Source organism: Aythya fuligula, chromosome 17 (genome assembly GCF_009819795.1).
Source record: "Aythya fuligula isolate bAytFul2 chromosome 17, bAytFul2.pri, whole genome shotgun sequence".
NCBI lineage: Eukaryota > Metazoa > Chordata > Aves > Anseriformes > Anatidae > Aythya > Aythya fuligula.
Window position 1 is genome coordinate 3,725,757 of NC_045575.1, and position 282,785 is coordinate 4,008,541.

A 282,785-nucleotide genomic window follows, 5' to 3' on the forward strand; every position below is an offset into this window, starting at 1 on the left:
ATTTTGCCGGGGGTTTCCCCAGCTGCACCCCACCACCACGGGGTCCCCAACCCGCCCCGCTCCCACCCATACTGCGGCATCAACTGGCTCCTCCTGGGCTTACGCACGGAAAGAAGCAGGAGAGCTGTATTTTGCTGGCAAAGAAGCTTTTTTTTTTTTTTTTGGTTTGTTTGTTTGCCTTTTTATTATTTAAACAGTCAGGCAGTGTTCGGCCACTGCTGCCCACACCGCTTGCTGGTGGGCGCGCTGAGCAAAATAACAGTGAACAAACCCTTCACCTTCAGTAGAAGAAAACCACCCCTTCAGAGCAAGCTGCGTAAATATTTACACCTTGTGGTTTCTATGTACAGCCCCGTCTATCATACAACTCACTTCAAAACAGCTATGCACAATTTGCTTGTACAAAAGATAGATATTTCCCCCCTTGGTACAGCTGAAACAATAAATTGCCCAATAATTTGCTTGCCAGTTTGTACAAACTACAAAGTCGGTTAACGTTACCTTTACACTGGGGTTGTTTTGTTTTTCTAACAGCTTAACGTGCCTTTCTCCTCCTTGGCTGCAGGATGGGGATGCATCACGGCCGGCAGCACGACGACTTGGGTGATTTGGGGCAAAAGCACGTGAAAACAGAGCCTTTGGCTGGCAGGAGGACATGAGGGCAGGACGGGGAGGTGTCGCTTGCAGTGTTTGTGGCTTGGAGGAGCAGCAGCTCCCCGCTTCCAGGTTTCCCCAAAGGCAGGACCCCGCTGAAGCCAACCCCACACGCGTACCCCACACAGGGCCAAACCTCCAGCACGGAACCGCTGCCACCAAGGCCCTTCCAGCCCTGTGGCACCACCAACCCCTCCTCAAAACACCGCCTTGCACAGGCCACACGCCCACACAGCCATCAGCCCCACGACGACAAAAAAGTACCTCACAAACCTCTCACCACTCTTGAAAATGCAGCGAGTCCCTCACAGTGCAGCCCTGGGCCAGGCCTCGGCTTCGCTTCAGTGCTCCCAGGCCTCTGGGCGAGCCCCACCAGCTCCAACCCCTCCTTCAGGCACATGAAGCCATGGTGAAAAGGGCAAAGAAAAGAGAATGGGGCCGTGTAACCTCCTCCTGCTGCATGGCGGCGTGAGGTGGTGCCTCAGCAGCTCCTCGCTGCCCTTCCCCACCTCAGGCAGCAGGCCCCGAGCCCAGCCCAGCCCTCAGGATCACCTCTGGCTGGTGTGGGATGTCCCGAGGGGCCATGCCTTGGGGCAGAAGGGGACAAAACTGCCCCGGTTGGGTGGTGACAGGGCTTGTGAGGGCGACACCAAGGGTGGGGAACCCAAATGTCACCCACTGCCTCCCTTTGTGAGCCACAAGGTGAGGGAGCGCCGGCAGCCCCGCGCCTCGTCCCGCCGCCCGAGCTCAGCACCGTCTCCACAGCCAGGGCTGGTGCTGGGACAGCCTGTGAAGCCGGGGCTGTCCCCTCGGTGGAGAAAGCGAGCCCCAGCCATGGAGAAAATGAGCCAGGCTGTCCTCACGCCAGCTCCACCACCTCCACATCGCTCCTCCACGCTTCTGGGCACCGTGGCCCTGCCAACCGCATCCGCTCTTCAGCAGCAACCTGCCCCTGGCTCGGCCTCTCCTCAAGACACCAAAGCAGCACACAGTATTGCTACTGTGCCAAGTGGTAACTTTATTCTTTGTTGTGTTTTTTTTTTTTTTTTTTTTTTTTTTTTCTCTGTCTGAAAAGGTTAAGGAGGCGGCTTTGAAGATGGGTCGAATTTTGGATCCCAGCAAAATCTGCGACACTTTAATAGCGTTATGCCCAGACATCAGCTCTGTTAGCTTTACATCTCAGAGCCATGAAGACACCAGCAGCAATAACCTGGGAACTGAAAGACTTCCACATCGCTTGTGCATTGTCTCGTTTTTTTTTTTTTTTTCTTAAAAAAAAAAAAAAAGCACAACAGAAAAGACACAAACATTGATGAACATTAAAAACCTGTACATTGTAAAAAACGGAAAACAAAACAAAACGGAAAAAAAAAAAACAAAAAAAAAAACAAGCCCCAAACAAACAACAAACACCATCATTCTCTTGCTTTGAAATCAGAATCACCCTGGGAACATTGCAGGGGGAAAAGAAATAACCATCGAGAACGTGACAAGGCGATCCTCGCTGTCTGATACGCGGCGGATCAAAGAGCTGCTGGAAGGCGGCGCGGGCTGGCTCCCCCCGCAGCGGGAGAGGCGGAAAGTCTGTGCCGTGGTCTTGTTTCCTCTAGCGTATAGAATGCAAAGCATTTAATACATTTTTTTTTTTTTTTTTTTTTTTTTTTTTTTTTTTTTGCCATTTTTCTCCCCCAGAGCGAGAAAGCAGAAGTGAATGAAAAAAAGTCTAATATTTTGTTCTTTAACCATGTAACTGCAGATATGATCCAACATCATGGAATGAAAAAAAAATAATGTAAAGTAGAGCATTCGTGTGTATCACAAAAATACAATAAAAACTTTTTTTTCTTTTTTTCTTTTTTTTTTTTTTAAAGTTTCCTGTGAACTCCCTGCCATGCCGGCCTCCTGCCCACGCTGCCCCTGCACCCGGCCAGCTCTGGAGGGCTCTGGAGAATCAACGACTGCAACCAGCAAATGGATTCTGCTGAATTAGCAGAGGTGTGTGTAACGGGGGGCCCTGCAACCATGGCAAGATTTTCTTTTTTAAATCTAAGTTCATACATTCTCCTGACTTACAGACAACTTTGATGGATCACTCTTACCTTTTTTTTTTTTCTTTTTTAAACATTTCCATACAATGGACAAACACATCAAAGCCTGTGTGTAAGAACAGAACCTCTTTTACAGCATGTAATACTGTGTTTTGTTTAAGTCCTTCCTTGCGTAAAATATTGACATAATTCACTGAAGGTATCAAAAATATACCCTGTAGACCAATACAATTTACAATTGCCTTTTCTCACCATTCAGAAAACAATGCACTTAAAGCAACCAAGCCCGTCCCCAGGCAGCGCGCGAGCCCCCCCCAGGGAAATCTCTTCCCACTCCAATTGCAGCCCGGGATATCCATCACCGAAGGGACCAGCTTTTTTTTTCAGAAACGGATCTTCCCTCCCTCCCCTGCTCCTCCCAGCCGCGTTCAAAGCGCGTTGAGGCCAACGCGTCCCATCCCGTGCGGCCAGGACGATGGGCTCCCCACCCTCAGATCAGCCGGGGGAAACCAAACTGGGTTTGATCCTATTCAACATTTTTAAATCTTTTTTTTTTTTTTTTTTTTTTTAAACCGTCTCAAGGTTTTGTGTTTCCGTGGCACAGCCCCATGGAGCCCCTCACTCGGCGCCGTGGGAGCAGAGCGTCCGTGTGCGCGCGGCCCCGGGACGTGCGTGGCCGCTCAGTCCCTCTCTCGAGCGCAGGGTCACCGCTCAGCCATGCTGGCAAGGACGAAGGTGGGATCCTTGGGTTTTGTATCGTTAAGGCTTTTTTTTCTTTTTTTTTAGACTGAAGAGGATGCAGAAAATTCCAGATGTTGAGAACAAAACAAAACAAAAAAAAAGGAAAAATAAACCAACAACAAAAAAAAGTTGTCGCCCCCCCCAAATTGGCTGGTTGGGAGAAGAAGGTTAAAAAAAAAAATAAAAATTAAAACCCAAAAAAAAGCTCTGCTCCTGCGTCTTTGCTCGTGAGAGCCAGCGGGGCCGGGGCGCTCGGTGCTCGCCCCGGGCAGCTCGCTCGCTCCCCGCGCTGTCGGTTTGGTCGCCGTCTCCCTGCCCCTGGCTCGCTTCATTCACTGTCCGAAAGGGTTTCGTACTGGGAGCAGAGCAGGGGCTTGGGCTCCTCGTCCCACGCGTGGTGCTGGCTGCCGGGCGTCCCCTGCGGCAGGGGGGCAGCGGGGGCCGCCGTCACCACCCCGCTGGGGAGCCGCATGGTGAGCGGGTTGTAGGGGAACGGCGTCGAGCCTGCGTGGGGAGGAGAGAGCGGGGGGTCAGCGCCGTGGGGCTCACCCAGGGGGCTGCTGTGGGGACACGTGGCCCCCCCGGGACCTACCTGCGGACGACGGCCGGTCCTCCCAGACACGGTTGGTGAGGGGCGTCCTCCGGTTGCAGTCCCCCTCCGAGTGCACCGAGGACACGGACGGCGGCCGCTCGCCGGAGGACAGACCCGGCGCCGGGGACTTGGCCTTGCGGCTGTTGGGCCTGGCAGCGATCTTTGGCTTTCCCCCTCCTCCTGCAAAGAGAAGCGCCCGCTCGTCACCAAGGCCCGCGGGGAGGCGGTCGCGGGATCCGGGCCGCGATGGATTTTTGGGGTCGGGGAGGGGGGGAGGAGTGCATGCACCCAGCGCTTCCCCAGCACCACGCGCGGTTTGAAAGCCTGCAGCTGCGGGTGGTGGCGCGGGAGGGACAGGGATCCACGTGCCACACGCTGTGGCCAGATACAGGGACCCCGTGGCCACGAGGGTGCCGCCGCCCCGAGTGTGTTCCCCGTCCCTGTGGTCCTTAATCAGTTCTTATAGCAAAATCAGCCAGATTTTGAAAGGCTTAAGGGCCAAAAGAGCCTGTGCTGGGTATGTTAGCCCAGCTAAGCAGGAGGAAGCTCCCGAAGGGGGACGGATGGACAGATGGGTGGGCTCTGTGTCCCACCCCACCGGCCCTGGGCAGCCTCTGCCGGGCGCAGGGAAGCGCGGGTGGAAGAAGCTGCTGGGATCATGCAGTGGCCAGAGAAGCTTTTCTGCAGCAAGCCGGGGAGCGCCTGCTCTGAGCTGGCCTGGATGGTAACACGTGTCCCCGCGGCTTTGCCCCAGCATCACGCAGGGTTGAGGCTGCCCCCGGCACCACTGTGCCCTTAGTGGGTGTGCAAGGGACAAAAGCTCTCCCCGACCTGTCTCTGGTTCCCTTCCTTAGCTGGGGGTGTGCAGAATGACCCTCCTGGCTCTGCTCCAGCCCCCCAAAGCTGAGCGACCCCTCTGCAGTGCCCGGCTGGGGCCCTCAGGTGCTAAGGCTCCGAGCACCCAGGGGCTCGCCTCCAGCCCTGGTCTCTGAAGACATCCCTGACCTGTCCCTTCGGGCTCCCTTCAGCTCTTCCTCTCACTCCAGGCCCTGTCTGTCTCAGCCAGACCCTGTCCTGACACCCCTGAGCCTAGGGTGGGGAGGGAAGCGTGACCCTGCCCAGTGTCCCCTCGGCTGTCCTTTGGGAAGCCCAGCTCCGGGCACGCGCTGCCTGCTTGGACCCGGCATCCCCTCCTGCTGCCCGGGGCCGAGGCACAGCAAAAGGCGCTTTGCTGGGTGTGCTGGGCACGGGAGGGGGTTTTACAGGCGGTTTGGGGTGGCTCTTTTAGGTTATGGCTTTGGTCTTTTGGGTGTGGGGTTCCCCCACCCTCCTTTACGTGATTTTAAAAAAGGGAGATATTAAAAAAAAAACTGTAACAGACGGGGAAAGAGCACAGTCAGTGGTTTAGAGAAAGCAACAGCACCTTCCGAGACTATTAAATTAACATCAAACAAGACCAGGATTAATCAGCGGATTCACAAAGCTCAAAGCTGGGGCAGGGAGAAAAGAAAACCAAAATGAACAAAAACGGCAGGGCAGAGGGGGAATAAATCCACCCGCAAAAGGGGAAAAAAAAAAACAAAGGCTGAGAATTAATAACACAGAGAGAGCGAAGGTGGAGAGGGCTGCAGACCTGGCAAGGAGCGCACGTCCTCGTTTCGTCCATCAGCAGGAGTTATGGGCATAGCAGCGGGCAGGCTTGCACTGGCATTCAGAGAGTTAAAAGCATTGGCACTGAGAGGTGAGCGCTCTTCCCACTGCTCGTCATATTTACCCATTAGGGCTTTCCTAATTATTGCCTCCAACCCCATGTTGGTACTGGAATTCTCTTGGACCGACTGGCTCCTACAACTGATTAGCCCTGGGAGATACGGGAGGGGGAGGAAAGAGGGGGGCGGGAGATGGGGGGGCCAAATGAGAAGAAAGATGGGGGGACGGGGAAAGGGGAGAAAGGAGACAAGGGAGGAGGGAAGAAACAAACAGTCAGCACATTCTCGCAAAGCAACAAACTTTGTCATCTTGTTCTGTAAAGCTCTGCAAAGCACTCGGCGCGGGTTGGCCCCCCTCCTCCTCCTCCTCCTCCTCCTCCTCCTCCTCCTCCTCCCTTTTCCATCCCACCCCAGGGCTTGGCAGGGGCTGGCGGTGGGAAGGGAGCGCTGTGTATGTCTGCCTGGGGCCAGGGGCTTGGGGAGGGCTTGGAAGAAGTGGGGAAAGGGAGAGGGGTCTCTGCTGCACCCCAGGGGGGTGGCAGCACCAAGGGGGCTGCGCTCCCCACCCGGCTGGGAGCAGTGCATGGGGAGGAGGAGACCCCCCCTGGGGTCTGTAAATGTAGGTGTGCGGAGAACTTTGAGGCTGGGGCAGTTTTCCATGGAGGAAGAGACAGGGTAGGAAGAGGGGGCGTTTGGAAAAACCCCATGGAACTGGATGGGAAAGAGGTGCCCTGGCTTAAGAGGTGGGAAGCAGCCCCCGGAGAGGGGCACAGACCAGGCTATGCTGGGGGAGAGGGCAGAGTCCTTCCAGCCCTCCTCGCGCAAGCCCCTCACCCATCCCACTCCCTTCCTCCCCATGGGGCTGGGGGCCCGCGGCGGACCAGGGCCCCCTCCCAGGCTCGGCCGTGGCTACGGGACAGGCTGCAGAGGCGAGGTGGTGGTGTCCGAGTGGTTGTGAGTGTCAGAAGCCATGCAGTTATGGTGCAGCGCCGCACAGGGACCAGAGGGCACTAGGCTCAGCCACGCGACCGTCATTCCCAACGCGGCGGTTACAGGGAACAAGCAAGGGCAAAATACAGACACAAAAACAGCGGGCTGGCGAGGGAAGCCCCCCGACAGCCCCCCAGCTCGCCCCGTCCTGGGGGGGTTCGCGCTGGGATCGCTGCCTCTCCGCTCACAAAGGGACGGCTCCCCTTGTCCTGCAAAGGGGCAAGGTCTCCCTGGGTCCCCCTCCAGCCAGACCCTGCTCCTCGGCTCCCTACGCTCTGCTCCTCCCTCCGGCACAGCAGGAGCAGCTTTAACCAGGGGAGGCTTTGGGGAGGTCAGGCTTCACCCCTAAACTCCGTCTGCCACGGACCATCGGGTCCCGGCTGCTGGCAGGAGCCACTTCTTCCCAAGGAGGACACCACTGACGGCTTGCCTTGCCCTCCTACTCCACAAGTCCTTGCCCCCCTTCACCACAAGTCCTTGCCCTCCTACCCCACAAGTCCTTGGCCCCTACCCTACAAGTTCTTGCCCCCAGGCCGGGGCTCAGATCTCACCCCAGGGCGTATCAGCATGCTACGGATGCAGACCAGCACGGGAAGCGCGTGCGGCACCGGTGTGTGGCACCCCCCTGCTGCTGTGCAGCCCCCGGCTCCTTCCCTTGGTCATTCCTCCTCTTAATTATTAATATAACAACCTGGAGGCGTCCCCGCTGTAGGAGGGTGTTAATACTTGATTAAGTATTAATTAATACTCGTCAGTGGGGATTCGTTGGAGAAAGCTGCGCTGCTGGCAGGGCTGGATCCCCGGGGGTGATGGGGGCAGGCAGGATGTATAGGATGTGCCTCTTGCCCTCTGGGACAGCAGCCTGGTCCCAGAGCCCCAGCCACGCCACGGGACCTTCACACAGATGAGATGGCAAGGGCTGGGTGCTGCTGTGAAACCCCGCAGAAGGCTCTCCTGGTGCCATTTGTGTGCCCACACCGACATTTCTGCAGCTGTGCAGGACGCAGATGGCAGCAGCTCAACAGCCTCCGTGCCACCCTCCTGCCTCGGGCTGGCCCGTCCCATGTCTGGGAAGCCCACGCTGCCTGCCCGACCCTATGGGGCTGCTTTCGGCCCCTTTTTGCCAAAACCCCTTCCTTGAGCCTCTCTCTCTCCTCTTCTCCCAGCGGGGCAGAAAGCCACGGGTGCAGCAGGCCTGGGGAGGGTGCGGTGCCTCTCGGGAAGCCCCTAACCCCCCATTTCAGCTCCTGCTTTGCCCTTCAGCTCAGCTTTTAACCTCTCCTCAAACCCTGCAAGGCTTTCAGAGGAATCGCACTGGGAGCTACAGAGAGTACCAGGGCTCCACTCTCTCACCAGCCACAGCGCTCGGTATTACAGCACAACGAAACAAGGAAATGCCAAAATCTACCGAGCCTCCTGCTCGTCCCAGCGGTGAGCTCTGCATGGAGTGAGGTACGGTACAGAGACAGCGCGAGAGTTACCTGCTCCGGTAATCGCTGGCATATTGAAAATCTCTGTCCCAGGCTGCCCAACATCTGGAGAAAAACAAAGAAGCTCTTCAGTACGGAGAGCAGTGCATGCAGGCTGGCCCAGCCCTGATGAGACCTCGCTGAGCCCATCACAGCACCGAGGCATTGGCAGCAGCAGGAGCAGGTCTGCGGGTGCTGGCTGGGACCATAAATACCGCCTGGGCCACAGCAGGCACATCTCACCAGCTGGGCAAGGGCAGAAAAGCAGAGCCCAGAGACCCAGGGTGATGTCCACGCTCAGAGCTCAGCTCCCTCCCTCCCTCCCTCTGGCCCTGCAGATTACGAGCTCTGTGAAGTTAAAGCCTCTCCTGCCTATGGGATTTCCAAAGGCTCACATCCCCACATCCAGGGAGCAGGTCTGGGCAGTGGGGAGGGCGAGGAGGAGGAGAAGAAATGTTAAATCAATATTTTCCCTTTTAGCTGAGCTGTCTGGCTTGGATATCGCTTTCCTTAGAATAACAGAAATCCTCATCAAATGAGAGGTGTTTCCTATTTCTGTATATTTTCCCTTGATAAGGAAATGTGTGGAGGGTCACAGGGTTCAGCCACATGTCCCCAAAGGGGCATAACAATGCTGTTGGCTCATGGTAACATCATCCAGGAGACGAGACAGCTTGGTCGCTCTTATCCAATGCAGCTGTTGTAAGATGGATTCAAATTGAATTAGTATTGACTGTATAATGCTGGGCTAAATTAAATTATGATCCTATCTACTCTATTAGTGGTTAATGAATGAACGGGCTGAATTTCTAATATAAGCCAGCCTGGTTAGTTTTACAGAGCTATACCAATATTGATGTAAGGATTAAAGTAACGGTTGGGGGAGATGCATCTCAAGGAGGGAGGATTCAGCTTGGCTGGCCATTCATTAAAATATCAATTGTTCTTAAGTCTCCTCCATGCTCAGCTCATTATTTCCTTCCTCTTGAGGTTATCTGACACTGCCACACGGGTGAGACTGACAGCCCCACAGCAGGGAGATGCGCGGCTGGGAAACCTCCCAGATGCACACCGCCACTGCTGGCACCAGCAGGGCTGGGGAGGCTCAACCTAAAAAGCATTTGGCACTTGCACTGCCCAAAAAAGCATGGGATGGTTTTGGGAGCTCCCAGCCTGTAACGCAGCAGCACCCGTTCCCAAATCTCCCTTGTTTAATGTGTCCTCAAAGCTTTCCCCCTAGTGCCCCCATATACGCTCCCCACATGTCCTTACTGTACTCCGTCTCATTTTTGTTGGTCGTGCTGAGCTTCTTGATGATCTCCTGTTTCTTGGACTTCACCATGGCAGAGTTGCTCTCCGTCAGCTTGCTGAAGAACGCTGGAGGCTGCGTGTTGTTTCCTGGGGACTTGGACCCCATCCTGCAAAGCAAAAAGCCATCAGCAACCTCTGCAAGGCCAGAGTCACAAAGTCCCACCTCGTGAGGCCTCTTCCTTTAGGGCAACTCTTCCTAATCAGCCTGGGGCTCCTGAGATATTTGGGATTTCCAACCTTTCTCCCCGTCCCTCCCATGAATGTACTGCACAGAGCTGCAGCACCCTTACAGCTGTGTAAGGATCTGGGATGTGACTCTGCTTTTGGATGCAAGAGAAAATCTTCTGCCTGAGTACTTCCCACCTGGCAATGAGCGAGCCCAACTAAGTGCCCTTCTCAGACCTAAAGCTCAGCTCCCTACCAGCAGATTTGCTCAGCCCAACACTCAGGGAGACAATTTCTACAGTGAGATGTTTCAGCTGGGACTGGCGAAGGCGTTCAGGGGAGGGGATTTGGGGGGACGCAGGGGGGCTGCTGGGATAAAGCGACAAAGGGGGACGGGACGTGGCTGGGCTGTAGTGCAGAGCATTGGGCCAAAATTGTGGTTGTATGTCTAGGAGGAGGATGAGCATGGAGGCCAGCTCCTCAGAAAGGTTTCGGTAGCCAGATGGCCCCTGCTGCTGGATTATGGGAGCTGTGAGGAGGGGAGAGCCCCAAGCGAAGAGGTACGGGGCTGTGTCTTAAGGCAAGGCAAAGGCTGGCTGTCCTCCTGGTCCAGGCGAGCAGGGAGCTGGGCACATCCCCAGGCTGTCACCACCATCCCCATGCCCTGTGGTACCTCTGGTCCATCTGCTCGCCCTCGCGGTACAGGATCGGGTACGTGGCGCTCTTGGCGTGCTCTGGTTCTCCCACGCCGTCTGGTGGAGAGACGGGCTCGATACAGTTGTCCGACCCGCCGCTGGCTGAAGCTTTGCTCTGCTCCGGGGACCTGGGGAGATGCAATCGGTTTATTGCAACATCCTCTGTCTCCGCACGGGGCTGGGGGGAAGGACTAAAATAGCCTGCTGTACTGCGGGGAGAAGAGCCAAGCCTTCCCCACCCTTGCGGGCTCACGCCGCCTTTTGACACGAGCCCCTTGGAGCAGCGCAGCCCCGGGCATGTTTTGAACCACAGGCGTGCGGAGCAGGGCTGAGCTGTGGCCCACATTTCCAGGCAGCAGGCCAGCCAGCAGCTGCCCCAAATATCCCAGGAGATGCGAGGGGGCAGCCCTGGCACCTTCTGGCTCAGCCCCAGCGTCCCCCTGGTGCACGGCGCATCCCGATCCCTTCGGAGGCAGCCCGGAGGGGATGGATGCAGCCCTCCAAGTGCAGCCGGTGCCTGGGAGGCAGCCAGGGTCGAGTCCGTGAGGAATTCCTCACGGCCAGTTCTGGGAATTTACGTCTTTGCTCTTTCTGTGGTTTCTTTCTCTTTTTTTTTTTTTTTTTTTCATCTCTGGGTGGCCAGGGCTGGGCTTTCTCCCCTAATGTTACGAATCCAATTCTAAGACCATGCAGAGCTGGGGAAATAATCACACAATGACAAGGAACCACAGGTCTGGAGACCTCCCTGTTCCCTGGACACATCTGGGTCTCACTGAACCGCTGGACTGAGGGTGGGAGCACAGACCCCCTTCTCGGATTCCCAGGCAAAGATTCCCATTTTTTCCAACTCAGCACAACAGCAACCAGACTTTCCTCGCGCTGCTGTCTGCGTGATTTAGAAGTGACTTTAAAAGAAATAAAGGTGTTGCTTTAAATGGGCAATTAGAGTTGAGACATGGCATGTGTGCAATGAGCCTCTGATTCACTAAGACTGATGAAGAGAAAATTAACTCTGAACCAATGGTAAACATGCTTCTCTCTTGTTTTTTTTTGCACCATCTGTGGTCTGAAAGCTCAGTGCCAGAGACTGAGGACAGTGACAGGGCAAGAGGCCACAGGCACAAACCAAAACACATCAAATTCTACCTCAATGCAAGGTAACAATTCATTTATTTTTTTTTTTTTACTGTAGGGTGCTTGAGCACTGGTACAGGTTGTGAGGGAGGTTGTGAGGTCTCCATCAGTGGAGATGCTGAAAACCCAACTGGCCCCTGCACAACTGGCTCCATCTGCCCCTGCCTGAGCATGTGGTTGGACTGGAGGATCTCAAGAGGTCCCTTCCCACCTGAACAACTGTGAAGGGATCACAAACAGACTCTAATGGGGTCTAGAAAGCACCTCTAGAACTACAGGTATGGCAAGAGAGGCACCACAGGGCAAAAAAAAAACCCTGCCACTTGAGGCAGGGTTTGCACCGTGGCTTGGCAGATCCACTGTGGCTTCATTCCCTAAGCTCACCTCTTGCCTCCTTCGTTCTGCGGGGAGATCCTGGAGGCTGCTGCGTGCTCCTGCTGCTGCAGGTAAGCCTCGCTGGGGGTGCGACGCAGGTCCAGCACGGGGCACGCAGCCCCAGGGAAGGAGTACACCGGGGTCTGGATGTGGGAGTTGAGCTGCTGAGGGTGATGGCGCGTGTAGTCCTGGGTGATGACCTCCTAGAAGAAACCACTGAGTCAGAAGCAGAATTGGTCTCTACTTCTTGTTTTGCAGGGCATAACTATGGGCAACCAGGAAGGAATGAGGCAGGTTTTGTTCTTGCAGGGTTGTAATTTCTGCCTCCTGCCAGCAGTAGCTCTTGTGAGGGGCTTTATTTTTGATGCAAGGACGTGGAACGACCGTGCCCAATGCACCCCGCTCTCTCCAGCCCTAGGCCAGCAGTGCTGAGGTCTCCAGCATCACCCCCAGCCCTCCCCACCAGATGTATTTCACATCGGCTCTGGATGTGGCCCTTCCCTCCTCCCTGTGCACCCCAGAGGAAGGAGAAAACCAGGTGAATTACACTGATGTGCTGGGCCAGCGTGACCACCCGCTGGTTCATGCCCTTGACGCTCTGGCTGGACTGCAGGGGCTGGCACTGGGGGCCGTCGGGCTGCCGGAGGTGCTGCAGGTGGGCTGCTTCGGGGGCCGAGGCCTTCAGCGAGGCTGGAGGAGGCACAAAGAGCAGAGCTGGAGCCAGGTGCCACCCATTTCCCCCTCCTCGATGGCCGAACACCATCCTGGTACAGCACCGGGGCACCAAGCCCACCGTGCCAGCCTCAGGCTCACGCCGAGCACCGCCGGTCCCTGCCCTCACCTTGCTGCTTCTGCCTCGGGTCGTGTTCCCCGTGCCCCTTGTCCGCATCCTGCAGCAGCTTGGCCCCTTTCTCGTGGGACAGGCTGGGCGAGCTGACGGGACTCACCGCTTCGATCCGCTCAGGGCTGTAGCCACCGTGGAAGCCTGGGGAAAGGGAGAAGGGCGTTAAATCCTGGTGCTGCGGCCGTGGTCGCTGGTGGGCAGTCGTACAGGCAGCAAAGGGGGCAGAAAAGAAACCAGGAGAGGCCTGGCAGGTCTGGCTGAATGTATGGTCCCCTGGGGCTGCACAGATCTCAAAAAAAGCCCCGATGATGCCAACAGCAGGGACTTGAAAATGGAGCGTGGTGTGAGGATCCTCCTGCAAACACAGCAGGCTTCCCTGCTGCAGGGGCAAGAAGGCTCTTTGACCTTTTTTTGCCTTTTAAACCCAATGCATGGACACAAACTCCATCAAAACATGCAGAGCTGGAATGAAAGACGAACATTATCCTCCAAGAGAGGGAGGAAACTGAGGCACAGCCGGGTCATGCTTCCAGCCACCAGGGGCAAAGGCCCCAGGGGACCAGGAGGAGGCACCCGCTGCCTCCTGCCAGCTCAGCGGGTTTGGTAACACGACTTCTGCCTCCACAGACCTTCAACCTCCTTCTGCTCAATTCCTAGAAGCTGCCCCATGGCAGGCTGAGCTGGCAGGGGACCCGCGGTGCTGCCGGGAGGCCCCGGTGCCCGGGGTGTGCTCTGCCCCACTGCCCCACTGCCCCTGCCTGCCCCAGAGGGAGCAGCTTGGACTGTGCTGCTCTGGCATGGGCACGTGCTGGGGGGAGCCACCCTCGCCCCCACGACCCTCCCGAAGCCTTCTGGTGGCCAACAGGCCCTGGTGGATGCTGCAATGTGAAGAAGAGGCCACCCCCTGCCCCCGTGTGCTGCCTGCTGCTGGGAGCCCAGATGGGTGCTCTGGGGGAAGTTTTGCCCCATCACAAATCGACTCCTCCTTGAGTCCAGCCCATTGCCATCCAGAGAAACTCCTCCTGTTGCTTTTGTGTCCTACGTGGGATCGCAGCCAGTGGTTCCTGCAATCTGCTGGGGGAACGACCCACGAAATGGCAGCTCTCTGCACCTTTCCCTCTCGTGCCACCCCTGCTGCAGCCCCTGAGCCCACGAGGATCCTGCAGGGGATGGCACAGCCACGAGTGGGGCCGTACGTGTCGGGTGGCCAGCAGCCCTGTCACGCTCACACACCCAGTTCTCATCTTAGCCCCTTGGATTTATTACCCGCAACTGTTTCGTACAGACTGCCTGGGAATTGCTAATTATGGGGAAATCGGAATTAGCAAATTGCTATTGTCTGTAAAAAGCAGTACCAGGAACTGAACAACATTTGCAAAACAGGGCTTGGCAATGGAAAAAAAAACTAAGAGAGTGTGGGAGAAGGGAAGATCCCTGAGACACACACAAATAAAAGACTGGAATAACGTAACAACTGGGAGGGAGCGGGACAAGCACACTCGGGGAGCTGACAAAGCCAATAGCCAAAACGTGCAACTCAAAATACGAAATAACGAAATCAAATCAGTCTCAGGCCACAGCTGTCTCGCCCCTCCCCTCCAATTTCTTACCATCGCTAGTGGAGTCGTTACTTAGCGAGCCTCTTTCTCGCTGCCCCTTATCGCAAGAAATTTGGCGCATGATAATCACATCTATGAAGTTGGCCGCTGTCGTGGTGGTCTTACCGAGTGCTCGGAGCTCCTGTTCCTGCATTGAGAAGGGTTTACTTTGACTCTTTTCTCTACTGTGCTGCTCGGGGCCTGAGGCTGCGTGCTGCTGGTCCAGAGGGTGATGGTGCTGCTGGCTTTTCCCCTGTCCTCTGCTATAGTGATGAGAAGAACCGGGCCCGGAGGCGGGTAAAGGCCTCGACTCCATGGCTTTAATAGGCGAAGGCGACTGTTCGAGGGCGGCCCCGCTGGGCAGCTTTGAGGTGAACACGTTGTTGTCAGGCTGGGATCGCTCGGCCTTGCCTTCCCGCGCCCTCGAGGCCTCTTTCTGCAGGACGGCCGGGTCCATCATGGCTGCGTAGCCGTCCACCGCGCCGATGGAGGAGCGCAGGGCGGAGGCCGAGGGGAAGCCCGCGGAGCGGATCGGCGACGTGGTAGTGGTGGATGAGGAGCTGGAAGGCGACAAGAGGATGAAGAAAAGATGAGCGTGTGGTGAAAGGGGAGTGCTGTTAAGCAGCTGGCAGAGCCCAAGCATTTAGCCCAGGTGTTAGCCCTGCCTGGCTGAGGTACTTGAAGCTGCTCTGAGCACAGAGTTGGCCCATGCTGGAGCAGGCTCGGATGAAACCTCTGCCACCCAGCTGCCTGCCAAAATAATGGTCCACGGGGTATTTGCTGTGGTCTGGATGGTTGACCAGAGGGAAAAAAAAAAACCATGGGACAAGCCCATACACCTTCATAAAGCCACAACCAGGAAGCTTTCAGCAAGAGCAGTGATACCTGTGCTTGGACACATCCTGCTTTCTTTCCTGGTAGCAGTAAAAGCCACCAGGTGAAGCAAAGACACAGCGTACCAAAACCCATCCCTCCCCATCACAACTTCCCTGTTAGCCCCAGTCCTGCTCCTGCTGAGACTGAATCACAGAATCATTGAGGTTGGAAGAGACCTCCAAGATCACCTAGTCCAACCTATGACCTAACACTAACACGTCCTCCACTAAACCACAAGGTCCAAACAACCCTTGCTGCATCTCCGAGGTGCCCGCGTGGTGCTCATTAATTAGCCACTACATCTCCCCTTGGAAGGAGTCCGGGCAAGGGGCAGGGAGCGTGGCGTGGGGACGTACCGCAGGACGGAAGGGGTGGGGGTCTCCGAGGAGATGATCTTCATGTTGGTGTTGTGGAGCACGCTGGGGCGCTGCTGGATGGTCTCATGGGTGCGGGGCGAGACGGGAGAGTGCTGGTGGCTGTGAGAGTGCGAGGAGGAACGGCTGCTGGACTGCTCTGTACCTGGGGGCAAACACAAGCAAGGGTTTCAGCCCCTTGTTTTAGAGTCCCAACCCTACCTGCACCCAGCAAGGGCCCTGGGATGTAGAGCCAGGCTCCTCCCCAGCCTACCGGGTCTCCAGATGGGTGCATGCTCCACTGTGGTGGATACCAGGATGGATTTTTCACGCTCCCTCTCACGTTCACGCTCCCGATCCCGTTCCCGCTCAGACACCGACGATCCTGACTGTTTGGTCAAGTGCGTGGGGCCTCCTGAAACCCAACAGAAAGGCAGTGAAAGGGCTGCAGACAGCGCGATTCCCCACGGGGGAACACAGCCTGCCCTTCACATCGCTGTGTCTGCAGAGCAGATAACGAACGGCTCCATCCAAGGTCACCTGGAGCAGGACAGCCCGGGGTGACCAGCACGACAAAGCCCGGGCAGATCACGCAATAGCTGTCCTGGCGCCGTCTCCAGGATGTGACCTTCCACAAAGCTGTTTGCTAGCTGCCACTTTGAGGGAAAAGGAGGAAAAGCAACGGAGCTCACAACAAGCAGAATCAGAGGAGCTGGTGTGAGGGAGATGGAGCGCTTGTCCCCGAGCGGGAATGGATTTGGGCTCTGCCCCAGCACACTGAGCTCACGGCCCCGAATTGTTTAAGGGAGTCCTACCCAATGGGAAAAGCAAGCTGCAGCATTACCTGGGGAGAGCGGGGAGCTGCTGTGTCGGCTGCTGAAGGTCTGGGGGGGGCCGGGGATGTAGGTGATGCGGTCCATGGAGGTGGCGGAGGTGCCGGGGGTGGGGGGCACGAGGACAGGCAGGTGCGGCACTTGGGACAGGTCGATGATTCCTGGGAAGAGAGCAGTGAGAGGGCCGTCAGGGTGACACCGAGTCACTGCTGCTTGACCCCAGCCACAGCTCCCAAAAGGTGGGACCCCCCCCCCCCCCGAAACCCCCAGGATGGATTCACAAGGACCTGCTGCATAGTTGAGGGCGAGCGAGGGCTCCCGGGGCGACAAGCCGCGCAGCATGTCCGCCCGCTGCGCCATGGCCGTGGCCGCGGCGTTGTGGTGCATCTGCTGGGACGTGATGTAGTCGTTGATGATGGTCTGGCGGTTCTCCATGGCGGCCGTGTCCGGGTACCCCCGGATGAGGTACGGGGGGTAGAGGTGGGGGTACGTGGGGCTGGGGGCCAGGTGCCTCGGCAGGTAGTAAGCAGCAGCTGGGAGAGAAGAGGAGGGAGAAATGAAGCGGTTTTCCCCACTCATGGGTTTTTGGGAGGCAGCAGGCCGTGCTTTGGCCTGGTGCAACCTCAGGTTTTGGAGCACGATGAGGAAAAAACGATCCCAAAGCAACCGTGCCCCCCGCTGAAGGTACCTGCTTCCAGTTGGATTCCCCTTGGGATGGCGGCGGGATCGAAAGCCAGCGGGATGTGTCCTCGGTACAGGTCGACCCCGCTCACGCCACGGAGCAAGTGCTCATACGGGGAGATGGGGTGGTGGTGGTCGGGCACGGGGGCGTGTGGCGACTTGGAATTGGTGAGCTCTCTTGACGTGGGGGTGATCTTTCGGTCCTGGGACACCGGCTTCCCAGCAGTGATGCTCCCTGCAGCGAGCAGAAGGAAATGAGTCAGAGACTGAGCACCACGGCCAAGCCACGTCCCCGCGGGGTACCCCCTGCCAAGCGTTTCCTCAAGGGACGCCCACGGCTCCTGAACTCAAGGGACCCTTCCCTCCTCGCTGCATTGCCAGGATGCATTACACCGAGCCACAGCCAGGAGGAGAAGCCCGTCCTAAACCCTCCCGTGTGTGCCCCATGAGAAATGGAAAGGGGCTCCCACCTTCCACTGCCTGTGCCCAACCGAGCCCATCCGGACCTCTCCCTTTGACACCCTGCTCTCACCTTCCACGAGCAGAGGAGTGGGACAGGGCACGGGTACAAGGTGCAACACGCTGGGCTAACCCATCTTTGCTACAACAGCACCAAGAATGGGGTCATGCAAGACCCGGGGCAGCCCTGTGCTATTGGCAGGGCTGTGTATGTCCCCTGGGCATGGCTGTCCGTGCAGCATTTGCACAAGGAGGACGCCAGCACTTTCCTATTCATCCATCCCACTACACGCACACCGTGCAGCCTGCAGGCTCATCCTGCCCTGCACCAGCACCCTGTGATGGAGCCTGGCTGCCGTGCTCCTTGGCACACCAGCAAGGAAGAGGTTAGGGCTGCCGGGCAGAGCTGGGGACCCCAGAAACTCCTGGCCATGATGATGAAACGTGGTTCAGAGGGTTCAAGCACCAGCTGCCCTCTGGAGCTGTCAGCTCTTTCCCAACACCCGGAGGGAGGTTGGATCAATGTCAGGGCCTTCCCTCGGCTCTTCCAACCTGCACTGGGCATTGGTGGCACTTCTCGCCCCACCTGGGACAAAGGGCACCATTTCATGGTGTTCCTAACAGGCTGGGGACAGCAGCTGACAGAGCCACCCCAAAGCAGCGTGAACACGCTCCTCTTGCACCAAATTGCACAGAAACGAGCCCAGAGCCATTCAGAAAGAGACGGAGCCAGCCTGCCCCTCCCCATCAGCCAAACACATGCACAAAAGCCCTGTCCCTGCAGAGGGGCAGGGACCTGGACTGTGATGTCTGTCCGAGCCCTGGCTTGGAGAGCACTGAGCCATCCCTGCCCGACTCCGTGTGCTGGATCCAGCCCCGCTGGTGGGGACTTGGAAATAACCACAGCTACAGCACAGGCTGGGCGCACCGCCACGCCTGCCCCTCTCACAAACCTCAGTGTCTTGGTGTGGCCACGAATAAATCAAACCTCCTGCAAGGGCAGGAGGAAAATCTAGCTGGCGTGGGAAGTTGCACTCCAGCTCCGATCTACGACTTCTCCTTGTAGGGCCCCACTCCTGCAGATCTCCTGCGTTCCCAAACCCCGTGATCTCCAGACGGGCAGAAACCTACTTTGCTGCTGGCGCTTTACAGGAACGCTGATTTTCCCCTTGGGATCCCTCCCCACAGCCTGGGTGCTGCCTCCCCCGCGCCATCCTCACCATATGTGCAAATCTCAGAGCGCCGCAAAGCAGCTGAAGGCTTCCCCAGCAGCACTGACCTAGCTAGAAAAACAGCTAGAAAAGGCTGCAGCAATGGGATTTGCTGACCATGGAGACTTCCCAGTGTGCCCAGCTGGCCATGAGCGATGCCGGTGGGTTTTTGGAGAGCTCTGCCCTCTGCAGCCCCATCTCACGGTCCTCCTGGGGGAGCCGTGTCCTGGCCCTGTTTTTTGGCAGCCTGCAGTGCCTTGTGCCGCACGCCCCCAAATCATGAGACTCTTGGTGTAGGACAAGGGTTTGCAGGTGGGAGATGCGAACCTCCCGAGAACGCTGCTGCAGAGCTGGAGGAGAGCGGTGCCCCGGGCTGCTGCAGCTCCCTGTAGCTAACAGGAGAGATGACAAGGTGTCCTAGGGACTGGGTTCTGCACTGCCCACGGGGGTGCCATAACGCCAGAGGACTTTTTGGGCTCTAGATCTGAGTGGATCTCACCAGATCTGAGCATGTGTTTGGCCCCTGGGAGCCCCGGCAATGACTGGAACCAAGGGGAGCAGGCAGACCCCCCCCCGAACAGGCTGGGGAGGCAGCAGACCCCAGCAGCCAGCCAAACTGCCCGGATCTACCAGCTCAGGAGGATTATGTGTACCTGGCGGTGAGGTGCTTGGGTGCCAAGGTGATGGATAAACACACAAGGCAGGCAAACAAACACCAGATCGGTGAAAGGATGAAAATCCCCCTGCCTAGCGCACCGAGTTCTGTTATTTCCTTTAAAAATAACAAAGTGATTTCCTTCAGAAACAGGGGTGCTCAGGGACAACTCCAGGACAGGGAAGACACTTTCTAAACAGCATCAGCTTCACCAAAGTCTCCTTTCAGCTACCCCAGCGCAGGCATGCCCCAGCTCCCGTGAGTCAGCCCCAGCTGGGGAGAACAGGAGAGCAGGTTGGACAGGCACCTGCAGGGAACAGGTGGGGTCAGCAGCCACTTCCCGTGCACCTTGCTGCAAACCTCAGCATCCAGTAAAAGGCTGACAAGTACCTTCATGCTGCCGTGGCGTGGATTCCCTCGTGGAGACCGGAGACCCTCTGTGCAAGTGGCTGCTGAACGCCGTGCTGTGCCCTGCCTGGTGGTCCTCGTAGGCGAGGGCACTTTGGTGGGGTTTTCCCGGCTCAGGCACAATCACGGGGGCCCCTCTGGCGATCGATCCGCCCGAGTTTGTCACTGGGCTCGGCCTGTTTTTCAGGCTCTCTTCGTAAGCTCTCTCCAGGTTCCTCGCGTCTTGTATGACGTCCAGAGAGTGGACAGAGTGAAAAGTCCTCCCGGGACTGCCGATGATGGACCGCACGTCGTGCTTTTTGGTACTCGACGAAGAAGAGCCGCTGTCGTACTTCAGCGGGGTACCCTGCAGACAGACACAAGGCAGGCGAGAGGTCAAAGGGGCACAGAGCAGGAGGGGATGCAGCGACTCCACCCCACCCAGCTTCAACGGGGCTTGTGCTTCCCAGTTCAGTGGGTCGGTACACCAGTGACACCAGTTTATGTGGTGAAATGGCAGCAGCCATCAGCACAGCGGAGGGAACAGCACCGAAACGGGCAGGGTGGGGTGCCCGCTCTGCGTGTCGTGTTGTGCTACAACAAGACAAAGATGAGTCACTGCCGAGGGCTGGCTGTGCCCATCACGCCTCGCTCCTACACACGCTGCGAAATGAGGTAGGCCTGCGAGGTGCCATGGGAACCCTCCAAATATTTGCAGCCCGACAGGAGACAGCATGCAATGCTTCATCCGAAATACTGGCCTCGCTGGGTTGACTCTTGCCCATAAAGCGAGGAGACCGAGGCTATGCACACCCAGTCACAGCTGCCGAGGGCACCGAGTCGCCTCTGGCCTTGAACGTGAGCCAAATGAGGCTACTCCAGTGTGCGTGGACAGAGCACTGCCTTCCTCACATGTCAGGGAGCACGGAGGTTTTGTATTTATCTGCTTGAGGATGGAAAAGGGGAACCCATACCCAAACAGAGCCTAAATACTGAGCAGTTTGCAACCCCAAAGAGTTTGCAACCCCAAAGAGTTTGCAACTCTCTTCTCTCCTGTTGGGAGCAGAGCCTGCAAGGGCAACAGGCTGGGTAGGAGCGAGCCCATACCTGCGTGATGGAGCCTTCCTTCAGAGGCCTCGTCAGGGAGATGTCTGGGGTCCGCCTCAGCTCCTCCCGGGGAATCTCATGGATTGACCTTCCCGCTTCTTTCACCGTGGCCACCAGCCCTTCGTGGGCTGGCTTCATTTTCAGGGGAGTAAGGCCCTCGTGAGACCTGACCTTGTAGCTGTCAGATAAGTCCCGTGGCGGAGTGTTTTCCCTCTTGAGCTGTTTGGCTTCTCTTCTGAGGTAGTCCTCATGGGCCTCCACGTAGGACCGAGGTATTCCTGCAGCCCCCGGGCAGACAAAGCAGAGGGTGAGTCCCCAGCCACGCACTGGGCTCCCAGTCCCCGTGGGGATGCTCAGCACCAGGGGCCTCCAGTTAATGCATGTAACTCAAGGGCTGAGCACGCGTGCAACTACATCGTTAACCCAACAGGACCCCCTCCCATTACCATCAGTTTCTGGACCTGTTTTGCACTACTTTCAGCCTGCCCTCACGCGAGTCACTGGGATTTTTACCCCTGACTCGGTGAGAGCTTAGGGTGGTGGAAGCTGAGCAAGACTAACAGCTTGTCTGAGCACAGAGCAGATCTGCAGCTGGACCCCAACGTGTCCATCTTGTGTTCCTCCTGCTCTAACCTGACGCTAAGGACAAGGTGCCATGCGTGTGAGACCCTTCCCCGTGTTACTTCTGGCCACGGCCTTGTCCTGCCTGCAGGCATTACCTTGTGTAATTGAGCCGCGGATGTGGTGCTGCTCCTTTAGGTTATGGGGACTGTGTCGGTCTGGAGGGATCGCTCGACCCATGAGACCTAGGAGAGATCCAAGGGGGAAAGCTGGGTTGTGACACAGAAGTTCATTTAAAAAAGAACGCACAGTGACGGTGTTACCAGGGCTCCGGGGAGAAAAAAAATACCAACAGTTTCTAAATGACTTGATTTCTCTTTTTTAAACGTGCTTCCTTTTTTGTAGTCCTGGAACTGGTTTACCAGGGCAGAAGCCAAAAGCAGAGGCCAGCCTGTGTCCCTACTCCTACCATGCCTGTCAGATGCTGTCCTGCTGGGACGTGCCATGGGATCCCAACTAACCACTGCCAAAACACAGGTGTGGGAAGGCGCATCGTGTAGACAGGACACCAGATGGGGTCTCTGCAGGTCACTGCTGACATAACATGGGTAAAAGGTTTCCCCCAGACCCACCTTCAATGCTGGCAGACAGCGGATCGCGGGCTGACAAGCCCCGGCTGATCCTCCCCTCCATCATGTCGTAGGTCCGCTTGGTTCCCGTGGTCTCATGCGAAGCTCCTGAGCTCCTGCTGTCTTCTTTGGGACACTGAGAGGCAGCCACCCCACCTGGGGAGAGGAACACCAAGAAGCAACATGAGGAGCACAGAAAGCTGGCATTAATGCAGGAGGGTGTTTACTACTGTCTGTCTGTGCTACCAAAAGGTCAGATCTCATCTGAGCACCGGCCACCGCTCGGCACCGCAAGAAACGTCGCATGAGGTTGGCTTCCAAGAAATTCAGCTGGTGTCTTCTCCCCTCCCTGCCTGCTCAGATTCCAGATCTGTGCCTCCTGCCTGGGTAGGAGCAGCCGCCCTGTCGTGTCCCGCTCCCTCCCGCCCTGCGTGGGCCAGACGTAGGCAGCGGGACAGCTCGGAGCCGGCACAGCCCTGGTGTCAGCAGCTGCAGTTCCACTGAACTCAGCCCTGCAGTGCTGGGGAGGGTTTTTTTTTTTTGTTGTTGTTGTTTTGATTTTTATTAGACACCTACTGTTTGGGATCTTGTCCAGTCTTAATATTTGCTGAGACACTCCCTGGGTGAGAAAAACAGGCAAGAGGGGAGAGGCAAAGCAGAGAAATCCTTTGAAGCAGCAATGAGCGCACACGAGAGACGGCGAGAAGTCCCACGGGTCCGCGCCGGAGCGATGGAGCAAGCACTGGTGTGACTGCAGGCCACAGACCACGTCCTCATCCAAACTCGGACCAGATTTTTCTGCAAAGTGGAGCTTGAGCCCTCGTCTCCCTGCGGTGGGCAGCATCACGCCATCCCCGAGCGCTGGGTTTGCCAGCACAGCCCGCCGGTGACCTGGAAAGCCGCTGCCTTGCCTCCGCGCCCGCCCCACCGAACCCATCCGCTGAGCCCAATTTCCTCCATCGGGTGCAGCGAGCTGTGAATCTCACAGGCCGGTTGTGATCCAGCTGAATGCCTCGTGTTTATGTAACGAGCACTGAGCGAGAGGATGTTGGCTCGGGGAGAGGAACGCCTCTGCCCATTATCTCTGGCCTGGCCGCGCCTGCCAAGGATTGCCGGTGCCCCGATCCTCCTCTTCATGGGCAGAGAATGTGGTTATACAATTAGGAAAACGGAGGAGAAGTTAAAAACGTTAATTCCATCGCGGACAATTGGGAATAAAAGTTGCCCTTTGAAAAGCCAGTCATTAATAAAATGGGATTATCACAACTTCACACCCACTGGTGCTTTCCGCCATCAGCATCCACTCGATCCAGAAAGGGTTTGGGGCTGCGTGCAGGGAAGCGAGAGGTGGATTGGGCTCTGAGCCTTCACTTCGATGTCATTCAAGGGGAAAAATCCGGGGGTGACGCTCAGAAAGGAGCCAAGCACCTTGCGGCAGACGAGGGGCGACGCTCCCACACCCTGTCATCAAGGCACATCTGTTGCAGAAGTCCCTGTGCGGAAGGGAACACGGCCCCGGGCACCCTTTGTGCTGCGGGGGAGCAGGGGGAGGGCACAAGGGAGGAGAGAGACTAAACAGAAAGCAAATCACTCCAAAAACACGTCCCTTGCCTTGCAGAAGCCCTCAGCAATCATATGCGGAATGAGAATAACCAATCTAGCACAATTCAGCTCGCACATGCTACAGGATCTCGTCTCATTACAGCTCTTTTATTTTAAGCACCCTCATGACACTAAAGAATTTGCAATTTTTTTTTCTGCTTGCCAAAATTCATAATCACCAACAATTTCATTTTCCTTTTTTTTTTTTTTTTTTTTCTTTTCCCCTTTTAACTCTTTGGCTTCAGGCTCTGAAGCCTTGCCAGGCTGCAGGGGGGAAGGAGAGGCAGCGGGGCTGGCTGGGCTGCAGGAGCAGACGAGATTACTCAGGATGTGATAAATGCTATCGAGCATGGAAAAGGCTGCTGTGAAGGGGAAGGAATTAATTCCTCCTCCGTGTCCCCCACAAGGGGTAGGATGAGAGGCGATGGCTGGGCGTCAGGGAGCTCAGCTCCCCTTTTGCAGCAGCCAAGTCCAAAGCAGAAACTGGGAGGGCGCGATGTCCTCGACCCAGCCTCAAAGGTCTCGTTGATGCTCCCAGCACCTAAAGGATCACCTGCTTGTGGCTCTGCAGACCCACACCTGTCCCCAAGAGGGCTGCGACCTCCTATTCTGGCCACGCTGGCTATGGGAGGCACAGGGCAGTGCATGCAATGGGACCAACTTTGGGTCCCAGCTCTGCCCTGTGTGGGATCCCCTCTTGGTGCATGGCTCGGGACCCAGGGGCCGGGGCGGCCCTCGCCACCAGGCAGCCTCCCCCATCCCCGCCCTGGTGGCACCACGTTTGTGCCCAGCCTCGTTCGACTCCAAACCCGGGCAGAGGAGATTAAAATAGCTCGTTGCACAAACAAGTCCCGAAACACTTCCTGCGTCCTCGCTGGGACCAGTCCTGCCAAGTGTCCCAAAGGGCGCGCAGACACAAGTCTCCTGCGGTGACACTTCTTATCTGGGCGAGAGTTGACAGCAAACACGGGCGGGTGCGGGACGAGGCGGCAGCCACGAGGGGAGCAGGAGGCAGAGCCCTGTCCCCACAGGTCCCCGCAGGGAGGTGGCACCTCGCGAGCCTTCCCCATGGCATGACCCAAATTTGTGTCACCAAATGCTGTTTCACCAGTGGTGCAACCAGCTCCTGGCCCCGCAGGGCTGCTCCCGGACCCCCTCTGCCCCCGGGGGTGGGATGCAGCCCGCAGGCGTGCGAGCACAGCAGCCGATGGCAGCGATACCTGCTGAAGGAGGCGAGTGCCACCAGCATCAGGCTCTGCGCTTTGCTCGTCTCCGTAAGTTTGACTCAGAGGAGAGGTGACGCATCCCTGCTGGATGGCTGTCGGCGTGCCAGGACTCCAGCATCTGGCTGTTTTTACACCGAGCCCTCAGGGATGAGAGGCCCCGGAGGACGAGGGGCTGCGGGGTTGCGGTGCCCGTAGCTCGGCTCTTCCCGATGCCAGCCCCGGGCGAGGAGGAGCCAGGCACCGCGCCAGGGGCAGCTGCAGCCCTGCCGTGCCTGGCCCGGCGCAGAGCGAGAGGCGAGCACGGAGGAGTCGTTTCCAGCTTCACTGGAGATGAACATCTGCTTATCTCTAATGGAAGCCACCGGGGCTTGCAGTCAGGCTTTTATGGCCAGCGCTGCTATCTGCTGAGCAGGCGCAGAGGCGGGAGGAACAGCTGGTGGCTGCGTGCTGATGCCGCTAACGCAGCGAGGCAGCTTTGGCATGTACCGAGGCAGCGTTCCCGTACAGCAGGGGTGCAGGCTGCAGCACAGCTTTTGGGTCTTCCCAGAGCCTCCTGAGAGCAGCCCGGTCCTCAGGCTCCTTGCAGCCACCTGCCCACGTTTGCTTTGGCAGTCCTGCTGCTGCACTGCTCTCCGGCTGGCTGGGGGTAACGTTGGTTAACAAGTGTCTCCGGGCCGGTCCTTCACGGCTCTGCACCTCTGGGCAGCTGGGAACAGGCGAATGCATCACCCAGACAGGCTCCTTGCTGGGTGAGGGACTGGCCTTGCCCCATCCAATGGCTATGGGTGCTTTAGAGAACTCACAGGATAACGTAACGTGGTCCTGGTGACAAATAAGGCACCCAGACTCTGTCCCGTGCTGGAGCTGGAGGAGCCAGGGGCTGACTCATTCCCGATTTTTAATGCAGTTCAATCCGTGCCACACTGCACCAGCGCCGTCCTTCCTGAGACACGGGACAAGATGCCAGCAGCCGGAGGCACAGGAGCCCCAGCCACAACCCTGCACGCAGACGGCTCTGTGAGCGAGGTCACTTCCATCGCAGCCAGCTGAACGTGCTCACACCCACACTGCTGCTTCTTCCTTAGCCCCATGCAGGTCGGGGCTGCGTGCCACCCAGGCCACACAGGAAGGACACACCAAGTGCCCCACACCAGGCTCATGATGATCAGGGAGCCACAAGCTCCCCTGTGCCATGGGGAAACTGAGGCACAGTGCTACAGCCCCCAAGAGGTTGCAGTTTCCATGCCTGGAAAGCTGCATGATGCCCATGAATAGAAAGCCCGATATCATGATAAATATTTATGGCAAACTATCTGATTTGCCTCCATCTTGTAGGTTCTTTGGGCTCCACCTTGGCCCAAGACCCTGGGGACCCTCTCCTGGTGTGGCATGTCCCACGGGCATCCCGCCCTGCGTCCCTGTGTGCCAGCAGCACCGCCTCCGAGGTGAGATGATGGCACGGGACAAAGGGAAACCCAGCTGCAAGGGGGGAGAGAACCCACGCTGGAAGTGAACCTGCGAGGTCATCCCACCGCACGTGGCCAGCCTTGCCCCAAATACCTCCCGACACCCGAGCACCGCGGCACCTGCCCGAGAGGCAGCGGGTTCCGACTTACCGTCGTAGGACAGCACGTGGCCCTTCTTCCCCTCGTATATGACATGTCCTTTGGGCAGGGCATCCTCCCTCACTTTCTCCGCTCTGCTGGGGCTGTCTTCTCCGATTATCCTGGTAATGGTTCCTTTGTACAGCACTTCTGCCGGGGTGCCCTTGGAAAGCCACCAAGATCCATATTTAACAGTGTCACAAGCAATTAAGCAAGCAGGCGCGCTCGCACACAGGAACACTCTGTTCCGCCGGGGGAGCCGAGCGGAGGAGAGCGCGCCCGGCCTCCGCTTCCTGACACAGCCAGCAGCGAGAAACCTGCAGCTTAATTATTGATGAGGACAATAACGGCGAGCGGTAAGAAGGTACGTGAGCCGGGGAAGGCTGCTGGGAAGAGGTGGGGGTGAGGGCAGCACGGGGACGGCAGGCACCAGGCTGAAAGGGGCGAGGTGCTGGGGCCAGCCCGGCTCTGGCTGGGTGCTGGTGTCGGTGCCGTGGTCCTCACCTTAGGGCAGCCACGACCCTGGGCCTCTAAAGCAGCAGCTGTGTTCTTTGCTGTGTGTTTTGGAGCAAGCTACCCGGCTTGTTGCCATCCCACAGGTGTGGGGCAGGGCTGGCAAGCACTGGGTTTTGCTCTCCAGGCCCAGCACTGCGAGCTGCGAGGCATCCCACCGAGGCAGGGCAGGTGGGGGAGCGATGCCTGCCATTGGGCTCTCCAACAAAAATAGGCTCCTCACACAAACTCGCATGAGCAGAAACCTCTGTTTCCCCAGGGGCACACAGGAACGTGGTTCACAAGCACCTGCCCTCCCCGACTCCCCTTCGAAATACTCGGAGCTGGATGTCCTTGAGGATGTCGCTGCTGATTAACGTTGCTCTGCCATCACTGCCTGCTCGGTGCTGAGTGGGAACAGACACCGGGGGATGATGTCCCCCCCTGCCCATTGGAGGGGATGCAGGGCGGTGCTGTCAGAGCCCTGCTCCTGGCTGACACCCCCCTGCTCAGCCCAACCCCACCGACTCCCAGGGCTGATGCCCACAAGGAGCCCTGGGGAGCAAAACCCACCCGTGCTGGCGTTTGAGATTCGGCACGCTCTTTTCCCACCCCACCCTGGAGATGCCTCTGCTCTGTACCAAGCTGTCTGAGGGCCACCAGCCCCTAAAATCCCCCCTACAGCTGCCGGGATGTGCCCATGGGTGGGATCAGGGCCCTGACTGCTGGCGCTCCTGGTGCGCCCGGTGCCGGCTCTCCCAGCCCCAGGTAAAGTCGCCTTCCTTCCGCGGACGTGCTCAGAGGGGATTTGAAAGCAAGTGATGACAGATGGCTTCAGAGCACAGAGCATATATTCAAGATCTGCCTCCTGCACACTGGCTGACTAATCCGAGATCAAATATCAGCCCCGGCACCGGGAGCTGCTGCGGGAGCAGAGGGACGCAGGCTGCCAGGCCAGCCGGTGCCAGGCAGCAGGAGGGATGGGAACGCCAGGAGCAAGGGGCAGCCTGCTCTGGCCTTGGGACCTTAATTCCCCAGCCAAGGGAATCCAGACGGATTAAATAGCTGATGTACAGCATCGTACAAACTGCTCTTATTTCCGAATTCTGGCACGTGGGGCTCAGGACCCTTCGTGCCCACCCGTGGCTTCCCACAGCTGCTGCAGGGGCACACGAGGGGATGCGTTTGCTCCACGGGGTTATTTGCAGTCGTCAAGCATCCACTCCTGGCAGCTGCTGGATGCAGGGCACCTGGCAGGAGAAGCTTTTGCTCTGAGCCAGGATTTAGGTTCAGGTCCCCAGGGCCAAAGGGAACACGGTCACCCTCTTTGAATGAAGCAGGCAAAAATCTCAGCACGAGTGGCTTTGAATACCTGAATGACGGCCAGATAAAATCCCCAAGGGAAACAGGTGATTTTTTTTCTTTATGCTCTCTGCTCCGTTACCAGATGAGCAATAACTCACACGGCAAAAAACTATCGCCCGCTTGCCAGCTGCTCTTCTGAAGATGGATGGTGGAGATTAAGGCCAAAGCAGCTTCCTGCTCCACAGAGCCTTTGGGCAGGACCCCCAGCACAGCGTGCTCAGCACTGGCAGACCTCATTACCTGACGTGCCCCTCGCAGCCTCCTCCTCTCCTCTGCCCAGACAGGGCCTTCCACCCCTCTCCTCCTCCTCGCTGCATGCTTGCCCTGCCAGGATTATTTTCCCAGAGCCATTTAAAGCTGCTTTCGCCCGTGCTCCTGACAGCTACTGAAAGCAAAGGGGGAGCTCAGACACGCTGCGATGCTTTGCATCGCTGCTCGTCGGGCTCTGCTCTCCTGCAGATGGGACGGGGCTCGTGCCAAGCTGAATTGAGGCTGTTTGTGAGGGCTCTGTGCTGCTGCAGGTGGCTCAGCCCCGTGCCACGTGCTCAGCGCACCCACAAACACCAGCACCCCAAGCTGCAGTGACCAGCACCTGGGAAAAGCAAAGCCCGACGGAGACAAGGGACTTACGTGCGTGATGGAGCCTCGGTATGTGATGGGCGACTCTGGAGGGGGCCTGGATGTGGGTGTCCCCTTGGTGATGCTCCCTCCCGAGGCAGAGCCGAGGGAAGTACCTGCAGGACACAAAGGCAGCGGGTTGGAGGCTGCATTTGCTGCTCAGCACAACGTCTGCAGGGCCAAGAATGCCGATGGCTAAGCCAGCAGGATTCGACCCAACCTCTGGCGAGCTGAGGGACCCGAGAGGAAGCCCACCAGGAGATGTCAGCCTTAAATCCAGAGCCTTGCACAATTCTTCCCACCCCGGCCCCCAAGGGACCCAGCCCTGGGGCTGGGAAGTGCAAACAATTCTTCTGAAGCTATCACCTCCCTGCTGCCTTTGTGGAGGGGCCAGGCAGATTTATGGGCCTGAGAGAAAGCACAGCCTGCCGCAGCCTCTGCTGATGTGGTCGGAGCACATCTCCAGAGAGATGGAGCTCAGGGTGGTGTGAGCTCTGCTCTGTGTTATCTGGCTGGAGCCGATCCGCTGCACACCCTGCCTCTGCGTGCAGTAAGCTTGGGGATTTCACAAAGCAGAATTACCTAAATCACTTAAAAACAACTCATCGATACTCATTCTCTAAGGAAAAATGGGAAGACTAGATTTAAATGAAATGTGGTCCCTGCCCAGCTGCAGCCCCAACACTGAAAACCAGTTGATGGCATTTAACTGGTCTTGCTTTGCTGTCCTGAGCAACAGATTGTGGGGTGCCCTGTGCACACAAAACCCCTGCCAGGATCAAAGCCCAAGCCCTGATGCAGGGCTGTGGCTAGAAATGTCTTGGTGTACGTTGGAGATGCTGCACAGACCTACCTGCCACTGCTCTGGCAATCTGAGCAGCTGGAGAAAAGGGGCAAAGAGACCCGTCTGGCTGGGAAGAAACCCCAAAATCCACCCAGACCTTCCCAGGGCAGCACACATCCCCCCTGCCCTCCCACGCTGGGGCACGGCCGCACGCTCACCCCGCAGGATGGAGCCCTCCTGGGACGGCTGCATCACCAGACTTTCCGGCTGGCTGGCCTGGCTTCTAGGAGAAAGTTGTTCCTGCTTTACTCCAGGAAAAGGCACTGGAAAACACGAAGCACAGATCAGCGTGGCCTCCGACAGCCTCCAGCTGGCACCTCCCATGTCCTGGGCCACCAGGATCACGTCTCAGCCCCGCCTGGCACCAGCTCTTGTGCCTGGCAGAGGCAGGAGTGGGGACTGGCTGGACCAACAGCCAGGTCTTTGGTGGGGAGCCCAGCAGGAGGACTTGGAAGCCTCCCTGCAAAACCCACGGCTGGCAAAGGGCCTCCTCCAGCACCGCTGCAAGCAGCAGGGGCTGGCAGGTGCTGCCCAGGAGCACGCACTGATCCCATCCCTCCTTGTGGGGTCACAGTGCAGGGCTGGCAGCCACATTCCCCATCCAGACCCAGTCCTTTGCCCAGCTCCTTACGATATTAAGATTTTTTTTTTCAAATCTGCAGGCTAAACACTTTCCTTGTTCACTTCAGGCCATTTACTCTTTATCCCACCAGCCTGGGGAGTGGCAATATGTTTCCTTCCTTCCATCACATTATTAGCCAGAGGGTATTTATAGGCTGGGAAGCGTCCCTGCCTGAGTTGTCCTTTTCCTACACTGCATATATTTAGCTCCCTGTCTCTGCTTTCCCCAAAGGCAACTGCTGTCATCCTCGGATCACACCTGCACCCTCTGCACTTCCTTGCCGTGCCCTGCGAGACATCCCTCGCCTCCCGATTTCTTACCCAGTTTCTTGGGATCCATCGTCAGGGGCAGGCCCATGGTGATGGAGCCGACGGGGACCTTCGCATGCTCGGAGCTGTAGGGTGTGTGGAGCTGGATGGGCATGCCCTGCGGTGCGAGAGGAGGGGTCAGGGAGCAGCTGCGGGCCCCCGCCGGCCGTCCCTGCCGCTCGCCCCCCGACGTACCTGGGAGATGGAGCCCACGGGTCTCTCCAGCACAGGCGGGTGCTTGGTGGAGGAGATGAGGGGAGGAGGGTTGGAGATGCTCGCTAGCCGCTGCAGCCCTGAGCGAGAGCTCTCATGCAGGTTTAGCGGGATGGGGTGTCCTGCACGGAAAACACAAGCATTAGGGAACTGAGGGACAGCAACGTGGCTCTAGGATCCAGGCAGACAATCGCTTTGGAGAGGACTGGACTAGTTTGAGTTATCGCCTCTTCCCTTTAGGTTCTGCATCCAAATCGTGTGTCCTCCAGCCAGAGAGGGACAGCAGAGCGAGGGCTAAAACCCTCCTGACTGCACCAAGGGTGGTGCAGGGAACACTCGTGGTGGTCTGTGACAAACCACGTCCCTCATCCTGCCCCGGTCAGGGCTGGGACACCCGCCTGGCTGTTCTCAGCTGGCCCCACCAGCTGTGAGGGAGGCTGCTCTGTGCTGGAGCAAAGCAAGGGGCTGGCGGCTTTCTGCTGAGCCCTCTTTCCCACCCAAAAAGAAAATAACTGCACTGATTTAAGGGAACAACCCGTGATGCTGGCTGGAACCGCAGCCTCTGTCCTCGGCCGCAGGTCAGGGCAGAGGGGACGTGCCGTGCAGATGGTGGATTGCACTTGCCTGGGGAGTTATACTGGAACAAGTGGGGCTCCGCCTGGGGAGAGGTTTTTATCACATCCCGGGAGTAGGACAGGACAGGGGGCCAGCACGAGGCGGCCGTCGGCTCCGCGCTCAGCTTCTGGGCCTCTGCGATAGATGAGAAGTGCACCGACTTTTCTGCAAGGCAAAAGGAAGACAAACAGCTTGCTCAGCGGCACCCCACGGACAGGCAGACACGAGAAGGGAAGGCTCAGCGAGCAGCCCAAGCCACACGGAGGTGAAACAACCTTCCTCCAGGCTCAGGCTCCTCGGCTGGGGGGCAGGATGCTGCCAGCACCCCGCGTCCCCCGGCACGCAGGGACATCCAGCGGGTGCTGCCTCGCTTGTGACAACCCCTTTGGTCCGCTGATGGGCCAGAAATAAAGGCATCAGCTTGTCGGATGGCAAGGGGACGATGCTCAGAGCCTGAAGTGACCAGCTGTTCTCCCAGCACCTGGGACAAGCGTGCTTTGTGAGACCGTCAAAGGCAAATGAAGTTCAAGACGGGCTCGGCGTGACGACTGGATGCGTCCTCTGCGAGGCAGCTGGGCTGCAGGCAGGGGAGCTTTCGGAAATGAACTGGCTCAGGTTTTGCTGGATGCCAGGCTGGGTTCGCCCTGGCTATAAAAAGGCTGATTCGAGGCCAAGAAGTGCCTGCTGGCTGAAGAGCCGTGCTGGGGGGGTTTAAAGAGCAGCTCTCTTCTTGACCTGAGTGCCCTGCGGGGTGCTGGGGAGAGGAGCTTTATCGGCTCCATCCCGAGCGCATCCTCACGCAGGAACGCTTCGCTAAGCAGGCAGATGAGACAGCCGTTTTTGAATGGATTAGAGGCAGGTTTGGTAGGATTTGCTTTTAATCGATAAACACTTAATTTTGCACTGCCCTTCTTTGCCAGACCCACCTGCATAACGCCTGCGTTGACCAGAAATTAGAAACTGGGCAGTAAACAATAGCAGTCACAAATGAACCCAGCCTTTAACCATCAATTTTTGATAAAAATAGATGCCTGAATCCTGCTAAGCCTAATAATAGGGCAAGTAGATTATCAGAGGCCCAATTTAATGAGGCTTTACTGCATTATCATTATTAATGCTCAGTGTACTCAGAAGCTGGGAGATTATTCTTGTCCTCTTCGGTGAGACAAGAAATCCATTATCAGCACGCAGAGGTGTCTGGGCACACACACAGCTGCAGCCTGGCGGGGCCAGACCTCGCCTGCAGCATCTTCCCTCCCCATGAAGATCCCATGCCAGATCCCAGGGAGCATCCTCCTGGCACAAGGGATCCAGGAGCATCCTCCCCACCGACAGAGGGGCTGTGGCATCCCTTCATTTTCTCCCTTTAAGCTCAGCCCCGTTCAGCTCCCGGGGGGCTGATCCAGCCCACGGCGTGCAGGGCTGAAAGGCGCTGGGATGGCCCAGCTGGAGCTGCTCTCCGGAGCCAAGGCACCACCAGCCAAGGCTCCGCGCCCCCTGGATGGCTCCCGGAGAGCCACGTCCTCCTCCCCGCCCCGCGGGTGCCTCTCCCTCCCCTCCGTGCCTCTGGAGCCTGTGAAATGTGGCCAGTTCTTAATTGCCCCCGCATTAGAGGGCGGCTATAACTCAGCCAGCTTTTGATAAAATAGCACTTACGCGGGGAAGAGAGAGTTCCTATTACCGTTTATCAAGCCCCTGGAATCGGAGCGAAGGAGTCAGAGTTTATACGATCCGTCATCCAAATTAATGCTCTTGGCTCCCCGTCTCCTCCGAAGGCCAACTGAAACACGACTAAATCAACACACAACAAACCGCCGTGCGATAACCCGAGATATGCCCGACGGCGGCTGGGCACCGGGGGAAGGGATCAGGGATCCGTCTGCCTGCCCCTACCCGGCCCCGCGCGCTCCGCGGCTCGTCCCCGCGCTCTGGCCGCCCTCCAAGGCGATACGGACCCGGCCAGGAGCCGCGAGGCAGCCAACGCCTTGGCCAGGATGTGTGCAAGACTGCTTTGAAGCGGATCCAGAACGGTGCGAAGGACGTCGATCCCCCAAGCGGCTGCAGGAGTTCGAGCTCTCTTATCGAGCTGGGCCTCAGCGAGCCGCGGAGGAGGCGGCGGAGCTGCTGCGGGGAAGCTGGACCCTGCCTACGAGGAGGCTCCAGGCTGCTCTGTTTGAGGTTTGCCGGCTGGGCTGGGCTCTCCCCATTTAACGAGGGCCGTGTAGATGCAGTGTGGCAGCACAACGTGTGGGGTGTGGGCACTTGCTGCCCCATGGGGAGGCCTTGGAGAGCAGGGGAGGGAAGGGGAACCCCCCCGGTACATAGATTTCCCTGCCTGTCTCTGGGTATCTGGCCACAGACACAGCGCTGAGCCACCACCCGAGTTCATCGCTGCATTCAAACGGGGCTTTGGGGACTTGGTTTCTCCCCTCGGGGTGCCTCTCAGCACAAGCCTGCTCGTTTTCACACGACAGATGCATTCACACCATGGAATGAAGACTCCCGAGGGCTCAAGTACAACCCAGGCCCCCAGCGGTACCGGCGCGCGGGCACGGTTAGCGGGGCTTGGAGATCCCCCAAGATGTTTGCTCTGCTCCTAATCCTCATCACAGCTTGGGCAGCCCGCTCCATGCCTCTGTGTGACACAGGCCAGGCGCTGTGCACCTCGCAGGGTAATTAGCTTCATTAACAGAGATCTGGAGCACTGCGGAGGTGGCCCAGAGAAGAAAGTGCTCCGAGCCGACTACTGGCGTGCGGTGGTGCTGAGCTCCAGGCTCCAGCACTGGCCGTGCCACGCGGCTCACCACGAAGCTGAGCCGTGCAAGACGGATCTGCACAGGGTTACGGTGCAGGAGGAGATCAAACCCCGTTACCCCATTACCCACCACTGGTGGGGAAGGGCTGGAAGGGAGCTGATCTACCCGGGCAGCAAGCACCAGCGCGGGATCAGCTGAGATGGGACCTCACGGGTGGCAGCACCGTGACTCAGGGGAAAATCCCTTCCTCAAGGTGAGCAGTCACCTTCCCGGCCTGCATGCAAAACATTCTGGAGGGCTGAGCCACACACGGTGCTCTTTATTGTTTAAGGAAAAAGAAGATTTGGCAACCAGCTCCTTCTGCAAGCACATCCTCCTGTCCAAAAAGGGCCGTGGCTGCTCTGGGGGCTGAACGAGGGCACCGATTTTCCAGCAATGACCACAACCAGCACCAATCTGCCTCATCCACGTGGCCTCATCCCCCCCATCCCAGTGCAGGACCCACTGCTGGGGGGCATCGCCCCCACAAAGCCCAGCCTCCTGGCTCCTCTGATGGCACCGCTGGTGGCAGTGTCTCATCAACACCCAGCGGGCTACGAGGGGCAGGGACGGCGACGCTGAACTGGAACAGGCTGTCACCGAGATTAAAAACACATTTAGAGGATAGTCTCATCAGGACTTCCCGACTCTCCTTAACCTTGATCCCCAGGTGCTCCAGCTAATAACACTTCAGCTGCTCTATGGTGGGAAACTCGGGATTGCTCATTAGGCAGCCAAACCACATCAGAGCTATTCCGGGGAGAAAGCACTGGGAATCTTTACAGGAACCTTTGGACTCCAAGTCACAGTATTAGCATTGATTTTAAATGAAATAATGGTCCCTGCTGAGCATTAAAAGCATTCTTTATAAAAAGCCAGCAAGGTAGAAAAGAGCCATTGTACCCAAAGCCCTGGCACGCCTCCAGGCCCCTTTGCTCTCAAGTGAATGGCAGAGACGCTAATAAAGGCAATCTTCACCTCCTCGGCACTCGACACTAGCTCGGTGTTTGCTGGAGGCTCAATGAGACATGATGTACTGTCTAATGAACATGGGAAATTAGCCATGCCTCTCCGGCCCCGCTTCGAGACGCTATTAAAGAGCTTTCAAGGGCTGAAGCAAACGTCCACCTAAGAGGAGGCAAGCTGCTGGCTGCGTGCAGCTGCACACGGGGCACGTTGCGGCACAGCTCGACGCACACCACCACGCTCACCGCCCTACCTTCCTTGTCCCCAACTGCGGGGCTCCGGCTCTTTCCCCTCGGGCTGCTGCTCGGCTGCTGCTGCTCCTTGTCAGCCTGCTGCTGCTGCTGGGCCTGCGACAGCTTGCTCGGGGGCACGTCCTCGCGGGCGGATTCGTGGGCTTTAGTGATCTGCTGCTGGTAGAGGGCCAGGGCGTGGGGAGGCACCTGAGGCTTCACGCTTCCACTCTGCAATATCCCCTCTGAGAAACCTTCGGAAATCTGCAACAGAACGGTAAGAGGTGGTGAAACTCGCCCTGTGCTCTTAACATCCCTCACAGCCGCGGAGGCAGCAAGGTGTTACAGAGCCCCGTGTCCCAAAGAGAGCTCCAAGGCTCACCAGCCACGGGAGGTTAAAAATCCCACAGCAAAGAGCTCCAGCTCTGTTCTGGTGACACCAGCGGAGAGCCTCAGCCCTCCCTTGTTTAGAGCCTCTACTCTGCAGTTAGTTGCCTGTAGCTTTTGCAAGCAGCTACATGACTGCAGCCACATCTTTTGCTGTAACAAGGGAAACTAAAAGAGCACCAGGAACGGGTCTTTCCCGAGTATTGAAACCCAGCACACACAAGCAGGGATTTTCTCTCCCCAACCCACAAATGCTCCTCCTCTGGCGCTGACCCTGGAGATAAGAGGGTGCTTTTTGTCACGGCCCCAGCCAGGAACGATCAGCTTTTTGTGGCTCTCCAGTAGCCTTGTGCTGAAAAGGGGAGACCAAGGAGAGCTTCTGGCTGAGGAAGAGCATAAACAGGTTTTACGTGGTGACTTTAAGCACGAGACCAGGAGAAGCACAGGGCTGGGAGGGTGCACAGTTGCTTTTTAAAGCAAAGGGAGGCAGCAGTCATGTGGCAGCGAGGAGCTTTTTCTGTCCAGACCTCCCACTACTCTCCGATAGAAGAGCTCGAGGGACATCCAAACATCGCTGGCAGGCTCTCCGGCAGCGGGGAGCACGCTGCGCACAGGAGGCACCTTGCCGGCACGGGGCTCAGCCACCTGCATGCCAGGCAGGGGGACACGTCCCAGTGCAAGTGTACGTGCGAGGCACGTGCTGCATCCCCAGCCCCAACCCTCTTTTTCGGGCACTTACGATGGGAGGGATGGCAGCAGCGCGCTGCTTCAGCTGCTTCAGGTCCAGCGGCTTCTGCGGCGAGGAGTTCAGCCTGGCCTCGCCGGCGGTGTTGAGCAGGCTGGGCCGGGGGGACAGCAACCTGAGCACAAAACAGGGGTTAAGGGGCAATGCCACGCACGAGCTCCATGTCTGATCGCTCCCCCACGTCCCACACCGCCCCGCTTCGTGCTGCTGAGCTGGGGAGACCCCAGGCTCCTGAGCACACTGTGCTCTTGTGCTCCTAGCTCTGCAATCCGCTGCCTGGTCCCAGACCTGTTCAGGTGGCTATGAACATGCCCCAGATTGCAGGGTTCGCCCTGAGGCTTGGATAGGGGCTGCTCAGCAGGGAACCCCGCTGCACTGCCCGGAGCACGGGGTGCCTGCAGCCCCAGGGAGGTGCCTGCCACCCCCACCTCGGTGGGCTGCCGGTGCCTCAGCTCCTTTTAGTCTTCCAGGGGACCCACTCTCCCCAAGTACAGGACGCAGACCAGCAGCATCAAGCAAGCTGCAGAGCGCTGGCAGCTTTGCCGTGGGATAACCAGGCCCGGGATCCACGTCCTGCTTTCCAGAGACAACAAGTCCCGTGGGACTCCGTGCTCTGAGACGATTCTGTCTGCCTCGAGAGGCTCTCAGTTCCTCTTTGCTTTAGCTGCTATGCTAATTATTTCTAGCAAACCTGCTGCTGTTGTCCAGAATAAGCCCAAGGGAGAAGAGGAGCCCGGAGTCACGGAGCAGGGCGACCCGTTCAGATTGTGTTTGGGCGCCACGCCACCCTCCCCAGCTCACTCAAGCATCACCCAGCACTCGAGATCAGCCTCACGTTCCTTTTCAAGGACTGACTGTCTTCTATCAAGGCTCTAAAGCCTGGGAAAACAACCACGCACATGCAGCTGGGCTGCCTGGATCACCTGAAAGGCAAGAGGCTGGATTCGGATGGGATTTGGTGCTCAGCCTCGTGGCTGCACAACCCTGCACCCTTTCTGCTTGCTCTTCCCCGTGGCTGAGCTGCGGGGTGGACGCTCAGAGGGTGGCTGTGCCGAGCCCCCGTGCCTCAAAACCTCTGCCTCTCCTCCTGGGACAGGGTTCTCACTGCCACCGAGCACCACATCCCTCCTGCAAGGGCTGTAGGGTCCAGCTGATGCCTCGTTTCCCTGGGGCATTACCAGCACCACGGTGCCTTCCCCCCAAAACGGGATGGGAAAGGAGAGAGGCAAAGCCCTCGGGTCGAGATGTGCCCGTGCTGAGACCCCAGGGCCACGTCGCTCCAGGACATCTTCACTTTCTCTCCCTCCCAGCTCCCATTTGTTGAAGCCAGTTCATCGTTTCTAAGTTTTTACAGCGTGATTTGTTTATTTTAGCTGTTATTTCACTGCTCTCTTCAGCCTATAAATTTCAAGGTCATTCCATGCTCACCCTTGGATGAATAAACAAGCGTGGCCGGGCCATGTGCGGGGAATAAATACAGCGCTGCGCTGGGGCTGCCCCAGCCCTCGCGGCTGCATCGGTGCAGGAACGGGACCCACCTCGGGATCTGCCCCAGGGGTGGGAACTGGGACGCTCTGGGGGAACTGGGATGCTCTGGGGGAACTGGGATGTCCTGGGGGAACTGGGATGCTCTGGGGGAGCCAGGTGAGGGGCAGCTCACCCGAGCTGCTCTCTGGACCATCGCGGTGATGTCCACCCATGGGATAGCACAGGTGGGGTGAAGCCACACCAGAGGAATGGGGACAGCACCCAAAAGGCTGCTGAGAAGTGTTTGGGGACGAGGACACCCAGCACTTGCTCTCAGGACCGCCGTGCCATGCTGAGCTGCAGCACCTCTGTACTGGGGCTCCCAAACCACTGGGGAAAGCCCATGGGGGCAGCACGCCCTGCAGCCCTGGGCCCCATTCCCTGGCAGTTTGGGCTCTGATTTTACCCAAAAGAGGCCAATTTCAGCCTGGTTTTCTGCAGCCCGGCGAGATCCATCAGCAGCAGGAGCTCTCCCTGCTGCAGGCACAGCTCTGTCGGGTGGATGCTCTGCCCTGAGGGGCACTGGTCCTGTCTGCACACAGCAGGACAGGGGCCAAACGTCCCTCAGCAGCTCTCACTTGGGGGCCCCAAACCCAACAACCAGTCCCTACGTGTGGGTGAGGGCACTGGGAGGAGCAGCGAGCCCTCTGCAGGGTGCCAGCATGCTCGGGGTGAGCCCGGGGTGGTGCGGAAGGCTTTGGGATGAGCAGGGCACCGCATCCACCCAAATCCTTCAGCTTTCACCACGGGGACCGGTCTGAGACCAAGGGACTGCTCGAACTGCCGGACAACCCAACACACCATGACCCCACTAAGATGGCCCAAACTCCATTTCTTGCCCACGCAATCGTTCCATAAAGGGGACAGAGACCGGGGGCAGTCCCCAGGTTCCCCCAGGGGATAAGCGTGCGGGGCCTCGCACATTTCCCTCTGCCCTGACCTCCCCCTGAACCGCGGTACTGGCCATGCTCGCAGCAGCCCTCCCAGCACACGCTGTGTGTAACCACGGACACTCAGCTGCCTCCTTCGGCTCTGACGAGCTCAGGCTGCGGCTCCTTCTCCCAGCCTAGCCTTTGCCAGCTCTAACACCAGGAGGACCCACGGTGGCCAGCGACAGCTCCTTCCCCGTGCTCACAGGGACACTCGAGCCACCCCCGTCCCCTTCTTTTGGGAGATGCTGCGGCCACCCCGCTGCTTTCACCAGCTCGGCAGCGCAGGGTGGGCGGGCGAGCATCGCCCACGTGCCCGGTGCTGTCCCAGCCGGGGCGGCTCACGCGGCATCTCGGCAGCCCCGTCCTCTCCGTCGCCTCTGCCCGCGTGCTCGCAGTCACGCGGCGCTGGGGCTGCGGGAGCCGCCCGCGGGCACGCAGCCTCGGCGGGCTGGAGGAGCGAGGAAGCAGGGCAGCGGGATGCCCACGGGTTGTTAGAGGGCTGCAGGCACGCACCGGGAGGCACGCCTCTGGCTCCCGTGAGGTTGCGTTGAAAAGGAGCGAACGAGGAGGCGCGCAGCATCCCCGTGGGCATCACGGTGGGTACCAGCCCCTGCTAACTGGGTGCAGGACACGGTGCGGGCTGGCAGGGCTGGCTGCTTCGCCTGGACAAAGCCATGGGGATGCTCAGACTGCAGCTTTCCCTGCTCTCAGGCTCTGCCATCACCTGCGCCTTCCCACCCGGGCAGCAGAGGGATGCCTGATTCCTGTCTGATATTCCTGGGAGCTGTCTGATGGCTGAGATACCTGCACTGACCCACTGAGGAGCCCGGGTGCAAAACTTCCCGAGAACAGCCGTTCCTTTGCAGCAGGGAGGCTGCTAAAAGCTGCTGCCGTCCCCTTTTCGGCTGGGTTCATGTCAAAGAGGAGCAGCAGAGCCCTGCTGGCCTCGCTCCCCCTCGCAGGGAGGTTTCTCCCAGCTGGGAAGGGGAGGGCGGGGAGGGGTGGTGCTGGACTCCTTCCACGCCAGAGAGGAGCTCCCCACAGCCAAGAGGCCCCGGCCCCACCACGGGGCCAGAGCCAGCTGCATCCCCAGTGCCCCTGTCAGCATCTGCACTGCTTCCAGCGAGGGCTGCTCCCGAGGGATGCTCCTGCTCCCTCCTGTGCCAGCAGCACTCACCCACCAGCTCCCAAATCCACCGCAGTGCCCTTCTGGGATCACAGCTGCCTGCCACCTCGTCCTGCTGCTTTCCTCGTCTGTTTTTTTTCTTTTCTTTCTTTTTTTATTTATTTTATGCAGCCTGCCTGGCCTTGAAGCACCCGTCTTGCTGCCAACCGCCCCCTGCAAGCCCTCGGGAGGGCTGCAGGATGCTGGATGCAGGACACCAGCCAAGGCAGAGGCAGGAGCCTGGAAAGGTTTCCGTGCCCCTGTGCCACGGCCGGGTGGATGCAGGAGGTCCCTCCCGGCCCAGGAGCCAGCGTGGATGGAAGTGGGAGCCACTAGAGAAAATAGCACTACAAAGAGGCACGTATTTATATATAATTCTTTAAAAAACAGGAAACCCTGTCCCGTTTGTGAGGCTCTTGGGTGGGGAGGGCTCTGCTGCTGTGGTGGGAAGAGACGGGAGGGGAACAGGACGTTTCTCCTCCGAAGAGGCCGATGTTTCCCCTCCCGGTGCCAGGAGCCACCCTTGGAGGGTCACAGCCCCCCTCGGCCACCGGCCAGGGTGGCTGCAGGACTGGGGGCCACGGCAGCTCAGGTGAAGGCCCGGTGGTGTTTCTGCAGGAAAGCTCGCACATCCCTCACCGTCCTGCCCCCTTTATGGCCGGGGCGGATATTTCACCCTCGCGGATCCCAGCAGCATCTCCGCCGAGGCAGCAGCTCGCCCCCTCTCCGCGCTGGGAACGCGTCCCCGAAGTGACTGCTCCCCTGCCAGCGCCGACTCAGACAGAAAAACCCTTCCCAGCCCCGGATGCAGGCAGCCCAGTCTACGCCTCTGCATAACTCAGCTGTCCCCAAGGGCACGTCCGGCTCCATTGCATCACCCCGCAGGGCTGCGAGCAGCAGACTCAGCGCTTCTGCGCCCAACACCTGTCTGGGGCCATTGCCCAGCAGCACCCCTGCGTTGGGACACGGCGCTGCCCGCGGGGTCACGGACCCTTCGCAAGCGATGGCCAAAGGGCCACGGCCACGCGGGGACACAGCCGGGCACGTCCCTTCGCCTGGGGAGCACCTCAGCGGTGACGTTCCTAAAAGAAGAGCTCAGGAGGAGGGAGCACGTGGGCACGGCCGCACGCAGCAGACGCCTCGCCCGGCCCCGTGGCCACGCCGTGACCCGCGCCTCTCCCCAGCCCTACCTGCTCTTGTCCACGGCGTCCTGTTCATCCATCTCATCGGCGCTGCAGGTCGCGCTGGAGTCGCTGTCGGGGTTCACCCCGGGGCCTTTGCTGCCTTTGTGGCTCTCCTTCTTCTCGGCCTTGGGCGTCCCCTCCGCCCCTCCGCCGCCGGCGCCGCTTTCCGCCTTCTTGTCATTCCCCTTGTCCTTCTCCTGGCCGTCCTCGCTCTCCTCCTTCTTCACCTCGCTCTTGCAGGGCTCCTCGCTCGCCTTCTCCTCCGGCTCCTCCGTTTTCACCACGTCCACCACCAGCTCCTCTTGGGCCTTCTCCTCGCCGCCGGGCACCTCGGGAGCCGCCTCCGCAGGAGGGCTGGCGGCAGGAGCGGGGTTGGTGGCGGGGGCCGCGGGCCCGGCGGTGGCAGCAGCAGCGTCGGGGGGCGTGGGGGCCTCTTCCAACTTGACTGCCGGTTCTGCGCCGGAGTCACCTCCCGGCCCGGGTGGTGCCTTGGCCCCGCTTTCGCCTCCCTCTTTGGCTTCGGGCCTCGGCGAGGGAATGCTCTCAGTGTCGGAGCTGTTATTTACTGCAGCTGAGAAAAGGGAAGAAATAAAAATAAGGATCAGGCTGAGATTCTCACTTCCCATACCGCTGCCTCCGCCCCCTCCCATGGGAGGAGAACGCCCTCGTTGCTCCGAGGGGGAGACGATCCCGGGGCTGGCAGCGTGGGGCTGGGATGCCCCGGAGACACACCGGGGGTCTCCCGGCTTGCCCAGCTCAGCATCTGCTGAGCGAGCCCCCACCCAAACCCCAAACCACACTCCCAGCAACTGGGTTTTCCACCAAAACCCTGCTGCTCGCTCCCGGCCGCCCTCACCCATAGCTCTGGAGCTCGGCTTTGCTCCGCCAGGCCCGGGAGCTCTGCGGCTCCCTGCCCGTCCTTGCTGGCACGGCGAGGCCGCCGGCTTACGTCCCGCGTGTCCCTGGCACTGCCACCCCTCAGGGCAGCTGGGGACCATCCCAAAACACTGCGCCTGTTTGTTGTCGTCGAAGCCGCCAGAGGCGAAAGAAAGGAGGTCAGGGTCGGTGAGAGCAAAGCTCTGCCAGTGCTGCAGGACAGGTTAATTATTAAATGTCAAGGATCGTTCCTCGGATCTGCTCGCGGCTTGAAAAGGGGCTGGGAAGGCCAGGGATGGAGGTGCTGCGGGGAGCGGGGGCCTGCAGCTGGAAGGGGATCACTGCCTCCAGATCTCCTTTATACAGAGGAAGGCAGCAAGGGCCAGGCGACCACACATTGCCCCCCACATGCCTTGGCACGGCCCCTTGGGGCACAGCTCTCATGCTTGGGTCCCAAATGGGTAACGGGGCTCCCTCCCAGCTCTCCCTTTACCTGCCTCTCTCCACAGCACCACATTTGGCTTCAAACACCAGCAAAACAGGGGACATGAAGATGTGGCTGTCCCAAGAGCCAGGCGTTTGAGCACACCCAAAGTCTTCCAGTTCCTGGGCACAGATGTGCAGCTGCTCAGTTCCCCCCATACCCGGTGCTACCCGATGTGAAAGGGGCTGCCGAGGCACAAAAAGGCTCAGCCGGGCGCTGGGCTCTGCTGCACTCGCTCTGGACCCCAAATCCGTGGCTGGGGAGGCGAGGAAGGGAGCTGGGTGGAGATGGGAGCACCTGGCTGGCTGCAAAGCCCCGGGCACCGGGCGAACAAGCGCACGTGCCTCGCATTCGCAAGCAGACCGCTTGGACACGGGCGATTAACCACACGCTACAACCCGTGCCAAGTCCTCCTGCCCACCCCAGGGCCTGCCGCGTGGCCCCCAGCCCCAAGGTGCTCCCCACGTGTCTCCAAATGTCACCCCGGAGCCCGCGACCTTCCCGAGCAGAGCTCTGACATTTCCGTGCCCGTGACATTTCATCAACCTCGGCTTCCGCGCTCGCTCCGCTCAACAGCCCCCTTCGGAACCAGGCCCCCTCCGCCCAACGGGAGGAATTGGAAATGAGGACTGGGGCTCTAGGAAGGCAAAGCTTCAGCGAGTGTCAAGAGATCTGTCTTTAATCTCAAAACCGCATTGTTTCCTCTCAGCCGCTCTCACAAAGAGCAATAACTACCTTTTACCCCGCGCCTCTGAGTCACATATCACCTCGCACAAAGATTTACCTGGAATCTGCCTTGTAATGAGTCACTTCCAACAATGATTTGAAAAGATTTCCAATTTCAAGTCCCATTAGCCTGGGTGCTAAGGCCAGGAAGCAGCAGGGTGCCAGCAGTGCTGGTTAAGTTATTAAATTACTTTGACAAAAGTCAAATGGGGCTATTGTTGGAAAATTATGCACATTTTCTCCCAACTCTGCTGCCGCGCTTTCTAAGCGATAAATAGCTGAAAATTGTCACTTTCAAGTTGTTTCCTTCCTTTCGTAGGGCTGGGAGAGAGGAAAACGCTCCCTTAAAAAGGGAATGGGGAGGAAAAGACCCGCTGGGGTCCATCAGCCCTGCTGGATAGGGGCTGGGGCAGCCCTGGGGGGAGCTCAGATGCCTGGGAGGGGGTGCAGTGGTGGCCACGATGCCCTGACGGGATGGGGATGGGTTGTGGGAGCCCAGCGGGTTGCATCCATCCTCCTGCATCACCCAGGGGCTCTCTGCTTTGTTTCCCCCAGCAGCCTCCCCGTGGGTCTCTCCCCGAGCCCCCGCAGTGCCTGCAGTCTGCCCCGGCTCGGCCCTGCGCCCTGCCGAGCTGTGCAGGGCCTGGTTTTTGGAGGAAAACAAGAAGAAAGCTGATTTATAACAGCCAACGCTCTGGGGAGCGTGTGCTGATGGTAACTGGAAATAAACTGGTGCAAGAAGGGTACTTCTTGCTTCTCTGGGGCGAGAAGGAGCCGCTGGGCATCACCCAGGTGCCACCCTGTGGGGACAAGGTGTGCACGGGGTGGAGAGGGGCCTGGGGAGCACAGAGCTTCGTCACACCACAGCTGAACTGGGGAGGACTGGGAACGGCAGCGACTTCAGGTGACAGTGACTCGGCACCCCCCAGTCCTCAAGAGCTCAAGGCAGCAGCAAGAGCTGCTCTCCCTGCACACCCTGACTCCTGAGACCCCCGGGGGTCCCCAAAAGAGGCCGGCTGGTGACCGAGCCCTTGCATTGCCCAACCTTCCCAAAATAAACATCCCTCCCGACGGACAGGGGAGGAGGGCAGCGATCCAGCGCAGCCCTCGCAAGCGTGAAATCCCGAGGCATCCGAAAGGTCACGAGCGCCTCGTGCTGCGGGACGGCGTCACCTCGGTGCGGCTTCAGGGTGGCACACGCGGCCCCCTGCGAGCGCTGACATTTGCAGCCCCAGAAAGGCCACAGATGGCCCCTGAACCGCTCTGCCGTGGCTGTATGGCACTGCCGGGATGGCCGAGCACGTCCCCTGCCTCCACCCGCCTCACCTTCTGCCTCCTCGGCCATCTCCTCCTCGTTGCCGCTTGTCCCCGACACCTCCATCTCCTCGTCCTCGGCGGCGGGAGGGAAGGCAGCCTCCTCGCTCTGCACGGCGGTGCCTTTTTTCTTCTTCCTCTTCGCGTTCCTTTCCTTCTCCTGGGGGAAGAGGCAGAGGAAGGTGAGAAGGAAAAGCCCAGCGGGACGGGGAGCCGCACAGGAGCGGCCAGCACCCCTCCTGCCCAAAGGGATGAGGAGGGCACTAACACCACCGTGACCCCAGATCGGAGTCCTAATGCAAAACCCTGCATTAAAACCCTACAAAAAGTGGCCGCCGGGACCAGACTCGCCTGCCCAAAGCCCCAGGACGTGGTCTCGTCCAGCCAAAACCCTCGGGGCACAGCAGCACATGGTGCACGCCAGGCACTCACTGCACATGGGGCTGCCCCTCTGGAGGGAGCACAACTCCCTGGGGATGCTGCACCCCACACAAGGAGCAGACCCGGGGTTGCACGGTGGGTGTGGGATCCACCTAGCGCTGCTGTGGTCGGGGTGCAGCATCCCCCTGCTCCCCCTCCTGCAGAGCTCGAGCCCCAGAAACCCCCCGGGGCAGGGTGAGCACTGACACGTGGGCAAAGGATGCGCCTGCAGGAGCCACTAGCACAGGGCCGCTCGCTCCTGTTTACACCACAGATTTCCAGGGACCACCTCCAGCTCCACCAACACCCATGGCCGCATCCTGACGCCCCCCCTGCAGGGAGCAGAGCTGATGACCCCCGTGCAGCACAGCCACCACCACGGCACTCTGCCTTTCGTGCGTCCTGCTGCAGGCGCTGCCAAAGGACTTTGCCTCCTGCTGCTGGTGGGGACACTGGGTGCGTCACGGCATCCCGAAGGGGCCCCAACACGCCGTGCCCCGGCCCTGCCCTAGGACAGCACCGTCCCTGCTCTCCAGGGCACGTGCCGCGGCCACGGGGCGCGCACACACTGCTCCCTCCCTCCCGCCCGCCGGCCTCAAGGAAAAGTCTCGCTCCTGCTATTGTTTCCTGCTCTTGTTGCTTGAATAAATATTACCAGTAGGAACAGGCCCATCATCTCCGGCTCTCCCTGCAAGCCCCACACGGATGACGTGTGTAGGACGTTTATTTACATGGATGAGAAGATAAAGCCGTGGCGGAAACGTTAACTTTGCTGCTGGATCCCTGCGCTGGGAAGAGCCGGTCCCTCCCCTCCGACCCAACTTTTCAATCCTTTAAAAAACTTCCAGATAAAACAAACAAATCCAACGGCTTTTTGCTTGGAAACGCTGCTTGCTCAAAGTCTATTTTTATCAGGCTGGGCAGGAGAGAGGAAAAAAAAAAAAAAAACAAACCAACAACACAACACTTGAGAAACTGCTCTCCGAAGGGCTGGTGGCACCGAGGGAGGCGGGCAGGGCCCCCCCGTGCCCCGTCCCACCGCGGTGCCACCCGTGGTGGCGGCGGTCACGGTGCCCCAGCGCTCACACCTCTGTCGGGGCAGCGATTCGGTAAGTGCACGTTTTTGTCTGAAGCAGCAGTTCCCCGTCATGCTAATGCGGTGACAAAGCTCCGACGTTACTATGGCAAAGACTTCTCTGCCTCTTACTCACGGGTCCGTGACTCAGTCGAGGCCGGGAGTGGGCTCTTCGCTGGGGAAGCAGCCGGGAAGCAGCCCCTGCCTCCACACCGCGCTCGGCTGGAGCCCGCGGAGCTGCCCCGGGGCACCTTGGGTCCCTCCTGCTGTGAAACCCAGCAGCAGGTCCCAGCCACATCCAGGGACACGTTGGAGGCCACCGCCTTGCCTCCTGCCCTGCCGGCAGCTCCGTGCAGCTCACCCAGCCTTGCTCGCGGGCACGGTCCCCCCAGCGCTGGGGACACGGGGCCCCCGTCCTGCCAACAACCACGGGCACACCAGGCAGGAGCCCCTGCAGCCTGCATGAAGCCCACCAAGCATCCAGGCATCTCCCCCCACCACCGTGTGCTCTGCTTAATCCCAAAATGTTTGGCCTCTCCTTGCCCACCACCAAGCAAAGCAGCTGGAGCAGCCAAAGCAGCTTTCAAACCCTGCGACTGATAGGGTAAACCCATCGGTGGGTTCACCTCCCAGCCTCAGCCTCTCATCAGGGTGCCCACGCTCCCACATGGTGCCAGTGACACGCATTTGACACTGCTGGGACCCATCTAACCACAGGGTGACAAAGCACCTCCAGGCCCGGCCATGGGGTCAGCCCTTCAGCCCCTGGAGTTTCGCAGGCTCTGGGTAGCAACATGGGAGATTCCCCCACTGCTTTGCTCCCCAAAAGCCCCAATTAGGGCCAGCAGAGACGAGCGAGAGACGCAGCAGCAGAGCGGTGATAACTCCACAAGCCAGAACAAGCCCGAGCAGCCACCAGGGCAAAGCAGAAACCTCCCGGCAAAGAGCTGCTGGTGAGGACGGCTCCTTATCTCCACCCGCCGGCAAACAGAGCGGCTCCGGGAGGACACCCCGTATCCTCACGCCCCGCTCGCCTTCAGCGCCGAGATTAGAGAGCACAGCACGCAGAAGGTCAGGGCTCAGCGATGCCGATGCCCGCGACGCGCCCGAGGCGCTGGGCAGCGAGAGCGAGCCAAAACACACCACAGCGCAGACAAAGCCAGGCTTCGAGGTGGCCTGACACTGCCCCAGCACCACCAGGATGCCCGTCCCTTGGCCACCCCGATCCTCCCGGGACCAGGACCAGTTGCACACATCCCGATGGACCCCGCAGAAAGGGAGCGCCGCAGTGCCGGGCACTGTTGCTGCACCCCAAGCCTTTTTCTCCCTGATGCTGGATGCTCAGAGCGGGGGGTCCCCTGCTGGTTCTGTGCTGAACCCTGATGTGTTTTGGGGCACGAGGGATGTCCCCATGCTCTGCGTCCCATCCCGAGCTGGGGACTGCCACCTGCTCACCCCCAGCTCCTCCACATCACCCGCACGCTGCTGAACCAGAGGGAAACCTGGGCTCGGGAGGGAGCCCTTCAGCCCTGTCACCCCTACCCGGAGGAGGAGGAGGCTGTGATATTAACGAGCCCCGTTTGGGGAACTAATGAGATCTGCTAATTGAGTTTACCCTCATTAAGCAAGAGGAAGAAAAGCAGCGCCAGTTTGTTTCCTCGCACACGATCGGCACTGGCTGGCGGCGGGCAGGTCAGGGAGTAATTTGGGGATCTCATGGCAAACCTCCACCATGACACACCGGCTCGCCACATGCCTGCTCGGCAGAGGTCAAGGCTGACTGCTGGGTATAGGAGATTAGGAGGCTTGGGTTGCTCGTGAATATATTTAGGAGTCAGGAAGGAAGGTCTATGGCAATTTAATCTCAGTTGTTCTTTCGTTTTATTCAGCTCTCTGGCATCTGCTGTTGCCACAAAACAATAGAGCACAATAAATAACAGCTGAACGTTCATTGTTCTTCTACAAAACCGAATCCCATAGCCTCGAATGCTCAAAAAATAAAATGATGATGCTGATATAAACTGCAAGTGAGAGTGAGCAATTAGACTGGAGCAGTCTAGCGGCTGCCTTGGAGGGACGGATGCAGGGAAAAATGTGGTTCTGCAGAAAAACACTTCTGTGATATAATTTCTGAAACGTTAGGAAGCAGAGTAAATTAATACACACCGATCCCATCGCCAGCTAGGCTGTGTGATCTGATTTCAGATCCTCCTCGGTAATGAACAACGGTATCTTTATAACATAACATTTTATATTCGGAGGGCTTTATGCACGTTTAATTCCAGTCTTTATACAGTTTTTTTTTTGGTCTTTTGTATAGTTTGTTTGCTTTGTCTCTAAAAACAACTCGGTGAAACATAGGAGCACAGGAGTGTCTCTGTGCATAGAGAATTAATAAAAAAGAATCGCCAATGTCTTCTCTTTCTCTCATTCCTATAGACTGACTAGGATATTAAATTCCTGGGTGAGTCATTGAATGTTTTCCTGTCTTTCTTTTTACTCTTGCTGTAATAGCTTGCTTGGAGAGATTCCTGCATTGAACATTGTCCTTTGCATTTTCAAAGCACCCCTTGGGGGTTTAAGCCATGTGAATTCTATTAGCCAGAAACTGGGAACCCCAGGATACTCTACAAATGAAATAATTATAATCCTTAGCTGCTCTTAGCAGTCTGCCCTATCTCCTGAAGGCTGAATGAGCCCCATTTCATTCATGCCCTGCACTTCAGGCCAGAAAAGCAGCGTCAGCCCCTTCTGACGGGGAAACCGAGGCAGGGAGCGATGCGTGTGTTTGCTCGCGGCCACAAAGACGACCAACATCCACGTCAGGATCAGCCTTCTCTGCACAATACCTGTCCCACCACCGCAGTTCTGGGCTAAACCCCTCTTTTCCTTGCATTGTCCTAAAACCCTGCATTTATTTGGGGTAAGCTGCCCTCAGTCTACTCCTCCCCCCCAGTTTATCACCGTGCTCTGGGAGCCGGGGCACGCTCCCACACGGCACCTCCCCTCCTACAGCTCCACGGGCGCCGAGCGGGCAGATGACCCCGTCCCACATCACTCGCACCCCCAATCCCCAGTGTTTTCACCCCAGAACGTTCTCCAAACCGAGACGGTTTCCCCGTTGCTGCAGGACCGGGCAGGCCCTCGCCGGGAAGTGCCCGAGGCACCTGGCGCGGGCAGCGGGGGAATCCTCACCATTTTCAGTTTGTGCTGCTGTAGGATCTCGTCCAGGTTCTGCCTCTTCTTGTAGTTGAAGTAGAAGTTTTTGCACTGCGACACGGTCTTGGAGCCCACCATCCTGGCAATGGCCGACCAGTTCCGCCCATGCTCAAGGAGACCTGCGGTGGAAGGAGGGAAGGGAGAAGCGTTTAAGGCCAGATAAAGTCGCACAAGGGCAGCATTATCCGCACAGGATGGGAAACACCCACTGCGCAAGCCAAACTCCACAGGAACAATATGGTCACTAGCACCCGTCTGCAAGGCTTCCTAGGCCAGGGGATGACCTACAACCGCCTGTTTTTCTTTCCAAGGGGGAAAAAAAAAAAAAAAAAAAAAAGGCACTGGGCTGTCTAGCTCAGGAACAAAACATCCCGCAGCCACATCAGCACTGCGGGTGGCCAGGAGGGGCTGCCTGCCCTTGGGGACGGGAGCAGGCGGCGCTGCCGTGCCCAGGAGAACCCAGGAGGGCCCTACAAAGAAGCAGCGGTGCTCTCCATCCTCCTGTGACTCCCTGGTGGCTTAAACCGGGGTGACAAGGTGGCTCGGTGGGTTGGAGTCCTGGTACAGGTGGGGAGGAAGAGCCTGGGCAGGGAAGTGGCAGGAAGAGCAGCTGAGGTCCCTGCTGGGACCTCAAAAGTCCACGGGTTCGTGCCCTGCTCCTGGGGATGTCACAGGTCAGGTGGGACAGACGCCTGCAGCGACCACCCCAGAGGGACGGGTGGGTGCTCGGGCTGCATGGCTCAGACCTGGCGAGACCCTGGGCTGGGAGGAACGCCACGGTGCAGGAGGCTGGGGGGACACGGCCCCATCACCAAGCCCAGCGAGGTGCCTGCTGGACACGTCGGAGGTGGGGGCCGCAGCCCCGAGCCGTGCACACCGGCACCTGCTCCGCCTGCCCCAGGCTCCTGGAGGTGACCTGGAGGCTGGGGCCACCCGGGCTTTGTGGACAATTAAAGCCTCGCAGCTTGCCATCCTTCCCATGACCTGATTTCCCCATCTGGGGCCATCCCTGGCCTGGCAGCTCGCGAGCTCTCGCGGAGGACAGCACGTCGGGGGCCAAGCAGCCTCTGAATGGGGTGTCCCTGACCCCAAACCCCCCCCCGTGCTGTGGCAGGGCAGCACGTGGCACAGCTCCCCGGGTCCTTCCCAGCACCTTGTGTAAAGGACGGGCAGACCCTGAGCCCAGGGGCACGGCGCTGCCACCAACGGGGACTTCAAGAGCTGAAAACCCACAGGGAACAACCTGCCCAAGGCACCTTCCTCTTCTCTACGGGGTTTTTCTGCCCAGAGGTCACAACAACCCACAGAGCCTGGGAACGGGGACTGCCTGGGTGTCCCCGACCTCTGTCCCCACACCCCTCCCTTGTTGTCCCCAGCCCTGACACCACGGGGCTCAGGACCCCGGTGTCCCACCCTAGGGCTCCTGTGAGCAGCCCTGCTTGTTCCTGAGAGCCACGCAGCCGTGCCCAGCAGGGGACGGGGTGATCTCAGCACCAGGGCCCGAGGGATGCGCCTCTGAGCAGGAAACGTGCAAGGGGAGGGCATGCCTGGGGGGGACACGGGTGAGTCTGCGCTGAGTAGGTGGCACTACGTACCTCAGGACAGGTTAAAAAAATAAAACAAATAATAAAAAAACAACCCCTCCTGGAGGAAAGCAGCTGTGCTCAGCACGGCAAGAGTTAACGGCCCGGCCGTGCCTGTATCCTGCCCTGTCCCAGCACCAGGGCTTATCAAATTGCACGCAACACGCAGGCATCACACAGAGCGCTGAGCACCACAAAAGGCCGGGGCCAGCCAAGAAACAAGTTTGAGCTTTAACTCTGCAGCTCCCAGCGCCGCTCCTGCGAAACCCACGACCTCCGCCGCCGTGCTGGAGGGCCGGGGCTTCTTAAATAGAAAAAAAAAATAAAAAAGGGGACGTCCGGCCACCAACCACGAGAGGTAACGAGCCGGGGGCAGCAGTCCTCCCCCCAGCGTGTCACAACCCAGCGCCGTGGCCAAAGCAAACAAGGCTCCCAGCCCCCTTGTCTCATCGCTGCGCCGTGCACCGAGCACAGCACCCGGGGCTGGAGCCTTTTGCTGCGCCCCGGGCAAAGGCTCCCAACGCCGGCGCTGCCCCCGCTCCTGGCACTGCCCTGCGAGCAGCCACGGGACCCAGCCTGGTAAACGGGGGGTCCCTGTGCTGCCTGTGGTCCCCCACACGATGTGACCTTCACTGGCTGTGTGGTGCCAGCTCCCGCTGCCCTCTCCCCTGCCGTGCTGGCTGTGCCACCCTGCCCAGTGCCGTGGGGACGCTGCCACGGCCCCGCTGGGAGCTCGCAGCTGGCCGGGCAGGTGGCTGCATCCGTGCCCGGCTCACGAGGATAAGGCAGCCTGTGGGACCCAGCGGGGTGCCCAGCCGCTCTCCTCCTGACACAGAACAGCAAAACAGCAGCACCTGCTGCCCCGCCGGGAGGGATCGCCCAAAATACACCCCCCGGGTACCCTCGCCACGCGCCCCCCGGCTCGGCAGCCCCCAGCCCAGTGCTCCCTGGCACACCAGCCCGGCTCGGCACGGCCGTTCGTTTCCCAGCACAACTGAAACTATGACTAACTGAGTTATCAGATCGTACCGAGAGCTGCGCTCCTTGGCGTGCCGTGGGGGCTCGGCACGGCGTGGCCCTGCAACCGCGGGGGCTGCCCCTGGACACGCAGCTACAGCTCCACGCCAGGCACCAGCCCCAGTGTTAATTAACCCCATTATCCTCAGCACCCCCCCTCGCCGTACTTACATGCCGCGGGTCTGGCTGCGCCGGGCGGGGAGCGTGCCCGGAGCATGCAGCGGGCGGGCTGGGACGGACGCGGGCGTTGGGGCGCGCTTCAAAGCCCCCCCAGGCATGCCAGCTCGCGGCGAAGCGCTGCGAGTGCTCCGCTCACGCCCGCCCCGCTCATTTTGCTTTCGCTCCCTCGCAGCAGCCGGAGAAAGAGAAGAAAGCAAAGCCGGTTCCTTAAATCCTGGGGGCGAGAGGATTTCAGAGCCATGGGCGGCGGAGAGCGGCGAGCGGGCGCCGAGGCTGGAAACCGGGTCACAGGCGGGAGAGTCCTGACCCCGGTGCCAGAAGTTGGAGGGGACACATGCTCTGGCCCCAGCTCTCCTCCAGCGGGGCGCGGGCGCTCGGTCCTCCCGCTCCTCCTGCTCGCGGTGGAGCTTTTCCAGCCGGCTGCAGCCGCGGTTGTTAAGGTGGATGGAAGCGCCTCCGGTATTTTCTCCCCTACCTCCTCGCTCAGCAGCCTGGGGCTACGGGGAGGGGAGGCTGTGCAGTTTCAGGAGATGCCCGATGTTGCCAAGAAAGAATAATAAATAAATAAACCCAGAGAAAAAAAGAAAAAAAAAAAAAAAAAAGCAGCAGAAAGGCGCAGGGGAGGGAGCAGCCGACGGCGCGCTGCAGCTCCACTCCTGCCAGCCCAGGGACGGGGAGCCGGTGCCGTCGGTATGTGGCGGAGCAGCGAGCGAGCTCTAATCTGTTCCTCTGGCTGACCCAGGGCTCATTGCATCTGAATGTGACCTCTAGACAGAGCATTAATAACGAACGTGGCACTGACCCAAGCTGACAAGGGGTGCGGCCGCTTGGCACCGGCTCCCTCCCTCCCTCCCTCTCTCACTTTCTGTCTCCCTCGCTCTCATCTGAATGTCAGCGGCAGGGGGAGGGATCCAGGAAAACAAAGCTTGGCTAATAGTTTCCTCCGCTCTGAAGTGAATCAAAGGCGCTTTTCTTTGGGGAGGTGCACAGCCGGCGAGCCCAGCGGGGACAACGTGCCCCCAGCGTGGCTTGGCCCCGCAGCCCGCGCTGCTGGAGAGGTTTGGGAGAGGACGCGGGACGGCGCAGCCGAGCCGAGCCAACGCAGGGGCTGTGTGGGCAGCGGTGCCACCACGGCCTCTGCCTTGGCACGAGCAAACGGGGGCTGGAGCGTTGAAGAGAAGGAAGGAAGAGGAGCCCGGAGAGTTGGGAGCACCTCAACGTGTGCTCGGAGGGGCAGATGAGGGGGCACCGGGGTGGGTGGGAGCCGGCCGCTCGCGGCCCCTCGGCTCTCCGCAGCTGCGGGTTTTTATGTGATCCTTTCCAAGGCTCCCCGGCACGGCCGCCCTGCTCCACCCAGCTCTGGGAGAGGGTGGAGGGAGCCCGTAAAAGGGTCCCTTAATGGGAGCTCGTGCGGATGAACAGGACGGGGTTACAAGGGAAAAAATAAGTGATCTCATTCCCCTACGCCTGACGGTGCCTAGGAGCAATCCTCCAGCACCCCTCGCACCCAACTCCCCCGCTCGGGGAGCAGGGGATGGGGACCCTCCTGGCACAGCCAAAACTGTAACCCAGCCCTGGAGAAAGACCAGCACCACGCAAACCATGGCATCCTGAAAGCGTGGTCGGCGTCGCTGGCAACCAGCGCTCTGCTGCCAGCCAAATTAGCGCGTTGCAGCGATGCTTTCCCCCGCTGATCTCAGAGCGCTTCGCAGCGTGCGGGCGCGCGTGGGAGAACCGAGACACAAAGAAGGTGAGTAACCGCTCCGGGGCCGCGCAGGCGGTGGGTGGCAGAGCCGGGCGAGCACCGGGCTCCTGACGCCGCGCCAAGCCAAGCAGCGGGGACGGCGTGCAGGCGGCCGGCCCACGTCCCCGCGGGAGGGGACACGGGGCAGGCAGGGCGACGCTCGCCCGTCCTCGGGCGCGCAGCACCAGCGTCAGCCTCCTGCCACGCTCCACTCCTCCGTGCTTGAAGCTCGAATCTCCCCGACTCGTATTCCTACCGTCAGGCACCTCGCCTCTCCTCTCTCCGTGCTGCGTCCCCTTCCTTGCAGCCCGCTGGCAGGGACGGGCGCTCGCCCTGCTCCCCGCGGGGATGCCGGAGGCTCCGACCCGCGGCCGAGCGCACGCGGAGCCGCTGCTCCCCTCGGGCCCAAGTGCTCTTCCTTCACCTGGCTCGGATATTATTCCTGCTCCCTTATTGTTGAAAAAATAATGCTCAAAATTAAAATGTAGGCTGTAAATTATAGTAATTACCCAGCAGTTCCCCCTGACAGGCCTTTTGTGTTTCATTCGCTGACACTCACTAAGCAAATCCTCGCAGCTTTCTCCTACATGCCTGAGAAATGTTCAGCCAACTGTGGCAGAAAGCGCAGCGCCGGGGGGGCACCGCGGCAGGGACGTTACGGGCGTTATCCCGGGGGGCCACGTTCAACACATGCTGCCCAACACCTTGGCCAAAGGGCAGCGTGGCAAATTCACGCCCTGGATATGGTTTTGCCCTCGTGGCATCCCATCTGCACCATCCGAATCGCCCTGATGATTTCTGCCCGCTGCCTCCCCGCAGCATCACACGCACTTTGAGGCACGCACGCGGTTCCTCGGCAGCACTTATGGGGTTTCCCTGGATGGTGGGACCCCACGGCTCGTCCCACCCCACTGCCTGGTCCCAGCACGAGGGACAATACGCAGCGATGGGCACAGGCTGCAAACCCGGTTCTCCAGCCTATGTTTATTATCATCACCTATTTAAAAAAAATATATTAAAATAGTATTTAATATTTCATACTGGAGAGGGAAAAGCACCAGTATGAGTGCAAGGAAGATGAAGAATGTGAGGGGCAGGGCTCAGTCCCAGCTTCCCAAGAAGACAGCATCGCCTGCTCCGCACCGCGCTGCAGCCAACTCCTTTTAAGAGCAAAGGCTGCCCTGCCAGGAAGAAGCGATGGAGGAAGAATGTGCAGACCTACACAGACCTACCTCCCCCCGCTCAGCCAGCTGTTCGTTCAAATAACAGTGCAAAACCAAATTAGGGTTGGAAGAGCGCATGCTTGTGTGTGTGTTTACACACCCGTGCAGGCTCCAAAATAATCTTGTGCAGCGCGATAGCGTGCTGGAACACAGCTGGGCTCGAAAGGCGATGGGAGACGGCTGCTTGCTGCCACGGGCACGCGTGTTGCTGGGTTTGGCCGTGTGGTAATTTGAAGAAACCAACATTTAAAAAAATCCTGCAGGTTTTTTTTAATTATTATTTTCATTTTTTTATTTTATAGTTTCACGGACAAGATGGAACTGGGGAATAAAAGAACGGCTCAGGTTGGTCCAAAATTCATCTCGCTTTCTAAGTTGGTTTTTGGCAGAAGTGAAAATCAGCCCTCAAAAGAAAACCTGTATCCAAGGAAATATTTTGCATCCACCCAAAATGAACTATTTAGGAGTTTTCATGGGTTATTTAGCTCTTTGACACGGGCTTTTTACGCTCTGAAATGAACATCAAAATGCTCACACGAGCAGCACGCACACGGCTGGCCCGCCGGCCCCGCTGTCCTCTCGGTGCCAGCACCGCTCATCAGTGCCTCCGACACAACTTAGGAGAGTCTCGGCCCCTACCCAAAGCCTTTTTCTCTGCTGTTACACATTTATTATGAAAGAAATCAAACACGTGCCATCTCCTCTGCCAGCCCTGCTTGCCCAGGAGGGCCCCCATGTCCCATGGGGACCCTCCGTGGGGCTCGGCAGGACCGTGCTGCCCGTGCCCGTCCCTGTGACGCCTCCATCCCAGCGCCTCCATCCCAGCTCTCCCCAGCCAGGCCACACGGAGGAAAGGCATGAGGAACACGATTTTGGCTCTGCCTCGACGGCGAGGAGCACAGAGCCTCAGCACGGTGTAGGAGGAACTCAGGTGAGCAAGACACTGCCATTTTTATGTGGCCTCTTTTCGGAGTACAAAACCACTTGTTAGACTCCAGGGGGCGGGGGGGGGGGGGGAAGCCCAGAGCCAGGGCGAGAACAGATATGAGACTAAAGAGTAACGAAGGTCGTGCTGAAACCTCCTGGTTCATCGGGTTCAGCTCTGCTGCTATCACGGGCTGCTGAGCGATGCGGCCCCGCTCGGGCACGTACCGCTGCTCATGCCCGGCACACAGACTGGGGGCAACAACCCCAACTGGCTGCTGGTGCTTGCCGGGCTCCCTTCTCAGCCCTGCAGGTCCACCCCAAAAGCTGAAGCTGCCTAAACACTGCCCTGTGAGGAGCAGCACCCGGCCGGCCCCGCAGAGCTCCGGGTGAGGAAAACCTCCTGCCTCCAACTTGGCATCGCGGCCCCTGCGCGACGAGGAGGCAGCATCAGGAAAACACGCTCGCTACCCCGTAATTACACCAATCTCAGCACATTTTGACAGCCCAGTGAATCAAAGTTTATTGCATAATAAAAGTGTCATTAAGCAAGAACTTTCCTCTCGCTAGGTTTTCGTTCCCCTAGTTAACTTTAATAACACGGTACTCCCCTTTATTGTCTCTCCCCGCAGACCCGGTCCTGCCTTCTCCTACTTGGAAGCCCTCCGTGTGGCTCTGCCCTTCCAGAGCTCTCCAGCTCCTGTTCCCAGAGCCCTGCTTGGTGCGGCCGCTCGGCTCTGGCGTCTCACTGTCCCAGGGCTGGTTCCCCTCACAATGTGCCTGCCCGACCCTTCCCTACAGCAGAGGAGGGGGGTTTCATGCCACGCACAAAGAAGCTGATGGCGAGACTGATCTACCCGCTTGCCAGTGCCAAGAGCAGAGGTCCCCGTCCCTCTCCTTCCAGGCGCACCGAGGCACTAACCCGCAGCGGCTCTGCAGCCTCCTGCAGCCCCTGAGTTACCTCCGGAGTTTGGTCGCGCTGCGAGTTGGAAACCCCCAGCCTGCCAGTCCCTGGAAATGCCAAACACAGCCACTTCGAAGCAGCAGCGCGGCTACTTCCTGGCAAAGGGGAATTTGGCTTCTCTGCAGAAGTCTGGCGTTGAAATCTCGGTTTCCCAGGTTGTAGCAGGCAGGGGAACGTCAGCCCAGCAACCAGGCTTTGCAACAGCAAATCCCCCTGCCCCAGCCTGGCCCCCGGGCTGGAATAACGGGGTCAGGCTCAGCTTACGCAGGAGCAGGAACCACTACGTGCTCCCACACTTCATCTTCCACGCAGGCTTTGGCGGCTGGTTTTAGGACTCCTTAAGCGCACGTCCAGCATCCAGCACAAAACAGCGAGAGGCTTTTTTTTTTTTTTTTTTTTTTTTCCCAACCAGATGCGATCTCCAAAACAAAGCAGCGCTCAGAAAAGATCCCTCCAACAGCACTCCCCTGCTCGGCACCTGCTCACCCCGCTGCCTGGCTCCGGGCCAGGCTGCTTGATTAAAGTCTATCCATTAAGTTTTGCATCTATAGAGAGCTACGCTCAGCAACGCGCGAGATTGGCACCGGGCTGCAAAGAGGGTTGGAACAGCTCAAAGGCGAGCGAGCCAAACGTTTTGGGATATTCACAGGCAAAGTAATCCGAGGCCACAGCTCCCACCGGCACCTGGGAAGCCGGAGCTCCAGGACGTGCAATCACCATCCTTGCAGCAGGTGCATTTTCCAAACCGAGCCGAAGCCACTAACGCGCCTGCCTGCGCTTGCCATCCCCGAACGGCGCTCATTTCCATTTTAATTTCGCATTTACAATCCTCACCGGGCCAGGAGAATCAGCAGCCACGCAAGCAGGATGCACGGGCTGGGGATGTGAACCCGGCAGCGGATCGACAGGACGTGACTTTGGAAGAAATTAAAGCAGCGAGAGGGCTGGCACGGGAGCTGCGCGGAGGGAGGGGGAAGTGGCAAGCAGGGCTGTGCCACACTCAGCACTTTTTCAAAACGGTCTCAGCAGAGCCTCTGAATCAGCTCAGGATGTCGAGAGCCCCGCTCCTGCCCGCAGCTCTCGCGAGCTCCCCGCTGCACGCCGGGCAGGGCTGGGAAGCCGCAGCTGCCTCCGTGCCGCGGAGCGCCGGGGTTTGCCACCCACAAATTGCTGAACACCAGAGTTACCAACGCAGGCGGACGCCCTCGGCACGTCTGAAACCGATCGCACAGATAGGACGAGGCGTCAGAGGGCGACGCGGAGCGAAACCTCGTGCTACACGCAGCACAAGCTGCAGGAAGCAGCAGATGAAAAGTCTTCCCCATTTCCTACGGCCGGCTCCGCTCTCGCGGGGACGCACGTGGGCTGTGGCCGCAGCACTGCCAGCACAGATGTCCCGGGGCTGCAGAAACTGGGCAAGCACCATGCACCAACACCTGACACCCTTCTTGTTTCCCCCCGTACCACCCACTGAGGGTACTGTGATAAACCAGCAGCGAGACAGGCAGGATCTGCCCCATCGCCCTGCGGTCAGGCACCCTCCATCTCATCGCCAGCTGCTGGGTTGGCTCCAGCAGCACCAACACAAGAAAGAAAACAAGTGGCTTACCTTTTTTAGCCGTCTCCATTTCCTCTTCAGTCCAGCGAGAGCTTTCGTTCATCTCCAGTGAAGCTGGGGGGTAGGAAGGAAAGGAGAGAGGTCAGTGGGGACTGGGGCCGAGCGAGCCCGGCGAGCTCTGAGGGGCGCAGCGGAGGGAAGCAGTGGGTAAGTGCAGAGGTGACTTAGTGAGGCTAAAGCTATGTCCACATCTTAGGAGAAGGTTCAGCATTGAGGAAACTTCCAGGGTGAGATGTGGCAAGGAATCTGTTCCATGCCAGTCCCCTTGGCAGCATAACTCACAGCCTCAGGTGCGGAGTGGAGCCCCTGCAGACAGGCTCTGTGCTGGCAGGGATGGGGAACCCGATGGCACTATGGATCTGACAGGCTGCATGGGCAGCCTGAGTCTAACTGAAAACCAGATTGCGTCCTCTGTGTGAACTTCACTCATTATAACCTCGTTACAATGCCCAAACACACCTCCATCCCAAACACCGCCTGCCTCTGAGGTGCGACCACCCCTCACTGAGCACGTGCTCTGAATTTCTCCTTCAAACCAAAAGCAAGAAGAAGTTATAGCAATCACAACAGACACATATGATTCAAGCTCCACCTAAAGGTGGGGAAACAGCATAAAAATGACTCAAGAGAGGACAATGTCAGGCAAGACACCATCGCAGACAAGTTGGAAGGACATTGCTCACTTGTGGGGTCAGCCAAGGGACTGAACCTCTCTGCCCCCATAGAGAGGCCTCGTGGGTGAGATTCGATCTCTCAGTTATACCGAGAAACCTAACGCTCCCTACTGAGTTGTTTCACGAGTTACCAACTACCACGTAGTCGGTTGCTGGTCGTGTTCCTGGTATCTGCACACGCTTTGCAGCCAGTGTGTTTATCACCAGCGATGCAAAGAACCTGCGCTCCTGGGGCTTCAATAAACTCCACCAGTCATTGCTAGGCTGGAAGTGCACTGTGCTGTTTGTGCACCTGGCTGGTGCTAATTCAATACACCGAATGCAACTTACCCTGCCAACTTGGGCATCGCTCAAATCCCACCAAGCCGCCCCCAGCCCCTCCGATATCTCAGGACAGGCTGGAACACACGGGGTCCTGCCAAACGTCCCTACCTTTTAACCCAACAGAAGCCCAGCTGCCACCCTGTGGGCACCCTGCCCTGCACCCTGGTCACCAGAGGCACAGCAACGATAACCCCCGTGGCAGCACCCTCCCGGGCTGCTTCTGGGTGACGCAAAGCCTCCACTTTGGTTTCTTAGGGACTGGAAGCGAAGCCAGATGGCTTGAGGGAGGCAGCATATTTCCTGCTGAATCGCTGCCACGCTCTCTGGCCCGCCAACAACAGGTACCTAAGACGGAGCCGACATCGGCTGCGTGCTTTGGAGGTGGCAGACACGGGGTGGGACCGTCACCCGCAGCGGAGAAACCGCGTCACCTCGGTCACTTTGGCCTGCCACCTGCATCGGTCGAGGGAGCCAGCCCTGCGAACAGCGGGTTCTCTCGGAGAGCTGGCGCCGTCACCGCGCTCTCCAACACCTCGCAGCCACGTCCAGAAGGGACAGGGGCTCAGCCGATTTGGGGCCAGGAGCAGTTTGGGGTCAAATGGGTGTGCTGCTCCCAGCAGAGAGGAAGAGGAGGGTGCCAGCACCTGCTGCCCCTGTCCCCACACCCCGCTCGGTGCAGGGACACCGAGGTCCTGTGCGAAGCGCTCGCTGTGCGCCAATCCTGCTGGCGGCCTGGCACCGGCGAGCAAACCCTACAATAACAAACCAGGGTGTGAGTCAGAGGCAAAAAACAACTCGGTAAGGAAACAGATTTCCGGTTCAGGCTGCCAGCGGGTTATTACTCTAAACAACAGGCACAGCGTTATTTCAACAGCGATGAGAGATGTTTTGACAGTGGCCTTTCAGAATGGAGAGCAGGCTGATAGGTTAGGCTAGAGGATACGGGCGAGGGGAGAGGGAGGCATTTTCTAAGGGGTTTTATGAAAGCTGGGACCCTGCAGGAGGACGAGATGGGCTTCAATGCCCAGGGCACACCAGAGCCAGGCCGAGGAATCTCCTTCCCAGCCGGATGAGCACAGCCACAGGTGTCCCCTTGCTGCTTCCCCCTGCCTTGGGCAGATTTGGGGCTGTGGCTCTCCTTTATTTCAAATCGAGTGTCCCAAACACACTTCACAAGGCCCCTAACTCAGCTTCGAGACGACTGTTATTGTATGGTGAAGAACCGTCAAAGAAATGGCCCGTTTGGTTTGATTAATGATATTTACTGAGGTTGTGCAGTTATGTAACAGATGCCTACTGGGAGCTCCAGCACGCTGCAGTTAAACCACAATATGGTTTTGTGTTGTTTTTCAATGTTCAATTGGTATTTAAAATGCAATAACTTTCTTAGCCAACCTAAATTAAAGCACTAGTGGAGAGACATAAAGTGTAACCAATCGCTCAGATATGCCACTGGAATCAATCCGCTTCCTTTTCCCAATTTAACACGGTCTGAAGTCGTTTCTGCCTGCCTGCCGTGAAGTTTATCAAGGGCTCTGAGATGCTGGGATAAAAAAATCCCATCCGAGTCCCTGGCATTATCTGCTCCTTCTTTGCAGCATTGCTTAACAAGTTGGAGACAGAGATCAGGGCTCCGTTGTGCCGGGAACTATTTATATCGCCTGGATGAAAACAGCGCTCGCAATCAAGGCTTCAGCCAGTTGTCAGCAGAGGAACGGGGAGGCGAAACACCTCCGAGTGATTTATAGCACATGGAACAGAACAAGCAAGAAACTGCAAAGAAAGGAAACTGAGAGGAGTCACCCTGCTTTTATTTTTGCTTCGCCTTAGGTAGCGCAGCAATAATTTTGTACTTGATAGAGTACAAAACATCGGAAAATCAGCCAAATTCCTTGATGTATTTGCTTCTCCAAGTCAATACACGAGCAGTTTCCAAGGGTAACCACTACCGGAGCTGCAAATGCCAGAGGCAGATGCACACGAGGTGTGTCTGGGGATGATGTTGTGAATTCCTGTCTGCCCCCAGACAGCTCTCCCCGACTGCTGCTCTTGGCCAAGCGCTGGCCGCGGTCCCTGCGAGCCGGCGGCGGTGCCACGTTACGGGCAGCGTGCTCTGCCTCATCCATCTCGCCCTGTGGCTGCTCGTGCCCCTTGCTGCTGTGCTCAGCACCCCTGAAACCCTGCGCACAGCCCGGCCATGCCCCATGGGCAGGAATGTCCCAAACTCCTCATCTGGCTCATGGATGGGGCAGATGAGCGGGGTAACTGGGGATGAGCACGGGCAATGAGTGCCAAACAAGTGGCACCCAGGGTGCGTGGCAGGAACGCAGGCACTGGGGAGGCTTCTGAGCAATGAACCTTTGCCACCTCACCACATCCTTCACAGCAGCCGGGGTAGTGGCACGAATGAGGAAGGAAGAGCCCGATTCCCAAGGCCATGGGGTTACAGACCCTGCAGGCTGCAGCAGCGCTGGGTCCAGGTAAATTGGACAACTGAGAGGGGCAGGAGGGCTGTGGGGAGCCAGGAAAAGCCCCAGCACCCAGCAGGGCAGGACAGGCTCGGTGCTGAGCAGCCCCAGCAGCTGAGGGCACTGAAAGCCCGAGCCTCTGGCAGAAGGAAGCACACCTCCAGCGTAGGAGGAGCATGAGCACTGCACGAGCCCAGCAAATGCACTGCTAAAAACAACGCCTTCCCTTTTCCTCTTTTGCAATACTTTCCCTCCCTCCGGGGTCCTAACACACACACAAATCCTCAGCCGGGACAGCCCTTGTGAACGCCTCCGGTTCACCTGGGCGAGCAGGATACCAAATGGACAAGAGAAACCTTCCTGCTGCCCCTGGAAAGGGCGTGCATGAGGAAAACCCTCCCTTGGGAGCTGGGGACGGGGAGCAGAGCAGGACAGGCACCCCGAGAGCCGCGCCGCGGTGCCCCCTCCCCGCTCCCGGTGCCGGCGGCTACGCACCCAGCTCTGCGCTCTGCTGCGGGGCGGCCGCCTCCTCGTTGTTGGCCTCGTTGGCCATGGAGCGGGTGATGCGCCCCTTGCGCCTGCCCTGGCTGTTGGCGGTTTTGCGGCCCTTGGAGGTGACGGTTTCCTTCTCGTCGTTGTCTTCCCCGGACGTGTCGTCGTTCTTGTCCCTGCAGAACAAAACAAGGATTTTTTTTTCCCATCACCATTGGATCGGGAGGATTTGAGGGTCAAGCATTTCCCTGCATGGGTTTGGAATTTTTGCTGTGGTCTTTTGGAAGGGAAAGTCTGCTTTATTTTTTAATTTTTTTTTTTTTTTTGCATGCACAGCCCCCCTCCCTGGCTAATTTGGCATCGGGGTTATTTGCGGCGGGGTTTGCACTCTGCAGATGGCTGCAGCTCCACCACCAAGTGCACGCAGAGACCTGACAGAGACAGGTTTAATACCAGGCCATTCAAATTCATCACTGCCTCCTCCTCATTTATCTTCCTGAAAAGGACCTGCTGGTAAATGTCTTAGCAGCCTAGATATAATGAAGCCAGATGTTCTTTTAAAGCAAGTATTAATCCCATTACAGATAGCTAGCAGCCCGCGTGCCAACCTTTCCCCGCCGCGGCTCTGATGCTCCCCTGTTAGTTATGATTGTGTCAGGCAGGGAGGCAGGCGCGGTTATAAAACTGGTCGAATCCCTTGATCTGGAAGCTCTCATGTTGACATCAATAACACTAAAGGTGAAGCGCCACGCTCGGCTGGGCTCCGAGAGCTCCTCCGACTCCGGGAGGTTCTCGCCAGAGCAAAACAAGCCCGAGGATCAGAGCAGCTTTGCGGGTTGATTGGGTTTAAAAATAAAAAGCACATCAGAGAGCTGTTTTCCAAGTTTGGGAGCAGCAGGGGGGGAGGAACAAAGAGGAAAGCAGGCTCTCCCCCTTCCCTCCAGGCAGGAGGAGATGGGCACACGCAGCCCAGCCCCGTGCCGCGTCCCACCCCGCGTCCCAGCGCGCTGCAGCACCCCGGGGTGCTGCACGGCCCTCGCTGCAGGCGGAGGGGAGCCAGGAGGGGAGGGCTGCGCTTACTTTGTCAGTTCTTCTTTGTCATTTTCTGTTTCCTGTTTGTCTTCCTCTTTCTCTCCCTCCTTCTCCTTTTCTTTCTCTTTTTCATCTTTCTCTTCTTGGCTGCTCCGGGGCATTTGCTGCTGCTGCTGCAAAACAAGGGACGTAAAAGAAAACAAACCTCAGCGGCGGGGCAGATAAAGCTCAGCACCTGGGCCAACCTAAACAAACACGGCCAAACAATGCCGGGGGGCCAGCAGCCAAGAGGAAAAAGCGCTGCACCACCGCGGGGTGCCCGTCTGCGGGACAGGGTGCAGCCAGGGGCTGAGAGCATTACGGGGAGATCAAGGGGGTTTGGGATCTACCACGGTAGCCGCGCTCTGGGTCCCACTAAGGGCAGCGGGACAGCCCTGCTGCGCTCACTGCTAGCTGTGTGGGTCATCACCCGCACCGGAGACGCCCCAAGGCTCAGCGACACGGATGCTGAGCCCTTTTTTGCAGTTTTCTGTGTGCACCAGCAGCCAGACGCCGCCACCGGCACTGGTACCGACCACGGCGTGTTACCGGGGGGAGGGAGGGACGTGCCTATTAGAATATTTCTGGGTTTTGTTTCAACAGCTGCAGGAAGGAGGATGCTGGGGAGGCCTGGTTCCCCTGACCTCCCTTCCCTCTGGCGACCAGCAAACGAGAGGAATTCCATAGAGGAGTAAAAATTAGAGACGGAAATGATTTATTAAAACCCTCCTGCTCCTGGCTAATGCAGGGCTGCTTGCTGCAGTAAATCCACCCGGCTCACCCAGCCCCTTCCCCAGCAGCAGCAGCGCTCCCCCCAGCCCCCAGAAAGGGCTCGGCGACGTCAGAGGGGGGAAACTGGCTTTTAAAGGGGATTTATCAGCACAAGCCTGATCCCAGGTAGCCACGCAGGCATTTGGGAAGTGCCGTGCTGACGAGGTGTGCCCCGTCCCGTGAGCCTGTCCCCAGCTCCCCGATGCTCGAGCTCGTGGCTGCCTCCAGCAGCGGCTTCCCCCGCAGCAGCCGCGCTCAGCGTGAGCTCAACCCTCAGCCCCAAAGGGCTGCTGCTAAAATTAGAAGCACGGAGCCGTCAAAAAGGGCTTCAGAGCATTTCAACAAGCAGGATTCTTATTCTTCCAGGCCCCAGCTCAACGCAAGCCCTTAAAGCAGGCACGCCGCGCTGCCATCAGCTGAGACCCCGGGGGCTTTCAGCTCCTCCCGGCCCCTGCAGCACCTCCCTGCCAGCAGTGCCCGAGCTGCACCCACCCGCACCCCTCTGTGCCCCGGGGGCGACTCCACGGGGTGCAAGGCACCGGGAGGGCTGGGATGAGCACTTGGGTGCTGAGGATCTTCCAGCGCCCATAAATCTCTGATGCTTTGGGACCGGGCTGGCTGCTGAGGCGTGCGGAGCAGCTAAACCCCGCTCAGTGCTTTGTAGGATCAGCGTCAGCATCGGCCGGCGTGCTGGGGGGGCTGCGAGGGCAGCACCTGCGAGCACGGAGCTCAGGGATGCAACCGGGAGCCTGGGGACACCGAACTCCCCGAGCAGGGCAGGGATTTCCCCAAGGCAGGAGGTTTTCCAAGTGCGTGGCTTAAAGGATTGAACCCAGCAAACTGGCCGAGACCGGCACCAGATCTGACGTGCCGGGTGCTGCCCCAAAAACCTGCAGAGAAGCTCGGGGGCAGTCGGCAGAAGCCTCGCTGTGACTCGGAGGCTGGCGAGCCCACACGGGCTGCAGGGGAGCAAGGGGCGCCCGTCACATGCGCTGCCCTGAACTCCCTGACTCCTCTGAGTCACGCCGCGGGTCGGTGGTGAACCCTGCACGGGTTCAGCCCAGACACAGGGCCACGAGGGGACGGTGGGGACTTGCCCCGGTGGCCCAGGGCTGGGTGGGCTGTGTGGGGAGAGCACGGGGCTTTGGGGCAGGCTGTGCTGTCACCACCCATGCTCCTTCTCTTCACCGAGTGCCCCGATCGGTTCTACTGCTGCTGGTGCTTCCACTGCTCCTCCACGAGTGTTTTCTTCTGGGGGAGGAGGGGAACTGTGCAGCCCTGAGACACCAGCTCCATGGGGTGAGGAATAGCCCTCAGCACCAAGCTGCCCCTACACACTCGTGGGGCAGTTTGCCTGTCCTAAGCCCCCCCAAAACACCTAGCCCGAAAAAAATCCCCAGGGACACAAACCAAGGACAAGACAGCGAGGAAACAGGGCACTGCTGGAGAGGTTTCCCCACCCAGAAGCAGGAACAAGAGCATCACGCTCAGAGGGGTGGGTGCCCGTCCACAACCCTGCGCCCTACAAACACCATCCACCAGCAGCCGGCCCTATTCCTCCGGCCTTAAACCAGCCCCTGCCCCGGCAGCAGGCTCACGGGGGCTCCTCGGGGGAGCTCCGTTATCGTTTCATCTCGTCTCGGCACTCGCTGGAGGCAGCGGGCTGTAACCCCGAGCAGCGATCGCAGCTCTTCCCCATAGTAACGGGCTGGGATCGCGGCGATGCTAATGAGCTCCCCGCGCCAACCTGCAGGCACAGGGCTGCGAGAGGCAGGGAGAGGCACGAGCAGCCCTGGAGGCTCATGCCCCGACGCACACACCTCTCAGGATGGCACCAGCCGAGCTCCATCCTGCCCAGGAGCTGCAGAGCCCCCCCTGGCCCGGCTGCAGGGGATGGATGTGCGGTGTGTGGGGCTGCCAGTCCCGCCGTGTTTCCCCATTTCCTGGCTTAATCCCATGGAGGTTTCAAATCAAAGGTGGTGGGACACCAAACCAGCGCTCCTAGCACCGCAGAGGAGCATTTTAATCCACGGATGCCCTCTAGTGATTGCCCTGGGCCGGCCGGGGCATGGTGCCCGATGCCAGGAGTGACATCTCACAGGGCAGAAATGCTGCGTGGGCGCAATGCCCCGCGTGCCCCAAAGGCACAGAGCAGGCGGCGCTGTCACCCCCAGGCCCTGCTGGGGAAAACTGCTCCACCAGGAGCTGCATTTTCTCCTTCCTTGCTGAGGTTTGCGGGGCCGATGGCAGCCCAGGCCCACCCACACTATGTCTTCTACCTCCAACCTCCCACCGCATGGTGCTGGAGCCCGGCACAGCACCGGGAGCTGCTGGGCATGGGGGAAACCACAGCCAGGAGCCAGCCCCCGCCGGCCGGTCCCCAACCCTGCCCGGCACCGGGCTGCCCCCGCGGCGCACGGGGAGGCTATTCTTAGCTCTGGACACGGACCAGCTCTGCATGATTCAAGGGACGGGACGCCATCCCGAAGCGTGACGGGCCAGGAAATGCTTCCCCAATTACCAGATGATGTTTCCTTCTGATTCACACTGCCCCAGTTAGAGGTGGACCGGCAGGTGGGCCGGCTCTTATCGGGAAAAAAAAGAGGGCCAGGACTGAAACTGCTCCACTCTGGCAAGCTTGAGCTTCCCTCCAGCAATAGCCCTGTCCCCCCAAGTGCAGGAGGAAGAGCAGGTCCCCACTCCCTGCCTCCTGCAGAAGGCTGAGGGATGTGCCCGAGGCCTGGGAAGAAGCCTGTGGCAGAGCAGGGCCGTCCCCTCCCGTCCCTCCCTTCCAGGTCAAGTGTTCTCTGTGCTGCCGGACCGCCCTTCCTCCCCAGCATCGCTGCTGTTTGTTTTTGCTGCCAACACATCCTGTTTATTTAAAAAGGCCCCGGGACAAATCGCATGCGGGACGCGTGAGCGAGAGGCCGATCCTGCTCCGAGCCCCGGGGTGTGAGCCCGCGGAGCCGTGCTGCCTCCCTCCCGGAGCGAACGCCGTGCTCCGGCACGAGCTGCTCCCTAATTACAAACATCTGCTCACCTCTACCCCAATTCCCCAGCGGCCCCGGAGCAGCTGGAGAGGAGCAGAGCGCTGCCAGCCCCGCCGGGAGCAGCGTGTGCGCCTCCAGCCGCCCCCTGGCCGGGGCCGCGGGCGGGCAGGCAACGCTCGCACCCACCCACCCAAGGCCACGGAGCGATGCGTGGCTGGCTCGCGGAAATCCGCTCGCCCTAGCCAGCCACCCCCGTCGGACTGGCACGTCGTGCCCAAGCACGTTTTCTGGGAACACCGGCTCGCAGGTAGGTCCCGGCCACCGAAGCGTTGGCCCCACCGAGAAGCGCCCAACTCGCCGCGCGCCCCCCGGCAGCGCTCGTCACCCCCCCCTCTGACCCCCCTTCCCCAGCCACAAGGCCCTGGGTCTGGCAGGAAAAAAGCCACGGCGAGGAAGAGGTGCAGCTCCTCCCACTCTGTTTACTTCCTCCGCTCAGGCACTGCCTGCTTCTGGCAGGACAGGAGGGCAGCAGGAGGTGGGAAGCAGCTCCCCACCTTCACCCTCCCCAGCTCCGTCGGTGACGCCCTGGGACAGAGACGGGGGAATCCAGCCAGAAACCGGCCAGAAACGCCTTCCCGACCCACAACACGCCCCCCCCGGCTCCCCGAGCTCCCCACCACACGCTCAGCACCCCCCCCAAGCCCCTCGTTTCCCCCGGCGCTCACCTCTTTGGCCCCGGGCTCCCGCGAGCGGCCGGTCCCCGACAGCCCCATCGCCGGCTCCCGGCCCCTGCTCACCGCCCAGCCATCCGGGCTCGCTGCGCCTTACGTTCTCCAGCTCTGAAGGCTTCCTGACGATTTGCATAGTTAAGCCGTAAACTAACCACAACATTCCTCTTATGATTTTGCAATCTGCTGGAATAACGTGGTCGCTCTAAGTCGAGTCGATGAATCATCATCTATAAACCACAGCTCTCGTCACCGGGGCTCTCAGTGCTGGCTGCAGCCAGCGTGATTAATCTGCGAGGATGCCAAGCCGAACCTACGGCGCGGGGCTATTTATTTTCCAAACTTCTAAGCCTCTGGAGAGCCACTGCTCCTGCCTTCCCCGTCCCCTCCATGAGAGACACACGGGGCTGTGGCAGGGGGACAGGGACAGTGCCAGAGCCAGGCGCAGGCACCTCGCTGCCCCTGGAGCATCCCGGAGTTTGCTCCTGGCCCCGCACACCTTGCACCTGAGGCACCCGCTCTCCTCCAAAGCCCCGGGGATGCTTGGGGTGCTTCTCACCCCGTGCTTCGTAGCTCCAGCAGAGCAAACCAAGGCTCAGCTGCATCCCCAGCACTCATGCTCACAGGGAGGGGGACAGGGATGGCCATCCAGGGATGGATGAGCTCACTCCTGGCCAGCTCCTCCTGTCTGGCCACGCCGTGTGCTGGTGGATGTGCAGGTGGGGGACTGGCTGGCTGACAGCACCGTGAGTCCTGAGAGCTGGCTGGAGGTGCTGCCTCCTCTCTCTCCCCCCAGGTTTTGAGGGATGCCATTTGGGAGGTGGGTCACGTCACCTCCAGCCCCGTGCCCAAAGCCACCACCTCCTGCCTGCTCCTCACAGCAGCAGGAAGCAAATCGCCATCCCTAATGCCAGCTGCACAGAGCCATGTGTGCCAGGACTGCCCCGTGGGCCAGCTTGGTTCCTTACCTCTCCAACTCATCCCAGGCATCGCAGCGATGAGCTCTGAGACTTTTACTCAAAGGTGACTTTCCTGCCATTGCCACCAGCTCGCTCTGAGCCTCCTGCAGCAGCCTGGAGACGTGCGCCAACACTCTCCCCCCCCACACTGCAGCCAAACCGGCCTTGACGGGGAGTTTGGGAAGAGCCGTGCCCTGCCAGCCACGTGGGGCCAAGCCCCCTTCCCTCCTGCAGACCTCAGACCCCTCGGCCGTGCCTCCTCCCACGTACGGGTGCTGGTGCCTCCCTTCTCCCGTGGGTGACCTCAGACTCACGGCATTTACGGCGCTTTCCTGGTGCGCTTGGCTGCGCAGCACGCTCAGGCCGAGGTCACCGCACGCAATCAGGGAGTCGCAAATTAAAACCAGCTCGAGATAAGCCAAGGCAAAAGGCCCGTGTTTGGCTGGCCCAGGAATGCTCGGGGTTTGCTTTACTGCTCTCCCCCTCCCTGTGCATCCTTCCACTTGCTTTCACGCTCTCCCCATACCCTGAGCACCCCCTGAGTGCCCTGCCGAAGCGCGGCCACCACCCTGAGCACCCGCAGCACCAGCCACCACCAGGCAGCTGCCCAGGCTCCTGAGCCCCCCCCGAGCATCCTTCCACCTCTGCCAGCCCCACAGCAGAGGCTCGAGCCCGTCTGCCACCAAGGTTTGATCCCACCCAGCCGCTACAAACAGCACCTCCCGTCGCCCTCCCTGCAGGGAGCTCGCAGACAGGCTGGATGGAGCGCGCAGGCGGGAGGGCTTATAAATATATAAATATATATATATATATATCTATGCATCACGTAAGCGACTCCCAAGGCCCAAAGCCTCTGATCTGACAGTCTGGAATGCCTCAGTCCTCGCTGCCACCCACAGCCACGGAGCCTGGCTTCTCACGACCGCGCGCAGCACCCTCCGCTCATGGGAGAAACCACAAATCAAAACAAGCCGCTGCCAAAACACGGAGGGGAGGAAGGAGGGCTGCTGGCTACTCCGCTTTGATCGCTCCCAGCCCGGGCTCGGGCTTGATGCTGTTGGCTGCAGAAGCGAGTCAGAGAACAGAGGGCCAAGCTGGGATTTGATAAGGAAGATGATAGCGAGCGCGGGGCTCGCTCGGTTTGGAAGGCTCCCAGTAGGGAGTGTGGGGCAGCCCCGGTGCCGTGCTGCTTCTCTGCTCCATGCAACCACTGCTCGGCACCAGACAGCACTGGGCACAGCACAGATGAAGCACTGGGACCAGTAGGGTTGGGGCCGTGCACCTGGGTGTGGGCTCTCCACGCTGGGAGCCTCTCGGGCACGTGCCTCCCAACCTTCCTACCGCACCGGGATCCTGCTCCAGCGTGGAAGCGATTTTACAGGACCCTGCTCGAGCGATCCCTCCTTAAATCACCGAGGGCTTTTCCATAAGAGGAAATGTTTCTTTTCTGGGTCACTGCTGAGTTTTTTGAAAAGTGATTTGACTGCTTACGAAGGGAAAATGACCCGAGGGGGAAGAGAGCACAACATTTGGAAGTGGTGAAGACGAGCCCTGCTCCGTCCCAGGCAGGGAACACGTGTTTTCTCTTCCCTGCGGTTTGCTTTGCCACACTCTGCCCTGCTGCCAGGCTCCAGCTCTCCGCCGGCTGCTTTCCGGCTCCGCAGGGACCCCCCCCAGCACGGTGCAAACAGGGGCAGGGGCTGGGGAAGAAGCTGCTGGGCCCCACACACACGTACCGGGGCGAAGAAAGCCCTCCGGGATTTTCAGCTGTGCCCATTTCAGAAAGCACCGCAGCCACGCCGTGACCTGCCTCCCTGTTTTGGCTCCAAGCCACACATGGTTCCCAGTCAAAACTGGATCCCGACTGTAAATAAAACAACTTATCCCCAGATCCATTCCCTGTCCGAGACCCACGAGGAGGACGCTGTGTTCCCCAGGCAGCTCCCGGCCCCCTGCAGCCCCCAGCACTACTCACGTGAGCGCAGGCGCCGTGGGGCACTCGCCCAGGGGCTGCATGGACCTGCAGCCGCAGAAACACCAGTCCGAGCGCGGGGTGAGCCGGCGTGGGGCTTCACGTGGCTCCTACGCAGCTGTTTTATTACCGCCGAGATGTAATTAAGCTGCACGGAAGAGCCCAGACATCGTGGCTGCGTGGTCCATCAGCAGCTGCTGCTTGGGCAGCCCGTGCCGGTGCCACCAGGATGGAGTGGCCGCATCCCCGTGTCCCGGCACAGCCTGCGAGGCTGCCGCGGGGTCCGGGACCCAAGCAGGGATCCTCCCGCAGCACCACGTCCTTGGGTTCTTTTCCCAAATATGGCCACGGAGTTCTGGTGTGATCACCCCCAAAATGCAGCTGGGATTCCAGGAATGCGAGTTCCCATTGTGTTTGCCCGCCTGCGCTGTCTGGAGGGGCGGCAGGGCTGCGGGAAGGCTGCGACTGCCTCGTACCGGGGACACGACACCTTATGGGGAGTGACCAGGGCTGGGATTCTGGAGCATCAGGAGCCCAGATGGGAAGAAATCTTCACCACTGCCCTGCTGCCATGGCCAGAACAGCATCAGCCTGAACACGGCCACACCTCACACCGTGCCTACCTCCTCTGCACGTCCCCTGCTCAGACGAAGCACGCGATGGGCATCAGACCCCAGAAAAAGCCCCGAGCCCTTGCTTGCACTCCAACGCGCCGAGCTGTAGGAAGAGCACAAGGGACAGGCTGTTCTCCCAGAAAAAGACACTTTCCTTAACCAAAACCGGCTTCTTCCAGGGCTCCACCACTTCCAAGTGTCCCCCAGCATGACCCTTGCCTTCACTACAGGACTGATTTTTGGAGCACGAGGTTTTGGAGCGCATCTGAGGTTTCTGGAGGTTAGGTGGTCTTGTTTGGGTTTATTTTGGCTACGAGGAGATGTGGTTTTAAAGTGTGAGCACCTGCACCTGGCAGCACACACGAGCTCCCAAGGGATAAACGCTCTGCAAAATGTTTCTCTCCACAAGACCACAGCTCGGCCAGGACCATGGCATCCATCCAGGTTCAACGACTTCTCATGGGTCCTTCACCCCCAGCCAAGCCTGGGGAATTTTTCCAGCCCTCCTTGGCCACCAGCAGTGCTGTCAGACTGCAAACCTGTCCGGATACCGAGCCAAATTCAATCCCCTCCAAAAATCCCAAATCAACAAGATCTAGTGGGTTGTTGCTTTAACACAGATGTGTTCCCAAAGAGCTGGCAGAGCCCAAAGTCCACGTGGCTGCCAAAATCCCGGTGCCCTGCTCAGGCTCAGAAGCAGCTGGGGGGTCCCAGGAGTGCAGTAACAGGGCACCCACAGGCTCTGCTCTGCACCTCCTGCAGCCGGTGCCTGAGAAATCAGCCCCATAAGGAAAAGAAATTTGGGTTGTGCCTGAGCAGCTTGAATCAGTGTGCATGGTGCGGGATGGGGCGGAGAATGGGGCTGTGCAACCTCGCCACAGCATCCCAGCAGCGTGGTGTGAAACCATACCCCAGCACCAAAATCCCAGCCCTACAAACTGCTCCTGTACAGGGCACGTTGCAGCCACAAACCTGCAGCCCTGCCCCTGCTCTGATCATCCCGGTGCTGCTTAAAGACAGTGCAGGAGCCCGGCACACACAATAAATGCCCACGGGATAATTTATCGGTATTTGTGGCAGCGAAGGCTACTGGTCACATCCAGGAACGTTTCTGCGTGCTGTGCTGCATTATTAAAGCAGCATTTTATGACAAATATCTCTGCTGGTCTGAAAGAGAACTTGTCAAACCCTTGGCGTTAACAAGGAGCTGCTCCCCGGATTGATGAAAATCGAATGCTTCCCAGAAATAAACACCCAGCACTCGACTCGTTAGCCGGTGCGGTTAATGGAGCGAGGGTCCGTGCAGGATTTACAGCTTGGGATGCAGCTCGCTGAGCTCCAGGCCTGCTCCTGGCACAGGGAGAAGAGGAGACAGCGGGATGAGCCCCGTCTGCAGCGCAGCGCCCCGGGGCCGGATCCTTCGGAGCCCGCCTGGCAGGCTGAGCCTCTGCCAGCAGGGCAAGCCGTGCCGCCACGCACCGTGTTTACGCTAAAAAACTGAAGGGCTTGTTTATAAAAACCCGGGCTCGGGCTGTTTATCCTCACCAGCGTGTGGGGATGGGAACGGTTTGCGTTCGGGGGAGGGCGGGCCAGCCGTCGGTACAGATAATTCGATTTGGTTTTTGGCAGGGGGCACGGAAGAAGGAGGGGGGGGTGCCTGGGAAAGCTGTCAGCCCCGGCAGGGGAGCGCGTCGCTGCCCGGCCGCTCACGCTGCGGGGCACGGGAGCTGCCGAGCCGCTGGTGGAGCCGGGGGGCTGCGTGGGGGTCCGGCCCCTCGGGTGGGATCCTGCTCCAGAAGCAGCACCGGGCGAATCCTCGAAAGCGTCAGTGTTACCGGCCGGGTGATGTCCCGCTCGCCGTGGAAGATGTGAGCGCTGTGTGATGGCATGTCCCACGGGGCTGACAGGGTCTGTGTCCTCCTGCCACCACGCCTGACTTCACCCGGCCCTGAGTCACCCCCGGCATCGCGTGGGGACGGTGGCTTCAACCCCAGGAACCCCCCGGTACCATGGGGGGAACGCCACCGCCGCGTCCTGCTCCATCGCGCGGGCGCGCTGCTCCGAAACGCAGCACGGATTTATTCCGGAATCGAAGCCCCGCACGGGATAACTGCGGTGAAACAGGCACGTTTCCTCCAGCATGGTTTTGGCACAATGCTGGCACTGCTACAGCCGGGCTGAACAGCTTGCCCGACCAGCGTGGCACATGGCGATAAGTGCAGCTTTGGTATCAGTGCCCCGCTCCCGGCACAGGATTAGGGGCGTTAACCAAGAGACGCTCCCTGAAATACCCCAAAGAGCGACTGCCACAGCCCCCCCAGGAACCACATCCACACAAGGGGTAGCGCTGCGCAGCTTTCATTACACGATGATGCTAATTTATGCTTCTTACTGCACACTGAGTATTGGATCAGATCATTTTTTACCATGACTCAAACTTTTTTCCCTTCAATGAGAAACGCCACGCTTGGAAGCGATTACTTTTAGCACCGATTCCCTCCTCTCGGGGTTAAATGACATTTTTCCTCCCCGAATGCGGAGGATTATTTTAGAAAGGCTCCTCAGCTCAGCTCGGGAGCCGGAGCGTTGTGCATAATGATGCCTCGGATGCGTGCGCCTTTCATTCATTCGCTCAAGGGGAGGCAGCGCCGGGAGCATGCGCTGCGCCTTGGACCGGGAGCCTGCTTGTTTTTATGACAAACTGGAAGCAGAATCATGTGAAGTCCCCGCTCTTGGCAGGAGAATTTGAGCAATAAGTAGCAGCTTTATGAGGAATATCCTTTGCCAGGGGACCATCAGCCAGGGAGCAATGGGATCCTTGTTTTTTAATGTACTTTTAATAAGGAGGCCACAATGATAATCCTGACACCAGAGCAGCTTCGTTTCTACTTGCCATTATCCCTGCTTTTCTCTCAAGCTCCCCGCAGCCTCCAGGAGCAAAGAAGACCACCAAGCTCTCCGTGAGAAAAGCAGCAGGACAACGACACAGGGCCACTCGTGAAGCGCTCTGTGTCGGACCCCAGCCTCTCCTCTCACCCCACAGCGCGCACGGCTCCCCCCCTGCACTAAATCCACGAATCCCACCTCTGGCATTTAACCACAGCTGGGATTAGGTCCTCGCCGTCCAGCTCAGCAGACAGCCCCACCACTGGCTGAAGTGGCACGGTGAGGAGGGACCTGGCAGGGGACACGAGGCCGAGGTGCAGGGTGATTTTTCCTTCACGAGCAGCGATGTTCTGCTCGAGCTCTGCTCCACCAGCACTGCAGTCAGCTCACCTTGGGGCCCAGCAGTTGCCGCCTCTTAACGACCGACAAATTTTGCCGTCCCTTAATTGCTAAAGCAGGCCTGCCTTTCGTTACGCTCGATGCAGGATGCACCAAGTCCCTGCTTCCTAAACGAGGCTCCCGGTGGCAGCCCACGACCTCTCCACCCCCGTTGGACTGGACTCACAAGCAAGGGGAAGCATCCCAGGAAATTCTGCGGCCGGAGCTAATTTGGGTACTTGGAAAAGGCAAAATGCAAGCAGTACCTGCTGAGAGCAGGACCGGCGGGTCCGTGGCCACGGGGCTGGTGCAGAGCGGGGCGGCAGATTGCCTCTCTCCCTCCACACTTGTTCCTTGCTCAACTTAACGTCGGAGCCAGAATGAGCTGTGCTAAATGTCTCCACTGCTAACAAGAAACAAATGTGGCCTCATGTTCTAGTTGCTGTGATCTAACAAAACAGACCATGGTAAACACTATAAAAATGTACTGGAGGGAACCACCCTGTGTTTGCTGGGAGAGGGACTGGATAATCTAATAGGGTTTTATCCATCTCTAATGTCTCTGAAAAAAAGAAGGGAAAATTGGGCCCCGTCCATGACATTCGTCATGTGCGAACTATTCTGATGGCTTAATGCTGCAGAAATCAAATTGGAGCACGGCTACCTATCTGCCTCCCAATCAGCATCTCGACCCAAGTGCTGCTTTTTATGGCCATGCAGCACGAGGAGCTGCTGATGTCAGCGGTGGTATGGGACAGGCCAGTTTTTCCGTGCCTATCCCCACATTTTCCAGAGATCCCCCATGCCATCACCTCGCTCTCCTCACTCCGTGGATCATCGTTCACTTCACCAACCTGGGGGCTCACCAGGGGATCTCCCTCTGTCTGCGAGCATCTGCTGGGACAGGGCTCCTGCCCTCAGCGCTCATCTTGGCACCTCGGTCTCAGCAGCAACACTGCCAAGGTCACGTCTTATTTCACATCTAGGCCACGTAACTGCACGGGTTGATCCATCTCCTACCCCCAGGCACCTCGTGTTATCTGAGGGACCTGCCCGGCCCTCAGCCGGCACGCCAAACGGGTTTCGGGTCTCCTCTAGCTTCAGCACCAAACCTGCCAGCCCCCGAGAGACCTCAGACACCCTCGGGCATTTCAGATGGCTTTGCAGACCCTTGCTCAGCAGCCAGAAGTCACCCAGGCCATTCGTCTCCCGTCCTGATACCAGTAGAAGAACCTCGGGCAGTCCCTGGCAGGCAGGAGCACCCCTGCCCAGCACACAGCCCAGCACCGTCCCGCTGGCACGCCGACAGCAGAGGGGAGAGGGGAACTGCTCTGTTCTCAGACAGGACCAACATCTCCTCCGGGCAGGCTGCACAGGCCACCCCGGGTGACTCCTGACGCGTGGCCAGGTTTTCTGCATTCGCTCCAACCCCTTTTTTCAAGGGTTTGCTTTTTAAAGCTACCGTGACCTTGGCATGGGGACGGACAGACATCAACCGACAGAAAACAGCGTGTTCCGAAAAGCTCACACAGAGCAAAATCACGGCCCCGCCGCAGCCTGTAACCGCTCACGGGGCGGGGTGGGGATGCTCGGCCATAAAGTGCCACCGAGAAGCTGCAGCAGAGACAACGTTTCCATGCATTTTTTTGCTCCGGCTCTTACCTGGCTCTTCCCCCGCCGCCGGTAATTCCTTCTCACGAGGTTCTTGTAGTTCTCATTCTTCTTGGTCAGGTAGTAATACAGGACGCAGTCTGCCACCGTCTGCAAGGACACGGGGAGTCAGGGTGTGGAAGGACCTGGCCCCTCGGTGGCAGCGTTCAGACCCTGCAGCTCTCAGCCCCCCTGCCACCCCCGAGGCTCTGCAGCCACAGCAGGATTCCCTCCGCGTCCCTACAGCAGCCCTTTTGGGGTGCTGGGGTGGGCTGTGCCCGCTGGAAGAAGGGGACGAAGCACATTGCCCTGGTATAACATAAAATAAAAAAAAAAAAAAGGGGGGAGCTTCCAAGTGACAAAGTGGGGCCCTTCCCACAAGCGTGCCGGCTCGGAGGTGGGGATGCAGAACAATGAGCACCCTGTGTGCGAAGCAGAGCGCGGGGCCACCCCGGGGCAGGGGGCAGGGCTGACCCCAGATGACTGTGGCAACTAAAAGCAGAACAAGGAATGCTGCCTGTCACCCTCTGTTGTGGTTATGCCCCGCACAAGCTGCCACGCGGCTGTCAGCCAGCATTACTTCCAGCCACCGAGCTCGCTGGCTGGAGAGCACCCGGCTTCCTCGCCGAACACCCTGCACGCTCCCCAGCCCCAGATCCCACAGCCAGCTCGGGTCCTGGGTTGGGAAACCAGCAGCTACGGCTGGGACACGGCTCTGCTCCTGGGCAGCAGCACGGAGCTGGACATAAAGGACAAAATCCCTGTGCCAATCCCTTCCCTTACCGACGTGGGCACCTGAATTGTGCCTTGGCACGGGGGTCAGCGGGTGTGCAAACAGAAATAACCCCACAGACCCCACAGCTGCATGCACCCAGGCACGGGGTGATGCCAAGTGCTCCCAGCCTGCCCCTGTAGGAGAGGTCCAGGCTGCACGGGGCTGCACTTTCCCCATCCCTATACAAAGAGTGGAACCATGTGCAACAACAGATTGTAACTTTTAAAGCGTTAATTGGATCTCTTTCTAATCTAGCCCTGATTACACACACACACACACACACACAAACAAAAACTTACAGTCATCTGTTCCAAGGGCTAAGATCACTATTTTTTTTTTTAATGCAATTTAAAAATCTATTAATTCATTACATTGAGCCATACTTTGCATCTCTCTCCAACGGGATAATGGATGTGTTCTGTATCATAATTACAGCCTGATTTACAAACGAGTACAAATAAAATTAGAAGACATTTTACAGCTTGGAACACAGACTGGATTGTGAGCATCATCCAAGTCCCACCACTTTCGGCTTTAACAAGTGAGAGAGGCTGAAAAGAGCCTGGTGTCTTACAGCATGAATGGCAACAGAAGGTTGCTGCTGCCGCACGGCTTGCTTGCTGCTTTGGACAGGGAAGTTGAGCTCCTACAAATGATCTCCCCAGCCTGATTCGTGCAGGATCAGAGAGCAATTGAAGCTGGAAAGGACCTCGCAGGCCACTGGGCCCAGCCCCCTGAAAGCAGAGGGCTCCCCCCAACCCAGCAGATGCTGGGAGGATGAAACAAGGTGTGAGATGGGCAAAGGATGCGGGTGACCACAAGACCCGGGGCAGACAAGGGCTGCTTGCTCAGGAGAGCACCCGGCCCATCTGTGCTTCCAGGCTGGGTCTGTCCAGGCTTTGCCCGTATGGGCTGTCCCACAGCAGGTACCTGGCCTCGCTCAGAGCAGGGGCAGAGCCGTGCTCTTCCTTCAGATCTCTTTTCCAAACCTTTCTGCCCAATGAACAGCATGAAGGAGGTGTCACCCCACCCTCAGGATCCCTCCCCTGGGGCGAGGAGGGGACCCCCAGGGCCCTGAGCCACCGCCACCGAGGGGCCAAGGATCTCTGCTGGCTGCTCCAGCACCGAAGGAGGTGTGAGTGAGAAAAGGCAGTGTGAAAAAAAGTTAAAGCCACGCAGATAGACTTACCTTCCTGTCCAGAAAGGAGGCGATAAGGCCGAAGTTCTTCGGGTGCTGCATGAACCTGCGGGAGCAGAGGGGCAGGGTTAGTGTGAGCCCTGCCTGCTGTGTGGCCTTGCCCTGTGCGCCCGGAGCAGCGAGGCCAGCTCCTCGGGGGACCTGAGCGTTTAAGAAAATATTTGCCTGCTGCTCAGCTTCCCAGAAAGACAGAGATTTTAAATCTAGCCCAACAGAGCTGTGGCTCCAACAGGCAGATGGTCAGTGCAGGTTGGGGGTGCCAGTGCCCGACAGCTGCCTGTCACCCTGCTCGGTCCCACGGCCACCCAGACCCGTCCCGAGGGCAGGGTGGGCGCAGAGCAGGATGGCAGAGGATGTGCTGCAGCTGGGATGAGAGGTGGGAAGATGTGGAGAGCAGCTCGGCTCCTCCAGCCCTGCAGGCAATCCCCCAGGCTGAGGTCTCTCCTCCTCCCTTTGCTGCTCAGCCCCAATGCCACAGCCACTGCCAGGGCTCCGGGCTGGGTCCGAGGGCTTGGCCTGGCTGATTCCAGCCCAGCACGACACGGGAGGCATCACCCGTGCTCCAGCACCCTTCCTGATGCAGGACCTCGTCCCTGCAGCAGCCAGCACAAGGCTTTTGTGGGTGACGATGAGGAGTGGGGGGGACGTGGGAGCGCGGAGGGCAGCCATGGGAGCGGGATTTGTCGCAGGGACTCCAGACTCCGTCCCACGTCCAGCTGCAGCCTTTCTTTCATCAAGTGTTTTGAAGGGCAGAACTTATCCAAATATAACACAGACACCCATGGGAGATCCCCCAAGCCATGTGACTAAGTAAGTATGTGGATGAAAAAGAAAAAAACAGAAATGCTAGGAAAAAAAAAAAAGAAAAAAGGACCCGGGCTGCTCAGACAGACTGGGATCACCCCACAGATCCTACGTGTCGTGCTGTGTTTGGCACAAACCAGGGGCTGAGCAAGGGATGGGGTTCTCATGGCCATGTTCACCATGACAATAACACAGATCAGAGGGCAACCCTGTGTTTTCTTGCCAGGTCAGGATGCTGCAACTCTCACAATGCCCAATACCATAGGGACACGGTGCTGGCTTGGGTTAAGGGGTCCCACAGCCACTGCTGCTGCTCTCCTGGAAAACCATGGTCTGCCTGGGATCAGGCCAGTGACGTGCTTACACAAAGACCTGAAATGCTGCCCGGCAGGAAATAAATCAGAACCTTCCCTATGGTTGTGGTTTTGATGGTTAAACTGGGTTCAGGGCTGGAGCTTGCAGGCCGTGCAATGCCTAGCTGCTTTCTCTGTGACCAGGGCTGCACAAAAGCCCACGCCAGGTTTTCACGGGCTGAGGATGCTGCCTCTGAGCCACCACCACAGAGAGCACAAGCCACGCTCACCTCAAAAAGCCTCAGCTCTCAAAAACTCACCTCAAAAAGCTCAGCTCTCCGCGCACTGGGCTCAGGGAGGGTGCTGGGGCAGCCCTCCTTGGGCCTTGCTTATGGCTCCCAAGTGCCCATCTCCACAAATGAGTTTTGTGAGAGCCCCAAAACCCTTCTGCATTCATGCCTTGGGCTCCGCATCACCCACAGTGATGACACAGAAACCACCGTGCACAGCAGGACGCAAGAGCTGGGTGTGGATCCTTCCAGCCCCATTAGCCAGGCATGGCCCCTCCATTAAAGAGCGAGTAATTAGCCTTTGCGTCATTTGCGTGCAAGCCTCGCTGTTTGGAGTGTCACATTTTAAGGGTAATTAGCAATGAGGGCTCTCCTCTACAATAGGCTTGGAGCTGTTTTGCTTGTTTTGTTCAGTTTTGGTCCGTCCTGACAATGACTTATTCTGGCTGCAAGCAGGGGCTGTCGCGGGCAGGGGGAAGGAAGGGAAGGGAAGGGAAGGAGACTTTCTGGCACGGAGTGGCTTTCGGTGTCAGCGCTCCCCCCTCGGTCACCTGGGTGGCTTCCTGGGCTCTTGCTGGGTGCCGTGGATCATCCAAATTACACACCGGATGGCCACCAGCACCTCGTGATCAGAGCTGTGCCCAAACACGCAGCCCGCCCGCCACACCTAACGCACTGCAACCTCCCGGGGAAGCGCCTGCTCCGTGTGTCCAGCAGAGCTCATCCTGCTGCAGGCTCAACTCCAGCTCGGTTTTTAAGGACACCTATAGCACACTGGGGGCACCCAGTACACCCCAGTGCATTGTGCAACTGGTGTGAGGTGAGGGGGAGGCTGGATGTGGGGCTGAGCTGGGACCCGCGCTTGGCTGGCAGCGCCGCGATACCCTGGGATCAGAAATCCCCAAAGCAATCCCAGTCGTTAGAGCCAAGCTGTTCTCAAGCACTGCTTGCAAACAGGAGCAAACAATGCAGAGAGAGTTTGCTGCACTCTCTGGTGTGGGAATGCAGCCATGGAAACAGCAGCTGGTGGCAAATCCTACAGGCAGCGGGACGGTGCTGAGGGAAAGCACCGGATGGAGGCTGAAACCTGAGTGGGCTGCGTGGCTTTGTTTGATGTTGGCAGCCCTGAGAATCCCCCTGGACGTGCAGGTAATCCAAAAATACCACGCTGCACGCAGCTCTGAGTTTCTCTGGCTCTGAACTTGAACTGGCTGATACAACAGGGGGAGTGTAAACACAAAAACTTTGAGCCTTCTCCCTGCTGGGAGCAGCAGCTTCCCGGATCTCTACAGGGAGCAGGCAGAGCGAAATCACAGGGGCACGAACACACCAAACGGATGCAAAGGCCTGGTGGGCAGGTTTGTGTCCACCTGCATCACCCTACCCCGGGTCCAAAGCGAACAGAGCGACAGAGGCTGCACAACAGCACGAGCTTCTGTCTTCACACCGGGTCCCCGGGTGCGGGATGAATCCTCTGGGAACTCACCCAGGGCACTGGGGCTGCTCTCTGCAACCACCACGCGCTGCCTCAGCAAGCTGGGGCTGCGGCCAAAGGCAGGGCACGGGTCACATCCTGCAGCTCCCGAGGGCTACACGGAGATGTCTGCGGGCTGCACTCACTTTTCGCGGAAGGTCTCCTTCTCCTGCTCGCTCCACATGTTCATCACCTGCCGGTCCTTGTAGACCTTCATGGGGTCGTCCATCAGGCCGTTCATGTTGATGAATTTCATGCGCTGCTGGTCAGCGTCGTAGAGCATGGGCGGGATGACGGCGAGCTGGCGCATCTGCTTCTCCAGGTTCTGGGGGGGAAAAGCAGAGAGAACAGCTGGTCAGCACCACGGGCCCGCGGGGACCGCAGGGGACAGATGTTTGAGAGGGAAGGACGGGAGGAGGAACGGGAGAACTGAAAAGCAAGCGCTAGGCAGCTTTAGTGCTGGAGTAATTGTAAATTAAACGCTGAAAGAGGCTATTGCCATCAGCCAGGAAGCAATTAATCTTTCTTTTTTGGAATAAAAGGCTTTAAAGACGCGGGGTGGAAATGCCTGACTTAAGGAAAACAGCTCCTATCCGCAACGAGAGACGAGTCAAAGCAGCAGAGGCGCAGGGAGCAGACATCACACCCACGGCCACGTGGAGGTTCAGTCCCCTCTGAGCTGCCCGGTCAGCGGGTCAGCCCTGCAAAGCCTTCTGAAGGGTGCGCAGAGGGAGGAGACCTTTTTCTGACCCACAGGAAACCCCCAGGATGCCTCCCCGCACAGTCTCTGCCTTTCCTCCCTCCGTTCAACCTGAAGTGTCTCTGAGCTACCCCAGACCCCCAAAGCTCCGTTTCCACGTGCTCCGGGTTGCCCCCGGGGGTCAGGTTCCCATCGCTGACAGCATCGATCCCCCGTGAGCTCCCACCCCTCTCCTGCCAGCTGTGCAGCTGCTCTCCCACCACCCGGCCACCTCCTCCTGCCACGTGAGCCGATCGGATGTCGCCGTGACGGGGCTGCGATTCCTTTCTTTCCTGCTAGCAGCACACCCCGGCACACAACCTGACACCCGTGGCTCCATCCAGCTCCAGCACTAAGCCCGGAGCCCAGGCTGCACACCAGCACGGACTGGGCACACTGGTTTCCTCAGCTATGTCCAACACGGTGGCTAAATGACGTCTCACTTGTGCTGTCCCCTACCTGAACGCTGGCTCTGCCCCTCCAGCTGTGCTGCCTGTGGTCTTTTGGCACAAATCCCTGATGTGGGGACGAAGGGAAACCCTCATCACCCTCTTCTGTTTGTGCTCAGCACCGTAACCCTGAGTCCCCCCTGCCACCCGGAATGGCACTGGGGACATAAATCCCAGCCGTTGACCCGGGAAGGCCAGGCCCTAAATGTATTACTTTAATTCACAGCGAGATGTTGGTTCCCTGCAGAACACTGCCCAACCCTCCCTGCAAGCTGCCAAACTCAGCCCTCTGCTTGCCTGCTGGGACCAAGCACACAACTGCAGGACACGGGGGTGCGGGACAGACCCCACTCAACCACCTCCTCCTGAAACGCTGCCCTGAGCGTGGACACAGACACTTCTGCTCGTTTTGTCACGCTCCTCATCCTCACTGGGACTCCTTCCCTTTAGCCACGGGCAGCTCGGGATGCGCTGGGGCACAGAGCTGGCCCCTGCCCCCTGCATCCTTCAGTCCCGTGATGGAAACTCTTCAAACCTCCTCTGAGCAAAGCAAAGCGAAGCCTCCAGGCTTAGCAGAAGGCCAGAGAGGAATTTAGCAGCACGTGCTGTGCATGAGGCCAAAGGCAGCCACGCAACGCTCCCCTTGGCCACCTCCACTGCAGCGTGACACCTCCCCCTGCTCCTCAGCCCCACGCCTTCCCTGGGGTTGCCTGAACTTGCTACCAGCAAGCTGCCTGCAGCCCGGCGCCGTGCACAGGCAGCAAACATCTCAGCTAGTGCCGGGCAATGGCTGCTCTCCCCTCCCGAGCACAAAGCCATTCACTGCAGCTGGCCTCCGTGCCAAGTGAGTGGAACCCTTGTGAAACCAGATCCAAAACGAAGCCAAGGTCACGGGGATGTTTCAAGATGAATGGAGCACTCCCAGAAGATGTGGGCCAACTGGCTCACGTACAAACCATTCATTCCATAGGATTCCCCTGTGTCAGGCTGCACAGCCCATTCAGAACACAAGGAAACAGAAAATCCCCTCTGCCCGTCAGCCAGGGCACCGGCTCCCTTCCCTTCCTACCTCTACCTGCAGTTGGAAGCAAGAGCAGTGAGGTGTTTGTGGGGTGCTCAGGGTCTGGTGTCCCTAAGGGGCAGTCACACACCACTAACTCCTACCTACTGGCCACCAGCTAGTAGGGAAGCCTGCCCACCCTGGAGTTGGTGAGATTTGGCATCTGATTTCACCGTGGGGCCTGGTGCTACTCCTCCTGGCCTTCCTGGACAAGAGCAGAGCGGGAGGTAAAGAGGAGGAGAAGGGAAGAGCCTCACCTCTTGTTCCGAGAGCCCATCAATGATTTCTGACACCTCGTGTTCGCTGCGCGCAGCCGACATGGAGAGCCCTCCGCTGCCCCTCTGTCCTACCCTGCTGGGAGAGGGCAAGGAACATTCAGAAACTGGTGCTCTGCTCGGTGCCGTGCTCCACACCAAACACCCCCCGTGCCCCTCGTTCCTCACCTGTGCCATCAGCCACCTCCTGCATGGCTACCACGGGACATTTCACACCCAACCAGGCCCTCCCACCGTATTTTCTCGTGCCCACTTCATCGCCCCACAGCTTTGCACAAAGGTGCCAGTGCCAGGACTGAGCAACCAGCACTGTGCTGCTGTGTCTGGTTTGCAAATGCTGCAGGAAATCAAGGTCAGCCAGCAGCATCTACTTCCCATCCTGGATCGCCCGATGTAACAGCCACGTGTCCCAAGCAATTCAAACTTTTCTCATTAAGCAGGTACAAATTTAAAACAATTGTCAGTACCATTTGTCCCCTTCTCTTTGAGATAAAATAAAGCCACGAATTAGGAACTCTTCACGCATCCAGCTGCTTGCAGGGCACAAGGCAGTGATGGACACGAGCAGCTGGATTCTGCACAGCAGGTGTCCCTGGGCTGGAGTGGGAAGGACGGGGAGTTTTCAGCAAGAAGGGTGGGGATCACAAAACTGCAGCTCCTGGCAGGAAACAACGTGACCTCAGCTGTGCTTTCAGTGAGGAGGAGAAAATGGAGAGGGGGGACAGCAGAGACAGGGACACCCCTTTCAGGGAGACGCTGCTCCTTTCATAGCATCTGCAGTCGTTCCTATAACCTCTGCAGATGTTTCTTCCTCCTGCCCACGCTCCCATCAAAGCACGAGCGTGTTTCAAATCCCTGACATGACCAAATCCATCTGCAAACCTCGTACATCGTCATTTGGGCTTAGCAATGAGGAACTAATTAGTGCCATCCCAGTCAGGTGGCCAGAAAAGGGAGCTGCCTCCGTGCTCTGCTGCAGCCAGCCGGGAAATCAGCAGCCAGGGGAGCGGGCAGCCACATTCCTGACATTTTTCCTCCTGCTGGAGCTGCGTGGAGCCGCCCTGGGGAAAAAGCAGTGAGTGACTTGTCTGCTGGCTCCTGCACTTGGTGCATCCTGGAGTTATGGGACCAGAAGGGGAGAAATGGGACTGACAGCCATCCCAGCCCGTCCTCCCGCCGACAAACAAAAGAGAAAGGCTGTCCGATACCGGCCCAGCCCCTTCCTACCGCTTCTCCTCTAACCTCTGCATGCGCTCTTGCAGTTCCCGCTGCTTCCGGATCTCTGGGAATTGCTTCTCATAGTATTCCCGCACTTTGCTCTCCTTGGCACGGCGCCGCGGGTTATTTTCGATGCGCTCCACTTTCTTTTCCCAGGCCTCCATCAGCTGGTCATAGCGCTGGCAAAACTTCTGTTCCTGGAAGGGCAGAGCGAGAGGGAGGTCAGGAGATGTGCCTGGAGAGGGCAGCTCCTCAAAGCCCTTCCCTCGATGGCTGAGCGTGAGTCACAGTGCCGGGAGAACCGCGGGTTAGCAGGACACGGACACGCTCCGGGGGCAGATGGGCAGTACAGCCCATCGGGTGCCCTCAGGCTTTTCCCTCCCAAGCCCAAGATTTTTGGTAAAAACAAAAGCGTGACTTCGCTCACCCACTACCCCTTCTGCTGAGCATCCTCCGACACCCTGAGCGCTTGATTCAGCAGCCAGAGCCCCAGGGAAACTCCTCTGCAGCTCCACTACGGGCTGCTCCCGAGTCCACGGAGCTGAGCTCCACACATCTCAGCAGATGGACGGGGAGCTCGAGCACAGCACAGCTTGCTGTTCCCAACGCACTGGGCGCAGGCACACTGAGGGCTGTGCTCCCAGAGGCGCTGTGCTCAGACTCATCCTCACCGGCTGGAGGTTTGGAAAGAAAAAGCTTTTAAATGTGCACAGAACCCTCCTGCTGCAGTCAGTGAGACAAGGCGATTTCACGGCACTAAGGATTAGCTCTCAGATGCTAATGTGTGGTTTAATATTATTACTAGCAACGTCGTTGGGATGCGGCACGTGCCCGGCATGGCCCCGTCCTTATTACTATCATCAGAGCTCACACGATGCCTTCTGCATCATCACCGCTTCCAAACGCTTAAAGCAAAACGCTCTGGGTGGGTTGGAGACCTCTGATGCCAGATAAAAACCTCCAAGGTACTGTGGTGTGGGGGCAAGGCGGTGGTGAGAAACAGACCCCAAAGATCTGGGCTTCCTGGCAAGGATGTGTGTCCAGGCTGCAAGCAGGGTGTGCGCACACCGCACGCCTGCAGCACCACGGCTCCGAAGGCACCCGCCTCGACTTCCCCGACGTCAGGCAGCGACAGAGCTGTCATTTAGGAGATGCCACCTCCTCCCCTGGCCACAGCTCGCCGTGCCGGGGAGAGGTTTTGCTGTGGCAGCACGGACGGGCAACCCCTGCCACCCATGCACAGCGGCGCTGGCACTCAGCGGCACGGCGCGGTGGCAGCCAGCCCTCGGCCGCGGTGCCCTCGGTTCCTGCACCCCACACACCAACCACGCTCCTCCCCAGGGGTTTTTGGGGGGCAGCCAGGTACCCAGAGCTTTAAAATCCTGTTTGCAGCACGAACTGAGCCTTCCTGCACCGCCAGCCGAGGTGGCCTCGAGCTGCTCTGCCTTGCTCTGTCCGGCCCGAGTGCCCGAGGTGCCCGCAGTGCCGTGCCCCCGCCCCGTGCCACGAGGGACGCTCACGTGAAAGCAGCTGGGCAACCAGAGGGGATTTTAAGGTTTCGTTCTGAGCGAAGCAAGTGCCTTGCAGGCCCCAAATCAGGAAGCGAAAGCAGATGGCGCTTTGCAAAATAATCAATGGCAAACCCCAGGTCGCCTCCCTCCCCCTGCACTACTGAGCTGAGTCCGCGGGCTGGTTTCAGGAGCCGCCGGCGCGTTAGTCACCGCGGCAGCACCGGGGCGAATCGAGATTTCAAAGAAATAAAACTCATCTCTCGCCGCCACCATCCTACGGCTGGAGGGAAGTCCGGTGCCACAGGACTTCCCAGATGCACCCTGCTCTCGTCTCACTCTCTTAGCAACCAGAAAAAAAAAAAAGAAAAAAAAAAAAGAACAAGAAAAAAAAAAAGCAGGGTGAGGTAAAACCCACCAAAAGGATGGAAACGCCCAGTTTCAGCCCAGGAGGCAGCTGGGTGACCCCGAGCCAAGTGGATTTGTTGTGCCACGGCCCCAGGCACCAGCAGCAACAACTGGTGCTGCTCCCATCCTGGCTCATGGGCTCAGCCCAGGCATCCTGGGCCTGGCTGTGGCCCAAGCAGACCCATCCTGCGATCCTACAGCCTCCTGGGGGCAGTTCTCAGGGCACTCAGGACATTCAAAGCACCTCCAAACCCTGGGGCGATGCACACTAACCCTCTCCCCCCAGATCAATTAATTCCTGCAGCACAGGGGAATCACAGCTGCTGCGTTTTCACCCCTCCCGAAGCGATGCCGTCTCGGCCCGATGACAAACGAGAGCTCCCATCCTGCCAGCACTGCTGCAGCCTCTCACTTTCGGAGCATCACGTTTGGGAAGAGGATAAAAATACCCCGCAGGGTTTACCGAGCTGGGGCGCCGGGAGGCAGCTGGTGGCCAGGAGCCAGCCTTGCTCCGGCCCCACAGAACCTGGGGACGCCGAGTTCACCCAGGACAAGGGCTCGGGGAGGGTTTATTTTAGCTTCCTTGATGCAATTTGTTATTCAGAGGCTCCTTACAGCACTCTGTCTCCAGATTTTCGCAGCTCTAGCACCAGGAGAGGCTCCTGGGTCAGGCACTTCAGGAGCAGGAGCACCTAACCCTTCTCCAAGCATCCTCCGAGCCAGCGTGTCCACTCCCCAAAAAAAAACGCCTGCGCCGGCTCCTGGCCTTGGTGCTCCCTCTCCTCTCCTTCCCGGCTCATCCTCCCACCAGCCTCTCCATCCCACGAGCGGTGGCGAGCCAAATGGGACCTGCCACGCTGAGCTAAAAGCGGGTGAGTAGTAACGCTGCCGTAGCAGCTGAAGGCAGGCTGCAGGCTGCGCCAAGCCCTCCCGCAGCCCACGCGCCCGCAGCTCCTCGGTGGGGAGGAGAAGAGCGAGGGTGGCAGGAGGAGCTGCTCCAATCCTGCACCAGCCCCACTGTTCGACTTCCCCGCTTGACGGAGATAAACCTTCTGTGGCCAGAAGGGCTCCCTTTGCCCTGCTCTCACTGCAGCATCACCTCTTTGGTAGGAAATAAAAAGCTTTTGCTGCGCCGACCCTGGTGGAGCAGGAGGAATCCCTGCGGGCTCCTCTGAGGGGGCTCTCGTGGCCGAACCCAAAGGTGTGCTCAGCCCCTGCTCCAGCTGGCCCCGGGCAGTGGCAAGGCAGCAGCAAGGGCAAGAGCCAGCGAGGAAGGCTGGCACGTCGATGGGCTTTGCTAAAAATAGGGCCCGCTACAAAATAGGCAGAAAAATAGCTAAGCACACCCGTTCTGCAAACAGCATCAGCAAATGTGTGCGCTCTGCAAATTCAGCAACCTTCTGTTGCCTGTTTTGTAGAATAGGCAAAACGCTTCCCTAAACTGAAAAATCCCCTTTCAAGGACACTGAATAAACTGGCTGGCAGAAATTCACCTATTTTGCATGACAGGCGACTTGACTGCAGGCTGTATTTCAGGAACCGTGCTCCTGCAGCCTAACTAAACCTTTCCCCCCAGCTCCTTGATATTCACAACAGCCTCAGTCCAGCTTCAGCACAGCTCCCGTTTGGTTCCCTTCTGGTTGCAGTAAAGGACAGCCAGCTCTGCCCCGAGGAAGGGGACACCGACCCTCTGCCCACCGCTGCAGAAGCCGTCAGCTGTGGCAGGAGAGGTCCCGGAGCGGTGCTGGAGAAACCAGCACCAAAGGAAATCCTCCAACCCGCAGCATTTGCACCTCCAGACCCTGATGCTGATACCTGAGTCTGACCCAGCACAGACACACATCGGGAAGCGGTGCTGGCACCTGGCAGGTGAACCCAAAGCTCTGCGTGGCGAGCTGAATCACTCTCCGTGCTTGGAAACAGCGAGACACCGCAAAATCCACCTCGCACTTCCCAGTTAGGGTCGTTGGTTGCTTCTGGCATTTCCCCTCCTTCGTGCAGCACAACCAGCCAGCTGCTTTCGGCTTCCAGCTCCCGCTGGCAGCAGGCAACCGGCAGCACCGAAAGCAGCAATTCTGTAAATCCCACTTGAACTTTCTCCTCTAATTGCTAGGGCCCTGGAACAGCGCTCTGAAGTCTCCTACCAACACCCACCTTCCCCCTGACACAACCAAAAACCCCCTCCTGGAAGGATGCTGGAAGCGATCTTGCAGGCAAGGCTGTCCAGAAATGACCTGCCCAGGGCCTGGTTTTGTTCTGAACCACAAATTCCTAGAACATCGCTCGGTGACCAGAGGCAGCTCAGCCTCCAGAGCGTTTATCAGAAGCGGAGCCAGCTTCTTTCACCAATCTCTCAGGGTTCAGTTACTCACAAAACAGACATTTACCCTAGGAAAAGTCACTCTGAGATCGCTGTGCTCCCCCGTGATGGAGCCAACCCCGTGTGCGTGCTCCGCGCGGGGTGCTCGTGGAGGGAGGTGCTGCACACAGCAGGGCCGGGGACCTCTCCTGTACATCCGAGTTGCTGTTAGCATCAGAGATGCCATGGCAAGGAAACAGACAAAGCAGCAGACAAAGTGCTCAGCGGGTCTCTGCTGGAAAAATCCCTTTCCTTTCTGACATACTGAATTACGCTGCTTTATACTCATAAAGCAGGGTACGCAGGAATCACTTACCCACTGCTTGCGAGCATGATTTCTCCTCTTAAAGTACAAAATTAACTTTTTCCGCATTGCCTGGTTTCTGCAAGAGAAAAAAAAATGAGATCTGGTTAATGAGTGGGCTAAAATTCGACGCCTGGCACTCCCAGCTCACCCAGGAGGTCACAAAGCCGCTTCCACCTTAGCTTGGAGCCAAACCAACGTCAGAGCAGCGAGCGCGGTTATCTGGGGACCTTGCGCCAGCTTTATGGAAAGATCAACAAACTCTCGAACACGAGGAGCACCGACCACATCTGCTGGCGAAACCAGGACCAAGGTTGAGAGCTAAGCTCATAAAATCCCAATTCTGCTACCAGTTACCGTGCGCTCAGCACGGATCAGAGTCCCAACAGCACCTGGTGGCCGTCGCACGCCACCCAGGGCAGGGGCACGAAGGCTGGGACATGAGGGCGATGCCTTCTCCCTGCCTCGACCTCAGGAAAACAACTTTTCCCTCCTGCTTCCTCCTGTGCATGAGCTTACAAAGGCTAACGGGGCATCGGCGAAGCAACACAGACACACACACACACCCCAGGGTTATTCACCCCGGGCACCACCGTGCTGATAGGGAGGCCGGGTTGCAGCAGTGCTGGCAGCTCGTATCTCCTGACCTCTTGCTTTCTTGGAGCCGTGCCTAACAAAGCTGCAAACAAACCAGCCAGGAAAGTCCGGCCACTTGCAGAAGTGTGACCTCAAGAGAGAAACCAGCCGCTACGACCACAACCGAGCCGGCGTCTGCCCAGACACCTCCTCGGTTTCTTCTTCTTTCTGCTTTTTCAAGTTAGCACGAAACGCTCTTGCAGAAGAGAAACACCCACCGAAGCAGCGAGGTGCTGGAGAAGCTGCAGGAGCTCCGAGAGGCTGCACGAAACCGAGAGCTGAGCTGGTGCAGTTGTTCCTGTTACAGTCACAGCAATAAAATCTCTAGGTTAAAGGTAGGGAGCGGGGACAAAGGAGTTTCCTGAAGTCTTTCCTCCGGATTAGAGGCAGAGCTGCAGCGTGTAATTACTGGCCAGGAGCTTAGCAGCATCACGCAGGCACGTTGTGCAGGATTTAGCACAACGAAAACACACCCTCACCGACCCCTCAGTTCCCTCCCTGGCTGGGAACAAAAAGCACCCTCCTCTCCCCCTACATCCCTAAACACAGCCTCCACGATCTGTTGAGCAAGGGCTTGGATAGCAAACCTCGTCCTCCCATTCCATTTCAGAAATCAAAGGGGCATTGATCATCGGGGGGGGGGAAAGCTAATAAACCCTCAGACGGGCACGTTCTGCCTCTGCTCTTTTTCGCCGGTACGCTTACAAAGGACCCACTGTTGCTCCAGGCTGCACTGCAAAGATCAGAGGCCACCTCATTAGGCATATTAACAAATATCACTGCCAAGGGCTGCTTCTCCCTGCTGGATCGCACAATGCCACTGTCTTTTGTCTCTGTCTGGGCGGCACCATCCTCCGAGGAGCCGCAGAGCGGCTTGGCAGGCGAGGGGCTGAGCGAAACCTCACTGCTGAGCTCTGGGAGAACGGCAATCACTTGCCCTAAACACTTAGGGAAACTGAGGCACCCGCAGGCTCTCCTCCCCTGGCTCCTTGCATGCTCCCGTGTCCTGTTGTGCCCGGCGAGATTTCTCCTCTGGCTCCAGCGCTGCGCGGTGCCGCAGCGGGCAGCTGGCCCTTCTGCTGGGACCCGGCTGATGGATTTGGTTCCAAGGCTTTAGTTCTGCGTGAGAAAGCTCCAACAGGAGACCGTGCCCAAAAGACACATTCCCATTGTTTGCTTGTTTATTCCAACTCTGATGGAAACTCTGCTGGAGCGATGCTCCTGGCGGTAACTTGGGCACAGCCCTGGGCTGACTCCTGAGATGTGCCTCCCTCCTGGGCTCCTGTCAACTCTGGGTACTAAAACAGCCTGAAGCATGAAAAAATTGACAACCAAAAGGCAAACTAAAAGGTGCCTGGCTTGTAACGCTCTTTTACCTGTTTTTGTGACTATTACAGCAACCCCACCACTTTTAAAGCCCTTGGTGCTCAGCACAGAGCCCAGCGCTGCTCCCCATGGTGCGCAGCCCCATGCTGCACGTCATGCCCACACACAACAGAACAAACCCACCCAGCAAACTGCTCGCCCCTTTCCTCCTCACCCCACCAGCACAAGCGAAGCACAGCAATGGGTTGTAGGGGAAGGATTTGGCCCTGGAAGGGCCAGCACAGCCAAATCAATTCCTGCCCTTCACGTGCCAGCCCAGGCGACGCCCAGGAGCGGTGTGGGACTTTGACACCGCTGCTGGATCCGCCGCAGGAGCCTGCAGCAGGCAGGAGAGTAAGGGAAGAAAATCAGGAGCTCGTACACAGCTGATGCATTGCCTTGAGTTTTGCATCATGGCTGACCTTGGGAGTGCTAATAGAGGCAAAGATTTAATGGCTCTGCAGCTGTAAAAATGGGGAATGCCTTGAACGCCCGTGGATGTTTACCCCTGCCAAGGCTGAAACAATCAAGGAGTGATTAAAAACAACAACCACCCTCTGCTAAGTACCCGAAATGTTTTTGCCACTTTATCTTTTTTTTTTTTTCTTGCATAAGGTCAACCTCTTAAAGGTTAATAAAATCTCGGTAAATATAAATAGGCTTCACAGTTTATCTTGCTACATGTGCTGCTGTTACTTAGAAACCATTTGCAGGGAGGTTAATTCAGGCCACACGGCTCCGAAGCACACGCTGTGCTCCCCGGGCGAATCAAACGGGGAAAGAAAATTCCTGCGGCACAGCCAGGGAAGGTAAAGGCTGTCTGCTGATAGCCCTGCACAGACACAACCAGCATGGAGCAGCCTGTCGGAAAGGTCGTTCTTGCAGCGTGCCAACCTTCCTTCATCATCCTCAGCGGATGCCTGAATCCTTCCAAATCCCCGCCTGAGGCTTGCCAGTGTGGAAGAAAAGCATCGCATCTGGAGACCTGGCTGGCTTGGAGAAACCACGCAGTCCGCAGGCAGAGGGAAGGGAGGCTCCTTAGATAAAGCAACAGTGACTCTTGTGGGCAGTTTCAAGTACTGCTGTGCTGCACAAGACACCCACGTCACACACACCAGGGCAGGCTGAAGCACTCGGTCCCTGTCCCGTGTGCAGCTGCTGCGGCAGAAGGAACCAGGCTAGGACGGACACAGCCCGCTGGCAAGCTGGGTTTTGGGGCTGCCAGGTGGCACATCCACGTCTTTGTACGTGACAGCCCTCGATGCAGCTCCCTTCTGTGAACTTGTCTCACAAACATCAGTGTTTCTGCTCTCCCCGCTAGCCCGGAGCTGCTGCTGCTGCTCTCAGAGTGCTCTCCCAGCTCCCCAAGGATCTTGGTCCCCGCTGCTGGTGAGCTCAAGCAGCGATAAATCCCCTTCCATCCCTGCCGGGAACAGAAAGCCCAGCCTGCCATGGAGGCTGTGGGTGATTTGGGATATTTCACACCGGGGCCCGTTTGTTTCCATGCCCAGGGTGGCAGCAGCTCTGGAGGCAAACCGCCCAATTCGGAGGCTGAGTGCAAGCTGGATGAGCCCAGCAAGAACCCTGGTCCCACCAGTCCCCAGCACCTCCCCACGAGCAGCAGGGCCAGAAGGAACCAGAGGCTCAACCAGTTAAACCAAACTGGGAGCGTGCTGCTCGAGCGTCACCCGCCACCGGTGCAGGAAGCGAGATTCGGGTATCTGTAATTTGGGGTGTGCCTCAAGGACTGCACGTCCTTACGTAACTCTTCCTCGTCCCACGGCCCCGCTGACCTCGCTGGTGGGTCCCACACCTCAGCAGGGTTCTCAGAGCCGACCTCCAGCCCACCAAGTGCCCAACAAAAAGCCCATCTCCTCTCCCCCCCTAAGCAAAGCCGGGAGCCCTGTGGAAGCCGCCGCTTCCACCTTAACGGCCTTGGCGCGAGGTTGCTTTTGTTTTTTTGGCTTTCACAATGGGGCCAGTCAAGGAGAGAAACTGTAACTCTGACTTCTGAGTCACTTGGCTCGGGTCCTCATGAATTACTTGGCTGCGAGCCTTCTGGGGGTTGCAGCCTCGTAAGGATGTGCGCAGCCACATGCGCGTCGGTGCCGGCGGAGGTGCGCGCGGGCGCTGCCGAGGCGCCGGGGTGAGACTGCCGAGGACACAAAGGGCCCACGAACTGCAGCACACCTGCCCAGGAGACCTTGGGCCAGGGCGAGAGGAGATGAAAGGAAGTCTGCTATTTGATCATAACTAATCACGGGTATTTAATTACCCAGGGACGTCTTTCATCAGCCAGCCAGTGCAAACAGAGTCGGGATCAAGCCTGCAAAGAGCGACGGGAAGGAGGCCGCCAGCAGCTGGCAAACCCATTGTACGGTGAGATTTATCGTGCGGGGCCGGAAACGGAGAAGCCTCCTGGCAACTCGACCCAAACAAAGCATTGCCAGTGAGACTGCAGATCTTAAATCACGGGACCCGCAGAGCACAGCAAGAACGCTCCAAGGTTAACCCAGACAAGGGAGCAGCGCGGGCACACGTAGAGATGTCGAGATGTCTGTGTCCCTGGGGGCAACGCTGGGAGCGGGGTGACAAGCCCTAATGGTGGCAGCAGGGTGCTGAGCCCTGCCGAGAGGGCAGGGAGCAGGATGTCCCTTCCACGGGTGGCTGCGCTCAGTCATTCCCTCGCTCTGAAATGGCCAGGGCGCAGCGATGCAGTGTCACCTGTTAGCCCACAGGCAGGTCACGTTCCTGGAAAACGAACTGTTCAGAGCTTTCTTGCAACATTCAGGAGCTCTTTCTGGGGAAGAAAAGCGAAGCAGATCTTCAGTTAATTCGCCTTGGAGCATTTCGATGGGCTAAACCAAGAGCACCCTGATGCCGCTGAGGAGGCAGCCGGTCATGCAGCCAGCAAGCTGCAGCTGTGCCTAGAAACTAGTCAGAGAAAGAAGCCATCCAGAGGTCTGCCAGCTTCCTAAATCACGTCCTGCAGGCCCACGATGCGTTCGGCTTTGAAGGCCCGAAGTCATCACCGTAATTCATCCACGTGTGAAAAAGTTGGTGCTGGTGATTCACCTGGCAGCTCCGAGGGCAGTGAGACCGCTGTGCTCTGAGGAGGGGGCGCCTTGGTGACACAGCCTGGCGGGTCCCTGCGGTGCCACCCCCTCGTGAAGATGCTCCCAGCGAGATGCCCAAATGCCTCCCTTGGGCAGCGGGTACAGCCACGGCCATGGCATTGAACATCAGGTTGGAAATTCATGCCCTGCCTCTTTAGTGCCTAGGAGCTTAGGACCAACAGGAGACAAACCCAAGCGAGTGCAGAAGCACTTCTGGACATGGGTTGGACACATTTGATGCCTTTGCCTCCCCTTGAAGCCCAAGCATTTCAGGATAGTCCATGCAAGAGAACCATGGACTGGCAAGAGCAACAAGCAGAAGGCTGCAGGGTGGCTGCGTCCTTTAGAAATTCATCACAAGGAAATGCTTCTGCCCTGGTACGTGCAAATAGAGAATAAAAGAGATGAGAAACCTTGAATGGGATGAGCGGGGAGCTGCTAGGTGAATTTCTAATGAGGAAAATGTCTACAAGCTCTAATAAAAAGAGCTGAAAGAGAATGCATTAGTAATTGCAGGGTTTGGAAGAGCATTTGTGTTACATGTCAGGCTTTTACTATGAATTTAGAGGCAATCCATTGCTACTAAACCCCCTAAACAGGCAGTAATGAAAAGATGACTTATATTTGCCAGAGTGACAAGTGATTTGGAAAGCTGTAGTTAGCAGCAGATTTTCAGAAGAAAGCTGTTCTGCTTTGGGGAAAAAGGGGGAGAGGCAGCTCAAAAAGAAAAAGGTATTCAGAAGCCCCTAAACCTCTCCGAACATCCAGATGAAAGATTTCCGTTCCGCACATTTCCCCCCAAGAAAAGCCATCAGCTGCAGACAGCAACACAAACGGGCTAACAGTACACACAGCTGGGCTGCCGCTGCATCTCGACATGCAAGAAAATCAGAAGCACACAAAGCTCTTGATCAGTTTTGTGCTAAATGTAAACTCAGACACCTCTGCGGGCATCTCGTGGGAACGCTGCCTGCTTTCAGCCCAGGATTTCTGAACTGCAGCACAGCAGCAAGGAGAAGCCCTTGCAAAGAGGGCTTAAAGCAAGCTCTGTAAGCAGCACCTTGCACGTGCTTACCCTGGGCTTTTCAGTTTTCCTCTGGGGTGCTTTTTCCGGGCTCAGAAGCTCACGTTTTGCTTTCCAACACAAACCCCACAGCCTGCGATTTCACCATGACTGCCTCGAGAAGGGGGAGGAGAGTCCTACCGGGCTGCTCTTCACGGCTGACCGAGTCGGAATCCACTGCAGCGGAGGCGAAGGCCCCCTCGGAGAATCTCTCTCCAGGAGGACAGCAGGTAATTGATCCTGCTCGTGTGCACGCCACGCCTTTGCTCAGACACTTGGCAGAACGAAGGTTAAAGCCTTCGGGGCCAGGAGCCTGGAGAACACGCAGCGACCCTACCAAAGCTGGGTAGGAAGAGCAGCTCTCACCCTGCACATCCACCAGCTGGCAAAACACCAACAGGACGAGGCACAGAACAGATGCGGTGGTGCTGAACTGGAGCACAATTAGGCGTCCTGTATTTCAGCAAGGTTTAAAAAAAAACAAAAAAAAACAAAAAACAAACCACGAGAAGTCTCCGCATCCCCTGACCTGCTGCAGAATCCATCAAGCAGCCTCCAGTTGGCACACCGCAAAGCTGGGAAATTCATAATGTGCATGAGCGTGGGCCAAGCTAGCTCTGGGAACAAGCTCACGCCATCCCCGTCGGTGTAAGAGCACTTCAATGCTCTCTGTGCTTGACGAGAGAGAGGCTGAGCGTTTCCCTCCAAGGAAGCAGGTACTGCGGGCACCAAGGCCCGTGTCCTGCCCCAGGTAGGTCAGCTCCTCGGCACAAAGCCCTCGGCTGTGCCTTGGGTCCCGCAGCAGCTGTAGCATGCAAAATTAAGCACGCTTGCCGGAAGCCTGCGCTCGCAGGTGAACCGGAGGGACCCGAGCAGGCGGGTAGCAGAGCACAGCGAGGCAGTCAAACAGGACTTAAAAGCTTCTGAAACTGCAGACACTGGGATGAACTGGGGCATGAAATTAATTTTAACTGCACTGAATAGGAGACAGGCCATAAAACTCCGCGGAAAAGAAGAGACCGGGAACGTTTGAGGAAGAGCAGGAAATCTTCCCGTAACTCCCCAGTCAGCTCTGCGAGCAGAAGTGACTCATCCCCGCTGAAAAGCAAAGCAAACAAGCAGGAGGAATTAAAGCAGTGTTGCAACGCGCAGAGTATCGCTGCAGAGAAATCGAGGAATTCTGGCTTTGTGATATTCAAATGCCTTCCCACTGACGCTTGCAAACATTCAACTGAGAAAAAAAAAAAATCACCCTAGGAAAAGCTGGGGGGGGAAAAAAAAAGGCATCTGTGAGTAGAAGCAGCCTGATCGTCCTTGCGTGGCCAGGTAGGAGGCTCCGAACCCACCTCCCATGGGATCCGTTTATTTTTAGGGCAACAGAGTCAGCAAACGGTGAGGTCTCGGGGACAGAATCACCCAGCAAGGTGCCAAAAGGCTTTTTCATCACGGCTAAACCTGCTTACGGTGAGGTTGTTCAGAAGAACCTGCACCAGCAGAACCATTCCAGCCCAGCAAAGCGCAGCCTGCGGTGCCCTGGCGGCTCCCCCCTGGTGCTGCAAGGCACCGGGCTGCTACCTCCATGCCCCTCGTGGGCTCCTGGGGAGAAGCCACACCAAGCCAGGGAGCAGAAATGCCCACAAGGAGGCTGTGGGTGGGATTTGGTCAGGATGCACAAGTTTAACACCTCCTCACCTTGGGCACACAACCGTGAAGCGTCTGCTCACTGCAACTGCTGAGACCTCGATTTTGTGCCTGGCCCTCAGGCACCCAAACATCCTCTACCGTGCAGCAAGGACACAAGAGGTGGGAGGACAGGACTCACCGATCTCCCCGCACTTCTCTGCAGGCAGCACAATAAAATCCAAACCCCATGACCTCTGAGACAGGCCCACGGTCAAAAGCAGCAAGCATCTGGAGCCTGGATAGCTTGAGGGCCTTTCCCTGACCTAGATATGTAAATGCGCCCGGCTGGCATCAATAACCAGCTGAAGACAGCTAATTGCAAGGTTTCTGGAAGGAGGAGATGGTGGCTTTTCATTAAAACGTGTGGTTTCCTTCCCATGCTTTTGCAGCATTAATCACCCAGAACATTAACCCCAGGGCTCCCTGCTTCAACCTCACCTTGGTTTTCAACCTCGCCTTGGTTTATCACCGCTACGGCCATGAGGGAGGGGAGCCCACGGCAGGGCTGGGACGACCTTCCCTTCCTACACACCAAGAGGAGAGGACAGCCTGCTGGGGAGGTGCTGGAAGCTGCTCCCACAACACTTCGCGTCCCATCACCAGCTTCACTCCTGCCCTGCGCAGTCACCGTCCCCTCCTGCTTGTGCCCATCTTCCACGCGGTAACAAAGGACAGGAAATCATTTAAATCGCAGGAAAACATCATCCCGAAACTACAAATACTGGCAAGGGAACGGAGAGTGGGTGAAGTAGCTGGATCTGCTATTAATTTGTTCTTCTGTGGACAAAGCTAGCCGGCAGCTTGAAATCGCCACCTCCAGCGCCCGGCTGGTGATGGAGAGCTTCAAGAGGAGGGGAGATCGGGGGACCCTGGCAGATGGTGGCATCCACATGCCTCAAGTGCCTGGGGTGGGTCACAGCCTGCAGTGTGAAGGGCACGTCCCCGGGCCAGCACCAACGCTGCACAGAATGGTTCATCAGCCGTAAACCCCCCGAACCAAGAGCCAAACCCAGGTGTGAGAGCAGGGGGCTGCAGGCTCGCGGTGAGCACAGACCCCGCGCCAGGCATCGTCTCTTCTCCCAAGGGTATAATCAGCACTGCTTTGTAATTCACGGCTTGAATCAGTAAAAGCTTGAGGGGGTGGCTCTGATTCCCTTTGCTGTTTCACATCTCCACAGCTAGCAGAGCACACCTGAGCGCGGCGCCCTGTGGGAGGCAGCCGGTGCGCAGGGCACACATCTGCCCACCGCATGCACCAAAATCCTGGGCAGCCCTTGCCCAAGGCTCCTGGCAACATCTGCCGAGCTCCAACTGGGGTAAACGCAGTGCCAAAGGCACGTTTGCTGCCTCCTCCTTCCCCCGGTGCTTGGGGACAGCAGCATTTAAACACCGCCAGCGCCTGACGCGCTCCCCTGAGCCCCGGCAGCAGAGCACAACAGCAGGAGCCCATTAACTCTTTCCCTGTAATTCCCCTGGCACCAATTAACATACTGCTGAAAAGCAGAAGATTATTAACTTTTGTTAATAGATTATTAAAGATGATTATCAGCAGCTGACCGAGCCCGTACCGAAATAGACTTGCTGCAGGCAGCGCCGAGCAGCCCGCTCACAGCAATCATCGCTTCATTCAAGCCAGATAAAAGTTTCAGATCTGGTTTGCCTATTCAAATTTCCAACAATAATCACAATTATCACTATTCTCATTATCTGTTATATTTCTTCTGTGTTCAGGAAGTCGTTGTGGTTATTAAATGCAAGTTGATGATTAAATCATGTATTGAGGTGATAAGTCATAAATTACATGATTGCTAAGTCTCAGTGAGTATCTCTGAAATAACCAGTTGTTATTAGACATTCAAGAGGTGCTTCAGGAAAATCTAATTGTAATTGCAACTTCTCATTTCACTTCAGCTTCCCCGCATGCAAACACACACACGCGCACGCTGGCAGCTGATTTCGTACTTCGGCATGCGTGAAACGAGACAAAAAAATAAAATAAAATAATAAAGCACCACACAGCTCGTCTCCTTCCCAAATGCCCTTGGACACCACTGTCACCCACACGGCAGAGCCACCCCCGAGCGTGGCACCGGGGAGGGCAGAGCTGCAGCACCACGGGGATGTGGCCCCCAGCCCCCTGCAGCCAGGGTGAGAGCCCTGCAGGAAAGCCCTGAGAGAGGAGCCAGGATTTGCTGCCACCACCCCCAGGAAAATCAACCGGCACCTTCAGCATCCGTCTCAGCTCCCAGAGATGGGTCGTGCTTCGGGCACCCCGAGCGGCGAGGCAGCAGCACTGGGAAGGTACGGACGGGGTCTGGGAGCGAGCGAGCATCCCCCGCCGCAGCCTAGCGCACAACCTGACATTTAGAAGAGCCTTTATTGCCCCGTACTTACATTTTAATGTTTTCATGGTATTGCCTGGTGTCTGAAGGCTGGTTGTATAACGGCTGAAATAAAGAAGAAAAATGAAGGCATAAATGGTACAGCCTGACATTTAGAAACTTAATCCTGGCTGCAACTGCCTCCCGTCCCCCCCCGCAGCCTCACCAGCCTGGGCGCAAAGGGACAGCAGCACCCGCAGCACCGCCCGGCCCCGTCCTCGTCCCCGTGCCCCCCGTGTCCCCTGCCGGAGGGAGCTGGCTGCCGGCAGCGCCGCCGAGTCCCCGCGCATCCCGGCGCAGCCCGTGGGAGGGCAGGCAGCGCCCGAGCTGGAAGCGTTTTGCTACGTAATGCCTGTAAAACACGGCCCGGCGCGCTGCCTGGCTGCTGGGCGCCTCCGAACAGACGACACGGGGGAGGCGAAGGGGAAAGGGGGGCCCGGGGAGCGGGCAGAGCCAGCCCGTGCGCTGCGCCTTGTTATGTCTACGCGGCGGCAGCAGCACGCCTGAGCTCCCCGCAGAGCCACCAGCAGGGACAGGAGGCAGGATGAGGCTGAGCCCCTGGGGTTTCCAGCAGTGCAAGGGGTGGGAGGGCAGCTGGGCACGTCCCCGCAGCCCCCCGGCACCCGTGTGGACAGTGGTGCTGCGCGTGATTTGCACAGAGGAGTGAGAGGTGTAGGGAGAGCCACCCCCTGCAGCCCATCGCTGCTGCGTCTTGGCACCAGCAGGTCGCCAGCTTCTTTTTTTTGGCTCCCCTTGGACGCGTCCCTCTTTGCTGGGGAGGCACAAGTGATCCCTCAGGTGCAGGGAGAGGTGGGGAGAGGAACCAGCATGGCCCTGAAGGCACAGTGGGGCATTTGGCACTCTGCACGGCTGCCAGAACAACACACCCGGACACCGTGCACCAGGAGAGGGGACAAGCCCCAGGAGGAGGTGTGTGCCCAGTGGGGTCTCCTCCCCGGGGGTATTTATCAGGAATGCTCTCAGGGCTGGGCACTTCTCACTTGGAAAGCTCAGAGGGACACAGACGCAGCTCACGAGAGGCAGGTCTGCACCTGCTTCTTAGTCAGAAATGGAGCCATGGCTCTGGAGCATCCCGTCCATGGCTCAACTCGAGGAGCCACGGGGCAGCCCTGACCAGCCACTGCTTCTCAGGAGGGCTGCAGGAACTGGAAGTGCTGGTAAATGAAGCACCTTTCTTGCCTCAGTGCTGACAAACAAAGCAAACAGGCTGGCACGTGACAAGGTGTGAATCTCCTCTGAGAGAAGGGGAGGCAGCCGTGTTTTGGTTTCTGTCTGGGTTAGAAGACTCCCGTGCACATGGGATGTCACCGATGCCCTGATGCTGCTCAGCTCACCGGAGGCTGCTGAATTATTTCCACTGCTCCTTATCTGGGACACGAGCAGGGAACCCGGGTGTTAACGGGCAGCCCCTGCACGCAGCACTTGCGCCATTCAGCAATAGGAGACTGGGATCCAAAGCCAAGTTCCACACAACAAGACCACCTCGAGGAGATTTCTGACTGCCCAGCACCGGGACTCAGCCCAGCGAGCCAGGAGACGAGTTTTACCTACCCCGTAACTAAATGCTAAAAAAACTAAATGCTAAAAAGAGGAGCGAGAGGCACCATCCTTCCTTCCTCTGAGCTGTCCGCAACCTGCCCAGAATGACAACTTCCTAAACGAGTAAGCAAAAGCAAACCTGAGGGGTTGGATGGCACGGGGACACGCTCACAACGTGCACGGCACTGCTGCACGGGAAGCAATGCGTACCACGTTCCTCTGGGGATGACATTTAGGAAAAACAAAATCGCCAGGCAAGCCGTGACTGGGAAATCCGTGGATTTACTGAAAGCTCTTTAAAAATAAAACAGAATGGAAGCCCTCGATTGCTTTCTGGTCACTGCAGCATTCAGAGCGCAAGTCTCAATGAAATTTCTCCCTAGGGGAAACACGGGGTCATTTTAAAATGGTCTCAGCTACACGGCAGGGATAACACGGGGATGCTCACGTTCACCAGCTACTACAAAACCTCAGCCTCAGGGCCCTGGCTGCTCCACCACTGCAGCACACACATCCCCGGGGGGCTCCGTGCTGCCAGGTGCCCCCGGTCCCAGTGCAGGGGGTGATTTCACAGCCAGGGAGCTCAGCCCTGGTGTAGGTCACGACCACTGGGCTCCCCAGTGCATCCTGCATCAGCTGGGGCTGATGCTGGGGCCCTGGGAGGAGGTGTAAGGGCACCCAGAAGCCCATCAGACAGGTTGGAAAAGCACCGCTAATGGGCAAAGGGCTTGGGGTGCAAATCTGCATGTCTAAAACATGCAGAGCACAGAAATGAGGATCCTCCAAAGAGAATCAAACACGAATCAGACCTCTTAAGGCAAAAAATGCAGGGCTGGTGCTTGTAGGTTCAAAGCAACAAGCAGCTGGGAAGGAAACCAACAGGAGCTGCTTCCTTACGATGCTCAGCTCCCAAGGACACAAATTTCAGCGCAGATCTCGTAGCCCAAAAGCTGTTTAAAAGACTCAAGTCAGGAGCTAAGAGTTTCCTACCAGAGCTGGGCCAGCACCCAGCAGCTTCCAACCGAGGGGAAATCCATGACACAGCCCCAAACCCCTGGGTAAGTCCCTACTTGTCCTATCCTGGATCGCTCTCAAAATCCCTTCTTCCACCTGATGCTGTTGGCAGGACCTGGGTGCTGGGAAGGGTCCCTCGCTGGGCAGGCAGATGGAGACACCCTGTGCGATGCACACAGAGCACAACGAGGGGCTGGCAGGGTTTGCTCAGCAGAGGTTTCCCCTCCCCATCGAGGAACAGGATGGAGAGACAGAGGAAAGTTTGCTCTGGGCTCTGGCCCAGCTCCCAAACTCCCCCGAAGACACAGGCTGGCTCTGGAGCATCAGCGCCCGAGGGAAAAGCATCAGCAAATCCAAAAAAAAAAAAAGAGGGGAAGAAAAAAAAAAAGGTGCGTGGGGGAAGGAAAGGAAGTGCACCATCTTTTGGATGAGGAAGCACCAGTCCCAGGCACCGCCAACCTTCAGCAGAAGGCCAAAGGGTTTGACCCCGGTGACTCAGAGGAAAAATAACGCGCCCTGCCTCCCCAGCGAGGAAGCGGGCTGCGACACGCAGCAGCGACCACTAATTCCCTTGTGACCTCTCCCTTCCGCACTTGGGGAAGACAGTGATTAGTCCCACCTCCGCACAGCAAGTCCAAATTACAGCCGATGAGCACAGCCAGGGCTGCTGCATCCACCCTGGCAGGACAGGCTCCCTCTGCTGCACCCCGCAGCTGGTGCAGCCTAAGGGATGCTGCCAGACCCGGGTCCGGCCCGCTCTGACCCTTCCAGCTGCTTCTCTCTGCACCATCCCTGCAGATGCATCATTTTTTCCAGCACCTTTCTCATCTTCAGCCCCTCAGGGGCTGTTTCCAGCCACCCCTCCAGCAATCAGCTGCTTGACTTCCAGCAAAATCGTGCTGGATGCTGGAGCAGCCCCGAAATGACAAGTTATTAAAGGTGTTTTTCTCGGTTTCTGTGTGCATGAGACAGAAATAGGACGTACGCAGGTCCCGATACCTGCAGGCAGCTGTGGCTGTGACTGGCGTGTGCTTTCAGAGCCCTTTCCCCAGCGCCCTCCTTCCCCTTTCCAGGGTGCCAGCGTCCTGTCGCGGGGCTGTGCGGTGCCAGAGCCCCCTCTGTGTCACCCTGCCCTGCCGCGGCGTGCGACAGAGGAGCCGAAGGGTTAACGCTCTCCGAAGAGGGCTGTGTGTGTGTGTGTGTGTGTGTTTCAATACTCATCTCAGCCACTTCGTTTCCTGCCTTGGTGCCGCGCCAGCGAGACGTCCTGGCCAGCAGCACACTTCCTTCTGACGGCTCAGACGCACACCGCCGGGGCGCTCGCCTCCCGGGGAGCTCTCCGAGGCTGGCCCCGCTCCAAACCCCCCGCGGGCAGAGGTGGCACTCACCAGCTCCACTTGGGGACCCAGTCCTTCCAGGATCCGGTGGGCAGCCTCTGCCTTCTTCTGCAGGGAGGGAAAGCAAAGAGGGGAGGAGGGAGAGAGAGAAGGGAGGGGGGAGAAAAGTTATTTCTGCTGCTGCTTTACAGCCCTCTGCTCCAGCGCCCCACCTGTGCCAAAACCCCTTCCCCAACAAATCCCTGCAGGCAACGGGCAGCGGCAGCTCGAGTTACCCCAACACACCACTGGGAGCTTCCCAGCACCCCAAGAAACCCCCCAAACCCCCCCAAAACCCGTCCTTGCCCCGCAGCCCCGGGCTCCTCCAGCTTTGGAGCTGCTGAACCGTGCACGTTACCTCGGCGCGGCCGCAGTGCGAGGAGGAGGGCGGGCGAGCCCACATGCACACAGAGATGCCCTTTCTAGGATTCATCGCTCCGCGAGCATGTGATCGTTCTACTCGAGCTGCCCTTGGCTCCTCGTTTTGCTCTCTCTTCCCTCCCCTCCCCGCAGCCGGGGAGCCCTCGGCTGCCCCCTCCCTCCCCAGCCAAACCTCCCTGCGCCTCTTAGAGAGAAACCCCGAACACGTGGCGGGGCTGCGGGGTGGTTACTAATTAAACAGGCCTGAAAAGAGCCATGGGCTCGCTGCGGCAGGAGCCTAAATAAAAGATGACATTTTCAGTAAACAGCACTTCCTCGCAAAGCCAGGCTTTTCCATTTCTGTTACTAACAGCCCAATAAATCAGGAGCGCTCCACGCCGCCGCCAAGGCACGGGGCTGATCCGACAGAGCCCGGTACCTGGCAGCGAGGGGGACAAGGAGATGGATTTTCAGAGGTGTTCAGTGAAACGGGTTATTTTACATGTGGGATAGGGGGAGAGGAAGCCCACGGCTGCCTAAAAGAGGGCTGCAGCAGCACGGACAGAGCTGAGCTTCCCAGGATTTAACCATGGGGCTGACTCACGCTGCTGTCTGGCACACGAGCACCAAGCCTCCATCTCCTTTCACTCCCTGCAGGATGCGCCCTCCAGGCTCGCAGGACACCCCACGTCTCACCAACCCCACACCTCTGTGGGTGCCCTGAGAGCCACGAGCTTCACCCCGACACCGAGCAAGGCCTCCCCACAGCACGGATGCAGGCAGTCGGTGTGCAAGCTCCTGGCTGGGGCTTTGCACACCCACACCCAGGCTGAGCTGCAGCCCCGGCCCCGAGCCGTGAGTCACCGTGCCCGCAGCCACGCTGCTGCTCCCCAGCAATGCACAACCCAGGCCGGGTGGGTGACGAGGAGGAGCCCCCAGCCCCTCCACTGACCGCTCTCGGGAGGCTGCGAAGCTTTGTGACACTCAGAAGTGCCCCCAAGGATGCTACCAGAGCCGTACCCACGAGCTGGGGTGGCAGAGCCCCTGCAAAATTAAGCCTGAACCCTGCGCTCCCCAATCCTCGCAGTGCCCTCACCCCTCCCACGGGCTCCTGGGGCAGAGCACAGCCACCTACAGCAGATTTTGGGCTCCAGACCAGGACAGGAGAGCAGGACACCTGCCTGGGATGCAATTTGCAGCTGGGCACCGCAGAGGCACAGCTCGAGCCCGGGCTGCAGCCCCCCAGCGGCCTCAGCCTGCATAACCCGCACGGCTCCGCACGCCCCGTGCCCGTCTGTGGCTGCAGCTCTGCCCCTTGCCTCTCCTCCTGCCCTCCGAGGGCATTTCAGCCACAAAATCAGGCAGAGCAGCGTACGAGCCTGCAGGCTAACCCATGCCTGAGCCACTCGTATCAGGGAGCTGTCGCATTTGGCCTCCCACAAGGAAATAAAGGGAAATCAAAAATATCAGCGCGGTCAAACCCAGCCCCTGCAGGGCTCCCCAGAAGAAGCTGGTGAGCACCGAGTGTTTCCACTGCTGTGCACCAGGATTCATTAACGGGAAGGAGCTACGCCTGCCCTGGGACCTGCCTGCTTGAAATATTCATGGTGCTACGGAGAACTCATAGCCAGAGCTTAATACTTCAGTCTCTGAGAGCAATAAAACCTGCTGATCTCACAGACCATCTGCATGGTGACATTAGGGCATCTTAAACAATTAAAATCGGGTAAGACTTTGGGCAGGGAAGGAAGGGGGGCACTAAAACTGGTATAGAACCCCCCGATCTGCTTCCAAGAGGGGACGTGGCCGAGCTCCCTCCTCCACACCAGCAATTCCCTGTGAGTGGGACACGTCCTCTGAGCAGAGTTTTTTCCAGGACGCCCCCAGGACAAAAAAAACAGCGCCTGATTAATTGCAGGCCGGTTAAATAACTGCGGGTTGGAGACTGCAGGCGCAGCCTCTCCCAGCAGCACCGGTGAAGGATGCCCGAGGATGCCCCAGCCACGAGTGGGTGCTGCCGGAGGGCTGCGGGTACAGCGCCAACAACGCGGAGAAAAGGCTGAACGTCCTCAGCCGCTGCGTTTGCCATGTTTAGACAACTTAATGAGACAGCCCAGAGGCAAATCACCATCGGCAGAACATGTGGCGAATCAGGAAGAATGACATGATTTGTCTTGCATTAACTGCCTGCAATGCACACGTCTCCAGAACGAAAGATCAGGAGGGAAAGCGATTCCGAGCACGTCATATCTCCGTACGCGCACAAAGCAATGCCTCTATCATGAAAGCCGCCCAATTAACACTTGACACGCACCGTAATTGCTGCTGCTCCTTGCTGCATTTATCAGATGGGAACGGAGCTGTCTGGAAGGCCAGGCAGAGCCACGCGGGAGCTGGTGGCAGAGCCAGGAACGACGGGTGGCTCCTACAGATGGGTCCCACCGCGCCGCGCTTCGTGCCAGCGCACAGACAGCTGCTGGAAAACCTGCTCCTGCATGGCCCAGCTACCTGAAACCCACTCGGGGATTTTAGGCAAACCTCAAATCTGCCAGCCCCAGGTCCTTCTGCACCCACAGGATCCTTGCAGGAGACCAGGGCCAGCCCTGCTGAATCCTTTCCTTTCCACAGGCACGGTACCGAGGACTTGACTCTGATTCCACGAGGAAGACGTTTCCTGGCTGACCCTCCAGGAGGAAACCGGAGAGTTCATCCCCACCTGCTGAACAACCCCCACCAGCAATCCCCGTTATTTAACAGAGGGGGACGATCAGGAAGCAAATCTAACCACTACTTCCAGCGAGACGCCCGAAGGTCCCCGCTGCTTTACAGCCCCTCCGCTGCTCCGCAGCTAATGACCCCTTTTCCGGAGCTGGTGCGGATCCTGAAATGTTGCAGAGCGCTCAGCAAGGAGGCCTTCGCAGCAGAACCGAAGCCCTGAGGCTGAATTTTGCTCCTGTTTACATCGGTTGCTTTGCTCAGGGTTTCATAGCAGCATGGGCATGAGCAAACTGGGGACACATCCTTCTAATCTGTGGGCACCGTTCGTGCTGACGGGTGGAGCTTCCCAGCACACACACGTTTTCCGAGGGATGGAGGGTCTCAAGGAGTGTGGCTGAGCCACAAATGTCAACCAGTGTCACCGCAGGTCCCATGGACACAAAAGGGGACCTGTAGACGTGGCAAGGAGCAGCACCTGCCCCCCAAAACCTCCCTCCCCAGCTCCTCCCACGGGCAGGGATGTGCAGATGGCTCTCACCTTGCAGGACTGGGCTCACACCTGGAAATAACGGGATCTTCACCAGCAGCAAAAACCTCCCTGCAGACTACAAAAACCTCTGCTCTCCCCTAAAAAGCATTTGGCTTCAAAGCAAACTCCAGCCTCTTTTTTTTGGATGGAACTTAAGCAAGGGGTGGGAGGGGAAGGGGGCAGGAGGGCAGCGTCCCAGCCACGTGAGCTCCCGCGGGGACGAGGAGCTGAGCCCACGAGGCAGCGCCGCACCCGAAGCCGAGCGGCTGGGACTTCACGTGGGCTCCTCTCGAAGCGAAGTTTAAAACGGGAAGATAAGGAAACACGGGGGTTATTTTGAGAAAGCGGATCTGAAATTAGGAGGCGGCATTTTCTTGGAATTGCTCCAGCCATCACTCCAAGCCGCTCCGCGCTGCTGCCGCTGAACTGTGCTCCCGGGGTTATTTATAGCAGCCCGTAGGCAGCAGGCTGCTGGCCGTGCTGGGGAATGTGAGCATTTCTATTTGGGACCCGGCCTGTCCTGCACGGAGATAAGCAAACCTTAAAGAGGCAGCAGGGTGGACAGGCTGGGCAAAAAGGAGAACGTGTGCGCTGCCCTGCTGGGACCAGACCCTCACCTTGCAGCGCTGGTTTCACCTGGAAGGATTTTAATTCCTAGGACTGAGGCTACCCATCTTTTCCCCTGCAGTCCCGGCCCCCTTCCTCCCAGAGAAAAACCACCCCAGAGCTCGCTGCCCTCCCAGAGGCAGGAGCTGAGCCTGCAGGACTCCCCTCGCACCCCTCCTGCCACAGCAGCGGTGGCAGATCCACCGCCGGGGACTCCCCGCCGCAATGCACGTAAGGGAGGTGACAAATGACTCATCACAAAGAGCAAGAAAGACAAGGAAAGGCGGCTGCGTGCTCATACCCGTCCTCGAGCATCCTGTGTGGAGCGTGACAAGCCGGTGGCTCTCCTGGCCCCCCGTGGCTGGGCACTGCCAGCCGGTTTCTGCGCTCTCCTGCTCTGCCCCCAGCGAGGGCAAATCCTGCTCCGGGGCTGGGCTGGGTTTCCACGTGCTCACACACAAACACAGCACCACGCTCCGTCATCTGGAGGGCTATGATGCCATGCAAAGGCGTGCAAATATGAAAAGTGATGTGCTGAGGTGGTGGGCACAGCCTGACAAAACCGCACAGAGGGCTTCTGGAAATCAGGCTCGGCACCGGGGCTGCTACGGGAAAAGCTTGGGGACTTCATCCAAGGAGCAGGCACCGTGCTACAGGGTTTGTGCTCCTCCCTCCTGATGTATTTTGAGTTCTTTGCACCTCTTGTCTTTAATTCCAGGACCTGAAGATGCATGACACATGGTATCTGGTCTGGACTGGTCGCATACAAAGCCTATAAGGCAGTGCACCGCCACGACATTCGGATCTGAAGCAGATTATTAGAAATAGACACCAAAATGATTAAAAAGAAAAGGCTATTTTCTTTAAAAGCTGAGGAAAAGTGAAAGAAATCTGAATCACTCCAGGCTAAGCATTTGAATGTTATTTTTTTGGAAATCTTGCTGTTAGGCAGCGGTGTTAATAGCTCCTAACCTCTGACCTTTCCGATTTTCCCCTGGATTACCGTACGCCACTGAGCCGAGGTGAGGCAAGCCCAGAGTGAAAGTCATCACCAACAGAAGCAAAATGAACGAGGCCCTTCCAGCAGCCAAGAGCAAAATGCCCCCATCCTGGCTACCACATCAACCAGAACTTGGAAAAAAAAAAAAAAAAAAACACAAAAACCCCTGCAGATTTAATGTTCAGATGGCGTTTCACTGATAAGGTTTTATTTACTGCAGCAGCTCCGTGCTGACGACGCAGGCCTGATTCTTCCCTTTCTAATGTAAATCAGGAGTTCATAGAAAATCAGTTACACAGACATAAAATCACCATGGGATCTGAGTCACGCTCTGTGCCTTTGAGTAGTTAAAGGCTAGATTATACTTTGCAATGCTAAAAGCGTTCATTTATTTATTCTCGTATTTATGGATGGGGCATTAATGCTTCATGAACGCGCGGATGAGGGTGAGCGGATAGCCAGGAATACGCTCGGCGCAGACACAACAGCAGCAGGGGGTGGAAAAAGTTCAAAACAACCCTTTGAATTCCAATTTTACAGCATAATGCTGAATTTATAGATAGATAGCTGTGCCCTTTTGAAGGAACAAGCACCGAGACAGAAAACGAATTAAAATTTAATCTTATTGATTTCCACCAACTCAATCCCCAGAGCGAGACAGGCGGTGCTGCCTGCTTCCCCTGCCTGCACTGCATCAAACCGGGTTTTTCGGAGAGCTGACAGCAGAGTGGGGAAGGGCTGGGGCGGCCGGGAGCTGTTGGCACCCGCAGCACGCAGGGGTCTCACCGCAGCCCTCGTCACGCTGCCGCGGGTCGCAGCACTCGGTGTCCCCGCTCCGGCACGGCGGTGACACGGAGGGCCAAGGCACGCAGCGTCCTGATGCGACCTCGCTGATCAAAAAGGGAACTCGGTGGTTTAGAGGAAAGCTGGCGTGCACTTGTTTGCAGGGATGGAGGCTGCTTTTTATCTGGCAGGCGGAGAGAGAATCCTGCCTGGCCTCGGTGCGCAGGGCTGCAGGGCTTTGCCTGCCCGCACCAGGCAACCCCGCTGCTCCACGCAGTGCCTGCAGGAACCCAGATGGCACAAGCACGCTGCCACAAGGGTGGGACAGCGAGTGTGAGCATGTCTGCGTGCACGTGTGCATGGTAGCTGATGGGGAATCTGGGTATGAAGGGGACTCTTTTAACCCAAAGCCCAGCACCAGTGGGCTGGGGGCTGCTCTGCACAGCCTCCTCCAGGCAATGCCGGTGCAGGAGAGCTCGGCGAGCCTGAGACAGGCTCAGGGAGCAATTCAGAGCCACACTGCCCTCCCTGCATGCCTAACAAGGGGCCTGCAGGCTGCAGCTCAGAGCACAGAAATGTCTGCAAGGCCAGGTACGTCACAGCAATTTCAGGGGAATTGGATGCAAGGAATCCCACGAACAACCCAGCAGAATAAAACCACGGCTAAAAACACAGCCAGAGGATCTGCCCTGCTTATGGGGATTTGACATGAAAGGGAGATAAATTCCCTCAATATAATAACACATCGCAGAGGTGCAAATTGAAGCCCATGAACAGTCTGTGCCACAGCTACTGCCACAGAGGTGTCAGACCCAGCAGGAATCAGCTTCCCTCCCACAGGGGAGACACCGAAGGTCGCTCACACGGTTTAATTTAGGAGATCCCTCCTGGCTGCACTGCAGTCAACCTCTAGCAGCAGATGCCCATCATAATCTGGTTTCTCTGGGTAGCCCAGCACCACCCCATTGATGCCCAGCTCTGGGTGTGACAGCGGGATGGAAATCGCACCCCACCACTCCACCACTTGCCCTGTGGCCCATGGCACCCGGCCAAGGTGGCCCTGAGCTCCCCTCCGCTCACAAACAGGCTCCCTCTACCACTTTCTAAAGCATCTCAGCCATTCCAGCACCTATCACTGGTTTTCAACATATTTCTGTCTCTTCAAGGGCTAAAAACCACTTCTGAAAATAGGACTCAGATCCTTTTGAAAATGCTGCCCCGTTGTTTATTCCTGTTTCTGTCTATGCAAAATAACAAAAAATATTAAATCGCGTTCTCATACGTCCTTTTAGGTGTGTTAAGACAGTTTACACTCACAGCTGAAATTTTGGCTTTGGGACAGGTGTGTGTGTGCTATTCTGCACTGCACTGCAGGCATTTCCCAAGAGGTGTTTATTCAGGTGCAATTTCTCAGCTCATCTTGAAGACGAGACAAAGCGGCCCTGCTCAGCACATAGTGCCCAGGGCAGGAGGCACCGAGACATCAGAGACCATGAACGAAACCACCAGCTGCCTCTCTGTAAGAGCTGAGACCCTGAAAACCTCCCCCAACGCAGCCGCAGCCTCACAAGGCAGCATTTCACCGTGCTCAATAAGAGCTTTTCTCTCTCCTTCCCTCCCAGAACCAGTACAGTCAACTTTTTTTTTTTTTTTTTCTGGAAATCAATTACTTGTCCAGCAGAGTGTAGCGAGAGGGGATTACAGGTCACATTCTCCACAATTACGCTCTCCAGCACCGAGGAACTTTCCAAATCGCAGGCGTTAAGTAGGTCGCAAGAGGGACAAGCGGCCTGAGGGGTGTTTAAGCAGCTGAACACCTGGATTTTCAGAAAAACAGCCACACCAGCACCAACCCGCACCTCAACCCCTCGGCCATACCCAGCACGGCGGTGAGAAATCCATATAGGCTTCCTTGACGAACCGTGGGCTAAAATTAGCAACCATTCACCCCTGAAAAGCCGCAGCTATCGCCAAAAGGAAAGTAGGTCAGAGAACGGCTGGCTAACTCGATTTTCCGGCGTTTCTAGCCGCTCTGTCCTCACATAACCTCCCCTCTCCCAGGCACCGCTTTCGCTCCCTCCTTTGTTCGCGCTGTGACTGCACGCAGTGTGCGGCTCCGGCCCCGGGCTGGCAGCGGCGGTGGGAACGGGCACGGCAGCACCCGCGTGCCGGGGGCGGCACAGAGCCGTGCTTCAGGGGGAATTCATTAAAGCAGAGCCAGACGAGCGGCCCCGCGCAAACCGCGCCGCCTCCCACCTGCTCCGCTATGTGCACAAGCGCAGGCTTTCTCCCCCGGCCATAATATGGCCTGGTAACAACCCGCCGGGGCTTTGCCAGCCCTTCTGGGGTGCTTTGCTCTCTCGCCTCATCCCCAGGCCTCTGAATCCTCCTGCTGGTTGTGCTTCTCCCAATGCAGCCTCCCCCACACCAAGCTGTGCTCCCCCTGTGTGCCGGCAGCAGGCCCATGACAGCACCTTCCTTCTGCGAGCAGGCCTCAAGGCACTCAGCAGGCCTTCGCTGCTTCTCCGCCACACAAGAGAGGCAAAACTTCTCAAAATTTGGCTCCCTGACCTTCCCCACCCCCGATCATTACATCTCTGTTCAGCTCGCAGCCCTTTAGTCCTACAGCTCACCTCCCCAGCCCACCCGAGCCGCAGTAAGGCTGCAACACAACAGGGCCCAGCCCGTGTCCCAGAGGGCTGGGGTCACCCCGCTTGTGGTGATGCCACCAACAAAGGAACCCAGTGTGTGACCACCAGCGGCCATTTTCCGTGTGAGGGCCTCACTGTGGGTGCTCCATGTCCAAATGAGGGAAAAACCGGGCCTTTCCGCTGCTTTGAACATGTTCCAAAACTGCCATCGCTCGGCCTCAGCTGTTCCACGTGGCCTGCTGTCTTCCTCAGAGGAGGAACTCCAGCCTGCTATGGTTTCTATCAAGCAGAAGGGAAGGATTGTTTGGTCCGAGCCTCCTGCCCACAGACAGGCTCGCTCACACGCTATTCTCAACGGGACTCCACAACACAGAGGAGGAACCTCCATTTACCCATCACAGAGATCACACGGATATGAACACAGAGCCAAACTCCAAATTACGCAGAGATTTGGTGCCAGACGTGACCTTCCCTCACTAAACACCCACCTGGAAGGTGGGCACCCTGTTGTGAAGGTTAATAACAAAAATACTCCTGCTTGCAGCCCGGCCTTGAGGATCAGCGTAGCTTGGAACCACGTCAGGAGCATCACGAGGGGATGCCACCAGCCTTGGGCAGTGTGCGCGACACCTCAGGCATTACAACCATTCACTTTCAAATGGGAAACCCCACACTTGTTCCTGCACTTTGATACTACCTATGGGACCAGCAGCAGTCCTGAGGGACTGGTGGAGGCTTCGGGAGCAGATCACAGCTGGGAGGGACAGGAGGGAACGTGTGCCCATACTGCTGGGGCAGGAGCGGGTGGAAATGAGGGATAAAATAGCAGGATAAGGGCCCAGGAGGACACTCAGCCCTGCACCACGTCCTGCTAACGGGGACCACACCAACGAAAGCTTTTGGAAATACAACATCTGAAGATTCCTTCCCTGCCTCACTGTTATCACCCATTTCTTCCCCTTTTAACATGGGCCAGGTACGTGACAGTGTCCAGGGAGGATGCAATCAACAGAATAGGGATAAAAGTGTTTGAGATGTCCTTCTGTCAGCCCAATCCTTGCACAGGATGCATCAGCCACCCAACCTAAGCCTCCTGCAAAGGGCACTCGGTGGTGCCAAGGGAAGAAGCGCTTTAGAAGCGCTCAGCACCTGCCTGCAGAGCCCCGGGTGGCGAAGCCACCAGCAGCTGGCGTGTGCTCACGCTTCAAAACGCGCCGACCTCAGCCCTCGGCCACTTGCACAACAGGACAACAGGCTGTGCCAACGCCAGGCTTCCGATTGCAGAGGGAGAAAAGCAGATGGAAAAAGTACAACCGGGAAAATTGCGCTGCCTGCGAGCGCAGGGTACGTGGATTTTTTTTTTGTTGTTGTTTTTTGGTGGCGGTGGCGTTTTTTTTTGGAGTCAGGCACCTGGATTTCTGCAGCTCCCAGGGAAATCGCAGGCCTCGCAATTCAAAATAATTAGCGACTGGTAGTTTTCCTTTTATGCAAAATCATCCTTTTTATCCAACACCTAAATGAAAATGAATGTGCTTGATTATCTACCAAAGGGCCCAATTTTCTAGCATCACTCCAACGCACAGCAAAATCCACATCTCCTAAGGCTGCTATTACAGGCGATGGCTGAGCGCAACAAATGAGCGGTCAAGGCAGAGATCCAGAGGCAGTGATGCCAGCATGACCTTTGCTAATGCCATTTACAGCATCAAATATCCACAGATCCAGCCAGGGCTGCATCCATGTCCTTTCTGCTCCAGCCCCGTGGCTCAGGGGTAGCCAGGAGGGCTCAGACATCACAGATATCCCTCACCTCCCTGCAGCCCACCCCACCAAGCCGAAGCCCAGCGTTCGAGGCAATTTTTGACTAGGCTCACTCCAGGGGAGAGGATGAAGTGAGCTACTTAACAGACAGGGCTCTGAAGCACCTCCTGAACGCTTCAAATCTAACACTTATCACAGGAAACCCCTGCAAGCAGGTTCTCACAGGGCTCAGAAGACATTTGCACTTCATCCACACAGCAGAGAGAGCACCTCAGGGCTGACGGGGCTCCATCCATCACAACTTCCCCGCGGGGGCTTTCCCCCGCCTGCCCCTCACCCAGCCCCTCCATCCCCAGCAGGGATGACACAGCACAACCACACGATCTCCGTCGTTTCCAGACTCACCCTGTTCTCGTCGTAGATGATCTGCACCAAGCTGCGATGTTTGGACTCGATCGGAGGGGGGGAGATGGGTTTCTCAGGCTCGGGTGGTTTGGCTGCTTCTTCCTCCAACTGTTGCTGTGGAAGGAAAAAGAGGGGAGGAGGAGAGTGAGTCACAGCGAGCGAGGCAGCTGTCCCCGTCCACACGAGACTCTCTGCGGTGCTGCGACCGAGGCAGAAACCACCACGGCAGTTCCTGTGAGCCGTCACGGGCAGCGGTGACATGGAAGGGGGAGGAGGGCTGCGGGCAGAAGCACAACGTTGGCTTGCCCTGTCCCCGTGCTGGCAGGGTGGTGCAGGGCAGAGGAGGACCACCAGCCTTCAGCAGGCCTCCCAGAGCAGCTCAAGGCTAGAAATAATGGTTTTATTCGAAATCCTAGAGGGGAGCCGCAGCTCTTGCTTGCCTCCGGCGCTGCCATCTGCAAGGGAAGCTGTGGAAGGGCGAGGGTGAGTGACGAGGCTGCTCTCTGCTGTCGGTTTTCTCTTTTGGTGCTGCGGTTGGAGGAGACACCCCGGGATGACTGGTGTCAGTGCAATGACTCGTGCACCTCCGCTCTGCTCCGAGCAGGAGGCAGCCGCCCCTGTGCGGCCAGATGAGCCTGAGCAGGGCAGAGGAGGCCAAACGGGAGAGGCAAAGGTGAACAAAACCACACTGTGCTGCTCCCTCCAGCACCACGGAGGCCGCCACGTCCCCGTGTTCAGAGCCCAGCAGCCTCCTCGTGTGTTCCTACCCGCCCGTGAGCTGCTCAGGCCACGGCAAGCGCGAATTATAAACCATGGGGTTTAGAGGAGAGCTTTCGAACATCGCCGCCATCGGCAGGCACGTTCCCTGTACAACCTGGGCCTCCGGTTCTCCTGAGTGCTGCGAGGCAGGAGGAGACATCAGAGCCCTCTCACTGCGTTTGAGGAACTGCTCGGATGGAAGAGGAAATAACAGATTCCTCCAAGCTCCTCCTGTGGCAGTGGCTCCCTGCGAGGACGAGGAGCTCAAAGCAGCTGTGGGGCAGGGCAGACACAGAGGGAAGGTTTCTCAGAAGCCCCATAGGATTTTTTTTTCTCTGCTCAGCTCCAAACCTCAAAATCTTTTTATTTTCTCCTGCAGCTAGAGCTTTCCCTGTTGAAGCAAAGGAAAAATTGACTGCACCCCTTACTGGGAATTAAAATGCACCTGGGACTGAGCAAGCTGCCTTCATGGGAGGAGAGGAAGCCACCATCCTCCAGCCAGCAGTGTCTCCTGGTCTGAGAAGAGGGTGGGCACCTATTAGCTCCTCACATCACCTCCGCTCCCCGCTGCTGATGAGCTTTAGCACTGCTCGGGCTGCAGGATGCAGGCCAAGAAAACGCTTAAGCACGCAGCGAGGTCTAGTGGCTTGTCCGAGATAACCCCCAGCCTCTAAATTAAACACGGGGTTCAGCGGGTTCTGCCCTCCCACAGGTGGCCATCTCTTCTGCGGGGAAGGTCAGCAGCACAGTGAACGCCCTGATACAACCCAAAAGTCCATCATCAGCTGCCAGACCACAGTCCCTGTGAAACCCAGCCAGGATCCATCCCTTCGTGCCCACAACCAACCAAGGCACGCCGACGAAAAGCAAGAGGAGCTTTTCAGCTGTTCCTCAGGTGGCTCACGGAGCACGAGGGGGACGCCAGCTCTTCGGGAAGCCCCGGCTCGAAGCTCGGGCTGCCAAGGAGCTGTCAGCACGCAGCGGGGCTCCCAGGTGCCTCCCCGCTTCCGCGCTGCTCCCCCGGAGCCGCGGTGTTGTTGGATTAGCGAAGGCACCCCAGAGCCCCAGCTCCGAACAACGCAGAAGAGAGAGCCGCAAAGGCATCAGTCAATCTGCTCCTCCTCTCGGGGAAAATATTTGGGTAAAAAAAAAATAATAATAATAATAAAAAAAAAATGTCAGAAACTTGGCTGCATTGTTCTGGAAACCCACAAAAATTCTGCGAAGTGGTCGGCTCGGCTGTAATTGATTTCAGACAAGAGGATTTGATGGCATATCAGGAAATGAAAGTTTGCCAGTAAGTGGAGGCTCATTAAAAGCAGCTCGTTAAAAGAAAAAAAAAAATACAAATCTAATTATAGCTGAAATACAGTGGAGAATTAGACTCCGCTCTCCATGGCGTAACACTGCACAGCTATTAAAGGGCCAGATGCTGGAGGCTACGGATGCGGGCAGAGTCTGCGGGCGCCGCAGCCCGCTGGAACGGCAAACCTGACCTCAGCAGGTTCAGCCCGCGACAGCTACCCCTGGGAGCTGTGGGAAATGGCAAAGCGAAATAGGTCAAGGTTCTCAGACACGAACAAAATGGATTTCTTAAAGGTCTGCCACAAAAGCTAGGCTGGGACTGTGACCTTTACCGGGAGAGGAGCGGGCTGAGAGATGAGACCTGACGGCTCCACACTCTCTCCCTCCCCACGCCCAGCAGCGACCGCCTGGAAGTCCTCTCCTCTCCCCAAAAGCCAGAGCAGCGATGTCAACGGGATGCAAAATGTCATCATGAGCCGTGGCGCTGGCTCCCCCAGCACCTGCAGGCCAGCCTGGCTGGAAGTGAGGGAGATGTCCTGTCCTGTCCTGTCCCATCCCTGGCCAGGAGTCCCTCTGGCTTCAGCACGCACCACAGAGGGGCCACCAGAGCCTGGCGGGCGCTGCGCTGCAGCCAGCATCGGTGGGCTGGCAGGAAGGTGGGTGACACTTCAGGAAGGTGGGTGACACTTCAGGAAGGACCCAACCTGCACAAAAACCTGCCCCCACGTTGCCTGATGAAGGCAGGGTGGTTACGTGCATGTCCTACGCACCCAGCACGGCATGCCGGGATGGGCACCGGGCTGCCCAGCGGCGAGGAGAGGGCTCCCGGCCACCACGCGCTTCTGAGAACTTCCTTCAAAGAACCTGGGGGAGAGGAGGAGAAAACCCATCCAGGAGATGGAAGGGGAAGGCCCCGAGCTCCCAGTCCAGCTGGACACCACGCAGGGCTCCGTGCAGCCGCCGGCTCCACCTCCATCACCAGGTGGGAGTGTTGTACTCCCGGAGAGCCCTGCGCCGAGCTCGGCATCCAGGGAGGCTCAGGCACAACTGCGAAGAAAAGCCCAGCAGTTTATTTCTTGTTAAGATTCCCAGTGCCAGTGCCAGGAATAAATGCATGAAGATTATCCTGCGCTGTCAGAAAGAGGGGGGAGAAAGAACTCAATGAGAGATGGAAGCACATATGGCACATGAATGAGCGGGGGATGGCTGATCAAAGCGGCCTTCTGCCAGGGGTGCGCAGGATTTGGGGAAGGTTTCTCAGCTTGCTCGAGTCTTTTGCTTCTTGAAACCCCTCCTGCCAGCAAAGCCGGGCAGAGCCTTCGTTGCCATTTTTGGAACAACCGAAGGCAGAGGAATAGTGAGTTGTATTTAATTTTTTTTATTTTATTTTTTTTTTGCGCAGCCTTTCCTTACAAACGAATTTAATTACCCCGAGAAGGCCTCCCAAAGAAGACAGAGGGGAAAAGCATTAGGAAATTACGGCCGCGCACAATTCCTCCCCTGCTCCACCCCCTGCTCCGGGAGGAGCGGGATCTGTTTCAGGCTGATTGCTTTTCCCTCTCCCGTGCTTCTCCTGCGCTGACAGCTCGGAGGCGCAGACGGACAAAGCGCTCCCGCAGACCCTCGGGCAGGAGCCCGCAGCAGCCCCCGTGTGCCAGCTCTCCTGCAGGAAGGGACGGGAGGGGATCTGCCACGGGTATACCAAATGGCTTTCCCTCCACGTGCCTAAATAAATAAATAAAGGAGCGGAGGGGATGACTTTGCTGCCAACAACCACTTTCGCCTTCTTCCCCACTCATCAGAGCATTCTTGTGGGGAGGGAGAATCGTAAAATTTGTTCAGAGGGAAAGAAATAAACCAACCAAGCAGCCAACAATAAAAAAAAACAACACTCCTTTTCCTTATGGAAGGACAGCTTGCTTTTAACAGCAAGGAGCATATGCTGCTCCCAACAACTTCAGCAGCAGCTCCTCGGCCCCTGAAACAAGCCCCCAGCGGCTCTGCAGTTGCCAGGCCTCTCGGCTGCCACCACAGCAGGCACGTGCCCCTCTCTGGAAGCCCCTCACCTCGCAGGAATGGGAAATGAGCGTGTTTTGCACCTCCTCTGCAGCTCCTGCAAGATCTCAGCTCCCTTTCCCTAAGCACCCTGATATATCTGTAGATAAAATGCAACACAAAAAAGGTCCCTCACGTGAATTAAACCACGTTGTTGGAAGAAAAAACACCCTGCTTTGGCTTGCAGGAAAGAAAGGGAGAGTAGCTGGTGTGTGAAAATACAGCTCCAGCAAAGAAAGAAGACGTGGGGTGTTCCTGCATTCGAAATATTTACAAAAGAGCCAGGCACAGGACAGGAGCTGGGCTATAGGTAGGGGGGTTGGGAGTCTGAGAAGCACGTGAAGCCTCTCGGGCCAGCTCTCCATGCTCATTTTTCCTCTTCCTGCTCCACTTGTGCAGATGGGGAGGAAGGTCAACAGCACACTTGTCCTCGAGGAGCACTGGCCTCGTCCCCATCTCACACACAGCGACAGCCCAAGCACGCGTTTTGCTCCATTGACAAATTCTTGACAAACCTCGGGAGAGGCAGTTCGGGATTACCGGCCTCAGGGTTTTTAGCAACTTGCCACGAGCAAAGGAAAAAACAACTGGAAAGAGAGATACAGAAGTGATTTGGTTTAGGAAGTGAAAGCCTTTAAGTCCGTGGGTTTTTCAGACATCCCCCAAGGTTTTGTCATATTAATCTCTTAATGGGTTTATGGTAATTGTATATGTGGCTACAGTAAGGCGGGTGATCCTTCTGCCAGGGAGTGCTCTTGTGCAGGAAAGGCACTGCCTGGGATCAGGTTCAGGTCCCTGGCTCGGGCACAGCTCCGACCGCAGCCGGTCAGGGCACTGCCTGTGGCTGCAGAGCCCTGGAGAAGCGGGCTGGATGCACGGGAAGGCTTGAGCATGTGGGGCCATTAGGGTGCAGCAGCAATGTTTTAAATAGCCCAGCACTACAATAGTAGCAGCAACAGCGCTGGGCAAAGACAATTGCTGGAAAGGGAAAAGAAAAGGTCTGGTGCTGGGCTGCACAGAGGACTCGGGCAATCCAGACTGCATTTCGTCTCTGCTACTGACTGCCTGCATGACCGTGGGCGAGTCACTAAATACAGATTTTACTCCCTTTATCACATTCTGATGTGTAAGAGAGCCCAAAGCTGAGTTTCCAAAGCTCCCTCATCTCGCAGCCACCAGCCCCGGGTTGTCAGCACAGCGGCCACGTCCCCACATCCCGAGGAGCAGGGACACAGACCTGGTGGCACTGCCACTGCCCCTCTGTGGACGTGCACGGGGAGGGACAGGGTGCAAGTCAGCAGGCAGCAGCGTGGACGTGTTCTCCCCTCCATCCCCAGCCTCTTACCTGCTTCTTCTTCAGCTTGGAGATCTGCTGCTCCACCATGGTGATCTCGCGGTCCACGCGGTCCATGTTCTGAATGAGCTCCTCCTTGGACAGCCGGGCCGGCAGCAGGTCCAGCTCGGCATCGGGGTGCGTAGGGCTGACGGGAGACACGGGCTCCAGTTTGCCAGGCAGGCCACGATCCTGAGGAGCACAAAACGAGCAGGTCAGCTCTCCCGGCAGGTTTGGGATCCTCCTCTCACCCTCCCACAGGAGCTGTGGCAGCTCCCCGGCCCGGTCCCAGCCCTCTAAGACACAAACACACACCTCAAAACGTCAGGCTAAGCGGTACCAGCTGCTACATCCCATCGCTGCCGTGTGCTGCAACCCTCAGCATCTCCAGAGGGCACCAGCCCGGTCTCCTGGGGATGCTACAGCAGCTTGACCTCCTGCCAAAGCCTCTGAGGCTCCCATCACCTGCAGTCCTGCAGGACCAAACCCATGGCTTGCAGGGCTGAAATCCTAAACACCATCCCTTCGTGTCTCAGCAGCCAGCTCACGGCTCTGCTTCCTCGAAAATGAGGTAGCCACAGGCTCGTCCTCCACTGACACAGCCCCAAACATGCTGGGAAAAAAAAAAAAAATGAAGCACACTGGCTATGAGGGTGGGCCCAGGAGATGAGGGGACTCCCAGCTCCTTCGGGTTCCCCTCCACCTCCCTAAGATCTCGGCAGGGTGGGGGGAGCCCCAGGTGCGAGATGTCCAACATCCCTCCAGAAACGGAGACCGCAGAGACGGATGAGGTCAGCTCCGATAAAAATAAAGGGAAGTGATGGAGAACAGATTCTTGCAAATTCCAGGTACAGCAGCTCTCTGCTCAGCAGGACCTTTCAAATCAGACACCAGATGGATCAGCAAAACCTCCGCGGCCGTCACAGAGGCCGGCTCTCATTTCCCCTCTGCCTCCAGCTCGTGGTAAACGCATTGAAACTTGCAGCTCCTTCTCCAGAGAAGCGATGATTTCGCTGATGCCACCGAGCCAGCACCCCACGAGCACCCAGAGGCACAACACCTCACCCACACACCGCCCTTCGCCCCCAAACTCCCAATTACTCGGAAGCCCGACTCCCACAGCCCCGAGTTTTGTGCTTGGATGAGCTCACGCAGCCCTGATGAATGCACCTGGGACGAAGCAGCTGTGTGACAGCAACCGGCCACGCAAACAAAACCGCGTTTTCCCTCCTGAGCAGCTGCTCCAAGGGCTCGGCGCTGTCCTTGTCAGCTGCTGGTGCTCACAGCCCCGTCCGAGCACGAGCAGCTCGAGGTGACCGCTTGGGAGGGGAGCTGCGATGGATGGAGCAGCAGCTGGGGGAACAAGAAGGGAAGCCCCTGAGCTAGAGGAGCTGGTGCAGATGCTTCCTCCTGCGTGGTCACCGAGGGATGTGCAGCACCGGGTCCAGGGCGCTGCGCACACCCAGAGCACCGTGGCTGCAGGCACCAGCCCTGCCCCGACCCGGCTTTGTGGCGAGGTCCAAGGGGACCCCGGCACGCCCTGACCCGGGGCACTGCGCTCCCGGTCTGGCAGTTGCCCAACACCTCAATTAAACCTTTATCTCTACGGTTGCCGAGCAGGAGGATGGATTTTCTTTCCCCCTCAAGGGGGCAGGAAGCGGGGAAGAGGAGCTGCGGCTTGGTTTGTAACCCTAAACCGCTGCCAGACTGCGCACAGCACCCTGCAGCTGCTGGGGAGGGGAGGGGAGAGGGAAAGTAAACAAGGGAAGGAGTTCACACAACCTCGCTACCTTAATTACAGCGCGGGGACAAAGGCGACCTTGTTCTGCACCAACTGGCGCTGCCGTCCTCCCCTCCGCTCTGACTCACGGCCACGGGCGAGCGGCCAGGTCCCACCAGCGGACCCCAAAGCAGGTGGGCTGAGCACCAAACCCGACCCAGGCTGCAGGCTGAGCTGGCTGGTGCCAGCAGCCCTCCAGAAGGGCAATCAGAGGGACACTGAAGGTTTCTGGAGGATCCCAAAAGCAGATCCCATCTCGTTTTACAGCCCTGGGTTTAGACACCAAAAAAGGTCGGCCTGCTGCAGCGGGGATGTGAAGTTCAACGTCTTGTCCACAGGTGTGGGGTTTGTGTTGGATTTTCTTTAAAGCCAAGAGGAGCAGCACAACTGCAAGAAGCAAAAGCAATCGGTTGCTCCCGAAATCTGGTTCAGATTAAGAAACAGGGAGAGAAAGCAGCAGAGGCTTGTAGGTGGGTAAACTCTTCTACAAGGCAGAAAGCTACCTGCCAAAAAGGCAGGAGAGAAAGGCTTCCCACAGCACACGGGGAGCTAAAGATACTCTCTCGTGTTGGCCAATACACAAAACAGGGCATTTTTAATCTGCTACTTGGCACAAAACCCTTTGGTAAACTTTTCTGATAAAATTGTATCCTTTTACCTTTCCGAACCTGAAGCAAAATGGCAGCAAAGCTGTGTAAGGGGAAGAGCCTCCAGTCAGAGCACAAAACCCATCATCATCTTGCACTGGGAGATGATGACAGCAATAAATAGAGGCAGCGTCCCCAGACCTCAAATCACTGGTCCTTGTCGTTCCACCTCAAGTGAGGAGCAGCAAGAGGAATTAAAAAACAAAACCAAAAGCCAAAAAACAGCCCCGTGCTGATCCCTCGCAGCGCAAACCCCGCAGCTGGGGCGGGCACCTGGATGCCCGCGAGGAAGGACCTGGGGATGCCAATGGGTGGGGGTGGCTTTGCTTGGACCACTGCTGCTTCCTCACCCTCCGAGGCAAAATATACACCAGTCTTTTGGATAGCATCACAGCCGGGCTTGGGACAAGCGTAGCGAGGAACCTAAAATCCTTCTGATTAACGGGGAGTCACAGGCTTCGAGACCAGCACAAGGGGGGAGAGCTGGAATAAGTCTGCTGGAGGGAAGAAAGCAATTACTGCATTACTCATGTTGGTATTTTCTCAGTAATTACACCGTTTCCGTGCGATTTGTTTTTATACGTGGCTAACAGCTACTGGAGATCCTGTTTATTCCTGGCCTTATTATTATGGGATTTGTACGGTAACGAGGCTGGGCGAGCGGGGGGCAGAAGCTGCACGCACCTCCCTGCAGCAGGAGGAGATGCTGGCAGCGAGGAAACCAATTAGCACTGGGAGGCTGTCAGACAGCAAGGCCAGGCTTTGGGGGTGCTTCTCTTCTCGTTTCCACCCCCCAGCGCCGCATCTCCTGGGCATTAAGGCAAAAACAAGTGTATAAATGCTTAAAAAAGCTAAATACGGGCCAAAGGATTTTTTTTTTTTAACTGGAAAAGCGTCAAATACCACCTGCCCCATCAGCAACCCCAGTGTGACAGCACTGCACTAACGCTGACAGTAGAAAAACGTCAAAAAGGCCCCAAACCAACATCCCCCGTCCCCGGAGAGCAGCACAAACACGGCGTTAGAGAGCCCGAGCAGTGAAAAGTACATCGAGTTATTACAATTCCTTTGTTTGCAGCCATCTGCTGCGCTAATGGCTCTTTCAGCAGCCCAATCCTTGAAACGGAGTTTTAATTCTTAACTACTCCTGGCTCGCAGCTCGGCCGCGGCCCCGCAGCGGCAGAGCGAGGCAGGCTGGAGGAGCACACGGCTGCTGGGCGAGCTGGTGGCACCGCCTGCCAAAACCATGCCCGAGGAGAGGGCTGAGCAGCTCCCGAGGACCAGGGGAATGGGATGAGGTGGCTGCAGGACCTGGGGGAACGGGATGAGGTGGTGCAGGATGGAGTGGGTTCATCATGGTGCTGCAGACCCGAGCAGTGCCGAGGCATCGCCCGCCTCCTGCCTCTGCTCCCACACAGCAGGGCATGCGTGGGCAGGGCAGGTACCCAAAAAATACATTCACCTTCCCCCGACGCAGCCCAGCACCAGATCTCAGGGGACTGCACGAAGCCGGAGATGAAGAAGCTGTCTGAAGACAAAGTCGATTTTTTTTTCCCCCCCCCAATGTTTTTATTTTTCTTCTAAAGAAATGTGACTCGATGAGAAGGCGTACGAAATTCCTTTCCCCTGTAACCCAGCTGAATTCCACAGAGCCGGGGCAGAAAATATCCCAACAATTTTTCAGCTTGCACGAAAGTAGGTCAAAAAACTTCCCCGATGTTTCAACAGCTTGAAGCAATTGAATTGCAAAACCAGGAACAAATGCTGACCCTCCCTCCCTCCCCACCCCCTCCAGCAGATTTACGAGGGTGGTAAAACCTTCCCAGTCGGTGTTGCAGTTAAACGCACTCCCCAAAGCAGAGCATCTCGTCTTGCAAAACTTGCTCGTGCTTAAAAAGAGCCGTTCCGCAGCGTTAACCTTCACAGATGCTGCCTCTGGTCCTGCGGATCGCGGGATGTTACAGAAGCAGCAAGACGGGCGGATAGACGCGGCGAGAAGCTCAGGGTAACGGGGCAGATCGGGGAAAACCTCGCTCAGACAAACTCCCACCGAAGCCCAAGGCATTATACTGACAAATGGATGCTGCGCCTTTCATTACCTCCTCGCATTTCCCCATTAGTGGATAATAATTGCATTGAACTCGCATGTTCCCTACTGACTTCGCAGGAGTGATGAATTCTCACCTACCCATCTCCTCATTAGGACGAGGAGCTAATGGCTCCGCCTCTCATTAAGGATTGCCCAACGTTTCCTACCCGAAAATCCTGGGTTTTCCACTGATTCTAAGTTTGTTAAGAAATTAGCTATCTGGGCTGAAATTTTCCATGCTGAATATTTGCTTCAGGCTTTTTTTTTTGCCTTTTTTTTTTTTTCCTTCTAAATAGTAAATTTCAGCCAAAACAACTCTGCCTTTTCCAAGAACAAGTTTAGAGGAAAATATGCCTTTCTGCAATGCTGAGAAAAATTCTGGAAACCTTTTCTTTGAGCATCTTCAGCAGCCCGAAGCTACGGAGCGGAGTCGATACATCTGGCAGGCTGCTCCGTGCCAGCGATGTGCCTTTTGCTAACTCAGAAAAAAAAAATGAAATGCCCGAGTCAAGAAGAATAAAATCTCCTTTTGATGCCCGCTTGGCTCAGTGGAAGTGATTCGGAACTGAATGAGCAAAGGCTGGCCCCAGGGGGCAGGTGGCAGGGAGCTGCGGCTCGGGTCCTGCGCTCCTGCGAGGCTCCAAGCTGGCATTTTGGGGAGAAAACCACGGATCTGGAAGGCAGCCCTGCCCCAGCCCCCTCTGCCTGCAAAGCAGGGCTCGTGGCCCCCCTGCCTGCTGGGGAAGGAGCTCGCTGGCGCGCCGGCAGCAGCAAGTGCCATGAAAGCTGTGAGGAAATGCAGGGCTGGGGCTGGGGGGGCGCACGGAGCCCGAGACCACCCAGCAGGCGGCGGGGCTGGAGCTGAGGAGCAAACCACCTGCTGCTCGCAGAGGATCCAAAAGCAAAGCACGGGTCACAGAGAGCGGAGGCTGCATCCTGCTGCTTGCAGCAAAAAAAGCAGGGGGGAGAAATTGAGGTTGTCAGCATAACCCCCAGAGCAACAAGCCCTCGGACTCGTCGCTTGGCAGCTTTTAATAATTCACGCGCCCAGCAGCCACCCAGGGCATCACCTCACCTGCGCTGCCGTCGCACCGAACGATGTATGGCACAGAACATCCTTGTCCCTGTAGCACACAAACCCCAAATCCTGCCCCGGCCTTTGCTAACCTCAAATCATCCCTTTAAATGAGCAGGGCCTCCTGCTAACCAAGTTACAGTCAAAAACAAAACAAAACAAAAATTAGGAGCTGCTGGAAGAATACAGGGGGATTTTCTGAGAGGCTAAGGAAGAAAAGCCAGCCCACAGAAAGCTGTGCTGTGGCTTCCCACCAGGACTCGTGCACAAGGCGCCCCGTGGCCAGGGCTCAAAGCAGCCCCAGCCCCCCTTTCCCTGGAACCGGCCAGCTTCTGGCAGCTCTCACAGGAACCTCTGAGTAATCGCCACGGCCTTCCACAGAAGTGCAGGACGCGGTGGCACGGCCCCACATGTCCGTCATCCCCCCAGCCCCGTGGCTCGTGGGGTTTCTACAGGCAAGCCTCGAGGACCACAACATGTACAGGAAATCTGCTCGCTGCCTCTGAGCCTCCTTCAGTAGCCCCAGGAGCGTCCTGCCACCAAACCGAGCAGCTCTGTCCCCAAAGTCGGGTGCAGTGGACAAACAGGGGGAAGAAGCTCCTCCAGCCATCCCTGCTCGAGATGCCCCTCATCTGGACGGATGTAGACGCCTCGCTCACTCCACACCACTGAAAATTTTAGCCTCCCTGTGTTTGGTTTTGGCTTTGTAACACCACCTGTCCTCTTTTGACTGCCAGCACAGGCAGCACAGCGAGGCCTGAGCCTTCCCAGCACGCCAGCCACGCAGGGCTGTAGCGCCAAGGTCCCGCTAATCCCTGCGGGCACGTTCCCTCTGACCGAGCATTTGAGGACGCAAGAACTGTTCCCTGGAAACCTGCGACGTCCTAAGCGGCACTCAAGAAGCTAGAGAAGCCCTCAAGCCCTGTGTGCCACGCTGAGAGCACGCTGGAGTTTGCCTTTTGTCAAAAGGCCTCTGCAGAAGCAATTCTCTGCTTTTATGCTAGCACAGCCCTCATCTCACAGCAAATGCCATCCCACAAGAAGCATGCGATAGTCCTGCAGAAGGAGGCAGGCAAATGCATCCTCTTAAATCCACCCTCCACTAGGCATGGCACAGAAGCCAAAAAGCAGAACCCCATCCCACCTGGCATGGCTGTTGCAGCCAAAAAGCCGGCGGGCTGCAAGTCAGCGCCATGTGAGACAGCGCGGCGACACAGGCTGCGAACGCGGGGCCAGGTCCTGAGCCAGCTCAGCACTCACTGCAGGAGCTGGGACACGCCAGGATATCCACGGTGCTCCTGTTCCTCCTCTGCTCGCAGAGGGTGCTCCCAGGTTGTCACCTGCCCGGCTGAGCCCCCCGTTTTGGGACCCCCATTTTGGGACCCCCGGCTCGCTCCCTGGTGCCACCAGGTGCATCCTGGCACGGGGCCACGCAGCCGGGGGAGGGAAGCCCACCACGGCCCGCTTCTGAAAACCTCGCTCGTTTGAAAATAAAAAATCGAGGGGAAATGGAAAGACAAAAGCCCTTCTCAGCCTGGTGTTATCAAGCAGAGGAAATGAGACTTCTAAAGCTGCCATTCAGAGAGGAGTGGGGGGGAGAGAAATCCCACTCCAGACGCACTTGAGCGAACAGCTTTTGAAATGGAAATGTCGCTCTTCAGAAACATTTGAATTTCCTCCTATTGCCAGGGAGGAGGAAGGAGGAAGGAGGGAGCGGGGACTCCTCAGCCATGCAAATTCAAAAACGCCGGGGCCCATTCAGGCAGCACCCAGCCGGCTGCGAGCAGGGGATTTGTCAGGGAGTTCATCAGGACCAGCACGAACACGGGGAAGCTGGCTGCAAGGGGCAGCAGGTTTACAGGGAAGGCAATGAATGAAGACAGCTCTATTTAAGCGCTCCAAGTAAGATATCCTCCAAGGCTGCCCAGTCCGCCTTCCCTTCCTCCATTCTCCCCCTGGGCAACGACCGCCCAAATTGTTTTTCCCCAAAGCCAGGGCGCTGTGCTGTGAGAAAGAGCTCGACTGATGGAGAAGGGAAGCGTGAGGAAGACCTACGATGGTATTAGCAGTGGCTGAGGCGTGCTACAGACCCAGCCTGATTCTCCTCTTGGCATCTTGCACCAAGACACCCATGGGCTGGGGGTCCCAGCACCGAGGTCCTGCCCTTTTCTAGCAGCTGCTCTTCAAACCATGTGGGTTCTTCAGGGAAAGCCATCAGTTGCTGCTCCTACAGCTGTCCACCGAGCTCCTCTCGCCAACCCCACACCACCAGTTCATTGCTGTGGTACCTGTAGGGCCATTCAGCATACAGGTGTGTTCCAGCCATGCCCTCATATCAAGCACCAGGGGAAGTCTTCAACGAATTTCTGACTCCAAGACTCACCCACCCCATGGCAAACTATCTGACTCTGCAGGTCTTGTCTGCAAAAACCACAAATTCCAAAGCTGCCAAAAACTGGACTTAAAAGCAATCCTCCAAAGACCTTTTTCTTTTCCAAAATCTAGTTAGATCTCAGAAGTTCAATTTTCACCAGCGAGGTCTTGTTGTTTCTGTTGGAGCAGCTTGGTGCGCGCACACACACGACTTTTAAGACTCATATACGCACGACACAGGAGGCTAACTCGACAGCCTGGAAACGGCTACGGGTCAGTGGTGAACGTGACCTGTGAACTTCACCAGTTGAGATAATAAGCAAAAAAAACAAGCCCTGTTTTGATCAGGAATCCGAGCTGGTCTGCCTTCCATTTAGCGGTGGCTGCACTGGGAAACTTGTTTGAGTGTGAAACAAAGCGCACAGCGCCTTGGATGCTTTTGAAAAAACAAATTCAACCAACATGAATAGGCTTGGGGGAAAAACAGCCCTCCCTTCAAACAGCTTTTAATGAAGCTTCTCGTGGCCTCGTGGGTCCCCAGCACCGTTTTTGTAGCTCCCCGCTCGCTCCGGCATCGCCCCCTTAGGCATCCCCAGCACGTGCACGGGACACGGGGACAAGGCACCCGCTGTGACAGCAGTGTCCGCGGCCACCCCTTGCACACACAGCCCCGACACAGCTCGGGGAACAGGGACAACCCCAAATAAAGCCCCACGGAGCCGGGATATTCGCTGACAGAGGAGCATGGGTGGTGTAAAAGCGAGCGTCAGCTGCGCTATCAATCACGGCTGGCCGCCGGCTGGGCTCAATGCTTTATTGTTCTAATAATTGTGCAGACACGTGGAAGGGGGAGCCTCGACACCGGCTGTTTGTTTGAGTAGCCGTTTCCTGCCCTGCTTTCCGTCAGGAGGCCACATCCCGAGGCCTGGAGGGGCTGGAGACCCCTGGGACCCCACCACCGCCAGGCCCGGGGCAGCCCTGCTTGGGTGGATGTGGTCTCAGGGTTTAGGAACCACCACATCCCAAACTTGACACTCCTCGAGCATCAGGGCATTACCTGAGGTTAAGACCAAGCGGGAAGAAGGCAGGACAACAGCTCTCCAGGGCTCAGGGGCAGCACGGGCCTAGCTTCAAGGCCTGCGGAGCGGCCCGAAATGCAGGCCCCGGCCTGGGCCCGTTCTGCAGAACAATGTGAAGGCACCCCTGCCTTTCCAGGCCAGCACGTTAGAGAAAAAACCTTAATATCTCAGCTCCCATGGCAAGAATAAGCCCACAGTGAATGTGGTATTATCTGCTAGCAAAGCAGCAGCTTCCCACCAAGGCTGGAATTTCCATCTCGGTTTGGCAGGCACAGGGCTATGAAATGATTACTGTGTTTACTTTTCCTTTGCTAACTATAAAATCCCATTCCACTGCCCTGCCAAGAATGACTGAAGCTAATAAAATTCAGGCATTTGGAAGAAAGCAATAATAAACTTCCCTTTTGGGGCCTTTATGATGAAATTTCCCCACTCCAATCAGAGATTATGCTGTATTCATGAACACCAGTGATGTCTCCAAGTGCACCTAGATCGACTCAAATCAATATTTAGCTTTTCTAGAGACTATAAGCCTTTCTTCATGTGGCTGCTGAAGGCTGGATCATTGAACAGCACAGCTACAAGAAGCCTTTGAAAACACAGCTTGCAAGTAGAAGGCAGCATATATGCGTGTATACATATATACGAATGCAGATTGTTCAATTACTTAAACTGTGAAAAATATAGAGACACGGAACACGTATGTATAATTTACATACCCCCCAAATATATTGGAAGCTATTAACAGAACAGTCTATACATTTAATCACATACCTGCATGTTCTCCAGTAGCTTTTAGCACTTGGAGGCTCCTGTGTTTATGTCTGCCACTCGCCTGCCGCCGAGGCAGGAACACGTTAGCTGCTGGGGGCTATCTGCCCTACGTCATACCTGCGATTGCTGGCACGAGATAAAATGAGGCAGACCTGAAAAACAGGCTGAAATAAAAGCCTGCGCTTGCTTTGGTCCCGTAACCACGTGGGCCGGCCTGCTTTGCGCCAGGCGATGGCTCTCTCCTCAGCAGCCACGGGAAGGCCGACATCCCAGGCGGCGGCCAGAAGGCAGGAGAGGAGCTATCAGTGCTCCTCCTCAGGGAGGAAGAAACCAGCCATGCCCGCTGCCAGCACACCAGCAGGGGAGGAGAAGTGCCCGGCAGGCAGCGGAGAAGCTGGCTGCGGTGAGCACCGTGGGCTCTGCAGCCTGGGGCACCCCTGGGGACACGGCGGAGGCTCCAGTGCCACAGGCTGGGAGCTCGTTGAGCTGTCTGAGCAGACAAACTGTCCCCCGAGCACCGTGCCTAAGGGAAGGCCCGACCAGAAACTAGCACAAGCACAGCCCAGGAGGAAGGCAGAGAGCTCGCACAGATGATGCTTGGTCAAAGATGACCAGAGACAATCACAACCAGATGCGGGTCAGGACCGTGAGGAGGTGTCCCAGGTCATTTCACCCCTCGCTGCTTCTCCCCCCTTCATTCCTGCCTCGGATTGACCAAATCACGGGGCAGGACGGAGCACGGTGCTCCTGCCCCAAGCCAGCTCTGCAGCTGGGTAAAAGCACGTTTCCAAGGGCAGAGGGAACAGGCTCCACCGCGTTCTCAGTCTTTATCCTCTCGGAGAAAGGTGCCAAGAATTAGAATTACATTTTTTGAGAGCAGCAGAACAAGCCAAGGGCCTGTCAGCTTGTCCTAAAACAACCCCTCTGCTCGCAGAGCAGGCAGCCAGCATTCCTGACACACACAAGTGTCCATCGGCCCCTCGCCCCCCCCTGCAGCACAAAGCTGCAATGCATTTTGTCATGGAGCAAGCCAGCAAACCCTCCGACTGTTCTCTGCCTAGAACGCAGCCAAAGAGTTTTTACATTTAAAAAGCAGGTTTGGGTCCAAAAAGCAAGGAGGTTTTCAGAGTGATTATAACGAGGGCCTTTGGCACTCGACGACTCCTCTCGTTATCGACGCTGAGGGTGCTGTTAGGAGATGAGGCTCCACGAAGCACGGAGGTGAAGTTCCTGAGCTTCAGCAAGGGCTGTTGCCATGTTCAATATGTTATTACAGCTCCCAGCACCACAGGCACAGAGAGCAGCAACTCCTCGCTGCCAAATCCATCTCTGAAATCACTCCCCCACTCCATCCCCTCCAGCAACAGCAGGCGAACACCATCGATCGCTGCTGCAGCTCCGGCGCTTTCCGCCCAGCGCGGCGGTGGAAGGATTCAGCACGAAATGCCCTCCTCCTCAGAAAGGCAGCACGCAAAATTAATCTGATCGGTGTCACAACTCGCTGGCTTTTGTTGCATGAGTCAGAACTGTGGATTTACTGCATTTCATAACGATGGAAAAGTACAGCCGGGCAGATGTGCTAGGTGCTGTACGCTCACGGCAGCGATGCCGAAGCGCTCCCAGGGCCTCTCGAAGCCCCTTGGCGAGGAGGGGAGCGCAGCCGTGCTGACTGAGGGAGCCCAGCTTCATCTGTGATAAGATGTACGTGCTTGGGAGTCGGTAATAACTTCCTGCTGCCTCGTCGTTTGCACGAACTGGGCAGATCCCATGGAAGAATCACACACCCCGTCCCGGAGCACGATGCCTCCGGAGCAAGCTGCGGCGCACACAGCCCCCTGCCAGCGGCTTAGAAGCGAAGAATCCCAAAATCGGGCTGAAACTGCAGGGGGCAAGAGAAACAGCCAGAATGTCACAGCCTCTCGCTACCAGGACTGAATTTGTTCCTGGAAATGTGCGCCAGGCGTGGGTTTCTTTCCGCCCCAACTGCTCAAAACCTGACATTTCTGACTGACCGTGGGCGGCCGGCACCAGCGGGCAGCACAGCCCTCGTCACCTGCGCTGCTCCTCGCCTCCCAGCCAGGGCACAGCTCCTGACACCAGCCCCAGCTCCACCTGAGGGCTCAAAGTTAAGCAGCAAACTAGCTCTGGCTATCGCTTTCAGGAAATAACAGCAGGGCACATAACAATCCTTGCTGTTAAAGAAAAAATGGGCTTCAAAAGCATTTTACTCCGTAACAGATGTACAAACACTTCAAAGACAGGGAAAAAAAAAACAACAATCACTGTGGATCCATGCAGCACACAGCTCGCCAGGCTGCCCTGCTGCAAGCACAGCCACTGGCTGTATTTCTTCCAATTACTGGGGTGAGGCATAGGAAGTCAGGGGACTTTCTTTCCCCCAAGCAGATCGGGGAGATGTCACACTACGTGAGCCTTGTAACATTGACCGAATGGAACAAAAAATGTATGTAAACGACAAAGCAAGTTCCCAGGGAGCAGCCGGCCTCGTCCCGCTGCCTTCTCAGTTTGAAAGGCAATTTAAGAGGTCGTTTCGGATGTCGATGAGCACAAAGGAGCCGGAGGAAGCAAGGCCCAGCCACCTGCACTCGAGGCACGACCGGTTCACCTGCGGGTTTCCAGTGGCAGCAGGACTGGAGCAGCCGGGCAGAGGACAGCCAGCTGGGAGAAGGTCGAGCTCACTTCTTACACCTCATCTCCAGAGCGTTTCTGCGGCTCACGAGGGCTTCCCCCTGCCATGCCCACATCTCTCAGGCCATAGCTCAGTTTTTTGCCCACGCGTGGCACTGCCCAACCCTCCCGGATGCGATGCTCCTCCAGCTGCTTGGTGCCTCGGGTGCCTGTCCCTCGGTGAGCAGCAGGGGCTGCTGACAAGCCCTCGCAGCTCTCCAGCTTGGCGAGGGGCGATGAACCAACCTCCTGTACCCACCACGAGTGCCAGACGCTTTGCACAAGGCGGCTGCGTGCTGCCCGACGTGTGTGCTCATGCACAGGTGGGCAGGGCTGACGCACACCCGTGTCCTGTTGGAAACGGTCTTCTGGGGAGGGAGGAGAAGGCAGAGGAGAGAGGAACCCAGCCAGAAGTGTTTGCAGCGTGACAGCATGAACAATGCAAATATTTCAGCTTTTAAATATGTTTGGAATAACCGAGAATGACAACATCTCCCTCATCTTCCCAGAAATAGCTTTGAATCATTGCTGCCCTAACGCGAAGTCCTCCCCCACCCCACAGGATCATTTCTGCAATTCGATTTTTATCAGGCACAAGACAACAGCGTGAGCAGCCGCGTGGCAGATGGGTGGATGCTCGGCGCGCTGTGTTGGGGTGCTCCTACAGCTCTCCAGCTCGACAGCCCCATGCCGCTCACTCCTGCTGGATGCCCAACTGCACCACCAGTTTGGGACCGGTCGGTCCTGGGGGAAGCCCCGAGCATGTTCCGGAGAAGGCGGCTGCAAAGGGAGTTGGTAAGAAACGCTGCTCCCTGCTGGGGAAGGGGGACAGAAGCAGTGGTGAAACACTTGAGGCATTTTCACCTGTCGCAGGGCAGGGAGCTGGAAGTATTTGGGGTGTCCTCTCTCCATCGGGAGCCTGATCTCCTGCGGCTCAGCACTGCAAGGCTGTGGCCACCGTGTCTGGGCACAGAGTCTGCGGCCTTTCCCTGCCCACCAGGGTAAATCTGACAAGGAGAAAAGCCCCACATCACCACTGGCTCCCCAGCTTCATCAACAGCCCCACCAACAAGCCCGGAGCTGTTTTTGCCAAGCGCAAACCAACCCGGGGAGAGGAAGGGAGAGCCCCGTGCAATCCATGCCACGGGCTGGGAGGCTACGGAAGGAGGACGCGCGCCCAGGGAGGGCCGAGGCTCGCAGCTCTGCTCTACCACCCAGCCGCTTCGTGCCATTGTTCCACGGCAATAAATCTGGGGAGGCACCGGGATCCAGCTCCACTTTTTGCGGGGAGAAGAGGCCAGAGCTTGGGGGGGGGAGCCCGAGCCGCCCAGCTGATGCGAGCGCGCCGCCGTCGCCTCGCTTCTCCTCGCTCTCTCCCTCGCAGGTCGCCGTGCTCAGCAAGTTTGCGAGCCCCACTCCTACACATCCTGCTCGAGCGCCGCAGCTCGCCGAGTTCAAAGCGCTGCGGAGCTTCCACCCCCTCCGCTCCCCTCCCCCTGCGCTGGATTACTCAATTAGAGATTATGCCTCTGCCAGCTCCCTCCTAGCCAAGTGGGGCCTCTGCCAAGGTCAACACAAGTTCCAGCCAGTTTCATTAATAACTGTGAGACCAGCCCACTGGAAACTCTGAGAGGTTAATCCCAGCAACAGATCAATGTTCCCATAACAAAGCCACGCAGAAAGCACGGAGCGGAGAGGAGCCTGGTGATTTACCAGCCCGGCTAGCGGCGCTGGGATCGGAGGCACCCACCTCCCCTCGCCTTGCAGACTGGGTCCCAGCCAGCGCCGAGTCCCCCCCAGCACCTCCCCGAGCCGAAGCCAGGCAAAACCCTTGCAGGAGGGAAGCCGCAGCCTCTGCAACCTCTGCTTTTGGAGTCCCCAGCCTCAAATCCCTCCCGAACCCTGGCACATTTGGCAAGGAAGGGAGCAGGGAGCAGGAACAGGGCTCCCAAAAGGCTCCTGCAGTGCCCTCGGTGCATGGCAGGGGTAGGAGCGCAGGGGCTGGCCGAGCGCCCTCCCACCGCACCGCAGAGCTCCAGGAGCTTGTTGGAAACGGGGCTCTGCAATGGGCAGCCGGTGTGAAATTTGGCATGCACGGTGCTGGCTGCAACGCATCATTAAAAATGCATTTTAAACATGTTAATTCAGCCTTTTTTTTTTTTTTCTCAATTAATTGCTTTTAAAGCTACATTAATGTGCATCAAAGCATAATGCCCTTTGCCCTAATTTCTGCTTGCCATATATATTTCCTGGCCTTGCTGCTGCCTGTTCCTCGAGTCCCACCTTCTCTTTTCCTATCCCAGCTTCCAGTGCACAGCGCCACACAAACATTCATGCAGAAAGGGAAGAAATTAAAACCCCCCAACAATGTAAAGCCGAGTCCGAGCACCACCACCACACGGCCTGTTAACAGCCTTTTTCCACCGCTAGCTGTTAACTCTTGTACAAAAGAGGGAAGTGGCATTGTCCCTGCTACAGACGGGGAAATCTGAGACACAGAAAGGGGAAGAGACTTACCCGGTGACCAGCGGCCTGCTGGGGCGGACACGGCAGCGAGGTTCGGGTTTCCTGCGCCCAGCCCCGTAGCCGTGATCCCACAGGGCTCCCCGGCAGCACGGCCCTGCCGGAGCAACGGGCTCCGAGAAGTGCAGCCAGCCAGCCTGGCGAGGGGACTACATGCAGATCACGCCTGACTCACATCCTATAGGAAGAGCAGCAAGCCACATACGTGGTGGAAAAGCAGTCTCAGAAATGGGAAGAGCAAGTGGAAGCGCAGAGGGAATAAAAAGAGGTGGAAGGGAAGGGGAGAAGCAGGACTGGCCCCCGGCTCTGCGGAGCAGCGAGCAGGCTCTGCGCGGCCAGGCGCAGCACGCTGACCCGGGGCAGCACCGCCCGCAGCACCAGCACGCGCGGATGCACAGAGACAGGGCATCACGCAGACACACGGCTGGTCTGCCGGGGAGCAGCCGGCTCTGTTCTTATCTGGCGTTACGTGACGAGGGTCCGTGGCTTTGTTGGAGAACACGCAGACGCCACCGAGGGTCCTGGGAGCCAGCTCCAGCACCTCTGCCAGGAGCACGGCCGGCAAATCCGCGGCACGGCAGCTCTTCGGCAAGGCTCCCATCCGTGCTCGCAGGGATAGAAAAAGCAATTCTGCTTTACTTGTGCCTGGCTATTCTCAGCTAGCTCACGGGAGCACCTTTTCAGAGGCAACGTCAGCCTATGCTAAGGTGGAGGGCACGGGGGGGATTTCATTTCTCGTCCCCCCACGCAGCCTGAGCTCACCTGGCTCCATCCAGCAGCAGCAGCAGCGGGCTCCGTGCCCTGCAGCAACGTGACAGCCACCTCGCCTCCAGAGAAAGAGATGCTCAAGTGGGGAAAAGCAGGCAGGAAGACAGCCTTCTGATTCTGGCTTGAAAAGAAATACGAGTGCTCAAGGATATGAGCAAACCAAGGTTCATACGAGCAGGTAATGTTCTTTCTGCTACAACAACTGCGACTTTGCTGTAAAGCTGCTGCTTTTGAGAGGCTCACTGCCCCCAAAGCATGCCTGTTTTCTCCAGACGTACGGAGCTGATCTAATAACAGACATCGCCTTCGCCTTACAAACCCATCCTTACTTAAGTGAGGCTGCTGTTATCCGGAACGGGGTAAAAGGGGCCCGGCTGTATTTGGGAAAGAGACAGATGAGGAAGCGATGAATAAAAGCCATAAATGGTCTACTTCTTTTCTGGGGGTGTTAATGGGAAAAACTCCAGAATCTGTTACCCAGATTTGCCACGTCAATTACTTTGTTAGTGTTCACAGCACAGCTCAGGGCCCAAACCAACGGCCTTGGAAATGTACAGGGCTGTGTTACTTCTCCCCGGGGCTGACAGGGGCCGATAAGCCCCCCCAAAAAAGGCAGAAACCCCCTATAAAAATGGTGCTGGCTGGGGAGCGCTCTGCTGGGCAACATTTAGCTCCATCCCTAAAACCACCACAAAGAGCACTCCTGGCACCGATGAATAAACGGAGCTCCTCGCAACGCCGTGACTGCAGCACCGTGGAATGGGGTGAGGGGTAAGCGGATGACTCCTAGGACACTGTTTAAGTAAGCACCGGTGTGTTTGGTAATACTCGCCTCACGTGGTGCGTTTTACCCCAAGAGCTCAAACAGTTTGCAAAGCTGCCCTAGATAAAGAATCGACTGCCTCCGTCACGCACTGAGTCAGCAGCGGAGGCAGGAATAGCACCTCTCTCTCCCTCTCTCTCTCTCTCTCTCTCTGTCTCTCTCTGTTCCAGGCTGCATGCTCCCATCGTTGGTCCAGGCATCCTGCATCTGCTCCGACCACCGTGCAGCTCGTGGGGCTCCAGCAACACCCTGTGCCCACGGGGAGGGAGCGAAGCTCATGGAAGGACCCCGAGAGCAGGTGGATGGGATGAGAGAGCGGGGAGATGAAGGTGCTGCTAGAAGCAAAGCAAGGGCCAGCGTCTGCTGGAGGAGGCAGAGTAGCTGCTGGAAGGGAGGCACCGTGCTGTCTCGTTTTAGGAGGTCACACCAGACACGCAGAGCGACTAACAGCGGTGATGGAGCCCTGCGCAGCTGCTCGTCAGGTCTTTATCAGCTATTGCTGCTGCTGGCTGAGCACGGAGGCAAAAAGGAGATTTAGACATGTAAACAGCCCAGATATGCACGCGTCCAGAGCTCACGGCCAAGGATCGGTCCCAGTTCTCAACCCTTCCCCTGGACGAGCACACCGAGAACACGTCTTCAAACAGGCTCAGAGCAATGCACGGATTAACTGCACGAGCTTTATCACAACCCTCATGTCCGCAAGCAGTTTGTAAGGATGGCTGCTCAATAATGAAGCCAGAAGACTGCTATTAACCCAACTTCCAAAGCTGCAAAGGCAGCGAGACCTTCCGAGGGGTGGTTTTGCACCCCAGGCTTGCCTGCTGCTCCCAGCCACTTAACAGCGCCGAGATCAGCCCGGTCTCACAGCATCCGCAGTCAAACTCACTCTGGAAACAGCCCTGCCAGTTCTGAGCTCCACTCAGACGCTTCCCAATCATTTTTTCCTCTTCCCAGGCTTAGAAATTACAAATGACTCCGCTAAAAGCATAATCTTGTCCTGCTGAATCGTCTCGCCCAGCTTTCTCTCTCTCTTTCATTAACAAATGTTTTAAGCCCCATAAAATGCATGTAATTCTTGGAAACGTGTCACAGACCAAGAAGTAAATGCAGCCCCTCAACTCGGCAACTAATGCCTCAAGAGTGGCTTTGCCTATTAGGAACAAATAGCTGAGACAATACGTGGTTTTCCGGTGAGAAGCAGCACAGAACTGCTGATGGAAATAATGTGCAGACAGAAAAGCTGTCCTGGTTTCCTCACGTCTTTGGAGAGAGGATATTTTTTTGTCTCAGGGCCAACAGTTTATTCTCCCCATCAGCCACCCAGCCCAGCATCCGCAGAGAACCCTCCCCGGTTCAGCGCCACCGCGGTGCGGCTCGCGGCTAGGGGCAGCAGGCTCCCAGCTGGGCTCGGCGCTGCCTCATCAAGATGCAGCTCCGAGGGAGCAGCAAAAACGGAACGGAAAAGGGCCACGGCCCCTCAGAGGCATCTTTTCCAAGGCAACACGCTATCGAGAGCAAAAGGAGGGAGAGCTGAAGTGTCTGGTGCGTTTTTCATTTCGCGGTTCAAACGCGGCTCTTCGGCAGCAGCGGCTCGGCCACTGCAGCCCTCTCCTCCGAGGAATGTGCCCACGCCTCCCTCAGAATCCGAATCGCCCTTATTTTCCCCAGGTTAAACCTCCTTCTCACTCAGGACAGCCTCACATCGTGCCCACCATTAGGGGAGAAGTCTGAATATCCTGGCACTGCCAAGCAGAGCTGCTTGCCCACAGGTTACTGCAGCAGCTCCCGCGGTGATACAGGAAAACATCCCTCCCACCCTGGGTAATGATGCCAGCCTCCCTTCCCTTTTACTCAGAAAGCCCCAAAGCCCACCCTGCATTAATCCCCAGTGCCCACGGTGCTGGAGCCCCAGGGCAGCACCTTCCTGCCAGCCACGAACACATCCGAGCTCAGGGCAAAGCCAAAGCCAACTTACCCCGACAGCACACAGCTAAATCCGAACAGGCACCCGAGCACGAGATTTTTCTTTGTACTATTCATCACACATGCAGAGGAGACAATTGCACGTAAACAATTTGCTGCGTTACATGAGACTAAGGCAAGGGAGGCTTTCCTGGGGAAGATTATATTAAGGAACCACCAGCAACCAATTCCAGCCCTTCAAACACCAATATTAAATAAAAGAGATGTGATAAATGAGAAAGGTCAAATAAAAATCAAATCAAGGCACAGCATCCAGAAAAGCCGGACACGACCAACCCTAATTCAGCCAACAGGAACTTCCCAAACGCTCTGGTGCATCTAATAGCCTGGTAAACACAGGCCCGTGACTATAATGGTTGAGGGGAAAACCCTATATGCCTTCCTTTTCCCCCAAAACCGTCCCCCCCATCTCACTGAATGCCATCCAACAACGCCGAGCTCCGTATGACGCACCAGGAACCACCGCCTACAGGGATTTCAGCAGCAACAGAGCCCCAAAGACCCCTCTGCACAAGGCAGGGATCCCGAGGTGCAGAGCTCCCGCAGCGCTGTCCCCGTACCTTTGAGAGATCCTCAGTCCCTGCCTGCTGGCTCTGGTTCAGCAGAGGCGAGTGCCGCAGCAGCGGGTCCTGCAGCAGATCCAGGCGCGGCCGCTTCGTTTCAATGAACTCCAGGTCTGACGGCTTGGTCAGGTCGGAGAGATAGGAATGCGCCTCGGTCCTCAGGTGCAGCTCCTGAGATCTGGGGACAGAGAGGAAAGGAGACTTGAGAAAACAGGCACCCAGCTCCAAGACACGAGCCCTTCGGGCAGGACAGAGGGCTCACCCGTCCCCCGAAGGAGGGATGAAGCATCTCGTACCAAAGATGACATCCCGAGGAAGAAACGCACCCTCCTCTGCGGCTGGAGGGTAGGGATTTATTTCCTCAAACGGAGGAGGACCGAAAGGGGCCACGTGCAGCTGCGTGTACCCGACACAGACCTGGCAAGCCATCGAGGTGTTACCCAGCAATAGCAGCGGTACTGAGTACTCACATCGGGCCCAAACGTCTTTTCACCTGTTAAATGCGACGCAGTTGGTAATACCTGGAAACTGTTTTGTGTTTTTTTTAAACAAGCATAAAACTTTTTGTAGCTCTGCGTTTCCTAGCAGGATTCTCCTGTGGGAGCTGTAAAGGGATCCTACAAAAATACACTAAACCTTTTACTACGCCCAAGGATCAGCTTCGCTGAAGCAGCTCCAAAGGTGTTTTTAACACCTCATGCAGATGTCTCTCTTAAAAATTAAAATGAAACACAGAAGATTCAAACCTTGGAAAAAAAAAAAAAAAAAGAAAAAAAATGGCTTTTTTTCTTTTTCTCCCTTAAGCAAGACTGTTGGAGTCCTCCTGAGCTGTGTGGTGCCAGCATCCTCCCAGCCACCAAAGGACGAGCTGATGCCTTTGATGCTACTCAAAGGAGAGGGAGGGAGGGAGGCGTTTTGTCAAGGGCAAGCACAGCAGATGGGGGTCTTGTATGGGGCTCGGCCCCCACCCACAGACAGGGACTGCTGACTCTCAGTTTTACCTAGCTCATTAAACACCTCGCGGAGGAGGACAGAAAGGGAAGGAGCCAGAGCCCTCTGAAGGCAGTGGAGTCCCCCCAGAGGCTGTCAGGGCTCTGCACCGCATCGGAGGAGGTGGCACCTGGCACAAACCTCCTTCCTGGGCACCTTCCTGGGGAGCACGCACAGCCGCTGTGCTCCCCTACCAAACCCTGCCCAGCTCTGGGCATGTGAGCCACGGCTGCTTCTGTCTCACCCCCTCTATTTTTTTATTTTTTATTTTTTTTTTCCATTTAAACACCAGCACTGGTCCCAAAGCACGCGCAGGCCAACCTCTGCTGCTGTGGGTTTGGCACAGGCGCGCCGCGCTGAGAGTCGGGCCCAGCTTGCTGCTGACACACAGAAACAGAATCTGGCTCGTCCTCTTCCTCCTTCCCCGCAGAAAGGGGATGGGAGAGCAGGGAGCCTCTGCTTTTGCCACTCAAACCCCGAGCTGCGGGCACACAGAGCGAGCACACAAGCAATGCAGGCTGAGAGCAGAGCAGCCCCTCGGTTTGGCACTGAACACAGCTCACCTGCACGCTCTCCCGCTCCAAACGCACAACTTTCCTCAGCAAGCCCAGAACCATCCCGTGGCACCTCTCGAGTTTCCTGCTGGCTTGCCCCAACCCCTTGTGCAAACCCTGCCCGCCCGCAGCTGCACGCCGCTGATTCAGGCCCTGCTGCAAACCCCGGCAACAATGAGCAACTGTTGAGCTGGGCAGGTGTTAAAATATTCCAACACCCAAGGCTCTACTGTACCACGGCAATTAAAAATCAGATGGATTTATTTTCACTTCTCCCCCTCCCATTTTTTTTTTATTTTTTTATTTTTTTTTAAGGCTGTGTTACCAAGAAGCTGCTAATTGATGCAGGACAGCTCCCAGACCTGCCAGGAGCGCGCTGCAACGCGCTGCACCCAACGCACGTGGCTTTAAGGCAAGGGATCCGCTCGGCTTCGTGGAGGCAGTTTACTTACATTGAGGCTGGGGCCATGCCGGGGAGAACAGCTGCAGCGTTGCAGGGTGCTGTTTTATTTCCATTTCCACATCCACTGGAGCTGTTAGCTCCGTGCACTGGAATTTCCAGCCGCTCCCAGGATGACTTTGCCCGGCACAACCCGCCCAGCCTGTCCCGGCTGCGAGCAGAAAGGCTCCTGCTTGAAGCCTTCACACCTTTCACTCCTCACATCCTCACCCGCAGCCGGCTCCTTCCAACCCACTTTTACACAGCGGTGACGTTGCCATCAGCATAAAAACAGCCCTGCCTAACACACCACCGTCCCGTTACACCGAGCCTGGGGTTTCGCTGCGTTTTCCAACCAGTTCCCACCTGGCTGCCGTCCTCCAGAGATCCCTACTTGGCTGAAGGGAAAGAGAGTTTGTAATTGCAGGGGAGTTAGGCCTCATTACGTGAAATAAAACAAACGCCAGTGTTAATTACGAAGCGGGGCAGGTCAGTCCTCACCTGGAAGCCTTCCCCACGAACCCAACTCGACCTGCAGGAGCAGAGCAGCGCGCTGATGCACCAGGGTTAGGGTTTGTCCTCGTGCCCAGCCGTCTGCACGCAGCTCTGCTTTGAGCCAGAAGCTTGGGATGACCCGAGATGAGACCTTTGGTTTATTGCTAATCTAAAAAGTTAATTGCCCACCGCCAGCTGCAGAGCCGGGTGACTCACAGACCAAGTCTCTTCCCCAGCAGATCCTGGCGTAAATGGCTGGAATCGTGCAGCTGCAAGGTGCTCAGCACAGCCTGGGAAAACACCGCCTGCCACGTCGTGCCTACAGCAAAACCATCTGAGCACAAAACGGGTTAAAAAGGGGTTGGAGTGCTAGCCGGGTATAAAGGAGGCTGAGCGCATCCATCACCTGGGAGAGAGGCTCCAAGCAGACATCCCGAGCTGCCCTCGGGGAGTTTGTAGGAGCAGCCCTGATTAGATCTAAATGGAGCTTACCTTTATCTTCCTTACTTTGCTGAAGCTAAATCACAGGGAAATGGGCAAGTACAAACTTTTCCTGAGGTCAAAGAGAAGCTTCCCACCCCCTTAACCCACCTCGGGAGCACTGCCCTGCTCTGCAGAGCAGCACACCCCCTCCTTTCTTCAGATCTTCCCCTTCTCCACTCCTCCAAGAAGCCAAAGGTGGCAGCAGCAGGCAGACCCCGAAGCAGAAGCCCCCTCTGACTTCACCCAGACTTGTCCTCAGCACCAGGGGCTCCCAAAACCAACAGGAGCTCCAGGCAGGCTCCCACCAACTTCCCAGCAAGGCTGCGTTTTAAGTTTTGCTTCCATCTACAAATATTGCTCCCTGCATCGCGGGGCCAAAGACAGGCAGGTGGGAAAACTGGCTCTCGCCGACTCTTGGAACAAGAGCGAAGGTAAACGATAGCCTCGCTGCAGCTGTTTATTTCCTCTGGCTGAGATGGTTTGGTGGGAAACAGTCTCCAAAAATAAGTCTAAAAAAAAATATCTCCAACCCCCACAGGTACAGACAGACAATAAAATGAGTGAGCACTACAGAAAACCACCAGTGCTGCAGTGAATTATTTATAGCCAATGCTAAGATTTGCAAGAGGTTTCAGCGAGCTCTTTATGGCCAATGATATCCAGAGTAAGAGACTGGGCAAATTGAGACCTGTTAAAGAGAGAAACCAGAGGGTTCGTAGGAGCAAACCTGCCACCAGGCAGCTAGAAAAACACGCACAGGGCCGGCTGATATATTCCCTCTGTCATACAGCTGGAGAGGGAGGGGGAAAAAAAAAACAGCACGACTTGTCTGGGTAGGGAAGGTGGAGTTCTCACGCCCTGAGCCACGTCTGCCAGCAGCAGGGCTGTGTCTTCACAAGCAGAAGGTGCGGGACGGCCCCGAGCAGGACGCTCTGCTCACCGCGATGCTCCAGGACACCAGCTCGAGCCCTGCAGGTCCCCACTGCCAGGAGGTTCCCCCCAACGTGTCCTCGCCGTGCTCCTGCATTCCCGCACACACGGGCAGGCGGCTGAGCTTCGGCAGCCCCACACAACCCCTCAGCCAACTTCTTCCGAGCCAACTGCGATCTGATGGGAGCAGATGCTTTATTTTAAAACGTGCATATTTAAGCGGGCCTGAATTATTCATGGCCAGGACCAGCAGAAAAGCTTCAGCGCCGTACCACAGAGCGGCACAGGCTCGCTCAGGAGGACGAATACTTGTGCGTCCCTGCAGCTCCCCGATGTGCTCCTCATTCACCTTTCTTCACACACTCCGAATCTGGAGTCCTGCTGAAAAAAACCCTTGGCAGTCCTGGGTCGCTGGAGCGTTCGTTGCCCTAATGACTTGAGGGACATCCCGTGTTTCACCAGACCTGCTGCCCGCAGCACAAGATCACCTTTCCTCCCTAGAAACAAATCTGGTTCAAGATTACGCATGGAAAAGTTGCTCCATCAGCTGTTACGCCTCCACAGCAGCCAAGGCAAAGCCCAGCTTCCCCCTCACACCTCCCTGCCGTGGCACAGGGACCCGTCCCACGAAGCCTGGTGTCCCCACATCTCCTCCGAGGCCCCTCGGTCACCTCTGTGCCCACAGCCCACGGAGAGCAGTGGGTGCTTGTGGGACACAGCATGACACCAGCACTGAGCACCCACGCGCCAGCAGCTGCCCTCTCCAGCCAGCATTTTCCCACGTTCACTTAAGGAGGGAGAAAAATCCATCTCCCAGAACACGATTTGAAGTGTGAAAAGCCACCAAGATCTACGGTTGCAGGGGATTTCAGCCGCGCCGCTGCTCGCTCCGGAGAAAAGGGTCACCTTTAAAAATGGAAACTTTAATTAAAGGCCATAAATAAACTCCGATTGGTCGCGCCGTTAACTCCGGAGCAGTTGGTGCCATTTGGCCCGGCGCAGATGAAGGCTGAGCAGTGCACATTACGTGTATTTCCAGCGGCCACGCACGCCGCACCGGCTCCCCACCCGCTCCAGCCTCCCACAACTCCTCAGGCTCCTCAGCCAGAAGGATTAATCACGTCCAATAAGCGCAGTAATTAGGCCTGCTCTCATGCTGGATCGCACATGGCTATCTCGGGTGGCTGCAGGAGCACGGCAGCTGCTCAACGTATCCCAAATATCATGCTTCAGACGAAGGCTGGGCCAACTCCTCTCCAACTCCTCCTCCGACTGCTGAGCAGAAAGACTCCAAGAAGAGAGCACGGTCTCATCAACTGGTAAAATAATCTCCTACGAAAATAGTGACTCATCTTCTTCTGGACAAAGGCGGAATACACCGCGTTAACATGCATGCCATTTATTTAGGGCCACATTTTCTGCCAGCGAAGCCATAATCCACCCCAGCATTCCTGCCTTGACGAGGAATCTCGCTTCAAAACTGTGACTCGCACGAGGCCAGAAAAGCCTGGGTCTTTGATTTTTCAGCCCCCTTGCCCCACTGGCACCTGCCGTTTAACTCAATCCACTTTGTCTCCTTTCAGATCAAAATACACATAGAAGAGGAAGGAAAAAAAAAAAAACCTAATCCCTGTCACCTTGCCAGGACATTCCTCTGCAGGCATTCATGGTACGACTTGTACCAACGGCAGATCCTGAAATACTTCTCCTCACTCCTGCAGTCCAGTTGGCACAGCCGGCTGAACAAGCTAAGGGGAAGTCGCTGGATCCTTCCAAGAAAAAGCCTGCTACCAAAAAAGTCATCAAGGAAAGCAGCACATCCCTGCGGAGCAGCACGGAGCCAGGCGGCCCTATAGCAGCGCATGCCGAAGGGCTTGGGTTTCCTTCCCTTCTTCCAAGCCAGGAATGCTACACAGGGAGCTCGGGTCTCTGCCCATCCACCAAGGGATGACAACGACTCTCAGGGCTGACTGACCCAAAACTTAGGAATGGGGCCCTGAGACAGTCCCTGCGGCACGTTGCCACTCGAGTTTTTGCCACCAGCAGCTGATCCGTACCTAAAAAATCATGAAAAGCTCCACTGCTAATTCCCTTTTCACCGGGTTATTCCTTAGTGACCACAACAAGACAGCAGCCTGGAGAGGGAAAAAAAAAAATCCTGCGGTGCTCCAGGAAGCCCATCTAACCACCTTCCACTTGCACTGCACTCACAAATTTATCCTTTCAAGGGGTGGGAGTGATCCTGGAAGAGCTTCAGACAGCACAACCACCACCAGACAGGCTGCTTCCTCTCCAGTACCCAAAGCAGAGGGGACTGGGAGGGTTTCCCCCCCCCTGCAGCCGACACTTGCTTGGAGGGGAGGAGGAGGAAGGCAGGAAAAGCAGCCTGGAAATTCATAACCAAATGCCTGACGCCCACCAGCGCTGCGTGCCAGGCAGGGCAGCGCACAGCTCGCCCCAGATGAGATTCCTCCTTTCAGACACAGCACACCCTGTGCTTCCCTCTATTTATTCCCCCGTGCCCGCTTTGCAGACGTTATTTGTTTGCCATTGGTCGCTCCCTCCCTCCCAGCCCCTCACGCTGAGAGCCAGCTGCCTCTGCTCAAAACCCATCAATCCCAGCCCAGGAACAAAGCCAAAGTGCTTACAGATGCGCCTGGCGTGAACCTGCCAAAGGGGACTCAGCTGCAGAGACGGCTGCTCTCACCGCCCTCCCTCCTCCTGCCTTTGCTCCGTTGCAGGCAGACCCAAAGTTAGTTTTTTTGGGGGGAATATCACCATATCAATATCCAGCTCGACCCATTCCAGGAGCCCCGGGGCCCCGCAGCTCTCAGGTGAGCGACCACGCTCCCCAAGGGCTCCATTTACGCTCCATCAGGCGCGGTTTTACAGCGGATCCTCACGCTACAAAGATGGAAAAGCAAAGCCATGGGAGAGGTTTTAAAGCACGGCACCTAAAAATGCAGAGAAACAGCTCTGCGAGATAGACTAGCACCTCCCCGACCTCAACGTGACTTAAAATGACTTCAATAATTAATTACACTAGGTTGAGAATTTCTGCAGACCCCTCATTTTGCGTCCCCAGATGCACAATTTCAGGTTTTGTTTTTTGTCTTTTTTTTTTTTTTTAAGTTTATATCCCAGCATTTTGGTGGAAGATGCCAACCGAGCTAAGCTGAAGTGGCAACGCTAGCTTTATTATCAAGTCTAATTTTTGCAAAAGTTCAATTCTTCAGATGCTACAGGAAAAAAAAAAAAAAAAAGGATGCAAAGTAAGTTGGGGCTGTCATTAAAAAAGAATTCTTTTTATAGCATGCCAAAACTTAAACATTCAGGTTGAAAGTGCTGAGGCAACCACCACAACCGCTTGGATGTGTATCCTGTGTACCTGACAACCCCAATTAACATTTGCCCACAATCCACGTGATTGTCAACAACAAAAAAAATGTAAGTTTGGGGAGTTTGAAACGTTTGTAAGCTGAAGGGAGATGCTTGGATGACCACAACAGATGAGGTTTGTGGCACAGCACACACCAGGGCTTGCAGCTGTTTTTTCAGTTATGCAGAACCACCAAGATCTGTTTTTTTTTTGTTTTTTTTTTAACAGCATATTCAGACCTTGAAACCTTCGTTTTACTGGAGAGCAGAACTGGTTCTCCGTTCTGCAAACCATAATTAGTGTGAAAAGCAAAAGCAGGCAGGAACATGTTGCCAGGTCCTCGTTACCCATCTCCCCCGTATTTAGCTGAGCCTGGTTTGCTTCCAACTTAACCGTGTTACACTGTGCTAAGGAGAAGTCGGCGCTGGGGAACCAAAGCAAGCCAAGGCAACGTGTCACGCAGCCGTAAACGACTCGTTGTCAAAGTGACATTACCCCTCTGTACACGCAAGGGTCACGGGCCTGTCCACAACGCAGAAGAGCCCGTCCAGTAGGGCATATGCACAACTAACTTGGGAGAGTGGTTTTTGCCTCCAAATTATCACGGTTTTGCTTCTGCTGAGCACCAGGGTAAATCCATCCCACTAGAAATAGAGGGGCCTGTCGGCATTTCCAGCCAAGTCCCTGGTGCCCTGGTTACTCCGCGCCCTTACTCATTCAGCAGCCTGAGACATACCAGAATAGTTGGGTTGGGGGGGGTACTTCAAAGCTCATCCAGTCCCACTGCCTTTCCTCTCCCCTAACAATTACAATTTTAGAGAAGCAGATTCATTTCTGGCTGGCCACAGGCAGCGGCTCAGTGACTCTGCACTACTTTTATTCTTAGCCTAGGGAGCGAGCATCAAAAAAATGCTTTGCATAAACCTACGGCTGCAAGGTTCTTATTTCACTTCCAGGCAATTTTTTTTTTTTTTTTTTTTTTTTTTGCAAAACCACTAAGCATCAAATGCAGAAGAGAAACTGTGAGAGAGCAGCATTTTGTGATGAAACAGAGAGCGAGAGTGATGGCCTTTAAAACAGATCAGCTCCCGCGGTTAATGCAGCTACAGCACCGTGAGCCTCATGGCACTCGTCTGAGCTGCACACCCAGACACCGAGAGCCTGACGCAGGAGGCGACGAAAGCGATCAGCGACACGGGGAGAGCCGCAAGGGCATCGGGCAGGGAAAGCAGCACCTCAGAGAAAGTGGCGAGGGGAATACAGAAAGAGAAACAAAACCAAACGAAAACGGGGAGGAAGAGCAACAGAAGAGGAAGCGGAGGTGCATAATGGCAACGAGCTATTCTCATCCCTCCCTTCAGCCCGGGGAGCCACACACCAAAACCAACGGCACATTTTCTCTGCTGGAGAGAGCTAACGCAGCACGCTGTAGCTACACAGCGATGTGCAGCTTCACAGATGGTGTGTGTGTGTGTGGTGGGGAGGGTTTTTTTTTTTTAAGATGTCTTTAAAACGTATGACAGTGCAAGGGGAGAAGCCAGAAGGCAAAGGAGCCACTTGCATTAGCTAAGAGAGGCGCAGCACCTGCGTGCAGTCAGTACCAGTAAGTAACCAGGTAATAAGTTTAAGTTGCCCAGGTCTGTGTGCACCCTGCTGACACGGTCGCTGTGCCCCATGGCCCCAGAGCAGCCCCCGGTACCTTTCATTGCCCGGCTGGAACTCGGAGAGCAGGGACGGCCTCCTCCGCTGCGGCTGCATGATAGACCCCGGCGGGAGGTGGGAAGCGTAATCCCTGGAATGATGCTGGTACTCTAAGAGCGCGACATCCTGCAGGAACAAACACAACAGCTCGTTAGGACAAGGGCAACTTTCAGGAAAGCTGTGAACCCCAAATGCTCGGAAGGAGCCGTGCCAATGCCCTACAGCCCCCAGGCAGGAGCTCAGCCCCAGCCCCGGAGCAGGCACGCCGGCACTTCTGGCACCCCCAGCAGCTCTGATGATGGCTTCAAACCCAAGACTAAGAACAGGTAAGGATAAAGTGAGAAGTCGCAGGATACCTTCAGCTTCCACACAGCCATATGGGGAAAAAGGAAAAAAAAAAAGAAAAAAAAAAAAAGAGGAAGAAGCACAAATGTTATCTCAATAGGTCCCTTTAAACACAGCTCCCCCTGGGCTGAGCTAAAGGGGTTTGAAAGGATAGTTCGCTACTTATTATGTGCACGTCCCTTTTGTTCCTTGACCCTTGGAGAGTACCGTACAGTATGTTCCTGACTTTAATTAAATAAGAAGCCCTCCTGCTCTGTGCCACAGACTGCTTCCAGCAACAGCATTTCAGCAGCTACGTTTCAATTGCTATTTTTTATTTGCAGATAGATACTTGACCAGAAAAGAAGAGTAATCATCTAATTAACTAAGACCTTCAGCAATGGCATAGAAAGCCCTGCAACAGAATATCCGTGGCAACACTGACACATATTTACATTAGAACCAATCCCACCTGGGAGTCTATTTCGAACAGTCCTCACCCAAAATGACACCAAAAAAAAAAAAAAAGAAAAAGCAGCTCCAACTGCCTCGAAAAGAGAGAGCAACACCAGGGTCAGCAACAAAACAAAACAAAAAACCACCCAACAAATAAAACACCGAGTACTTGCAGTTGGGAGGGGAAAAACCTCTCAGGCTGAACAGCTGCAGCAGACGTTATTTGATCAGATGTAATGAAGACTGATAAACGCCAGCACAGCAGGGACGAGCCCCAGCGAGGCTGAGTGGCAGGGAGAGGAAGGTTTGGAGCCTGCAGTGCACCAGGCGGCACCTCCAGAGCCCTGCCCGAGGTGTACGTGAATGCAGCACCCAGCACTGGATGCCAGGCTCCCCTCCAGCTCCAATCAAGGCCCAGCAGCTTTGGCCAACGCAGGATAAAACTACGTGTTTGCCCAGCAGCTTTCTGGAAAGCCAGGAAGCAAAATAAAAACGCTAAGCACTCCTAACGGGGAGCCAAGAGAACCGCAGCCCCGGCCCCAAGTTCAGCCTCGCTCACGCAAAGGCCAAGAAGGTCAAAGATGAAATGGAGGAGGAAGGGGGGCGGTGTGTGTCCGAAAGGCATAGCAGGGTATTTTGGGAGGCAGGTTTATCTTTCCCCAGCATCAGAAGCAATGCTGTGGTGGCGCTGCCCTGACCGACCTGAGGAGAGGCCAGGAAACAAGGCCCCAGGCGGCCCCAGGCTGCGGAGCAAGGGAGGCCTCACGGCATGAGGAGCAGGACACCCCCGGCTCATCTGATCAGGGATTTTTGGCTTCTGCCATGAATCCGGGTACTACAGAGGGAGCTACCCTGCCATGCTGCTTTTCTTAGCTCTGCAGTCCCCGTACATGAGGTCCTAGGACCAAAACACAGCCACAGCCGGGAGAAACTCCGACACCCGACAGGCAGGAGCACTTCGAGCACTTGGATTTCCACGTCCCGGCCGAAGGAGAGTTGCTGCCCACATACAGCAAGCTCCCCTCCGCTCACACTCATCCCAGCGTTAAAACAAAACGCGGAAAGCCAGCGGTGCAGCTCCTGACGTCTGCACACAAAACCACCACGCGCCGTCTGGGAAGGCGCGCCAGCGGGCCCGCGAGCAGGCCAGGCACCTGCTGTGGGCGTACAAACGAGAATTACCCGTCTGGGAGGCTGTGCCCTTGAGAAAGAAAAAGAAAAAAAAAAAAAAGAAAAGAAAAGGCTCGAGTGTCCCGAGAACCATCTGTTTTTCCTTTCCCTGTGCCCACACTCTTCGCCTTCTCCTCCTCTGCCCTCTTCCAGGAGAGGATTTCGTGCGGCCCAGAGGCTCGATCCACCACGGGGCCGGGACCACGGGCACAGCGCGCTGGCACCAGCACCAAGGGCACCAATTCTGCTCTTCCAGGCGTCCCCCGATGCTCCCCGCTCAGCTCCACTTCTCCCATCGGCGCTCGATTTTACGAGAAAAAAAAAACGTAACACGAAAAGCTACCGAGGGGGGATTAAACCTGACAAACTCCTGTGCCCCGTGACGAACTGTCAGAGGAACCGTGGGAGACCTGGCACAGCGTAGGTGGATTAATTGCTCCGAAAGTTACTACAGTAAATTGCACTGTGAGCTACGGCTGTGTTTTTCAGCCGCGAGTGCCGGGAAGGTTTACGAGCTGCCTCCCGAGGAGACCTTGACGCTGTTCAGCCGCGTTTTGAAGGCAGACATCAGGAGCCACCCTGCCGCCAGCGATGCCGCGTCCTCCATGCACGGACAGGAGTGAGGCAGCAGGGTCCAGCAGTGAATCACCCTGACACCACAGCACGATGTTATTCACCCCACAGCCGGACCCACAGTTTCTAGGGCCGTTTTGGCACCTGCTCAAGGACAACTGAACTTCGGCAACTCACAACTCCGCAGCCCCAAGCTGCACATTGCTCCTCTTCTGTCCGTTGCTTTGCTGGGTCTTGCTCATTCACACTTTTTGCACGTGTTCTCCCTCCTCGTCTCTTTGCATCTCTTCTTGCCCCCTGCAAAGCCTCCTCCCACTCCCCCAGATCCACTGAGGGGTCAGAGCACTTTCTCCATGGCCCTCAATACCCCTTTGTCCACTGCCTCCTGGTGGGACTTTGTTCCTTCCCTTTGTTCCTTCCTGTGGCTCCTTCTGGTTCAGGTGCTCCCACACAGAGGTACTTTGTGACCTGTGGACGTTTTACTGAATCTCATAAGTAAACATCATGGAATAGAAATTAAGAAAAGAGAAAGAGAGTGGAATGCCAGGTACACTGACACATCAACAGCTCTGCGGAGCAGGAGGGGGGTTTCCCAAAGGCAGGAAGAGATGCAAAGAGAAGGAGACGATGAGCAAAAGGTCGAAGCAAGCACCTTTTCCATTTGTGTTGATAGAAGTTCTGTTTCTTTACTGTCCCAGAAGAGGGAGAATGTTTCCAAAACAAAACCAAAGCAAAACAACCAAAGTCACTTGGGAAGTTTCAAATTCGAGACCTTATCACTCTCCTGATAAAACAGCAGCTACCCAAAAATATAACCCTGGGTGAAAGGAACTCTGTCAGCTCCAACGACGTAGGCAGAGGATAAACAAACCGGCCAGAGTTTCCTCTCTACCATGACTGTACTGTCTGGAGCCGCAGACGGATCGAGAACGTGCAAGGCGATGCCAAGGCTGAGCTCCCAGGCTGGGGATTACGCTCCTGCCCCACGCCACCAGAACACGGCTGGCATTTGGCACAGCCCAGGGGCAGCCATCCTGACCCACAGAGGTGGAAACCAGTCTGTACAGCACCCCATGGGGTCAGCTTTTTAAGCAATGTCCCCCCAAAATGCCTCTACAACAGAGCATGGGGGGGATGAAGCTGTCCTTAGGTACAGGCGTGGGGACCCAGGGGCAGCAGCACCCTGCCAGGGGGCAGGCTGAAAACTGTGGACAGCACCCAGCCAGGAGAAAAAGGCTGGACCCCTGTGTGCCTGGGAGCAGCTAGACATCCAGGCGCAGCGAAGAGGCCGAGCTGTCTCTGTCTTCCAGCCCAGAAACACGCTGCTCTCTTCGTCCTTCACGAGCCACCTGCTATTACGCCATGCTGGATCGCTGCCCCGGCCCAGGCCATCAATCTCGTGTGCAAGGAACAGACACTTCAAAACCAGCAAGCCGCATCTCCAAAGCTTAGGGCGAAGCCAGCTAAGTAAAATTAGAAAATGACAAGGAAAATCTCCGTTATCCACTTTCAAGCTGTGCACCTGCGGTAGCGCTGGAACAAGTCACCTCGGTGAAATCCAGGAGCGAGCTCTCCAGGGCTCGGTGCCCCGCTGCACTGCCCTAGAGCTGCCAGAGACCCCCCAGGAGGGGCAGCCCTTCTCCACCAGGACACCAAACCCGCTAAGGGGGCAGGGGACGCAGGCAGACAGCTGTCACTGCCAGCAGAGTTGCAGGACCTCAGGTTTTGGGTGCCCGCCGCGTACCCTGCACGGTGATTTAGCAGCCAGGCTGCGGCCCCAAGCAGCCTCAGGCAGACTTCAGGCCAAGAGGCTGCTGCGAGCCCCTGGCCTCTCTGCAGGGGCTGGGTTCACTCCCCAGCAGACCCCCTTGAGCTCCTCCTGGCCCCACAACACAAAAAAGGGCCGGCAGGGCCGAGCCAGCAATAACAGCATCTCCCGAAACGGGCAGACCCAGAGTGCCTACAGCACCATAAATCACCGCCACGGTGCAGTGCAGCGCATGGCCAGCGTTTAGATAAATAAAATGCTAACAAGCCAAAAGCAGCCTCATTAAAATACACTTCTTCATGCAGCAGACTGAAAAGGTGCTCTGGCACCGTCAGCCTTCCAGCAAGCTGTCCTTCGCTGCCAGCGAGGGAGGCGGGAGGCGCTTGCACTTCCCCTGCCTGGAGGTGCTGGGAGGGGGAGCTGATGAAAGCGCTCAGTCTCAAGGTCTTTTTGTGTTATTACTCAATTCTGCAGCACCGAGAGCGCCGTCTCCCTCCCCTTCCTGGTAATTCCTGTGACCCTAAATAACCCGAGTCTATCAGGCTCATTTAGATACAATAATCAAACTGTCTGAAGCCAGCAGACTGAATGCGCCGTTACAGAAAAGCCTTCAGTGGCACAAAAACACAGACAACCCCATGGGAGAAAAGGAAGAAAGAAAAGCTTTTTCTTATCTTTAAACTCTTCTTCAGAAGCTTTCGGTCTGCTGCCTCACCTACCGTAAGCTCTCCAGCAAAATCCTGCGTGTCCTCTGACCTCGGGATAACCCACGTACCACACCAACGACTGCACGCAGCCGCACAGCCTCGCTGCCGCCTCTCGCTTTCTGTTTTGACCGTGTGCACTTGCTGGCGTGCCTCGCTTCTTCCCCCTGCTCGCAGCTGCCTGACCTCCAGCTAGAGGAGGAGAAGGAGGTTTCAGAGCCACGCTGAAAGCGCCCCGGGCTCTGACCCGCAGCACAAAGAGCACAGCCACACGGACGGGGCATCGGCCAGCAGCGTCCGACCACGAATCAGCCCCTGAACGCGAGACCCCAGAGAAAGGAGGCTGGAGGAAAGGAAGAGCCGGTCTCGCAACAACAAAACTGAACCGCTCCTCCTCTCTTCCTCCCACCAGCAGAAAAACAAAGTACAAATACCCAGCGCTTTGGGTTCCCTGGGGAAGCAGCTCAGGAACGAGCCCGCGGAGATGTCGAGCGCAGCCAGGCGAGCACCTGCGACAGAGCTCGAGCTGCCTGAAAGCATCACCTCCCTTCCCCGGCCGCTTACCGCGTCTCCAGCTGCGAAAGCAACCAGGAGCTCCCCTCCGAGTTTCAGTGCGAAAATAAAAAGACGGCTCCGCTTCAAACCACCGCTCTTCTTGTTTTGCACCGACACCCAGTAGGAGCGGTCCCGGGGTCACTCACCACATCCGCCAGCTGAGCCGGCTCCGCGCGCAGGGTGGCACTCGCTGGAGCAGCCGCCTCTAATCACGGCTTCCGCCGCGCCGCGGAGGCGGCGGCAGCTCCCGGGGCCGCGGCACGGGGCTCCCGGCACACAGCGCCCTCGTCCCGGCCCCTGGGCTCCCCCTCCCCGAAGGCAGGAGAGCCTCCAGGGCCGCGAATCCGAAGCCAAGGGCTCCGAGCACCATCTCAGGGGCTGCTCGGCGCCAGCCTGCCCGGCGTTGCGCTGCAAGGAGCCGCCACCTCGCAGCCACCTGCTGGGGCTGGGCAGGAATGAGGCCGGCGATGGTGGTGCCGTGTGAAGGGGGAGCCAAAAAAACAACGCACTGCTGTTTGTTCCTCTGTTTGTGAAGTGTCCCCTGATTGATTTTTAGATAATGAGGCCTCATGAGCTGTACGCGTGCTGTCCTGGGGACGCCTCTGACCCATGGGGAACCCACTGGAGGGGCTGGTGTCCCCCCGGGCCATGGGGCCAGCAGAGCCGGGCACTTTCTGGCCACTGCCCCGGCGTGCCCTGCTCGCCTCCCAGCAGAGCTCGCTTCCCCACATCAAACGACACCCTCTGACACCCTGAGCTACTCCCCAGACAACCAGGCCGGCCAGAGGTGACACGCCAGACCGAGAGGTCAAACGTGGCATTTGGGGCTCGAGCACCCGACCCAGCACGCAGCAGGTCGAGCAGGCTGAGCCGAGCTTCCCACACCCACAAACACAGCGCCAGCACCGAGCGGCGAACCCAAACGGGAAACCTGCGAGGCCCTGAGACCATCCAGCAGCTACCACCTGCACTAAGATGCTGCTCAGGATGCTTTACCTAACCCTGGCTGAGCAGGAGCTGGGCTCACCGTCAGTGCCACCGAGCAGACCAGCCCGAAACGGGGGGTCCCCGAGGTGCAGGAGATGTCCCTCACCCCCCGCTTTGTACTCTGAAAAACAGAAGTCGCTTTAAATCTCTTTCTGCCAGCAGCAAGTGTGACCTATTTTAGCAATAAAAGGAAAAGCTCTCTGGTGCCTGGATACCCCTTGGCGCTGGCAGCAGCTGCTCATCAGACCGAGAAATGCACTTTTTAGCCGCTGCCTGGAGAAAACAATTTTTTTTTTTTGCCCAAATCCAATTCAGGTAGGAGGAAGGGGGAAGGTCTGGGAGGCACCAGCACGGTGGCAGAGCGCCCGCTGCTGCCCCAGCACAGCAGAGAGCCGTCGACTCCGGGAGCAAGAGGAAACCTCTGCAGATCGTCACCGCTGAAGCGCAGAGGAGGTGGTTATTGATCAAAGCAGGCTGGCCCCGAGCACGCTGCTGTCTGCCCCACATCCTCCCCAAAACGCTGGGAGGAGCTCGCTGCAGAGTCAAAAACCAAAAAAAAAACAAAAACAAAAACAAACAGCTCCTCCACGATCAGCTCTCCTGCTGGAGATAAGGTCAGCAATAAAAACCTGCCTGAATACGTGCATTTTTATCTTGCCTACGGGGATGCAACATGTGCCGAGAAGACAAACGCCCTCATTGTTCCGACACGGCCTCGCTGCCATCCATCTCGCAGACGCTGCTGAGTTGGCCTTTTGTTTTAGGAGGTGACCACACTGCGCGTGGCCTCTTCTTGGAAGGCATCGATTTCTGCTGCCATCCCCGCGCTGGGGCCGCGGCTGTTGCCAGCACCATTAGCGCCTGCAGCAGCTGCACAGTAACGCACCCGTCCTGACGCCTTCTCCCCCTCCCTCTCCAGCGAGCCAGGGCTGTCAGTGCTGTTTTGATGTCCTGTGTGTGCCATCCATGGACAAGAGGTCGCGGCGTGGCAGGGGCAGTTCTCGGCGACGCTGCCTTCCTGGACCCCTGACTGCCAGAGGTGCACGCAGAACAGCAGCATGGTTGTTGCAGGGCTGCACGTGGATTTCTCTCCATCACGAGACTTTTGGTCCCTTCTTTTGTCCCCACTGGGACAACACCGTCGAGCCACGAGCGTCCCACCTGCCCTTCCTCCATCCCTCATGCACGCTCTGCTTCCAGGAGATGGTCGGGGTCATCAACGTTCCTGTGGGATGAGCAACCCTTTTCACACCACAACCCAAAACTTCCCCCTTACAAACACCAGGTCGTCCTGCTCGTCAGCACAGCCCTTGTGCAGGAAGCCCCCCAGCATCTCCCACCACACATAACACCCATCATCACCTACCTGGGGGGCTGTGCAGGACCCTGCTGCCTGTCCACGTCCCCCGTTCAGCCCTCAGCTGCGCTTCCTTCTGCCCCCGCAGCAAGTTCTTCAGGTCAAGGGACCCGACCTGCTCGCTGGTTTCAATAAATGTGCCAACAGTGCCAACCAGAAGCAGCCCCAAACCCTGCAGGAGGCGTTTCCACCCTGCTGGCTGCAGAGGCTGGTGGAGCAACACAGCCAGAGGCAGGCTGGCAGCACAGAAAACCGCTGCACGTCTCCAAAAGGGGCATTAGTGGGTCTCTACCGATGCCAAACCGCACAGGCAGCACAGGTTTTTTTTCCTTCCCTGCGGATTTACAACCTCGAGATCAATCAAAAGCAAAAGGAGTACCCTCTACATCAAGCCATGCCCAAAAAGCAGATTAGGGAGCAGCCACAGACATTTGCAATAGCTGGAAGAAAAAGAGCTGTTTTGGCTAAGTGCTGTGTGCTGGGGAAAACGAGCCCTGCTCACAGCAGCTCCCGTAAGCCAGCTCCTTGTTCCTGGCACTGCAAGAGAGACCCCAGGGCAGGGAATTAGGTGTTCTGTTCCTTCCCTTCCAGCTCTCTCGATCCCGGAGCACAAAGCCAATTTTCCTAAAACCGCTGCTCAAGCTGCTCCGATCTCGTGAGGTACTTCGGAGCAAATCTCAGGGCAGTGCAGGAGAGATGGTCCTGAGCTCTCGTGACGGAGCTGATGGGAGGGGGGATTTCCAAGGTAGGTTTTTGCCCTCCTTCGGCCATTAGCTGCGGGCTGGCAGACAGAGGCAGGAATCGGCCCCTGCTCAGCTCCGCAGCCGGTAGCAGGAGCCTTTCTTATCCGCTCTTGGAGGTGGTTGGAGAAGGCTCCTTGCAGCCCGGGGGATTTTAGCATTTGGCACTGTGAACTCTTCCGTTCTGCAAGCTCCGGGAGCGCTGACACAGACTGGCATTTTGCTTCCAGTAGATAAAGGAGTGAATAACCACTCCGAGAAAAACAACACTGCAGCAAGGGCGCCTTGTGCTTGTAATGCCAAGCACGCTGCCTCTCTCCGGGCTTACCTGATGTCACGTTGCCACTGATCATTTCCCTGCGAAGACGAGCCAGCTCCTGCCACCTCAGGAACTTGCAGCTCCTTCCACGACAAGACATTCGCTTAGAAGCTGCTCTACTCCAGCTGCCAGGAGTTGTTTGGGCAGGGAAGGCACAGGCTGCCCCCAGGCCACCGCTTGGCCAGGACAGCACATCACCACACCGGTTTGCACCGAGCTCTTTGCTGGTTCAGGCACACAGGGCAGAAGTTATCGCTGGCCAAAAACCAAACAATCGGCCGGGGAGGCTGCTGCACAAGTGTTTTGCAAACAAAGTTTTAATGCAGGAACTACAGAGGCTCACAGGGCTGTTCCCATACAGCAGAGGTGGCATAGCAAGAAGCATGAAGTCCTTGAAAGCTGGAGCACGGGGTTAAGGAAGAGGAAAGCTCACGTTTCCACCTTGCTGAAGCATCGTGAAGGGAATGGGACCACAAAACATCAGGGCACCACCAGCAGAACAACCACCGGGGCACTGCAAGAGGCTGGACACCCGGGGAGGAAGAGCAGGGAACCCTTCTGCCCCCGGGGGACATCCATCACCAAGAGGCTTTGGAGGAAAAGGGGCCGTGTGCTGTACACGTGGGACATGGATCTGTTTACAGAAAATACCTGCAGGTTGCCTGAAAACGAATATCCTTCGTGCCAAGGTTTCCTTTGAGAGCATGAACTTCGGACACATCAGAAGGTTAAGAGTGTAAGTCGTGTGTTTGTGCACCTCCAGCCGAAGGTCGTGGGGCATTCAAACAATTCTGCTGTTCCCCAGCTGAGTGTGACAGAAACCAGCTCAACACCCCAATATCACAGCTAATTAACATGGAAAACAAAAACATTTCCCCTGCAGTTTGGCCAAGAACCACGTAACCTCTTCAGAAAAAAAATAAATAAAAACCCACCCACCCTAGTGTTTTGTTTTGTTTTTTTTTAAAAAAAAAAAAAAGTAAAATTAAGGAGTCCAACTAAACCAGAACCTTTTGACCAAGCTTCCTTCTTACCTTTAAAAGCACGCACATTCGTCAGTCTTTTTTTGAGTAATTTTTCTAATAAGATGGAATGAAACCTGCGGTCACTGTAAGGCAGCACAGCAAATTCACGTCTGCCTCCCTGACAGCTGCTGGCACCCGGTGCCCGTCAGCGAGGAGCAGGACGCCCCGCTACAGGTGGGCACCAACCCACCCTGCAGACGAGAGCTCGCTGCATCACCCCGCAGAGCTCGGGCTGGATCCGGCCCCACGGGCCCGCAGCCCAACCCCAGAGCTGGCAGCGAGGAGCGAAAGCAGGCAGCAAACTCCTTGCTCAACCGCTGCTGGATCTTCTCCATCAGCGACGAACACAGCAGCAACTCCTGGACCTGGCTGCCGGGAGATGCCGCCCATCTGTACGCGGCACATTTCTGTTTGCTCATTTCAAACACATTTTTCCTCCCCGCCCCCCAGGTTTTGTACGATGGGAGAAGAAAAATGCCCAGCCTGCTTTCCGCTGCCCCTCCACAACGCCCACTCTTCGCTTGCATCATCTGTGAAATCGAACAGCTGCAATCCTTTAAATCACTTTTCATAAAGTGTCTCCAAGCCTAAAATAATGTCACGGCTCATTTCGGAGCTCAGGATTCCTGCCGCACCGCATCTCCCTGGGTGCGACCGTCACAGTTGGGCTGTAATTATTTATTTGTGTTATAATGGCATTTGCGGCCCTGCTGTGCTCAGCCCCACGCACGTGCCCAGGAGGAGGTGACCCAGGGAGTTTCCCCAGCCAGGGGAAGGATCCCGGGGCTGACAAATTCCCGGTTCTCATGAAAGGCTGTCGTGGGATGCAGCAAACCAGAACCAAGAGCTAATTAGATGCAAGGCACGCTAGCGTTGGGTTGGTTTTGGCTTCCCTCGCTCTCTTCCAAACAAGCTCTCACTGTGCAAACACACCCCATGACAGGACTGACCTGGCCAAGACATGCGAGCAAATACCACGGACTTTTTTTTTTTTTAATATTAAGCAGCGCAGAGACTTCAAAGCAACTGGGCTCTCCTCTCCCGACCAACCCCAGCAGGGACCAGCCCCAGCACTACCAGGTGAGATGCTCACGGGGGTGAGAGGCTGAGGGTGAGGGCAGACAGCACGGGGACAGGAGCCCGAGGAGCACCTTCCACTCTCTCGAGCAGAAGCAAGGTGTGCTCGATCCCCCGGGGCTGGCACGCTTCCCCCGAGCAGGCGACAGCATCCTCCTGGCCGTCCATCCCAAAACCTCAACCTCCCCTGCCCGCAGACACCCGAAAGGTATCGCGTAACTGTGGAAGATTGCGCCCGGCTGTAAAAATAGCTTCTAGGAGCAAACGCCAGCACCGCCTTCCAACATTAATAGGACAGAATAAAACCGGCATTCACTCCAGCCAGGCAGCAGGACAGGTTGGAGAAACCCAGAGCTCTGACTTGCAAACAGCTGCCCCATTTGGGTCGTCCCGCTGTTGCGACACGAAGGGGAGCAGTGTGTGTTGGCAGGAGACGAGGGCTCAACCCCAAGGCGAGGAGCCGCTTGTGCTCTCCCAAAAATCCCTCTCCTCCCTGGGTCTTCAGGCTTTGGGATTTGTCTTTAAATTGGCTCTGCCACAACAGCAGATCTTGCTCACCTGGGCACATTCTGCTCCTGATAAAAAGAGAACTGGGATTTTCTTGTTCAGACAAACGCTCTCGTTCCCATCCCACCTCCCAAATAAACACGCTCACACTGATGGAAGCAAATCTCCGCTGGATCAAACCAGGTCAGCCTGTCTCATACCCTGGATGAAAAGCTTCTTTGTGCAGAAGCACGCAGACCCCAAGCAAGCTAGATGAGCCAGTTAATGCAGCCAAGAGCTCGCCTTGCACCCTCCTTACATTTCTATTTCAAAGCCTTTCCGAACTCCGGCTCTGCTCTCCGCGCTGCTCTGCTGAAGCCCAAAGAGGGCAGACAGGGGAATTTCACCCCTTCGCTGACATCCCTCGGACTGCCAGCCTTTCAAGTCAAACCTTGAATTCGGCACAGCAGGAGCTTTACAGTTCAGCAGCCTTCACCATCAGACAGGTAACCCCGAGACGAGGTCACCTCGCTCACTGAGCGCCCTCCCGGCTGCAGCTCGCCACCGAGCTGGCTCCAGAGAGCAGCCTGACAAGCGCGCGCCGCACTCCAGCACCTAATAAGATTCATTTAAGCAGCCTGAGCTGACTAAAGCTGTTCCACTAAGGAGAGTTTTTTTCCATTAAGGGCTTAAGCCTAAAGCATTCAAACATCCAGGATGAGCAAGCACAGACGTGAGTGACAGGGCACAGAAGGGAAAGGCCGGATCTGGGTGAATTAACCCATGAGAGCTTCAGTGTCTTCAGTAAAGCACAGCCAGCGCTTGGCTCAGCTTACGGCTTGATCCACGGGGAGACGAGAGCACAGGTCAAAGGGGAGGGAGGGAAAAATAGGGGGAAAGATAAGATGGAAAAGATCGTGGGGACCTGAGGGCCAAGGACAGGCGTGCTGGGGAGCGATGAGCCCACACCCAGGAGAGGATGCTGCTCCCCTCGTGGTGCAGGGCGACAAAGGTCACGCTGAAAAAGGCCAAAGTCAGCGTGCTCCAGCTCCGGGTGGGCAGCGATCCACGCATCCCCTCTCCCCCCAGTGCTCACCAGTGCTGCAGCACCACCCCAGTGCGCTCCCTGGGTGGATAACTGGTCTCCAGCACTCGGAGGTGATGAGCCAGAGCCCATCACAGCGAGGGCTGGGAGGAGAAAAGCTGCAAGCGCCGTGCAGAGGAAAGGAAGAGGATCGCATGAGAGAGGAAGGATGAAATCCCGTATCACGGAGGCAGAAGCAGCCTGATTTCTCTGCACCAGCCCCAGCAGAGCCTGAGCAGCTGCAGCACTGCCCCGTGGCTGGGGACAGCCCCTGCCCCGCAGGAGGTGAAGGAAGGCGCCCTGCTTACCGCGTGCGGCCGTGCGATCTGCACCGGGTAGGACATGGCATGCGGGGGGTAGCGCGGCTCGGCGGCACGCCAGTTCTGTGTCACCGGCTGGGTAGATCCAGACATGTCGAAAGAGCAGACGCGGCCTTCGCTGCTTCCAAATCGCCGACGGAGGATTAGGAGAGCCGGGAGCTCCTCTTCATCGTGAGCGCGCCTTCCACGTCACGCAACAACTGCGAGCAAAAAGAGGGAAGCAGCAGATTAGAACTCAAGTCGACCACAGTCCTGTAAAACAGCTGAACACTGAGCCTCGGGTGATCCCCAGGACCTGACTGCTCGTGGTTCTCCACCAGCGAGCCAAGCCTGATGTCCCAGCAGGTAACTGGGCACCAGACTGCCCAGCAGCCCTCGCAGCCCCCGGGGCCACCCTGTGTCACCTCCAGAGCCACCCGAGTATTGAATCAGCCTTGCCGATTAGGATCAAGTGCCACAGAAGACGGCGTGGCCCAGGAGGTATTTTCACAAACACGTCGCCCACATGTTCAATGGTTGATCGTGTGTCGCAATCCCTCTCGCAGCTGTAACGCAGTCAGGAAAACCAGCAGAGTGGGAGGACGCCCCTCGCCCCCAGGAGAGGTTTACGAGTTGCTGATTGTTACAGACACTGCGAGTGGCGCCTTTGGAGAGGGTCTCAGGCCTCCACTCGGTCAGGATTCCAACTAAAAAGCAACAAACGTCTACGTGCTGCCAGTTCGGGAGGCACTAACGATTATTCTCCTGTTAATGGTTAATTACACACAGCGTAAATTCCCACGGCTGCCTGGATTTGGAGGATGCTGCCACCACGGACCCGCGCGGGGAGAGCTGCGGCACCGCTCCCTCCTCCTCCATCTCAGGCAGAGCCGCGCACGCCGCCTCCTCCCCAGCGGAGGTGCTTATTAAGTACAGATTTGTGCAAGCTCCGCAGCGGTATCAAACTCTTTCATCAGCACACACGGAGCAGCAGAAAAAGCTTGGGGCGCTGCGAGCTACCCGCTGGCCTCTCCCCGCCACTCTCCGGGGCGCGCAGCGAGGCCGAGCCAACGCAATTTCAACTGAACCAGCAGTTGGCATGTACAAAAACCAAAAAGGGGTGGGAAAAGAAAAGAAGAGGAAGCCTTTTTTTTTTTTTTTCTCCCCCCTGTGAGACCACAGATCAGCCCGTGCTGATAAACCACTCGCTATCTGCGACGAGCAGGCACGGGGCCGCCTCGCTGCTGCGCCTGCATCCACGCTCGGCTCGGCAGCCAGACACAAAATCAAACCAAACCAACGGCCCCAGCAGGGCCCAGCGAGCAAAGGAATCCCCCTTACAGAGGGCTCAAGTTATACGAAAAAAAATAAAAATCAAATTATTCCCATTAAGGCCTAAGGATGGCAGAAGCGTGGATGATCTCGATGTGGGCTATTGAGGTTTGCCCCTGATGGGGAACAGGACGGCTGCCTTGCAGGGTTCAGGAAAGCCCCTGAGCACGTGGGGGAATTCAGAGACACCCAGCAGGCGGTGGGGACACGTTTCCACTTCCACTCTGAGTGCCCTGCTTCCCCTTGTGCATCCTGACGGGATGTGATGTGAGCCACAACCCCGCCGGGCAGGCGGTCAGGCACCTGCTTCGCTCACCTCCGTGGCCACCACGCTCCCGGGGCTTGCAAACGTGGCCACAGGGCCAAGCTGTGTCCCCAAATCGCCGGCCCCAAACCTCCCTGCAGCTGCCAAGGAAGCATGCGCAGCGCTCGAGAGCACCGAAAGCCAGCTGGGATCTGCACAAGTTTCAGGTACTTTCCCAACAACAGATCTGAGCTCGGGCATCCTTGCTCGCAGCCACCTGGGGGTTAATTTGCACACAGGTCCGTACACATGCTCCAAGGTGAGGGGTCCCGGAGCCCTTGGCAGGTTGCACCGAGCCAAGCGCCCCACTCAGAGCTCACCAGGAGGACTGGAGCACACCACGGCAGCTGTCTGCAGGGGAAGAAACGCGATGGCTTTTTCTCTTTTTTGTTAAAAAAACAAAACCAAACAAAACAGCCCTCTTCAGATCACAAGTTCAGCTTTAAGACGCAGCGCCAACTGCCAAGACACACTGTCACGCTTCAGAAGAGTTTAAAGGCTTTTTTGCTTCTCTTTGTGCAGGCGGCGAGCAGAATCAAAGCCCTCCAGACATTCCCCAAACTTCTCGGTGCGGCGGTGAGCGGTGACCGTGCCAGCAGATCCACGGGCACCGCGCTGCACAGGGAAGTGACCGAGCTCAGATATCGGAGACCGCAGTTTCTAAGGGGTGGAGATGTGGGGGGAAAAATGCCATTTTCCCCCTCGGTGCCATCTTTACGCTCATCAGCTCCTGGCAGGCCAGCTCGGGGAGCACCAAAGAGCGGCAGCTCCCCGGCTGCAGGAGGACGGGTCCTCGAGGGGAGCCAGCCCCAGCAGCCGGTCCCCGTGAATTAATTGTTTGTAAGAGAGGAATGCAAACAATAGGGGCAGATTAATGGGAAACGAAACAGAAATAGCGCAGCCAGGCTCCTTAAATCTTTAAGGCCGGGCTGTTTGGTTACTACTTTTCTCAACTGATCTTGATGAGGAACAGACATTGTCTCACAGGAAAAGTATTTCTTCCCCCCTGGTCGGAGCCCTGATCAGAGCACGTTTTATCCACAGACCTGCGTTAGCCATTACGGTGCTAGGTACGAGGAGATTTACAGCCTGATTAGAAACAGGAGAAAGCGGGAGGTTACTGGCAAATCCAGCCCCAGGACGACAGCACAGAGCTGCAGATGAGGCGAGAACCTGCAGGGGCTCCTGAACCCGCTTCTTGCCTCCCCTCTGGGAGCCTCCCAGGACCCTGCCCTGCTGCTGAAGCCTTCGACACCCCCTCGCCGTGGGACAGGGGCTCTTGGCACTTGGCCGTGGAGCTGTGCATGCCAGCAGCACAGCCCCGACCCCAGCAAAAGCACGACACACGGATTCTGCCCATGCCCAGCAAAAGCAGCAAAAGATTCACGAGTCCTTTGCAAGAAAGCTGATTTGCTAACAATTAAAAGCGCCCAACGCACTTGTTGCTCTCCAAAGTCAGAGCGAGCCCGGCGATGTGCTCCGTGATCCCAAAGGACAGCAGGATTCCCAGCTGGGTCCCTGGCTTGCTGCTGCCAGGGTAGGAGCGTGGGTGAGCCGCCCTAATTACCCTGCCGGGCTTCGTCTGGCTGAGAGGTGAGACCAAGGCACGCCCGGCACTCCAAAAGGCCTGCTGTATCCCCGCTTACAGCACTCGTAAAGCTCTCAGTGAGAACAGGCTGCTCAGCTGCAACATAAACACTAAAAAAAAAAGCAAAGACCTGCTGAAATGAGATTAACAGACCATTCTGTTTCTGAAGTGCAGAGTAACGTTACTCAACTTGTGGTCTACAAAGCGCGATGGTCCGCAGAAGACGTTAGAAGGTAGCCCACAAAATGACAGCAGAAAGACAACGAGAGGAGACGATTTATCAAAGGCAACAGCCCGGACTGCCCCGCCATGCATCCCCTGCCCGGGATGCGCTCACCGGGGTGCATTTAATTGAGAAGTATTGGCACGAAAGTTAGTGCTTAATTGCAAAACGATGCAAGTTTTGGGAAAAGCAATCAGCTCCTCTTTACTCGGACGCTGAATATGCGACGATTTTCCTCTTCACACTCAAAAAAGATGCATCCTCCAGTCAACTCCTGCATTTCGAAACAATAATCAAGGAGACCTTCGTTTATAACGCTTAATTAACACCGAGCCACAGCGTTCGCCTCCAGGAGCCCGACCAGCCAGCCATGCCCGAAGCCCCAGCCCGCACGTGTGCGCGGCCCCGCAGAAAAGCCCCTTTATTGCCGGCAGCCGCCCCGCAGCCCGTAATGGCATTCACATGCCCTACGGCCCCCGATCAAAACCAGAGCTCAAAAGCAGCCGGAGACCTGCCCCCGCTTTCTTTAGAGCGCTGGTGGAAGCAGAAAAATAATTAAGACGTAATGAAAATGGGCTGAGGGACATTCCTAAGAAGCGCACCACAATGTAACGATAATGGATTTGTCTAATCAATATGTGCATGAAATTTTCTTGGAAGACAGCTGACATTATCCACAAATATTTGTATGTACTGTATCTATTAAGGCCTTTCAATAGGAAAGCCGGCCGTCTGCCATAAATTTAGGGCTCTATTCAGAATAACAAAGAAAACAATGTCACTGTCTGCAGCCCAGGAATCCACAGTAGCATTCAATCACAGCGGGGTACAGAGGTTTTAAATTAAAATAGCAGCACAGGGTCAACAGGAAAGATCAGGCACGCCCCGAGCTCTCCCCGGCAGGGCTCGGGGCCCTTCACCCCGTGCCATCTCCCAGCACCGCGTCTGCCTCGGAGGAGCAGAGCAGGAGGCAAGGGCTCAGCACAACCTGATGGATCACAGCACCATGACAGCAGGATGTTACCCTTGTGAGCAGGCACAGAAGGTCCTACGGCCACAGAGGGGATGGCAGCAGCTCGGGAGCTGTGCCTGTCGTGCCGCCGTGCCTTGTCCTTGCTGCAGTGGCACCGGTGGCTCCGTGAGGCACCGCTTCTGAGCCCCAAGGCAAGGCGACTTCTCCACCCTGCCCTTGTCACTGCCCGGAGCAGCAAAGCGGGATTTGGGACTGGTGTTACCGCTTTTCAATCTTTCCGAGCTATTTTGGGCGCAGGACCCGCGTTTAGCTCTGCCCCGAGATAACCTCTGCCAGCGTTCGCGAGCAAATCTTGGCACCGCGGCCGTGCGGGGCAAGGTCGGAGGGCTTCATTTCGCCAGGCCCCGCTCCGAGCAGCGGCACAGGACGGGCCTCGTGCTCTGGCAGCACAAAGCACGCCCTGAGCTCGTGCCATAACTCCTTCTGCTTGGCAGTCCCAGAGTCGATGGTCTGTTTGAGGGGTCCCAAGTGCAAAAGCGCACCGCTGAGCTCCTGCACTACATCTCCAAACCTCTTCGCTCCCTTTTCCGTGGTGAGTGCTGGTGCACGGGCACGCGGCCACCCACGGCACGCTGCTGCTGAGTGCCTGCCCAAAAGGGACCCGTCAGACCCTTAAAGATACTGACAAGGAACATGGGGGTGGAAAAGAAACCCCACAGAAAAAAAAAAAGGGGGGGATTTGGATCCAGGCACGGGCCATTCATGAAACAAAGGAGTTATTTTAAGTGTAGGCTGGAAATAGAAAACAAATTAGAGCATGCGAGGCCTTTGTTGAAGATGATCTGCGAAGACAAATGGAAATGCCTTAAGAGGAATTTTTTTTAAAAAAAGCACACACACACACGGGCACTGGGACTGCAAAGGGAAATCAGGCAGGAGGCTGGAGGAGGAGGGGAAAGGAAAGGAGTGATGGTCAAGTGTCAGAGCACAGATGGGACAGAGGCAGCCAGAAAGAGGTACAAAAACCAGCACAGGACATCAGGAGGAACCAGCAGAAGCGCCTGGTAAAACCCCAGGGATGGAAAAAATGCTGAAAACAAGCCCATTTTCTGATGGGAGCGCAGCCAAAAGCTCCAGCCCCAAACACTCCGGGTGAGTTCACACCGAGAGGTGCCCCCCCGGGACAGGGGGACCACGGGGTGCAGGTGGGTGGCAAAGCCCCTGCTCCTCCAGCAGAGCCCAGTCTGAGCTGCGTGCCCATACTGGGGGATGCAGGGCTGGGGGGGAGCCACGGGGCCCCCCTCCCGTGTACCACCCGGCCCTTACCCCGCATATCTTTCCCACTTCGGCGCCCCCCCTTACATTAAACATGTGCTTAAATATCCTAACTGTTATGCAGTACTAATCTCAGTTTAATAAACACGCGCAAGCAACTTTAAATCAAGGCAAAAAAAAAAAATGCAATTCCTTGCCAACACGCGATAATGATATAGTAACTGCGGGCCTGCTTCAGCCCCGCTTCCAAGCGCATTAAACAGCACATTAACAACCCTCGCTGCACCACCACAGCATCGCTGCATCCCCTCGCAGCTCCCAGGAGCTAAGCTAACCCCCAGCCTAGCCAGATCAACACGGCTTTCGGCGTGCGAGGGAGCTTACCAAGCACCTGGGAGCTTTATTTATTTATTTCGCCCGGCACACGCTGCTGCTCATTTGGTTTTCAAACGCTTCAGCTCGCATCGCTGCCGAGACAAGTCCTCTGATGTCTCGGGCACACCATGAAAGCCTGGGGAGTCGTCTCCTCGAGGTTCTTTTGTTGAACAAATTACGCAGCTCGGGAGTGACATTTTTGATTATTTACATCCCGCATAAAGCAGGGAAACTCATTTTCTGGATTCCCTCAGATAAGCTCTTTGAGGAGGATTGCACTGCTAAACACTCCTTTTGCACGCTTCCCAGTTTCAAAGATGACAAAACATCTCCTTGTTCTAAATTATTCTTCTTCTTTCATGATCCTCTAATGATTCAGGAGTCTCAACTTCACACAAGCATCTTTGAAGAGCCCTGGCTGCCAGCGTAAGAGCTGAACTATTGTGACAAACGGCACAATTTAATGCCTCCATAGGAAGGCGTGTGCAAAGGAGCAAAATTACCCTAGGGAACTGAAACAAAGCCTGCAAATAAATTAAATGACCTGTAAACTAAGGTACTCGAAAATATGAGATGCTGTGCTGCAGTGCCATAAAATATCACTGAAGAATGGAGCCACTCGAGGCCGGAGCTGATCCAGACTGACCCATTTTGCTCCAGGTTGGGGTGAAGGAGCCGTACTCACCCAGCACGTCACCGCACCTCCGACACCGGACAGCAGCTTCAGCGATGCCAACTCAACTGCTGGTGATCATCTGTCAAATACCAGCTCCGAACCCTCCACCAGGCCCTTCTCCCAACACTCCCCGGGTAATTACGAGTAGATTGAGACAATTTTCAGCCCGGGTTAATGACCAGATTCCAGCCATTTGTTCCCGTGCGTTTCTGCTGCTTTCATTTCTCCCCAGGAACTGCGATGAGTTCAGGCTCACCGGTGGCCCGGTGAAAGGAGCCGCTCGTTAGTTCAGAGCAGAGCAGCCGGGGAGACAGGTCTAAGCGGTGGGAGCCATTAATTGGGTTTGTGTTCTGCTTTCCTCGGCTGGGTAATTAATAGCTTCTAGACAGAAAGTCAAAACCTCTCTAGAGGCACCAAAAAAACTTCACCGCTTGCATCCGAGGCGTAGCAGCTCGCGGGATGCCAGACAGCCTGCGGCGAGGGAAGGGGGACAGGAGAAGGCGACCTCCTCATCCTCCTCCTGCTCCATCAGCTGGCACCTGTTTAATTTCCCTTTCCCAGGCTCGGAGATGTGATTTCGAGGCTGTGGTTCGCAGCCCTCTAGGAGTCTGCAAACTCCTCTTCAGTCGTCTTTTGTGGGCTCCTTCCACTCCTGCTCCACAGATTGGACACGTCTCAGGGGCTGCCCTTCCACGAGGAAGCTCAAAGCCTCCCCGAATTGGAGGGGCTGACAGGTCTGGTTTGAGTCCCGTTGTCAAGCTTTTTCTTTCCTGGGCAGAGCTTTAAGAAATTTCTCCCGGGATTTGCACAACATACAGATTGCAAAAGTAAACCTTGGGGGGGGAAAGGAAAACATCGTTCTGATCGCCACATATTGCATGCCTCGTGCTAAGCTTTTAAAATCCCAATAATTGACACCACCACACACTGGAAATTTACTCAACGGCCTCAAACTGAGCCTGTAAAGAGGAAGCAAAGGCGATGGACCTTTTCTTTGCCCGAACCCAGACAAATTCATCTCTCCTACACTCCCTTGTTCATTTGAGAGAGCAGGACGTTGCTTTTCCTTAGATATTTAAGTTTGGCTATCCCACACTTCCATGAAAATTTTAGCTTCAGCTACAAAGTTAAGCAAGAGGAGCTTGTGCAAAGGGAAAGGCTGAGGCATTAAGCCTGGAAAGCTGCAAACTGTCCCTGCTGCAGCTATTTGCAAGTTAGAATAAACAAAGGAAAACACATTTCAACAACTTCGGCTACACATACGGCACATCTGAAAATAAAAAGCAACACGAGCACATGAAGGAAGAAATTCCTTTCCCTTCCGTTGTTCTGTTTCTTAATGGAGATGTGAGTTTTTACCTCACTCCATCCTACCTACCAGGGACTGTTCACAAGGGATGGTTGTCATAGCTTCTCGGGGCCGCACGCACATTTTTTGTCAACAGCACTGCAGGTAAAAACCTTGAGAGAAGGAAAATTGGCTCCCAACAATTCAAGAAGTGAGTTTCTGAATTGGCTTCTGTCCCGGTAACCAAAAGCATGATCCCACAAAGGCTTTTTCATAGGTTGCAGGAAATCAGCCTGGCAATGGGTGTTGTGTCTTCGGTGACGACTGCCTACAAGCCCAAATCCAGCCTCATGGCACGCACCTGGATGGGGTCTGAAGCCTTTGACCCACCCGTCCCCTGGTACCAGAGGAAGGGGCGAACTTTGCCTCGTTTCCTGGTGAAATTTCCGTTTCAGTCCCTGGGCTATCGGCCTGCCCCGTTTTGCAATCGCTGAACTCAGAGCTATTTATTATTAACAACTATTGCTACTAAAAAAAAAAAACCCTCAGCCACGCAAGTCACTCCTCGGATGAGTCACTGGCCCAGCTCGCTGCCGAGGCAGCGCAGGCACAAGCAGGTACCCTCGGTCACCCTGCGCCTACCTACCCCGGGGCTGAGGTTTCGGCTGGTTACTCATCCTCCAACCCTCGGCCACATGGCAGGAACGAAGAAAAACCACGAGGGAAACGTCTGATGCAAAGCGCTCCCCGCCGGCTGGGAAGCTCCTCTGGTGGGCGAGCAGGAGCCCTAGCAGCGAGTCGACGAGTTCGGGCAAAACTGGTCAGGGCAAAAGCACCGGGGAGATCAGCACAGGCAGCAGCAGTCATGCCCCCAAGGTCAAATTTGGTGTTTACGGAGCTACAGGAACAAGTTACAGAATAATAAACTTCTCCGAGTTTTCCTTGGCACGGGGCTGGCACAGGACGGCTCCCATCCCCAAATCTCCATCACCTTCGCTTGGGCGGCTGAGCTGCTCGTGGAACAACTGCAGCCAGCAGCCCTGGTGTGTTCATGGAAGAAGCCAACGACGGTGGATTTAGCTTCAAATAGCTGTGGTCCTGATGAGGACTCTGCATGGGGAGGGCACCGGCAGCCACGGCCGCCCCCAGCACCCCGTGTGAGCTCCCCTCTTGTCCGGAGCCCAGGGGAATCAAGCTCTGCTCCACCTCACTGCCCAAGCCAAAGGACACAACAAAGCACAATGTTTTTAAAATAACCAAGAGGCAGCTTGTAAAGGCCTCTGAGCCCTCTCAGCCCCCACAGTTACTGCCAGCTGGCCTCTGTTGGGCTCCCCGGGGAGGGGACATCCGCACCGCGTCCCCCCGGTGCCCCAGCAGCAGGGCCGGCTGCCACCGCCTGCACCCAGAGCAGGAGCAGAGCCACCGCCTGCCGTGGTGGTGCCTGAGCCATGGGCTTGGAGCAGGAGGGAGCACAGCCAGATTGAGACATGCAATCAAGAAAACTCCTGCATTTCCCTTAAAATCCCCAAAGCAGATCAAGGGGTGAAGGTGCTTTGGGTCTGTTCTGTGACATGGATAAAACTGAGATGCGTTTCGCAAACATCCGAGGAATGTTTAAACAAGGAAGCCCTAAGGAAGGGGTGACACTCCAATTCTGTGTTGCACAGGAATTTTTATGGATGAACCGAACCGCCCCCACCTTCCCCCGCTAGGTTTTGTTGCATGCCTTGTCCAGGAAATTGTCTGTTTTAATGCAAAACACTTGACCACAATTTCAACCGATGCAAGATGCCGCGGAGCTGCGCGCCCTGCAGAGGCAGGGTGTCTGTCACTCAGCAGCACTCAGGAAATTCTGGGTTTCCTCTGCAATCACAGCCAGGCTGTCCCAGCGCCTGCTGACAGCCTCCCAGCTGCGGGGTGCTGCTTGGGGGAGCCGAAATGACCCCACTGGGAAGTTGCTCACTTACCTACGCAGGCAGGACAGGGGGCTCTTCTCTCCTCCTCCCCACAGCTCTGCTTTAAGGGGTGTGGAATGGCTTAATTATGCCCCTCCAGGTAGGAAGAAGTCACTTGTCTTTAAATACTCGGGATTTTATTGAGTTAATGTGTTTTAACGAGGTCAGGGCACCAAGGGTAAGCTCTTACCCACCGGGGAATTCATTGCTTTCCCCCCCTCGCAATTAAGCGGCATCTACCGTGCTTAATTCTGAGGCAGGGATTAAAGTCACACGCTTTGCAGACAAAAAGTCAAGAAAAACATTCAAGCAGTCTGAGAGGGCAAAGAAACCTTCCCTTTCTTCGTCACATCTCACCTGAAACCCGCACCAGCACCCAATGCCGTGCCCCTGGATGGAGCCAGCCGGGCAAGGGGCGCCTTCGCCTCCCACCACGGGGAGTGCTGAGCTGCTCCAGCCACTGGCTGCTGTGTTTGCCTTTTGCCAGGCTGGGCAATCAGCTCCTTTATTCCTGCAGGGCTACTGGAACAGCAGTTCTGTGTGTTAGAGGAAATCTGCCACTCCAGAAGGCCTGTTTATGCAAAAAGGATCAGCGAGAGCTGGCACAAGGATGGGATAAATTACACATCTCCGACCTTTGCCAGACCCAGTCCTCCTGGAAGCAAGTGCCCACGGACCCAAGCCTCACACACGGCCTGAAATAGTCCGTGAATTCACCTAAACAAGCAAACTGTAAGCAACACTGTACCCTGGGAAGCCACCCCAGTGCTTTACCCTGCGGGGCCTCTGCGGAGACCCCCCCCGAGCCCAGCACGCGGCTGCTGCCGCCGCCTCGCTGCGCCGGGGCTCCTGGCTCCACGGGGATTTCACGCTTGGGGAGCGAGGGAAGCTCCCAGCTCGAATCCCTGTGGTCCCAGCAGTGCCAACAGCTGCCGAGCAGCTGGCTGGGGGCTGAAGGAGGAGCACAGGCCGTCAGAGCCTACCCGCAACGCTCGGCTCTTCCCACGTCTCCTCCGGCACGGTTGGTTGCCCACTGGTAGGAAATCTCCAGGAGCAGATAAATATTGCAGATGAAACGAACAGATAGGTATCGCAGACAGGTTCTGGAAGTAAACACACGAATGAACGCCGAGTTGTTCGACAGCACGGGAAGAAATATAAATTGCAGCTTGCCCCCAGCCCCTGCAAAGTCTGGGTTGTGTTTTCACACCAGCCCTCCACGGGGCGAGACCGTTCCCACAGCCAGCGAGTCCCCACGCGTTCCTTTCCATCGGCAGCCTCGCCACAACATCACCAAGCCCTCCAAGCTCCAACTCCCAAGGAAAACTGCACCACTGCCTCTTTGAGCAGATGCCATTCATCACGGCAGATCATTTAACCGCACAGAGAGGAAAGTCGCTGGTGAGGCAGGAGCGGGACGGATCGGAGGTTAGACCTGTGCCAAGCTCCTGCTTCCAGAGCCCAAGCGCAGCCCCGCTGTTGATGCTCCACGAAGATCACTGCACTCGGTCATTAAATAGGTGTTTTAATAAACAGGTATATCCATCGTTATAAGCCAGAGCTCTAAGAGAGCTATCAGGCTCCATAATAACCCACAATATGGCCAACGAAGGCTCTCGTACCTGCCCATAAGACACCCTCACGGTGCTGATCTGAAGGACAGGAGACGCCATCTATCAGTTCTCGACCATTCCTATGAAGACCTTAATGTAAATACCGGCGATACGCGGCCACATTTCACGTAGGTGATGCTAAAAATACAGCTGAAGCACCGCAGGATGTTCAGGAGCAGTCCTCCGGGATCGCACTGGAGAATATTTAATAAAGTCAAAAGCTGCAGGCTAATTTCCCCTGAGAGTTGCCACTTAGAGCCTGTCGCAGTGAGGATCCATCACAGACAACACCGATTCACCCACAGCGAAGAGATTAGCAGCATGCATGCCCTGTCCCCAAAGCTCCCACCCCATAACCTCCCCGGGAGGATCCACGATCAAACCATTGCTCCTCGCTGTGATTTGGGGCGTGCAGCCTCCGACAGCGCCGCTTTGTGAGCACCTCTCAGCATGCCCGGCCGTGGAAGATGCAGAGAGGTCTGTTCTTTAGCCCAGCCTGGCTCAGCATCCACGCTGCCAGCAAAATAAGCCACCTCTTGGGCACGCCGACCCATAGGTGAGCTAGGAGGGGCACTCGGATTTGGCAGCAAAACCACCAGCCTCCAAACCACTACAAAGCCCGAACGATGCTCCGGTGCGCAAGGCCACAAGGGGAAGGCATCTCCCGTCCACTGCTTTAGGAAGTGGATGTGGGGTCACTGTCCCTTACGTAACAATAGCTACTCAGGGAGGATAAGATCAGCCGCTAAGCGGGATTACAAATTTATCTTCCCTCAGTAGTGTGATCTTCCACAAATAATCGTATCACGGAAAATAATACAGGAGGTATTTTTAAGAACCGTTCTTCGAACCGCTCGCAGAGCACGAAAACACCCACACGGCACAAATCAGAGCTTTTTTCTTTTGAAGCGCAAGGGCCACGCGTACTGTGGGGCGGTTGTGGATGTATGGCACTGCTGTTGCACCTCTTCCCCCAGAAGTTTTGGGATGGGGAGCACAGGCGCAGGAAGCGAAGCACCACGGCTCTGCTGTCACCGATAAGCCCCAGGAACACCAGGCAGTGCTCAGAGGGGCACAGCCAGCCAGCAGGGCTCGGTTCGGAGGAAGAAGTGAAGCACCACCAGCCCGTGCACCATCGGGAGCTGGGATTTGAGGTGCTCTGCCTTCTGACAGCACCGCCCCGCTGCATCGCCAGCTCAGGTGTGGAGAGCAGCTTCCTGCCGCAGCACTGCCAAAGCTGATACCGGCACGGTTTGAGATCCAACCCCTGAAGAGGATGAAAGGCAATTTTTACACGCTCGCTCCTTGCTTGGCACTGAGCAGAAGCAGCTCAAGGAGCTAAGCTAGCAGAAAACCACCCCACGAGCTCCCGGGGCAGGTACAAAGCTTCAAACCAACACTCGACTTGCAAATAAGCTTTCAGAGACCACAACTGAAATCCATAAACCTCTACCTCCTGGACTCAAATCCGGTGGTTTTGAGGTGGGATCAGAAGTATTTTCTGAAACTGTGCTGGAAATTAGAAACTCTGTGTGTAAACAACACAATTTGGAGCTGCGGGCTTCCCAGCACCATTTGCACAGAGACGTCGCCTCGTCCCACTCATCACTGCGCCAGGCAGCAGTGGACTTACTCCATCCGTGACATCCTGGGCTGATTTGATTGCAGGGCTGGCTACATCACCACCCACAAGACAGCACACGGCTTCCAAAGAGGCCCCAGCAGCTTCTAAATGACTTAAATTAAACAACTTCAATAGACGAAGCCACGGAGGACATGTGTTTAAGAAGTCTCAGGCTATTCATTGAGTGGAAGCGCTTCCAACGCTATCTCTTGGAAAGATCAACAGGCAGACAAAGTATTTTCACGCGTCACTGCTGTGTCAGTGAGCCAGCACACGCTCATGAATGTTTTGGTTCCAGGAAAAGTGACACACACGCGGTGTGACTCAGGGACCCCGCAGCAAGGCGGCCGAGACCAAGGATTTGCATGAGCGTAAACCAAGGACGTCGTCGCTGGTGGTGGGAAGGGGAGAGCCAGGATTTGCCAAGTCCAAGATAAGGTTCGCGTGCCCTGAACCATCTCTCTCCAAGGGTGGGAAAAGTACTCAGAAAAGATTATTTAAAAAAAAAAAAAAAAAAAGCAAGGCATGACTCTCAGCAGAAGGTAACTTGAGTTTCACAACGAGGATCCCAAGGAAAAGCAAGCAGCCATCACAGGATCTGGCAGGCAGCAGCTGGGAACGTGCTCAGGACAGGGTCCTGCTGTCCCTGTGCCACACACCAGCAGCGGATCCGTCACGGGAAGCTGCTCCTCGCTCGGCTTCTCCCTCTGCGTGGACTATTTGCAGCAACAGCATTAGAGCAACCATCAAGCAGATGCTTAAAAAATGCAGAATGACGTTCAAATGACATCTATCCATAAATCAGCCCAAACCACAAACATCTGAAGAAGATTTTCACTTAATCCAATTTACTGTAATCTCTCTCTTTAGTTAAAATGACAGAAATGTCAAAATGGGACTTTACTCCTCTGTCAAAGCATCTCATGGTGAAAAGGAAAATAAGCAGGCTCTCGCAGGCAGCACCACTTATTAGGTTAGAAATGTCAAAACTGTACTTTGATTCTAACTATTAGCAGTCACATCCACATGCTGTGCCCTTCTGTTTCACTTCATTTCCCCCAAAAGCGGGCGCCGAGCATATGCTCGATGCCAAGCGCCGTCTCCACCACGGCACAAGCCCCGCGTTTGTTGTTTCCCATGACCCTGTGCCCATCCTTGTTCAAGGACACGTAGCCTCTTCCTCGGGTCTGTCCCATGCTACACCTACATCTTGTTTACCATCAAATGTCTCAGGAAGCCTATGTTCTATTCCCTAAAAAAAAAAATTAAAAATAAATGAAAGAAACCAAACCTTCCGAACAGACCAACCTTAATCTGCTTTCCCCCATCTCTCCCCGCTAATTAGCAAACAGGATAATTGACTCTGTGCCTGGAATAAGCCAGTCCACAGATATATTTCTGCCGGTGAGTGTATGCGTGTTTTTCCCCAATGGTCACAAAAATTAAGCCATTATCCAAGAGTCCAAGAAAGTGAAAGAAAAAATACCTCCTGTCAGAGGCGGGGGTCTTCATGCATTATTTAATGAGAACTCTGTTGGCAAAACTGGTGTTGTTTTTATATAAAAGCTAATAGAAATTGTACCTCCAGGTGTCAAAACACTGATGGTAATTCCTGCTGCCTCAGACATCTTGATGTTTCAATTTTAGCAGTATGAGGAGCCTGCAGGGAATCCAAGAGGGTAAAGTGCTTGTACTCAAAGAGAAGCAGAGAGAAGGAGAGCCTTTTTATTTCTTTATACAGGGCTCAGGGGAACAGTTCTACTCACTGGAATTATCAGATCTGGTTCCCCTGCTCCTTCCCTTCCTTGAAAGAGGGAAGAGCAAGGTAGGCTAACAAGGAGCGATTGTGTCGTGTCGACAGGAAAAATCAACGAGGCTGCTAAGCAGAAGCGTCAAGACAAAGAGAAAGTGAGCAGAAGACAGTGCTGGGGTGCGGCAGCACAGGTGCAGCCGCCGTTAATGGATTAACGGGATGCTTAAATGGTTTCCAGAGAACAGAAAAGCTGCGATGGAACGGCAATTTTTTAATTTTTTTTTTCTCCTTCAAGTTTCTGCCGAAAAGCACAGCAGCACACTGGATCCCAAGCCCCTCTGTTACTTCCCAGCTGCACTTCTTTGGTCCTGCCCACTGGTTTTCCTCTTAAAAAACAAACTTCTGTAACATCCTGGTGCCAGTGCATGGAAGCATCCCCCAGGCCTTCCTTGCAGACCTTCCCAGCTCACCTTTTCGACGATCTGCTCACCTTCTCTCACCTGCCGTCATTCCTCTTTCTGACGCAGCAAAGATTTGATTTCCAGACCCCAGCGCTGACAACCCACACCCCGCAGGGCCAGCAGACCAGGATCTGGGCAGAAACGACTCAGCCCATCGCTTCCCAGCACCGTCACGGGGCACCAAGACAAAAAATAAAGATGCACGAAGCACCCCCACCGCGATGCACCCCTGCAGTGCACAGCGAGCTGGCCAAAACGAGACTCACGGCAAAGGCACGAGGCAGCAAGCATGCTTTCACACCATTTCGGTAATTCATTCGTTATGGGACTCAGGAAATCGTTGTTTCAGACCCGTGGCAATTCAGGAGCCTCCCCATTTTAAAATGCATCTGCACCAGGTGTGCCACAGCCCAAGAACCTGAGCTGAAGGTCCAAAATCCTACAACTTCGGGGCTCAATCTCCTCGGGAAGCCCCCGGGAGCACGTCACAGGCCAGGCAGCCCCACACCGCTTCCACCGCCGAGGGAAGAGGAATCCGGACAGCGGGAGGGGAGGGAGGGCTGGAGGAGACAGCCGGGGAGAAAACAATAGCTCAGGAATTCGCGAGCAGCTCGGCGTGGTGTTCAAGAAAATAAACAACTTCTCCACGCCGCCACCGCTCAGCCGGGGACACAAAGGTCTCGGAGAGATCCTCCGCTGGGTCGTGAACTCCCACAACCCCGGTTTCAAAAACAGCGCCGAGGAAATTCCCAAGGAAAAAGTCAGTGCAAGAGCGAGCTCAGCCCAGCAGTGCCAGGCCGGCCGCCCATCGCCTTCCACCCTAAGCACACGCCGAGCCCCTCACACGTGTGGGGTCCTCGCACCGAGCGGACCCACACCCAGCTCCCATCTCGCCCCAGCACAGCACCAGCGGCCAGGCCATGGAGAGGTCCCCTTGTACCCAAATTTGTGTCCCACAGGGTCTTCGGGCCCCCCCAGCACCCTCGCTTACAGCTCCGCTAGCGCTCCGGGGCTGGCAGCCGCTCCGAGAGGCGTTTGTTGACTTCTTGCTTCTCCAGCCGTGTCTCACAATGCGTGGTACAAACTTGGAGAGGCAATGACCTCATCCGAGCTGGGAAGAGGGAGGCGGGGGAATTGGCGACTTGCCACCTTCTCATTTTTCACATTACGAAAAAAAAAAAATAATAATAATTTATGAGAGAAAGTCCATTTTATTAGTCTAAAAAAAGAAGGAAAAAAAAATCCCATTAGAACGAGCCTCGGAGAGCGCCGCTTGCGCAGCCCCACTGCGGCTTCAGAAGGGTGCCCCACAGCCCCACGAGACCCACGGGTACCCCAGCGCATGGCTTTGGGGACACCCTGGCTCTGCAAACAGCTCAGGAGGGCACGATGCTGCGGCACAAGCATCTCTGCTGTCCGGCCAGGCAGATTTACTTCCCCTGCAATCACGGGGAGGGACTTCCAGCCCTCTCCACCACATAACCACTCTGAAAGGGCCATCACATACACAGACCGTGGCTGGCGACTGCATTTGGGGTTCAGGTACCCAGGAGCAGGCCGTCAGCCACGGCTCTGCGGTGAGCAGCGGGTGCAGGGCATGCCCTGGGCTCTGCCCCACACACCGTGCAGCCTCCCCGAACACACACACGGCATGTGCGCCGCGCGCCGCAGACACGGGACGCATGAATCCTGCATACTCACACATTTTATGCACTCGTATTACTTATGTTATAGATTCACACATACATTACTCATAACTGTTAAGAACAGAACATACAGTTCGTCCTGGCACGAATCCCAGAGGAAGAAAAAAAAAAAAAAAAAAACCAACAAAAAAAAAACCAACCTCGCAGTAACAAATCCAACTCGAGTCCAACAGCATCTGTGGTAGGAGCTAGAGGAGTATTATGGATCATTAAATTATTGAATTATTTTGTATAACACACCCGTGTGTCGCCAATAACACGAGTCGAGCCTGCTGTTTCGAGGAGCATTTCCCGACCTGAAGCACTCCCCCCGTCTCTGAAGTTTTTGCCTGGAACTGCCACACACACGCAGCAACCACAGCAAACACTGGGAAAAGCCATTTATTTCTGCAGCGTGCCTCTGACAGCCCCTCACGTACAGCAATCGGTTCCATGCCTGCTCTGTGTTTCAAGTCAGGGCCCAAACACGTTCACGTGGGACTGTAATTGTACCCAAACAGTGTTTTTTTTCCTCAAGTTCGGCACGCTGGCCAGAGCCGGCTGTGTTTTCCAGAGGGGACTGTCACAGCCGTTCAGATATTTCCTCTTCACACCCCACACCACGATGACAAAGTCAGCCCAACCAGCATCACCGAGAACCAAACTCCCCAGCAGGTCACCAGGCAATGAGGGAAATCACCGAAGTCCCAGCACACCGAAGCTTTCACCTGGGTTTTAACCACTACAGCAAGTCTGGGGCACATCAAAGTATTTTTCTTCATGCCCCCTCCACACATGGGCTTCATCCACTCCAGTTTTACACCCAGCCCCAGCGAGGTTTAAGAAGTCACAGTTTGTTCTTCTCGTTCACTGAAGGAGAGGGGAGCAGGAGGCAGCAAGGAGCAGCTCCCCCCAATGCTCCGAAGCCCCCGTCCCGCTGGGCACGGGATTCCCAGCGCGCCACCGACATCCTCCCCGGGGACTGCGGTGCCACGACCCTTGGAACCAGCAAAGCCGTCCAAGCTCCAAGTTTTGCGGGCAGAGTTTACCGGCAATAATTCCCTTTCTGCAACAGCCAGCACAAAAACAGCAGCTGCAAACTCCCACTGGCCTGACCGAAGTCAAAACACACCACGTGCTGCTTTTCAGGCAAACCCAAATTACAGCGTCGTCTGCTGACTGTTCCAGGGACGAACAAACCCACATTAATTACAGGCTAACTTCGCAATTCACCTCTCAAAAGCACGAAACATCAGCACAACTGCTTTGATCACAGCGACAAATCCGTCTCCAGCCGGCACAGCAATGTGTAAGACCAAGACAATCGGGGGGGAAAAAAAAAAGAGAAAAAAAAAAAAAAAAAAGGAAAACACAAACTTTTTCTCCCCATTCTGCTTGCTCACTACCTTCCCCTCCTCCCCCAAAAAAAAACATGCTGCAAGCCAGCACGGGCTGAGGGACACGGCCACGTCTGAGAGCAGCAGAGGCTCGCGAGCCCCTCGCAGCTCCTCTCCTCCAGCCTGAGGCCGGCCACCTCCGGGCAGCCGCAGGAGCGCGTTCCCAGCCTCCAGCGCCGCCGGCTGCTCCCGTGTCGCAGGGCCAAGTCCCAGCTTCTCACAGCAACTTCTTTCTGCCCCGGCCTGCTTCAGCAAGCCAGACAAAACGCCACCAAAACAAAAGCAGCCCGGCCAGCCCCGGGGTGGGGGCACTCACCTAGCGGCATCCCCGCGTCACCTCCGCAACCTCCCGCATCGTCAGCAGCCAGCGTCGCCGCTCGGAAATAAATAAGAGAGGCCACACAGCCTTAAAACTGAGCTGGAAATGAAATGGAAAGCCTGTAATTATTTCTCAATGCTCCTGCCAGTCTCAGCCTATAAACACAGTGGATTACATAAGTCCACCCCTCCTGTTTTGAAGCCAAAAGTATGAGCTTTTCCTCCAGCTCTGGCAGCAAGTAATAATTCCTCGTAGCCATGGCAACGCTGGCTGGCTTCCAGCAGACAATGGGTGAGTTGAAATACTGCGAGGCCTTTTTATAGCTTAGCTCTGAAACCCTCTAAAATATGAGCTATCTTATGGCTAACCCAACTCGACAACCTCTCTCCTCTTTAACTGTTTCCTGACGGCCGGTCCCGGGGTCGGGGATGGTTGGCGAGGGGCTGCTCCCGCTGCCCTCGCACCCCAGGCGAGGCCCTCGGTGGCTTCTCCTCATCCTGTGCCAAAATCCCAGCCAGGAGGGCCTGCAGCAGCTTGTGGGGACCGCCACGGGCTGCATGTGGTGTTTGGGTAGTGACTCCAGCAGGCTGTGCGAGGTGCTCCTCTGGGGTTCGCCTCGCTCAAGAGAAAGCAGCCAGGCAGCGAGGTGATGCTCAGGTGCGCGTTACGCCGCCCTTGCTGTCTCGTGTGAGTAGGGATGGGGTTTGTGGGGCTTCTGGGCACAATTTCTGGAGCAGCAGCAAGCCAGCAGCTTCCCAAGGCCTTCTTAGCACGTCCTGGGAGACCTCACCTGCCCTCCTGGATCTGCAGAGCTGCAGTGAGCCCTGGAGAGCCGGCCGCACGCCGGGCACCCCCTATCCCCATGCGGTTTGGGCACGTCCTACAGCAGGACGAGGGAAAAGCACGAACACACCAGCCCGAGCCAGACACAAGCCTCGAAGGGAGGAGGAGACAACACTCAAGGCACCATCCAAGTCAATGGCACACTTCACACTGTTGAAATTCAGGGGTTTAGTGACTGGATTGCATCCAATTCCACCACAAGCAGAGGCTGACGGACACGCGGCAGCTCCCAAGCCCACGAAGGCGGTGTAGGGCCTCCCACAGCACACCAAGCTGCCCGGGACAACCCCACAGCTCCACGTCCACCTCCGAGCTGGATTGCCACAGCTCCAAGGAACGCTCACCCCAAGGGCTGGGAGATCCCCTGCAATCTGCCGAGTTTTGCAAGTTAGCAAATAAGCAAGGGAAACAATAGAAATTAAAGAGAAAAAAATAAAATAAAAAAAAAAAGCAGAGCCAAGGCCACCGCAAAAACACAGTTAGCTGACTGGTGAGCACTTGAAATAGCGCTGCCAGCATTCACGACCCGGCTCCAAGCCTGGCAGCAGCCCTGGGAAACCCAAAGGCCCCAATTCTGGTGATTCTGCGGGGCCAGCCCCGAGAGCGCTTAGGAGGAAAGGCTTGAATGTGTGACCCAGGGGAGCCTTTCGCACTCAGAGAGTAGAAGGCGAGCAGAAAAGACCCATTTCTTTCTAAATCTCATTAAATTGGAGAGCACGATTGTGATTTTTTAATGCGCAGAGGTGATAATGCTGCTTGGAGCTCCAGCTCAATTAATTATTTTATGGGGATAAACACACGAGGACGCACTACACGCAGGCCATCAAGGTTTCCTGGTACCTGGCCTCGCAGGCTCAGCCCCTGCTGCAAGACTGCATCTCCTCGCACCACAGAGCAGCAATTCTCACCGGAGCGGGAATTACTCCTCGGGATGCATCAAGCTGGAGCTCAATTTGTAGCGCTGAATTCTCACAGAAACTATCTGGGGGAAGGAAAAAAAAAAAAATAAACACTCAAACAATTGTCTTCCACCTCTTAGCACAAACCAGGATGTGGCAAACCCTGGCAGATGCTCGTTCTTGCAGCGAAACCTCCGAGATGGCCACGAGCAGCAGTTGTTGCCTCGGATAATTGAACACACGTTGTGCTACTGCGGCGCCAGGCGAAGCCACGCACGGGGCAGGAGCCGCGGTCCTGGGAGCTCGGGGTTAATCAAAGCCCAGACTTGGCCGTCACCTCTCCTCACGCTGCTTTGTCACATACACGTCTGGAACACTTACGTTTTCTAGGCGAGAAGTGCAGTTTTTGGTTTTGTTTTGTGTTTTTTTTTAAATGACCAATTTTCTGGGTTCCACCCCGGTAAGTAAGAGGCGAGCAAACCACAGAGAACTGAAACCCGGAGAGCTGCTTTGGGGCGGGATCCGGCCCTGCCTGCCCCAACACCGCAGACATTTGGCTGAATTTCAGACTTGGCTCCCGGGGTGAAATCTCAGTGGGTCCCGGGATATCTTCCTGAACAGGCGGCGTTCGATCCCCGCCCCACGTCCCCAACCTGCTCCAACACTCGCCATCACCAAGATGGCGTTTAAGGAAATGTGGCCACAAAATACTCTCCCCCCCAAGTCTGAAAATAAAATAATAATAAAAATACAAGCTTTTTGGGGGAAAAAAAAAGAAAAAAAAAAGGTGATGTTTTCTCCCAGCTCTGAGGCATCACATGCACGTGCCCACAAAGACACAGGACCTTCAAAGCAGGCTTCGGGGGCCACAGGAAAGAGAAGAAAATGAGGTCAGAGCAGCTCTGGAGAAACCCCGCTGCCCTGCCCCAGACCAGCCTTCCTTCTCCGGGCAGGGAACATCCCCACAACAACCCCAGACACTCGGATGTGCGATCCAAAATGGGGAATAACAAGTCGCAACTACAAAGCCCCGCTTAAACTTTAAAATGGCATCGCACCACGCACGCTCTTCCAGCTTCGCCCCTTAATTAAAGAGGCTATTCTTTACAGCGCTGGAGCCGCTCCAACTCCCATTGTTAAATTTAAAATAAAATCCTGCAACCCCACAGCATCTGTAAGACATTAAAACATTCAATACTGACTTCTTTATTCAGCTTTAAGACATCATTTAATGATTTTTCCTCTCAAACCCCAAATCTAAGGATTTAAGGGAAATAACCAACAGCACCTTTTACAGGATGCTTTTTTTTTTTTTTTTTTTTATAACCGAACCTTCTGCCATAATATCCATGACCCTTAACAATTCAAAACTAATTGAAAACACTTGATCACGTACAGCTTCTAGACAGGCTGCAAGCCCAGAACCCATCCAGCTCCGGGTGTCAGGACAAAGCAGGCCCCATAGCATGGAAGCCAGCTCCAACCACGATCCCTTCGTGCTTCGGGACAAAACATGAAGCAAGCAGATTCGACCACAGAAAATCACCATGAGCACAAGATGAAATACATCAGAAAGACCATTTTGGTCGCTGCTAATAACGCTGTGCAACCACAAGCCAGACTCTTGTTGTTGTAACCACCAGCACTGCACGGTCGGCCTTCATTTCCCCTGCTCCCTCCGGAGAGGAGCCGCACGCAGTGGTGTAGAGTCATGCTGCCACCACTCAGGTAGTGCCCAGGCTCTGGAAAACAGCCGTACAGCTACAGTAAGGGGTCCGGACACGATGCCTTTCCTGATGGGATGTGGAGAACACCCTGGGCTGAATGCCAGGCCTCTGCAAGTCAGCGCGGCCTCCACGCGCTGCACGGGGAGCAGGAATTCAAGGCTGGTGTCCAGCACTATCACCTCTGACCATGTGCTGGGAGGCCACAGGGCTGCTGATGAGCCCCCATGTTTCCATGAAGCTCTAACAACACTGCTGGTATTCCTCCTGTTGGCACCTCCACAGCCCCAGAGATGTTTTGGGGTGATGGGTGGAAGCGCAGGAGACCTCAAGACTAACGTTCAAGTGCAGTTCAGGAAGGAGAAGGATGCCTGTGGCCTCCTCCCCAAGACAAAGGCATGCAAGAAGGTGACCTGGGTGAAAAGGGTGGCTCTACAAGGCGCAGGGCTCCAGCTGGGTGTCCCCAGAGCACCCTGTCCCCACCACGAGCCTGGGGACCATTCCCATCCAGCCTACACACCAGCGAGCTGCAGTCGCTTCCGTCGCTGTCCCGGTGATAGCATCTCATCGGCGCTGTGCTTGCGGCCACTGCTGCCTCCTCGCTCACCACCACTCCACTGAGAACACGAGAAGGGCAGCGAGGTTTGCAGAAAATCCCGGCGAGTTATCTCGAGCAGTTCCCACAGCTAATTAAACCGCTCAGTCATGCATGCCTTAAAGTTCATAAAACTCAAAAAAAAAAAAAAAAAAAAAAAAAAAAGTCACAAAAAACACAAATACAAAAGCCTGACAATTAGTGGAAGCAGCTTTGTTTGATCAACTCTCCCCGTCCTGCCAGGCAGCTGTGGCCACAGCACCAAACCGCTCGGGCAACCCAGCCCTGCGCTGACCGAGCCACCGAGCTCCTGCCCCCAGCCCAGAGGCGCAGCCACACGCCCAAGGCTCGGGAAGCCAAAGCCTTCAAAAGCACAGCCAGCCCCAGGCGAGATGCACACCGGGCCTGCCTGCCCCTACAAGTGGAGCCTGCAGGGGAAAAAAAGCTTGGCGTGGGCCAAGAGCGTCGTCAGGAACCCGCTCTGACGTCAGGCAACGCTGCTCGCACAGGCAGACCGGGGAAACACGTGGCACGTCCATAGGAACCGAAGGATGCTGGAAGAGGAACACAAAGAAGGGAGGAGATGGAAAAAGACGACTCATTCAGGCACCGATGCAAGAGCTGGCATTCCCAGGCAGCCTTCCCCTAAGCGGATCGGGAGACGCGGCAGCAGAGCGCAGCCCGTGCGCTCAGTCAGCCCGCGCCAGCGGAGCAGAACCGAGCTGACACACAGCCCGAACTGGCACATGGCAAAGAGCCACGGAAGGAGAAAATCCACATGCGTAGGCAGGCAGCTTAAAAGGAAAAAGGGAAAAAAAAATTAAAAAAAAAAAAAAAAAGAGGGGAGCAGGGGAAGCGTTTCATCATGCTTTTTAGAGCAACAAATTAGAAGGGAAGAAAAACAACATCAAGAACACGATCCAGAGCTGTGCTACAACAATAAGGCTTCGCAATTGTTTCAGGGAGCTCTGGATTGTACCCTTGCCAAAGGCACTGCCCAGGCTATTCAAAAAACTAAAACAGCGTGAAGAACTATTCCCCCCCCAGGCACGCCGCTCCGGTACGCGGGACCCCGCGCATCTTCCTAAGACGTGGGACAGAGGCAGGGCAAATGCAGGAGGCCGCTTGAACAAACCCCAAGCTCTGCAAGCAAAGCGAGAACACGGAGGAGATACTTGATAGCCGGTTACAAAACACATCAAATCCCAGAGCAACCCAAAAAAAACAACTCGCTCGGGCTGGATGTGGAAACAGGAGGCAAGCGAGATCAGAGGAAGTACGAAAATCCCTCTTGTGCAAGCCATGAAGCTAGGTACAGATTTGAGGACCCACGTCCAGCCACCGACCAGCAGCAGTGGCTTCACACGGGTTTTAAAACAAGGCTGAAATCTTAAAAATTTTTCCAACTTCTTTCTTAATGCAGGAAATAGTAAGCCCTGAGCCTACCAACCACCACACCGATCCTCTCTCCGAGGATTCGGCATCCCCTTATTTGCAGTCCGAGGTGGAAATATCCCATCAAGAAAAAAAAAAGAAAAGCAAACTGAGGACAGGGCTGAAGCCTGGCCACGCAATTGCGATGCCTCCGGAGTGCACGGCTGCTTTCTGTTTGTGTTCAGCCAGAGCTTCCCCTCCACGCCCCCCTCCTTCCCCTCGCACACCGAGATGCCATTTCAGATCTCCTATCTGCCGCCTCTGCCCACTGCATCCTCAGGGTTTAAAATAAGAACGCTCTGACAAATGCTGGGCAAACCCAGTCACTATGAATACTGCAAAAGCAGCGGCCGAGGGATATTGCAGCCGAGTCATCTGCTTCGATATTTTGTCCCCAAGAGCTCGGCCAATCCATTTAGCAATAGAGCAGGATGCTAATAATAGATACAAGGATACACAGGAGATAAATGTACACAAGACAAAAATAAACTCCAGCCTTGCTATAATTTCAATGCAGGAGCTAAACCGGGAAATGATAAATGAAGACAGTTTCCACAGTTGAGTCAAGAGGAAAATTTAACTCCCACCATCCCGCGAGCAAGCACGTCGCGCGCTGGGGGGGGAAACTTTCAGAAAGCTGAAGGGTTGGATGAGCATTACTTTTTCAATACGTTTTTCATTATTTCAAACAACACCAAAAAAACACTTTGCAGTGCTCCAGCGAAGCTAGAAGCAGATATTAAGCAACTGTGCGTGTTCTCGAGCTGCCTGCAGTTGCGGGGCCAACATCCAGCCCAAAAGCTGCCTTTGGCTCCCCGAGAGCAGTGTAGCTGCGCTGAAGCCCATTTTGATCTCAAATTAAAGCTTGACCACGCTCGTCCCCAGCTCTGTACTCCTACATACGTTTTTCCTTTACGAGTTTCAGCCCGTCTCCAGTCGACGCGCCAACCACGTTCCCCCCGCAGCCCCTGCCCTCGCCTTCAGAGAGCCGGCCCTGGCGTTTCCCAAATTAACTGTTCCCACACACAAATCCCCCCGAGGGCTAACTCTGCCCTTCCCGCAGGAATACCCAGAGGAGCCTCGGGGATTTCACAACCCTAAGCCAGGTGACGCCACCCGTTACACACAGCCACCTCCTGCGTGATCCAGCCAAGGCGCGCGCACCGCGGGCCAGAGGGGAGCTGCGGTCGCCTGGCCTGCCCCCGCCGCGATGGCTCGAGCCCAGGGCTTCACCCGGCTGCCCTCAGATGTATCCCAGGCTCTGGGCTCCCCAGCAGTCTGTGTGCCCCGCTGAGCCCACCCCAAAGGGGCTCCAGCCCCACAGCACCCATGGGGTCCACAAGGCGCTCTAAGAAGCGGCACGGCCACCCCGGGGTGCCTGCAAGCACTGCTGCACTGACAAGCTCTGTTTCTAACCCACAGCTCCCAGGATGGTGCCAGGTCAGCTTTCTTCTGTCCCTGAGCACCTGAAGGGGACCCCAAGCAGCCCTGGTATTTCTCCCATCTGATTCTCTCAAGCTCTCACTCTGCAACTCAACAGGCACGGGGTCGTTATCCAAGAGCGACGAAGGCCTGTTCCAACCTTAATGCTTCCAAGATGGACCAGAGCAGATCATGAACCACGTTCGAGCCCTTTCTCTGCTGCATGACTACCTGATCCTCTCCTCCCTTAAAAAACAGCCCTGTCTGTGGCTTTAGAGCCCATTAAAGGGCACATCTTGGGGCTAACAACCACATGAGCATCCTTCTTTGGGCAGCTTTTGGATCAGAATAAAGTCGTACAAGATCGTGACCAGACTGATGAAAGTGTAAGGAACTGCTCAGAAACCCTGCCCAACACTAACTCGAGGACAGGTAGGATGGTCCCAAAGGTCTCATCCAGGTTCAGAGCTCACTCAGTGAAGCAGAACCGGACCCTCACCTCTGCTCACCCTACTAAAAAGGAGCAAAGAGCCACGCTCAGGATGGACGAGAGCCTCTGCATCAAACCGTGGACATCTGGCACACTTTGCTGAAGGTCTCCGATCATGCACACAAGGTATAATGCTATCTAGTAATCTCAGGAAACATCCATGGGTTTTTCAACCTCCTCTAGAAATTGAGATTCAACAGGAAACCACAAATACACCAGGCAATTAATTTTTCTTTACCAAATGTTTTCAGTCATGTCGCAATTTTAACAGTAAGCAAACTCTTTGGGTTCCTTCCAGTTCTTGTGCAACGATGTTCCTCATTTTTCATTTTCTTTTTTTTTTTTTTTTAAATAATCTGGCTGAGATTTTCAAAAAGAATTTAAAACAAGTTAGGAAGCTGGTTTGAACGGAGCATACTCTCTCCACCAAATATTTACCCCCCAAGAGGTTTTTATGTCACACAGCGGAGGTTTTCTACAAAGAAAACAAATAAAGACTTTTCCCAGCTAAAAATACCGAGAATAGCCGAAGAAACAAGAGCAGAAAAACATACCCACCGACACAGGCAACACCGAGCCCTCTGAACCACATAAATAAAAGTCTCATTCAAACATTCCCCCCTTCCCTCCCAGCACCATTCCAGGAGAACAAAGAAACATTAAGGCTTACTTTCCTGGTGTACATTGGATCAGACCTTCTGTTAACACAATATGACAACAGCAATGAAGGGAGGAATATCACAGCTAAACAACCGTCTACCATTCCCCTTTCCTTCTGCTGAGTCCTTGCTGACGCAGGGATGGAGCAGCTGCTGTCTGTTTTTAAACAGCTCCATATTTCATAAGAAGCTGCTGATTTCTGAAAGGACAGAAACCCCAGCCAATGGCTTACAAAATACGAACCAAATGAAAGCAATTCAGGACACAGTCTTTAAACACCGTGTCCATTTGCTCTGCTTCCTTCCAAGATACCACCACAGCTGAAATCCCGGAGACAACTTCATCCTCTACCTTAGCCCAAAAGCCTCCGTTACCCCAGCAGCACAACTATTAGGTATTGATTTAACAAGAGCAGAGGAGTCTGGAAACCTATCCCATGGCTGTAGAGAAGAAAATCTTAAAATATGGGAGAAAAAACAATTCCTACAGCTCAACACCATCATAGGGACAGCACCACGTTAACATTTCCCTTCCCAAGTCCTGCCTTCTGCTGCCTAGGGGCACCCTATGGACATTAAATTGTCCCTCGGGATGGGAAGATTCTCCTTGCAGGACCCAGCCACACATCTTCACCATCTGAACACTCCCCAGCAAAAGATACAGATATAGATATTTATTTTTAATCAGGGATGTATCAGATCTCTGGAAAGCCTCATCACTACTGAAATTCCATACTTGGCTCTTAAAAATCTCCATCATAGGATACAGGTCACTGAGCAGCAGGATCTCAAAGGAAAGGATGTTAAGCCTTTTCTGGTCTGACTCTCCAGCTCTCACTTCGGCTGTTAAAAATAATGTGTTATACCCGGCAAGTCCTTCCTGAGAGGCTCCAGATGCCTGCTGTCTCCTTCCCAGTTAATAGCTGTAGTAACAATACCGCTTTTTAGACTGTTTGTATCATGTTGATTAGCTCGGATAAAGAATTGGGAAAGGAGGAGGGAAGAGAGAACATGCAGTGGGAGGGGGGACTGGAAAAAAAAAAAAAAAAAGCCTTTCATCTGCTCTAATAATTAGCAGGTCATGCTGAAAATGATCAGCATCCCTTTAAAGCAACTGTGCATGAAATGTGGAGCCCTGCTCAGGTCACTGCACCCGTGCGAGTCACTTAGCTGTATCAGTCACCGAGACCTCGTGGCTTGCTGAACTTCCCGGGCTTCCTGCAGGCTCCAGCTGACATCCTTCTGATCCCTTATCCCTGCTCTGGCAGAGGCAGGGTAGCAAGGATCTTGCCACAAGGGCGGCAGGCACAAAGGTGCCTAATTACAGGTTTGCAGAGGGCCTTCAGATCCTCCGATAAAGCACAGAGCAACGTATCGCAAAGCATTTGCCACCCCTGGAGAAAACCAACCGAGCGCAAAGGCCTCGTGTTCTTCGCCTGTAGGTCCCTTTTCCCAAGGAGACAATCAGCAAAGAAGAGGCAGACTCTGCCCAAACATGACAAGATCTGTTATTATTCATCCCTGTAGCTGCAGTCCCAGACGTCTCTCCGCAATGCCCACGTTGATTCACCCAAACAGCCTTCCCCTCCCTGAGATGCGCTGCCAGCTGTGGATCCCCAAGCCCAGACAAGCTGTACGTTACCCTGAAGACCCCGTCTAGGGCTTCATACACAAGCCCTAGCCCAAAACTATCATCAAAGGAAAAAAAAATGAATTAACAAGCCACTAACAGAGCTCCGTGGTCATTTGGGGTCCCTCTCCTCCCCACGCTGCTGTTCTTTCAGGAGGAGCAGACCCAGCTCCGCTGGAGCACAGGTCCTTTAACAGAACTGTCCTCCTCCAAAGAGGTGAGGAGATGGTTCTGATGACGATAATTCCTTCTCTCATGTACTCACATCCTTCTATTAAGGACACATTACCTCAAAGGTCAGTAATTGCAAGCCATAGACAGCTCCGGCCTTGACAGCCCATCTTCGAAATGCACTAAGTGCCTGACCGCGGGACTGTGCCCAGGATAGCAGGAGACTGCTGCTAATGTGCTGTCTGGCAGGAGGAGAATTTCCTCTGGCAGCTGTGATGGCTGTGTCTTCTCAAGTGTCTTTAATTTCAGCGGCTTTCCTCCCCTTCAAAATAGCCCTCCTGCCCCAGCTCAGTGCTTGCTCCGAGACAGGCTGACACGCACCTTTTAAAGCGCTGCTTGAAAGAAGCCTGGAAACATGGAAATGAAGAGATTACTTTCAAATAAAAACCATGGGTTAAGTCATCTTGTCCGGCCGTGTCCCCGAGCCTTGCCACAGGCACGGCTCTGGAGCCCTCTCCCAGCTGCTTTCCAAAACCAGGAGCAACTCCCCAGGTATGCGGAGGGACAGGAAGGACGGGGACAGCCTGAGAGACACCAGCGTGGCACAGACACCAAGGAAAAAGCACCAGGACGGCCTGACTCCTCCCCAGCCACCTCTAAAAATGCTGCCTGAATCCTGACAGCCACCAGGGCCTGTCTGGGAGAGCAGCAGGAGCAAAGCAGAAACCCTTGGCAGGAAGGGAAATCACAGCTTCAAGCAGCAGAAGCTGAAATCGCCCCAACTCCCTCCGGTATAGCACAACACCACTGCTCACACCTCCCGGGACAGAAGCATTTCCCAGCTCCTGGGTCTTGGGTTTTAAGCCCTTGTTGTTCTACCCGAAGGCAAAGAAACCCAAAGGAGCTCAGGAGTTAAAAAAAGCACAAAAAAATGACCCAAGACACACAATAGATTTATCATTGTTAATGCCAGTCGACGCAGCAGCCGCCTGCGTCGTTGCCACGTGCTTCTTTTTCAACTAAAAATACCCAGAAATATTACCCTAAAGATCCGAGGGGTTATTTATCAGAGCACTTCACTCACCATCCAAGATTACACTTACAAAACTATCGTCTCCAGCGCACAACAGACCAGATCAGGACAAAAATCATGCAGGGTCCGTCACAGCAAATTCATACTGAGAGGCATCACTGACAGGAGAAAGGGTGAAATGCTACAGACAGTAGCTTGAAATCAGCACGATCCTCTTTGGATTTGTTTTATTCCTTCTCCAATTCAACATTCATCTCTAAATCTAACTGCTGTGGGTACCCCGAGCACCCACAAAACTCAAGAGGAGGGGCTGGATGGCAGCACAGGGCCAGGAACACCCCGTGCACCCCACCAGCACGGAGGTGCACCGCTCACCACGAGGTGCATGAGCTGCAGGCACACCCTGGGAAGAGCATCATCGCCTCCCTGTCCCGGGGACAGTGCTGTGATACCCATTTTTCACACTCCAAATTAACTCCAGACCCAAAAATAATTTAAGAGCTTAAAAAATAATTTAAGAGCTTAGGAGTTCAACACAATTTGCTCCAAAGGCCACGCAGGGCTTTAGTCTGAAGCAGACGTTTGGAGGAGCAGCCTGACAGAGAGCCCGTTCCCCACTTGCGGGCTGGGAGCTGCTGCGTTAACAGGGAAGATACAGACCCACGGAGAGCATCTCTTATTGTGATGATACTTGTAAACAACAGGCTGCAATCACTGCCACATGGGTTGACGATCGTCACGAAGCCAACACGCAGCCAGCAGCAGCAAGAACCGCAGTGCCTGCAGGCCTCCCAGGCGCACCAGCACCAGGAGCAAAGAGTTTTCCAGTTAGCTCAAGTAAAACCAAAACTCTGTGTGGCTCACAGCCCCTCGCTGGTTTTGTGCTCAAGGTGCTCAAAGTTAAATCTCATGCCAAGAAAATCCAGTTTTCTTCTTCATTCGTAGGCAGCCTCCTGCAGATGTAACACAAACCACTTGCCTGTTCCTCGTGGATGAAGCCACAGAAGGATTTGCACGATGTTAGGAGAAACATCAGTGCTCGAGTTCCCTCCGACGGGGAAGGAGGAGCCCTGCTGGCACAGGGGATAGCAGCAGAGGCTGATCCCTGCATCACAAGCAGGGCCAGGCTTTGCTCTCCGGCCAGGGAAGGGGCTGAAGTGGCAGGGCCAGGGTTATTCCATCCACCCCGAGGGTGAAGAGATCACGCAGACTCCAGAGCAGCAGAGGATCTTGGCAACTGCCGCTTCCTACAGCAAATGGTTCTCAGGGGCCTCGTCCAAGCTCCTCCAGCAGGAAGAGGGGAACTTCTAGCACCTAATTGCTGACATTTAAGAAGGCGAAGCTCCAACCATCAAGTTGACACCGCAGCAGGGAATGAAGCTAACAGGTATACGGTTGCACGCTCCCCGGGGTGTGGATTTCAAATTACAGCTTAAAAGGAAGAGAGGAAACCAACCTGGGAAAGCAAGCAGCTTTAGCTGGGGTGTGTTTTATCCCCACGTGCATGTGGCCATGCCATAATGTAAACACCTGTGCAGATTGCACAGCGCTCCCCCAGCGGCGTCCACGGCGTGCTCACATCTGGAACCCTTCACATTTTAAATCCCCCTGGCTACCTTCCCCCTGGTGCCAAAACGCACTGAGGAAGCAGCACATGCACGGGGGAGGAGAGGGCTCGGGGAACACCAGGCACGGTACCGAGATGCTTCAGCTCTCGGGCTGGTGAGCAGGCGCTGGAGATGCTTTGGTTCGTGAGCCGGTCGCACCAGGTGACAATTCCTGCTCTCCTGGGCTTTACAGCACAAAGCAAATCCACGTCGCTCCCAAGTAAACCCAATGTTTGTTATTTCTGGTTCTCTGCTTGCTCTATAGAGCCCCAGAGCCGAGCAGCATCATTTTAAGAACAAAATAAAACCAAGCGTGCTGTGCTGCAGCACTGACCCTGAGCACAGACGCTGGGTGCCTCCTTCCTTTTAGGCACCCAAGAGGGTTTCAAAGCTCCCTGGGGACAGGCAGCTAAACCTGCCGAGGAGCTGAGCGTTAAGAGGCCCATCAGCAGCTCTGCAAGAGGCGTTTGGCTCGAGACAGAGGGCTGTACAAAACCCCTTTGCCCTCACTCATCTGTGCTGACCTTCCTGGCCTGCTCAGCTCCCGCAGCCGGCCCCTTGTCTCCTCCTGAGCCGCCGAGGCAGAGGCTGGCGTGACCCCAAGCCCCCTTTGGGCTCTCTGCTTTCAATGCCCAGCCTTCAGAGAGCTGACCCCAAGTCCCCAGGGTTAAGGGACGGGCACAGGCTGACGTCAGGGAGGTCCCTGCATCACCGCAGCGCCTGCCCTCTTCTTGCAAGCTGGGCTGCTGGAAGCTGAGAAACAAAGCGAAGGCTGAACAGAGGGGGCAGGAACATCCCCGCTCCCCAAAACTTCCTCACCTCGGGTACGTGGAGGTTGAGGGGTTACAGCCAGCACCCGTCCATCCACCTGCAGCAGCCAGCACGACCTCGTCTGAACGCGGCACATTCCAGCGGGGCTGACGAGTCCCAAACATTTGCCTGGTAAGGCCAAGAGGTTCGCGGAGCAGCCGTGCTATTTACTTTCCGAGTTAAATTCTATCTAAGGAAATTTTTGGGCTGCATTCCAGAGACGTTTACCTCCCGTACCAGCCTACCCTACCACGGCCACACCAATCCCCTGGCAGAAAGAAAATAAATTATAGAAATTACCGACCCGGCTCTTTGATAGAAGCTCCCTGAAGATCCTCGCTGCCACGGGAGGCAGGAGCTCCGGGACAAGTATTCGTCTTCTCCCCTGCCAGGACACCTGTTTATTTGGATGCCAAATACCAGTGGCTCCAAAAATACAAGACAGCCGAACCGCCCGCCTCCCCCCGCTCCGTTTGGAGGCGATGGATGTGCGCTGCGGAGAGCGGGGCAGCGGCAGACGGGGAGGCCTTTTTAACACCCCCACAGCCCGCTGGCAAGACAAGCAAATCAGTCACTAACGAAGATCAAGTCCTAATTAGACCTGAAACGCGGATGGATCACACAGAAGAATATTTGTGAGTGTTTGTGTGTTAAAGCTACTTTTCTGCAGCAACAAAAGCCAGAAGGGCCTAAGGCAGCCACAGACAGGAGGTGCAAGCTCAGGGAAGGAGCTCATGCTTTAGGGGAAAGAAAAATAAGCAAACCTCCCCTGCAAATAAAAGGTGCCTTTTGATACAGGATACAGCATGGGCTGGAGACTCAGCACCAAGCAACCTGCCCCGGGCTGTTGGTGATGTTTGGCTGGGTTAGCACGGCTCAATGGGGATTTGCTGCCCGTGCTGCGGGGCCTTCCCCCGAGCAGGCAGCGCTCAAATAACCCACGGGCAACTGGGGAAGAACATCAGGGTGCAGCCACTGAACGTCTGCGGGTCTGCATGGCACGAGGGCAAACACTAAAGCAGGCAGCAGATGGTCCAGGTGGCCTTCAGGGAGCCCTGCGCCTACCTGTGACAGCCCCAGAGAGATCGGCGGGGTTATTTTAGGGACAATTTCCCCACCTTATATCAACAGCTCCTAAAACGGAGCCCGAGGAGCAAAACCAGGCAGCCAGGTCACAGAACCGAGCCACACGGTGCCCAGGGCATCATCCGAGCCAGCTCCCGGAGAGGAATGGGGCCAGCAGAGCCCAGCAGAGCGGGGCAGGAGGCAGCCCTGCAGAGAGCAGCACATACCTCAGCCTTGGGAAAGCAGCAGGAATGTGGCACAAAGGTAACTGCTACAGCCCGGGGCTGCCAGATGAAAGCGGGATCGATACTCCACTATGTTGTTTAACTCGTTTATTAGGGGGAGGGGGGCCGATAACCCAGCAGTGGCGTTGCCGGAGGGTACACTTTCACCCCGATCTGAGTCAGCCCGATGCGAGTTCCTGCCCAGCAACACCGCCCCAGCCAAGTGATTTCAGCCTCGCCGCAGCGCGCACGGAGCCAGGAACCCGGCAGTCAATAATGGAATAAACTCGAGGTCAGCGGCCGGGGGAAAACACACCGCTTCCAATTATTCCCGTATTGACACGCACAGGAAACGCGGGCCCGTGTTTTTATTTATTTCTTTTAACGAGCCTGTCTGCTCCCAAGCGGGGCCGAGCCAGCTGCTAAAATTACCAGGTTTGGTTCTCAGAGGCTGCGGGTAACCTGCATGGTGCCAGCCCAAGCCTCGAGCCCCGCAGTGAGCCACTTGCTCCAGGAGTCGGGCCGGTGACCGGCCACGGTGCCGCCCATGAGTACGGGTTAGGGGGCACCTGAGCGTGCAGCACGGCTCTGCCGAGCTGCCTCGGGAAGCCTGGCCTCGAGCCAGGAGGGAGAACACAACCTCCCTCCAAGCAGGCAGCCAGAAGCCCGGCCAGGCGCATTTATGTGGCTCCATTTCCCCTCCAGGCCGCTTTTTCCCCAGGAAAACGCTGCAGCGACAATTTGCGCCTCCAGATTCAAAAATCTCGGCGGCTCTCTAGCAACTGAAAACAGGCAGAAAATATTTTTCCCCTTTTTCCCTTCCTGCGTACAAGGAACGTTTGTTTTATTTTTCCACCAGACGTGAGCAAAGGGAGGATGCGATGACACCAGCCCCCACGGGGAGCATCTCAGCCGAGTTGGTGTAGTTCCTTCCCCCAGCACAGCGAAGCAAAATTGCTCCAGACAGGAAAACAAAACAACGGGCACGAGGCAGGACTATTCAGACAAGCAGCAGACACTGAATGCAGCCAGCCTCTCTGCTCCAGGAGGTAAAGCCAAACCACTCGCCCTGTGGGCACCAAGCAGGGCTTCCAGCCTTTGGGATCAACAAAGCACCGGGTGCCATCAGATGCTTGCACCTACCAGCAACTAGAGTTGAAATTGAGCACGTTTAGCTGGATCCCGATGCCAACAAGGACTGTGTGCAGATCTGGCTACCCTCTGACAACCTCCCCGGGGTGCTCCTTGGCTGCTCGTGGTGCCCGGTGTGTGCGGATGCCATGGGCAGGGACAGGAGCACGGCACCAGCAGAAGCACGACGCGGAGATTAAAGACTTCTCCAGGAGAGCACCGAGTGCATCAATCACGCTGCTCCCCCAAATTCATTTTTCTCCACAGTACCTGCTTGCCAGAGGGAAAAGCCTTCGGGGCTGAATTTAGTGCTCCATAAAAAGCCCAGATTAAGAGCTGCAGCGGCCGCTTCCTCCGGTCCTCCCCCAGCAGCAGCGACACGGAGCTGCTGCAGGGCAGCCTCTGCGTGCTGCTGAGGGGAAGCTGCCGGCACAAAGGGCTGGCTCGGAGCACAGCCCAGTGCCCCAGCTACGCCTTGGCACCCCCAGCACCACCGCTGAGCATCCCACCGCCGTTCCCAGCAGCGGGAGAGGCACCTGCCTGCGTGGAGCTGGCCTCCTGCCACCCCACACAGCCCCCCGGCCGCAACGCTGCAGGGACGGGGCAGAGCCCACGGGCCAAAAAGCAGAGCTGTCCTGCAGCGCACGATGTCTCATGGCTCAGGAAATCACCAGCAGGTAAACACCGCCCAGCGAGCCATTCGCTCGCAGGCAAAACCTCTGCGCATTTTTCCCCCGGCTCCCCAGTAACAAAGCCCTAAAACAGACCCAACAAACCTCCGCGGGGCCTGGCTGGGCTCGCTTTCACCACGAGCAAATCAATAGCTTCCCTCTATCTGCTCACGGGGGGAGGAGAAGGGGCCATTTCTTCTTTCCCAGCCAAGACATCTGCACAAGGCATCTAATGTGCCGCGAGCCAGGACCCCTAACGGGGAGAGCTGAAAGGAGCTGAAAGAGCCCTTTGGCACCGCGCAGCCGCCTCCTGCCCTCCCCGCTGCTGGCACTGCCACAGCCTTTCATGGGGAAGGTTTTCGACCACAAAAAGTCCCCCCGTGACCACCGGCAGCCCGGTGCTGGGTGCTGCTGGCTCGTGGGTGAGGTGGGAGGAAGAGGAAAACCGCCCCGAAATGCTGTAGGTAGGACACAAGGCTCCCGCTCTGCCCAGGCAGCTTCCGACAGAGCTGCTTGCTCGTGCCATGAAGCAGAAAAAAGGAGGCTCGGAGGCACTGAGGAGGAGGTGGATAGGAAGGAAAGGCAGGGCTGGCATTCAGGAGTCCCTGCTCTGGGAGGGGAGGTGGCTTCACAAGTACTGTCACCGGCCAGATGGAGAAAGCAGAGGGTTAGGCTCCATGCAACCCCACGTTACAGCAGAGCTGTGTCAGTCAGACCAGGCTCTGCCTCGTTATCCGTCATGTTTACAGCACACGTGAAGGGTTTCTAACAAGCAGATGCTTTTCAAGTTTAATAACTCAGCCATTTAGAACCGCGCAGTGAAAACCCCGCACACGGAAAGAAACGCATGCAAAACAGAAGCCTTTTTGTTGGCTTTCGACTTTCCTTTAAACAAACTACCGAGAACACCAAAAATATTTGGTTTTGAAGAACGACAGGCGAGGAGGACGTCTAGAAGATTGAAAGCACAGAGAAGGAAAAACAAACACGAGGCGACCCTCAGACAGATCCTTGTGGGACAGCTTCCGAAAGCCGCATGAATCAGGAGCGCAGGCTTCCCTCGAGCAGCATCAATGGGCTGCGTCACCAGGGCTCCATCTCTGCTGCAGATCAAATGCCACCCGAGCAGGAAGCAGCTGACACTCGGCTCAGCCCGCTGACACACCGTGCCCTTTCCATTAAGGGGCTCCTCTGCTGCAAGCGAACTCACGTCAGCGTTTTCTGTCCCTTGAAGGAGAAAGGCGAAGCTGGCATTCGTGCCTGCTGCCAGCCAGCCAGAGCTACTGGGTCCCTGGGTGGCCACACGCTCTGCAAGGATGCTGAGCAGCACCAGCACAGAATGGAAAGCCACAAAACACCCAGTGGCTCATCTTGGCTCCGGTACCATCTCCCTGTGTCAACTGGAACGCGCCGCTTCAGGTCTCCAAGCCTCAATTTCCCCATTTATGAAAAAAACAGCGAGTGAAACTTCGTCGCAAGAGCCAAATGGAAAACACCTGTAGAAAAGACTTCCCAAGCGTAACGCGCGCTCTTTGTACTCGTTATGATCCGGGTTTGGGCTGGGAATTGTTCAGGGCACGAACTATCGGTGCCGGGGGCTGAGAGCAGGGCAGCGTGCTGGTAGCACTCGAGGCTCAGCGTTATCCACGCGCCCGCCTCGTCACCGCAGTCACTCGCACCACGAGTGGCTGCTCTCCGTTTACTCTCCCCTAACCACACGAGCGTGGTGTTCAGAGAGCTGCGTTATCGCTACAGAGAAATTACTGTAGGGGACAAATTAATTACGTATGCAAAGCAGGCTGAGAATAGGCAGCAGCGCACTGTACCGCCGCGCCATTAAACAAAGCCTCCAAGAGAACTTCCCTCGCGCGGAGGATTACAGATCCTACCCATAAAAGGCTCAAGTGTCCCTGCTTTATCTTCATTCCGTTTAAAAGGAAACAGACTTCCCTGAAAACCCGATATAAACACGCCTTTGCAGAGCGAATGCAAACAGATTAACGCACGCATCGGCAGCAGGCTGGAGGGGAGGCACAGACGCATTCCTCCCGCTGCCTACACGCTCCGAGATCCTTCTCAGCACATTACAGAGCCTCATTAGCTAATGAAAAACCCGGGTCCGTTGTCACACAACCCCCCTGCCTTGGTTTACAAACCCACCCTCAGTATTTTGGGGGCAGGATGCTCCTTGATCCTCCAGAGCACGCACACGAGCGCGCCACGGCCCCGGCTCAGTGTCGGCCGGCAGCTCCTGAGTCCCCGGGGAGCAGAGCTCCAGGTCTCAGCAGCCCGTGAAGCGTCTGTGCAGGCAGAAACCACCATAAATTGTTGGGTTTTTAAGTGCGTAGCACCGGCTGAGGGCTTTAACAAGCATCTACCAAAACGCTGCCCTGTCAAGTCCGGGAGCGTCAGCATTAAATCCTGGAAGCAGCCAAGACAGAAATGGCTCCAGAGGCAGACAAACGTGTCTCAGCGTTTTTCCCCGGCCTCACCCTTCTCCGTTAGCCAGCGCCTGTTTGCTTTTGCTTCTAAACTTCACTCCCCTGCACAAAACCATCTGCTCCGGGAGGTATTTGCTCAGCCCACAAGTTTTCTGCATTTTTTCTGCAGGGCCCGCGAGTCGGGCGTTCCCAGCCCGGAGGCCCAGGCTATGAAAAATGACCTCGTTCCCGGCCTCCTCAGCAGCCCTGGCAGCCCTCACACACCCGGTCACCCACGGAGGCCGTCTCACCGCGGTCGTCTCCTCCAGCACCCGGCTCCTGCTGCCTTTGCCAGGCTCCCCTTTTGGAGAAAATCGCCGGGATTCAGCCCAGACCTCGGGTGGGAAGTTCTGCCCGGTAGGAGAGGCAAACGGATCCTAGAACGGAGCAGGTGGGCTCTGCAGCAAGGGAAAAAGCCAAGTGATCTGAGCACGGTGGGGACAGATTTGCAAGGAACAGCACCCCACATGAGAGCCCTTCACATCTCCAGTGGGCCACGCTGCACCACCACGGCTCGGGGCAGAGCTGCGGGTGCATACGGCCTCTGCCCGTGGCCAAAATAAATCAGCAGGTGCATCGCTGGGTGTCAGACACAGCCCCTCCTGCACACCGTTAGCTGAGGACCAGCAGAGGCATCGGGGACGCTGTGGAGGACCAGGGGGTGTCAGAGCACAGAGGGCCAGGGCCAGAGACACCCACAGCCCCGCGTCTTTGAAGGCGTGCTCTGAGAGCACAACCAGCTGGGAAGCCGCAGCACAGCTCTCAAAGCTTTCCTGACAGCCAAAGAGACTCTGCCCCGGGTCATGCTTTGTAGGGAGGCCAGCTCTGAAACCTGGCCCGTTTCAAGTCAGCTTTTATATAACCAGCTTGCTTCTGCAGGAGAGGTTTACACCACGCCCATCACCACGTTTCCCCGGGTTCGTGCGCTCAGCCTCTTTCAACGCAGGCCTTTTTTCCCCTTTTCCCAAGGCCTCTTACACCCACGTCTTCCAACTGCTTGCTGCAGAGCCACGTCGGACCTAATGCACTGCCCAGCTCCTGCTTGGCCCGGCCCCAAGCCCCAGCAGCCCTCGGCAGGCTCTGGATGCAACTCCACCACGGCGAGGAGCGCTCCAGTTCAAAGCCCAAGGGACGCAAACAGGATCTCCAGTCGAGCAGGATTTGGTGGATGGAGGTTATTAGCGCATTACAAATAGAACAGAAATTCAGGAAGCAGTTATCTCCAGAAAAGAAAGATTCATTTCCTTATGATGCTTGCAAATCACGCTGCTAACTTCAGATCGGAAGAGCTTGCGCTCGGTAGAATGAAATTAAGCATGTTGGATCACACAGGACACCTGAGTGGATAATAGCAGAAAATTAATGGAAGCGTATGTGCCTCGGGCAGAGGGCTGGAAGACCAGCGAGAGAGCTGCGCACAACTAAACTTCATCATGATAAATGGAGCCCACTGAACACGCCGCAAACGCAGAAATGCGGTGATTAGGCGAACACCGGAGGTTCAACGTCTTAAAACATTAATTTGTATTCTCCAAGAGCATCTCTCCCGGCCAACATAAGCAGATGTAGAGCCTCCTTCCAGAGACAAAAGGATGGGGGGGGGGCGAGGAGGGGAACCAACAGCAACGCGCTTTTGGAAAACGCTTGCCTCGCACAAGGAATTTATCCCTGGATCACCTCCAACGAAAGCCTTCCAGAGCTGCAAATGAAATGGGACTGCAGAGATGAAGTAAGCGGCCCCTCAGCTCCTCTGCTGACGATCAAGAGCCTGGCACTTTCGCAGGCTGGTGACGTCCGAGAGCTCACTTTCCCCACGTGGCTGGAATCACGGGGCAGCTCTCCCCACCACCGCACCGGAGCGGGGACGGCGATGGAAAGCACAGGGCAGTACCGGGACACGGGCTGCAGCCACCGTTCAGGCAGTGCTGAAGGAAACCCGTGCCCTCGCAGCACCTACCTGAGTGTTTCCACCGCCCTCCCGTGCCGTCTCCTCTCCTCCACCCGAGCATCGAGTACTTTGCTCGCACATTTCCAGCAATCTGTTGTTTTCACCGATGCAGACTCACTCCCTCCTCACAAAACTAAATCCCGGAGTCTCCCTCTGACTTGCCTTCGCAAGAATGCTAATTAGGTCTTTACTATCCTCAGGCTTTCTGAAAGAAAACAGGCATCTGCCATGTGCACTCCCACTCCAGCTCTGTTTTCCCACTCCAAAGCAACAACACAAGTGTGTCACTCGGTCAGTGACACGCAGAGGACGCAGCCGGCGCGAAGGAAAGCGCACGGGGGACCTGGAGAATAAAACGTCCCCCGGCTCCCACGCAGGTGAGCAGCCCCGCTGCTGCTTCTCAGCTTTCCCACTCAGGAGATGCCTCACGGCCCCCTCCCCGCCTCATCTGTGCTGTGCTTGGGAAGCAGACAGCTGAAACGCAAGGGAACGGGCTCAAACACCAACATGGCATGAGTGGCTTTGGGGGAAGCGTTTCAGGGCTGGAGGGAGCCTTTAAACGCAGGATAAAGCCCGGGCCGTGCAGCTGCTGAGCCAGCTCTCTCATTCCAGGGGCAAGACAACTTCCCGGCACGAGAGGTCCTCTACATTTCCTACCGCCAGCTGCACGAACAGGACTTTCATGGATGACGCACAAAAATCCTCAACATTTCAGAGCTACTCAGCGAGCGCACGTGCCAGGTGCCTGAATCAGTGCAAGGACCACAGGAAGAGCAAAGCTTTCTCCCAGGGAGCCTGTCCCACCTGGGACACCCCCTCTGCCTACACAAAATCCTCTCTTGGGAAGTTTTAAGCCCGAACTCCGCTGCTGCAGCTCCCAGACCCCGTTCCACCCCTGTCCTCCTCGCAGCGCTGCACGGGGCCGCTTTGTCCACGCAGCGTGCCTCGGGGCACGGGCACAAAAGGACCCGAGATAAGCGTGTAATCAACAGGCCTCACCCTCGCTGCTCTCCCGCTGCCACTGCTCAAAGGGAACTTCTCCTTCCTTTCCTCCCCCCCAGCCTCTCGCCGTCTCCTTTTGGCAGCCAAGCCGACAGCTGCGGCCACGCTAAGCCGGATCTGGCAGGCTGCTCGGCGGAGCTGTGCCTGGGGACAATGCCTGGCCGGAGCCAGGCCATCCCCACGGGCTCCTCTCGCTGCTGCAGTGTGAGCCGGGCTTTCCACCGCAGCTGCGCCGCTGCCCCCGCGCCGCTCTCCCACCCTAACCCCCGGCGGATCCCGTGCAGCAGCCCACGTGCGAAGTCCTGCCCGCTGTAAGCAGGACTCACCACGGGGACTCAATTCTGAGCGTGGTACGGAGATGCCGAGCTCGAAGGCACAGGCAGGATCCATCCTGCATCCTGCATCGCGTCCCGGGCACCGAGCGCACCCACGGCGCATCCCAGTAATCCCCAGGGAGCGGTGTGTCCAAGGCAGCCCAATCCAGCAGTGTCTGTACAGCCAGCCCTTGCTCTACGGTTCGTAGTGCTGCTTCCAGCCCTGCTGCCGTGGTCCTTCCAGGCCGCCGGGGAGGCTCCAGAGCCGTGCCTGTCCCCGCAGAGGGGCTGCGCGGTCCCACCCTCCCCGCTGCAGCTCCTCCGGGGCCTGACGCGAGGAGCAGTGGGAGAGATAAAAGCTCCGTGTCTCAAATGCGCCAGCGGAGCTGTGAGACATCAAGAACAATCTGTACTGTGTTTTCAGGAAATCCTCTCTCTTTTCCATATTCATGCTGTTCCAAAAAACTCCTACATGACATCCCCTCCAGAGCAGCACAAGCTATTACAGAGCTCGGGAAGCGCAGACAAAACCCCAAAGACGCTCTCGCAGCACATTCGACGAGGCTGATGGTTTATCCCCCGACTGATCTCCACCACTCGTCTTCAGCAGCTCCCGAGGATGAATGAAGACCTCCTGGGACTTCTTCCTGAGCGCGGTCTCCGCTGTCTTTCCCTGGGATCACGCTCTCAGGGCTGAAATTCAGGGGTCAGAGCATGGAAAAGCACACGGAAGGAAGACAAGCGGCCAACATCAGCCACGTTTCTACACCTGGTGCCCCGCTAGCAGCGAGCACAACCCACGGCCACCAGGTTATGACACAGAAGCCTGGCAGGGATGTGGAAGAGCTGAAGGGGATCCACACCAGCTGGGCTTTTGGCAGCTCAGCTCATTCCTCACCTTCCTGGTGTCACCGAGGATGGCTCACTCGGTGCCTGGCAGCCACCAGGAACAGATGGGACCACGCAGGCGAGGCTGTGGTCCTGCTGGGGGCTGCCTCGTGGCTGGGACACACACGGGGAACCACAGCCTGCCCCGAGCCTTCCACCAGCCCCCCGAGGCGGCAGGTGAAAGGGGTACACCCAGGACACACAAAGGCCAAATATAATTCAGCTCAACGTGCACCTGTCCTCCAGACAAAGCCCGCTGCCGGGCGTCAGGCTGTGCCTCTCAGTGTACAAAGACGGGTCTAAATCTGCCTGTAATGGAGCTTTTCAGGCTGACTGAGCAGTAATGTTCACAAGCTGCTCCCCTCCAGGGAATACTGTATCTTCCTCACCGCATTACCCCAATCAGAAAGATCAGTGAACAGCTCAAAGGCGTCGGGTGGAAGAGGCACCGCTGCTGCAATTCCATTTAGAATCTCTCGGAATATTTTATTCCTCCCTTTGAGAGCGACAGATCGGGTATTTCCACGTCTCTTTGAAGTCTGGCAGAACAATTCACACCGGTGGACCAAGCAGCCCTTGCTCCTCGCGCCGTGCCAGGTACTGCAGGCAGCAGAAAAGTCTCTTTGAAAGCCCCCCAGAGCCACCCGAGGCAAAGCTTCCTCCCTAATCAAAGCCCGAGCGCCCGGCCAACAGGTACCGATTTCTCTTCATCACAGCAAGCTTTATTTCCATCACAGCGTCTTTATTTTCAGAAAGTCGCCTGGAAAATGAAGCGTGGTGCACCTCCAATCCAAAAAAACCTTCCCTTGGCAAGCGCTCGGTTCTCCCCCTTTCTGGCAGACGCTGAAATTAAATACAGCCTCCCTGTTTATTTCCTCCTCGCCGCGGCCATGCACGTCCTTGCTGAGCTCTGGAAGTAATTTGTTAGCTGGGAAAAATCAAGATTGCTTGCTCCTACATAAACCACGGCTGGTGACAAGAGGGGAAGGAGACGGGGCTGGAATATTCCTCGTGTTTTACTGAGGTGGCTCTCGGGGTGCAGCAGATCAGACTAAAAGCACAAACCTGAGCAAGAGAGCCAAACAGCCGGGTCTCAGAAGGGTGCTGGGGAGATCAGCACCTCCTTCAGCACCCGGGACCGCGTCCCACGTAGCCCAGCTCTGCCGGAGCCCACGGCGTTGTGCTTGCCAAACTCACCTCCTCTGCTCCCGAGTCTGAGGGCTGGGGGAGAAAAAAAAACACCACACAGCCTTCCCTCGCTTCATGTGCGAAAGGGGAAAATAAGCAACTCAGTCACTGCTTCCTCCAGCCCAAAGCGCAAATTGATAGGATCATGCTGATCTAATCCAGAGGGCATTCCCCTGCAGATTTTAACAGCCTTTAAGTAGGTCATGCTTGGGCCTGAATTTCTCAGCAAGCCCGGCTCTGACAGATTTCTAGAGCATGTGTAGGTGCGCCTGTGTTTTTCCCTCTCCCTGTAGTACCTCACTGTGTGAGGCTCATAACCAGAAACCCAAATTAGCTCAGCCACAGAAGGGAGCGAAGTCTGAGGGCTGGATTTCTGTCGGAAACAGCCAGAGCCTGCATCTCTGCAGCCCAGCGACCTCCTCTCTCACGGGTGCTGGTGGCAGTGGATAATCTCGGAGGGCATCCCTCCTGCCCGGGGCTTCCAGAGGGGTAAAGCCCAACACCAACCGGCTGAAGCAGCACACACAGAGAGGAGGAAAGTGCTGACGTGCCCAGGGCCTGCCCAGCTGGGAGGGAGAGCAGGAGGCATTGGCAGCAGGCCTGCGGGGCCCCATGCAAGGTCCCACTCCTCTCTCGCCCTCCTCTGTGGCACCGGACCCAGCCGCTGCCCTCCCCAGCTCTGGGGACACCGCTGGACAAAGCTACTCCCAAAGCTGTCACCAGTTCCAGGCTCACCCAGCCAGTCTGTTGCTCGTTTCAAGCTGAAATACCCCCAAACCAGGAGGCTTGCACAAAGCCACGCTCTGCACTGAGCTCAGGACCGCGGGGCCCCTGCCCTCCTTCACCTCCCATCATTGGGAGCAGGACAGATCCCTACAAAACAAGCAGGAACCTTGATTTATCATGCCTTGAGAGGAACACATCCCCGCTTTCCCTTCATTACCCCAGGACTGCTACAAACCACACAAAAACCCCCACAGAGCTGCTCTTCCGACGAGGCACTCGGAGCCCTTCCCATTCCTTTAATTTAAGACGCCCCCAGCTGTCGCAGCGCCTGCCTCGGCCTCAGAGGACTCCAGAGGCAGGCTTTCCTCAGGGTCCTGCACCGCTGATGTGCAGAGCGAGGAGGAGAATTGCATTTGCCGAGGCTATGAATGATTTATCACCGCACTGACTGCGAGAGGAGCGGGGTCCCAGGGCTCTCCGCACGACCGGAATGGCGCAGGCGGGCTGCATCTGCAGAGCTGTGTGTGTGTGCGCTCCTCAAACCATCATTAAGCACCAGGACCCTCCAGAGGAGCATTTATTTCCTTGGGAGGGCGAGGGAGACGGCTGCTGAGCAAACAGCTGGGCAGGATTTAGCCCCATTATACCCATCTGTCTTGTTCCGCTCTCTCCCTCCCCTCCACCTCCCGCTTTAATTGGGTACAAAAATAGAGGTAATAATGAAAATGCAGCAAGAAAAAAAAAAAAATAGGGGGTGGAGGGGAAGCACGGTGCAGGCCAACGGCGGGTCACAGCTCTGCTCGGTGGTTTGTACTTTCCTAAACCCCCCTGCCCCAGGCTTTAGGACCTCATCCCCTACTCCCATGTGTTAGAAACAACCAGCGCCGTGCCCACGGTGGCACAGGGCTTTCAGCTACGAAAATGGGCATCGAGGCTTCTTAATGAAACGGGCTCGCATTTCCCGGCAGTTCCGCGCTCTCTGGAGACGAGGCGATTAAACAAATACACAGAGCGAGAGCCCGGCCTCGGCTCCATCTAAGGGAGTTTGGCCAGGGGCTGAAGCGAGGCAGGAATCTCAGCGCCTGGGCTCCCACCACCCGCTGCACAGACCTCGGATAACCTAATATTGCGCCTGCCTTTAAGGGTGAGGTACCAGCAGCCAGGCAGATTTAATATGGCACGCTGCGCCGAGGGATCCGGCGGGATGGAGCCAGGCATTAATCACCGCTCCTCCTTCCTTGGGGGGATCACGCAGGCGAGTCCTCCCGCTAGGAAATATTTATGAAGTAGTTTTTCAGCTCTGGACGCCGCAGACTTTTTGTAGTTACTGTGTTCCTGGATTGTTATGCACAAAACCCTCACCTCAAACGCAGTTATTAAAAAAAAAAAATAAAATCCCTGCTCCCTTGGAAAGCAGTCCTCAAATTAGCTGCAGCACACCACCCCGCCTCCATCCCCACAGCTCCGCATCCCGCTAATTACCCCGCAGACGCTCCCTGTAACGAGGGAGATGGCAACCTGAGCGAGGAAGCAGAGGACCAGGCAGGGTGCAGGCAGCCCTGCAGTAACCCTCCCCTTGTCACTACCTGCACGCGCTCCAATCATTTCCTCCTTCCTCCCCAGGCAACCTGTGGATTACACGCATGGCAGTACAGCAATTACCCTCTTCAATTACCCTAAAGACTCGGGAAGAATAATTGTTTGCAATGGAGAGCCCTCTCGCCTGCTCCCCACACAGAGCCCAACCCTTCCTGCAGCCCGCAGCAATCTGTATGCTCCGCAGGGCACGGCCAGCGCCAGGCAGTCAGCTTTAATTTCCTCGCAGCCATCGATACGCAGCAGCGTGGCTCTCGCAGCTACCTGCCACGGCCTTCGGAGGGTTCATTTCTGCTCTCCCCCCTTCCCACGTATCACAAAATGCGAGCAGGGAGAGAAGGGAGCAGGGAAACTTCTCTAAAACAGCCCCCACCTCCCAGGCTCGGGGATGCAGCACGAGCCTGGAAATGAAATCCTCGCCGTGCTTCCAGGGCCGGTCGGAGGAGCAGCACCAGACATCAGCTGACACCGGCAATTACATCCAAATAGCAGATACAAGGTCTGTTATCGATCTGTTCCTAGAGGGAAGGACAAGCTACCCAGTAAAAAGGGGTGTCACGTTATTAAATTCTGAAAGGATAATAACCCAACACGAAGGGCACAGCTGCTACTGGTACACTTCAGGCTCCGTTTCCGCGTCTGACAGGGAGCAAAGATCAGCGGAGCACTCCAGCGTTCGGAGACAGGCCTCGAAATTGCAGGAATAAATTAACATATCCATATCCAAATTACTGGGCTGCAGGGGTTGCCGAGCTGCTGGCAGGGGCTGGCCTCCCGCTACCACCAGTCACTCCCCGCAGCGCCTTTCCCTCTCGCTAGCTGGTCCCGTGGTGCTCGAGTGGAGAAGCAAAACATTTCGACCTTCCCTACCTCTGCAGCTTTGCCTCCGAGCAGGAGTTTGAACAGCACCAACGCAGAGACTGGGGAACACAGGGCAGACACAACAGACTTCAGAGAAGGCGTTCGGGAGGCCAGATCTGCCCGCAGGAACCCGAGCCAGGCGTCCCGGTGAGGACAGCCAGCTCCCTGCAAACCTGCCTGGGTTCTGCTGGGAGAGGCACACACGGCAAAGGGAATCGAGTCGGGGCCCTTCCACACCAGCAGCTCAAAGGAATCAGGGAGTTTAACCAAGCTGCTACTGAAAAAAAAAGAAAAACGGGAAAAGTTATCGATTTGTACGAGCTCAGAGTCAAGAGAGCCATGAATTATTCCGCAAGGCAGCAGAGAGCAGATTGCTCGGGCACTTCAGTGGTGCGCCAGGCAGAATTACGGGCTCGGCTCCTTTGGCCAGACTGGCCCACGGGCAAGCAGCAATCCCTGAAACGGGTACGGGATGGGTTCTGGGCCACCACCCCATTAACAGCACTGCAGGGCACGCCGGGGGTTACAGGAGGAGCCGGACAGACAGAGCCAGGACAGACGAGGGATTTCATAGCATGCTTGGGGGATTTTCCACCCCGCTGTAGCCAGCGGGTCGCTCTGTCTGCATGAACGGGATTACAAACATAACACAGCGAATTAGGAGCAAAATGCCCCTGCCCAAACTGACCCGGCTGGGGAATCCGAGTCCCTCCAATCATCCTGAAAGGCATTTGGAAATCAAGGTGAGAAGAGCCCTACAGATACCAGCCCTCCTCCCAGATATCACAGTCTGGGCAGAAAACCGGGACTTGGGAGCCCGGCAACGCGTCCCCAGCCTCACCACCAGCCTCAGGTGCTGCCTCTGGCATCTCAGCTCTCCAGGCCCCTTTGCAGAATGCCAAGCAGCAATTTCCCTTCCCTCCGAGCAAAACACATCGACACGGCCAGATGCGAGCGCAGCAGAGGCCAGGCAGTGCCTCAGACCCCGAGCACAGACCCTTAGTGCCGAAACCAAGCGGCCCCTTAGGTTTGTAGTGCTCAGAAGTCCTGGGGGAAACTGGGATGAGCTCACGGTGCTGCCAGCAGAGCAAGGAGCAGATGCAGGACCTGCGGGGCTGCCACCACAACAACTGGGACCCCGGTCCTGGGGGGCTGTCCCCCTCCCAAGCCAGGCCATGCACCAGAGCCCTTGGTACTGGGAGGACTGGTGTGAAGGCAGCGGCTCGGAAACTTCTGACGCTGTAAATCCGTATGAAATGCAGCGAGGGAAGATCAATATTTTCCTTTTGTTAAGTCAATCTGGGGGCTGTGAAGACACGGGGGCAGCAGCCCCGAAGGCAGGCAGAGGCAGCCCCGCTGGAGTTTCAGGCGGTGCAGAGCAGCACATCGATCCCTTTATCGCCTGCGGGTTGCCATAGACACCTCGAGTCCTTCCCCACCGCCCCCCGGACCCCCCCCCACCGCTTTCCAATTGATAGCCGGGCGCTGGGGAAGCTTTTGCAGCACCGTGGAAATTAAATCCCCGCTGGAGGAGCTGGGGGCTCAGGGCACACAGGGCTCAGAGCCCGCAGCTTGGGGCAGCCCGTCCATCCCTCCCCAGCAGGCAGGGCCGAGCAACGAGCCCCTCCTGAAATAAGTATTGCTGGGAGCAAACGGCATTAAAGGGGGGTTTCACACGAGCTGGAGGGTCTGCTTCAGCCACCAGACTTTTCCCTGGCTGCTGCAGGGAAAGTCACCCCTTGGTAGGCAGAAGATGCACAAGCTACAAACTTTTGGAGTTTGTAGCTCCAGAGAGGCCAACCCCTTCACACACTGCACAAAATCGTGAAAAAAAACTCTGCTGGCTTCACCCCCAGCCCCACAGGGACCTCCCTGAGGACACCACAGGAGACGAACCCAGTGCCACGCACAGACAGACCCGGGGTTATCGCAGCCCCGGGCCATGGGGCAGGCGGCTGCGGGCCCCGAGGGAAACTGGAGAAGGAGAAGCGTGGTGTAAATACTGAGTGTGCCCGGAGCCAGAAAGCTGGGCGAGGGCTGCAGGCATTTCCTGACGGTTCCCTCTCACGAGCGCTGTCAGCCCGCCAGCCCCACAGAGCCCTGCCGTGGGAGGCACGGTGCTGCCGGGCCCTCGGTGCCACCGCCACAGCCTGCGACAGCAGAAATGAAATTCCTCCCACGCAGTGCAGAGGCAGGGCCAGGACATCCAGGCAAGCAAATCCACCCAAATCTGGTGGAGCTGAAGGGGAGAAAATGCCCGGGAGCAGCGCAGAGCTCCCCAGTACACGAGTGGCTGCCTCACCTCTCCATCCCCGATCACCAGCACCTTGTTCCACCCCAACGTGCCTTGTCGAGGACCTCGTCAGGCTCAGAACAACGCAGAAACTTGCGACCAGCACCGGTCTCCAGCCTGGACACGATGCTTTCCAGCAAAAGCAGCAAGTCCCCAAGCTCTCTCACCAAGCCTCCGCAGCTCTCCTCTTCCCACTGCCTCCTCGGGTGCTGGGACCTGCTGCAAAACGCTCAGACGTGAAGCTGGGAAGAGCCGAAGGCCAGCAGTACCTGGGCAGTACGTGCCAGAAAGCAGAAAACGCGGCAACTGCCAGAGGGAAGGAACTCGAGAGATCCGTCATTCCAGGGGGGGGAGGAAAAAAAGCCATGTTCAAGGCCTCCTCGGTTACGTAAACTTCATTTCCATGTCTTTTATCACTGATAAGATAAGCCATTGCTCAAGTTCAAGTTCTGTATCAAGTAAACCATGATAATCCTCTTAGGAATTCCCCATGCCCCAGCTTGAACAGACCTGCAGAAAAGAGCTTAAGGGGTTGCCTTCGGCTTAAAAAAGAAACACACACAAGCACGCAGCCACACACTTATTTATAACGTAGGCAAATTGGGGCCCGGGATAGAATGGGGAAGGCTTAAATGGGACTGCCTGAATAAAGGGATCTACTTCTGCCCTAGTTCATCAAGGCTCCCAGCCACGGCTGGGGCACGCACCGTGCAGTCGGCCACAAAGAAAATCGCCCTTCCGAGAAGGATTTCTTGCAGCAGCGAGGAGCTGGAGGATCCCGAGAAGCAATTCAAGCGATTCACAGCCAGCCCCACGCACTCTGTGCTGGATTACACCAACGAGAGCTTCCCAGGCTGCTGTGTTTTTTTATTTCTTATTACAGCAGAGGATAATTTCACCTCATCCGAGGCCAGTGGCAGAATTACAGTGATTTCAAGCAATTACCCCCCTGCTTCAGGTGTCAGAGGGGAACTCGCCGAGACCACCCCCTCCTGTCGTACCCCTCTATTGTACCCTCAGGGCATCCAGATGTGAGCCCCCGCCTGCATTTCTTAGCCTGTAATCTGACCCAATCTCGCAACTGGATGTTCTTACTAACCACTTAAACATGCACTTGCACACACCGCCTCGCAGCGCAAAAAGGCCACTTCATAACCTGCTGATTGCGAGATAGATGGCAGAAATAAACAAACTCTCGCCCTCCGCTGCCGCACGCCATCAGGATGCAAATTACCTGGGCCAGCAGTTTTATCGCAACATCTTCCAGGCGACTGCCAGGGTCGACTTTTGAAGCCTCACGCTTTGCTGTACGGGGATAGCTCGACTTCACGGGGCCACCCTCGGCCACCCCCAGGCGCTTCGGTGACGTGCAGCCACAGCCCAGGAGGGCACAGCCTTGCACGAGCGTGGCAGGCACAAGAGCAAGGCACCAGGCAGCGGTGTCTGGAATCAGGACTTAAAACGAAAGCTTTTTTCAGGCCTATCTACTTCCCTCAGGCAGCCCAACGGGCTCAGGTACCCGCAGCTGCTTCTTACTCATTTCCAGCTAGCGAAACTTTCATCCCTCCAGCCCCAGAAAGAAAAAACTGCCTCTCCCCCTCAGGTCTTCCTCAAACGTGCCTGGGTGTTTTGTAACACGACCTGAAGCTGCAGCACACCGAACCCAACAGCTCCCTCCTCCCCACCAGCAACTTCGGGATCCTTCGGCGCTGACTGACAATCCACAAACCCGTGGCAAAGGTTGTTTTCAAATCAGCTGCCGGAAAAGCTCTTCCAAGATAGCAGCTGAATTCAAATCACCCGGCAATTATAGCTCAGGGGGATTTCTAGGTTTTTCTTTCAAGCAACCTATCTGAAAACAAAACAAAAGAGGAAAAAAAAAAAAAAAAAAAAAAAGCTGCTTTAAATCTCATTAAAACATTTCAAAGTGTGTCGCAAGCATGCCACATTTTCCACCAAGGCAAGCAGGAACAAATCCAACCCTCTCCACCCCATCCGAAGAGGTTTTTTGTCCTTTAAACCCTCGCTGCGTTGCCCCCCCTGATTCAGCAGAGGAGCGGAGGGTCCCCAGCTGCTCCAGACCTCTCGGCATCCCGCTCGCCGCTCTGTCCCGCGCCGTTCCCACACGGGGAGCTTTGGAGGTTTTCCACGCCGCCCTCCTCGGGTTTTCGCCCCTTGCCTCAAGGCCGCATGCAGATGACCGTGCTTTTTCTGAAGCCGGTGCCAATGAGGCCGCCGCATTCGTTATCCGGGAGGATAATGACAGAGTGCAATTCAGTCAACAGCAAATCCTCCCCGGGGAGATGCCCTCTGACCTCTCCCGAGCTCGGGGATGAAAGTAGACAGCCAGATCTCAGACAGGCGGCAGAGCTGAGTGAATAATTCCTAATGAAGCCTTTCATCTCCCCTTTTGTTTTGGGGCGGGGGGGGGGGGGCGGAGGGAAGCGGAGGGAAACGGTTTGGCACTATCCACCAGCAGAAAATGATTTTCTAGGGCTACTCCAAATCAGTGGAGGCCGCAGCACATTTTTCATGGGCTTGGGTTCATACACGGAGGACGAGCTGATCCCTGCAGGCAGCGGGGTCCAGAGGGGGAGAGCAGAGCAGAGCAGCACAGCCTGCAGCAAGAGCGGGGATGCTGCTGGAAATCTGGCCTAAAAGCCCCGTAGCAAGCAGCAGGGTGAATTCAAATATCCACTCCAACCACATTTTTACAATAAAATTTGGTTCCGGCAGCGAAACGTGAAGGAGAAGCAAGTTCCTTAAGTAATGCCCACGGAAAGCCAGGGACCGGGGACCTCACCTCTCCCTGTGTCAGCCCTCACTAGCAGCTCTCTCCACGTTACAAACCCATGGGCTGGAGAGACAGCGAGTGTGGGATACGAGCAGATTGTTATCCCCGACAAAAAGCAGCAATTCTCCATTCTGTGTGAACTCAGCAGCAGAATCAAGTCCTGCAGCATGTCCTGAGTGTCACCCAGAGGTCTTAAGGGAAATAAGGACAGAAAAGAGGCAGAACAAGAACCTCAGAGCTGCTTCATAAGCTTTGGGTCACCCACACAGCACCAGTCCCCATCCGTGCAGCAGTACCAGTTGTAGGCACACACTTTTCATCCCCATCTCTCCGCCAGGCCCAAGATCAGCCACATCTGAAGCAGTCGCTTCCACCCAGCGGCTGCCACCCTTAGATCTGCCCTCCCCAGCACCAACATTTCACGCTGCAATCAGGAATTACACAGAGGGCCCACGGCCCCGGGATGCTCCCGACCCTCTTTGAGGCAAACGAACCGACGTGAACCCACACGCTCAAACCGAGCTCAGCGAGGGTATTTATAAAGACACCAGATCCCAGGGGTACCGATGACAATCTCTTCCCCAGTAAGACCTGATTCCAGCCCCAGGCTCTCTCAAACCCCCCCACACACACCCGGGACGTCACGCGCGGCCGCGCAGGGAGCAGCCGGCATCCCCTCCAGGTGCCCAGCGCACGGGGCCGCGATGCCAGCGATTAGGCAGAGCTTCAAAAGGAAGGGAAACAAGAGTCCTAGTCAATGACTGACCAGAGGAGCGGCTCAGGCTGCTCTCATGTGCTCCTCTCCCAGCGCATTTGTTTGCCAGGCTGCCCGAGAGGCTCCCAAGGGTCAAACCCGAGGAGCCGCGGGGTCAGCGGCTGCGTGGTGATTTCAGCTCCAGCGCAACAAACAAAATCCCAAAACGGCGAGCGAGAAGCTCCCAGCCTGTACAATTAAAACTAAAAAGATGTGGATATGCAAATCCTCTAAGCTCAAACATGCCAGAGGCAGCATCAAAAAAAAACCAAAAAAAATAAAGAAAGCCACACGTGATTGCTGGAGATCAGAGGTTAACAATATCTAGTGATCTGCCTCACATTCTGACCGGCTCGCAGGGGCTGTGGAAAGCAAAACCGTGCTTTCAGGCTATTTTGAGAAGCACTCACAAAGTTTGTCCCAGAAACTGCTCTCTGCCTACTCGGATTTCTCAACCGAACCGATCACATGGCGCTCCGACGGCCTGCCGAAGACACTTGAGACTTGCAGTGCTGCCTGCCACAGCACGGCTTTTAATTGAGGCTGAACTCCTTTAGCCCCTGCTGCAGTCGACAGCTCCAATCACTGAAATAATAATTAAACCCAGGAGGAACGGTCCAAAGCAGCGATGCCCTTAACTAGTGTGTTAAGACGGGGAGACCTGCAGACGTGCGCAGACACCTCCAGGACGTGCTGGTTTCTTTCCAGCCTGCGGATCTGCCTGGATTTTGGATCTGCCCGGATTTTAACGGCGCCGTCAGCACGGCAGGGATCTCGCAGTGCAGCACAGAGACAGAGGAGATGCAGAAAAGCGTCCTTAAAACTTCCTTTCACCCTGCCAAGACCGAGGAGGAAATTGCAGCAAGTTTCACCCACTTCAGGACCTTCCTCCTCTAATTCCTGGGAACATCACAGCTGCTGATGACCTGGGTGGGCGTCCAGAGCAGAGCACATGGTCCTGAATCAGTGTAGTTTGGGCATCTGCCCCAGTTCACGGGGTCCTAGGAAGGAAACCTGCTGCAGAGAGCACGCCGAGAAGCGCGGGCTGCGAAGGCTGGTGGTGCATCAGGCAGCACTGCCCTGAAATCCAAGGGGAGAGCCTCAGCCTGGAAACTGCTCTTCGTTAGGTTAATTAGTCGAGTTTGCTGTAACCAAGCCGGTTACCATAGCCACGGTGCCCGGAGAGGAACGCTGCACACGGGTGTCCCTGCTTGGGACCGGGGCCGGGGGCTGCTGGCCCTCAGCACTGCACAAACACCGCTCGCGGGAAGGCTCCTGGCCACACATCACACGGCTGCTAAAAATAGTGCTGGAGAGCAAACAGGTTAATGGCACGGCGAGAAAACGCAGCCACACGCGGAAATAAACAGGACCCGTGCGAGATCTGCCCCCCCAGACCGCCCCGTGGATGTGTGAACAACCAGAGAGATGCTGGGTGCTCTGAAAAACCCAACCCCTGCCAGCAAGAAGTGACGGGGAGCTGCCCGTCTCCCCGCACACACAGCCAAATCTCTTTCATCTGCTCCGGTGCCTGGAAAAAGTCCAGAGTTAGAGCATTTCCCCAAACAAGCACATATTTTAAGTGTCGTTAGCTACACTCTGCCCTTTTATGATCAACATCGTCGCCGTCGCTCACAGATCCGCGCTGCGGCTCGCGTTGATCCCTGTGCTCGAGGCACGCCAGCAACACCCCGCTGCTCACAGAGGGGGAGAAGGGCAGATTTAGGGAAGGGGGAGAGAAAAGGCAATTAGTGATTTAACTGAGCTCCTCCAAAAGTGGGAAAAGAAACCTTCCCTCTCCCATCTTCTGCTCATCCAGTGCCTAACTGGGCCACTACTGGTCAAAAATAACTGGAGGGAGAGGTGTTACGAGAGGGACACGGTGAGGAGCAGCACGGTAGGGAACTCAGCCCTACAGCCCCAGCTGCCACAGCCCCAAAATTTATCCTAAAATCAGCAAAAGGCAGTGGAAAAAGTCAAAAAGCTCAGCCCTGCTTGACAGACAGCCCCAAACCCATTAAGGAAGGCGATTCAGCGCCACCTTTCTCAGCAGGTTAATGGTAAGCTGCTACTTTTTCTTCCTCTCTTGCAGATGCCCTAATTGCTTGCTTCATACAGATTTCGCTGCTGTGCTTATCGCGAGGCTCCGAGCCGGCCGTGTGATGAGGGTGCAGAGCGCAGGGCAGACCCATTTGTCTCCGTAACTAATTGTTCTGACTTCCCAACGTGCACACCAAATTGACTTGGCAAGACCGCGAGGCAAAGCTGCTGGGTTTATTTCGGCGTTTCTTCGGCTTTGCACACCAAGGTGGCAATCCGGGCACCCAGGACACGGCACCACGGGCACCTTGATCACATTTATGCAAAACCGGATCGACCGAAGGCAGGATCAGGCCCCAGGTTAGCAACATTCCTGGGCACGTCCTTTACACCAGGTATTGTAGCCCCGGTTACCTGGCTAAGAATTCGCCGGCGAAGTGCTCCAAGTTCACGAAGGCGAGCGCCAACGTTTTTACTCCTGGTTGTAGCCTCTCCACGACACCCGAGGCGTGTGGCCTCGCCGATCCCAGCGCAGGGAGCGCCTGTGTTAGCCAGGCACGTCCGACCCCGGGTAACGCGGGGCTGCCGTCATGCACGGACACGTTCTTCCTGGAACAGCCCCGTGCCTGCGGCCAGGGGGCTGCCCCCGCACCCGCCTCCCAGCTCCGCCAAAGGTTCAAGGTGTTTCCGCATGAAACAAGGAACTAGAGCCAGGCGAGCACAACGGCGCATTGTGCGGGGAGCAAAAGCCTCCTGCAGAGAAATCCGCAGGCTTTTCGAAAGCACGACTGGAGGAAAAACGGGGCGGGGGGAGCGCCGCAGACAGGACTCAAAGTTCTTGTCCTGGTGGAGACAATAGCAAAACGCACGTGGTGGGAAGCAGGAGCAAGCGGAGGGCTTGCACACCTGTGTCTGGCTCCACAGCACGGCTCCTTCGGCTCTGGGCAGAGCGAACTCCCCATTTCCCAGCTTTAAAAGACATCCACAAAGCGTTCTGGATTGCAGGAACACCAGTCTCGATGGAGATGCAAGCCTCAGCTTCCCGCAGCGCGAGAGCCGACAACAAAAACACGAGCCTTAAGGTATGCACTCACGTCTCTCTGCTTTCGTTTCATAACGCTGGAGAAAACCCAAACTCCTGCAGCACTTCAGCCCATCACCACGCAGCCCTCAGGAGCACTGCAGGCAGCTGGCTGGGTGCTGGACCAAAACCGCAGCAGCTCTTTCCGTGCCTCTCTAATCACTGCACCTTCAGCCCCAAAAACACCAAAAAAATAAAGATTTTTTTTTTTTTAAGCAGCTACCTCGTCGAGACAGCAAAAACAAAGCCAAGACTCAAACCTACAAATGAAGAGAAAAACAGCAAGCAGAAACAAGGGCTGGCTGACACCTCCTGTACGTGCTGTCAGCAGGATCGCCTCCTCCGAGAACAAGGCCGCAGCGCGATGCTCGGCGCGCACAGCACACGGCAACTGCTCCACGGCCCCAATTCTGGGGTTGCACTGAACCCATTGCCTCGCAGCTCAGTAACCAACAGCCACTTACACTCCCCCAGAGCACTCCAGCCCCGTACGCCACCCCCCAGTCCGATTTTTGGCTCTTGACCTCCTCTCAAGCACCCACTCGGGGCGCAGAGAAGCCTCGCACCCCGCCACCAGTCACTCAGCAGCTCCAGCCACAGGCGTGCAGCCGAGCCAGCAGCACAGGAGCCGTGCAAAAAACATCTCAAAGGCAGCCCAGGGTGGCCACCAGGTCTGCAGAGCACTCACAGAGGCACCACCACCACCAACAACCACCCCAGCACGCAGCCAGCTTCCAGCACGGGCACACAGGGCTACCTCCTCGGCACCCTCCAAGTGGGTTAGTTAAGACTGGGTGACTTAGTTAAGACCAGAAAGCCTCAAGGAATAACACTGATGGCTTTTTCCACTGCCAGTTCTGAGTATTTTTCACCCAAACACTGGATCCACAGATTCCCATGACGTGCAGGCTTTGCTGCGTTTTCTTTCTTCGACGGTTTTTAATCGGCTCTGGTCTAGCATTTGGAAATTATTATTCACACACAACAGGAACAAGGCTGCAGGGAAACACGAATTTCACTGGGCTGCCTGTTTGTGTCTGTGGACACCACCTCACATATTACCAAATCAAAACAAGGCGGCCAGCTTCAGCATGAAGGGGGGAAATGAAAGGGCAGACGGGTGACCTAGAAATGAAGCGGAGACTTTGGCATGAGCTCGAAACTGCAGCAGAGGCAGAAAGAGGCAGGGAGAGAGAGCTTTCCAGGCTCCATTTTGAAAGCAGCTACCAAGTGGAAGTACAGGACACGGTACCTGCAGAAAAACAAGGGCAACGCCTGGTCGAGGAGGTCCTTCCGAGGGGTAGGAGTCCCCCGATTCAAACAGAAGGGAGCCTCGTGCCAAAGCAGAAGGGATGCAGTTATTTAAAGCCTCGGTGCAGGAACCCCCCCCTGCTCCGCAAGCAAACGAGTAGAGAAACTTCCCAAGCGCCCAGCTCTGATAGCAAACACCAGGGCTGCTCCACGCCCAAGATTTACATACCACATGAGATCACGAAACGCATGACTGTAATGGCAAGGGCTTGGCGAGTCCGTAGCCGAAGCTGCAGGGCTCCGAGCAGCGGCTGAGGAACGCTGCAGCCACACGTCTCGCAGCGCGGCTCCAGTACAGACTCACCCTGCCAGTTCTAATTGGTTCGGGGAGGGTGTTAACGAGCTTCTCCTCTGTTCCAGCAAGTTGCAGGCTCTGTCAGGTAGCGTCCGCGGCGCTGGCACAGAACCGACGCAGGCTGCGCATCGCCCCCAGCAGGGCTGACCACTTGCCCGTGGGCCAGGCTGGAGGTTGGCACGGCACTGGGTGGCCCATGATAAATTCCTGGGGATTTGCAGCCTCAAAACCAGCTCCTTGCAACATCAGGCCAAGGGCTTGGTGGTAAACACTTGTCCAGGGCTGCAGAGTGCTGCTGCTCCACCGATAAACCACGCGCTCACCAGAGCTCCTGCAGCACTGGGAGAGCACAGCCTGGGAGCCTGCAGAGCCCCGAGATATTCACCAAGAGACCATGTACCACGCTGCTGAGACCTGGTCCTATAGGAACCTAGCTGTTGGGGTCATTTCACGTGGTTTTAAAACATTTTCCTATGGAAAGCTGACTTCTCATTGTTTGCTGCAGCCCGTGAGAAGCCCACTCACCCTGTGGCGGAGAGGAAAAGATCCTCACCCTCCGAGCCAGGGCTGTGGGGTTTCTCGGGAAGCCTGGCTTTGTGTGCCACCCCTAACAGCCCTTCACTCTCCCCTTCCAAAATCCACGGCGACACGCTCTGAGGAAGATGAAGCCTGCCCAGGGAACACGAGTCCTTGGGGACCAAGCACAGACAACGGGATGATCCTCCTCGGGAACCTTCCCAAACCCCGTCATCCCCCACCCACGGGGCTGACACATTTCTTTCATTTTGCCTTCTTTAACGTGAAGCCACGGCAAAAACGAGGGCTCGCAGCACAAACCCTTCTGCCCAGACACGCACAGGACAAACGCCGTCTTGTTTGGGAAGACGACCGAAGGCATTCGGATCGCGGCGCTGAGCACAAACCCGGAGCCTGAAGAAAGCAGGACCGAGGGGATGGAGCAGCCCCAAAACCACACGACAGATGGGCACAGCAGCGGAGAGCTCCTGCAGGTCGCCTGCACACGCAGGGAAAAGAGTAGCTGGGTGGGAAGGGTTAACGCCCCGGGTATTTGGGGCCAAAACCGCGCTTCTGGGCACCGCCACAAGGTCCGGCGTTCCAGCGGGGAAACAATGCTAAATAAAGGTTACGCCGAGTGGTATTATGTAAATAATTCTCCTCCACAATGAAAGGATAAACCCAGGGCTGCCTGGTTAGTTATTAACTCGGGAGCCAGCGCCGCGGAGAGGAAATCCTGCCGGCTCTCCCTCCCTCGCCATATGTACCGGAGGGCTGCAGATGGGCCCGCAGCTCCCCGAGACAATGCCCAGCACATCCCCTGCCTCTCCCCTGGAGCACTTCCCACCGGAGGAAACCACCTCAGCCCCACCACATTGTCTCCTCCGAGGGCAGCCCGCTCGTCCCGAGTCCCGCCGCTGCCCGGGCTGCGTTCAGAGCCCTTCCTCCTCCTCCTCCTCCTCCTCCTCTCCCCGACGGGAACACGCTCCTCGAACACGCTCCTCGCCACGTCCCTCCACGTGAAGCCGGGCCCGGCCCTTCCCTTCCCCCTGCAGGCTGAACCTGCTGGAGTTTGCCTCCCCGGCACCGTTTCTCCTGCCCAGAATAACTTACTCAACCTTTCTGTCGCCTCCTCCCCCCTCTCCGCAACCTCCCTCCAGCCTTGGCCCCACGACTGAATGCTTTATGTTTGTCAGACAATTTTAAATCTGTCAGCAATTCATCCATCTGCTGCCTCCTGTTTTTTTTTTTGTTTGTTTTTTTTTTTTAATGCTGCGAGCGGCTCCGGGATACAGCCTCGCATAAAACTCTCCATGGAAAATGGAGCTGTATCTCATTCAGAAACGGAACCAGCTTTGAGATCATTTCTTTCCGAGGTGTTGGGGCTGTTTCAGAGGCTGGCTTCTCCCCTGCAGCCAGCAGAAAAGCAGCGATGCTATCCGCTCTAAAATAAACATCATGGGAGCGGCGATAAGGGGAAATATTTCAGCTGACTAAGAGCAATGCGGGTTCAAATCCAAGCGTAAGCTGATATTGCTTGTAATTTGCTCCCAAGCCAAAAACACAGACCGGGAGTGAAAAAAATAAAAAATAATAATGGATGGCATTAAACAGCGAGCAGCACACTCAGCGACTCTGCACAACTTCAGCATTTGCATTATTATTTTTTTTTTAACTAACCTTCACTTTCACGGATCATAAAGTTAATTTGGAGCCAACTTCCCTTCCCTGTAGCTAGAAGGAGCTGCCATCCCTTACATGCGTTAAGGTTTGCTCCCGAGCTTCAGAGCAGTCAGGGGCATTCCCCGTGGGCACGTAGCCACACTGCCTGCTTTGCTCGCCCCATCCCACAGCCCTCACACCAGGGCAATAACTGCAACCCCTCCACATCCAGCCTGGCCACCTTTTGGACACCTCCAAGCCCAACTCAAGCCACCAGCCAGGTGGCTGCAGCCCCCCCAGGGCATGCTCCTGGCCTTCAGTCATGCAGCCCGTGCCCCCGAGGCTCGCCGGTGGCCTTGGGAAGAAGGGAAGTGACCAGAGGGGAGGGCAGGGCACTGGGGGCACAACCCGGATTTCTCAACTCCCAGTACAGTCCCGCGTGTGGGTCAGGGCTCACTTCCCAAAACGGCCAAATCACGCATTTCCTGCTGCTGCTCTGCCCTCCTTCCCTTCCCTTCCCCTCCCAGCAGCTCCCTCCCTCGCCAGGACCAGGCTCTGGGGGCACTTTGATGCCTGCAGATCCAGAGGTCTGCCTCCCCTCGCCAGCTTTCCTTTCAGGAAGCAGCTCTGGTCACACTCATTACACGAGACCCATTTCCATTTTCTTCCACAACACAAAAATCCAACCCTCGGGTGCCACAGGGTAAATCCGAGGCCTTGCCACCTGTGTGCCAGGGCAACCCCAGCCATAAGGAGCAATTCTCCACGACTCCAACACATCTACACAGCAAGGACCCCAATTAAAGCCACACCAAAGCTTATGTCATGGATCCGGGATGAGAATCCATGGCCTCACGATGCCTAAATCCTTCAGCAGCTGCGAAAGCCTCAGACAGTGCTCACAGCAGCGACTGGGTGCTGCTGCACGTCGTTCCCAGCTCCATCAGAGCCGACCCTGCTCTCTGCTCAAATCTCTCAGCGAGGACTGAAGCGTGTTGCAGCTCACCAAAATGCTGCTGCACGAAGAAAACTGTCCTTTCAAACACACATTGTCCTCGATTCCCATCCTCATCTACCCCTGCATGTAGCCCACGGACTCCGTTTGGCAGATCGCTGCTCGCAGCCACAAAACCCGGGAGAATCAGCCCCTTGCAAGAGGGAACCCTCGCAGTGAGGGCAGGGTGCTCATGGAGCAGAGACTCCACCAGCAAAACAATTCAAAGCGTTGAACCACACGCCACCTCTCTGCCCTCAATTTTCAGACATGTCCATAGATCTGGTTGGAATGAGCCATCAGGTCAGGGCCAGGTAGCGTTGAACCTCTCAAACCCAACACCACTTTGCCACCGCTCCAAATCATCTGCCCAAAGCCCATTCCGGAAATTTTACCCATTTAACCCTCCTTTCCTACCCACTCTTGTGATCTCCCCAGTTTTACATCTTTCCTCCCCTCTATAAAGCCAGAAGATGCCGCTCACTCACACACACAGGTTACGGCTGACGTTAAGTGGGCTGCTCCCACCGCGACCCACCTGCACCCAGGACTGCATTTCGGCAGAGGAACGTCCCCTGGGTCACCACCAACCAACCCAGCAGCAGGAGAAGCACTGGAAGGCACCAAAGGGCCAAATAACACACGTGCATGTCACGAAACACGAGGACATCTGCTCCGACCAACTCCAGCCAGCGCAGCCCGGAGCTGCAGCGGGGACGAGTCGGGCAGCTCAGCTCAGCTCTATTATTACCACGTGTCGCTATCGGCACAGCTGCACGCATGCCTTCATCGCCAATCATAACAGAACTGCCTTCAGACTGGGTCTTGTAATTACAAGACACGAACACGGCTGAACCAGCCCCCCTTCGGATTTGGCTCCGGGGCCGGGTACAACCTCCACTCGAGGCGGCTTGGTCCGAATCCAGCCGCAGCCGTTAGCAAACGCGAGGCACTGCCAAGCAGCAGCTGTTTGGTGGTGGCTTGAGCGAAGCAAGTTGACAGTTTCAGTCCAGATCTTGTCGTGAAGAAACGCCCGTCACCTCCCTGGCACCCAAGGTGTGAAGCCAGAAGCATCCACCCTCCTCTCCAGCGTGGGAGCCCCGCCGCGGGAGGCGTCCCTGCACGGGGCTGCGCAGCAGGCCCTGACCTCTGCAGGGCTCTCAGAACCAGGTACGTTTTGCAACTTGGCAGAAACACACGGCTAAATAACAGAAACCACCACCCACATATAAGCCAGAAGAACAAAGTACCAGTGTTTTCCTGCCCCAGACATGTGCATGCCCCATCTCCTCTCTCGCACCAAAAATAGCTTCTACTTTTTCCCTTTTGGCAACAACAAAGTAGGGTTTGAGTGCATTTGCTTTCAATAAACTAAACGCGTTTTGCAAGAGTCTCTCTCATACTGAAACTTACCCAATTGAAGTTATAAAATATTGTCACACGCAGAACTTCCCTTCCCTCCCGTGGCTCCTCGGGACTCGGACTGCAACCTTTCTGCTCTCCCCGCACGAGGCACGGCCTCAGAGCCAGGAGGGCAGAGCTAAGCCCCAGAGCCACCAAATACATCGGTGGTGAAATTCAGAGAATTAAGCACAACTTCATAAAAGCCATCCAGGAGTTTTGTCACCACTTTCAGAGGAGTTGGAAATACTAACACGGCTGTCCCAACTCACTTCCCTTCCCTTTATGAATTATCATCACCCTCAAACCCTTCTCTTTAAAAAAAATCACACAGCAAACCTTAACCTTGCTGATAAAACCTCAGCCAAACGCCAAAACTCTCACCCCACACAGCCGAGGAACACCACTGGAACAACACCACCTCCAAAGTCAGATTAAAAACACCAGATTCAGCAAAACCCCGCCGTCTTCAGGCACTCGAAGCCCCAACCTTTGCTTCGTGAGAATGCCGAGGGAGAGGTCACAGGAGAGTTCAAACCATAAACGCCTGCGAGCCCGGGGAAATACCCGCTGCACAGATCACCTCCAGCACCACGGCCCCTCCGGGGCAAATTCTTGAGCTGACCCAAAACACAAAGTTCAGGGAGCAGACCCAGCCGGGCACAGGCCGGGGCTTCCAGAGGATTTGAAGCAGCGGGAGGCAATAGGGGGGGTGTTCAGAGGGGTCAGCACAGCCCATGAAGGGGGTTCAATGGGGTCAGCACGGCCCCGAGCCCCCAGCCTTCGGGCCGTGCAGCAGCCCACATGGCAGGCAGCTGCCCGCACCCACCGCGGCCCCGCTCTTTGTGCAGGGCCAGGGTTACGGGAGCAGCAGGAGAAGTGGGAAGGGGAAATTCGGAGAATCTGCAGGGAAAAAAAGCATCGCTCCGGCGGCTGGGAGAGGAGCGTACACTTGTTGCCTGCAGCCACCGGCCCTGCTTACCCACCGTAAATATTGACATGGGAACAACGCATCGCCGGGTGAGCTCTGGAGTTTGCAGCTCCCCACATTTGAGGTTTGGGGCTGTCCTTCGCCCCCAAGGACCCCGTTTTGGGGGCAGCGGGGCCGAGCCTGGCCTGGGGCTGGATTCACCCCACCCGGCACCGGGCAGGGTCTCTGATGCGGATCCGTTCCCTGGGCTCTCACGGCGAGCGTGAAACCAGCAGCTTCAAACATGTGTGTCGGGCGAGAGCCCGAAAAAATAAAGCAGAATTGAAAGGGATTTTTTTTAAGAAAGAAGAAAAAAAAAAACAGCCAAAAAGCACCGCCACGCTGCGGGGGGGGGGGGGGGGGGGGGGGAGCCTGTCCCCACAGCCCCCCATGGCCGCCAGGCTGCCTCGCGTGGGGGGGGGGCTTTCCGTGGGGGGAAAGGGAAAGGAGAAGAGGAAAAAAAGGAGAAAAAAAAAAAAAAAAAAAACACAGAAAAAAAAAAAAAAAAAAAGAAAGTTTCTTCCCCGCTCAGCCGCTCTGGGTGCACATTTTCATTTTTACGTAACCGCGGCTGGCTCGCCGACCTACCTGCCTGGCAGCCCCTCCGCTCGGCCCCTGGGCGCCGCAATTAGCAGCAATTAACGCTGCTTCCCCCCCCCCCCCCCCAAAAAATAAATAAATAAATAAATAAATAATAAATAACCACATTTCCCCTTACCCACCCCGTGAGCTACCAGCGGGTCCTGCACGGCCGGGCTGCAGCCCACCCCCCTTAAACCCTCCTCCCCCATTCACCCCGCGCTAATTAATTAGCGGGGGCGGCGCTAATTAGCTGAGGGGGGTGCTCTGCGGAGCTGGGCCCCCCCCCCCCCTCCCTTTGAGGTGCTCCTGCCTTACCTAATCCCGCCGCCGGCTGCCGCCCCCCATGGCCGCTCCTCGGGTGCTGCCTCTGCTCCTCCTCCTCCTCCTCCTCCTCCTCCTCCTCCTCCTCCCGCTGCGGGGCCGCCTCAGCGGCCGGCGGGGCAGCGCTGGGCGCGGGGGCTCGGCCCCGCCATTTGCGCCGCGGTTATAAATCCAGAGCCATGGGGGCCAAAGCAGCCCCTGGGGGAGCCCAACCGAGCCAAGCCGGGCTGTGCTGTGCTATAAACGGGGCTGCAGCTCCCCTCTCTCGCCCTGCCGAGCCGAGCCGAGCCGTGCCCTGCCCGGCCGGGAGGGAGGGAGGGAGGGAGGGAGGCGGGCAGGAGGCGGGCGGGTTTCGCTCCCTGCACCGCCCGCCTGCCTTAAAGGAGCCGAGGCTGCCTGCAGAGATGGGTGCTGCCCTCCTGGGGGTGCTGAGGGGGGTTTAGGGGGTCGTACGGAGAGGGTAGGGGCAGCCCCCGGTGCCCTCGTGTGGGCTGCTCGCGGCTCCAGACCTGGCCCGGGGTGGGGTAGCGTCAAGGGGTGCCGGCTGTGGGGAGCCCGCCTCAAGGCCTGGCTGTGCTTGTGGTGGTTTAGCCCCGGTGGTTCATCTAAAGATGCCCTGTGAGGTTTAAAATCATGGAATCACTGTGGTTGGAAAAGAGCTCCAAGATCGTCTGCTCTAATTATCCCCCTACCACCAATGTCACCCACTAAACACCACATCCAACCTCTCCTCGAACACCCCCAGGGACGGTGACGCCACCACCTCCCTGGGCAACCCGTCCCAACGCCTGCCTGCTCTTTCTGAGAAGAAATGTCTCATTTCCAACCTGAACCTCCCCTGGCACAGCTTGAGGCCTTTCCCTCTAGTCCTACCACATGTAATCTGTGAGCAGAGGCCGACCCCCAGCGCCCCACAACCTCCTTTCGGGTAGCTGCAGAGAGCAATGAGGTCTGCCCGGTGCTGGCTCATGTCCAGCCTTTCATCAACCAACACCCCCAAGCACTTCTCCTCCTGCTCCCCGTCCATCCTCAGCTCCATGAGGTTGGCCCCTCTCAACCCTCTTACGGCCCTGTGTGCATGCCAGCAGGAGATGCGACACCCCAAAACCTTGCAACCTCCCTCAACCTGCTCCAGCTTGGCACCACCAAAGGCATGCGTCCCTGCAAAGGTCACAGCCAACCTTTCACAGCTTTTGGGCAGCCCACGTGCCCCTTTCCTTATTTTTTTCCAGTCCTTGGTCGTACGTGTCCGTCTGGCAGGCCGAGTGCCTTGTGAGGCAACGCGGCAGATCAAACCTTCCCCTGGAAGATGCGATTATGCGATTATCTCTGCAGATAAAGGACCGGCTCTATCAGCCTTGCATTGTGGGGTGTCCCTGCTCCAGCCGCCTAGCATTACTTGAGCTGTGCTTTTTTTTTTTTTTTTTTTCTTATCTGCAGTGTTTCTCAGGGAGCTTTCATTTAATGAATGGATGGCGAGTCCCGTACCACTGCAAAAAGGCTTCAGACGTTGATTTTACTGCAGCCAGGTGCCAGGCGTTTTGATTCTACTGACCTCAGACAACATTATAATCAAATGTATTTAAAAAAAAAAAAACTCCCTAAGGGTTGAACACACTTTTCAGCAGGGCTGCCTATCCCACCAGAGCACAGATGGATTCTTTGACCGCGATTCTATAATCTGGAAGACCACGGTCCCAAAGGAGATGGGCTGGCATCGCAGCATCAGTACAGGCTTTTAGTAGTGGCACTGCTTTTGTAATAGAGGGGATGGTTTCACCACATTTCTACGTCTTCCCCTGCTCCTAGCTGTCCTGTGGGCCCAAACAGAACAAGCAGTGAGCGGTGTCCTGCTCTCCACAGAGCTAGCCTCGTTACGCCCCATCCTTAACAACCTTTCCCAGGGCCTCCCAGCTTGGTGTTTCCAAGCTTTTTCCCAAGCAGAGGCGGAGGCTGAGAGTTTCTTTTTTTTTCCATGGAAATCCCTGAGCAGCTTGTGGCAGGACCACGAGGTGCCAGGAGCCGTGGCCTTGCCAGGACGAGCCTCCCCAGCACCACACCGAGCAGGGGACACTGGCAGCAGGTCCTGGTGCCAGCCACATCCCTGCACATGAAAGACCCGAGAAAGAGCAAGGCTGCCACTGTAATCACAGCGTGTCTGCGCTGCGAGGCTGGAGATAGCTTACACAGATTTTCCGTAGTGTTTCACTTCTAAGCGGCCGTTGATAGCTATTCCATCAGATAAAATGGTAATGCAGCGCGCCTCTGAAACGGCGCATCAGCAAAGAAGGGGATTTCAGATCTCAGCGGAAAACTGGAGTCCCGCCTCGTATTCTTGTCTTGCAGTGTTTCGGCATTAAACTCGCCTGATCCCCGGCACAAATGCAAGAAATTGGGGCATTTTCTCACTTGGGTTCACCTAAACTCCTCCAGGAAAAGCAGTGAGATGCAAAACAGGAGCCACCCGCACTTTGAAACCGCCCTCCCATGGAAAGCTTCAGGGGAAAGTAATTAAATTTAATGCAAGCTGCAGCCTTTAAACTAAGTCATCCTGTAATTGCCTTTATCAGAGCATCAGCCCACTAGAACTAATGCTCCTGGAAACCACTCCAGGGGAAGGGGGGGGTCCCTCCAGGAATATGCGTGGCCCATGGCAGCTGGCAGGTCCTGAGTTACCAAAGTTAGAGAAAGGCCTGAGTCCTGCAAACAGTGTGCCTGTGTCCTCGGGGAGCAGGGGCTGAGCGAGGGCAACAGCACACGGCCCCGTGCTGTCCCTGATGTCCCCACTTCCAGCACGCGGCCCCGTGCTGTCCCTGATGTCCCCACTGGAGCATCACTGACATGGTGCTGAGGGCTTGTGCCAGGGCTAGGGATCACCTTGGGAAAATGGATCCGTCTCCAAAAAAAAGCCAAAAAGGCCTCCGTCTCCAAAAAGCCAAAAAGGAAAGATGCCTCTGGTGCTGCTCTGCGCAGGGGCTTGCTCCATGCCCACCTCCCCATCTGGAGTCCTTCACCCAGCCACTGCCCTCATTTTGAGCCTCGGTCATGCCAGCGTCCCCGCCGAGTCCCCGCAGCCACTCGCAATCTGCTGCAGACAGCTGCTCGCGCCTCTTCCACGCTCGCTTTCAGGCTGGCGGTGGTTTACAGATGACGAGATGTGGGGATCCCAAAGTAGGTGGCATTCAGCGACATGAGGAGAGGAGAAAAACTGAAATGATGCTGGGTGGCAGCTGTAGGCTGGGAACAAAAAGTACCAGGGATATCTTTGGCTCCAGCGAGTGCTGTAGGGCAGACACATCAGGGCAGCCAGGGCTGGTGGGGCTGCAGGGTCCCTGGGACATGCACTCAAAAGGGCCACATCTCGAGGATCAGCAGGGGACCCGGTTTTTCAGCTCAGATAAAAGCAGCAAACACAGCCATTGCATAAGAGCAAATACTGCCCTCTGCCCTGCAGTGGGGATGGGCAGCGGAGGGGCTGCAAAATGAGGGGCATAAGGATGTCGGGACATTAGGATAAGGGGACATGGGGACATGGGGACACCTGCCAGCCCGCGTTTTGGCCGGCACAGGCATGGGTGCCACCAGGGCAGCTCCCACAGTGAATACCTGAGCTCTCCCGCAGCAATGAATTGCTGCAGCTTTATTAAATCAATATTAATTCATAATCTTTAGCACACAATTACAGTTATCTCACACACAAAACTCCCCACCTCTTCAAATCTCTGATCTGACAGGGTTATAATTAGCTTATTACTGGCCATACATCTGCTAATAACTTTTCCCTCAGCCCTGCGAAGTGAATTAAGGAGCGCTAATAAACCATGGCTGTTAATCCATTTATATGTCTTAGGCTTTTGTCTAGGTACCGAGTTTTAAGATCCTTTAAAGGGGGTTCTCCCTGTCCCTGGCCACATGGCATGGACACCAGGGGTGGCTGGTGGCACAGGTGATGTCCCACTCGTTGCCCCAGAGGGTGCAGTGCTTGCAGGAGCAGGATGTGAGGAGAAACTCGAGGAAGTGTTTGATAAGCTGGGGAACCTCAGAAGATGTAAGCACGGGTCCCTTTTCACTGTGCCTTCCTATTCTGAGCCCTGCTGCCTGTGCCTGGCACAAGGCAGAGGGTATTTCGGGAAGGTCCATGGTGATGTGGTGAACCCCCAAAATACCATTTCTATGGGAATAACAGGCAGGAAGGTGCTGGACACAGACCCCTTTCAGCAGAGCTCCAGCACTGCCCGCTCCCCTTCACCACGGAGCGTTTCTGGGGCCATTCATTGGCGATAAGGAAAGTGAGATAAGAGATGGCTGGGGGGGGGAGGGAAATGTTGATCTACAACGACGGGCGGTAATAAAGGGCAGCAGAGAGGCACGGTGCGATGTGACGAGATAAAAGCAGATGGCTGGCTGCTGCTTCTAATTATAGGTCCCCGCTAACGAAGAGGGCGCTGATTACACTGACATTGTCCTAGGACGCGGGCTTCTGAGGGAGCTGGCTCCGTGTCGGTGCGCACGGCTGCCCCGATTGGGGGTCCCACATCCTGAGATGTGTCCCCACCGTGGGGACAGCTGGGCCCAGGGCATCATGAGGACACCGGGAGAAGCCAGCGGAGATATTCCCCGTGCCAGGGAGGGGACTGTGGATGCGACAGCCACCGCTGGGCCACCTCACTGGGCGCTGCTCCGAATCCGAGGTCCCAGCGTCTGGAGACAAAAGGAAGCTCCTTTTGAGTAAGAAATGCGGTTGAGTCTCATGGGTGAATAATTTATGATGCTTACTGTAATAAGACAGAAAAAAAGCCACATTCAGTTCTGGTTTCATCATATTTTTGGCTATGAGTAAAACAGTAGAAAATGATGAGGGCTTCCCACAGCAAAGCCAAGAGCCTGAGACTGAAACTGGTAGCCAGGCCACTTCTAACCAGAGAGTTGATCTTTTGCATATTTTCGGTCATGTTGGCTCTTTTTCTCCTCCATGGAAGAAACTTGACGTGCAGTTAGTTAAAGCACTGTTGTGTCTCCCTCGCTGAGCTCATCCGGCCAAGCAGGGCGATGCCCTGGCTCACATCCATGCAGGGCAGCCCCTTTCTAGGGGCTGGGGAAAAGGTATTTCCCTCTTCTGTACCCACTAAAACTCCATTAAGAGCCCTGCTTTGGGTTGGAGGAGCAAAAGATCTTAACAAAATATCCCAGAAATGAGCCACAAAACTGAGGCAGAAACGTTGCGAGGTCTGCAGAGGGAGCCGGGCTGAGCGGCTGGCGAGCAGCTGGGCGAAAACGGGCAAAGGCTTAAAAAAAATGAACCAGTAAGCCTGAAGTGATGTTTGGGAGTCATTCCCTAACTATTCAAACATTCATGCAATAACTCTTTCCAGGTGAAGTCCGCAGGAATTACCCGCAGGGCCTGGATCAACATCGGCGTGGCTGGGAGGGCACAGAAGAGGCGCAGGAGGAATGGGGCGAGGTGGCGGTGACACGGTGCCTGGTGCGCCAAGCAGCTCGATTTGTTTAAATCGGAGAAACCTTTTGGGGATGGGCCCCCCGGGACTTCCCGCAGGAGGCAAAGCTCACACCGTGCCCGTGCTGCACACACGCACACCGTGCCAGGCACTGGGCACCCGGCTGAGGGCGTTTTCCCACGGCCGCGGAGCTGGGCGAGCGCCTGCAGATTTTCCGACTGGTGACTGCAGCAATTTCAAGTCCTGCTTAGCCAGGAGAAGCAGTTGCCAGGGCACCCAACCTTTTGACATCTTAATGAGCAAAGAGCTCAAAAGGAACCTCGCCAGGATTATTTCTTTTTTTTTTTTTTTTTTCCCCTCCCTTCTCAGAGGATTCAACTTTTCATCTCCCTCCTTCCAAGCATGAGACGCGAGGATAACGAATGAGCCCGAGGAGTTCAAGCCGCAATCACCCAGCTCCTTCTAGCTGCAAACAGGCAGGAAGCGTGCGCTGGAGAGGAGACGTAATTAGGTGCAATTCAAGAACAGCTCATGAGCTATATTTAACAGAAGGGCCGACTCTTCAGCAAGCAAAAATCCGCGTAGGAAAGGCGGTGGCGGCAGAGCCGCCCTCCCCGCAGCCCCGGAGTCCTGCCCTGTGCTGCAAACACCGCTTCGTTATCGGGCCCTAATGGCTGTTCAGCCCCTAAACAGCTCGTGGGAGCAGGACCCCTCGTGGAGGGGTTGTTTTTTGGCACTCAGTTTTCCCTTCGGTGCGATTAGATTTAGCCAGAGGGAGAACGACGCAAGAGCCTCGTTCCTGCTCATCTTTCCTGCCTGGCACAGCCAGGAGAGCCCTGCTGGGCCCCCCAGCGCCATGGCCGCGAGGACATGGAGATGCTGTGCCTCTGCCGAGGGAGGAAAAGCCACGAGTGCACGCAGGTGCTGGGTGCGATGGCAGCGATGGGCGCCCACCTCCCCTTAGCGGAGACACAGTGGTGCCGAGTCCAGATTTACCTGGATTTATCTGCAGAGGCCTCCTAAATGCACATGCACACCAAAGTTCCAGCTTAAATACAAATCCCAGAGAAGCAGCCTGTGAAGCTTTCTGGAAAAACACTCCCATTTTCCTAATCAAGCCACCAGGTGGATGCCAAATTTGCGTGCCAGGCTTTGGTGACAATTCCCCGGGCCCGACGGGCACCAGCAAGATGCTCAACAGCTGCGCAAAGCAAACCCTGCGGGCTGCCCAGCAAAACCCCCAGTTTTCCAACAGCAACCCCCAAATTCGTGGGCCCTCTGGCAAAAAGAGCCAGCAAACCTCGTAGGGCAGAGCCTAGGGATGGTGCTGATGGTTCCCTGCGAGAGGAGGGGAAGGAGCTCCTTGTGCCGGGACGTGAAAGCCGGGAGACGGGGGAGCGCTATAAATAGGGCGTATAAACTTTCAACTGACAAGGCTCTGATTTTGTTATTGTAAAAAGAGAGGGAGGGAGAAGGAGAAAAAGAGCCTGGATAGAGCTGACAAAGAGGGAAATGCATGCAGAGTGCAGGTTTGTTCCCAGGAACGCGCTTATTATAAGTCAGATGTAGTTAGAGCTATTACTTTAGCTTCAAATGAATGAAAGGAAGGAGAATAAATCCGCCTTTGTGCCAGGCTGCCTGCAAATAGCATCTCCCTCCAGCAAACCTGCAATTGTGTTTGCATGAGACATTTGTTAGAATAAATGCAATTTAAGAAGAAAAACAGTTCCCACCTACGGCAAGGGAAGGCCGCCGGTACGAGTGGCAGCCGGCGGAGGAGGAGGAGGACCAGGAGCGCCTTCGTCTGCAGGGGCAAGGGCCCCCTGTGCCTTCCTCCTTTATCTTCTGCGTGAGCAGATGGAAAGAGAAAAGCACCTTCTTAGAAGTTTGTGAGCATGCATGTCACAGTCCTGAACCATTTCCCAAGGTACTGAAAGCGCTTGCGGGTTTTGCTTGATTTTTGCTTGTTTTAAGCAAATGAGGTTGGATGGGTTGGATGCTCCCGGAGCATTTCTCCACCCTCAGCAGCCCCGGTGGCTTTGGGGAGGGAACCTGCAGGGCTGCCACCCCCAGGGCTGCCATCCCCCAGCCCCGTCCCACAATGAATCCTTGTACTCACTGGCTCCGTGCCTCATCACCCCGGGGCACTAATGGGAACAAAATCTGCCTCCAGCTGCCCAGAGACACCCAGGCTGCCTGCAGTGCCCTGCAGCAGGCTGAGGACGATGCCCAGAACAGTGCACGTGTGTCTCAGTGCCACCACCAGGCTTTGGTGCCTGGCCCATGCCCAGCTGAGCCCCCTTCCCTGCCTCCTTGCCCACCACTCGGTTTCTCTCTCTCTTTTTTTTTGGCTTCTTACCCAGGATGCGGCCCAAGGGAGAGGGGCGAAACCCTCTGCAAAGTGCCCTCCTGCCTTCTTCTGTTAGTATTATTTTTAATATTATCCCCGTTGAATTTATAGGAGCAACAGCCTGGGAAAATGACTTTACCTCTGGTTCCTTCATAAATTTTTAATAGGGCAGAAATGGAACCAAAAGGGATTTAAAAAAAAAAAAAAAATATGCGTTAGCGTCAAACTCTGGCTCTATTCATAATTAATTATACTTTCAGGGGGAGGGGAAAAAAAAAGAGGAAACATAATTACAAGCTTCTAGTGAGAACATTCATTATCATGCTAATGCGGAAATCAGTACTGCTGCGCCTCTGTGTGTGTGTGTGTGTGTGTGCCTTTGCTCTAATTACTCGGTGTGCGGCGTCCTCCAGCCACCTCGGTGCGGTGCCGCACGGGGCTGCAGAGGCAGGGGTAAGGTGGGATGAGAGCAGAGCCTTCAGGGCTGGTTTTTGCCCCGTGTTTCTCAGCATCACTCCCCAAGTGCCCCGGCAGTGCTCGTTAGCAAGCAAGATCCCCAAGAATTTGGGTTTTTGGGTCTTGCAGAGCACAACGAGAGCATCGGGAGGGCTTCAAGGTGCAACGAGGCAGGGGTGCACAAGGCAGGCTGGGGGAGGAGGAAGGAGCGCAGAAAAACAAGGCAAAGTTTGGGATGTTTGGTGCCTGACAAACGCCTGGGTTTGCTGTGCCTGGGCCACCTTGCAAAGCAGATCCCGTGCGTCAACTCTGGGAAATGCCTTTGGGCTCAGCCAGGGTGCAAAGATACCCTGGGCAGGGCAGCCGGCTGCAATCTGGGGAGAAAAGGGCAATTTTAAATGCATTTTTTAAAAAAAGGAAGAGGCTCAACTCATCCCCAGCACACTGGTATCATCACTAAAGGGTTTTTTCTTTGCTGTCCTAATCCACTCGGCACAGGGGAGGACCCAGCACAGGACCCAGCCTCCCCTGCCCTCGTGCAAGAAGAGCTGGGTGCGGGGAGGTGTCGGTGCCTTCTCCGTGCCCCCAACCCACAGCAGGGCCCGGCGGGGGCCGGCACGGCCACGTCCTGCTGGCTGTGGGCTCTCGGAGCTCCGGCTGATGTCTGTGGGGGAAAATGCCAGCTTGGATCGGCGGCTCCAACACCCCGCTCAGTCCCAGACATGTTTATAGACATGAGTTATCTTAATTATATTAAACCTAAGTTAGGCATCTGCGCAATCTGAGCGTTTCTGTAGAATAATTAAACCGATCTCCCATTATTTCTGGAGCTGCCAAGCGGATGCCCTACTTTTCCTCAGCACCAGCACTGCATCTCTCCAGCGACAAATCCCCCGGCAGGCTGCGGGAGCTGGGGTCCGGCCGGCAGAGCCGAGCAGAGCGGGGGGCACGGAGCCCTGGTCGCCCCCCACCACCTCCAGCAGCTCCCCAGCCCCGCTTTGGTTCCTTGCTCCCATCTCAGCGCTCAGCAGAGGGCAAAGCCAGCCCCGCACAGGGCTGTATTTGCAAATTGCCTTAATAGCCTGAGAGCAAACGAGGCCCCAGGGCTGTGCCACGGCCCTCGTGCAACCTGCAGCAGCGGCTCGCAGCCCACCGGGGATGAGCAGAAATGGGAACGGGAGGAACCAGGGCTGGAAGAGGGGACTGCTGGGGCTGAGCCCCGGTGCGGGGCTGTCTCTGGGTCAGTAACCCTCTGCTCAAGGAGGACAGCGATAATTAGAGCTCCTCTGCTTGCCTCGCTCACGTGGGAAAAGCAACCAGCTCCTGTAGCGAAGTGGAGGGAGAAAAAACAGAGAGAGAGGATAATGTGCAGTGAATTGAAGTGGGAAAGCTTTAACAAAACCAGCAGCCGATTGAGGCTACCCCAAACGAGCAGTGCAAGGAGCCAGCGCACCCCAGGCACGACAGCAGCTCCCGTCCAAAGCCATGCTGGCTCCAAGATGCCACACAGGCAGCACCGAAGCACGGCTGTCTGCATGCGAGGCGGGGAGAAGGCAATGCTGGGAGTCCTCAGGATAAGATTAGAGGCTTTTCTTTCAAAGGTGGGCTCTGTGCAACATCTGGGAGCCATTCCCATCCGTGTGGGAGAGTGCAGGCAGGCGAGGGGCCCCTCTGGCCTTGCTGGAGCTCCAGCTGTGCCCAACGCCAACATTTGGGGTTGCCTGCGAAGCTCCGCACCCGCACCAGCCCCAGGGGTGCACGGTGTTTTTGGCCAGGGGTGGCAAAGGGCTGCTGGGGATCTGGAGTGTGGTTGCTCTGCGAAGTGGGCAGCTGCTTGGAAAATGCTCACCCCACCTCAGCACGCGGCTTTGTACCCAAAATGTGTTTGGGAGGCGGAGGCCAGGAGCCTCAAAAAGAGCTATACAGATGTGTCGTGGAAAATGAAGGTATAAAGGATGACGTGGCACCTATATGGCACAGGGCATCGGCATGGCTGTGCTCCTACACCTGCGTGGTCCTTGGGGCAGGGCTCGGATGGGCTCTGCAACGTCCCCAGGCACCGCGGCACCACGCGGAGCTCGGGCACGATGCTCGGGCTGCAGCGAGCGCTCGCACGGGGAGAGAAACCAGCGTGGCCCCCCAAAAGCCCTTCCCCTCCCCGGCAGATAAAAGGGCCTCGCTGTTCCTCAGCGCGCTGGAGCCAGAGCCAAGCTCCCTGAAAGAAAACAGATGACCTCTTGTTCTGGGAATAGCTACAATCCCTCCCTTTAGCTTTATCGCTGGTTGAACCCTGCCCAAATGAAAAGTAATCAGCCATGACACGAGCATCCGCTGCCCCGCGTAGGCAGCCAGGCGCTCCCCAGCCGGCCCCTAACGAAGCTGCCTCGTTAGGGCTAACGGGGGCTTTGCACGCCCCATCTCTGCCCACATCTCAGCCCTCGGAGCAGCCCGGGGTGCCCACACTGCTCACGTTTTCGTGAGTGTGCCAAAAACGCAGAAAGGTGGCACAGCATGTCTCTGCCTGGCACCCGGCGGTGTCGGGATGGTGCACGAGGTTTTTTGGGGCTCGCAGCCCACGTGCAGCCAGCACAGCCCAGGCTGCGGGTCGAGTCCTCACCTCTGCTCTTTGCGTTTATGCCGGGAGAATACAACCGCACCGCACGTGAACTGCTGAGAGCTGGTTTATGATGTATGAAAATAGCCCCGGAGCCATTGCCAAAAGCGTCTCTGCGGTGGGTTCTCACACTGGGAACAGAGCCCACGGAGCTCACCGGGGCTGGGATGGCATTTCAAGCCCCGCAGGTTTCTGAATCCCTTTTTCCAAAGTTACCAGCAGCAGCGTTTCCAAGCCAGCCCCCAAAAAAACACAGGCCACACGAGGCAGGGAAGGGGCAGGGAGAAGAAGAGCCATGTACCCAGGAGTGTCACCCCGTGGGCCAGCAGTAGCCACCACATTTTCCCTGAAGCCACAGGGTGAGGATAACACCAAAACCCCGACCCGCAGCGTTTTGCACAGCCGTGGCTGCAGTGGGGCGTGCGAGCCTGCTTAACCTCCAGATCCCGACCTCGCTGTTCCGGTACATAAAGCAATTCATTAGTCATTACTGCTTAAGAATAAAGGGGATTAGGTATTTATTCAGCACGATGTGATGGGGATCGTAAATTTTTACTGTGCTCCTTGAGATGGCCCCGGGAGCAGATAAGGCAGCGGGGCCGGGCGCAGCCCCTGCGCCCTTGGAGCCCGGGGCAGGGGCTGGGATCACACAAACACCCGGACAGACCAACGTCAGGGATGTCTTTTTCCTTGCTGCACTTCGTCCATCTGTATCGAACAGTGCAGCTATGAATATTCAAGAGAAAAGAGAAAAAAAAAAAAAAAGTGCTAAAAATTTGTGACATTTTCAGGATTCGCTTGCACTATCCAGAGAACATCATTCACAGTAATTACGAATAAAATCCACAGCTCTTCACGGATGACAACAAATCCAAATGGCCTTTTTACACAGTGAAAATATTAGCCTTAACACGTTTTTTTTTTTTAAATATCTTCCAACCAGTTGCTGCTTTCACAGGCACCTCAGAGCAGGCTGATCTTTTACAAACTCCTCCCGTCGCGGTTACATGTGCTGCCTGTGCTCTGCGCTAAGGCCAGCAAATGAATAGCACTTTTTTTTTTTTTTTTTTCTTTTTCCTCCCTCTCATTTGAGAGTTTTCTTGGTAGGGATGAAACCACGGAACAGAAGGCCGCCTAAATGAAATTATTAACCCAGAGAAACCACTGAAGGAACTTGATTAATTTGCCGGGTAACAGAGACTGGTTTGTTCTTTTAGGCAACACATCTTAAAGTAATTGAATCACCCCTTGAAAAAAAACAGTAGATGATTGAGCCCTGAGGTACACTCGTTCACTATCCTTAATAAATCTCTCTTTATGAAGGAGGTAGTATGCTTTTCTCATCAGAAACCTGTTAATTTTTTTCTCTTCTAAGTAATTGAATACAAAGTTCAAAATCTATCTGCAGCATCCTTCAAGAAAAAAAAAAAAAAAATCAAAGGTTTATCTCACGTTTCATCTCAGCAAGTTAATTATGCTCTCATAATTGAGTTAAACCAGCAGGTTATTAAAAATACCACAGGACCATTTTTATTTTTTTTTGATGAAGTACCGCGAGCCCCAACTCTTTGGCAGAGCCAAGAACCCAAAGACCTGGCTCGTGCCCTGCACGCAGCAGGAGGCGCCCAGGATGGACCTCTCCAATCTGGGTTCATTTAGGAAAAGCAGCTCTTTGGAGTTTTTTACTCTTTTTTTTTTTTTTGATGTGGGACAAGGGGATAGTGTCCAGCTGCTGTCATAACCTCAGCTGGAGCAGCGGGGCCGGTGCACACAGGACGGCACAGGGGGGACACCCAGGGCAGATGGATCATCAGCAGGCTCCCAACACCTCACACCCAGCCCTCGTGCTCCTGCCTTGCTCCAAGGAGGGTCTCCAGGAGGCATCCCCTGGGCCAAGAGCCACCATCCTGAGAGGGGTGAGTCCCCGACATTTGGGGCAGGCTGCTCAGTGCCCCTGTGGCAGCGCTCCCCGGAGAGCTCACGCTCAACCAGGCGCGTCACAGCCTGAGAAAAACACCGGTCTTAAGACCACCTGAGGGCTCCCTACGTAGCCCACTTCACACAGGAATCCCATCTAAAAGCCACTGCAAAGCCAGCAGCCAGCACCCGCTGAGGCCAGAAAGCTTCAGGGACTTCAAAGCAGCTCGGGATGAGGCTGTCCCTACCGCAGCCGTGCCCAGGGACGGACTGGGAGTGCCCAACGCCGCAGCACGGCGCGCGTGGCGCTTCCGACACCAGTGTATTTCTAATCAGCATCTCACTTCAGATTTTACTCATTCAACTAATTCCACTAATTCTAGGGAATTACAGAAATAATTGCTATTTTCCAATAGATACAGGCCTGCCTCTTGAGACAGGAAAAAAAAAAAATAAGGCAAAAAAAAAAAAATCAATGAAGCACTGTTTAAGAAAAGTCAAAATAAGCTATTTCCATCTCCTCATTTGCAATTAACTTCGGAGCATAACACAGTGGGAGGTGGTTCATGGGAAAAGTACGGCTTCATTGTAATCCTCCCTCCTTTCGAGTGGAAGGAGCGGTGCAGATGGATGCGCCGAGGCAGCCGCTGCTCCCTGCAGGTCGCAGCTGCCCCGTGTCCCCTGCGCTGATCCACGGGGTGAGGCCAGGGCTGTGGGGCCACCAGCCCCATGCTGCACCCCACAGTGCCACCCCGCTGGGCAAGGGGCCACGGCTGGGCTCTCATCGCCTGTGGCCACCACGTGCACAGCAGGGCACCACGGTTCTCCATGAGACACCCGTCCCCACCCCTATCATCTCTGTCCCCATCTCCATCCCAATCCCCATCTCCATCCTATCCTAAGAGAGGGCCACCTGTTATTATCATTTTCTTATTTTTTTTTTAATTAAATTGGGATTTTTTTTGTATGGCAGCTTCCTTTTCTTCTCAGTGACAGTACCAGCAGGGGAAGGGGCAGCCCAGCAGCACGTCGTCCCCTGGGGAGCTGGGCACAACTCGCAGCGGTCCCAGCAGGATTTGTGCACCGTGGGGCACCCCAACACCGCTTTGCGTTGTATCAGCCCTGCTTCACCTCAGGAGACCTCTCCGATTATGGGCGTTTCAGCCCTGTTTCCCCAAAAAAACAGGCAAAGCAACAGCCTGGAGGCAAGAGGGACCTGAAAGCGCCGGTTCCCCTGCATTGCCTGGCAGGGATGGGTGCTTCTCCTTGCTTCCAGGCAAATGTTCCTACAGGGAGGAGGCGAAGACCCAGCTGGGAACCTCCCTCCAGCCCCTGCCTGGAGGCAGAGGATGCAGACTGCGAGGAGGACGTGGGTCGGGTGCTTCATCTGGCTCGAAGATTGGTTACAAAGCAGCAGCTCGGAGGCTGATGCCCATCAGGGGAGAAGGCACCCGGCTGGCTCCTGCTTCCCAGCAAGAGCAGAAACTTGCCGATCCATCCTCAGCCCCATCCTCCAGCTCCCGGTGACCTCTGCCAGAGATAAGAGCACTCGGTCCTCCCACAAGCACTTCCCATCCCTTGCCCTACAATATTCCCCCCGCGGCTGACGTGGCGACCTGCCGCCGAGCGTTAAGCATGCACCGACGTGAGAGTCCCTTTGAAGACTTTTCCTTTTGACTGTTCTATTTTCATCGCTGTCCTCATCCCTCCGTAATGCTCCGTCTTCTGCTCAAGTGTCATCTCCAGATTTTCCTCCCAATTAATATTTCTATGGCAACTGCATTTAATTTTGGAATCGCGGCGCTCGCTGGGTGGCGGGACCAGACCCTCCTCCCCGCCTCGCCTCCCCGCGCCTGCTGGGGACGTTTGAGCCGTGTCCATCTGCGAGGGGCACGGCTCTCAGAGCACCTTGCCCCCCTCGATGCCAGCCCCACGAGGGTTGGGCCAGGCTGAGCTCTAGCTCATCATTTATCTCATGCTCCTTTACTGCTAATTGGCCTGTGAGCAAATTTATTAGCTGCTGTCTGGAGCAAAGCACAAACATTTGGGAAGTGCACCCTGTAGGATCCAGACTTTGGGAGCAATACAGACACCCCTGAACGCCCTGGGAGGGGGCATGCTGGGCAGCACAGCAAAATGCTGTGAAATGAGGAGAGATCGGGACTTCAGGAGGCAACAGGAGGAGTTGGAGATTCTGGAGACCCCATCTAACCCAGCTGATGCTGACGGGTGCAGAGGTTTCTCCCCTGTCCTGCCCAACCCAGCGTGGTGGGGTGCAGTCCCCGCTGCTGTAATGCCACTGAGGGCAACCCCAGGACCCTCCCGCAGGGCTCTGGGCAGGGAGAAAATGGGCACTGAGAGGTTCAAACGAGCCCGCCCGGCTCAGGGGCTGGAATCAGAAGTATTTGTGTGCGCTGCCTTCCCTGCCAGGGCTCCCTTTGGGTCTGCCCGAAACCTTGCTGGCATCTCAGGAACGCCAGAAACGCCGGAGCTCCCGGTAACGGCGCTGGTGTGTGCCCAGGGACCTGGCCGGAGGGCTGGTGGCTGGGACACCGTGTGTCCAGCTCACAGCTCAGAGGCTGAGCACCACCCTGAACGGGGTGCCTGAGGGGCTTCAGGGCACTCAGTGCACTTCAGGGGCTTTTTTTGTACCTTTCGGTGTCCCCCTGCTGCCAAAGGAGGGGTGCTGGGGTCGGTGCCCCGCGTGCAGCCCCCGTGCACCGGCTGTGGGCTGGGTGCTCCCGCCCGGCTGCGCTCACAATATCGGCGTTATTCCACCTCCTGATGAGGGAAGCGCAGAAAAATGTCATTTTGGAAGCTGAGTAACTCAACTCCCTGCAGCTGTGGCTTCGGCTGGGCTCCAGCTGCTCCCCCGCCGCCAGGGCTCCGCCGCTCTCCCCCAGGCACCGGATTCCTCCCGAAACTCGCTTCCCGTGCCGGGCACTCGCTGTGAATGAAACGCCAGCAGGGGAGGGAGCCCGGCCCTGCATTTTGCTCACGGATGGCTCCTCTGGGCCATACCAAGGTGGCTGCACGGGCACGGTTTGGTTGAGCTCCCATTTGCCCTGCCCCAGGGCTGCCGTTGCCCAAATGAGCCAAAAAAAGAGAAAACTCCTGGGGGAGGGATCCCCGCCCTCTGCACTGCCTGAGCTGGTTTTTCCCTGCTGCCTTCAGCAGCCTTGCCCAGCTCGTGCCACGGCATCAGCTATGGCCCCAGCCCTCCTGTGAAATAGTTACCCCATAATATGTTTTGCCATAACACACACATCTCACCCCAAATCATGGCACTGTTTTTTGGAGGTGACCCACGGGGATAGGAGAGCTCCCAAGGTGCTGTCCCTCCTCCTGCCATTGCTCAAGGATGTCTTGGGGCAGGTCCCCTGCAGGTGATGACCTCCTGAGAGGATGTCCCTGCCTCTCAGCAGCTGTGGACACCGTCCCCATGGGTGCAGGCACACGGCATCACTGCCCCGGCTGGAATCAGTGGGTATTTTAGGCTAGGGAGGGAACCACGCAAAAAGTACTCCAAAGAAATGGAAAAAAGGGATGGAAAACAAGCAGCATCCCCAAGGGCTGGTTCTGGGTATCTGTCCCTCCCAAAGGGCTTGTGATCAAGATGCAGAAAAGGCAGGGAGGGAAGGATGAGGTGATGGATGGCACCGAGCCGAGAAGGAAAGGCAATGGTGAGGGAAGGGAGAAATGGGGGAATGGAAAACCAGCAGCACGAACGCAATCACAGCAGGAAGACGAAACACTTGATGGATCACCCCATAGGACGTGACCTCCCCCCATGCCTGATTTTTTCCTGCTATTCCCTCCAGAAACTTGTGGTCCCCTGTATGCGCTCAGGGGCATTGAAACCTTGAGTTCTGCCAGGGGTGCTGCTCATGCCTCGTGGGCTGCTGGGCAGGCTGGTGGTGGCATACGGTGCTGGGATGTGCTGTCACGGCCAAGTACGTGTGATATTGGGACAGCCAGCTCAGGAGCCCAGCACCACTCATGCCCCAAAACCCTCCCCTGCGCTCCCCCGGCCGTGCAGCGCAGCGCGTCTGCCTCGCCAGTAACAACAGGCACCGACTTCATGTTTAACCTGCAATCCTCGAGCGAGATCAGCAAATCTGAGGGACAATTAGGGAAAATCATCACTTCATTAGTTCCCTGAAATGCAGCCACGGCTGGAATGGCAGGCGGCAGTGCCTGCAAGGCTCGGCTCAGTGCTAAACCCCAGCGAAATGTGGAGAGAGGGGAAATGTGCGCCGGCCACCAGCAGCTGCAGCGAGGGCAATGAGCCTCACGGAGATGCTGAGCCTGGACCGTGAGAGCCAGAACAAACAGCGTGTCCTCGCGTCCCCAGGCCCCACCAGCTGCCAGGCTGCAGACCAGCTCCGGGGCAAAAAGAATTAGAAAAGGTCCTTGCTTATTAAATGCTGTGCATCGCTCCCGAACGGGAGCCCTGGCAGCCAGCGAAGCCACCTCTCCCTCCCTGCATCCCCCTGCTTGGTGGTAACGCTTCGTTTTTAAGCCAGCCCTGCAAAAAATGGTGAAAATTGAATCGCCCTGGCTCGAAACCTTATGGCTGCTCCTTGTGGCAGGGGTGAGAAGCGCCTCGTCACCTTTTATTCTGCTGCTAGCAGCCGTGCAGCTAATGGGAATGGTTATCATGGGCCCAGCTTTTGCCCCGATTCCTCCTAAAATTCACCACCTCGTGAGAACTGCGGTCAAAGAAGTGGGAGCACCCAAGCTGGGCACCCCATGCGAAAGTCTATAGCTGTACCAACACAAAGGCTGCTAAAACGCCACGGGTGGCATTTCACAGGTCCCTGTAACACGCTGTGGGTGAGTGCCAGCCTGCCAGCACCTGCTTGGGGAAACCTGGGGGGAAAACTCGCAGCCGAGCAGTGCGAGGTGCTCAGTGCCACGGGCTTTGGCTCCTTCTCGCTGCTCTTTAACCTCCTCCTGGACTTGTACTCAAGGAAAGCCGTGACATTTATCATGAGAATATCCCTCGGTTAAAACCGGAGCCCCTGATTATGTTAACAATTTTGTAATGAATTAATGAAATTTTCCAGTGGAAAAGAGATTGTGAAACTCTCCCGGGAGCTCCCGAGCCGACCCAAGCAATCCGTCACAGGACGACGGCTGCAGTCTGGCCGCTTGGCGTCTCGCGCGGGCTCTGAGCTCATGGCCAGCCTAACGAGCAATAAATAAGAAACCAGAAGACGACCGCGGACGCCAGGGATGAGCCGGGGGTCTCTGGCTACATCGATGCGGGTTTCTGGGTGAGCTCAGTGTGCTGGATGGGGGCTTCTCTACCAAAACCTGGCCGTCAGCACCGCCGAAGCCAGCCCCGTGCCATGGGGCAGTTGCTCCACCTCGGCACTGACATCCCTGGGCATCATCAGCAATAATATCAAAAACCTCAAGGTGGTTAAAGCAACCGATATCCGGGGCTAAAGGAGAGATTACCATTATCCAAATTGCCTGCTCCTCAGAGGGAGCTGGGCAAACCCCCAAAAACACAGCCTGGGCAGCCGGGGATGCTGCGGCTGCCCCGAGCAGGGTCCCTTCGGGGAGCCTGGCCCCATAGCGCAGCACCACGCCTGAGCCCCACAGGGCAGAAGGTGCTCCAGGGAGGATTTCTGCACTCAAAAAGGGGGACACAGCTCATTGCAGTTCCTCAACAGCATCATGGTTTCATCGGGATGGAGCGAGAGCACGAGCATGCCCACGTATGCATGGGTAAATCCCCATTTCTGGAGCCGCGCAGCCACCGCATCCATCCCCACATCCCAAGTCCTCCGATTTACAGCTGGGAAGTTTGCATTGACTGTACTCGGAATCATTAAGCTACAAACCATACACTAATTATGGTGCCCTGGGCAAAAGCGTTAATCCAAAGAGCATAAAATTATAATGACTTTCGTGGCATAATTAGACCAACCAAGACAAACAGCCCAAATAGCAGCCGCGGCTACCGCGTGGCCCCGCTCCCGGCTCAGGCGAGGGTCGGGCGCTGCCGAGGGCAGGGGGTGCTGAGCTTTGGGTGGGCTGTCACGGAAGCAGACTCCAGCAGGTTTCTCAGCCCCTTTTTTTCTGCTCTAGACATCAGCCTCAGGGCCTGGCAGGGACGCTGGCCGGGTGCTCCTGGCTGCCGAAGGGGCTCGAGCACTTTCCCTTCCAGCCACGCAACCAGAGAGCCAAAACCAGCTCCCGCACCACATTCCTTATGGTTGGAATAACCTGGGTTTCCTGTGAACTGGAAATGTATTTGTTAAAGTGTACTGTGCCTTGAAACAGCAAAGATTTCAAATTGGGGGGAACGATCACGTCTACGCTGAGCCACAGACATCACCCGAGCAAAGCTCGCCTTCCAAATCCTCATCAACGCCGATTCCTTCAGGGCTGTGGGAGCCCCCACCTCCCGCTGGGCCCCCAGCCCAACGCCTTCCATCAGCTGAAACTTTGCCTTTTTTCAGTAAAACCTCAGATTTAGCAATGAAAGCGGAGCGAAGAGGAAGGAACGCGGCACGGAGGAGCTTGCTGAAGCCTGCGTGTCCCGCGTCCGCAGCCAAAAGCCCACGCCACCGCCTGCGTGCGCGGAATGAATCGCTCTCAAGTAAAATCTAATCGAGAACTTTTCCTTTCTTCCCCTTTCTCAAACAAGGGCACTATGTGATGTGTGCAGTCTCAAAAGGAGATTTACTAGACACCGCTGTGACTAAGGCAAGATGTAATTAGAAGAGGGGAGGGACATTTATCATTTGCCAGAGTGAATTAGGTATTTCGACTTCTCAAAAGAATTGAAAGCAGAGGGTGAATTTTTTTCCAATTTCTCTCACATCTCCAGTATTATTAAGTTCAGCTAGAAAACACTCGAGACAAATTGACTCATCTGAGCCCATCTCTTTATAATTGTTACACATTTTAAATTGGTTTAGTTAAATGAATGCTTCACATAGTGTTTGACAGACTCCGTTGTCTGGATGCGATATTAAAAATATCAAAATCAACACAAGAACTAGAGCAGAGCTTAGGGATATTGCTTTTCTGAGTGCTGCATATTGCTTTAGTTGAAATGTAGCATATTCACATAGCTTTAAACACGGTTTCAGACATGGATAAAGAGATATTATTCCTTTCCTATTAATAGTAAGGCGTTTTTTCTCTTTCCTTGCTACTTAGCATGAAGTTTGAAAGCTCAACGCCAAACCATCGGGCTGAGCAGCCGTGGATTCGTGCACAGAAGTCATTCACCCAGTGCTTGCCCACAGAGCAAGTCTGCACAGTGTGATACCTTCATACAAGGTTTGATCTCCCCCCAGCCCAGCAAATTCCCCCTGCCAGCCCCTTTCCACCACCCCGGCGCGCACACGAGACGTGCCACGGCTCTCGTCCAAAGGCTCCTGAAAGATGCAGGGAGAAGGGAAGGAGAATCGGGGTCTGCAGCTCGCCAGCGTGATCTCAGATCACATTCTCAAGGCTCAAGAGCTTTGCGAAAACCCCAAGCCAGGCAAAATAATTGCTGATAGGGAAACATTTGAGCAGCTCAGGCATGCATTAGATAAGGGATCTTGTTTCTTCTCACCCTCCCCTTGGCTTTCGTGCTTCCTTTCCACATTGTTTTATCGTGAACAGAAAATAACCAGAGAGAGACAGAAAGAGCGAGCCTGCCAGCTGCGTGATTTATGCTGCTTGAAGCCAAAAGCCCTGATAAAGCATCCACAGCCTTGGACGGCGATGAGCGGGGCTGCAGCAAAGCTGGGTCCCGGCCCTGCCCTGCCCTCGGATCCCCCGAGATGCAGATCTCAGCGCGTGCCCACGGAGGGGTGGAGGAGGGATGTGTCTGCCTTGAACAGCTGAGGCTTTGCGACTCCACAGCCCGGTTTGTTGCTCTGTCACATGGATAACACTCGGCAAAATTTTTCCCAGAAATGGGATGGGAATAAGCAGGGAAGATGGGAATCGACCTGCCTCCTCCCTGAGACCGACGTGCGCTTATTCATCCCTACACCGGGAGCGAGACTTCTCCCTTGTTTAAACAGTGTCCCCAAGGGCCTTACCCTTACCCGTTTAATAAATAAGCGTGTCAACACCAGCTCTGCATAGCAAAGCGAAGGGCACTCAGCAATCCCCCCACGGGACAATTAAATAAAGAGAGGAGAAAACAAAGCACAGGCTCAGCGTGCGCAGAGCTGTCTCCTCGCAGGCGGCGCGGTGCCGGGACAGCGGGATTTGCCCACCTGCGTGGGCAGGGGGCCGATTTCTGCTTTCCCAAGGAAAAACTCGGCTGCTTTTCGCTCGTCTCTGAGCTGCCTGCTCACCAGGAAGAGATTTGCACGCGGAGGGCAGAGCTGTCCTGACCCGTCGTCACCATCGGGAAATGTGGCGCTCACATCCCCTTCGCGCAGGGGAAGGGGGAGAAGGCCCCCTCTAAAGTGCCTCGAAAGGAATTTAATTTAAAATGGATTTCACATTTGCGTTTGATGAATTAAAACCAGTGTGGTTTAACAACTATGTAATGGGTTATATATATGATCTGTTAAACAGGTGTTTGAGGTTTAGCAATTATCTAATAAGAGACTCATACATATTACAGTAGATAAACTTCAATAAATATGTTCTTAATCAACCGGAGAGCACTCAACATACAATTACCATCCCTGCCACATCTTGTTGAAATGAGCAGCTGATTCAGTGCAGGATGGGGTTTTATGTGCTACTTTAAAAAAAAAAAAGAAGGAAAAAACATGCCTCTCGCTCGTACAGCCGCTGCGTGGTGCCGGTGGTGAGGTCCCTGCACTCGGGGAGCATCTCCCAGGGCGCGGGCAGGGCAAGGGGCATGGGAGGAGGATTGTGCCGGTGATGGGAGCAGCACTGACCCTCATCTTCTCTCCCATCCCATTGGTTTCACCCCACTGGGGTGCCTCAAACAAAGAGGCACCGGGAATGGGGCAGAGCCCCGCACCCTGAAAGCTCCCCGGGGGCTCAGTGGGAGCGCGGCCGTGCCAGGACCTCGCGGTGGGTCCGGGGGGTGCAGGAACCAGACCCCAGCGGGGGCGAAGTGTGATACTCCAGCTAATTTGCCACTTTCCTAGCCCGGGTGTTAAAGCTCATTAGCACATTAGCGCTGGCTTTCCCAGCCATAAAACAGCCGGGGGGGGGATTGCCAGGAACCGCTGGAGACAAAGGCGCCCGGTGCTTCTGCAGCTTCCCCGCTGCCTGTGCCCCGGAAAGCCGGGTTTCACCCCAAACACAGGGCAGGAAAATAAACACGGGGAGGGGAAAGCACCCAGAAAGCACCCTGGTGCAAGCAGAGCTCCTGTGAGTTCGCTTGCTGGCGCACAGACCTCGGGTAAAAGTTCACGGCGGGTTTCAATCGCTGGGCACAGAGCAAAAATTTTTCCTGAGGAAATGCAAAATTTTTACTTGTAGCCACAGGATCTTGGCACAAAGAAGATTGTGAGCATCCTGAGGGGGAACCATCACACACCTACAGGTGGCTGCACTGGGAGTCCTGGATGCTCCTGGGGTCGGGGGCCAAGCCCATGTTTCCTTGTCTGGTATCGTGCCCCAGCACACTAAAAGCCATGTGTGCACACACAAACAGCCAGTAATCTCCCCAAAAAGCCATGAAATGCTTAAAACCTGGGGCAACCCAAAGAGCCAGGACTCCCCCAGGCATTCCCTGGGGGAAAGCAGTGCCCCCTCATCCCGGGGAGCTTTCCCCTCGCCCCCCTTGCTATGTGCAGATCAGCACATCATTAAATAGAGCTGGGGAACCCGAGCTGCTCTCACTGATTTCACAGCAGCCAAATGCTCCGACCCACGCTCCCCACGGGGAACACGGCTCCTCCGACACGACCTACCCCCACGCAATGCCTCCTGCCCCCACGGGCTGTGCTGGAGTCAGGAGAGCGTGGTCTGCTGCTGGTGGCACTGCTGCCATCCCCACCAGCGCGCTCCTATCGATCGCTGCATTGCCGGCTGTTGAATTATTCCCTTTTAATCCCTTCGAGCAGATGAGACGTAAAAGCAGAGGCCATTAGTGACTCTGGAGCGATCTGCACGGCCTTAGCCCTGCGGGCTGACCAAAATGCGAGCTGGACGAGGCAGGAGACACGCCGGAGGGAGCAGCACTTCAATAAAGGTGTCACGGGGAGAAAAGCAAGGGGGTGGTGGGTGCTGAGGGTGCCCCACCACCGGTTTCCACCCCACCCCAGCGAGAAGGGGCACCTGCTGCAAAAAGCAGCCAAGGGCTGAGCATCCTCAGCAGCTTTCTCTGCTGATCCCTTGCCTGCAGCACCCGAAACACCCCCAGTCCTGCATCACTGCAGCCCCACGAGGTGTTCGTCTCCTCTGCCCCTCGGGACAGCCACGGCCACGCTGGGCTCCAGCTCACAGCACGGGTGAAGGGAGAATAAAAGACACTTGGAGCTTTTTTTAGACCCAAACGGAGAAGTTGTACAGTCTCAGCTTATAAATAATTGAGGGGCTAATGTGATCTCAAACTGAGCACTTATTAAATGGAAACGTCCCTGTTGACAGATGAATTCCTGTAAATTTTCTTTGGTTGAGCTCAGATGCCCATTTTCTGCTTTGAAGCAGATGAGGTCACCCTTGCTGGAGAGAACATGCTGCGGCGAGAGGGATTCAGGCCTTTTTTTTTTTAAGAAAAAAAAAAAAAAAAAGAAGGTACCAATAATAGCAGTGATGCAGGACTGAGATGTGAAAGGAAGGTGAGTGCAGGCTGTGTGCACGTCCCTCTGCCCTCTTTTGCCAAAGAGCATGGCTCAAACCGGGCTCTGGGGGGTGTCCCTGGCGGCGAAGTCCCCCTGTGTCACCCAGGGGACGAGGTCCCAGCAGCACAAGAGGGGTTGGGGTGCTCGGGGACCCCCCCCGGGTGGGCAGCGCAGAGCCTCGGCCGCCCCGGCGCGCCCCCCGCCTCCCCCCGCGCTGCCGCTGTGTTTACGTTCTGCCTTCCTTCAATTATAATTAATAGCGGCTCATTATCAGGAGGGGACCGTTTATAAGATTCAATTAGAAGCCATTTATTTTAATGCTTTTGAACACAAAATGAGTTTGATCTCAGGAAACATTTCATTAGCATAATCTTCCCATAACGAGATCATCTTCCGAGCCTGACGTCTTTACCGCCGGGTGCCAGGAGGGGACCGTGGCCAGCAGCAAGGACGTGGCCGTGCCCACCGGCCCCGGGGCGATTCCCACTGCTCGGGAAATCAACCTCAGCCAAGCCAAAACCTCGGAGAATTCACATTATTGGATTCCCAGGGGCAGGAGGCAGAAGGCACCGGTGGTGCCGGAGCCGTAAAGGGCAGCAGGGAGGCACCGAGAGCCTTGCACCCATCAGCAAACACACAGGGGGTGATGATGGCAATGCCCTCGCCGCCCCCCCAGCTACAACCCAGCCTCCTGGGCTGCTCCAGCAAAGCCAGAGCCTCTCAGCAAACCTGCAGCATGGCACGGGGAGAGGGTGAGGTCATTTTATTCGACTGCTCCGCTTAGGAAATTTAGTCATGAAGCAGGAATGAAAACTTGTGTCTACTCCAAGTCCGAATACTCAATGCAGCACGGCCGTTTTTTTTTTTTTTTTTCCCCGAGGATAATAATCTCTGATTTGTTGCCCATATGGAAGACGTATTGGTTTTCCATCTACCGGATGAGTTATACGTTTCATAAGCTGAGCTGCCCGTAGATTCACAGTAATACCAAATCATTCACCTAAACTGTGCAGTGCACCACCACCGCATAGTTTGGGTATAAAATTATGCCACGGACATATTTTTAAATGCTCGGTGTTTATCGGAGCCCTGTCTGGATCTATTGCAGTTCAGAGGACGATGCTCACGATGCCCTGCAACGTCCCCTGCAAAACAGCTGGAGAGAACACCCCGGTCCTGCACAAACGGCTGGGCAGCGCTGGGTTTGGCTCCAGGGCTGCCAGACACTGCTCCGGTGTTAGCTGCTGCTGAAGGAGGCAAATATTTTAAATGCACGGGCCATACATTCTGGGAAACGTAACACACACAGCGAAAAAAAAAAAAAAACATTGCTTCCCCAGATGGGCTCAGAGGAGGCAGGGACTGCAGCGCGCCGAGCCAGATGGCCGGTAACTCAATGCAGCTGAACAAAAATCCCTGGGCCAAATTCATCTTCCCGGCAAATTCATCCCTGTCCTGAATGCAAACGGCATCCAGCGCTGTGCTGGGGATGAAACCTCCCCGTGGCTGTGCCCTCCCCAAGCAGGACAGGCACTGCCCCGGCACAGTGGGGTCTGGACCACACCAACACGGGGTCTGGGAGCAGGGCAGGTTTGGCTAACTTGGATAACAGCTTCAGGAATGCGTTCCTGCAGCAAACAGCCTCACACCGGAGCTGTAGGCTCCCCGGTGGTCTGCTAGGTGGCCCCACCATGCCCAAAGGGAACCCTGTCCCTGGGCAGGTGCCCACCTTCTCCATGCAGCCCCCAGCCAGGAGCCCGCTCTGCTCTTTGGCACAACCCAGGAGACCCCACCTGCACCTCGGGGGCTTTCTTTGATGTTTTGACTAGAGTAGAGGAACAGAAAACCTGCTTCTGTGCTCAATTTCGGCTTCTGTGGAAACTTTGAGGCTGGAGGCCAGCCAGAAGCTGCCCTGCCAACCGGAGCAAAGCCCAGAGCGCTGCTGGCAGTGACTGAGCCCAGGACCAAAAACCCCAAATCCAGCAGCACCTGCAGCAGCACTGACCAAAATCACTTCCCAAATATCCCAAACACACAAACAAGCCAAGGGGCTCCCACCTCCATCAGCAGCCGGGGAGGCAACGGGAGCCTTGCACCGCCGGCACCGACAGCACTGAGGAACACATTGCATTTAGGGACTGATAGCCAAGCAGTTCCATAAAAGCTGATTAAAACACCCTTCGATCCTCCACTAGATTTGTTCTCAGTGACGTAATTGCTCCCTGACCCCACAGGGCTGAGCCCCCTCCTGCTTTCCAGCCCCCGGTGCCAAGCGCACCGCATCCTGCAGCTGGCATTTGGCCCCCTCCACCTGGTGTCACCGCAGGTCTGAATCACTCGTCTGGGCCAGGACCCCAAATGGGTGTAAATATCAGTCCTTCAACGGAGGTGAAAGGAAAACCAGGCCAGCCACGTGTTAAAACTCACTAAAACAACAGGAGAAACACGCATTTAGGGAAGAAAAAGCTGAGCGTCAGCACCCAGGGGAAGGGGCGAGGGTGCTGAGCTGCTGGGCGCACCCTGCCCCTCTCACTGCCTTGCTGGTGTGGTGTGAGGCGGCCTCGGTACCGCCAGCTCGTCCCAAATTGTTCACATTCCTCTGCTAATCCCCGGGTTACACCGTGGAGGAGCTGGGGTTTTCTTCCCCTTGCCCTCCCGAGACCCGCAGTGCTGAGAGCCCAGCACAACCTGGCGGGCTGGGGAAGGAGCCTCTGCTCCCAGAGAGGGCTGAGGATGGGAAGGAGATCGATTTGGGGCTCCAAATTTGCCCTTGCTAGAAATAACATCCTTCCTCCAGTTAAAGAACTGCTGCACCAGAGCAGCTTGCTGCTCCCAGGGCCGTGTATCAGGCAGCCACGTGGTGCAGCGCTGTTTGCACGCTCGGGAAGGCAGCAAGTAACAAAGTACAGCCCCCAAAGCCCTCGCCCGGCTCCTGCAGGCAAAACAGCCGGGCACGCAGCCCTCACCAGCGAGCAGGGTGCCAGGAGGTGCCCGTGCCCAGCCTCATGTGTGTGAGGAAGGCAGAGCGGAGCAGGATTTGGAGCGGCACACGAAGGTACGCAGAGCTGCGTGCGGCCCCCGCGGCTCCGCATCACCAAGGGCTGTGCTTACCAAGCCAGCTCCCTCCTTGCCAAATGCAAACACGATCCTCAGGGGAACAACAGAGCGAAGAATTTGGATGAAGGAGCTTTAAGGGAAAAAATAAAATAAAATTAAAAAAAGGAAGACATCCAACAAACACCGAAGGGAACAGCTAGCGAACAGATTTCCAAAAAAAAATCAGCTGCTAAAGTGGTTGCTCTCAGGGGAGAGCCAGTTCAGAGCATTCCCATGAGCTGCTGCTTCAGCGCTTCCTCTCCCTGGGATATCCCCCGGCCCCAAAGGGCCCCGGGTGTGCATTAACTCCGCATCTGTCCCTGCCACCCCGTGCCACTGCTGTCCCCTGGCCCCCACACCACAGCATCCTCCTCCTGCATGCGCGGCGCTGCACAGCCATTAAGCAGCATCGCTCATGAGCAGTTAAATAAATGATGCTGCTGCAATATTGATTCAGCTGCGCGGCCCTCTGAATGCTACATTAGCGTCCTGTTAGCAGGCAGAGCAAGAAAAACCTCCGTGAGGCTGGCCCAGCAGGGCTGCGCTGCCCACGGTGCTCTGGGTGGGTGGGGACGGGATGAGCCTTCGAGCTCAGCCCAGGGCTCTGGGTTTTCCAGATGGTTTGGCCGTCTGGGGATGCCTTTTCATGCCTTTCGCAAGGAAAGAGCCCTCCCTGGAATATGTGAAATGTGAACAAACATTGAAGTGCGGAGACAGATTGCATGAATATTTCCTTCTATTCAGAGCCGCGGACTAAAAATACAGATGTGCCAAGAAATCAGAGGGCGGCTTTTCCCCTTCACCACGACACTGCTGGGATTCTTTTTATAGCCTGAGCAGTGATGCAAAAGGAGCCTTCCCTAAAAGCCAAGAGCCCATTTCTGCAGGGGAAAATTGCCGTTTCAGTGGGGGTTAGCCCCATGCGTGCAGGAAAGGGGAGGCTGGGGGAAACCCAGAGGGGTCCTGGGGAGGACATCCTTGGATGCACCACAGCCACCACAGGGATATCAGTGTAACAGTGCTGGTGGACACCTTGGAAGCAGTGGGAGCACTTCCAGATGCCCACAGTGCTGTGTGCCACCTCCTGCCACCTCCTCTGCAGCCTCCAGAGCCTTGCCTGGGCCGGCGTGGGACTGTCTCACCCCATCCATGGCACTTGGCAGCTCCCCGAGCCCCCAGGGAAGCTCCCGAGCCGCTGCCCCGGTTCAGTTGTCACCCTGGAAAAACTCCGTGGCTGCTCGCTGCGTGCAGGCAGAGCTCCTGCAGCGCCGGGGTCAGCCCTGCGCAGGGAGCAGGCGCGCTCGCCGCTTGGTTCGAGCAAGAAAATCCATACATGGTAGGAAAAGTTTTTAAAAGGCACAATCATTTCGATCTCAGATAGAGCCAGCATGCTATGGAAAGAATTTCACAATTGGCAGAGCAGGAGAATCAATTTAAGGTGTTTACACAATGCAAAGCTCCCAGTGTATAATTACCATTTTATAGTCAATCAATTGTAATTCCGATCCAGGAGCGCGGCACATGAAAATTTGCATTTGCGAGCACCTTTGATAAATTAGCGGGGATTATTGAGTCTGTGTTTGCAGAGATTTTGGTCTGGCACTAGGGAAGGATTTAAAAATGGCAAAGTTTTTGCTTCTGCAGTTGAATACACCAGGGGCTGAGGAATTTAAAGCCATTTAGTTCTGGAAGAGAAGTGGGATTAAAGCTGTGGAGAGGGCAGGGATCTATTCTGTATTCGATTAGGAGTTTTATGATGCAAAGAAGCTTTGGGGAACGCTTCAGCTCTCCCTGCACGGGATTACAGACACGGCTGTATTAATTATTAGCATTAGGCTAACACCTAGCAGCCCCTGAGGAGAGCCAGGGCTGCTCCCTGCCGCGGGCACTGGGGACTTTGCTGCTGCCAGCGCTGCGGGGACCGGCACAGGGCAGGGCGATGCCAACCCAGGGGGCTGCCTCCCGAGGGATAGGCAGATAAAGAGGAAATCACCCCAAATTACAAACCCACAACACCCCTAGTCCAGCAGATGTCCCTGCCATGAGCCCATGCTCATGGCCCTGATGATGCCAGGAGCAGCAAGCATCGCTGCTCCCCACCGGGGCTCCATCCTGCAGGGGCTCCTTGCTGATCCTGATAAATACCCCGAGGGAAACACGTGTGAGGAGCGGTGCAGGGGGCCCTGGGTGCGATTCCCGTGCAGGGGGGTTCATCTCCAGCACCCAGCTCGGTCAAAAATGTGATGCTGAGCTCCTTGCAAAGCTCACAACTCGCCCCGTGCGAGCGGGGACCTGCACTGCACCCCAGGATGCCACACGGCAGCAGAGCACTAAGCTGCCCCTTCAAGGCCAGGCCGAGCAAAGGAGGAATTTGAAGGAATTTGAAGGAATTTGGAGGAATTTGGAGGAATTTGGAAGCCCACAGCCCAGACAGAGCCAGGTAACCACCTGACTCTCTCCACTGCTGCCAGCCTGCCTCATCTCACTCGTGTCCTAAAGTGACTTCTAGCAGCAGTTAATAGACCAAAGGGGAATAAAAAAAAATAAGAAAAAAAAATGAAAAATGGCCCCGAGGAGCAGCGGGCCCAGGAACCACGCTGCTGACAGCCCCTCACCAACCACAGGGAAGCCACAGGCAGGCTCTGCAGGGCGCAGAGGGGCAGCTGCTCCGCAGGCACAGCTCCCTCCTGCTTTGTGCCGGCTTTATCATGGTAATACCAGGAGCCCGGTCTGGTGGCGATAATCTCCTCTTTCTCTGCCGTTTCCTCAAGGGGGTAAAGATCATGGAGCATTAACAGGGCGGATGTGCACTTTGAACCAGAAGCTGTTCCCTGGGCTATAAATCAGGGCCTGCCACAGCAGCACAATGGCCCTGCAATGAATTACCCCGATGCGGTCCCAAGCGGGCAGCCCCATGAGGGCTGGCTCGGGGCAGGTGGCTCCCCGAGGGCTCCAGGCAGGTCGCTTCTGATGCCCATGATGCTGCTGCAGCCCCAGCAGAGCCAAAAAAATGCCAGGTTGGGTCCAATCGCTCGTGCTTGGGGTAAATCCCTGCAGTTTGGGTCCCCGTGCTGGCACTATTAGCTCGCCCACGTTGCAGAGAAGAGGGGCTGTGGGTACAGGGCTGCCTTGCTGGAAGGCAGACCTCGAGAACCAGCAAAAAGCAGGGAAAGAAACACTTGTTCTCATCAAATCCCACACGACAGAAGACTTCTGATCATCATCCATTTTTCCCTGGCAGCTCAAAATCCCTGTCTCCAGCACCTACCACTGCCCTCATCCAAGCCCATGCCCTCCAGATCTTCGGCCTCACTGCCGAAGAGGAGGAAGGGCCCAGGCCTGTTGCTCTCCAGGAGCATTTCCCCCCTCACCGCCTGCAGCTCTCTGGGATTTCTCCCTAGAAGCACAACCCCGCCTTCTCCTCCCCGCAGCCAAAAAGGTCGTATTAAGCAAGTCGCTAGATTTCCATCTCGAACAGACTGTTCGGGGGTTGTTTGCAGCCTTTTTTTTTTTTTCTTTTTTTTTTTTTTTTAACATCTCGAGAACTGGTGCAGCAGAGAACGCACACCGCGCTCAGTCCTCGTCTCGCATGAAATGAAAGAGAGAAAAGTGCAGCGGGTGCCTCGGCGGCGCCCAGCACAACTCCTGCCCAAGGACCTGCTCCATCACCTCCTCCCCAGCACATGCCCTGCCCTGGGCTCTTCCCCGCTCGCCCTTGGTGCCAGCAGCACCACCCCGGTGGGAATTTTGTCTGTCTGTGTGGCTCGGATGTGCTGGCATTACCACACAGCAAAATTTATGTGAAATTGAGACCTAAACGCTTCGGTGCTAATGGAAGGAAGAGCGTGCGTAGTGGGAATAAAAATCTGATCAAAGCCACACGCGGCAAAGTGGCAGCACCCATCAGCGCCCAGAGGCTCGCTCGCCGCGCGTAGGCTCAGGCTGTTGCTTTCACAAGCCTTACACAAGGAGAAGGGAAATTACCACGCTTTTGCCGCCTGGCTTTCCTCCCATCTGTGCCGCCCAAGCGGTCCCTCTCTGCGCTAAAAGGTGTAAAAGGACGGAGAGGGAAGCGCCAGATGACTGGAACACAAGCCGCGGTACAGCGAGTGCATTTTTTTTTTTAAGAGACATTTACATTTAAGGAAGGAAAACTACATCCATCACCAGCCCATTGGCACTGTCCCTCCGGCACGTCCCCCGAGGCTCCTGCCCCTCTCCATCACTGTGAATAACGCCTCGTGTTCAGGTTGCACACCCAGGCTTTGCCTTAGACACCCAGTTATGCTCCCCGGCACTCCCGTGACTTGAAATAACCTCCCGACGTACAGAGCAGGAAAAATACATTTTTAATTAAGTGCTTTCTGCTGAAGTTTTTATAACCGAAAGGTCCCGGAATGAGAACAAAAGCTTCCTTTCAGGCAAAATAAACGTTTGATGAGGGTTTTAATCAAAACCAGCACAAGTTTGAGGAGGAAAAAGGGTTGTGCCAAGGCAGCACGCTCCTGCATTTCGGGGAACATAAGGTTCCCCAGCTCAGGCCAGCTCACCCCATTGCCCATGGGGTCTGCATCCAACCCCAACCACCCCGTGGAGCTGGGGCACCCTCCCTGCATCACCCCACAGTCTGGCCTTGCATCCCAGGCTCTCCTCAGACGCCCATCAGGGACCCAGGCTGGCCCCAAATGTCATCCCATGGGGACCCCATCCCACCTGGCCGTGGAGCCCAGCCAGCCCCGTGCCCTCCCAGACCAACGCTGCTGCCCCAAAGCCCTGGTTTTGTGGGGAGCAGCTGAACGGGGGGAGCCAGCGGCGTGCTTATGGGGTGAGCTTGGTCTGCTAGAGGGGATGCTCAGGCCCCTTATCCTCTTCAGCAGGTGACCCACACGAGCACCACCTCACCTCGCTGTAGAGAAGAGCCCTCCCGAAACCCTGCACCGAAGACCTGCCGCAAATGTGTATTTTTTATATATATGTGTGTGTGTGTGTGTGCGTGTGTTTCCTTCTAATAATGAAACATTTAGTTCTAGGTCACTAAGCAAAGGAGATGGAAGAGGAGAGGGAGGGCTGCTCTGATCTCTTTTGCTGCTTTTTATAGAGAAATGTTCTGCTTAACTGCCTTTCTGGGGAGAGAACTGTCCACCGCGTAAATGGGGACTGGCTCCCAGCCAAGGCTCCCGGCTTTAACCTGCCCGTGCTATCAGCTCCGGGCTCTCGCTGGTAACCAAGGGGAAGCAGCAATTTACAGGAGTGTTGTAAAAGCCCCATTTCATTGTGGGAACAGCCAGATATTCACAGGAGAGCTGAACGGCCGTATCCATCCCCCAAAACCATCCCAGCCCCAGGAATGGCCCTGTCCAGACCCACAGCACCTCCCCGGCAAAAGCCTGGCTCAGGAGCCCCTTCCAAGAGCATCGTCCTCACCAAGCACTCCACATTTAGCCTTTCTTTAGTGCTTAGGCATGGGCAAATACCTCATGCCACAAAAAGCAGCGTTATTGCAGGAATAACGCTGAGAAGCAGAGGAAAAGGGAGTGGGGAGCTGGATTAAACAGCACCTGAATCTAAACTCCTGGAAGTTCATACGCTCCTACAGCAATATCCTACGAAGCTTTATGTACAATGATTTATATAAAGAGCAGTTTGCTTATTTTTTATTCCACATTACGAACCAATAAGCAAGCAAAACCCAAGTCATTACTGAAAAGCACGCTCTCACGTAAGCCTTACAGAAAATGTCTGTCTCGTGGCTTGATAGCCATAACAAAAATGATTAATAATCTGCTGCAGACACTTATAATTGCGATAGCTTCCTCTTGTGAATTTAAATAGCTTTCTTGAATTACTGCCTTTGACATAATCAATAAAGCTGAGTTATTGCTTTATCAGGCGCTGCTGGGGAGGCAGGAACGGGGCCAGGCCCCCCCCCCGCCCGCCGGGGGTGAGATGTACACGGGGTGGGGGGCTCTGGGGGGACAGCAGGACAGAGGGGACAGCAGGACAGAGGGGACAGCCCAGGCACCCCGTGAGGGTTGTGCCCCTGGGGCTGTGGAGACCCCCCGGGGTTATTTACGTCCCTTCAAACAGACCTGACAGCAGGATGGAGAGCGAGTGGGACCCCAGCGCCTCCCAGCAGCAAATATTTAACGATGGCTCGTAAACCCAACCAATACATTGAACTTTTCCCATTTCCTATAAAAAGGCTCTTATTTAGCCCAAGCAGGCTCTGACGTTAGACAGGGGGTGCTGAGGCGTGCCAGCATCCCCGGGGGCACACGGAGAGGGTCTCTCCACCGGGATTTCCATCCTCCCTCTGCTTTGCATGGAAAACAGAGGCAGCAATGGGTAACCCCCGTCAGCAGGATGGGGCAGTGACATGTCCCTAGGGGTGGCTTTGTACCCACAGGACTTTCCCCCCCTCGCCATGCACGTGTCCCCCACCAGATTTCTGCACAGCAGGAGAGGAAGCAGCAAATGGGGCTTGAGTGAACGGCTCCCACCAGCGCCAGCAGCATGGAGGAATATTTTATTTTCTCATTTCAGCTTAAAACCAGAAACGTATAGATTTTTCCCCCTCCCTTCTCTGCAGCAAACAATAATATTTCTTTCTAATAGGTAGGCCAAAGCAAGAACTCATTTCGAGCTTTCAGCAAGGCGCTCCGATTTGGCAAATCCCTGCTTTAATTCAATACCCTTCCACGTCAACTTCATAAATTAAAGAGAAATGCTCCAAACCCATCATGCAGGTAACTAAAGGGCCTGAGCAGTGTGAAGGAGAGTGGGGCTGCACTACGGCCCCCAGAGCACCCGCTGCCACCCCTGGAGCCAAAAAAACCCAGCGAGGGACAGCCCCGGCACCGTCCCACGCAAGGCACCAGCACCACTCTCACAGCAGCTCTTTCCTCTCTTCCTCCCCAATACCAGAGCTTCAGGAAGGTTTTTCTCTGTGTCTGAGCAACACAAACAGCCCTTAACCAGCCCAGCAATGTGCTGGGGGCAGATCCCATTTTCTGGCCCCATCCCTCTCTGGTGGGAGGGAGCCTAGCAATCACGGTCCGAAAATAACCCCCCCGAGGTCAGCAGCGTCCTGGGGAGCGAGCAGTTTCACACAAGGAAGAGGCTTCAATTTTTAACGCCAAGCTAAATATTGACTTTTTATTAGCTTTTTTTTCTTTTTTTTTTTTAAAGTTGGTCATCTCGTTCCCTGACCGGGGGTGGAAACAGCCACCCTGGTGGGAACCCCGCTCAGAGCTGGCTGCCCGCTGCAGACACATAATGCATCGACAAGGTTGGGTGCTCAGATAAAGGCGGTTTTGGCTTCTAAGCTCATGCCTTTGATAGAGTCTTTGAAGCGAAAAATATTTCCAGGCCTGCTCAGGCCAGAGAACAGGAGGTTCGGGAGGGATTTGATCAATGTGTAAGAGTTTCTGAAAGGAGGGCAGCAAGAGCATGGGGCCAGACTCTTCTCAGAGGTGCCCAGCAGTAGGACGAGAGGCAATGGGCACGAGCTGCACCTCAGGAAGCTCTGTCTGGACACGAGAAAAAGCTCCTTTACTGTGTGGGTGAGTGAGCACCGGCCCAGAGAGGCTGGGCAGTCTCCTTCCCTCGAGACATCCAAAAACCATCGAGACCCAGTGCCGGGCCACATGCCCGAGGGGACCCTGCTCGAGCAGATGACCTCCAGAGGTCCCTCCCAACCTCAACCGTTCCACGAAATGCTGCACTATATTAGCATTCAACTATTTTTCCATGAGAACCCTCTGCTAGATCCCCCCAGTGAGCAAAAACGCCCCCAAAATTAGGGAAAAAAAATTCTCCCGAGGCTTACGAGGGCTTCCCATAACTCACTCTGGCTCCCTGCCGTAATAGAGATGGATGAGTCACAGGTGGGGCCAGAGCGAGGAAATAACATTCGTCATTTTGATGGCACCTTTTAACAGGAGCTCGCAAAGTGCCTGAAAAGCCCCCGCTGCAGCTCCACGGCCAGGCAGGAGAAATTCCCCTGTGGGCAGAGCACCAAGACAAGCCCCGGGCCCGCTGGCTGCTGGAGCATCCCACACCGTGCTGCCCCCCTCGGGAGCAGGACGAGGTGAGGGCCCCATCCAGAGCCCCGAAATGCCCCAAACCACCCTGGGTTTAATGAGAAAACCAACCTGAAGAAGGATGTGGGGGGCTGCGAGCCAGAGCTGACCTTAATTTAATGCAGCAAAATGCGATGGGAGTGAAAATTTCTAACAGGATCACCTCTTTTAAAGTGATAAATGAGGAAAATCTTTTAAGCTGGAGACTTAGAGACAAGTATAAAGTGGGAGGAAACGTTCCTTTTCCTTGACTAACCAAGCTGTGCCACATCTCTCTCTTTTTGCCCTAATCCCTCAGGTGCTCACACCATGCACGGAGCAAAGCCCCACGCCGCGGGAGAGCCCTCCCGGTAACATCTCCACTGGTGGGGAAAAAGGGATTAAGGCACGTAATCACATCTCAGTTTTAGCAGAAACCATTCTTTAATTTAATCAGCACCAAGGGTGTCACACGAGCGACATGTTAAGCTAATAGACGGGGACGCTGCTGCTACAGAATTAAAATGATCGGAAAGCAGAGGCAGGAGCCGGGCAGCTCGCTGAGAGGCTCAGCACCCACCTGTGGGTTCACAGTAAATCCTGCAGGGCGATGCACAGAGGGGAGAGAAAGCTCAATTTAGGAGCATCAAAAATAAGCCCCAAAAGAAGTTATTGCTCTTGGACTCAAGTCAGGCATTAACATGAAGCTCAACGCCCTTGGCAGTGCACCCCTGGGGGGTTTGGCTCCTATTGGAGACCCCTGGGCTTCAACGCTGAACTACCCCACAGACACACGTCGTTTGGGGAACAGGATGGGCCCAGCCCATGCCTCAAAGCAGCTCCCCTGATCCTAGCTCAGCACTGGAAAATGAGAGGAAATTACAAAAGCAAAAAGCAAAGCTATTGCTGCAGCAATATCCACCAAGGGGGCTCTGCGGGGACGGTGAGTGCTGGAAGCAGAAGGCAATGTTCCTGCCATAACGCCGGAGCGATTACATCTTCTGCAAGGACAGAAATGAAGATTAAGGCCCCGCAGAAACAACTGACGATTTCAAGGGAAGGCACAAAAAGGGGAAAAAGGAAGAGAGAGAAAAGGGGAGGCTCCCACTCCGGAGCACGGCGCAGGGCAGCGCTGGGCCGGATCCTGCCCCAGCCTGCGGGGAGGCCGCCTCTCACTGGGGCCTCTTGGCACCAGCACGAGCAGCCCCCTCACTCCTTTCCCCCATGCTCTGCCTTGTGGGATTGTGAATTTTAGGTCATTTCCACACTAAAATGATTTGAAAAGCAGAGGGGCCAGCCCCTGCTCTTGGGCTGCGCAGAGGAAATTCCTGCCGGTGCCTCGGGGGCCGCTCCTCGCCCCAGCACCGCCGCCAGGAGCTGTCAGCTCTCGCTGCCCCCAGCCCCTCGCTTCGTGAGCCCCCGAAAAAGAGAGCAGCCAAAGAAAATCTTTAAAACCTGTTAATGCTGAAAGTGAGCCTCCCGAAAGGCTGCAAACGTGAGAGTGAGCGGTGCAGAACAACTGCCTTGACAGCCCCCACCGGACAGGCGTGCGAAGGACCTCGCATTTACACCAGGGCGTCCTGGGGACCACGAGGCACGGCCCCCACGTGAGGAATGTGCTCTGAGGAAGGAAAAAAACAGCAGAGAAGTGTTGGGAAGATAACAGTTTAAGAACCCTCGGCACCTCGGTGCAACCCCACAGGGAATTACGGTCGTAGGAAACGCGTTGACACGGTGGTACGAGGAGCGCCGCGCAGCCTGCGGTGCCAGGACACCTCGGTCCCGTCGCTGTTTGCAGGACTGGCCGTGGAAAAAGCCCATCTGCGTGTACCAGCACACACAAACATTCTTCTGCTGAGGCTTTTATGATTGCTTTAGCAGCAAAAATGCAAACAGGGCCTGAAGACAGAGTGAGGCGGGACTTGCCCACGGGCCATGAGGCGGCTGCAGCGCCCCGTTCCTCCCCACCACCCTGCCCACGCTGGAGCCCACCCAGGCCTGGCCCAGCCCCTCCAGCAGGGGCACACAGCGAGCTGGCTGCTCTCACAAACCCCCCTGAGACTCGATCAGATACCTGCAGGCATCCCCAGAGGTGTGAGAGAAGCAGCATCTGCCTGGAGGCTGCCCCGTGCCATGAGGACGCGTCCCTTATGGGGCAGCAACTGCCCCCCGCAGCCACGCGTCTGGATGTGCTCAGGGGGAGCGATCCCATAAGAGCAGGTCGGCCTTGACAAGAACCAGTTTCCCTGTTTCTTGGCTCTTGCCCTGAGCTTGCGGGGAGGTTTAAGCTATCACCTGCTATATTAAGCATGATATGCGGCTTAATGGCCAAAAAGCGCGGATCTGGCCTTCTGCCGCCTCTCCCACCCGTGCTCCCAGCTCTTAAATAATTTGCTCCCTTTAATGTCTTTATTCAAACAGGTTTTGAGGCATGGCAGAAATCCACTGTCAGCATTTATGGAGAGAGAGGGAGAAGGAGGCAGAGAGGCGCAGGCAAGTTATCTAAATCCCGAAAAGCCTCGTTTGAGGCTCGAGACGAACAGGCACCCTATAAAACACAGCAGGCAGCGAATCCACAGCTCCCCGCGCTGTCGGGGCTGCGGCCCTGTGCCTCCTGAACCCTCCCCCACCGATGTCTGGGGTGCCCAAGACCTCTGCCAAAACGCAGACCTGCTGCAAGACATCATAAAGGCAACACCCCAAAATAAAGGCACGCTCGGATCACTGCTCAGCCTCTGGCAGTGAGGCATCCACAGCCGCCTCCTTGGGGGCATCCTCCCCAGAGAGTGACTGGGTGATTTAGGAACCTGCCGGAGCTGGGCACGCACTCAGGCCCATAAAACCCCTCTGTGGTGAGGGGATGAAGAATCACAGCCCCATGGGGTCCTGCAGGCCCCTCACCCTGCGTTGCACCGCAGCACGTTGCCCTCCTCCAGCCTCCAGCGCCCCATCCAGAGCGTTTATCGAGCCGAGAGCATCGCTGCTGCGTGGGAGGGAGAGGATGGCAGGGAAACCTTAATGCCATGAGCATGTCCTCTAATTAACAGTGAGAAGAAGCAACGATAGCCCTCGGAGGGCGCTTTCCTCTCCCTGCTGCACGTATCACCATGCAAAACCACCCAGAGCACGTGCAGTGCACACCCCAAAGCAGCAGTAGCTAAAGGCCAGGAGATGCTGCAGGGCCCTGCCAGAGCAGGTGAAGTGGGGGGGGAATAAAGCTCAGAGCAGCAGAAAGCAATTCCTGGGGAGTGCAGCAAGTGGCTCTTCCTCTATAAGCACACTCGGAGCTTTCGTTGCCAAGCTAAACATTATTCTAACTGTGAAACTGAGACCGTAATACGTGTCACAGTTGGAGACTAGCAGGTTTTTATAACCAAATCTGGGAAACAACAGGCACACACTTACTTCTAATACATCACAGCTTTTCCCTGGCTGGATCCTTCCAGCAGGTGAGAGGAGAAAATCCCTCCTGGGGCTGCAGAAGCTGCCTGCAGGTAGCGGGTCCCCGAGCAAAGCCACCGATGGTGAAGGGGACACACAACGGGCTTGCTGCTGGACTTCCCCACCCGCTAAAACTGCGAGCACACATTAACTATCTTCCTGAGACCATCAGCACAGACGTTTTGCGGTCATTAAATGCATTTCCTTTATGTTTCCCCGAGGCGAGAGCAAACCTTGCTTTCAGATCATTTGCGAGAAAACTCTCCAAAGACTATAATTTACCTGCTGCCAGCGCCATAAATCTTTAAAATTAGTGAGCTGACTGTTTGCTAATGACCATAAATGTGTTCGCTAATACAGCCACTTTTTAATTAGCTCGCAAGAAGAGCTCTGGGCGTCGCGGGACGCTCGGGGCTCCGGGGTGTGAGTCAGCACCAGGGTGGTGCTGGGCGTTATAAGGGGGACAGGGCTGAGCCCAGCACCCCCCCACGGCCGGTGGTCTCCCTGTCGAAGCACCAGCTCCACGGGGTCACGTTCGCCTCCCTCGCCAGGCAGCGGTTCTGCCTGAATTGCCGCGTTTATCCTCAATTACCGTGCGGAGAAGCCTGATGCATCGACCGTCGCGTGGTGGCTGCATAATTCACGTGCCAGGAGAGGCGATTTCCAGAAGTTCACCTTGTTGCATCCTTCCCGGGCAAGGGGCCGTGGGTTTCTGGGTGTCAGCAAGCTCACACCATTAACGGGGCCGGATCCTGCCCGCTGACAGCCCCGACTCCATGCCTGCAGGGGCAGCAGCTTTCCGATGGCAGGCACAAAAGACGGGGCTGCAAATATTAGTGCTCGCAGGCATTTTGCAAGGAAGACATTTTAATTTAAATCAATGAGTTATTGATTCATTTTTCATGCTGGAAAGGGAGAGCGCAGTGTGTATTTCTGCCACTCGATCTGTACTTCTGATGACCTCAGGCATACAGTATAAACCTGATGTAAAATATTTCCTTTCCTAATAGGGGAGCTTTTATGGCCTTGGACCTGAGCGAGCAGAAAGTCATCTGGGAAAGGATGCCTGGATAGGAAACCATGGCAAGGAAGGTAATTAATGTGCGGCGCATACTCTCAAATTAGCCTATCCCTGAAGAGGAAGGAAATGAATCACAAGCTGAACTTTTATCCAGCCTCGGGGTCTTCTCAGACACTTACAGAATTTCCTGGTGCAGAGGAGCCGACGCAGAGCTCGGGGATGAGCAGTGACACCAGGGCATGGAGCTGGGCCCTGCACCTCCCAGGAAGCCTCCCCGTGCCCGGTGCTTGCTTTTGACGAAGGATATGGGGTCATTTAAACTGCTCCATGCCCCCAAATCAGGGGGCTCTGCTAGGGGGCTGCAGGCTACAGTGCCAACGAGCTGCACCATAAAGGAAGGGCCAAAAAGTCCCTTCAGAAAACCTGCCAAGGCAAGGTCTTCGCCACCACCTGCAGCAGGAAGCACTGCTGGGGGAGATTTTTTGGGAAGAATCTGCTTTAGGAAGCTCAGGGGCAGCTTGCAGTGCTGCAGGGACAGCCATCTTCTGCGCTGTGACACAGAGGACCAGCCCAGAGGACGTGCCAAGGACCAGCGTGGCACGGGTACCATATGGACTCCAGAGACTCCTCACCCAAAGAGCCAAAATGCCACGGGGACGGGATGTGGGGCAGGACACAGAGCCCGGCAGCAACCTCCTGGCATCTCACAGCGCCTGGGCTCCAGCCAAGGAAGGTGACGATGACCACAGGCACCCATGACCTTGTTTTATGGCGTTCCTCCCCAGAAATCAAACATTTCGATCAGCCTACCGGAGGAACAGCCTGGCTGCGGAGCAGGATCTGCCAAAAGGGTTTTTCCGCAGCTCCCCACGAGGTACAGGCAGGGCTTGGTCCAGCCTGCAGAGCTGCGTCCTTTGAAGCCCGGCTCATAAAACAGCCACGACAACCAAATGGCTTTAATGTCTCCAGCAAAGCAGAGCTATAAAACCCTGAGCGAGCTTCCGAGAAAAGCTGCCTGTTGTGGGTCAGGGCACAGCCGGGGAGGCAGCAAGGAGCTGGGGGCAGCAGGATACCCTGGGGTATTTGCAGCACCGTGCTGGGGCAAAACCCACAGGCAGAGGGAGGCAGTGCCACTGCCCCCGAGATGTGCCAGGGATGCTGGAAGGGGTTTGAGAGCCAGGGAGGAAAGGCACAGCCCCTCCTTGCACCCTGCTCACCCCCCAGCACGGCGTGGGGAGGCATCGCCCTGGCTGCCAGAGATGCAAAGGGGAAGGTGCAGCCCTAAAGAAGCCCTTTTGCAGCTTCTCCTTCTGCAAAACCTGCGTGCAGGCAGCGCTGGCTGCTCACTCATCAGGGCTTTTCGGCGAAGGAGGCGCCGCATCAAGGGCAGTTTTTCTCCTCGGCACGACAGCCTCGAGCACTCGCTCAGGCACCAAAACCAAGCCGAGAGAGAGGCTTGCAGGTGAAGGGAAGAACTACCCCATATAATCTGGATAATCATTCGGGGGGATGTTTGGAGAAGAAACCCTTCTGGTAATATTAAATGATGAATTGCGTGCCAATAACTTCCCCGGCGCCGATCAGAAGACATTTCAGAGACGAGCAGGATACGAGGCCGGTGCTGACAGTGACAAATTGGAAGTGCCGACAGACACGCCGCCCTTCCCAGCGCGACGGCGAGGAAATGCCATGTGTCAGCATTTACAAATTAAACCTGCAAGCGGCTGCCGCAGCCTGCAGGACGGAGCCTCCCGGATAAATTCCTCTGAGTCACTGCTGGTTCAGAGGCGGCTCTCTCCGAAATTAGGGTGGCTCTGGGCTGGTTTGAAGAGTGAAATGCAAAAGCCGCATTTGTCACGCAGCAGCGTCCCAGCTGGCATCCCCATCCTCTGCTTTCTCTGCTTTTAACCCCTCGCTCTCCTTCCTGCACAGGGGCACAGCGTTTTGGCCACGGTCCTGGCTCCGAGGGGGGGTTTGGTGCTGAAGGACACGAAGGGATTTGATGCTGGGCAGGATGGTGTGGCTGGAAACCCAAAGCTCGGGATATTTCTCCCACAAAGACGACCCCAGGTCCTGTCCCTGCCAAAAGGTGGGGACGTTTTTCAGTGTGGGGTCACCGTGGGAAACTTCAGGGTTGCAATTAGGAGAGGCAAAAAAGGAAAGTGAAGCCCGAGCGGTGCCTCCGTCAGGGAGCACTGCCGCTCCAAAGGCACTTGCACTTGCCAGCAGAGCAGAAGGACCCCGGCAAAACCCGCCGAGCGCTCCAGAAGCAGAGGTACCTTGCCAAAAGAAGGATTCCTGAGCAAACAATAGGTCTTTGTATCGTTAAAGAGCACCAGATGGCTGCTGTTGGGGTGATCCAATGTTAGGAGATGCGCTAATCTGTTGTCAGTGAGGAACAGGGACAAGGATCAGAGCAGAGCAACCTCGCACCAAGCCAGGGCGTAGCTGTAAGGAGAAAGAGCTGGTGTAAAACGCCTCCCTGGCTCAAAACCTGCAAAAGTGCTCTGGGCCAGTGAGCCTGGTCTGCAAAGGAACCGGGAGAAGAAGCAGAGCTGAGAGGAGAGGGGATTTGGCAGACTCCCCGGGGAGGTACACCTGTGTCACACCAAAGCAGGGCACAGGGACAGGAGGAGGCACCAGCAAAGGCTTGTCCCCAGTGTGTCAGAGGGAAAATCCTCTCTCCAGATGCGTCCCACATGTGGTGCCCCCACATGCTAACAGCGGGATGACTTTATGCCAAAGTCTATAGACCGAAGGGGGGGGAAAAGCACCAAGCACTGAGTCAGAGGAAGAGATTTTGCCTATAGATGGTAGAAACGCAAGGCAGAGCGCGTGGGATGTATGGGGCAGGTGGGGGAACGGCCGCCAGATGAGGTGGCACGAAGACACCCAGCGAGCCACGAAATGCCAGCTGTGGAGCAGGACAGAGCTGGCCCCAAGAGCTGCGCATTACGCGAGGCGAGGCAGTAAAACCACAAGAGCCAAGCCAAAAACTTGCATTCTGCAGCGCTGCTGTCATAATCCCAGCGGGCACTATAAACTGCAGAGCAGCAGAGAGAGGATACAGGCGGATATTTCGGGTAGTAAAAACCCAACGATAATTCCAGCTAGAACCAACTGAACCCACGAGCCAAACGACCCCGATCCTGTGTGTGGTTGCTGGAAAGGGAAAAAAAAGGAAAGGGAAAGCCAAAACTGCACGGAGCTGCTGAGATTCAGGGCCCTGAGCATCCTCTGGGCACGGTGGTGCTGGAAATAGAGGCACCCCTGAGGATGGGACCCCGGGCTGGAGGTGAGATGGGAGCACAGCCCCCGGGGGGGATCACACCATGATGGGTTTTGGGCCACCACGTTTAGGGGAGCGGGGAGCTGGCGGTTTGCACACCAAAGCTGTGTATCCGAGGGAACAGAGGCACACCCAGCCTGCAAAGGAGCGCGTGCTCCTGCCCAAATAACCAGGGAACTGGCTCGTGCTGCCGGGTGTCAAACAGTGGCAGCAGCTTGGGAAAACGCAAGCTTGCAGTCGTGGCTCACCTGGCACGGAGGGCGCAGCGGAGGGGACGGGCAGAGCCAGCCGTTGTCACCACGCACAGCCCAAACACAGCGACGGAACAGAAACACGCTGCCTTCAACCTAAAAATACTCCCAGAGCCACGTAAGCGGCTATTTCTTGTTCCTGCCTTGAAAGGATCCAAGACAAAGCTAGAGAGGACAAAGCCCAAGGTCGAGCCTTTTGCCAGGACATCCACGGAACATGGGAAAGTTTTCCTTTCTCCCAGGCAAGAAGGCCAAAAAGCTCTCAGGCGTTGCTGGGCCATTTGGGGACAAAACTGGGCCACCGAAGGCAGCGGGAGCAGAGCCACTGCCTGGGTGACGCTGCTGGGTGTCACCTTGGCTCCGTGGCACCCAGCAAATAATTTGTGGGAGTGGTGAAAGCCTCTGGAGATGAGCACAGACGGGCAGCCAGGTGATGGGCAGGGGCTGCTGGGGGCGGCGGTGGCCGTGCCGGAGCCGTGCCGGAGCCGTGCATCCGCTGCAAAGCCCAGGAGTGTCCCCAGGCAGCGGGCTCGGGCAGCTGGCCAGCATGAGGCTGTGTTTCCACTCTCTCATACCTGGCACCAGGCTGAGCTCTCCCCGAGCAGCCTGGAAGGAGATTAACGCTTCCCTCGGCCGCCAAAAGCCGTGCGGGGACCCAGGCACCGCCCGCCTGCCCCACGGGACGGCTGCGCCCTTGGTGCCTGGGAACAAAACCCCAGAGATTTTAAGGCACAGAGCAGCGATTTCCCGTGGATGTGTGCAATTTGTCGGCTCTGAGGGTGCAGCACCCAAAATCTCCTCCTGGCACCTCGACCACAGCCGCGTTTCGGCAGCCCCCACCTTGCTGTCCAGCCCCAGGTCGTGGGCATTGATGTCTCCCCCATCGAGCTGAGCTCTCAGCACAGGGGGAGAAAAATCCTGGTGATTTATGTCCTGAACCAAAGCTAATGCCTTTAGGAGGAGGTCTCTCACGCCAAGTCCTAGCTTCAAAATAAATAAATAAATAAAATCGCATTCATTAGTCAGCTCACTTGGCTGGATCTGTAATAAGAATGTAATAAACTTTCCATATGTCTCTGATAAACCAGGCAGCTTAAGTTATGAGCAGAAAGAGGCATCAATTTTTAAAATGTCAGAATTTGCCATGCAGCCTGGGCCAAGCACTTGTTCTCAACGAGACAGGGGAAGGAGTCGGGTCCAAGTTTGGAGCCGAAGGGGAGGGGGGAGGCCGTGCCAGCTCCACGCTCGCTGCTTCTTTTAAAGCCCTCGTTTCCACCAGCCACGTCCACGGCGAGCACCGACAGCCAGCTCTGCTGGTCCCAGGGAGGAAAACCTCCGTCCCACCACAGCCGTGCTGTGCCAGCACCCCAGCAGGATGCTTAGGGGACGGGGTGAGGGGGCCTCAGCACAGCCACCCCTTTGCTGTGGGCACGTAGCTCTGGTTTGACGAAGGGCTTTGCATTTCCCATGCTTTGCCCTGTCCTTTTTTCCAAGCTGGATGTTCATTCCCCATCTCCATGCACCTGATGCGCCTTGAATACCCATAACTATTGCCCCCAAGTATCAAAACCGAGCACTTCTGAGCCCCCAAAACTTCTTCTGTAGGTTTCACCCTCTGGAGCGCTGCCTGGAGGGGCTGCAGAGCAGTGTCAGGATCACAGCCCCTGGGCACTGCCCTTTGGAAAAGGTTTTTCAAGAAGTGTCGATGCCTCCAGGCAGAACCCAAACTCACCCCAGCGACCAGGCCAACATAAGACCTTCAAATCCCATTAAAAGTCTCTCCCCACTGCATGGAAGCCGTGGGAGATGGACGCACACACCCTAAAGCAAGCAGACCCCGGCCCCGGTGACCAAACCCACAGCACAGCCAACACCATCTGGCAGCAGCACCGTGCTCGTGGCCAGCCAAATCCCTGAGAAAAACCCACTTTGGGGTGCACGACACGGGGCAGACCCACCAGCACCCCCTGCACAGGGCACAGCTCCCTGGGGACACCTCACCTGGGGTGAATCCGGGCCCGACCAGCCCCAAAGAGTGATGGTTTTTCAGCACTTTAATTACAAAGCAGTAGGCGAGAACAGCGTGTCTGATGTTCAGCAGGAAATTGAACTGCATAAGCGAGTCAGACATATTCCTACACGGCTCCCTTAGCAACTCTGGGAAAGTTTCCAAATTCCTGCACCATTAACATTTAAGGAATCGTCTCTGAACTCTGGTAGTTAAACAGTGAGGAGAAACAAGACACTGTAAATGGATTTGTTCGGTGTAGGTCAGTCACTGAAGGGGCTGTTTAAATCAGGGCTTGCTGCTTCACAGTGACGGCAGAGGTCTGGCCCGAAGCACTCCATTATTTTAAGCTTACCACCTTTTTATTATTATTTTTTTTGATCACTATCAGGCCTCGGCAGCACCCTGCACCCAGAGCCACCGGGCTGAGGGCTCCCATCCACACCCACAGTGATGGGCGACCCTGCAGCAAGGCAGCACAGAGCATCCCCGACACTGCACCAAGAGACACCTTGCTGCTCTGGGCAGGAGAGAACACCGTGATTTATTCCCCCAAATGCATTGGCTTGACATCTTTATCGCTGTTTGCAGCAGGAGCAGACGTCGGTGCCAGAGAGGGACTGCACACACCGTCCCCGACAAGCAATTGCGTTTCTCTGATGCCCGGCACAGGGTGCTCTGGGGCTCGGGATGCCCTTGAGCATCCCTTGTTTTGACTGAATCATTTCCTGGCTAAATCACTGCAGCTGCCAGCACCACGACGTGTGCCTCAGGCTGCTGTTGGCAGCTACAGACCACGGCGGAGGGCTGTGTTTTCTCTCCAGTGCCCACCTCATACCTGAGTGCGGTCTGAGTGCCCACTTTCCGAGGGTAATGGGATAGGTGGTGGTGGAAAACGTCCCTTTCCCAACAAGCTGGAGTTCTCTGGCCTGAAAAGTGAGCAACAGCCCACAGGACACACAGTTTCTTCCCTTGCCTTTCAGTTATCCTGCCCCATGCTCTATGGAAGCATAACTGTAGTTGCAAGCCTCTGACTCAGTGCCCTCAAACCCAGCTGGGAACCAGCTCACTGTTTCCTCTGTCCTCTTGCAAAGGTGCCAAACCCATGGATTTGGACATCTAAATCTGGGAAGCTAATTCTTCGTTCTTATTTTTTAAGCCAGATGTGTGAAATGCACCCACCGTGGCAGCCTGTGCCTGGCAGCCCCCGTGCACCAGATGCTTGTCCTGCGGCCAAGCTGCTGATGGCACCTCACGGCGATGCAAGGCACAGAGGGTGAAGGGAGCAGGGAGAGGAGAGGATTTACCAGCAGAGCAGCTCCCGTGGCTGGACACCACCTCCACGGGGCTCGAGCCCCATCCGGCTCCCTGAGACTGATGCAGTGCTAGGGACCCCTTGAGCACGGGGTAACAAACTCAACCCCAGCTCCACTCAGTTCTCCCGTTTATAAAATAAAGTGTCCAGCCTCATCAACCCACAGAGCAAGGAGGGGGCTGTCCCCTGTGGGACATTGTGTCCCCCAGCGTGCTCGTGCAAGCAGGCAGCTTCTGTGCACGGGGTACCAGAGGCTGCCTCGGAAAAACACGTGCCATTTGGAGACGGTACAAAGCACTTGTGTTCCTCTGCTGCCCAAATGTTTGCTAGATGTGTAATTCTCTCCACTAACAAACCCAGAGGAAAAAAAAAAAAAAAGTCTGGAAGGGTTTTGTACGCTCTCCTGGGACCATGTTTCAAGTCTAATTGCCACTACGCGTCTTTAATTTCACGTGGTGTCCTTGCAGCTTCTCCTAATGCAAACTGGGGCTATTTGTACCCAGAAAGGTGCTCAAAAAACCCCAAAGTGAGCTTCTGCCTCGGGTGCGTGAATGGGGCCGGGGCAGGCTCTGCACTGGGGAAAAGGAAGAATCAGCCCTGCATGGATGCCGCAGCCCCAAAACACAGCCCGGCTGGCCCCGGCACTGCTCAGCTTGAGAAATAAAACCCAGACTTTCTGACATGCCCCCTCACCGTCCCCTGCTCCTCAATTTACTGTTATGTATTCGGACACGTCCCCGTTCACCTGGTCAATAGCGCTGCACCGAGAGCCTATCGCTCAGCCGCACCCGCGGCGCTCGGGCAGCGATGCTCCGGCATCAATCACTGGGCGCAGGAGAAATAACAGCCCCGGAATATTGTTGTCCCAGGATTAATGCCTCTTGCTGTGAAAACAAACGTCCCAGACTTGCCTCAACGTTCATTTTTGATAAATGATTTGACTTCGCCTTGACACTTCTGTAGCAGCAGGAGACCATTATCCTGAGACAATGTTTTATTCTATTGACATTATCTCTTAATTATAACGTGAGCGATATCAAAGAGGGAGCAAGAGCCCACCAATTCCTCAGGCAGAGCTCGTGCAGTTTGCCCTGTCAGGGTATCCAGGAGAGATTTCCCTACGGCGCTTGGATGAGCTATGGCAGAGGGGCAGGATGCGTGTGCTGCCCTCCCATCACTGCGCCAGTTCGTGCTCACTGAAGGGCTGCGTATCTATACCCAGGAGCAAGGTATTTTGGTTTTAAATTTGCAGAAGTAGGGAGTTTTTTGTTTTGTTTTGTGCTTTTTTGATTTTTTTTTAATTTTTTTATTTTTTAGAAAGACAGAAAGGTTTATATGTTTGCATATTTTTTAACAAGACTTTAGCAAGATTCAACAGGGATTTGGCATTTACCATACCTCAGAACACAGTTAACATTCAGGTGAAGTTTTTCTCCAGGGATCAGAAGCCTTATGCTTCAGGGGTTCTGTCAGCCGCTGCCTACCGGCAGGAGAGGACCCACAGGCGAGCACTCACCTCTGCTTTTTTGGGGTTGGTTTCCCCAGGAACACCCAGAGCCCAGGCACTGCTGTGTGCTCAGCCCATGCTCCGAGCCGCTGGGGCTTGGCTGTCAGCAGCTCCAATTGGCATTAATTGTTTGCAAGGTTTGGTTTTGCAATACCATTTGACACGCAGAGAATAAACAAGAAGACGGGGAACCGCAGCACACTCGTCCTTAAAGCCCTGAACCAGAGGAACCACGTCTGCTCCCTTCAGAGGAGCACTGCCGAGCAGCGCACCGCAACTGCTGTGGGAAATATCAGAGAGCAGCACTTTTTAATCTTTAAATTGAGCCAACTTAATTCACTTGCAAGAAGCAGCACGGCACCTTGTGCTGGGACACGCTTTCTCCAAAGCAGAAAACAAATAAATGCCCGGGGCTGGTGCCCACACAGGAGGGCTGGAGCAGGAAAACCCACGGTGATGTGTCGGGTCAAGAGAGCACAGAGGGAGACGACAGGCTCGCTGGTACATCTTCCTTCCCCCTCTGCACCTCCAAGAAGGACACCTCGGATGAGGAGAGGTGCCCTGTGCCACCCCTCAGCCAGGCGGTCCCTCGAGTAAGCAATGGGGCAGAGGGGCCAGCTCCTGCCCCACCGTGCCGGCACCACGTGCTGCTCTCACGCTCAGCCCCTCCCCGGTTCTCCCTTTTGAAACTGGAGCACAAAGATCTCTGTAGGGAGCCTGTGTTGATTTGTTTCACGATTTCCATTAATTACCAGGTAAACGAGATCCCTGTGCACTCCTTGGGCACCTTGCCTCGTTCGTTCAGGCTCCTGACAGCTGCTGGAGCAGCCAGGATGTCTGCAGCACACGATGCCTGGCAGGGCACCCTTTTGCTTGCTCTGACCTCCGCAATCAGCCCATCTGCTTTATTTCAGCATCGTCCCTTGGAATTCGTTCTCAGCAGCTAAAATCCACCCCCGTGCAGGCAGAGGAGCTCACGAGGCCCCATTTGGGCAAGGGGAAGTGCCTGGGAGCCCCTGGGGTGCACACCATTGGCACGCCGAGCTCAAGACCTGGCCAAGGGCTCCTGCCCAGTAGAGCTCACGAACAGGAGGCACCGAGAGAATCGATCAGAGCCACATGGCACTTTAGACACTGAAACCTTTCCTGGAAAGCCAATTAACAGCACCTAGCAATTAAAGTCAGGCCACTGCTGAGCATCAGCCACCTTTGGGCGGAGGCAATGGGGAAGAAGGGAACAATCTCTGGTTTATTACACGGGAGAGAGCCCGTGCTGCGGCTGCAGTTTCTGACTTACGAAGGACGGCTTCTTCCTGGGGCAGGGGGATGCTTCAGCTGGGATTAAGGGGTCAGACACGCTCGCATAGCCACCAGTGACATGCCCCAGTGATTTACAGGCACGCAGAGGGGCTGCAGCCGACCGACCGACCGCGGCTTTCAGGGATTACTTGACGCAGGATGAAGTAGATCAAATGCAAATGGGTGCATGGTATGTGAACAACCCCAGCCAGCCGCGGCTGCTAAACCCTCTGGTTTCTTTCACGAGGCTTTGAAACGGGGAAACGGAGCTTCAGATAATTTATTTGCCAGGGGCACCGGGAAGGGCAGGGGAGTATTTACGAGGCAAAGAAAATCCACAAGGTATGTCTGCAGGGATGCGCCTGCCAGGGCACCGAGCGGGGATTAGGCAGGGAGGGGGGACAGATCCCAGCCTCCACCCCCCGATTGCCTCCTCGGGAGGGCAGCCAGAGTGCCCAGCCCTCCCCACAGGGCTGGGGCCGGGCTGGAGCAGCACTCACGGGGCTGGCAGCAGCACAGAAGGAGCAGATGAGGCCAAGGCTCAACCCCTAGCAAAGGCAGAACCTCCCGGCTCCTGCCGTGCGTGTGCCAGCTCCAAGAGGTCCCCGAGCCCAGCTGCAGGGGGCTGTTGGCTGTGAAGGTGCGGGCCAGCCTGCCCCACTCACCCCATGGGAATGAGTCCTGCGCACACAGCAGCTTCTAGAGAAGAGGGAAGAGCAAACACGGGGCTGTTCGGCAGCTCCATGCAGGCAGGGTCCCACAGGTGGTCTCCCCACGCTGCTGCAGGATGCTCAGCACAGCTGGACCCACAGCAGCCCTGCTTTGGGAGGACAAAGCCAGGGGACAGAGTTAGCAAACACTGGGAACTATTTGCTAGAACAGCGCTCCAAAAAAAATCCTGATCTCCCTTTATTTTTGTTGGCACCGGAGGTGGCTTCGCTGCTCCGTGTGGTATTCAGCTCACTGGAAACAGCACTCACGAGGGATGTAGCTAAGAGGGAGCAGCTCAGCTTCTTGACTCGGGGCACTTGATGCAGATAAGAGCCGTGCACTGTGAACCTGGCCAGCACCAGGCTCCAGCCCCCAACGTTCCCATGGATCTGCTCCGCTCTGGTTTCCACACACATGGCCCCGAGCCAAAGGCTTACTTGGAAAAGCAGAGGAAGTCTCCAGCGAGGGGGGAGAGGGTAATTCCTTGAAATGCTGTCTTTGGGGAAGGGATTTGCAGTTGCTGGAAATTCCTTCCCTGGAAGCTCAGCTGCAAAGCTCAGCTCCCCCCAACCCCTGCCAGCACTGCGAGCAGCGGGACACCGCGACCCACGGGCTGTGGGCACAAGGGGAAGCCTCCTGGCCGCAGCACCAGCGGCTCAGCAGGCATTTTCCTACAAGAACTGGTCTAGAAACTGGTTCAGATGGAAAAGGCAGAAAGCAGCTGGGTCACAGCGTCGTTTTTTTAAATAAAACAGAGCAGTGCGGCCACAAGCAACATCATTAAATATAATGAAATTAATTCAGCTTAGTACCACGCAACCAGACACCCCCAGAAATGGTGCTCAGCAGCAGTCACAGGGCCACTGTCATAGGGGACATCCCCTGGCCCTGCAGGAGCAGGAGCAGGAGCAGGGCCAGGCACAGCCCTGCAGACCCTCCTCATCCTACAGACACCACACACACCCGATGTGCAGCCTGTGCCATCAGCATCACATCCAAAGCCAGCTCAAGTCTGGGAAAATTGTGAACTTACAAAAGGAGAAAATAAACTTTATATATTTTTTTAAATCCCTCCAAAATAGCATTGTGTGCTCGTGTCCTAACCCCCAGGAACCACGGGCTGAGAGATCAAACCTTATTTCTCAGGGGACTGATATCACCATTTGGTATCAATTTTCCATCCGACTGCTCCTTTTTAGGAATTGTTTCTCTTGCTCCAGAAAACGAGTGCTCCCAGGGAGCCACCACCGAGCGCAGGGAGCCCTGGCTGCGCGCCGGCCGCACGTCACCGCTCCGAGCCCCGGGGGCACCTCCCCAACGGGCACCACACCAAGACGGGAAGGGAAATGGGGACTCGGGATGGGTCCCTGCATCGTCTCACCCTGGCTGGGGTTCCACACACGAAGCACCACGGGGAGCCCCTTGCCCACGGCAGCAGGGATGGAGCATCCCCAGCAGAGCACCCCAATGCACGAGGGGGTAAGGCCGGGGATCACACCACCAGGGCACGGTGACACCTTGCTAAAAGGAACTGCTCAAAGCAGGGGGGATGTCATGTTTTTTCCTTCCCGTTTTAAAGGGCAGGAGAATTCCTGACAGTGCAGGGTGGAGGAGTTCATGCACAAGTGTTTTTTCCCAGAAATGGCCCGGCCCTGACTCTGGTGCCTAGCGAGGCGGTGAAGTTAAGCTCCTGCATCCCCGCTATCAGGAGGAATAGAGAAGTTCAGTCACGCTACTTAAACAAGGCAGTGAACACCAGGAGGTTTAGCACTGACATCCAACACACATTTGGGAGCAGAGACTTCTTTGGCAGAGCCCAGCAGCCCTTATTTACTTTCTGCGACAGTAACACCCTCGAAGCAGGTCTCAGCACGCAGGATGTACCCATGGCACAGCTCATGCTGGGGTCTCCCAGCTCTGTCCCTCTGTTTGCAGCAGGGGAAGGGACACGACAGAGCTCTCTGCAGCACGGGCACCACCAGGCAGGCTGGGCTGCAGCCAAGGCGGCAGAGGGCTGCGCAGAGCGCTGCGCTGGCAAGGCGCAGAGGGCAGCTGGGGGCCAGGGCTGCCGGGCACCGCTCGTGCCAGCACTGCGGCACGGAGTGGAAAAACGCTTTCTGCTCAGCCTCAGACTGAGAAAAGGCTCAAACCAGGGCAGATCACATAGATAGTCTGGAGAGAGGGGTGTCCAGGCTGGATTGCTACCCTGCGTGCAGGAGGGATGCTGGTTTAAGCCACACAGGCATGGCCAGAACCCGAGTGTTGCACCACAGTGTGACACAGCAGAGATCCCTGTCCAAAACAGGATTAAAAACAAGCAGCATGGGAGCACAGGCAAACCCCGCAGTGCCCAGCCATGGAGAAGCAACACAGGCTCTGCTCCAAACCCCCATGAGCAGTTTGTCCTCCCTCCAGATACTTCCCACCTGGACAGAGCTGTTTGTTGCGGCTCAGTGTAAAACAAACCAGGTCCCATAAACCCCTTAATCCCCTCCTGGCACCTCCTACACGGGCTTTAGGATCTGCAGTCCCACACAGGCAGCTGCATACACATGAAGCTCAGACCCATATAGTGGCTGTGGGTTTCCCCATAGCACGCTCCTGCATCGCAATGCCACCCCATAATTATAACTGCATTACCTACATACTTTAAAACAATAAAAAACACAGACAGAAGAGCAGCACCCAGGCTGTAACTGTGCCCCAAAGACAACCATTGCACTTTCCAAGGCAAGGTGCCCAGGGAAGCACCCAGCTCCCCAGTCCAGCAGCGCTGGTGGTGCCTGGGTGGCTCAGGAGGGTGCTGGGGAGGCAGCAGCTGAGCTGGGTCATGGGGTACCACCACTCTGCCCCACGAGAAACACACTATACACATATATAGGACCTTTTGGGAAGCTTAATGCAAGCCCTGCTGGTTACCTGGAGCCTGGCTACCCTCCCAGGCAGACAAAAAACAGGAGGAAGCACCCAAGGGCACAGAGGCAGCCCTGGGGCTCTTGCCATCACTTACCACCCTTCATTGCTGGAGGAGTTTATCCCTGCTGCGAGTCCTGCACCCAGGAGACCAGAGCCACGGCCCGTGCAGGAGCAAACTGGATGTAAAGGGTGAGAAGCGGAGCAACCACATGGCAATCACATCACCTGGGGCAAAGCAACAACTCGGTCCCAATCCAAGGCTTAATGTCCTGCACCTGCTGAGCTTGAACCCAGCAGGACCAGGCAGGCACCTGGCAGCCCCATGGGCACAGGTGGGGGTAACATGGGGGCTGCTCCTTGCTGGACGGGGGGGAGGGGATCCCACAAAAGTCTGAGCCCCCCCCCCTAGCCCTGGGGTGCCAGGGGAGGTGGGATGGGGCAGCCTCTTGGGGCTGTGGCGATCCCTGGGGCTAACAACAAGCCGAGGGGGGGCCCGCAGCCTGCTGGCAGCAGGGCAGGGCGAGCACACCCATGGCCTCCACAGGCCGCCCAGCCTCCGGCCCGGGGCCTCCGCGGCACCACAGCTCCCCCCGGCGGCCTCAGAGCGGCTCAGCAGGGCCCCGACCCCAAAAATTTCCCCCTTGGGGCAGCCTGGCACCCCCAGACAACCCCCCAGCACCCTACGAGTCCCCCCAGCACCCTATGAGCCCCCCCCAGCACCCTACGAGCCCACCCCCAGCACGCTCGGGCCGCAAAGGGTCGGGGGGTGCCCCCACAGAATCCATCTTGACAAAAAACTCTTGCAATTTTTTAATTTTTTTTCCAGTATTTTATTGGTCTTACCTGCACAACAGCAGCAAGTGCTGGTTGCTCAGTGTCAGTCGCGGCTTGCTGAGGTGGCAGGCTGAGAGCCACAGGTCGCAGGTGGATAATTTTGGTTTCAAGACTCAGAAATAGTCCTGACCATAAGGAGGCTTGGCTAGTCCCGTCCTGCCTGTGAGACGTGGTTTGGGCATCTAGCTCGGCCTGTGGACCAAGTTCAGGGTTGCTGGGATCCCCCTCTATCACCTGGGCTATACCACAACTATTTCCATGGTAAATCAGGCTCAGCCCAGCTGCAGAGCTGGGGACACAGCCAGTAAGGCACACAGCAGCTGAGGAGATGGTGGTAGTTTCATCGCCTGTTCTCTTTCTGCCCAATAAGAGGGACGGAGGTGTAAGAGGAAAAGTATTGTTTACCTCCCTAGGAGGTCACAGGGCTGTCTAGACAATTGCAGTGGTTTCCAATTCACAGTAGCATCCATGCCACATGATGTGTAAGATGTTCTCTGGTACAAGAGAGACCAAGGACTGCCCCACTGACTTCTTTCCTTGCCAGAGGCACCAGCATTGTCCTCTTTGGCTTTCCCAAGGGCTACCCCAGCTCCCGGTTAGAAGCAGCGAAGGCAGATGTAGACAATTACTGCTTGGTAGTTAACCAAGAGCAGCCCTGAGCTTTGAGCTTCTTTCCCACCAGAGGGGGACCCCATCCCCAGCTAACATCCAGCCCCAGATCCCGCAAGACCTCATTTCAGAAATCTGGAATAGTTTTGCCAAATCCCACTAAGGCGATTGTTACTTTCATTATTGCACACAGCTTCCTCTGTCTCAAAAGCAGAAGTATTTTCCTTAACACTCGAGGAGAGGCACAGCTTCTGCCTGCTCCCCACCCACATGCTGGTGGCAAGGGCAGAGCGAGGCGATGGCCTCACAGCACCGATGGTGCATGGCCAGGATGAGCTGACACTGCAGGGCTGAGCACACAGCATAGAAAACTGGTCAGGCAGGAGCGATGTGGTGGGTTTGATATGCCAAAGAGCTTTTTGGCAAGGCTCATCTTGCTGTCACCTGAAGCATGGAGAGAGCCAGCAGGCCAGAGTAAAAAGGCTCTGGACTGGAATCACTGGAGCTGAAGGTCATGGCACAGGATAGGGGCTTTAAAAATCACCACTCTGCTCTCCAACACAAGCAAAGGCAAAAGCAAACCTGGGCAGGCTCCAGGTACCCTGGAAAGCCTTTAGGAGAGACATGACTGCTGTGACAGCACCCGGAATTGATTTATAGTGTAGCCTGGTCACATCAAGTGGCAATAAAACCATAAGTGGCTTCGGGACAGCAAGCCCCATTTGTGTGAGATGAACAGTGGCTTTAAAAAAGATCACTAAATCCCACCAGCGCTATGTATACAAACCTTGTTTATTCTAAAGGCTCCCATTAAAGTGCCTTTTATTCCTGGCAATAGGCAGTTTTAAATTGCAAAACAACACATCAGCCAGCAGCAGTCTCCAGTCCTGCCTGCCCTCAGGGACAGGGGGACTGCGGTGAGCGCGGGCCCCTTTTGGCCAAGGGCTCTCGAACACTGTGTTTCGGGGGGCTGGACGAGGACATTCTTCACTGTGTGCCCAGCGTAGGAGCACTGGTGCAGAGGCGCAGGCCCGTGGCTTTGCCGAGCAGTGCAGGGTCTCTGCGGAGCTGCCCAGGACAATGTCACCTTCCAGAGACCCCTGGGGATCCAAAGTGGTCCTCGCCCCGCACGCCTCAGCGGGAAGCATGCCGGGGCCGGCAGCTCAGGCTTAGGCGGCGTCCTGGCACGACGTGCTGGTGTCTTGTAGGAGCGGTGTTGTCTCGGAGACCTGGGGTGGCGTGCTTGGCGTGGTGGGGTCGCACAGGCTCTTCTCGTCGGTGGGTCTCTGGGAGGAGAGAGAGCAGCAGTCACAACCCCACAGCAGTGCCACCATCAGACCCTACAGTACGTGCATCACCCACATCCCCACCTAGGGCACTCGCACCCCAAATCCCCTGGACCTCCACATGGCCAAGAACCCTTTTCTGAAGGCATCTCAAATTGAGGATTTTTTTCATCTCTTCTCTTAACAGCATGAAATTCTTCCCATTCCTGCCCCCCAATACTTGTAGCACCCCTGAACATCCAGCCTGAAGGGCCGTGTCACCAGGTAGAGGGGCAGTGGGGTATGCCAGCAGGCTGCGCAGCACCAGAGAAGGCAAGAGGGAGATGGGCAGGGTCTTCTCGTGGTCACAGGCCAGCATATGGATGAATGAGCTGCTCCTGGCCAAGTATAAATACCAAAAAGAAACAAAGAGAAGGTGAAAGAAGAGACAGGTAAGCTGGAGGAAATACAGAGACTGTCCCAGCATTCAGGGATGAGGTTAGGAAAGTCAAAACCCAACTGGAATTCAATCCGGCAAAGGATGTCAAAAGCAATAAGAAGTACTGCTATAAGCACACAGGTGACAATAGGAAGACATGGGCCTGCTGCTGAAGGAAGCAGGGAACCCCAGAGACCCTGGAGCAAGGCAGACGTACCCTTAGTCAAAGAGGATCATGTCAGCATATTTAAGCAAACTTAAGTCTACAAGCCCCGACAGAACACACCCACAAGTGCCGCTGGCATTACAAGGCCACTCTCAATAACCTCTGAATAATCATGGTGACTGGAGAAGTGCCCAAAGACTGGAGGGAAGCAAACGTCACTATCTTCAAGTAGGGCAGGGAGGGCCCAGGGAACCGCAGGCCAGTTGGCCTCGCCTCAGACGCTGGGAAGCACTGGGAACTGTTTCCAGGCACACCACATCATCAGGAGTAGTCAGCATGGCTTCGCCATGGAAAAGCCACCTTTGCCCAACCTGGTAACCTCATCGGATGGAATTACTGGCTCGGTAAATGAGGGCAGAGCATGGCTATTGCCTCCCTTCACTTCAGTAAGGCATTTGGCATGGTCTCCTGTGAGATTCTCACATTGAAACTGGATGGGCAATGAGGTGGGTTAAAAATTGGCTGAACAGGCCGGCCCAAGGGGTGCTGATCAGCACACAAAGTTACCAGAGGCCAGTAACTGCTGGTGTACCTCAGGAGTCAATCCTGGCTCCAGCCCTGTTTAGGATCTTTATTAATAATCTAGATGACAGGGGCAGAGTGCAACCTCAGCAATTTGCAGGTGACACATGGCAGGGAGGAGTTGCTGATACGCCAGAGGGATCTTGTCAGGTAGGAGAAATGGGCCAACAGGAGCCTCACAAGCTCCAACAAGGACAAGTGCAAAGCCCTGCATGTCGGGAGGAACAGCCGCAGGCGGCTGGCTGGAAAGCAGCTTTGCAGAAAAGGACCTGGGGGCACTGGTGGCTAGATACCAAGCTCAACACGAGCCAGTCATGTGCCCTTGGTGTGAAGAAAGCTAATGGCATCCTGGGCTGCACCAGGCAAAGTACTGCCAGCAGCCTGAGGTGATTCTTCTCCTGTGTTCAGCACTCAAGACACACCTGAAGTGCCACGTCCAGTTCTGGGCTCCCCAGAACCAGAGAGATGTGGAGCTACTGGAGACAGTCCAAAGCAGGACCATTAAGATGATTAAGGGACTAGAGCATCTCACATGAGGAAAGGCCAAGTTAAGACTGCTCAGCTGGGAGAAGACAAGGCTCAGGGGGATCTCACCCGTATATTTAAGTATCTGAAGGGAGTATGTGAAAACAACAGAGCTACGCTCTTTTCAGTGCTGTCCAGGGACCAGACATTATGGGCACAAACTAAAACACAAAAGGTTTGAGCTGAACATCTGTGTGTTTTGTTTTTTTCTTTTTACTGTGACAGGCTGCACATAGCAGTTAGGGGTATCTCCGAGATACTTGAGACATCTGGACATGGCCCTGAGCAACCAGGCCTACGTGGCCTTGCTTGGGTAGGGGTGTTGCTGGTGACCTCCATTGATCCCTTCCAACTTCAATGATTCTGTGACTTTGTGTTTCTGTAATACAAACCCAGATATTTGATACATAAAACTCCCTCTTGAAAGCCTTTCCATCAAGGCAGCCTGCATGCAAAAGCAAAGCAAAACCCACCAGATGGGTGCCTCTCTTACCCCCAATGAGTTTTGCCCTTTTAAGAACTTACCTCTGGATCTCAAACACTTGCAGGGCAAAAAGGTGAGAAAAACATTTCCTCACACCAAACCTATTTTTTTTTTTTTTAATCTCAATCTCTGATGATATTTTTAGATCAGGTACACAGGGAGAAACAATATAAGCATGTTCTTACAGCCTCAGTAAGTGCTAGTATTAAGATATTCATCCTGAATAATAAAGCCAGGAGACAACACTGCTATGTCAAAGACTGCCAAGAGGACACCTCTGGAACACGTGGACCATAAACGTTTCCATTTGATTGGTTTTGAACAAAGTTTAATCAAAGCAGGATGAGAGAAGAGTGTGTTACCTTGACTGGGTACCCACCTACAGTCTGGCTTCCCGCAACACCTTAACTGGAGGCAGCTTTCTGGCAGAGGAGGCCTGGTTGGCCTTTTTACTGTCTGAGTTCTTTTTATTGCTACTCCAAAATAAAGAGCATTTTTCCTAGAAGATAATCAGGCTAGTTTATGGTGCACTTTGACATGAAATCCATGGAGGGTCCAATTTCAGGAGGAGATTTTAAAAGAAGTTTCAATCAGTGTTTAACTGTGATCTAGTTATTAATGAAGATTTCAAA

The 282,785-nt window shown here is 56.2% G+C and overlaps 2 protein-coding genes across 16 annotated transcripts in view; both read right to left on the reverse strand.

The window, feature by feature from the left end:
* Positions 1-2,522: 2,522 nt before the first annotated feature.
* On the reverse strand, positions 2,523-224,848 carry NCOR2 (nuclear receptor corepressor 2). 14 transcript variants are annotated; one of them, XM_032198747.1, is made up of 47 exons: positions 224,798-224,848; positions 161,547-161,758; positions 148,612-148,739; positions 139,640-139,820; positions 120,487-120,666; positions 115,023-115,136; positions 104,222-104,278; positions 100,273-100,325; positions 90,028-90,094; positions 85,461-85,633; positions 84,201-84,294; positions 81,842-82,020; positions 78,826-78,880; positions 76,874-76,972; positions 63,923-64,047; positions 62,846-63,018; positions 58,876-58,938; positions 49,608-49,750; positions 44,930-45,077; positions 41,524-42,088; positions 36,704-36,824; positions 35,601-35,841; positions 31,596-31,751; positions 30,954-31,093; positions 30,771-30,876; positions 29,987-30,091; positions 28,997-29,100; positions 26,522-26,672; positions 22,081-22,233; positions 21,607-21,693; positions 20,888-21,165; positions 19,784-20,147; positions 17,076-17,303; positions 16,675-16,920; positions 16,399-16,548; positions 15,829-15,969; positions 15,558-15,720; positions 14,452-14,885; positions 12,725-12,868; positions 12,431-12,573; positions 11,893-12,086; positions 10,353-10,502; positions 9,476-9,621; positions 8,216-8,269; positions 5,810-5,896; positions 4,036-4,215; positions 2,523-3,947 (listed from the first exon to the last, which is right to left on the reverse strand). In XM_032198747.1, the coding sequence occupies exons 2-47, from the start codon at positions 161,649-161,651 to the stop codon at positions 3,772-3,774; spliced, it is 7,344 nt and encodes a 2,447-aa protein (XP_032054638.1). In that variant the 5' UTR covers positions 161,652-161,758; positions 224,798-224,848; the 3' UTR covers positions 2,523-3,771. The 14 variants fall into 14 exon arrangements, with proteins under 14 accessions (XP_032054638.1, XP_032054637.1, XP_032054630.1 ...); XM_032198746.1 differs by having other exon boundaries at positions 5,669-5,896; XM_032198739.1 differs by having other exon boundaries at positions 5,669-5,896; positions 14,338-14,885.
* A 54,624-nt stretch (positions 224,849-279,472) lies between these two features.
* Positions 279,473-282,785, reverse strand: part of SCARB1 (scavenger receptor class B member 1) — an 18,353-nt gene continuing 15,040 nt past the window's right edge. Inside the window, exon 12 of one of the 2 annotated variants that reach the window (XM_032199355.1) lies at positions 279,473-279,978. In XM_032199355.1, the coding sequence (XP_032055246.1) occupies positions 279,862-279,978 (117 nt within the window). In that variant the 3' untranslated portion in view covers positions 279,473-279,861. Of the gene's footprint in view, positions 279,979-282,521; positions 282,653-282,785 lie in introns of those variants that run through there. The other variant, XM_032199356.1, reaches the window with a different exon arrangement.

Bases quoted from the DNA above. Each gene is read 5' to 3' on its own strand.
- NCOR2 (XM_032198733.1), bottom strand. From the start codon at position 161,651: ATGTCTGGATCTACCCAGCCGGTGACACAGAACTGGCGTGCCGCCGAG. The intron at 36,825-41,523 runs GTAGGGCTGGGG...TTTTGTGCTCAG, and splicing joins GACGCCGTGGACAAGAGCAG to GTTGCTGTCCCCCCGGCCCA. The intron at 9,622-10,352 runs GTACCACAGGGC...TTTGCTTTGCAG, and splicing joins GGCGAGCAGATGGACCAGAG to GATGGGGTCCAAGTCCCCAG.